This window comes from Anguilla rostrata, chromosome 11 (assembly GCF_018555375.3).
Source record: "Anguilla rostrata isolate EN2019 chromosome 11, ASM1855537v3, whole genome shotgun sequence".
In the NCBI taxonomy this organism is placed as follows: domain Eukaryota; kingdom Metazoa; phylum Chordata; class Actinopteri; order Anguilliformes; family Anguillidae; genus Anguilla; species Anguilla rostrata.
The window spans coordinates 17,418,462-17,652,195 of NC_057943.1; the positions used below are offsets into that span (position 1 = coordinate 17,418,462).

A 233,734-nucleotide genomic window follows, 5' to 3' on the forward strand; every position below is an offset into this window, starting at 1 on the left:
TGTGCCTTCGGTGTATCTACAATAGTGAGGGCAGGATAAATCTCAGTCCTCTATGTGTCTAATCTACAGCCTCATGTTGTTAGCCTATTATCTTTAGTGTCTGCCCACGCGCTTGCAAGCAAAGCAAACCTATGTCATAAACCTGTCTTTATGTGTATTGTACTCTATCATGGTACAAAATGCTGCACAAACACATTATAACTCTGGCTATGAAATGGGTTGGGCGTGTCTACTTGAGACTAACACAGGATAAAAAATGGTGTCTCCAGAAGTGCTTGGGAATGACACCTACAGCTGCAGAGTAGATGAGAAGAAGAAGCCTTGCAGCAGTGCATGGAGTTCCTGTACACATGTATTTGGTGTTTGTTAGAGATATAGGGCAGGGGTAAGGCAATCTTCTGACCATGAAGATTCTGCTGTGCAGGAATGTAAACATACCAGGGTCTCTGCTCACTATCAGGACTCACCCTCTCTCACTCTCTCTCTCAGAGAAACATGCAGATAAAAACACATACGCACACACACACTCTCTCTCTCACACGCAAACACACCTGCAGATAAATACACACATACGCACACACACACTCTCTCACACACACATAGGTACATCTGCAGATAAATACACACATACGCACACACACACTCAGATACATCTGCAGATAAATACACACATACGCACACACACACTCTCTCTCTCACACGCAAACACACCTGCAGATAAATACACACATACACACACACACTCTCACACACAGAGACACACCTGCACACAAATACACACATACGCACACACACACTCTCTCGCTCACACACACACACAAATACATGCACACATAGATACACACACACACTCACAGACACACCTGCACACAAATACATGTATACATAAATACGCACACTTGCAGACACACCTGTCACAAACTCATTCATAAACGCATGCATAAACACACACACGCCTACACAAAAACACATGCACATATAAACACACACAGACGCCTGAACAACACACGCACACCCATACATGCACACACCTGCACACAGTCTGCAGATACAGCAAGGCTGAGACACAGCACATTTAAGAATTACCAGGCTACCTGACATCTCACCTCATCAATTTTATTGTTCATAACTATTCCCAGTACTGACCTCACGTTCATAATTTTACAACCACTTCCCTTTGTGCTCTCTTTGTAATTAGCCTAATTGATAAATTTGTCGGTCAAATTAATTGACGGATTGACTGCACTTGTAAACAGGCGTGGGTGTTCAGCCCCTCCTCCTGCTGCTTGACACGTGACCATCAGAACCAGGCAAAACAGTTATCCATGTCCGTAGCAGGTGCTGGTATTACAAAAAACCACCTGATGTTTAGCTCAATACAGCGAGAGTCATTATTCTGTTTGGAAAGGCACCTACTACACGTAGAGAGGAAAGTTATGGGTCAACCCTGTTGCAGCTTTTGCATTTCTAGTGCTGTTCAGTGACATCCCACAGGTTCGACAGGCAGCACTGTACCAACCAGTTTGCAAAGAGTGCAGAAGTTGGCAAAATTTAATTTTAAAAACCACACAAGGAACTTGAACAGACTGGCCTTCACACTCATAGATACATGAAAAAAATATTGTCATATTAAAGATTATCAGACAGCTGGCAGGTACTGACAGGTTGGGTGTCTCCAGGTATCAGCTTAACTGAGAGAATTCCTCCATTACCCACCCTTGGGCAGCATATGGATCAATCCACACAGTGATTTTGGACATGTCAATTTAGACATTAAAAATGTATTATGAAAAATTGTACAAAATTACAAAACCTTATCTGCAATATTAATAGAGATAATTCTGAGAGATGTCACTATTAGGTGCCACTGCATCATAATTAACCTGTTTTTAATGCTTTGATCTTGGTGTTATGGTAGACCTATACGGAACTCAAGGCTTAGTAAGAAATATACACCATGTCTACACTGGAAACCATACTTCCCAGCCAGATCCAGATATTTAATGTGTTCCATTGCAAGCACACCTGATGCACCTAGCCAAGTGTTCTTTTTTACTTGTGTTAGGTGTGCTCGAGGTGGACCACATCAAATACCTGGATCCGGCTGGGGGTACCCGAGGAGAGGTTTGGGAACAACTGCATTAGACAATTACTTTTTGGAGGGGTCTGTTCTGTACTATTCATTGTCCTCTGTACACTGAGCTTTAGCAGAGCATTAATCTTCACAAAGTAGTGAACGGCATTAAACTCAAGAGCTGTCTTCACCACTGCTTTCCCTGTCGGGAGCGCCTGGTGCTGTGGTTTTCTGGAGCTGATGAAAAACAGGTGGATCCAGATTCTCCAACGGCCCTGGCCCAAGCCTTCACTTAAGAAAGGCTAAATCACACATTTGGCTGTGATCCCCCCCACACACACACACACACCAAGCACACGCTCAGAAAGTCCAACTGGAGCTTGCCAGCTTACTTCTCAATCGCTATGTCTCAGTCATGCCTATTCTCCTTGTTTCTGACAACTTGTGGCTCCAAGCAGAAATATCTTATTCTAAGCCCAAAAACATGGTAATGGTAACAATAATCTTAAAGTGCTTTCCTACATCAAGTTCAGTTTGTCTTTCTTCAGCTTCTTTCTGGGAAGGATGGAAGGTTATGCCTGTTTTACTATTGAGAAGGATAGGGCGCAAGAGGGAGCGTCTGAACATTACTGAAAGCTTGCGTTGCTGTGTGGCCACGCGCGTGTGTGGTTTCTAGGGCCGGACTCAGGACTCATTGTCCAAAGCCAGTCATCTCCGCCAGCATTCCGAGTATCGCTCAGGTTTTACCGTATTCCACCATCTGATACTATGCAGACTGCGAGAGCCTATTTAGTTTCAGTGCTCGTGCAAAAACATGTCCATGGGCTACATCATGTCAAATTCCCCCGGACAGAGAGGGCTGCTGTAACTGCTCAAAAAAAAAACTACAATTGCGCAGGTATCAGGAGTATACGGTTCACTGGCACAGAGCAGGATCAGCATTACCGTTATAATCAACATAGGTAACATGAACTGATAAATACAATGAGAAAGCATTCGTATTTGTATAGACCTATTATAACGTTGAGGTTTTTACGTTTTTTTACGTTCCGTTTGTGTAATAAATTTTCACATCACAGTCTCGTTGGTCAGTTAAGAATAATTCAGTCCCTACCTTAGCTTCTGTATCGTTCCTCGTCGACAAGCAATGAGACGCTGCTTCCGTCACACCTTGATTTGGGCATTCATTTTAGTGCTGCGTTTAGCTCTCCTCAATTCACCTGCTTCACTGTCTCTGGAAGACGGATGCGCGGTGAGATTGCTCAGCCACTGCCGTTATACCATAATATTTTAGCTACTACCTCTCTCCTCTCGTTGCAAGACAAACGAAAAGCTAACTCACGCCCCCTTCTTGCTCCCCTCATTCCCTCCCTCACTGACTCACTCGCTCACTCACATGCGGATCAACATAATCGCCGCTAGCCGCGCAGTAGCAGTATGACGGTTGCATGTTGTTACACAACGACCAACGTACCGCGGCCCATACTAGTGTACATTTCACGATCACACACAACAACATTTAAAAGAATAGAAAGACTGTGTGTAAATGCATGCTGTTTTAACGTCCGAAGAAAATATTACGTGGGTGTAGCTACAGTCACCTTACTCTCCCTAGCACTACTGCAGCATGAACTGTAGCCTACACAACAGTATTCACTTAGCTTGTATCCAGGGTGTTTTTTATTATTTTGTTTTACATACTAATCAAAGCATGTAGAGAAGATTAAGTATCCTGCTCAAGGGCAGAAGGGCAAGCCAAACCCACAACTTTTGGCTTACATGCATATCTCTCCCTCACGCCACTGTCAATTTAATATATGAACATGTTGGGGCAAACGCTAAAAGAAGCACATGATTTATAAAACAAGTACACGTATGTTCTGGCAAGACTGTTTTTTAGGACTTACATAGATTTAGAAGTAGATTGTTGCCTCAAGATAGTACCTTCTGTTAGAGGTCTCAATATGAACCTGGGAAGAGAATAGCCGAGAATTTCACCCAAAGGTATGTACGTCTGGGTGAAATTCTACTCTTCTGCTTCAGGAAATAGAACAGGAAAGGCTGGCTGGACTCCACAGTGTCATATCCTTCTCTTGCTCTTAGCCATCCTACCCCATCCACCCCTACCTATACCCGCCCATTTATGATTCACATAGGTGTGTCAAGGTGAGTTACATCAAAGCAGCATCTCAGTTTAAAGGGACAGAACAGCCTTTTCTTGTACATCCTGTACCAACATGCCCACTATCCTACTTTTTGTGTGTGCATCGTGAACTAACACCTGTTTTACACTTCAACAAAAGTAGAACCATATTTTTCACAACTGACTGACAATAGTCAGATGGCATCCATACTCACAGAACGGAATATAGCCAGCTGAAGGGGAGGACCAACTGAGGGAGAATTTTGTCATCAGCTTATTGTCTTTAGCCCTGAAATAACAATGGCCTCTAAAAATGTGAAATTTTGAGATCCCTGAGTGATCGGTCTGGGAAAGTAGGCTATAGAAAAGTTGTAACAGGAACCATAGTAGGATGATAATGGTCTTCCCTGCCCCAAAGTCTTATGAAACAGCTCCTTTGGGTGGAGTGAAATAATGGAATGTGTATATTGAGTCCACACTGGCTGCATGAACAAACTGCCTTCCTGCTGTGTGTGAAATGGGAAGCTTAGGATCAAAGTTCAGAGATCTACCCCCCACCCACTTCTCTCTACCCCCCAAGCTGTCTATTACACAAACAGGCGAACTGTTTACCCAGGCAACCCAGAGAGGCTGTGTCAACAGGCTCCTATTCACTGTAGATTGGGTTGGAGTTTGTACTGTGATAACTGATCTCACCTGTAAGTCTGATCCTGGCGCCTGAACCATCCTGCCTTTCCCCTCTTTGAATGTGGCAGCAAGATTCATTCCATACGTTGTTTGTACAGTAGCACCTCTTCTGTATTCAACATTCAATATAACAATTGCAGCCTTGAACTCTTTGAATTCCTTCCTCCCTCAGTGTTTCTTGTTCAGAAAGCCTTCTGTATGTATTTTGCAGCTTAAAGGTACGATTTTGCATGTTTGTGTTTGCATATTCAAATTCCTCTCATGTGAATATAGGTCAACTCAGATGTCTGTTATAAAAGTACTGTGCAGTCTCTTCATGTTCATATCATTGACTGTTTTCATCTTCAGTTTCTTCTAGCAAGTGTTAGCCAGTCACATTTTCTGGGCTGAAGGACACTGCAAATCATAAACTCTACAGAAGCCAGTGTTTTGGTGAGAATAATACACTGTGTATTGCGGCCAAAGTCATATTCCGAGTCACTTGCTCTACAGGTGTATTCAGACCATTCTGTTTTGGCTCTGGGACCATTCAAAACAATGGTTCTCTGGTTGAATTTTACACATATACCTGAGCCCAGATCAATTCCAGCAGTGACAGAGGTCAACTGTCCCTTCTTCAACCTTCATTCCACCAGTAAATCAACTTGTTTAGTTCATGGGATTTTAATAAGGCAATTACAGTGTCACTGAGCCAGTGCGACAGGGAAAGGGTGAGTGGAAGTAAGAGCCAGAAAAAGAGAGGGAGGGAAAGAAAGAAGAACAGTGGAAAAGAGAGACAGAAGAATGGGGGGAGAGTGAGAAGGAAAGGGATACAAAAATAGAAGGGAGATATACCCTGTGGTTTATAACAATGAAAGATGGAGAAAAAGAGAGAGACAAAGTGACATGAACAGTGGCCATAAATCAAATTGGGACTCACATATAATTTTTTTAAGGGCAAAATTATTGCCATTTTCACAAGGTGCTATTTTACATGCACTGTATGCGTTGACCTGCATTAGCCTCCTGGGAAAATATAGAAGGTTTTGCTCAAAGCAATTCCTTTGCTTGTCAAAGGAAAGAAGGGATAGACACTTTCCAGTTCTGATATCATGTCAATGTTGCATTTTTTGTTTTGTTTAATTCACTCTAATAATTCAATTTTAGCAAACAATTTATGGACAATGCTTAAATTATTTTCATACAACATCATGAAAATGGGTGCAAAATGGACCATCTACTAGATGTAAATATGTAAATATGTGTTTGTTTTTTGTGTTCATGTACATTTTTTCCAGTGTGTCACAATAAGAGTGTGAGTGAATGCTTACGCTGTGTCCAGGGGGATTATTATCTGGCGGCCGTCCCTTGGTTAACGAGATTACAGTAATCTGACTGCTCAGTAGGGTGTAGCTTCAAGAAGTGACTGTAATTTTGTTCAAGTGTAAGCGTCCTGCTGTCTGTCTGTGTGAACCCTTCTGTCTGCCTGGATGTGTGTTGGTACACCACACTGTACTGTATCGTGCCTCACTGCACCAAAACATGCTCTTAGTTTCCATAAGGAGTTGAATGTGACTCATACATGTTCTCACTGTCTGACAATGTCAATAAGACCACCCAAGGAAATAAGTTCTTCAGGGTTTCCAGATGACATTGAGCATCTGATTCACAGGATTAATAATCTGAAGAGATAACATACAACACCATAAAGAAAGCCTAGAGGCAAGAGAAAGTATTCACCACCTCAAAATCATCACTTTTTAAATAGGAATTAATTTGTTATGATCAATGCAACCTACTCCACACTGTCAAAACAAAACCTATTTTTAGTAAATACTTTTGACTTTAAAAAATTGACTTATCATTGAACTATTTTGCCATTGAAAACATAAATTAGTCTGGTGCAAAATTCTTTTTTTAACAATGACACCATAAGCTGAATGACCTGTTCATGAGATGTAATTATGGGTGACATAATGTCAGAAAAATAAATGAAATATGCCTGTCTTAATAAAGCCCTTCAGGCAGGCGGTGAATTACAATAGCAGTTTCAATCATCAATCCAGAGGAGCTTTCAAAACAGCTTGGCACAGGAGTGGAGAAGTATATAAAGAATGTATGTTCAACGTCTGAATATCCTTTGAGCGTAGTCAAGTCGATCATTAAGTGCTTAGGGGTATTGTAGTACCGGGACACTGTGTAGATCAAGCTGTCTCTCAAAACTCAATGGCCAGGCAAGGATGTGGAAGCTTGAGAAATCATTGTACAGTCAATGACAACTTTGAAAGAGCTACTGAGTTCAATGGCTGAGATGTGGAATGTGTCTGTAGGTCCAAATATTCCATCTGAATCATACAGAAGGGAACACTGACATGCTTCTTTGCTTCAGGAGTAATGGGTGCTCACTGGGAAAGGGTTCAGAAAGGAGGCCTGATGAAGGTCTACATGGGGCCATAATACATAGGTGTAGCCTTTTTGATAGTCATGTAAACCTAATAAAACTGAAAAGGAGTGCCTGTGACAATATCCCAGTCGCTTTGACAGTGTGGAGTAGGTTTTATCTACAATCAATGTAAAAACTGATCATGAATACTTTCTTCAATCGTGGCTGATCATTATACACACAATCATGAGTGATTTGACTTCAACATTATTATTTTTTTGATGCTTTCCCCCCAAATTGTTTACAGCTGTGCTCGTGATTCAATCTCCACAGCTGCAGCCCACAAGCCAAGCTTCCACCAACATAAGTCAGAGGAAAACTGATCATGTGCTGCCTTAGCAAGCATACCGCAGTTATTCAATTGACCAGTGGGGACTGCTAGAGAGCAATAAGCTGTGGGGCCTGGTTGACTGAATCATTGCTAGCGCTGGTCAAACCCATCACCAGTTGTGCATCATCGGTGAGGCTACCAGCCACAGTCAGCACTGGCACAATTGGTATTTACCCTATTACAGCATTATATTACCCTATTAGACAGCAAGATGACTGGGTCTAGTTGCAGGGGTGATTTCACAGGTGAAAATGAAAATGAGAAAGAAACCAACATGCCCCATTCATGAAAAGAAGAATTTAATCTTTCAATTGCTATGTTCCAGGCTAGAATAAGTCATTGCGCATTGTTATACACCATCTGGGGAGCCCACAGCCAGACATTTCTAGCCTGCCAAGATGCAGCAGCCTCTATAATGATAGGCCATGACATTGCAAAAAACAAGCAGCTTCCCGGAGTCTGAAACACCACACTCACTGTCATTTGTTCACAACTCATTCCATAATCAGTTAAAGTTAAACACGCATAAAAAATATGTAAATATAAGGTAAGGTGCTAGCTGTGAACACACCAGATGATGAGCTGCAGTGGACTCCCCTTGGTCCAGTCTCTCAATGTGCTGACTGCATAGAAGTAATGTTGGCTTTATTAGCAGGGGCATATGCTTCTTTTTTCTAATCTCTACCAGGTCTGATATTCACCTCTTTTAAAATGAGGTCATCAGTGCTGCTGGGTGGTTAATCCTGTTCTGCCATGATGAGACAACTATTTTCTCTGCCTTAGAGGCTGATGTCACCCAAAATATATGATATTTCTAATATAATTTATATTATTCCTATCGGTGATAATCATATAATTAGTTTATTTTGTGTTTAAAACAACATAGCAACACATAGAAAAGAGGAAGGACATGGAAGAGAGAGACAGCAAGAAAAGAAGGAATGAGGAAAGAATGAATGGATGGACGAGAGAATGAATGACATAAGTTAAGAGTGGAGATGGGGTCAGAGAGAAATCCAGGCATTTCAAGATGCAAACTCACTCCCCCACTTCCATATCACTTCCTTTAGCTTGGAGGAAAACAATAAAGCCTTGGTTTACCAGATTAGACACAACAAGGGTTCAGCATGGAGACAGACACACACAGCATTGAACCACTGAACATCTGGCAGCAACAAGCACCCTTTGTGCTGAAGACTAATGGCATTGCCCCCTTGAGGCCTTCCACACTCTGCAAAAGGATGAGGATAAACTCAACAGAAAAACTGGTTTCAACTCAGGACACCTCTAGAGTGATTATCCTCCACTGATGTTGTGTGTGTGTGTGCATGCGTGCATAAACACATCTATATTGAGTTCTTCCTGCCATTGTTATGTAATGCTGTACATTTTCTGTTAGTTTTTCCCTTTTGTGTGTACTCAGTGTGTGCTCGGTATGCAAGGGGCACGCAGCATACTGTTGTACTGAAGCAGTTATTTCTTGCTCTCTGCCCTCGGGCTAAGGGCTTAGGCCTGACTCCACTGTGCCAGAGGTGACTCACACATTATCACGTGACTGCACATACATATACACACTCACATATACTTTTACAGAGGACACACACTGGTGAACACAGGACACAAACACTGACAATTCACATATCCAAATCAAAAGAATGTAATACAATTATGCAGTGCAAAATACCATCGCTGCATAAAAACAGACACATAAGCTCTGTGGCACTTTGCACATAGCAGACAAATGTCACTGTCACAGAGAGAAAGAGACACAAATACCAACCACAACAGCAAATGTGCTAACCTCGTGCATGGACATTGAAGACATACACATTAACAACCTGCAGCAGACACCACAGAAAAAAACATATGGCATTACCAAGTCTGAAACCTACATATAAATACATGACTAGATGGTTTTGACTTCACAAGGCAGTTTCTACATTGCAAAGCTGGTTACTCCCAAGGCCTCTGAGAACTATCATCACATATTTACAACTAAGGGGAAAATGTTTGAGAACCAATTGATTCAGCAAAGTGTATGATTTCACCTATTCATCTAACTAAACATAGCGCCATCTAGTGGCATCACATCATCATAGACACACTAACAAATTTTTTTTTAACCATGTGATTTTTTAGCTGCGACTGCAGCTCTATAGTTCTGTCTGTCTGTCTGTCGGTCGGTCGGTCCACAGAAGTGTCCCACCCCATTGCGGCCACAGTTTTTGCACCAGGAGGCTAAAATTTGGCATGGACGTTGGTCATGACCAAAGGTAGAGCTGAGTAACTTTCAGGCCAAATGACCAAGAGGGGCCGTGGCGATGGGCGTGGCCTATCACAAAAAGGTGCATAACTCCCAAATGGATTCACAGATTTGCACAAGATTTTGTGGAAAGGTTGGTCATGAGCCAAAGAAGAGGTCACGTGTTTGTGTGAGGGTGTGTGCGTGGATGCATGCACGCATGGATGCATGCACGTGTGCAGTCGCAGCTATTGCGGATTTGCGCTTGTTAAGCATATCTATAACAGGGTAACAGAATAGACTTCATCTAGGATTACTGTGTTTGACGATCCGCAGAAACAAAAATTCTCACAAATGAATATATCAGCAATTACTTTTATATGTTTACCAGTTCCATTTGAATATTACATTGTGGAGGATGATATATACCGACTGGTTTGTTTAACATAGCCAATACAATCAATCATAATCTTTTGTGATTTTCTTTGCTATGATACTTTGGCTGTCATTTACAGCCATATACTGTTCTGTGGAATAGTCTGAACCTTGGAGACACTGTGAGCAAAAAAAGCATGACCTATTACCAGGTGACAGAGTTTAAGCAGTTTACCGTACTCAGACCAGATAAACACATAGACTCTGATACATAGTATTTGATACAAACCTAAAGCACACTATAGAAAAATCTATATGTCAAGAACACAAATATACATGTGTAATTAACAAACTTAGTGGCCAATGAACAGGACTGGTCCACCTTACAGAACTTGAGCTACCCAACTTCTATCCAGCTTTGTAAAAGGATCACAGAATAAATAAAATACAACAAGTACTTCCCTGGATACGTGTCAGCGACACTAAAATATAAAGTAATTAATAAGCAATATATATATGTGTTGTATGTACAGTTCTTTTCAATCCTGATATTGTATATTGTCCATATACTGGTTAAAGTACATGGACAATATACTGTATAATATTGAATCACTAAAAATGATAATACATATTCCAAGATGTTCTATTCAGATACACACACAAAACGGTCTTATTTTGTAAAATGTTGCAGTTTTATTCTCATATTAAACATACACCTCATAGTAGAAAAACCCCATTTCCCCTCTCCATACTAAGATAACATTTACACCGAACAGTTTATGAAAAGCTATGTATTCCTACATAGCTACAATGTGATAGTTACCAGGCTACTTAAATCTACTAACTAGGAAATGAACTAGGAAATTAGCCATTTGGCCAGGTGAAAAACAAAGACGTATAGCTATCTAGATAAAACAAACGAAGAAAGGCAAAAACAAATTGAAGTCATAAATCTTGCTTGCCTTTACAGTAACCTGGCAAGTTTTTGGCTAGGCGATGATAAACAAAATGAGCTGCTAGCTTGCTAATAAGCTAGCTGAAATAAGAGATTTCTAGAACATCACAGAAAATAATAGTCATTCAAGATAATATGAAGCAGCACAAATTGACAGGGTATGCTGTTGCAGTGGCTCAGCAAATTTCACTTGCTTTTCATTTTATAAGTAACACAGGTGATTTTTTGGCATTTCCTTAATTAATTTAAAAGGATTTCATTAACTTTCGTTAACTTTGTTTGGAAAAAGTACATGTTGAGTCTGGGTCTTTAGCTGATTTTAGCTGGAGTCTGCAGTAGTGACACAAGTTGCTTCCCCAACTAAGGTGGTGAAGGTTTTAGTCAGGGGTGTTAAACTAAAGTCCTGCGGGGCCACCGTGCCTACAGGTTTCTGTGGCTTCCGTTTAACTGGTAGTCAAATATGGCCTTGAGAACAAGGTACATGGACTCTAGCAACTCAAAGACTTGAATGAATCACTGGTGTTGAAACACACCAAATACCAGCAGACACTACAGATCACCTGGATGGACTCTGAGACCTGTGGCAAGACTCCTGCACACTGTCGTCTCCAACTGCTCACCAGACACCAACAGGAATCCACATTTCATCAGTCAGAGATGTACCTTTCCTTGAGTCTTTGCTAGTTTACCAGAATATGCTTTGTGGCCTGTAGTATGGAAAACATTCACTGGCATCAGTAACACTATAGCATCACAATTACTTCTTTTTTTTAAGTACAAAAAGGGGGGAGGGACAAATAATTTGGATGTTTATGTCAATTATGACAAAATTGCTTTTCACATATTTCCTTTTTTTAGCATGAAACCAATAGAATATTAAGCACTATATTATGTGAGAGATGATCTTGCTATCTGGGAGACTAGAATTAACTGGTCCATGCACTTATCCATGCACAAGAGCAGTGACTTAACCGGTTCTTAACAGGATCCTTACTACAGATTAATTATCAGATTAATTTACATTTGTGCCACATATTTGAGAGCAAAAATAAATTCTGAAGTCTTCCAAGCCTAACCATAATTCACTGCCTTCTGTGGTTTTACTTCACCTCTGATCATATAACAGAACAGGCAAATCAAAGATTGCCCTTCTTCTGTTCTGAGCTGTACGCCCCATTCAGTTCAGCTGCTGGCAGAGTATCTGACTTTCACATAATCACACAATACATCTTTCTTTGTTAAAGAAAAACTAAGAAAAAAGTCTGGAAAATAAAGGTCGCATTACTTCATTGGACATACAGGAGGAAAGAAAAGTATCCCAAAATGATCAATTCTCAATGCTGGTCCAGACGAGCCACAGGATCAGTCACCTGGTTTTTGTTTTCGCCTTAAGATCAGCAACCGATTCAGACCCAAGAAACCAGGTGACCTGAGCTGTGTGTAATCAGCTGCTTTAACAGATCGATTGCTGTGCTATTCAAGTGCTGAGTAACTACAAAAGCCAGCGGACCCTGTTGCTCTCCAGGCCCACGGTTGAAGACCCCTGCCCTAAATCATTGTCTGAATATAGATTAAAGATTAAAGTGTCCAATCTTATCCAAAAAGGCCCGGTGTGGGGGCAGCTTTTTGTTGTAACCCAGCACCAAGATGCCTGAGTTTACTTATGGTCTTGATTGAAGGCTAGGATTAGTTAATTAAATCAGGTGTTGTAGTTCTGGGCATAAATAAAAACCTGCAACCACACTGGCCCTTTTTGGATAAGATTGGACACCCCCTTGGATTAGAGACTACAGTGTGAGATTACATGTCAAAAACAATAAGGAAGGTACACTTTATACCAACAATGATCTCTCTTCATGGCTGTTGTTCTACTCTGCGATCAGGCACTTTACTCTCTGTACAGTTACTTCATGTCAGGTTTTCTTCATAATTTTTTTTCTTGTTATCTTAACCTCTGACTTCTCCTTTTTTACAGCCATCTCTTTCAGCTCCTGGAATTTTTTCAGATCCGAACAGAACAATACCTGGTTGTGAAAGAATATAAGAAAGCTAGTGAATGAAAATGAGTGAGGTAGAGAATGAATGGAAAAAGCAGAAGCATGCAATAGCATAGAATGCAAATAATTTATCTTATCTTTATAATAGTACCCCTTTTAATAGCAGTATAACATATGACAGTCCAAAGCTTTAATGCATTACTTACAGACTGTGCCCAACCAGCATAAGGACCCCACAGCTGTCGGAAGAAGTCACCTGCAGGGAAAAAATAACTAAGTTCAATAAGTAGGGTGCAGCTATCATTGATTATACCATTATTGGGAGGATGTGATGTAAAATAAACACCCAACAGAAGACTTTTAAAAGCCTCAAGAGAAACTGGCCAAAGATATCATTGCATGTCCTCACCAATGTCCCGATAGACTTTGTCCGTCAGGCTCTTGTGGCCTTTCCCCGCAGTGCAGCGGTAGTCTCTCTGAGCAATCTGCCACACGTGTGTGTCCACAGGAACTGCTTGTGCCTTGTCCAGAGACATCAGGCAGGCACAGTCTGCCACCTGGGCAGTGAGCACACACATAAACATACACACACTGTGAACGTATGTCTTACTTGGCGGCACGCCTATGTAAATTAATGGACATGCTACTTGAGCCAGGAAAGGATTGCAATTCTTCAATGCTGTTTGGAAGCACATGACGGTAGAGAGTGGAATTCAAATGTGTGGGGATGTTGATGTGGAGGGACTGAATGAGTGCAAATACAGATGTGTAGTCTTTTGCAGGAAGGAAGGCAGACCATAGATCAGCATACACAGACAATGAGTGAGACTACAGGACAACTCAGACCTAAAGCCCCACCATAAAAAAAACATATTTCCAGGACCATGGCTTGGGTATGCAGAAAAACAAGGAATTATCCAACACAGGCATCCCAAGTTGGACAGTGATGTACCTTAAGTCCGACTCCAGGCAGGCTGCGCAGTGCATCCCGAGCTTGCAAATAGGGGACGGAGCGTAGGCTGTTCAGCCAGTCTAGACCATGGTTGTCCATGATCTGTCTGGCACTCTGCTGCAGGAAACGGGCACGGTACCCAAAGCCCAGATTTCTAAGACAGGACTCCACACTGCTGTCTGTTACACACAGGGGAAAGCATAGGATGGACAGGAATACAGCATTACCACTGGCCATTCTTCCATTATTACAGAAGTCATTTTTTATCATTATCAAAAGTAATTATGGTTGTAGTCCGTTATTATCAGCAACATCCATTATGACCATCATTCATAACTCCCACTGCTGCTCAATAATGTTTTTTTCATATTTTAACATTTCTGTTCATTATTATGATATCAACTTTTGCACTTCAAAGTCATTACCGTAAAGTCAGTCACAGAACAGAAAAAAAAATCACTCAGCACATTGAATAACAAGGATTGATTCTGCGCGGTAGTTAAAAAAAGCAAGTGGCTACTATTAAGGCTTGTATACACAGTAACACAAGTTGGTTGGCAATTCGCTTTTAGGTGCAACACCTGCTAAGGCTTGCAAGGTGGGAAAGTTGTGGTAAGGGGTCCCATCCAGCTGGCACAAGGGTGCTCCCAGTGTGTTGCACAGCCTCTCCACCATGCCCTGGATGCGGGAGATGTGGTTGTTGGAGGTGCAAATAAAGGAGAAAAGGCATTCAGTAGGATCCTGACGCAGCATTCTCACACCTGCATCACAGGGCAAAGGGATTACATCTCAGCACAGCTGTAGAATATAGCATGTCAACTGCACTAAGAAAACAGCTGTGACATGAATACATATAAATCCACATGGTTTACATATACATCAGTCATATTTTAACCTTTCATCAAAGTAAACCAAATACCAGACTGATAAAGTACTTATGTACCGATTTGTACAGCATTTCTTCAGATTTTATGAGAGCCTTTGGCATGCATATTTCCTTTAATGGTGCATGTTTGTTTATATATGACTGGCTTTGTACTGTATGGTAGTGTTCAGGTGAGATTTTGTTTAATTATAAAAGCATACTAGTGTGCATTTAATCGTAAGTATTTAAGTACGTATATTTATCTGTGACTACACTGTATGTATATTTCTCTGTGACTAAAATGTATTCGAAGTAATGAAGTATCAGGACATGTTACATTGTGTTAAATTTTACACGTTTTAAGTTAAGAGAATGTTTAATCATAAATGTATTAGTACTCATGTATACCTGTGAACGCTTTGGCAATGGATTTGAAGTGAGAGTCTGCAGTGCCCCATTGCTTGTACAGCTCTGCCATGTTCACATTCAGCTGGAAGTAATCCTTAAGGACCTCTTCCTCCTTATGGTCATATTCAGTAGTCATGGCCTTTGGCTCTAGGTCCTCAGTGGGTTCCTCTTCCTTCACAGTGATCATTCCTTTGGTCCTCTTCACAGGCCCATGTGGCCTTACTTCCCCTCTCCTCTTCCTCCCATTCACCTCCCCTGCGCTGTCCTGCATGCTGTAGGTGTAGTACCACAGTGTGTCTTCCGTCTGTGTCAGTGTCCACACACGCCCGCCGATCACTCCTGTCCAGTGGCCCTCACCTGTTTCACGCCATCTGCATGCCAGGGACAGAGAAAGGGAGTGGTACAGCAGGAATATAGTAGCGTATTTACTGACCACAAAAAAACACCTTGAATCTTGGGGTGGGTTTGGGGCTGTCCAGACATGGCTAATTTAAGCTTCCTTTGTTTAAGGTTGGGTTGATGGCTAACAGGTCACCTTGCTCATTAGTAAGTGTATGTGTATATGAGGATGGTTGGTAAATTGTTTTTTAAAATGTATTAATTACAAGAAACATATGTACCTTTTTTCTCTTTAACATAAGACGTGCAAGTAAACACATAAAAAATAATAATAATAAAAAAAATCAGTCACACCCAAAGAAGTGGGCTAAACTCACCGGAAAGACTGGCCACAGCTTAGGGTCAAGTCCAGCCGCAGCTCTGTGCGCAAGCAGGGGAGGGACCTCCATGACTTGGCTCCCACAGACAGCACAGCATGCTGAGACATAATCAGGCTCTGCGACTGCAAAACCTACATACAGCACATGGTATGAATGGATTAGATTATTTTGCATGTAATGTATACTCAATGTAGCAAATTAATTTGCAGTAAACAATATAGTACCTATGAGTTCAGGAGGTAAAACTTTGCACATTTTTTCAGAATTTTTGCATTTTAGCACTAGCGTAAATGGACATATTTCACAAACAGCAACTCTGGACTTCATATCCCTTCAACAGTGATGCAATATACCAAGTACCCTTTCAAATTCTCACAGAACTATGTTTGTTGGGGTTAACAAATTAAGTATGAGTGCATGATCAAGTTGCTCTACCAGGGTGACCATCACTTTAAACGTAGGTTGAGGTGTACCAGATTGACCAGTACGTTAGTTGACATACAATCAGAGCAATTAAAGAACTTCAAATCGAACAGCTGGATGGCAATTTACATTGTACATACAACTGTATGTTTATATAACTGGGTTCATTACATTATTCTATGTCATCGAGATTCACAAGTTATATAGTTAGTTAGTTACCTAACTAGGCTCAGTAAAACAGGCCAGTTAGTGTATTCCTGCAGACCTGATTTAGTGGAGAAAGTGTAGCAAATGTAAAACGCAAAGGTCGGATTCAGTCCTTACAGTATAGACGTCGTTTTTCATCCAACCTCGTTGTATCGCTGAAAGATAGATGGCTACCTAAATTAGATTGTTAACTGGACGATGTATTTTAGTTAATTTACGTTATTTTATTAGCTCTTAGTGGTGCGCATCTGGGATCCGCGCACGCAGAGTAGTTTCGGGTTCGCACGCTGACCTAGAATCGGTTTACCCAGTCCTAATAAAATCTCCTAAACTCATATGAACAAAATAACTGCTGATCCAAGATCAGCACACAGAGGCAACCTGTCCAAATGATTTTCTACCCCGCGGATGAATTGTCAGGGGAATGCTATCACGGAGTTTCTGTTAACCCAGATGGATGACAATAAAGTAACCCTAACACACATTTCGTTGTACGCACTGAACTGTATCCATTCATTAGTTGTACCGCAGAGTTCGGTGGTATAATTCACATGCATCAATCAACAACATACTTCTAGTTAGGTTTCTGGCTATGTTTGCTCCGTTTACTCAATGACTGAGTTACGTTAGTTACTACTAAACTATATTTGTAAATATTATTAAGACGTTATATTTTCAGAAAATTACGGAGAACTACAACAGCTGACAAGCGTATGATCAGTGGAGCACTTGTTGAGTAAATACATTAAAATCTCTCATATGGATTAAACACCAGTTTCATGTTATTTCCTCCTTGTACAATTTCCGCGAATATCAATGCAATCCATGCGCCGAAATAACTTGCTGTCGATTAGCGATTACAACATGATGCAACAATACCGCAACCTAATTTAACACCCCTAGTAAACTCCGCTCAGTTTCATTGGCTAGTTTTTGAGACGTAAAGAAATATGCGTTCAATAGGTTCATGTGATTGGTGCAAAATACTTGAGTATTGTAGTGATTGGTTTGTAGCGACCCCACCCGTATCACGGAGCGGCGGAAGTTAGGCAGTAGTGTTGGAGTGTTGCAGCGTGTTTGAGTCAGGAACGATGGCGGATTCATTAACTCTCTTCACATCTATAGGGCTAAGTGAGCAAAAAGCTAAAGAGACTCTAAAAAATGAGTCTCTTAGCTCGATGCTTAAGGAGGCAATCAACCTGGTAAGTCGTCGGACACACTGTGTTGATAGCTTACCCAGACAGGAAAAGAGTGTCTTTGGATGGTAGTTAGCTTGCTAGCATTTGGTACTTTGTCTAGGACTCTGCAACAGTAACGTTGTTTTTGCAATGACAAGCTGCTTTAAAGGATAATGCTAGATTTTTTCGAGGTTGTCCGCTTGGCAAGTAAGGAGCTTGCTTATTTCATGATGTTATCAGCCAGCTGTCAATCCTATATTCTCGTTGTCAGACACACAGGAAAAAGTGAAACTAAAGCTAATTTCGAAAGTTCGATCTTTTCGTGACTAAGGCACCTGTTGGAATTTGTCAAGTTCACGTTACAGCAAGAACATGAGCAGTTGCTTCCCAGTATCGCTTACAATGTAACTTATACAATGATCATTTATACGCACGAAGCACATCTTTTTTTAGTGAGTGCATAAGTTCTGTTGAAAAATTGAGCGAAAACAGCAAATATGTGCTATCAGTGACACAGGCGGGTAATGACTGAATTAGTACGCCCCCCATGTATTGCATTAAATTATTCCCTTTATTGTATTTGTTGTTGATTGTAATGTTGTCCATCACTTTAGGCTCAGAGAGTGTTGGGTGCCAAAAGTGTGGACAAAGCCATTGGAACACTGTTATACAGCATGACCTCCCGACTGAAGTACCCTCAGCATCTGGCCTTCCTCACCGAGCAGATCGCCCTTTGCAGAATCTTTACAGAGCTGCAACTTTCAGGTACTCAGAGACCCATGTACCACAAACTTGCATGCATCAATATGCACACTAGGCACTACCAACAGCACCCACAACTTATGTATATGAATATGATATATGCATTGACATCATGTCACACACTGGAGTAGATTAGATGCACTAGTTACCATACACAGGTAGTAGTAAACCCCACATGGTACACATACAGGTGTTTGAACATGATATACCACACACAGAAATTTATGGGAGTGTAAGCACTGAATTTAATCCTAGTTTTTATCTTTTTTTTCTGTGTCCGATTATGCTTCTCCTCAGCTGCTCTTGACTTTGTGAAGAACCATCCCCAGGAACCAATCAATAAGCAGGAGTTTGAGAAAGCATGTGGTGTAGGCGTCGTCATTACTCCTGAGCAGATTGAGGACTCGGTGAGAAAGTGGGGAGATTGTATCCTCTCATCTGTTTTTTATTTGTATAAATTCAATCTATATTGCAGGCTGTTGGGTCTGCCGTGCAGTTTGATTAACTTTATTTGTAAAATTATATTCAAGACTGCAATGTTATGTTTTTAGCAAATCACAGAGGCCTGTAACAGATAACAAGCATGTGATCAATGGTCAATCATGTTGGACTGGCACACTTGTTGCATGAATACAGTACACTCTCATTACTGATCATCAGGTTCAAGGTATTTCCTCATAACATCAACAACATTTCACAAACATCAGTGCATATACTGGGATGACTTGTTTTGTACAACCTGATGCAACAATACTGCAGCATATTTGAACTCTCCCAAACAACCCTATGCATTTTCATTGGGTAGGTTATGAGACATAGTAAAATAAACATTTAATAAGTTTATTTTATTGGTGAAAAATACTTGAGCAGGTTTAGTGATTGGTTCGCATCGACCCCCCAATTCGTATCGTGGACAGCATAAGTTCAACACTTGTGTTGGAATATTGCGGTGTGTGTGTAGAGAAACATGGGGTATATAACTGTTGTCACATCTATCAGGCTAAATGAGCAGAAAGATTGAAACTGTTAAAAATCTGTCTCTTAGCTTGACGTTTAAGGAGCCAGTCAGTCTGGTAAGATGGCAGACATATTGGTTCGATTGCTTAATCAGAGGTAAACGTTGTCTTGGATGGTAGTTAGCTTGCAGATCAAGGACTTGATGAGAAACAGGGGGGAGATTGTGTCCTCACATCTGTTCCTGTTTGATTGTGTAAACTCAATCTGCATTACAGACTGTCATGTGGTGAAGGCAGCAGATGCATTTGCTCTTCTGTGCATTGATGCAACCACCAATTCAGAATCTAATCTGGATAGTAGTAGTGCTGACTAATAAATGTGTTAAAATGGTTTGGCATTAGAACAGTCAGGGAGGGTTTCAGCTGACGGGGCCAGCTATGTGTGATGCAGTACTGGTCGTGGCCACTGTATTATGTGGTGAACGGACAGAGTCAATACAAAAAGAGATGGGAAACTGGCATGAAAACCCCACTGGCAAAGACAAAAAAGCCCCAGCAAGAACCCTAACCCTAAAGCAACAGCAATCATGCAGAAAGAGTTCTCAAGGCTTGGGAGCAAGGCCCTCCTTCATAAGGCCCAATAGTTATGCAATGGACAGCAGCTGTGGTGATTGCAATGGGCCACAGTTGCTGTTCTTCCTGTGAGTAGAGCTGGCACTGCCCCCCGGTGGACAGTGCACCATCTCCCTTCCTGGCACTGTGTTTTGGTTGTGTCGTCCTGAATGAAAAGCAAGAAAAGCAAGAAAACAAAAAGAATGCAAAGCAGTAGTGGGTGGATAAGAGCGTCTGCCAAATGGATACAAGCACTTCAACGGACATGCATAATGGTATGTGTGCTACCATACCAAAAGCGAGATGCTGCCATACCAAAAGCGAGATGCTGCACTGACAAGACAAGCCTACAGCCAAAATGTTATTGAAGAAAACCATCTGGCCTGTCTGGTTTGTCAGTGGAATAAGGATGGAATTGATGGGGGAATTGGCCCTGTGTTTCTACAGGTGACTGACATGGCTTTGTGTTTTTTAGGTCGAAATGGTAATTAAGAAGCACAAAGATCAACTGATGAAGGAGAGGTATCACTATAACATGGGACTACTGATGGGTGAGGATACATTTCATTGGTGGTGGATTTGAAGTGGAAGTTTTTGGGTTGAGTAGAGTTTCTTCAGGTCGTGTTTTACCCTTCCACAAAGATACAGAATTGAGCTGTGCAATACGAGATGTTCACAAGCGCTCGCTATCGCATCAGCTTGAGATTTGCACGGCTGCTGAAATGTGAGAAGACATATTTCACTTGTTCTCTGCATTGTCCCAAGTATTAACTACTTCCACTCCAAAGGCAACATATGGTTGACTCATTGAGTACACTGCAAAAATGAAATCATAATTAGTATTATGGAGCTGAATTCAGGCAATAACTCCACTCCACAGATTATTTGGCTTAATTTAATAGTATAAATTTCCTATTTTTAAGAAATCTTATTGAGTTATTTTTTTTCCTATTAGCAAATAAGTCTGCTTATTTTAAACAACTTATTTTTGAAGTCACATTTTTATAGTGTCGTCCTTGGTCTCAGTAGGAGATTGAGCTAGTACTACAAAGTACAGTTTTCACATGGCATTGTTCTGGCAGACTAATGACAAGTTGCCATTATGTTCCTTATCTTTGATTTCAGTTTCACTTAGGCCTGTGTATTTTACACAAAGCGTGAAATTGATCTGTCCCTCTGTCTTTCTCTCTGTCTGTTGTCCTCCTCTTTATCTTTCTTAATATCTCTGGTAGGCGAGGTTCGAGCTGCCCTGAAGTGGGCTGATGGGAAGATCATAAAGAATGAGGTGGATATGCAGGTGTGTGGCAGATACGCATGGTTTACCTTCACATAGCTGCTACATTTCAAGTTACGGCAGTATAATACTGGGCACTCCTCTGTTTAATGATAGTTCTGTGCTGCTCATCAGGTTCTCCAGCTCCTGGGACCAAAAACAGAAGCTGACTTGGAAAAGAAGCCCAAGGTAAAAATCTGAAGACGTGTTAGGATATTGCTGCATATTGTAGTGATTGATGTTATATGCCACCTAGCAATCCAGGCTAGTTGATGCATAATATATGATGCAGGTTGATGCTGTGTATGCATTTGTTACTGGTGGTTCAAGCAACCAGTGTTGCTGTTTGACATAGTTATAACATTGGAGCCATTAGTACTTTTTGCATCATCACTACTATTTCTCAAATTAATCCAATTTGCAAAGTTGGGGACAGTGCCACTAGCATAAGTGGTTCCCATTTAAAGTTGTTGTATGTAATAGTACTTTTCTTCCAGTCCCATATGTTCTCTCAGTTGTTTTGTTCAAAAAGTTGGGGAAAAAAATTATTGTTTCACATTTTAAAAAAGAAATTGGTATTCACTATCTCTCTTTTACAGTTCAATGGTAGTGATATCATATAATTGCGAGCAGGACATAAGTATTATTTTAAGCACCATCTAGCTTGAGGATTTTGCAGTTTTAAAGCTTTTTCTAGTGTGCATAATTCAGCAGAGCAGTTATGATGCATATCCATTAAAAGGTTATAATATAAATTCAGATTTTTCAAGACCTTCAACTGGAGTTCAATCTGAAGTGCATTCACTGTCTCCCCCCTGTCTCAGGCTCCTAAACAGAAGAGCCCTGGGAATGAGAATAAAGAGGCGGTGGCTGAGAATGGTGAGGGCTGATCATATTCAATTCACCAATCCGATTTAACTTAACATCTGTTAAATCAGCTCAATATTTAGAATTGATTTATGAATTTTTTTTGTTGAATGTTGAGTTCTAGCCAGGTTTCTGGTTAACAGTGTTTGTGATGTTTTGTGAATGTTTCTGTTTGCCTGTCTGTAGGGGAGATAAAAGTGGAGGGTAGGTCACTAATGGAGCAACTTCGAGGAGAAGCCCTGAAGTTTCACAAGACAGGTGAGTCAGATCTACCAGTATGTGTCTCAGTGCTTTATTAATAGGGCTGTAAGCTATAGATTTAAATGCCGTTGATCTGTGAATGTTGTGGTGGGTGTGTTTATTTTTTTTTCTTTGCTATGGTGATTTTTTATAAAATAAAATAATGCTTCAGTTTATACTGTATGTTTAAACTTTTTGATCATTTGGAATTTGTTTTGGGGGGGGTGGGATGTGGGATGGCAGTCATTTTTTCAATCTTAAGAGGTGCTGATAATTCTTTGGAATGGTATAATGGATCAGGTTTGTCTTCCTCCAGGTGAGAATTATAAGACGGAAGGGTATGTAGTGACTCCCAACACCATGAAATTGTTGAAGGAACACCTGGACATCACAGGAGGGCAGGTATGACTGAAATACTGTGAATGGAGTGGGTAAAAAGGGACTATGGTGACATGATTTATATGCATGCAACAACAACTACTCTGAAGCCTCTCAAAGCATTTTACCGTAGGGGGCAGGTAATAGAATATTACTGTGGAAATTGGGTGCCAGTATAGTTATATTGCTGTGCTTGTTGGGGGTGGAACAGGTAAACTTATGTGAATATGGAGACTATGTTTGTCTAATCCGGTATTTCTGTTTGGATGATTGTTTGTCTTTATTCTTGCATGTTTTTCCAGGTTCGGGCACGTTTCCCTCCAGAACCCAATGGTATTTTGCACATTGGTCATGCCAAAGCTATCAACTTCAATTTTGGATTTGCTAAGGTACCAGCATAGATCCCTAAGAATCATCCCTCAGCCAATTTACTACTTCCAAACCATTCCAGTGCAATGACCCAGATTACTGAGTGTTCAGAATTGAACCTTACAGTATTATTGCCTTTTTCCTCCTCGTATAGGCCAACAATGGGATCTGCTTCCTGCGTTATGATGACACCAACCCAGAGAAGGAGGAGGAGAAGTACTTCTCGGCCATCAGGGACATGGTGGAATGGCTTGGTGGGTCCAGCCAGACAATAACATCCTATGTGAAAATAGCATAACTAAGACTTCAGAAAAACATCTACACAGTGGTTCAGTTTGTGTGTTAATAATGTTAAGGTTTTCTTGATTTCTATGTTCTTCTGTCAGGTTACAAGCCATACAAAGTGACCCATGCATCCGACCACTTCCAAAAGCTGTATGAGTGGGCAGTGGACCTCATTCGCAGGTGTGTGTGTGGTGGTTAAGCAGCTGCTTTGAGAGGGTGTTGGGAGAGCTGCAGTGCCATTATTCACCTGCACAAGTGCTTGGTAAATACTCACAAGCAGTCTGCGTGTCATCTCTCCAGAGGTCATGCTTATGTGTGCCACCAACGCGGGGAGGAACTGAAGGGTCACAACCCTCCCCCTTCTCCCTGGCGGGACCGTCCCATTGAGGAGTCCCTGTTGCTGTTTGAGAGAATGAAGAAGGGCTTGTTTGCTGAGGGGGAGGCCACCCTTAGGATGAAGATGGTCATGGAGGACGGGAAGATGGATCCTGTGGCGTACCGCATCAAATACACGCCCCACCATTGCACAGGAGACACATGGTACTGTACCACTCAGAGAGACCCTCTGCATCAATACATATCTTACCATCACGCACTGTCTATGTACACATTTGTACACATTGAATCAAACGAATAGTGCACCATCTTGCATGCAGTAAGTCTTTTCACAGCTAGGCAGCAATTTTCCGCTTTCAGAACTGTGGTTGTACATTTCAGGTAATTTTATAGATCGGACTCAATGCTGCCCAAAGGTATACCATTTTATACTGTAGAATATATAAAGTATAAGGTTTATGAAACTGTCCTTCGAGTATGGTGAAATATACAATATTTTCACATGGGTATCTTTGCAGTGCATCGTTTTGTTTTCAAAACCAACTTTGATCAGTGCCATCCTGCTACTTTCAACTTTCTTTCATAGGTGCATCTATCCTACCTATGACTACACCCACTGCCTATGCGATTCCATTGAGCAGATCACACACTCGTTGTGCACCAAGGAATTCCAAGCAAGGTGAGTTCTCACTATCTGCATATATATCCTTTCAGTCCATCCATGGACCAGACTTGCACACAGTCTGTACAGTCATACAGTGGAAAGGTTCAATGAGGGCAATAATACACTTGTCTAGTAACCTTGTATGTGTGTCTTTGCCAGGCGTTCCTCTTATTATTGGCTGTGTAACGCCCTGGATGTGTACTGCCCGGTGCAGTGGGAATACGGCCGCCTCAATCTCACCTACACGGTTGTCTCCAAGAGGAAGATCATCAAACTGGTGGAGTCTGGTGCTGTGAGGTGAAGACTACAATAGCGTCCACTGCTGTGTGGTTTACAGTCCCACTGACTGCTTACACGCTTCAGCCCCACTGACTGCTCACACACTGCAGCCCCACTGACTGCTCACACACTGCAGCCACACTGACTGCTCACGCACTGCAGCCACACTGACTGCTCACGCACTGCAGCCACACTGACTGCTTACACACTGCATCCACACTGACTGCTCACACACTGCAGCCCCACTGACTGCTCACACACTACAGCCCCACTGACTGCTCACACACTGCAGTCACACTGACTGCTCACACACTGCAGCCCCACTGACTGCTCACACACTGCAGCCCCACTGACTGCTCACACACTGCAGCCCCACTGACTGCTCACACACTGCAGCCCCACTGACTGCTCACACACTGCAGCCCCACTGACTGCTCACACACTGCAGCCACACTGACTGCTTACACACTGCATCCACACTGACTGCTCACACACTGCAGCCCTACTGACTGCTTACACACTGCATCCACACTGACTGCTTACACACTGCAGCCCCACTGACTGCTCACACACTGCAGCCCCACTGACTGCTTACACACTGCAGCCCCACTGACTGCTCACACACTGCAGCCCCACTGACTGCTTACACACTGCAGCCCCACTGACTGCTTACACACTGCAGCCCCACTGACTGCTTACACACTGCATCCCCACTGACTGCTCACACACTGCAGCCCTACTGACTGTGGCCATGTCACTGTTCTGCAGGGACTGGGATGACCCTCGACTCTTCACACTGACTGCTCTAAGGAGGAGAGGATTTCCCCCAGAGGCCATCAACAATTTCTGTGCTCGGGTAGGAAAGGAGGGGCAGACTAATGATAAAAGCGGACCAAAGGGGGTGAAGTTCAAGAAGGAATGGGTGCGCATATGTTCATATAATGTTGCTTCTGCATGGTGCCAGGTTGGAGTGACTGTTTCCCAGACAACAACGGAGCCACACCTCTTGGAAGCATGTGTGAGGGAGGTGTTGAATGACCAGGCTCCTCGTGCCATGGCGGTCTTGGAACCACTCAAAATTACCATCACCAACATGCCTTCTACAACACAGGTATACCATCCCCAACCTGCACTCCTGCTATTCATGAACACCATCCCCCACTCTCTCACCTACTGTACAGGTACACCACTCCCAACCTACACCCCTACTATACAGGAACACAGTACCCTGCCTGCTCATTCACTATACAGGTACATCATCTCCAATGTACATCCCCAGCCATCAGCTCTATGATACAGGTACACCCTGCCCAACCTGCACCCCTGTTAAAATGCTACACAGTGTGATATGACATGGTGGAAATGCCACAATTGCCCAGTCAACAAGGTCATACTGGGCACTGTAATACTGTATTCATGCCTGTGGATGCAGATGGATTACACTTTTAATGTGTTTATGCAAGAACTGAAAGACTTATTTTTAAATCACTTCCTTTTTTATCTTGTCCTCCTAGGTGGAGGTTCGTATCCCAGACTTCCCAGCAAATGAGGAACGGGGCAGCCACACTGTTCCATTTGCACACACCATCTACATCGAGCGAAGTGACTTCCGCGAGGTCAGGTGCTCTGCTGTCTTGTCACTGCTGTTGAGGTGCATCACTGTGTGTGTGTGTGTGTGTGTATAAGTGACCATATTCAAAACCTTGGCACAACAGCACTATTGTTAATAATGCTGGGTAGATGTTTCCTGTATTAACAATGAGTTAATTTGGTTATTTTGGACATGGCAGTGTGTGCACTTTTTACTGTATTTGTCCAATTTGAGTGCATCTGTGCATTTTAAGTGCTGGTCTGTTTAACTGTGTGTAACTGTGCTCTTCCTCTACCACTAAAGGTAATGGAGAAGGGCTACAAGCGCTTGACTCCAGACCAGCCTGTGGGCCTGAGGCATGCTGGATATGTCATCACCCTGCAGAGGGTCATCAAAGTGAGCCCAACATGTGTTGTGCATTTTATTTCTTCCCAAATGTAATATACAAGGACAAACATTTTTTTAACTCACTTCTTCCTTTCATTCTGTCTCTATATATCTCTCTCAGGATGCCAGCGGGAAGGTAGTAGAGCTGGAGGTCAGCTGTACCAGTTCTGATGTAGCGGAGAAACCAAAGGCCTTCATCCACTGGGTCAGCCAGCCCTTGCAATGTGAAGTGCGGCTTTATGAAAGACTGTGAGTGAGGGGCAGAGTGAGGAGGGGAGGGGTTAATTTAAACATTTGATTGAGCGTCTGTCTGTAGGTATATAAATGTCACAATCGGTTTTCTGCCCCTAGATTTCTCCACAAGAATCCAGAAGACCCGTCAGAGGTCCCTGGAGGCTTCCTGAGTGATGTCAACCCCGTAAGTCTCCCAATACAACCTGGTCTATCCTCCAGTACAGTTTGGGTATTTACCATATAAAATGGTGATCTGAGATCAGCGAACTCTGCATGCTCAAAACCTCACAGAATTATCTTCAAATATGTTCAAAATATTCTTAAATGCTTTCTTTGTCCAGAATTCCATGCAAGTGATTCCTGATGCCTTGGTAGATCAGTCAGTGGCTGGGTCAAAGATTTTTGACAAGTTCCAATTTGAGAGAATTGGCTACTTCTCAGTGGATCCTGACAGCACTAAAGAGAAGGTGAGATGATAAATTATTGACCATTGTTCCTTGAATTACCTTTGCACAACTTCCTGCTGTTGATGCATCAGTTGTTTGAAGTATTCTTCAATGTCTAACTTTCAATGCAGAATATGCTCAATATTGGGGATTCTCAAATGTGTTCAGTTTGAATTCATAAGCCTAGGAGGAAAAAAAAATCTCTGTGGAAATCCGAAATCCATACTCCATCCATCCATCCATCATCCATGCCCGCTTATCCTGGGCAGGGGAAATCCATACTCTCGGTTTTTTAATCTGTGCTCACGGTTTAGCACCCCAGGTGGAAAATATATTTGTCAATGTAGAAATCTGTGCTCTCACTTTTGTAATCTGTACATTTGGTTTTGTAATCTGTGTGCACTGTTTTGTAATAAGAGCTAGCCTGGGTTTAGTTAAATAGCTAACATAGTTTTTATGTAGCCAGTTAAAGTAATGTTAGGTCCAAACAAGGAATTATAGTGGCTTTGTAGCTAGCTTAATGAATTCAGTGGAAGAACACTCCACACAATCTATTAAAACATTATTTTTAAAATATGTGTGTTTTATTTCTTTGGCAAATTACTATAAGATGTATATGGACACTGTTTTATAAAAGCGATATGGCACTCGAACCCATGGTTTCGCTATCATGAATATTGCCTTTGCTATGTGTTTTCTGGGGTTCTCCACTTCGAGTTGTGCCTAACACCGCCCCTAGCCATGTCAACATTCATGATATACTGTAGGCTACCACAGGTTCTTGTATCATATCGCTTTAATATTTATCCCGTTTCCTAGAGTATGAATTCTACCTATGATGCTTTCATGTCTGACTTTCCTGCAATTAACCTTTATATACAAATGGATTTAACATTGCAAACCCAAATGATCTCACTCAAAAACTGAACACAGATTGCAAAACCGAGAATACAGATTTTCTTTCACCTAGGGTGCCTTGAGGGCTCCATAGAACATGGTTCCTTTGCATTGTATTTTTTGGTTTATTATTAAACAGAATTATTAACGGCACAAGTTATTTCTTGAATCAGAAACGTGTTGCCTTTGCATATAATGTTATTTCACTATAAATCCCTCGATTCATTCAATGTTACCACTTCTGACCAGAATTGAGTTCAAAAACAAATTAAAACATTAAGACAATAGGTGGGAGAGTGAGGCACTTGCCAGATCTTGCCCTTGTGCTTCATGGCCTAAACTACTGGTGGAAATAAATGAGCAAGTTTGCTAAATCTGCCTTCAGGCTGCCTAGGTATTCTGCACATGAATATGTACAGATAACACTGTACTCCACAGTAACACTGCAAACTAAACTGGTATATTGTGGAGTGAAAAAAAATTATCAACACTAGCACATGTTTCAAAGGAGAGTGCTGGTATGCTTGCACTCTCCTAAATTTTTGGAGGTTTTAGAAATCAGGCCAGATTTTGAATACAACTGGACATTCTAAATTGGAAAAGAATAAAAACCAGGGGTAAATACAGGAAGAATCCTCATTAAAATGAAAAGAAAATCATATTTAGAGGATAACATCTGTATGTATGGAATGTGTTCAGAATATTTAGTAAATGGGAGAAAGTTCTAATAACCTTAAACTAGAAATTGTATTTTTATTGTTATATGCAAATCATTGTCATAAATGTGCAGCATTTTCAATTGCATATTGGAAACAAATACTGAATTATTTTTATATTGTGTGTATATATATATATGTGTGTATATGTATATATATATATGTGTGTATATATATATACATTTATATATTATATTTTTTTTTTTTTTGCAGCTGGTTTTTAACAGGACAGTCACATTGAAGGAAGATCCTGGAAAGATCTGATTTGACATGTGAAGCCATATCCCAGGACATCCCGTATCCATGACCCCTCTGGTGTGATTGCTGGTGACAGTTGCAACCGGTTCAGAATTTCCTGCTTAAAAATATTATATCCTCTTGCAAGTATATGGGATTTTGCAAACTGAAATGACAAGCTCGTAATTTTTAAATTGGTAATAAAAGAAATGTAATGTAAAATGCAGTGTTTGTCCTTTCTGTAGATGTGTTAATCATGTTGCCACTTTTTTTACTGCTAGAACTAGGCTTATTTTTTGTCTCATGAATTAAAATTTCCTGTCTCTTGAATTTAAAATACAAGTGATACGTTGATACTTAAACCTGTAATAAGACTGTACATTTGACACTTCTGTTACACCCTTGAGCAGAGTATTTTGTTTGAACTATTGCAGCAAATACTGTATTACACTGTATATTTAGACTTGTGAAATATAGGCCATTTAAGACACCATTGGTTAATGTGCAGTAAACAAATAATAGGTTACTGTAATTGGGAAGATGTAATTCATTTACTGGATGCAAAAATGGATGTTGTGACCCCAGTTTTTTTTTTTTTTAGAATTTATGCTAGTAGGATATGAGTTCTTGCTTTGCATATTACATCATCTATATTTCAATCCTGACTACCATATACCAGTTCACTTGTATAATTTTATTTTTACATACAAATTTCCAGAATGGGATGTGTATGGGGAAAACTCAGGGTAGGTGTTTTACTCAAAGGAACCACAGCCGCGTCCTAATAGTCTTCAAAACCAAAAGCCTTTTTGCCCCATGGATTCAGTCGTGTACTAATCCAAATTCACCTTTTCCTTACCAGTCCAGCAAAAGATTTTTATGTTTTTTTTTTAAATGTAGCATGAAGCAATCTTCATTCATTGGTGTGGATAGCAGGGTATATGAATGCATTACATGTGGAGTGCATTTACTGGACAATAGACCCTGCCATTAGAAACACAGGGACACTGTGGGGTTAAGGAGTGAGCGTGGGAATTAACCCCTTGATGTCCATGTTGAATATTTTTGTATAAGGGCTGAACAGCTCCAGAAGTGAATATAGCACATCTCCTGAAGTCCACCTTAAGAGAGCTGCAAGCTAGTTTGTTGCGGGGAGAGCAGGGGGAGGCACTCACTAGCACATGCCTGGCTCTTTAAGGCAGTCTGGGACAGATGCAACCCTGTTAAAGGCACAGACGCATATTCCCTAATTCACATTTCCTTTAGAAGTGCTTCCATATTTTTATCCTGCTCTATAGAGAAGTGTAATTGTAATATTGCTAACATTTAGGTGTTTAACAGAGTTTGGTAAATTAATATAGCAGAATTTGGAGTACTGAGTAACCGTTTAAATGATAGTCAGGCTTTTGTCACTTTTTAGTGGGCCATTTCTGCATCTATCATGAGACCCACCACAAGAAAAATAAAACCTTGTTTAGTACTTAGGAACGATGATATTGTTTATTAAATGTAAAATCCTGGCAGATTACTTAAAATAAATTGGATATACCTGCTCTGAAAACAAGAACCTATTGCAGCAATAATGCTTGCCAATTGATTAAATCTGCACTTAATATTTTCGGTGCAATTGTGCAGTCCCTACTTTCAGTGTTAGAGGTCTTTGCCTAATTTGCTAAACAGAACTTCAGTTTCTCGTAGAGCAACGGGGTAGATAACCTGGGTGTAATCCACTGGTGTACATTTATTAACAGATCATGAATGCTATCTGTCTCCTTTAAGGCGTTACTCAACCCACTACACATCTCGCGGCACTTGGCCATGACAGCCTCGCGAGAACTAGCAAGCGCTGTCGAGCGCCACCGGATTGGCTGAAAGCGTTGATTGTAAGATGGCGCATAGTGAGCTCTAGCTAGGTAGAAGAAAGAAGAAAAAAATAATAAATACATAAAATACAAAAGAAAGTCGATAGAAACATCGAGAAACAACACAGGTACATCTACTCTTTTCTTGCTATACCAATAAGACTGCGTCAGCGCGGTGGGCCCGCGACACTGAACAGAGAGGGAGTGAAGTGGAGCGGCCTGGCCGAGGCTGAGAGGGGTAAGAGCTTGCATGGGAATTGGGGTGTCAATGCTTGCCGATTTGCCCAATTAAAATATATTCTATGATGTATATGCTTCATATTGCACGTACCTAATGAAAAATGTTGCTGACCATTTTTGGGGAATAGTTATCTGTTGTTGTATGTGCACAAAAGTGAGTATCACATTGGGAGGGGGATCACGGGCACGAGCAGAAGCAACAGCACGGACACGACTGAGAACCTGGCGCGTGTGCACATCTCGCAGCCACCCCCACCCAAGAGCATTGTACAGTATGTGTTGTGGTGTGGTATTGACTGACATTTTCTTTAACTGTTTGGATCATGTTATTGGAAGGCCTCTGTACCTTTTACATTGGTTTCAGAAACAATGGTAGACGCAAAGAGATGTGCTAGCTTGATGTTTCAAACAATTAGCTATATATCCACTTTGCTCGCAAGCTGGATGATGTTGAAGCCATACATATTGCTGTAAGCATTACCGGTTTACGTTTTGTTTTCCACGTGCCAAAATTGTAAGCATTCAGCATATGCTATCTGTTGTCGACTAATTGGCATTGTATTGTCCTTGGCAACATAGGCAGTCAGAACGCATGAAAAGATGGCTATCTACTATAATTGAGCTAGCTATCCAAGTGGACATCCACAAACGGATTATGTGTTACTGCATAAATAAATAAAGTAAAACGTTAAGTTATAGTTATTTCACACATTATAATGGAAAACGGCGATCAACTTTATATTTAAGTTTAAATGAATGAAAATGCTGTCATGTTTTGTGGCAAGGTCTCACAAGAGGAGAACGACATCCTCCTGTCGCCATGGTGAAAGCTCCTTGTCAACGCTCGTGTGATACAGACGACGTGTGCCACGCGCATGCTATGTCACGTTTATTGTTTGAAGCTATTTTATTACTGTCCCACAGCGGGGTTAACACGCAGTGCCGGACAGAAAGCTTTTGCGAGTTATAAACTGCCGGCCTTTGCCGACTGCTTAAATGTGCATCTTCAAAATGGCCTGTGTGTGACAGTGATGTAATGGACACATCATATCTAACGTTCTGCATTCTTTAAGACTTATTAAAGATAATGTATAGAACGTGCATCTTTGGCAAACACAGAATGGCAGTTACTGGAAGCTGTTATGTTTGTGAAGAAATACTTAATACAGTGTCCGTCTACTTAAATTATATATGCTGCAATAGTTGACCCACCAATCTGTGTTATTTTACGACGCTTTTACGGTGACTTCAGTAAAAATACTGGATTGTTCAAAAGGAATCTGGACAAGCGAAAAACATGTCAGAGTATGATGATGCCAGACTTCCCGCTTTCCCACTTACCTTGAATGACAGGTTACTAGTAAGACAGTAGGTACTAGTTTAAGGAAATATTGAGTATATTGCATATATTGGACCAACGGTCTTGGAAAAATCATGATGTAGTAGTAGTTTGGGATTTAAACAAGTTATTTTTTATTCATTCAGCATTTAGTTTATACAGATATGCATACTAAAACACACATCACCACTCAAGACATTTAAACTACATGCATTAAATTAAAGTTTGTGTGGTTGTACATGTGTTTTAGTTGGTATATCAATTTTGATGTAGACCATGTTTACCTACACAGATCATATACATACGAACAGTTTTGGGGTTTTGTTTTTTTTTGCAGAGCCCTAAATTCTTTTAATATAAGGCTCAATTGTCCATCTATTTTCCGTGAGTCATTGATGACTGGGGAATGTGGAAATATGTAATAAATCCACACATACATTCCAATGTTGGTGTACGCATAGAGGGAACGTATGGGTTTTACATCGTAAGTAAACTACACGCTAAACTGTAGTTAGTTGATTAAGCAGATACTTATTCGGCATTTTGTGTTGTTTGGGTTATTTGCCTTGTAAATATTGAGTTACACACCACTTTTAGCTTATATTTTGATATTTTGTGCACATACGATAACTATTGCTCAAGCAAAGATGAAACTATCGCTTTTTTAATAGTTATACAGCTAGTTCTTAACATAGCGAAATCGTAGGCAAGCTTTTTTCCCCCTCACATCAAACTAGAATGCGCATCGCTCGTTCTCGTCGAGGTGCATGTTCCCCCATCGTAGTCCATGGACATGCACGCGGGAATGCGTGATTAGGTCAAGCGCGAAAAGAGGGGGCGCTTCGATCCGATCTGCACTGCATTTGAAACGGCTTCAAAGGGCAGGAGAGTGCGGGGACTTGCCCTGTTGGAGTAGGCCTGGCTCGGTCGGCTATACTGGCGGTTCTTTTGTTTGCAAAATGTCGTTCGTCCTTCCGTTTTCTCTCGAGGAGAATTTATTGACGATAACGTTTATTACTTTAACTTGGTTGAACAATAATCCTGTTTAGTCTGTTTTACCTATCTAAGTGTTTTCTTGTTTGCTTCGCTACTACTATATTGTTGACATCTAGGTATAGCGAGCTTGCCAGCAATTTTTTTCTTCCCAAAGGCGAAGATAAGCAAACACGTCAACGAAGCTGCTGTCCAGGTTATCTGTGAAGGTAAAAGCGGGCACACACTGCTATGGAAACTACGATATACAGCATTTTGTAGGAATAGCTCGGGGTTTGTTATTTTTGAACGCGTTGCTTTGGCGGAACAGTGCGGTTTTACGGATATTTAAGGTAGCTTGGGAAGATGCAGACAGGCGAACTGGCAAGAATGGAGAACAACCATGTCGAGGGGAGAAAAGCTTTTAGTTGGGGTACTGAACTGCCACAATGTGTCTGTCAGATAAATTTCGTTACCGCAGAAATAATTTGTCAGTTTATTGTATATTTGTATGTCTGCTTTCGCGGTTTATTTTCGCAGCGGTAAAATCTGCAGCGATTTTACTGCATGACGTCAAGAAAAAGTAAATGGGCCTTGCCGAAGTTAACCGTAATGCACTTAAACGTAAATGTTTAAATGACTGACTCTTTTAATTTTTAATTTTTTGTTTTCATGACCTCTTGTTCTCCGTGTTAATATGCGATGTCGTAAATGTTAATAGTGTGTGGTGATGTGAAGATATGGCCTCTCAATATTCGTTACCTTCACCCCCCCATGGCAAACTGAAAATCGTTAATTATTGAGACTGACAACCGAGTGTATTAGCCGTTTTCTCTGTGTTTCATTACTTGGTTCGGGAGTTTTTATTTTTAATTTCCAGTAATTTCCCCACTACTCTTTCACCAGATTGTGTCAGTGTAAATGTTTTCAGAGATGAGGGCTGTCATGCCTCAGTTTCAAGTTCCTCTGTCATACCACATCTACTGTGACTGGGTTCCTCCCATTGGTAACTGGTCTTGTCCAGCCTGTCTTCACGCAACACCAAGTCTCCATTTTGAATGCAGGCCACTGTACTAAATAACCCAAATTGTTTAATGATCTTGTTAAACCTTTCATACACATTCATTCTTAATCCCAGATGGCCGATTACAAAATGAACCCTGTAACATTGACCCTCACCGCCTCCTGTTATTCCTCTTTTTCACCACAACCACTGTTTCTCTGTCACCAGATTCCCCCCTGTGGGAGGTGAGGACTGCCATGAACAACTCTCTGGAGAACACTGTCTCATTTGAAGAATATGTGCGTCTGAAAGCACGCAGTGTGCCACAGCACCGCATGAAGGAGTTCCTGGAGTCGCTGGCTAATAAGGGCCCTGAGGCACTGCAAGAGTTCCAGCAGGGTTCCACAACCATGGTGTATCAGCAGGGAACCAACTGCATCTACACCGACAGCACAGAGGTTGCGGGGTCCCTCCTCGAGCTGGCCTGCCCGGTAAGAGAGGTCCTGGCCTGAAGGCCCTTCTCCCCAATGCAGTCCAATCTGTGTCTTTAAGTAAGGAAGATGATGTGAGCTGATGCCAGAGGAAGTGATGTAAAACATGTTTTTGCCAGACACTTTGTTCACTAATGGTGGAAAGGCTACTTTGGTTATCAATGCATAAGCTCCCCAACGATGCGGCAAGCACTCAGAGGCTAACGTTTTTCAGCAGTGACAGAGACCGATCTGCTGCAGCACTGTGTGGTGGAGAAAGTATGCCCCTGTGTGCTGTGGCTTTATGAGAGAGCGTATCAGAGCAGTTATTGGGATAGTTCATTTTCTGGCTTTAAAAAAATATATATATTTTAAAGTTTTAATGGCTGTTTTATATTGACTCAGACTTACTCTTTATTATGGTAAGTGTGTATGTATGGGATATGTGAAAATTATTTCATAAATGCGCGTAAGACAGAAGGGCTTGCAGACTGATCAGATTTTATTCAGCGTGTTCAATAAATATCATTGAATGTTTTTTATGCTCAGAGTGTATAAATTATAGCTGATAGGTTGCACTGTGGTGGCCGTTTCTTAATATATCAATATTAGGCTATTTGTCATAAATGTTTCGATTTTGCACTTCTTCCCGGCTAGGGCTTTTGGCAACAAATATGGTGTTCTTCTAGCATTAACCACTGAACAGACCGTTGGGCCCATCCACACACTAGAACAGTGCCCACCTAGCGACTCCACACTGTGTTCTTTTGATGATAAATTATGACACGCAGCATATTTTTTGAATATGTAAGATAATTCCTTCCAAATCAGGTGAGGTGGGTTTACATATTTTCTGTCCAATCTGCCAAAATTTGGATAAACAGGTGTTGGTGAAGAGAAAGCAATAAAAAGTGCTCATTTTGCAGCAAGTATTAATTTTCTGTTCGATCAATCTGTTCCCTCATCACAATCGTAGTTGGGATCATTTCTGAGGTGAAAGGCAGAGGAAATTGGCTTCCAGAAATGCAACCTTGCAGTAGGAGCTGCTGGCTTAAAAAGAAATGAAGTGACCATTTGAAGCGTTCATCTCTATATCAATCTGCGTATTCAAGTCTTTGTGTGAAAGAATAGTATTGTTTGTCTGGTTGATATGTACTTCCTGGTTGACGGAGCCTACGCTTTTGTTACGTCAAAATTTTGGTGTCAGTTGAATAAGCGTATTGATTGTTTCTTGGATATTAACTGAGTTCCTGCTTTCCTTCATTATCCTCACAGGTGCAAGTGCAGGTCCAACAGTCACCTCAGCAGCAGCAGCAACAACAACAGCAGCAGCAGCAGGTGACATCAGCACAGCTCTCCCCCCAGCTAACAGCGGCAGTGCACCAGGCCTCTGAGCAGCAGATACAAGTGCAGGTCAGGCCCCGGCTCCAGCACTGTTCTTAGCGTGTCTGTGTGGTGGATGCTTCTGAGGAAGCATTTGAAAGACATTGTAATCCACCCTTTGGGATTCCTCAAACTTAGGGAGAGGCATTGATGTTTTAGGTTTGGATTTTCCGCCCAAAGCCCAAGTCTCAGGGCCTATCTCAGACTGTGATATGCCCCTCAGGTGCAGATCCAGGGGCAGCAGCAGCCCCAGACAGTGGGGCAGGTTCTGCAGGTGCCCAGCCCCTCCCAGCAGCAGCAGCAGCAGCTGTCCAGCTCTCAGCTCCAGGCAGTGGCTACAGCTGCGCAGCTGGTGCAGCATGGAGAGATCTCTGAGGAACAGCTGCAGCAGCACCAGCAGGTCTGTACATGTTTATACACTCACTGCATGTGCATATACACATTCGCACACGCACACACAAACTACATCATACACTCCCCACCATTGTACAGGAGAGACGTGCACCCACGCAGCAAGTACACAGGCATGCTGACACACAACCACGCAGCTCACATTCGTTACCTGCTGAATCATATTCCCTGTCCTTGCATTTGTTTAGCCTGCGTGCACTGCGCAGTGCACGCATTTATATTTATGGAGGGGGAAATGCACTCCCTATAAGCACCTCAATTGCGTTTCCTCCCCCTCAGATCCAGGCTCAGCTGGTGGCAGCAGTGGCTGGCGGGCAGCAGATCCAGATCCAGACAGTGGGGGCGCTGTCCCCCCAGCAGCAGCAGCAGGGCTCCCCGCGGGAGGGCGAGAGGCGAGCGGCGGCCACCAGCGGAGTCCTGCAGCCGGCCAAGAAGCGCAAGGTGGACATGCCCATCACAGTGTCCTACGCCATCCCGGGCCAGCAGCTGGCCACCGTGCTGGCCATCCCACAGGGCGGCCAGCAGCAGAGCTACCTGTCGCTGCGGCCCGACCTGCTGACAGTGGACAGCACGCACCTGTACAGCGCCACGGGCACCATCACCAGCCCCACGGGCGAGACCTGGACCATCCCGGTGTACTCGGCGCAGACACGGGGCGACCTGCAGCAGCAGAACATCACACACATCGCCATCCCGCAGGAGGCCTACGGCGCCGTGCACGTCGCCGGCTCGCCCACCGACGACAAGGACAAGATGGCGGGCAAGATCGCCGTCAGCTCTGCGTCCGTCGCCCCCTCCACCGTGGTGGCCTCCACAGCCGCGGCCACGCCCATCTCGGCCGCCACCCAGGAGGAGGTGGTGCAGACCCTGGCCAACACGCTGTTCCCCGCGCAGTTCATGAACGGGAACATCCACATCCCCGTGGCCGTGCAGGCGGTGGCCGGGGCGTACCCCAACGCCACGCAGTCTGTACACATCTGGGACCCCCAGCAGCAGGTGGTCCACACCCAGGGAGGCAGCGGGCAGGAACAGCAGCTGCAGGTTCGAGCTTTGGGAGGTCGGGGGGTTGGACTGAGCTTGCAGGCATGATCAGCTTACCTTGGAGCTCTTAGTTCTCAGTTAACTTAACGTTGTTCATTGTATTGTACTTGTCGATTGTTGCCTTAGTCGGTGATGTGCCCTAACCCCTCCCTCCTCTCCTCCAGGGTCAGACGGTGCAGGTGGCAGAGGTGGAGTCCCAGCCACAGGCCGCTCCTACCCTGCTGCTGCCCAACACCCTCAAACCTGAAGAGGGTCTGGAGGTGTGGCGCCTCTGGGCACAGGGCAAGAACGCCGAGCTGGAGAAGGATACCCAGACCAAGCTGGCACCCATTGGCCGTAAGTTTCCCCGCCCCCTCCCGGGCCACACCCAGGCCACTCTCTGGTACTGGGACACAGCATGGATTTTGACAAAACCTGGTCATATTCTTCCCATAAAACAATCCATAGACATTGAAAACTATACACTGTAACTGTGTATAAGGACTTTCCTTTTTATTCATGCTGTAGTGAAGCAAGCGTCATTACGTTTGGTGCAGAACTAAAGGATTCAGGCCAGGTGGTAACATTTCTGTGCCTGTGTGCGTGTATGTGTGCGTGTGCGCAGGACGGCAGCCCCTGCGTTTCCAGGAGGACCTGGTGTCATGTGCAGTGGCAGAGCTGAACATTGGTCTGTCTATGATGACCCAGGAAGCTCGTGGGCTGGAAGGAGAACCATTTGAGGCCGACGTGATCTACTACGTCTTTCTCTGTATACAAAAGGTAAGTATCCCTGATGTACAAATGTACATTCAAGCATACATACACACCCATTCATGCAAACACACTTGCATACATGCGCACGCACATACACCTGTATGAGCTGTGTTTGCCCCAGAGATTGTTTTGGCGGGGGGCGGGGGGCATTGCTCACGAGAGTCATCTGCATCGCAGCATATTCTCAACGGCTTTCAACTATGAGGTTCTGATATGTACCACCTAGAAGTATTTTATTTGTTTATAATTAATATTATCCAGTTATATCAGTTCAAGACAATTTTTTATTATTGGTCCAAATGCATGTCATTCAAATTTTATCGACGTTATGGAGTTTGCTGCTGTTTTCCGCTCTGTTAGAGGCAATGCCATGCAAGGTCAGTCGCCCCTTTGTCTCCATTTCCAGTGGTCTTAGTAAGTAATCAGATGAACACTCTTTTTACACGGTTAGCGTTTACCCAGTGTCCTTTTGCGACAGGCTGTTTAATAAAGTGGTCGTTTATGAAGTTAATATTTTAGATTGGTAGGTACATTATCAGTTCGTTATGGAAGCGTTTAGCTGAAACAGGTTGCGTGGTACTGGTCTTGTCCAAGAACCACCTGAAGATGGCAACAGAGTGCTGCCGTATTTCAGAAGCGGGAGTAAAACGGTGAGAAACTTTCATACCCATTTTAGGCCATTTGTTTTATTTGACTTATTCGGAAGACTGACATAGCCTAAGTGCTGTCAGCCATGTTATTCAAAAAGTCTGTTGTTTTTGTCGTATGTTAGCAGCGTTAAGTCGCTCCTTAGAAGTTGAAGAGTTTTTCCCCCCTCAGTTGTTTATAAGTAGTTATTTTCTTGTTTATTTAGTTGATGTGGTCTTCAGTATTAATTATTTACCATAATACAGCAGTGGAAAATATTTAGCTGGGTGTTATTGCGTCATCTTCAAAACGTTAATTCCTTAACATTCTAATCCCGCGTGTGATAGTATGCTGCAGGAACCACATCCACTGCTGTTAGATATTGGCTTCTAAATCAGTAAAACTAAGCTAGGGATTGGTATCAAAATGAAGTGTTTTTAAAAGACGGGGGGTCGCTGTTGCATAAAAATTTAATCAGAAGCCTTTTAAAAAAATATTTCATAACAGAATGCAGCAGGTGTCTATTTTTGCGTTTTTCCCTGAACGTTAGTGGAGGCACTGGGTAATTGAAGGGAGGCATACCGCCTCTCCTATAAGCTTCTGGAGAAAACCCTGATGAGGCAGGGAACCATTGCTCTTGCCCCTCCTATTTTAAGGGTGGGAGCTTTGCCAAACTATATTGTAGTTGTCATAATGAATGACAGCACAGTTGCCCTGTGCTCATTTTGGATTAAAATCTGCAAACTTCCTTATTTTTCAGAACCTTTCAGACATTGAATGGCGTAAATGTCTTTCTTTCAAGAATCTGATTATTTAGCGTAATGTTTATTATAACATTTCTGTTTTATTGGGTATTATGTTATACATTTTTGTCATCTCTTTCTCTGCCACTATTTTATATTTTGGTTTAGAAGCAGTAGGCAGTGTTCACAAAGCAGCTGGTGAGACTTCCTTGTGTTAAGAGAGTGATGATGACATTGTTAATGGTCCTTTATCAACATCTTTGAGATGTACAGATAAACATGGCTTACGGAGTATCAGACGATGTCAGCTGCACCAATGAATCGGACAGTGCTTGTGACATCAGCCAGCAGAATCATTGAATAACTCGTCATTGCTCTCCTTCCCTCCCTCTGTTCTCCTCCTTTATTCTCTCGTGTCCTCCTCCCTGCTTCTGTGTATTTTACCCTCTTTCCTTCTCCCTCCGTTTGCTCCTCTCCTCCGGCCTTCATCTGCAGTACCTGTTTGAGAACGGCCGAGTGGATGACATCTTCTCAGACCCGTATTACACGCGCTTCTCCCAGTGGCTGCACCGGGTGCTGGATGTCTGGAAGCCTAGTGTACACCCGCTGGGTAAGGACCTGAGCCCTCCTACATACAGGTGCAGACATGCTCACAGCCCACAGGTGGCAGTTACTGCCTTCTGCCAGCAGCAGCTAGTTTTATGCCTTTGTAACAGCTGTGTAAGCGTGTCATAAAACTAATTAATTTTTTTTCAATTTTCCTGTCGAACAAGGGAAATTTGGTGTCTAGGATGTGCTACAGCTAAAGCTAGGGTTTCAGACGTGAATATCAAGGGGCAAATGAAACTGAATACAACTCGCATTACGTAATAGCCAGTCGTGTATTCCACACTGCCCCCTCTGTCACCACACAACTCTTCTATATGTTTTGCTGGTTCTTGCCCTCTTTGGGTAGAAATCCATTGACCAACTCGTGATCCTGATTTATGTGGTTCTGGTATGGGGACCCAGAATGAGAATCACACCTTAAACCTTGTTTTGAGAACCTAATTTTCTCGTATTATATGCGAAATATGAGAGGTGGTTTCACTATGGCGCGTGTGTGTGTGACCTCTGTACTTCTCTGTCCACAGGTTATGTCATTCCAAGTCACGTGACAGAAGAGATGCTGTGGGAGTGCAAACAGCTGGGGGCCCACTCTCCCTCCACATTACTCACCACCCTCATGTTCTTCAACACCAAGTGAGTCACACGTGCTCAACACTAGCGTATGCTCCCAACCAGTCACACACGTGCTCAACACTAGCGTATGCTCCCAACCAGTCACACGTGCTCAACACTAGCGTATGCTCCCAACCAGTCACACGTGCTCAACACTAGTATATGCTCCCAACCAGTCACACATGTGTTCAACACTAGTATATGCTCCCTGCCAGTCACACATGCGCTCAACACTAGTATATGCTCACCAGTCACACATGTGCTCAACACTAGTATATGCTCCCAACCAGTCACACATGTGCTCAACACTAGCGTATGCTCCCAACCAGTCACACGTGCTCAACACTAGTATATGCTCCCAACCAGTCACACATGTGCTCAACACTAGTATATGCTCCCAACCAGTCACACATGTGCTCAACACTAGTATATGCTCCCAACCAGTCACACATGTGCTCAACACTAGTATATGCTCCCAACCAGTCACACATGTGCTCAACACTAGCGTATGCTCCCAACCAGTCACACATGTGCTCAACACTAGTATATGCTCCCAACCAGTCACGCATGTGCTCAACACAAGCACACTCTCCCTGCCAGTCACACATGCACTTGAAATAAGAGTTGTGTTGTTTCTTGTCATTTAACTTCGCATCACCCTAGTCCATACCTTTCCCTTTCTGTATTATAAAAAATCGGTCAAAATCACACATGAGCATGAACGTTTGTGTAATGTATGTGTGCATGTGATAATGCGGTTCTCCCCTGCAGGTACTTCCAGCTGAAGACTGTGGAGCAGCACATGAAGGTGGCCTTCTCTAAGATGCTGCGACACACTAAGAAGAACCCGTCCAACCCCAAGGACAAGAGCACGAGCATCCGCTACCTGAAGGGTGTGGGGCTGCAGCATGTGGGGCAGAAAGGTGGACCCATCTGCGTGCGTGCGCACACACACACACACACACACACACACAAAACCTTTAATTGAGACCTTTTCGCATGAGTCATGACAAAGGGGGTCATATAGTTTTTGTGTCAAGGATGTCTTACATTTTGTACCTACCCAGTGTCAATGACGGTTTATACTATGCTCAAAGATTTGCAATATTAACAATGGCAGTTATGGCAAAATGTAGTTAGATGGCATGGAGAGTGGCAGCGTTCATGTTTGCTTGTGCCAGTACACCTGCTGTACGCGTAGAGGCAGATTTTTAATGAAACGACGCAGCAGTCGTCCAAATGATGTCACTTACAGCAGTCGACCGGTGATTTGTAGCCATCGACCACATAGCCCAACTCAGAAACGCCAGCACAGGCAGCAGAATGACGTTTAGGCCATGATTCACTGTGGTGACCTCTGACCCCTGTGTTCCAGTGACAGATGATATGTATGCAGAGCAGGCCGAGCACCCTGAGAACCCTCTGCGCTGCCCCATCAAGCTCTATGACTTCTACCTCTTCAAGTGGTGAGTGCTGCCCCTGGTGGCAGGGGGAAACAGCAGTGTAGTATGATGGGTCCTTAGGGAGCCTCATGACGTTTTTGTCTCCCCCTCATTATTGTAACTTCCCAAACCCTTGGAAATCTAAGCAGGAGAAGGGATTATTCTTTACATAATTGTTTTGCATACATCTGACACATTTGACTGCTAAATTTTAGTTGAGCACACATCAGTGAATGCACGTTTAATTGGATTAACGGTGAAGCCACACTATACGCGGCCCCGCCGCACGGCGGCTCCGCCTCCATTCATTTTGAACGAGAGGTGGCGGCGGGTGGTGGCCAGACCCCGCAAGGCATGTTGGGATTGCCGGCGGCGGGGCCGCGGGGGAGATGGCAAAAATTCAACTTTGACCCCCTCGCCGCGTCGCGGTAACCAATCTGATTTGATCTAATGATCCCTCAAGTAAATTGTCCCTATTGTTTTCTAATTTTAGTTCCACATTCTATCGTTCCACAATGGAGGACCTAACTCGTAATTGCCGTATCGGGTTTCCCAACTTAATAAAATCTCCTACAGACATTGATATGAGGAGCACAGCGTGGAGAAAAGTCTCTGAAATTGTCGGTGGCTCTGCAATATAGTTATCGCCGTTAGCTACTATCACTGTCCAGTCTGAATAAAAATCATTTTTCCAGTAACCTAGCTCTGCAAAAATGTTAATAAGCTGCCTAGCTAGGCTGTCTAATGTCTAGCTATAGTGAGTAACAACAAACAATAACAAACAAAAAAAATATTCCTAATGTATTAGTTGCCAGTTGTTCGTTTCTACCAGCCACCTAGCTAGCCAACCAGATATAACTTTGAAGGCATTATCTGGCTAATTACTGCAAAAATGATTTTTATTCAGACAGGACAATGAATGTGAAACACGATATTAAACCCAGTCAACATTTAACGAACACAACTGTCTGTCAAAAATAGGTGACACGCCCACAAACAGCCGATTGTGGGGACGCAGCGTGGCGACAGGCGGCCATCGCCACGTATAGTGTGGCTTCACCGTAAGAAGTGTCCATACACAGCCATTAAACTGCACTGTCTGCCTCTTGTGCAGTTTGCCAGTTAATGCAGCAGCACACACTTAATTGTTATATTGATTCCTAAGTCTCCAAATGCAGTTAGCCGATTCACAGAGTCTTTTTCTGCCATTTCACGGGTCTTTTAAAGTGCTTTTGTGGAAATGGCTGGGATTGTCTCTGTTCATATGGTGCTTATGTCCTATGGAATGCTTTAAATGGCTTTGTAGAGCTGGTGCAAGATGACTGGGAAGCTTTAAACATGGGGACATGTAGGTGTGCGGAAATTGGGCACTCCTGCTGAAAAAGTGCTGGTGTGGTCACTGATGTCCTGCAGATGACCTACACACACCCAAGTATTTGCAGAAGAAACTATACTCCACTATTGAGTGGGGGTAACCCCCGTAGCACAGTGGAGAATGTTGTGTGTATACCACACAGTGCATTCCAAAATTACATTTTGTACTTTCCGCGTAATTGATCACAGATGTTATACTGGTATGTTCCTCAGTCAGGTGACTTGTCGTGGTATGAAGCTCAGAGTTTACACATTAAACTTGATCTCACTCTGTTGTTCTGAGCTCTCACACCTTTTCTCTCTCTTTGCAGCCCCCAGAGTGTGAAGGGACGGAATGACACCTTTTATCTTACGCCTGAGCCTGTTGTGGCCCCCAACAGTCCCATCTGGTACTCCACCCAACCAATCACACGCGAGCAACTGGAGCACATGCTGACACGCATCCTCATGGTGCGAGAGATCCAAGAGGCCATCTCCATGGTAGCAGGGAACATGCAATAGGGGAGAGAAGTGGTCTGAGTGAGAGGGGCTGACATGGACCATTCATTCTTTCTCTTTTTCTCTCTCTCCCCTGCTGTCCCCCAAACATCTTTTTGTCTTCTCCAGAGAGACATATATACACGTATACATTACCCTCCGAACTGCCAAGCGCCAAATTAGCTTCTCTCACTGAGAAACACAAAGAACAGTTCTTTTTGGTTTTTTCCAAGTTGTACCTTTTTTTAAAATAATAAATTCTTATATTTTCTTTAGTTTTACAAGAGAGCCTTGTCAGAGAGTACTTGGGGGTAACATGCTCTGCCAGGAGTGCAGGGCCTGTATAAACCCAGCCCGTCTGCATCCTTCAGGGAGAGTCGAGGGGCATTTACCTGAAAATTTGCTGTTTGATTATTTTTTCCCCTTCCAAAATTGTCCTCGTTTATTAATTTAACATGGAGACTTGTTGACTGACCACAGTATGAGCAAAGCTCGGTGTCTCTGTCCTACTCTAAGGCCTTCTCACCTTCTCTGGTTTTTCTTTCTCTGGCTTCTTGCTCCTTACCTTCCCCTCTCCCTATCCCATGCTATCAACTTTCTTCTTTTCATCCTCTCTTTCTTTGTCTCTACCCTTTTCTTTCCATTTCTGAAGACCACACCGTCGTACCAGGCTACAGAGGAAGGAGAACCCAGCCAAGTGTGCCTGGCTCTGCCCACACAGATAGGTGGACAAACGGGAGTATGGTCCCAGGTGGGGCAGAAATCCTGTTTAAGCGCTAGTGAGCTGAATGGAACTGTTGAGAAAAGGGAATGGTGCTCTCAAGGATCTCTTTGGCTAGAGCAAGGACAGTGGCTTCAGTTCAAGAACTTTTTTGTGTACAAGAAATGGACAGTCACATCTGCGGAAAACACTAGGGGGGCACTGTCTTTCACTTGTGATCATTTATACAAGAAAAATTTAAAAATGATATGAAATCTAAGGACTCACTGCAGTTTTTCCCCTGTTCCCAACTGGCCCAGCACCCTGCCAAGAGCCTGCGACATCCCAGAAGCCAGTCTGGCAATGGGCTGGGCTGCCGAACTGCATTGTAACATAAACACACTTGTATTATATATGATAAAAAAAACAAACACAAGACCACTCTTTTTTTTTTTTTCCTTGTTTTTATTTTTTCCATCTATATCTATTGTATGTATTGGTATTGTAGTCGTTTATGGAGAATGGCGACGCACGTGCTTTCAAACATGCCTTTTGTACAGTGAGCCCCTTGATGTGTGTGCGTGTGCTTATTATTTACCATGCCTGACGGCAGGGAGTCGGGCAGTCTGTTGAATGCCTTTGCCCTGTCCGCTTTTCTGTGCCTTTTTTTTGTTTCTATTTGGGGCTTTTGAGAAATTCGTGAAAATTGGTAAATGGACTGCATTTATATAGCGCTTTTATCCAAAGCGCTTTACAATTGATGCCTCTCATTCACCAGAGCAGTTAGGGGTTAGGTGTCTTGCTCAGGGACACTTCGACACGCCCAGGGCGGGGATCGAACCGGCAACCCTCCGACTGCCAGACACCCGCTCTTACCTCCTTAGCTATGTCGCCCTCCATCTTATTTTTGGGAAACGCCTTAAGGCTGTACCATTACTGCTGTTTGGGTATTTTTCCAGTATCAGATACTGAGTGAAATGACTCCCCTGGGATGTATTGCAGATCTCATATCGCCCTTCCATATACGCACCCTCCCAACTGGAATATTCAGCCATTTCTCATTGCGTTCCCTCGAATGTTGCATTTTAAAAACCGATTAATGGCCTCTTTAATTTGCTAATCACTCTTAACCGGTCAAATTATTGCCACCTGATTGAAACCTAAATTTATCAGAGCAGGCATAAACCCAAGACTCCCAAAAACAAAAAAAGGTCTTAAAGTTCAAATTTTCTTAAAAACAAGTTTTCTGGGTAAAAGTGTTCCTTAATCTCTCCAGACAGAAGTTTTCTTGTTCATGCAATATAACACATTCCACACATATTGCCCAGTTTTCATTTATGCTTGGATTTCCATGGAAACCTGTGAAGTGCAATGTTATCGTGTATAAATTTTACATTTTGTGTGCGCGCACACTATCAGACACCACAAACGCCAGCATTTTGAAAAAGAGGTTTTATACATATAAAAAATGACCACAGAACATTTTATCAGTCCTCCATGTGCAATATACATGCATCTTCCAGACCTTGGCCCACAGACACCCGATGGTGTGGATGAACCACTTGACAGGACTTGGTATGGTTCTAAATGGTATAAAATGAGGTAGAAAGGGAGGTGGATTCTTTTCTGATTGCGTGATTGCTTATGACACAGCTAGAGTGTCATAGCAGTCACGGGGAATGAACGACAGCCTGAAGAACCAGAAAAACTGCTTACTGCTTTGAGAATCTTCCTTGGAGTCATATTACGCTGGTAGAGAAATGTGGAAGAAGTGTTTTTTTTTGTACACTTTCAGGTCTGTGAAGTTGAATCTAGCCACAGTTTTCTCAGGAGGTTCCCAAGATGCAGTTTGCTGGTGCTGCCCTGCTCTTGCCTCGGATTATGGTGCTGGGGATGTCGTGACCTTTCTTGGTCATCCCTGTCCCTGCGAGCTGACGATGAGTGGCCGTCCTGGCTGGTGCGACGAGTATGCCTCTCTTTGTCAGGCTGAGGACCCCGACTATCCTGGGCGACCCTAAAAAAAATTCATTTAGATGAGACATTAATGTGTTCTTAGAAAGTCAGCAGATTTAACTGAGTTTTTTGAGGCATACCCCAGGACATTTCTTACCCAGTACTACCCTTGAGAATGTACTTGCCTCAGTTTATATTATACATTATGACTATATAAGTTGCTGAGTTTGCATTCAAAATTATCACATAAAAATCTAAAGTGCTTGTCTGCTGAATGAGTACATGTGTCTAATGACATGGTTTCTTTATGTAATGGTCACAGGCTACTCACCGGGGTCCGTGTCCCGACTTGTCATCACCCAGCCAGTGCTTCAGAACGTTGTGAACAAATATATACTGTTCCTGAGAGGCAGGGAGTGTACACACTCGCGTTAGGGCCAAACACAAGCGTGTCTGCAAGACAGTACTGACATGCTAACTACAGTCTTCCACAATCATTCATGTACAAAGGTCATTTCCCTTATATCCTTTATTTTGTCTAAACCTTTCAGACTGTTTCCACGCCAAACAGTGCTTTACTTGTTGCTTATACCAGGGGGAATCCCACAGCCAGTATTTGCTCTTTCTTTATCAACACCAGTGATCAGTTCGCTTTTAAACCATTTGATGAAAGTTGCAGGCTTTTAAGCATTGGGATTTAACTGGGTATTTGCAAGTTACAATGGACCAAAAGTAAAATGGGAAGTTAATGAGGTGCTCATTGCTGCTCTGTACAAGTAACATGAGGGAGGTCGGGACCTCCCCTCCCCCTCATATGAAAGGGTAAATTAAGCTTGGGCGAGTCTCACATAGTATTATGATTGTTATATGAATAATGGAAATAAATGATCAATTCTTCTTTGAAGTATATAGTAATGCCTGTAGCTGGAATAAATCTGTGAACCAAGTAGTTCTTCATGTTATGTAGGTACTTCTGCCTGTGTAGTCAGTCAGTTTAAATGATCAGGTTTTCTCTGTGTGGACACCATAATCATGAGCAGGTAGGCTACAGATAGCGATCTCAATAGTCATCTCCCTCTCCGCAGTTAGCAGAGTAGGCTAAAGAAGCTGAAATGTTTAAATGGAACCAGAATAGTATCTAATAATACAGCATGTAAGCCAGCTACATAAGTATTTGTTAACAGAAGATTAATAAATGCTGTTCTCTCTTTCTTCTCGGGGCCAGGGGGTGTGCCCCTGGAACCTACCACTTACGTGTCCCCCCCATTTGCCAAACCACTCCTACATCCTTGAGCTCCTGTAAATACTTTATGTATAGGCATCATGCATATTGTGAAAATAATTATTTCTCCCTGATATTGCTGCACTGTTAACTACAAATGCACAGAGTTGTGATCTTAGTCGATGTTTTTTTTTTTTGTTTGTTAACGTTAGCTAGGTAGTTAGGCTTGACTAGGAATTGTAGTGTTTTAACAATAGTCTGTAAAAAGAAAATCCCCATCCCCCTCTCCACTTCAAGTAAGGGTCATGCAGTTTGAGCACTGAGTAACATCACTAGAACACAAAGAGGTGTTGCCCTATAGGTAAAAATGCTGATTTTCCAGTCAAGCGATTAGCAGTACAGAATAATAGAGCATGCACCTCAGTCATTCCTCAGAGGGGACATTCTGTTCAATTCTTTCATTTCAGTTTGACTGCCAAGCAACCATGTGCTGTAAGTTGCAAGGTACAATTACTTATTCACAAAATAAGTAATTGCACCTTACTGAACCCGTGTTCAGCAGTTGTCTACGACCATGAAATGCACTTTTTTGTACGTCGCTTTGGATAAAAGCGTCTGCCAAATGAATGTAATGTAATGTAATGCAATGGGGATACCACTATGAGGTTTAAACCTTTCTTACCTGGGTGCTTTTCTCTTTCTAATTTATAACTAATATAAGGGGATATATATCTGGATTTTTAAAAATATTTAAGTTTTACTGTATGCTTTCAATAATCTTTTTTAGCATCGGTAGAGGTGTCTCAACCTAACTAATTAAGATTTTCAAAGAGAAATAGTATGTTCATAAAGCATATGACCATCCCATGCATTACATTGCAATTACATAGAGCATTCTTATGATGCTGTTGTGTCATGGAATAGAAAAATGCACATAGACTGTATGTAATTGCAAGCTAATTTATTTGCGATGAATGCATCATGAATGATTTGATGGAGATAGAGTTAATGTTAAATTAAAGTTAAGTTAAATCAAATACCATTTTCAGTAACTAGAGTCTGCAGGCCCTTGCCCGTTTGGCAATGCATGACCTGTAGTGATGGAAGACCATCACTCTGCCCACTATGATACAGACAGATGAACAGACACATCGACCCACATGCAGTTCTCTCAAGGGAATTCATACCACCTGTTCACTGATTAATGAATTGGATGAACTAACTGAAATGTCAAAGTGAGCGAGGTGATCAGCGGATAACAGGGCTTTCGGGGCTCAGGAGCATGACTATGACTCACCAGGTTCTGCACCATCAGCATTCGGTGTCTGCGCAGATCATGGACCACCGCTCTCACGTTGGGGGGTACCCCACGTGCACACAGCTGCATCAGCCACAGCAGGGCCACGAACGCCCCCGAGCGCCCCACCCCTGCACTGCAGCGATGAACACACAGGTGAGAGGACACACAATCACACACAGCACTGCGCACAGGCCTCCATTCAGTCAGCATCTGTCCTTAGCACTGACTTACAAATAAATGCATGTGTTACTTTTTCCAAATGATGTAATGCAATCGCAGGGTATATCCCACCGTTTTAATGAAAATAATAATGAAAAGATTTTGCTTCAAAGTTATCAACAAGTTTTGATAGACTCCAGACCTTAGGTACAGATGGAATAAAAGACAATCGATTTGAAAAAATCTACCTAAATGGAAAACTGAATATGACAATTCTGCATAGAGAACATACCTGCAGTGGACTATGCTGGGACCAATGTGTTGAATGGAGTTGATGTGCTTCCGGACAAGCTCAGCAAGGGCGCAAATGGAGGCTGGGTTTTGGGGAACTCCTTGATCTGGCCAGCCTGGGTAGTGGTAATGTGTTACTCTCCTCTCAGCCGAACTACCCGCCTAGAGCACAATAAGGGCTAAATGTGTAACATACAGCTTTCCAATACGCATCATCCAGCAAACAGGCAATTCATAAATAGTAATTTGCCCACAAAGTTCCTCCAAAACACTTGCAGCCAGGATTTTTTCACCGTACGGGCCACTAGCTGCTGGCTGCTTACTTGGCAGGCAGATTATAGGAGCCTGATCAAGTACAGGATGTGCAATGAGACAAGGAATACACCTGTAGTAACCTGCTGCCAGCTACAAACAGCACTGGCACAGTCAGAACTTTGCTTGTCATCTTTTCTTTCTTTTTTTTTGACTTTACCTTAACTGCTGGTATAACCAACCTATTGTATAATAAATGGTATAAACAACTATAGTACAATGTTCATTTGGAGTCCTCCTCAACCTCTTTTTTACACCTGTGATGGTTTATATACGTTCTTCATTTTGTAAAAAATGTTTAAGTAAAACTGCAAAAAAGTGCTAGCAATATGTAATATCACAAATTTATAAAACAAATAACATATCTCCAGCTTTCAAAAGCCTGTAATCAAACTGGAGAATTCTGTTTTTTTTTTAATGGGAAACCCCACTGACAGAAGGGCAGGAGTGCTGGGAGGCGAAGAGGTGTACCATGCTGCTTCGTGGTCACTCACCTGGCGCAGGTGCATCGTGGTGATAACAGACTCTGGGCCACGCTGCTGGTACAGTGTGGTCACCTGCACCCCGCCGTAACACACTGACACCCTCTCCTGTGGCCAGTATGGCTCACAGAGCACCTGCAAACATCCAATTAAAGCCAAACATACTTTAAATACTTACAGCCTGGCCAAATAAATTACCTGACAGCCACATACGCAAGCATGATTCAAACACACCTCCTCAAAGGTAGGTGTCATCACAAACAACATACAAACAAATCACAGCCATAAAATAACTTGATGATGATAACAATCCATCAAATAGTCTGATCAATGCCGTATGCAGTTGTCAAATGTAATGTTAAAAGTGGTGTGAAATCACTTATTTCTTTCATTCATGGTGTTCATTAAGCCACAAGATAAAGATTTAAACTTTCAAAATTTATAGACAGGAACATATTTTAAAAAAATCATTTTGATAAAAGATATGCTTTTTCTAAATATAAGAACTGGATGCTTGATGTAATGTCCATTCTGTAATTGATATTCTCTTCTAATTCGCAGCCCACTAAACGGTTGTCCTGCAGATTTGTTCAAATATAAAATGCAATAATGCTACTTAAGCAATTTGATCTCTCTAAGTGCTCCTGCAGCAAGCAGTTTAAGACCTTTGTTGCTTTCGGGGTACAAAATGCATTTAATATCTCACCTGGATAAGGCTTAATATCAAAGTATTTGTTTTCTTTGGTTCTGCAATCACAATTAAATCATGGCTTTGATTGCTCAGGGTTTTTAAATATGCATCAACAAACTTTAAGTATCACTAACTGAACAGTCAGAATCAGTGCCCTAATCAATCTGCCTTTTTCGTGAACAGTGAATTTGTGTTATCCATAATGAATGAAACTGTGCACATAACTAACATCAGAGATACTACTTACTTTGTGGTTTTCTTTACAGGGTGTTAACATGATGACAACCCTCACATTCTGCTCCCACACCATACGCCAAAAGTCTGCCTGTGTGCTCTCAAGGGGGCCCTGGGTACAGATGAAATCACGTGCCGACGCACCACCCTACAGGGAAAAAGCTTTGTGATTTTTAACAGAACATAGAGGTACACCGACTGTAAGATAATGAACCATCATCAACTTCACCTGTGTTTGCAGTCCACAGCTGTGGCTTCCCGCTCAATGCTACGCTCCATTACCTTAATTTATTTACACTTCTCATTCTTTTTTACCTGTGAACTGTGTTGGCAGCCTGTCTGAATAAGCCAGACTGGGTCTAGCTGGACAAGTGGAAAGCAAGTACATCTGACATATGAAGAGTGGGACAGAAAGTGTGAGACAGTAAGGACAGAGAGACAGGGGGGTATGAGACAGTTTAACTGGTTGTGTGCAACTCACAGGGACATAGCTGGCATTGATGTAGTCAGAATGCAGCTGGGAGCTCAGCAGGGCCAGTCTCACCCTACAATGATCATCTGTAACGAGAACCAATCAGAACAAAGTTCAGAGGTCAAGGTTCAGGGGTTCTGTGCTCAAGCCTTCTGTCAAATGTCCTGGGCAATACTCACAAGGCAGGATGAGAGGGTATCTATTCTTGCCTTTGTTTGCATCCAATTGTCCAGCCCTAGTTGTAAGATCCCGTCCCACACTATTCAGACCCTGTGGACATAATGTACAGGGACAGAAGAACATTGAGAAAAATGTTTGCATTCTAACTGCCGAATCTCACAGTCCTTACATAGAGTCCATGCTATATTTTCAGGACTGCATCAGTCACAACAGATTCTTTCAATATTTTGAATATGAAGAAAAGTCTTCATACAATAAAAACACTAACAGCAGAAACCATGCAAATTTATAGGAGACTTTAAATATATATAACTGATTTTGGACACGTGATTTAGACTAGCTAATATCACATACATATACACAATTCAGATACTCTCAAATACGAGAAGTAAATTAAAAATTATGGTATTTTTGGGTAAGAATGACCTATATATTAATTTAATGAATTCGATAAGAAGCTATATTGAAGAAGACATTTGGATAAATAATTCTGGATTTCACAAACTGCTTTATGTTATCTGACTCCTTTCCATAAGTCTACACTACATGCAGACAAAGAGCTGATCCTCATTGGTCCAGATTATCTTCCTAGGGAATTCAGTTTAATGCACAGTTTCAAAGTAAGGCTTGACTAGGAAATAAAAATGGATGAAACTACACCCCTTTTCTCCAACACAGGGCTGACAGAGTAACTGTACTAATGTGTTGTTTACACAAGCCAGGGAGGGGTAACAGCGTGTACCTCAAATTCCTGGCGATACCCAGCATTGTTTTCCTTGCTCAGTGCCTGGCAGTGCTGCTGAAACCTCTGAAGCATATGTGCTCGTGACAATGCTCTTCCCCGGCAAAAACAAACACAACCCACAAAACAGCTGTGAGTGACCATAACATGCCATAGTCCGGTGAACACATGCCACTATTTATTTGCATCAACCTATTGTCGTATACTTTACTTTATTAACAAACACACTTAGAACACTGGAAAAGTGACCTTGGAGGCCTTATATGGTTTTGAACAGATGGTAATGACTTCATGAATATATCAGTCTCAAATGGATTCTTGGGTAGCAGGTAAATATGTCTGCTGTTAATATTTATTCTTGCTGTTGATTGTGCTCATCTATGGTGACTTCCATATTTTACATTTTGCATATTATTCCCTTATATCAACATAGTATGTTGTCATTGCAGTCTTAATATCAATCTTTTACTCTGATTATTACTGCATTGATCATACTCCTACCCCACCAATTACCACCAAGAGAAGCGGACTGTCCTTTCATGCTCACTTCATATTTTGTGCAGAGGTCAGGTTCCACGTGCTCCCTTACAGTTTTAGGAGTTCTGGAAAAGAGAGGACAGAAACTAACAATGAGATTATGTGCAAAAGCTACAGCATGCAATAGAAGTAAAATGTTGCCCTGTTGAATTGCAAAACTTGTCTTTTTCCTCTTTTGCATTTCACTTCTGATGTTTAAATTGCTGTTGGGCACACTTCCCATTCCTCCCTAACTAGAAGAAAGCAACTGCAGTTATTCCTGCCCTGACAAGCATAGGCGTATGCCTAGGTGTTCTTCTACATCAGCTGTAAAGGGATTCAAACAAACTTTTGTATTGGCCCCTACTACGAAGCAACAAATCATATGATACATACCTTAAGATTATGCAAAATATTAATCAAATAAAAACATTTAAAAACCAATAAGAACTGTATGTAAGCATTGTTTCTTCATAAATTTAATGCTCCCCTACAGGAAATAAAGATTATTTGAAACTGATGAAATCTTTGTAACACCTTTCTAATCATTCCAACTAATGCTATTCCAATTATTTATCTATTTATTTAAAAAATCAAACACAGTAATAATTAGACAGAAATTAATTTGGATAATAGTCTACTTTAATAAGACAAAAAGAGATCAATAGAATTTTACTCTCGTAGCTTGCCTGTTTGGGTCGGTTCTACTTCTAGATATTACAATAGTGAAACATCCACACACATATGCAAGTTCGTTCAACAATAGAAAAAAAGAAAAAATTTCAACATGTTACCAAAATATAACAACAAAAAATAAAATAAATTACCATACTTTCCTTTTGAAGCAGTTCTATCAGAGAAACATTACGGAAGCTCCGGAAAAATCCTGTGAAAGAAACTGAGAAATTCCATACCTGTCTATCTCGTCAGGTCACCTGGCTCTCTTACTCCACACTCCAGGAAGAGCCACAGCCTCCTTCCCCCACTGCGGTTGGTGGGAGGGACTAGCAGAATGTAGGCTGAAAAATGAGTGCAACACTAATGACGGCCTATAGTCGAAATTATGTAACATTTCTTGCTTATGTATGTGTTCATTTTTGCAAATGTTTGTACCCAGACTTGCTCAAAATTCAGAGAGTTTTGTCCATCAAACTGAAACCCATACAAACTTTTATTGGGGCAATTTAGACTTGAGTACCTTTGCAACAACTGGAGTTCAGAGCCCCATCCCCCTCCTCAATATATATCAACATCCACCCTGTCTTCCGTCTAATCACTGTTCTATAGGTCACCAAATATGACACTGTTTGGAAGCTGGAATACCTGCAGTACTAAAACAAGACAAGACCAGTTCAAATTTCTGAGTGCACACTGAGGACAGTTTGGCTGGTTATGCCATGGGAAGGTAAGGAAGGTTTGGGTGTGATATGGCTTAGCATTACAATGAGTTCACTTGTCTCCATGTATAGGAACACTTCAGATCCCATGCCACTGGTTGTTATTTTCCCCTTTAAAACTGATAATACAATGGCAGTCTCATCCCAACCCCCAGTCACCAGATTGAAACATGGTGGTCCCATGCTAGAGCACAACCTATCCAGCAGGGGATGCGGGGCTAGGCAGACATCTGAGGCACTGTCACCTCAGTATTGAGGGAGAAAAAAATCCACAGGGCAGTGCGAAGTGAAACTGCTTGTGTAAAATTTGACAGTGGTCTCCCTCCTCAGCTTGTGGGTTACAGAAAGGATAAAACAAGAGACAGAGCAGGCTGTGTATGTTTCAGGCATGCTGATTTATGGTCTACCAAACTGACATCAGTGGAAAAGGCTTTAAATTGCAATGATGAGAAAACTTTAAAATAGGGTATAGGTTTTTGCGATCAGTGTGTGAATGCATGCTGTATAACTTAAGTCTGAACACTCAATCCTACAGATAGAGGGATGAAGTACACGTTTGTATCTCACAGCTGTATAATTTAGGTTCCATTAGTCTGATATAATTTTCACATTCACTCAGAGCTCTCTTGCGCAGCAAACTTGTTTAGGAGCAATCTCATGCTCACACGCTCGGTTTCCAAAATTTCATGCATTTCAACGACAGCCATTGTGCTGGGTTTGCAGCATTTCAGACAAAAAGTTTAGTATATTTTAAAAGATCTAGGCCAAAATGTTATATTTCTGTTATATTTTCATTTTTTGGTCTCTTTTGACTGTGCTGCAGTTTGTTTGAAGCACAGACCTGTGAAAGTTCTCCTACAGTTCTGTGGTTGAAGACACCATAGTTTGGAGATGCCCCCTACAGGCAGTGGGCTCCTGTGATTTTTCAAAAAAAAAAAAAAAAAAGGAATAGTTGGCGACGACAGAGGCAAGTTGTTGCATTTTCTGTCCACATGAACTAGCTTACATTATCACATAGCCTAAAAAAATTCTGTAGCCTAGTATTAACATTATAGTCTATAACAGTGCAACCACAACTCGGTCCTGGGGGACCCCTCCTGTTAATATTTCTTAATTATGCTTTTAATGTTTTGAGGGCTTATTCATTTATACGTAACTGTGTGTCAGAAATACCTATGCATGCCATAGAAAATAAAAGTCCCATATTCACATTGTGCTATATTGCAAATGATTGCATGAATAGTAAAAAAAAAGAAAAGAAAGTTGACTGATTAATTTAAAGATTGAGGTGAATCAATAGAATCCGAATAGCTTTGCAAATGATAAGGAGCCAAACCAGCATTGTGTTAAGCTAACGCAATACAGGATTAGCTTGTTGTCATTTTCTTTGTCTTTGAATTATTCATTATCTAACAAATGTTGTTTGTTTTAGTGGCCATGTGTCCACGCTTTCATTAAATAGGAGCCTATTGATTCACCTCAGTCTTGAAACCTAGGGCTTTTGTAAGAATTTCCACCTGTTTTCTATTATCTTAAATAAACACCATCATCTCCAAAACTATGTACAGTACAGACATGGTTCAAAGCTTAAATTAAAGGGCACCCTTATACCTTTTCTTCCCAGAACAGTGGAGGTTGTTATAGCAGCACAGTATGAACCAACTTCATATTTATGCCCATAATTTTGGGATGAGATGTTGGATGGCAGGTTATCCACTTACTTTTGGAGATGTAGTGTTTTTATATAATAAATTATTTCCTCCCTCCAACAGATTGTATCCTTCCCTTCCTACCTGTGTGCCACTCTCCTTTCTTTATTTTGTTTATTCCCCTGTAATTTCCCTGTTCTCTCTCCCTTTCCCTTTCCTTGCTATGTGTGTGTCATCCTTTTGTTCATATTTATGTATTTATTCACCTTAACATTCATAATAATAATCTTTTATTTTAAATGTTTTATTATTTTATTTACAAACCCTTCCCCCACCCCCCGTCAGGTTAATGGGACAGAACTGTAAACCTGATTTTCATAAAATCAGATAAGGATCTGTACTAATTTTCATAATATTTTAATACTTTACCAATAGTAATTCATTTTTACTATAAGTTAGATTGTTACATAATAATTCACAGAATGTCATCCTTAACATTCTAAAACAATATTTCATTTCTCAGCATACACACACCCACTACAATAATGTGACACCAATCAAAACATTTATTTAATGGCAAGTAGACATTCAGCAATAACACAATAAGAATCGTGATTGGCTTGCAAAGTGTCCCACTCAACCTTGAAGTCACTCTAACATTTTGTAACCTCGATGACCATGTTTAATTTGATTTTTTAAATTAAATATTTTCTCTATGTAACGCATAATTCGAAGACTATGCGGTTGTGTAATTTAGGGCTCCTATGCCCTCTAGGGGCTGCGTCGATGTGCGTTTTTTTTTTTTTTTGGATCGCCGAAATAAAATTTACTAATCGCTGAAGTCTATGCTAACGTTACGACTTCACAGTTTGACTTGTATGGCGTCAAAGAAGACTTCGTCTATCCTACGAGACATGGCATGAAAACCGAAAGCTAATCGAAAATCAAGGAAGAAAAACTTTCAGAGCAGTGGTATGACATTAATTTAACTATTAACCTGTTTTCACGGAAAATGTATTTATGTCATTCAAGAAGCGGTGAAAGGGTAGTCTTGATTGAACTGCTGGCTAGCGGACGTTAGCTATACTAAGCTTAGCTATTGACCTAGCTAGCTGTTTTTCAGAACTGGCTAGGGTAGGCTAGCAAACTAGCTTGCTCACATTCACTGTACCTAGCTACTATAGCTAGTGCTTGTGGGAAATAAATCCTGTTTTATGCAGTGCATGCCTGCTTTATCAAATAAAATGGCCAAAGTAATATTTTGGTGTGTAAAAACGTAGCTAGCTAGCTAACAGTAACTGTTACTAACTGTTTCTAACTTTTAGTAGCTTGACTCGGCTGCATTTTGTATTGGGAAACACTTGGGAAAATGGGCTACTGGTATACTGGTACTGGTTTCTAGCAAATCATTTTACCAGATGGGCATTGCGATAGCAGATTAATACAGAAATTGATAGACTGCCAATAATTTGTTTAATTGTAATTAAAGCCGAAGGAGGCCATTTCGATTGGAGTCGTGTCTAAGATTATTTTTTAAATAAGTAAAACGTACTGTAAGAAGCAATTGTGGGGGAAAGTTTATACTTTGGTTTGTTATTTAATAAATGTGTATATATTCACTGAATTCTTCTCTACCTAAAGTTTTTTTTTTTCAACAGGTGGCCTTATACTTTTGACCTGTACTGTATAATCTTGGACATTCCAAAATTGGAATGGGGTAAGAAAATAATATTAATCTGATGTAATATGGGCTCCATCAGCCATAGTGTTCACTAACTAGGATAATATCACTTCATTTATTTTTAAGCATTTCAGAGCATTGCAATACTTATATTAGCCTTCCAGTTATGTTTGTGTCAAAATTAACCCATTTCGGGCTTTTAGCAGCATTAAAACACTCATAAGCAGTATTTTTTTCAGAATGAAAATTGATGTTTTCCTCAACAACACGTATGTGGACATGTAAAATTGATGATGACCAAATTGATTTTTAAGTTAGGTACTGTTCCGAGTCAAATTTGACCCAGTAGAGGGCGTGCAGGGTTGGGTGGCTCATTCTGTCAGCATTTCATTGGTATCTAATGACTCTTGCTGGTCAGTCAGCCGCCCATGGACTTCATGTTAATGCTGCATATGAAAGGTCTTCTGCCGACTCAATATGCAAGCTTAGCTGTAGTCTGCATTATGAAAAGAAGTAGCTGGTGACATGATGTGTTTTGAAAGAGAACCACGGGTGTCTACATTTTCCTGAATTGGCAGTGGGATTCTCGCATGAATGTGGCTGCAGTTGCAGATATTTGAGCACATGCTTCGTGTTGGAACTAGAACTTATTGACATGAGAAAGACGAACTGGCTGCTATTAGGGATGTTTGTGATAAGCAGGTGGAGCACTTGTCACACTTGTTTCTGGGCCTGAAGCCACAGTGGACAAAGGACTGGTTCCTTTTAGAGGCTGTTGCCCGTTAGGCAATACTTGCCCAGCAGGTCAGGGAAATATGGAATCAAGTAACAGGAAGTATTTTATGCAAAACTTGCACAACTGCTACAGATTCAAAAAGTGCATCTACAAGTCACACACACGGACATGCACGCTGTCATTCATGTGCAATATGAATAGATCACTTGCTGCAACTAAATTTCTTAAAAACCTTAAAACTTTTATATAATACAATAACTGTTACCTTAGTGAGACAGCTGGTGATTATGTTTGCCTTGCTTTTGCAGATATTCTGTTCCTGGTTCAAGATTGGGGGATAGAAAACAATCTGTCTGGCTGCACAGTTAAAGGTAAACCACGGTGGTGTACAGTTGACATGGATGCCCTAAACATGTTGCCTATGACATTTCAGTTTAGTGGGAAGGTTAATCCCGAGTCAACCACACCTAACCCCACCCCAGGGCTGTGACTGGACTTTTTTTTTTTATTGCATTTTGGTACTGTTATGTCCCAAAGTTCACCTGAGTTAACAACTGGGGGACAACCATAGCTACAGCATGAATTAAGCCACTATATGACAGAAACAGTCTGATCAACAGAACATCATTTATTATATTACAAATACCAAAACTATTATAAAATATTACAACAAAACAAATTTAAAGGAATTTACCATACATACAGCAGGTTGCAGTGTAATGGGCTGGACAGGTCAGTGGGAAGGCCAGAGCTGGGTCTCTAGAAGACCAAAACTACACTTAGCTGATAGGTGTCTTAATCTCAGTCAATCATTGGCTTTTCAGGTATTATTATATAAAACTAAATAACCAGGAGGCTCATTTTCTCAATGGGTCACACCAAATAATAATCCATCCTTACCTGATTTTTTGAGTTGTGACAAAGAAGCTGACTGGAGCTTGGAGCACTGACTCATTTGAAAAATCCAGGTTCATAAGGTAAAAGACCTCCCCAGTATATTGCTCCATTCACCTGTATTTGCTAATTAGCACAATTCTTCAGCCAGGAGGTTTAACTACTTGGAAGAAACACATGGCTGGATTTTCACTTTCTGACCCCCAGACTTTCCACCTCTGTTCATCTGGCCCATTTATCAGGGGTGGGCTATACATGTGCACAAATACATGTTCACTTGCCATGGCCCTTAGTTTGTGAACACCTAATGCATGAAGTTTGCCCACCTTAACAAAGCAGTGCTTTCACCTGGTCAGGTTTGACATTTATTGTCTTTAGTGACTTCATCTGTCTAAAGTACATTTCAGCTGAAACAGAATATTTCCCTTTTTTCTGACACATCTACCTCGCAACTGCTGTTGCAATAAGCGTTTCATCATCACTGTAATGGATGCTGTTTAGTCTTTCTTTCCTTCTGTTTCTCCTCCACACATTGGCATGTTTCACCAGAGTGCTATGGAGATATCGTTCATTCATTTATTCCATCACTCCTTCCAGGCTGCTATAGATTTTATGCATCATCCCAGCCATTCCTAACCCTATCCATACCCAGCCATAGTATGGTGGCAAAGGGTTATTGGTGAAACAATATGACCTCTACAGCCAGTGAAGTTTTAGATTAAATCATATGACTTCTACTGAATATTCCAGTGCTCTAACACAAGTGTATTGCACTGATAAGACACTTGGTGGTGCTGTTAGAATTTAAATTCAATACTGCAAATGTCTCAGAATTGCTACTGAGCCTTTTCTCTTTGCAAGAGACATCTGCCTGTCAAAACGGCATAGGAAATATTAATTGTTATTTCATCATTGAATTATGAATTTTTCTTTATATTTTCGCACTAACTTTGTAAAATTAGCTGTTAGCCATTTAAATTACAAGCATTCGTTCTTATGAAAGCAGATTGGTTTTGCATGCTTACAATGCATTACAACAATGGAGCCTGAAAAAAAAAGAAATGAATAGATTCATTATTTCAGATTTATCTCATCCATAAGAGCTTTTTATCAAAAGCATAATTGAATAATTGTGTTGATAGGTAGATACAGTTGTTACATCAACTCAGTAATTACAGGAGACAGAATTAAAGTTTCAGGCCCTTGTAACTTATTTACACAGTGTTTGGACTTTATTTTCAGTGTGAATTTGAGTTTAGTGCTCATGGTGTGCAAGATTACCAAATCAGGGGAGAAGGGTGAAAGGAAAAGACTGAAGAAACACTTCACACCCTTCCCCCCTTGTCCTATTGCAGGGGTGGGGGAGGGTGAGTGTAACACTTTTATTCTTTTTATTCAGTCCCTTCATGATGTTGTTCTGTGCTGTGCTTCACAACTTTATGTTGGCAGTGTTCTTCTCTACCCAGACATATTCTCATTTCCTGTGTTACTGCTTCTTGCTTCTGTGTCAGTTTCTCTGTGTCTGGAGTGAAAAAGGCAATGTTCAGAACTGTACAAGAATAAAACCTCAGTGTTAGTCCATGCGCCTTATCGCTGTTAGAAGGCACCTCTCCTGTTTTAGGCTCTTGATATTGTGCAGCGGGAGGTTTACTCTCCCCTCCCCCTGTTACGTCTTTTGGGTCTGATGGGGGGAAGGGTCGGGGGGGGGGGGGGTATGAATGAATGTGGGTCTTTTTTTTCTTTTTTTTTTGAATGGCTTCACACTGCAGCCTTAATTCAGCAAATATATTCTTTGTATTATTAGCTTTTCCTGGTGCCATTTCAGCCTTCAATAACGGAATCTCCTGGAGCCCTGGTTACAGAATAGATAGTAATTACGGTAAATGTGTCCTGATGTAGCCTCAGAAGTCACTCTTTCTGTCCATGTAGCAAGGCGCTTCTCATTTTTCTCCACCTCCTCTCAATTGCTTTCTCTCTCGACGTATTGTTATTGAAATTCGACACTGAAACCTGACTCCCAGAGCTCTATAGATGGCCGCGGAACACACGTCAATTGATACGTCACGCTCACCCTCGCTCAGGATACCAATAGGAACTGTGAAAGCAGGCTGAAATCTGCATGTCTCCCAGGAGTCGACACTGGTCTTTTGTAAAAATCTTTTCACAATTTTAAAACATTATTTCGTTACGGAATTATTTTTTTAAGAAAAGATAGAATTAAAAAAAAAATTGTATAATTTTTTTCTTTTTCTTTTTCAGATTGGAACTGTTGTTTGAAATAAATATGTACATTTTGAGGCTAAATTCAGCCTCAGAATGCACTGTCCCATGGCTGGGAACGCTTTGCTGACTATGCCCTTTATATACCCGCCTCTCTGGCTGTAGTATTGTGCTCGCTTCGGCAGCACATATACTAAAATTGGAACGATACAGAGAAGATTAGCATGGCCCCTGCGCAAGGATGACACGCAAATTCGTGAAGCGTTCCATATTTTTTAATAATTTTTTTCTCCCGTGAGAATGACTTGGTCGGTCAAATAGTTGATATGGGCATTTTTGTGGTTTTGGAAAGGGATTTAATGTAAAAGACGGCCATTTTGTTTTTGGTAAATCTGTTTTGTTTATTTTCAGTGTAAAATAATAATTTAATGCACCTATCATACATGAAAATGCAGCTCAAAGTACAATATACACTCAAAAAATTCAAACACTTAAAATTTCAAGGCAGCATACTTGAGTAACTTTTCATACTTAGGTTTTGAGGTTTTTAACTTAGACTTTTAAGTCATTATGCTAACTAACGTTCATTCGTTTTTTGTTCTAAAACAATAACAATAACAAAAAAGCCATTTTAAAATAAATATTCAAAATAGAATAAATAGATAAATTGTCTTGCATTTTATATATTTAAGATTTAAGGAAACAAAAAGGAATAGAATATTGTAAAAACAGGTAAAAATCAGATAAAACACAAAACCTAGAGTGAACAGGTTTTCAGCTGCTTTTTAAAAATGCCAACTGAGCCTGCATCTCTAATATTTTTTTGGAGGAATGTGCCATAATGCCATAGTGCCCATAAAAACAGAAGGCACTCTTTTTGCACATTACTCTTGGTACCTTGAGGAAACTGGCAGTGGAGGATGTAAGAGCTCGAGTTGGGACATACAAGAATTGAAGATCGGAAATGTATGTCAGTGCTTTATAAACAAGCTAAAGGACCTTAAAATCAGTTGTAAAAGACACAGGGAGCCAATTGAGCTTGTAAGTCAAATTGCCTCCAGGGGGCGTCTGGTTCGTGACGTCACAGCCCAATGTTAAAATCCTATTGACTTTTTAAAAATCATTGATTGTAAAATATCTATAGCGATTAAAAATAAAAGATTTCTCACGTTTTTTTTGGGACCGTCATTCTCTGCCGTAGCATGTGCTTGGTTCTATTTATTTCAATCTCTGGAGGGAAAAATAACGGATTTATGTCGATTTACGATATGTTGGTGGTCCTGAACTACACTAAAATCAAAGTCGCACGATATACGTCACAACCACGTGTGCTTGTAAGTCTACCCGCCAAGTGCGGTACCTTGGCTGCCCCTAACTGCTGGTCTGGGATCAGATTTCCCTTCACAGGACCTAACATTTAACCATTAGAAGGAGAAGAAAATAACTGACTCTGGACCAGCAGATAGGGCCAACTGCACCCAACACCGGTGGCTAGCTAGCTATGCCCACGACAAATGCGGTGTCACAGGTTAGCTTAATGCATTTGTTCAATGGTCAGGACAATAATGTTAAGAAGGGAGAAAATCATTCCAAATCCAACCATGTAGAGCAGGTCATATACAGCCAGAGTAGATTAGCGGGTCTGTTAGCGCCAGCATGAAAGATATCGTTTATAAAGTTTCGGTTAGCTAACGTTAACGTTAGGAATGGCTGGATCAGCAGGTAGCTAGCTAGCTGTCAAAGTCAGGTTTATTTGTCATTACAAACCATATGCTGTACAGTACACGATGTAACGAAACTTCGTTTCGCAAGGCTTCGGTGTAACATAGACTTTCAGTCTGCTCACAGCACTTACAAAGGAATACACACATTGTGAAAATCAGAATCACAGTGCACTTAGACAAGACAGGTGCAGTAGGCAAGAGATAGACAATTTCTAATAAATAGTTTTATTAAGACATAGTAAGTAGTAAATATATTGTCGGTAATTTATCGAAAACCATGCTGGCTAGCTATATTGTTGTTGTGTTGTGATAAAAATATATATGACGTTATATTCCATTTGAAATTACGTCTTAAGTTAGTTAGGTTAGCTTGTACTCTTTTATACGGTCTATGGTTGTACTTTATAGATCCCTGAAAGGAAATCATGTTGTCATCACGACCGTGCAATTATGATGTGAAATAAACAATATAACTTAATAGTAACAAATCTGTTATTTCCAGTCATTTTAAATTGAAATACGATATCGAAGTGACACTAGAAATAGAAGGGCGCAAGCGTGTTCTAGCTGAGCCGTGACGATATAAGCGTGCGTCGTGAGCACAGTACCGGTATGTGTAGTTCCTAAGCGTACTAAACGTACACACCGTTGTACCTTGTACTTCTCATGGGTCAATCGTGCTGCTGATATTATATTTCATGAGTCATATATGTCATGAGTACCGCATACCAATAGCTAACTGGTTCCCGACTTGTAACTAAAAATATCGCTTATTATCGTAAAGTAGTTGATATGGGCATTTTTGTGGTTTTGGAAAGGGATTTAATGTAAAAGACGGCCGTTTTGTATTTGGTAAATCTGCTTTGTTTATACAGTGGGCTCCAGAATTGTTGGCACCCTTAATAAAAATGAGAATAAAGGCTGCATATAATAAATGACACAGATAATAATCTATATGTTATGTTTAAACATATGGGAAAACTATATACTTTTATTTCAATACATTTACTCTCATGCATCAATGTTTTTTTATTAAGTAATCTATTTTTTTCTGAAAACCATAGGTGCCATAATCATTGGCACCCCTAACTATTATTATAAGTATAATCAAACAAAATAAAATTGGTAATACAATTTTACTTAATTTAGTTCATCTCAGTCTAAAGGAACTATATTGTGTCATTCCATCACTTCCAGTTTCACTAGAGAATAAAAATTAGGTAACAAGCATACAAAATCCCTTTGTCATCCATCAGCATGGGAAAAGCCAAATAACTGTCAATTCAGAAGAGACCGATGGTAATTTACCGTCACAAGTCTGGTAATGGGTACAAAAAGGCATACACGGTTAAACATACCACTTAGCATTGTAAGGGCAATAATAAAAAGGTGTAAAACATATGGAATGGTTACAAATTTGCCAGGAAGAAGAAGCAAGTGCATGGTGTCCCCACGGACAGTGAGGAAGATGGTGAGGGAGGCCGTTAATAACCCAAGGATCACTGTTTAAGAATTGCCGAGATTGGTTTGTTTCTTGCCGTCTACAAGTCTAAAAAAAAAAAAAACATAAAATGGCACCTTCATACCAACTAACTCTTTGGAAGGGTGGTACGAAGACAGCCCTTACTAAGCACAATAAAGAAAACCAAGAATCTGGAGCTTGCCAAACCACATTGGAATTATGACTGGAAGAGAGTGCTATTGTCAGATGAGACCAAAATTGAACGTTTTGGCCATACACATCATCGACATGTTTGGCGGCAAAAAAGGAATGCATACAGGAGAAGCACCTCATACCTAGGGTCAAATATGGAGGTGGGTCATTGATATTTTGGAGATGTTTTGTTGGCAGTGGTCCCGGGGCACTATTTTAGATCAATGGCACAATGAATTCAACAAAGTACCATGAAATTCTGGCAGAAAATGTGGTTGTCTGTGTTAAGAAGCTAGGACTTGGTCATAGGACTCCAAGCATACATCAAAATCTAAACAGAAATGCTTAAGTGAAATCAACATCCATGTTTTCCAATGGCCATCTCAGTCTCTAGACTTAAATTCCGTCAAAAACCTGTGGTCTGAACTGAAGAGGGGGGGTCCATAAGCGCAAACCCAAAGATATCAATGATTCTGAAAAGTTCTGCATGGAGCAATGGTCAAAAATCCCTCCAAATGTGTTCTCTAAACTTATCACAAATTATAGGAAAAGACTCATGGCTATCATCTTTGCCAGGGGTGTTTTCACAAAGTATTGAACCAGGGGTGCCAAAACAATAACTTGTTTTTTGGGAAAATATAATTTATAATTGAAAATTTTTTTAATTATAATTAAATAATTTTTTTAATTAAAAAATGTAAGACTTTGGTTGATTCAAATGAATCATTAATCAAGCACACTAGTTTACACATGTTGGAAAATAAAGCTTACATCAATAACTATTATTTTTTAGTTTAGAATTTTTTTTTGCATTTTTTGTGCATATATATCAAGGGTGCCAATAATTCTGGAGCCCACTGTATTTTCAGTGTAAAATAATTAAATTAACCTATCATACATGAAAATGCAGCTCGAAGTACAATATACACTCAAAAAAATTCAAGCACTTAAAATTTCAAGGCAGCATACTTAAGTAAATTCTCATACTTAAGGTTTCATGTCTCTTACGTCAAACGGGGCAAGGCCTAAAATTGATTAAATATTGGAAATTCAATTTATGGCTATAGTCAGGGCCGGACCGTGGCATAAACTGTATGCGGTTGTTTAGGGCCACAACCACTAGTGGGGGCCACACGATCCAATGTTTATCTAAGGTAAATAATGAAAATACCCCCCCCCCCCCCGCGCTCAACAGACTTCTTTAGGGCCACCAAAATCCTAGGGCCGACCCTGGCTATAGTGCCAGATGGCCAGTGCCCAGCCAGTGCCAAAATTGCTCAGTTGCCATTTGGACTTAGCCTGTATCTTCTGACCAAAACTGAGTAAACAGATTGGAAAGTAATATTCCAAATTGTAGCCAATTCAAAATGGTGGCAACCCTTATGGGAACATTTAGTCATGCTTGAAAATTTATAAACTCCTTGTACATCCATCCATCCATGCATTATCTTTACCCGCTTATCCTGAACAGGGTCACGGATGGTACTGTTTATTAAATTGTTATTAAGGGGTCATTAAATTTGTCACTTTCAATTATATTTTGTGTTGGGGGAATTTTTATTTATTTTTACTTTGGCTGTGTCTCCAGTTTCAAGTATAACTGTATGTTCCTAATGTTGACGAAAATTTCACGTAAGAACAGTGATTAAGGTTGGAGGCTGACTCCTGTCAGCACAGTAAACAGTTTTTCTTTTGGAGGTCAGATAAGGAGCACTCTTCTGTAAACCACCTTACATTGGGAAATAAGTTCAACAGTTATCAGTGTTTGGAACGGAAATTATTTGTTATAGTGTCAGCAAGAGTTGTATGGTGCCTCTGGGTGGTCTCAAATCACATATGCCCTAACGAACGGCATTACAGACAACACGTGATCAAGAAATTAATAATGAAAAGGTTTATCAATCTTTTTTAAGGGAACTATTTTCAAACTGGGTATTCTGCTGCCCTCTTGTGGAAATATGAGTTGAAACGGTAACCCGAAGTTCCCGTAAATGGCCATTAGGTGGCAAAGATCGCGCCGCGTATTGTTGTTGTTATTATTATTATTATTATTATTATTATTATTATTATTATTATTATCGGACAGCTCCTATGTTTCAGCCTACCACAATACTGTTGATTGGCTATAAAATATTGTCGTCCTTGGGTGGCTGCTGGGCTCACTCAACCTTTCAGTAACCTAATACTACATCAGAGACGCAAAGTCATGAAAAATACTGGAGTCTATGGCAAAGATTGTATTTGACTTTGGGCAACGGGGCATTCAGCGTGCTGCCGTAGCTAATCGAGTTCATATAATAGTAACCTGTACGTGTAATTATAAATCAGCGCGTTTTCGTTTTCACTACACGCACTCATACATATTGCATATTTACTGAATGTCAGCGGTTAACTATGTGGTTCTGAAATACATGACGTACGATTATAGTTTTTTGTTTTTTTAATCTATCATTGGTTTCTAAATTGCACATTCAGTGAGGGCAGAACAGAATTTATTTGGCTAGCTGGACACTTTTACTGCTCGTGTGCATTTATTACATAAACTTACTGTTAGAGACAGTTTTTACTCAGAAGTGAATCTTTTTTGAGAGTATGTTTTTGCGAAATGACGAATCTGGGTTATCTAAATACAGGCGACATTTTGCCTTTGTTTTTGCGAGTCACCCTGGTCATAGCCCACTTTCTAAACTGGGAAAGAGGGCTGATGTCTGTTTCCGTAGCTTTAGGACAAGTTGCAATGAATTCGAATGTTTTTATTATAGATTATATTGTGATGTGATTATGTAGGAAAATGGAGGAGCCATGGGATTTCGAATTTGTGTCGCGAATTATGGACGGCCTGGTATCGTTCCTGTCCGAGTTTGTGGAAGACTGGCTAGCCAATGATATGAGGGTGGCCATATTTAAAATCCTATTCAGCTGGCTCGTTTTCAGCCTTATCGCCATTCACTTTGCGTGGAAAGTATATGGAAACACAGTCAACGACATGTACTACAGGCAAGGTAAGAGAAGACCAATTCAGACAAGCGATTTGCCTGCTTGATGTGTTTCCAGGTAACGTAATTGGTGTGTTTGGCAGCCGGTAATGCTAGCTGAATGCTTATTTCACGCATTTAGTTTTACAACATAATATCGGCAAGTGTGCTTGTGGCTAGTTTCAAGAACTGCGTTTGTGGACATTGGTTTTTCAGAGATATAAAATTTGATAATTGAATGAAGTAATTTGCACACAATAGGATAGATGCAACGTACGCAATTGCTTCCACTCAAAGGATGACAGATTGCCGTTTTCTGAGATGGATTTCATTAATGTACGTGCATTCCCTCGGTGTTCATATTTAGGACAAAAATTGTGGACTTGTATTATTTTTGTTAAGACATTCTCTACCTTTCTGCAGGCACTGGGGGACAGAACGGTGGTACTCCTGACACAGCACCACACCTCAGTGGCTGGTAGGTTTCTGTGCTTTTGTTAGACAAGATATGAGTTTCGCTGACTTTCTATGGTATACTACCTGGGTGTTTTTGGTGGGGATCTGATTCAATTCATCATGATCAGGTCACTGGCACAATCAGTCCATCTTATTTGGGCTGCTTAATTTGACAATAGGGGTGTGTTTAACATTGCATTACCCAACACTCTTGTTTTTAATATTTTCTCTGTCAGGGAGAGTGCTGCTGGGGAAGTCTTCAAGACGCACCGAGAGTAACAAGAACATGCCTACCGCCGGTGCTGACCGATCTGACTGCAGTGTTCTGGCTCTCTAACCAAGCAGATGTGAGGGAGTCCTGCTGATCCTTCCCGGAGGCGGGGCACTGCGTTCATGTGGAAACTCTGGAGCAGCTGGGCTGGGGCTGAATGACACATGTCAAACACCAGCCAGGGAGGACAACCCTACCATAAACCAAAGGCCCTGAACAGGAAAAGAACACTTACACAAATCAAAGCCATTAGGAAATAATGGGTGAGGTCCTGTTTTATACTTTTCCCCACCTCTCCTTGTGAGCTCCAGTCCTGCCCATACACTCCTAGTAGCAGTGGTTTGGTGGGCCAGCTGTCACAAAGAGCAGCTGGCTTGTTCCCAGTGTTTGATAGATTTAGAACGTGTTTTTCCAATCATAATGCAGGGGCTGAACTCTGTCCACTGGCTTTCTGTCCAGCTGAGGCTTAGTTAACCCACCTGGGTCAAGCCCTCAGAATGGATCTCAGCAGCATACTGTGGAAGGGGGACACCTCTGTTTTATCTTCCGTGCGCCTATCAAGAAGGATATCTGATATCTCAGTTATAGAAGTATATCATTCCTACACCACTAATACGCTTTTACTGTCCGTGCAGGGTAAATGTCCTTATTCCTGTTCCATTCACTCATTAACCTGACTCTGGCCTCAGTCATCAGAGCTGTTTCAGACCAGGCCACACATAAGCCATTGTACAGTTTGTAACGCTGGTTAAATGAGGCAGGCCTGGCTGGTAAGCACAGCTAATTTGCATGAGGCAAAGTCAACTTTCTGAATTTGTCTTGAGAAAAGGTTCAAGGGAAGGTAGTGAGTTGTTTTTAAACATCATCTGGAGGGGGATAAGTGCCAGGATCAGGATATGCTGAGCTTCAGGCCTCGTTCCTCGTCCTCACATCTAGCAGATTTCCTTGGATGCACGGATTGTTGGCAGTATGTAATCAGAAGATTGCGATTGAGAACCTTCCGTTGCTAATGTCACTATGTATTTTGTTTGCTGTAAAACAATAAAAGCCTGTCAGACCCAGTCGTGTACATTTGTGATCATACAGTGATGACCAATATGTGAGCAGAAGAGAAAAAGAACAATGGCTTCCCCTGGCAATGTGTGAGAAGTCATTATATATTGAATCATGGCCATCTTTAGTCTATGAAATATTAGAGTGACATGTCTCATGTTCTCACTTGAAAGTTCTGAATGTTGGGAGTTAAATGGAGCTTTTTTCCCTCAGATTTCAGTTCCTCAGCAGCTGTGTTGTGACAAATAAAAACACAGATTTTGTGCTCATAAATAAATTTTAAAAAGGAATTTTAAGATTTATTATGAAGTGAATAACTCAGTTAATCTAGCCAAATATCTTTAAATTTCTCATGGTCTTTCCATATAAAGCAACAAATGAATATTTCCATTTCAGTTCAGTGTTGGATTTATAACTGCAGAGTGGGTCTGGATTTCTATAAAATTGTGATTTAGAACCACACACTGAACTGAACTGTAGGCCACACCTATTTTTAAACACAAATGTGCTTATCCTTGTTTATGGAAAGAACGATGGGTAATCTAGTGATTGTCCTTTTGAATGTGTGTCCTTAGGGTTAGATATTTCCTTAAAGAATGCTTATAAGCGCATGTATGTTTTAAAATAGGTGTCCTACGGTGAAGTTCATTGTGGATATAAGTCACGATTTTATGGAGATCAAGACCCACTGTGGGGTGTAGTGGATACCCATTATCAGCATTTGAATTGTGGATTTTGTAACACCTTTGTACCATTTCAGCTGTGGATTTTTGAAGTGCACACTGTAATATAATTATTATAATTATAATAAAAACAATAATACATTTAGTGTTTTTCGCATGTTTAATGTGTTATACAGAATAAAAGACTCTTACAGTCAGTACAATGATATAATTAAAAATGATCAGCTACCTCATACACACTGAGTGACTGAGTGACTATGGTATTGCAGTTTTCTTTTAGTCACAGTGACCTTTTGGACAGATCAATAGACAACAATCAATACAATTTGTCTGTTGTACAGAGACCTATTGCATAAATTAATAACACACCAAATTTGGATTCATACAAGGAAGCTATTAAGTAAAAAAAATTATAGTACTCTACCAGTGTGTCCTGTGGAATTGATCTCTTGGTGTGGTGGTGGATGTCTGAAGGGGGGGGGAGGGTGTAGCAAAGGCGAAAAAGTTTAAGACTATGAAAACAACCTCTTGAGACTTCTTAAAGGTTTTTTTTTATATATCTAAATCTATCTTTTAGCTCTGACGAGCTCTTGATACAAGGAATAGCAGTTTGCAAGAGCTAAAAAGTAGTTTTAGATGTACTTTAAAGCCATAAAAGGTTTGTTAACCCTTGTATTGTTTGTAAATATTGAAGAAAAATAGGCCTGCATTTTCAGTTATGGTGGGGTGAGAACAATTAAAAGAGCACATCATTCTTGAAGATAGAACTTCTAGATGGACAATGTGCTCTTTTAGCTCTTGCAAACTGCTATTCCTTGTATCAAGAGCTCGTCAGAGCTAAAAGATAGATTTAGATATTTTTTTAAAAAACCTTTAAGAAGTCTCAAGAGGTTATGTTTTCATAGTCTTAAAGTTTTTCACCTTTGCTATACCCCCTTCAGACACCCACCACCACACCAAGAGATCAATTCCACAGGAAACACTGGTATGTATTTTGAGGAGTAGGTACCGGCACATATTTTGGTCCAATTCGAACACTGGTTAACACTATGGTATTTTTGTAATATTTGAAGCGTCGCTACGTACCTTTTCGTTGTCTTTCGTTCGCTGAAGAAAAAAAGCAAAGTAACACTTTTGACAGGACAGTGCGACCTTCGGAGCACGGAGCGTGTGGCCTAGGCTCTTTTTGAAAATAAATATGTGGACGCGACAGTATGGTTTTGAAAGCGCATTTAGGCAGAAATATTTAGAAAGTTTAACATTTTTAATTTATGAATTTAATATATAGGCCATATACAGTATATATATAATTTTTTTATTTTATAATTTTTTATTTTATTTTAATAATAATTTTTTTGTTGTGGTGTGGCGGAACCTTACCAGTGGAAACGTTGACTCTACAAACATTACAAGACAAGATTATTCAATCTTAACGGCCCTTTTGAAAAGGTTCGTTTTTAATAGGGATTTAAAAATAGGAAGAGTCAGCATTTCTAATCTATTTGCCTAGTGTGTTCTGGGGCTATTGAAAAGAAGACTGTCATTCACAATGTGCATATTAGTCGTAGGCACAGTAAGTCTGGAATTTATGGGCTGGATTGGGGTGTTGTAGTGAAGGAGCTGAATAATGTAGTCCAGGTCAGAACTGTGGAAAGTGTTATATGTGTTGGAGAGGACCTTGATGTCAATTCTGTACTGAGATTAAATGGAAAAGGGGTCATGTGATCCTTATTGGATGTGCAGAAGACTGGCAGCTGAATGTTGTACTTCACCTTGTGTCATGGAGGCAGGGCTATATTATACAGTTTTCAAGGGTCACAAACTATTTTTTATCAGTAAAATAGGACCTAAACCACTGAAGAGCAGAGCCAGAAGTGCCAAGAGTATTCTCCATTCTGCCCAGTAAAATGTGATGGTTGACAATCTAAATCAGCTTTTTTCATGTTTGAGGTAATAAGAGGCTAATTTTAGGGCTGTAGCATGTACAATACTAATGGCACTGATGATGCTAGCTAGAAGTGGGCAAAGTATATGTGATTAGGATCACTTGTGGAACCTGATAAACCACACAAACCAAGGCGTTCATCCAAGCTATGATTTCAAGACTCATCGACAAAATTTGAACAGAAATGGAGACAAGCTCTTTGCAAAATCACAACAGCTATTAAAGGAGTAAATGGGCCAGATGTGATCATGTTGAAATCTGGAGTGCACGTCTGTGTAGCGTCCAACCTTGTACTCAGACCTTTTACTTGGTAAACATTTCTTCCAGCAGGACTCAGATAAAGGATGTGTTTTTGTAGGCTGACCACTGGGTTTAGCTTGGTAAACTGGTCAATGAGTCCATAACCCTTGAGCAGTTATTTTTTAGGAGTTTGGTCTGACAAACAGTAGGCTTTATGGCTTATCAGCATACAGCATAATGCATTTGGAGAAAATGTTGCTGTATGTGGAAAATACTTTAATACTCAAATCTGATGTTTTTATTAAAATATAGTCGGGAGCCTTTATCTCCAAAGGCTAAAATATTTTTAGCTATGCCCTCTTGTGTGTGATCTGACCGATAACATTTCCCTGAAAACATGACAAAATCCAGCTCATAGGGAGCTACTGGGTCAGACAAGGATGCAAAAACACTTCCGTCTGCAGTTTGACTTCATTTGTGAAGCCAGAAAAGATGCTTCACTTGCAGTCACTTTCCATCAGTCAGTAAAAAATTTTTTCTTCGATTCTACAATTTTTTAATGAAATCTCTTAAACTTTGAGTCAATCTTCTTTACTTCTTAGATTATAGTTTTGTTTTTTAAATACACTTTCATTATCCATCACTTATTTTAAACAGGGGCACCTTTCAACTAGCATGCATTCCTATGGGTGACCAAGTGGCTGGGTGAGTATTTGCAATGTGTAAAGAGCAAACACACTTTCTCAGTAAAGCACAGGCCTATGGATAATAAATAATGAATCCACTACAATATACATAATATCCTTTATTTTAGCAATACCACATCCAGTGTATTTTCCATGTGTCCTGAGAGCAGTAGAACTGAAAATGAATACTACAAAATACAATACAGGTAAAACAGGCAGACTACTTCAGATAGCATTTCTGACAAATGTGATGCTTACAGCGGCCTCTCTCCGTCTTGGTCCCACAGTTTTAGTGTTTATCTGGGCTACGCCTGATGTAGTCACTGCATGGTGCCCCTCCCTTTGTCTTCTTAGTTCGTAGTGCTATTGTCTGTCCATCCTCACAATCCTGTTCCAGTAGAACTGTATGTGATCCCAGTGGGCCCACTTGGGCCAGGGCTGGGAGATGCCGTCACGGGGTGGGGGTGGTTGCAGGTGTGGGTAATAGTAGCAGGTGCACGTCCATCACATTGGTACCAGTGAGCCCAGGCAGAAGCAGGTGCCGGCCAGCAGAGAGCTGTGAGAAGAAGGTAAAAGAGTCGTTGTTGTTGAGGAAAGGTTTAGGGTCAAGCCCCTGCCCCAGTGCCTCCTGACGCAGCCTCCCATCAATCACAGCTCCGGCTGCCTCCGTGGGCCCGTCCTGCCCATCTGTCCCTCCGCTCAAGAACACTACGTCCTGCAAGAGGCTCTCCCTGCCCAGCTCCATCCCTAGTCGCAGTGCCAGCTCTTGGTTCCGCCCACCCTTCCCCGTCCCTGTCAGCTGCACCGTGGGCTCTCCTCCTGCCAGCAGGCAGGTGGCATCCCAGCCTTCCCCACGGCCCTCACTCAGCGTCTGCATCACACGGCACAGATCCCAGCTCTCCACGCCCACTTCCGGGCCCAGCTGCAGGATAAAGGTGCTCAGGTCAGGTGAGGAGGCACCTGGCGCACAGGCAAAGCGGGCCAGCAGACTGTAGAGATGGGCGACAGAGCGCACATCCCCACACACCCCAGGGGACAGCACAACTGGACGAAGACCCATCTCCTGTGCAAGCCGGGCTGCACTCTCCAGAGCTATGCTGTTTGAGCCGATCACAGTGTTCAGCACACGCCCCACGCCCTCGTATTTCTTCTTCTCCTGTGTATACTGTGGTCCTGCTTTCCCCAGCACCTCCCTGACGGATGCAGGCAGCGAGGCAGAGAGCCCATGGCACTCCAGGATGGCCCACACCTCCTCCGGCTGCATCTCAGTGTGCACTGTGGGGCCGCTGGCGATCAAGTCCAAAGGGTCTCCTATCACATCTGACAGGATCAGAGCCACCACCTGTAGAGAGAGCACTGCACCTGGTTGGTGTGTTGTAACATGGGGTTCCAAAGCATTTTATGGCCCAATATTTGAGCATTACTTACGCATGCATCTGCACCCTTTGTGTGAGAGTTACCTGGGCAGGGTGGGCAAAGTGGGCCAGACCGCCTCCTTTTAGCAAGGAGAGGGCACGGCGCACCGTGTTCAGCTCCTGGATGGTGGCACCAGCAGCTGCTAATTTTCGTGTCACATCCTGTTTCTCGTCCAGTGAGATGGGTGGCACTGGAGCTGGCAGGAGTGCCGAACCACCACCTTCACACACACAATCATACGTAAGTCACATTGGCATGAGTCTCTCAAATTTTCATCACATTTGTAATGAATACCTGAAATTAGCACAAGCAGCAGGTCAGATTCGGTGAGAGCACTGGCCAGCTCATGGATGCGTTTAGCTGCTTTCTGGGCATTGGCATCAGGCAAGTTGTGCTTGGCACCTTCAAACACCTCAATACGAGTGTCTGCTCCAAGTAGCATTTGTCTGAAGCAGAAGGGGAGGTGTGGGTTATAGTAGCAGTGCGGAATCAGCAGTTAACAGTATTCCCTACTAGTCTTCATTTGGGACATCTAAGGAAATGGTGAGGCAGTGGGTACAGTCTGCCCTTAACCCCTGCATCATCTCACTGAACTGTAATCCTAACCTCAAATGTTACTTTGATAGCGAATGTGTGTCCTTACCCTTTTCCATGATGTCGCAATATCTCCTGGATACCATGTGGCACGCTGACAACACCTTTCACTAAGTGGTCTCCCACAATCCTTTCCGTCTCAGCTGCCATACCAAGAACAGCCTTGCCAAAGCCCACTAGGTGAAGGTTGTGTCTGAGGTCAAAGCTGTGTCCAGCCACATGGAGGCGATCTCCTCTCCGTTCCAGGCTTCTACGCACCACGCTGTCAGGCTGCACTGCTCCCACTGCAGCCGCAAACACCTCCCGCACCCGCTCGTCTAGCGACATGCTCCGCACTGACACTCCCCCTAAACCCAGGGAGCGACAAAGAGACAGAGGCCAAGAGAGAGACAGGACACGTGCCATGCTTCAATCACACCTTGCTCACTAAGGGATCGCTGCTCAACACCTGCAACATAAGAGAACATTATATCATCTTTGTTCAGAGCCATAAATATTTTCATACTTAATATATTGAGATATAATAATAAACTGCATTTCATGTATAGCTCAATAAGCATGTTAGTCAATAAGCCAGGGAATCAACATGGGGTATTTGCAGGAGACTCATGAAGATACACGTCAGAACTGCAATCGAGGCTCTCAAACCAACCCTCGTTTGCAGTTCGCACCTCTTTGCTCCAGGACAACAGGATCTCTTTTGGAAAAAAAGATTTGTACCCACCTGGACAGGGAACTCCTTTACTGCACACACTGAGCTCTCTCTTTTTGTTCTGCTGGAACTTCACTGATTAAACTTTACTTCTGGTGCAGAGGTCTGCTCAACCTCTGTTGACAATATGAGTAATAATTGACTATGACTGTATACCTGAGAGAAGTGGGACAGCAGAGGGGACCTGTAAGCTTATGCGTGCGCATGAAAGGTTCCACTGAGTCAGCAAGGGTCAACAGTCAGTCAGTGTGAAGCTCCTGGCAGCTCCTCTCCTGGAGTCCATTCCAGTCTTCCCCACCATGCAACAGTAGGGCACGTGTGCTTGCTCGCTTATTGGCTAAGCAGAGGGGAGAGTGTGGGAAGAACAAGAAACCTACATCACATGCATTTGCAGCTGGAAAAACGCAAACCTATATATGCATACTTGAACCTTAATGTAAATGAATTCGAACCGTTCTCAAACTTCAAAACCCACTGTTGTTATAACAAAGTTGGTCATTTAATCAGATTAATTCCATCCTGCCCACAGACCAGTCGTAGCTACATGCGTTTTTAACCAGTGCCGATTTAGACGTCACGTTAGTGTGCATAATTATAGGTTATTTCTCTGAAAATAGTCTGTAGGTACTGAAGAGAACTGAGTTTCTATCTAAGTCTTCACATAGTTTACCTAGATCGGTAACATAGATACATACAGCTTTACACAGGACGTTGGGAAACCATGATTCAGCTACTGTGACCGCGACGTCCCTTGTGGATGAAGCCAAAATATCTTTTAAATAAGCTTTTTCTACATACTAGCATAGAAGGTACAGTGTGACACCAGCATTTAGTATGGGAAATGTAGTACTAAACAGTTCGAAACAAACGTAAAATGGAGGATGCGTGCTCCTTTGGGACGTGCGCGTGTCCGAGGAAAGGAAGGCGGGGCTTACCTCGGAATCAGGCTTCGAGAATGTTACAGGCGGGTTTTCGTTTCTACATTTGAAACGCCAGTGAATAAACAGTATCGTTTCGTCAATATTTAATTATAATAGCTACCCAAACTATCGTTTGGAGTAGTTGAAATTATTTTGAGATCCACGAAGGAGAGGCCGGCGCCCAGACAGGGACAGGGGCCATGAAGCTTACGGACAATGTGCTGCGGAGTTTTAGGGTTGCAAAGGTTTTCCGAGAGAATTCGGACAAAATCAACTGTTTTGATTTCAGTTCGAACGGCGAGACTGTAATTTCCAGTAGCGACGACGACTCCATTGTATTATACGACTGCCAGGAGGGAAAGTGAGGCCAAATGCATTACATTCAATCTAATATTGATAGCGTCCTGGTGATGAGCGTGCAAAAAGAGGAGGCCGAATTCTGCGCTTTGTAGCTAAGCCTAGTTTGCTACCTAGCTACTAGCGGTTTCCTCTTCGTGCGGCCTACTGCAGATAGCGTATTGCAATCATGTGCAGATTAATTTGATTAACGTTACAGGGTTTGAGAAAGTAGGGAAATGTTTTATATATAAATTAGCACATTGGTTTAGTGAATGAATGCAATATATAGACGAGCTTGCTTTAATTTCCAAAATCATTGAAAATTAAAGTCACGATTTATTTTGGTGTTAGCTAGCCAGCTAATGAATTGAATTGCGTGAACTAAGTTACCCGGCTGGCTAGCTACAAACTCTGATGTATTGTGATGGGTAGCTAATGTTTGCCGAGTTAATTACAAAAAATGAATCGTGAAAAGTTTTTTTCACGATTTTTAAAGGTAGTTTCCTAAGCTATGGATAGCTATTTGTTCCTGATAAAATAAAACAGTCGGAAAAAATGACAATCATTCGTTAAACTAGTACGACTGAGAAGCTGGAGGTAACGTTTTATGGGGGCGCATTTAGTTGATTTGGTCTGGCATGCTAGATAAATTGGTTAACTTATCTTGTAATTGGGTAATTGACATTGCCTGGCTAACTAGCTACGTGGAATTTGTGGTTTGAAGTGGGCGCGATTTGATGGATTTGGAACTCACGCAAAGTCAATGATCATAAAACTGATTTATTCATGACACAACCAGCAAACCCCTATTTTTTAAAAAATAAGATGCATCATCTTATGCATACAGTCATGCATTTTACTTTGGAGCTGTATACAATCCAATGATGTTGCCTATGTTGCACATTTAGGCGTTGTGTTTACGCAGCTGACTAACGATGGATACCTATAACTGGTCAATGTATTAGCTCTAAATTGTATTCCCGGAGTGGAGTTGATCCTGCGCCAGTCCAGTGATACTAATCCACCATTCTCTGCTCTCCCTTCTCTCTTTCTGCTTCTGGTCAAGACCAAAGCGAACTCTCTACAGTAAGAAGTATGGAGTGGACCTTATTCGGTACACACATGCGGCCAACACGGTTGTCTACAGTTCGAATAAAATTGATGGTGGGTCTTTATTTACTACCGAGTCTGTGCCTTGTTGAAAATAAACATTTGTGACAACATTTTTCGTTTACCCTCTCAACGTATTTTTTGGGGGAATTGCTTCATCAGAGGTGTTAGGACGTGCGATAGTCTTGCCATGAATGAATTAAGTGTATGCCTGCGGTTGAATCTCCAGCTTCAGGAATGGTAGCTGTTCCAAGGATTCTGCTGTGCATAACAAGCCTGTCCTGTGCTGAGGTAGTTGTTTGTACAGTTTGAGGGTCTGTGATTCCGCCCGGTTCTGGAGCTAACTGTACAGGCCACTGCCTTGCCCAGGACAGAGCCATGCTGCTCATCGTTCCACCCAGGTTTGTTTATGATCATGCCTCTTTATTGCCTGCCACGTGAAAATATTGGAAGCAATTGAAATTTTTGTGGTCCCGTTTTGGAACAGAATCTCAGATGGATAATGTATTTCTACTCTTTGAACTTACTTTCAATGTGCTACTTAACAGACACAATCCGATACCTGTCTCTCCATGACAACAAGTACATCCGGTACTTCCCTGGACACAACAAGAGGTGAGGTCAATGACTGGCACTGTGCCTCCATAATGCTTTTCTGCATGTCTCATGAACTAATAAATCAATTAGTTTTGTCACATCTTGTGCTCTAAATAGAAAGTTATTAGAATGAGGTTATTGTCACAAAAGGAGAATGAAGTTCTGTGCATTAGTATTGTTTTTCTACTCGTATTCAGCATCGTTGTTTTGTGAACATGGTCCTTCATCACAGACTGACATGGTTTTGGGGAAAGTTGCTGTATGTGCTAAAAAGTTTCCATCTCTCAACAGGATTTATTGGTCTGTATAAACAATTTTGGAAATGTTTGTTCCTGCATGTTTTTAGAAGGCATTGTTCATCCGGTGTCACAAGTTTTAGTCTCAGTACATTTAGTTATGTGACAAGTTGTTAATTGCATAAAACTCAGTGACCTGTCTGTCTAATTTATTGCCACTTAATAATGACCATTTACCATATGTTTGAAGCTGGGGCAGCTTTAGAGGCGTGTATTGGATTTCTGCTGATTTACAGGCTACAGAACAATTGTAGACAATGCTGGTCCCTAGCTGTCTTTAATCAGTAGGATTATTGCTTGGTAGTAGAATATACTGTTACTGTTAAATGGTGCCGTGAGGCAGCAGTGTGGTAAAGTATGGTGCTCCTGTCTGACAGATAGGCGCATGCTGTGTGTTTTGATGTTTTTCCGCTGTGAGTGGATTTGCTACCTTTAGTGAAATTATACCTTATGTCATCCAGCTCCTGGTTTCATGCTTTTGAGAAGTTCTTGAAAGTATTCTGATATTTCAGGGTTGTTGCGCTCTCCATGTCCCCTGTGGATGACACCTTCATCTCTGGGTCTCTGGACAAAACCATTCGACTCTGGGACTTGCGCTCCCCAAATTGCCAGGTGCGTCAAGTTACCTTCCTAGAGAGGTGAAAATATAATGGCCCACCTTTGTGTGGCTATTTACGGGGGTGGTGTTTCATAAGCACTGAAGATCGTAATCATTTTCAGAATAATCAATTATGCCATTGTCATTAAATTTTTCAAGTGCTGTATTTTATGATCGTTGTAAAATACATTCATTTTAAACATTAGTGCTGGTCTGACATGGCATGTTCATTTTCTAAGGATATCTACTTCCTGTTTATTCTTGATTGGAAGTGCACTAAATGGCCACTCTGCTGATAGGGTGAATGTAAACGTCGTGTTAAGTGCTTGATTAAACAGTCTCCATATGACCATTACCAAGTCCTCCTGCAGTTGGCAGTATAAGAACTTTGTTGCTTTCAGAATTAAAACACTGAAAATCTGAATTAAATTAAATTGAATGTCCTTGTATTTGTTTTTTTATTGGTTCTTTTTGCATGATATTTTAAATTTTAAATTATGGTTTTGATTGTGCAGGGTCTGTAAAATTGTAACATCAATTTTCAGTATAAGAAGGTTAATCATGGTAAAATTATTGGTGGGGATAGTGTTCTGTGATCTGCTGTCAAAAGCCTAAAGTGCCTATAGGAGGTAGAGTAATATTTTTACCTATGTAGTATGGTTACTGTAGTTACAGCAAGTTTTGTCATGAGAACACTTGTGTGTAATGTTTTTTGCAAACATAAATGTTTTTTGGGTATATTTAATATCAATCACGCCTTTGTGTTATAAAATTGCATTTCTGCTTTTGCAACGAGTCTTTTTAAGGAGAGTGGTGTGAATGAATTGTTCTTTTAAACAATACAATATTACATCTGGTAAAAACTGGTAAAGAGTTACTAAGGAATATCTGTAAGTTTATTTAAGATGCAGAATTAAACACCAATGAGATATGTGTGGTTTCTGCTTTTCTTTCTATGTGTGGTTTCATACTCAAGTATATTAAGGTGCCTGAAAAATGTCAGAACTCTCTAGGTTCAGGAGCTTATTCCTACCTGCTCTAAACCACACTAACCCACTTCCTGTAATGCTGCACCACCATGTCATGAAATCCCCTGGGAGAGTCCTGAGCAAGTTAATAATGTAAATGTTCTGGAGATCATCTGCTTCCCTAACCGCTTCCCCTTCTCCGAGACCTGTCCATGAACCTGGAGTTTGTAGTCATGCTTAGTGGTAAAGTCCCAGATGAGCTTTGGACTGATGCATGGCTAACTGGCTGGTTGTCAACCAGTCAAAGCATTTGTGTAGACAAGTAAGATGTGAGCTAACATTGAGCAAAACAGTTTAACGAAAAGCCTTGTTGTTTCTTTGTATCTGAAACAAATAACTTAATATTTTTAAAATCAATTTCATGTTTGCTTATTGATGTTGTGCCTAGTTTGGTGGCACCCGCAACCTTTGCCCAATCACCCATACCTCACTGCTTCCTCCCTCTCAGGCTCCCTGTACCTCTATGCCGTACACAAACGTTGCCACTCCCACTCTTGCATGGGACCACTGGCCTCTGTTCCCAGTCAGTGTTTGTCCTCATGTCTGTTCCCTTCTGTATCTATTCGTCTCAGGGGCTGATGCATTTGCAGGGAAAGCCTGTGTGCTCCTTTGACCCTGAGGGGCTGATCTTTGCTGCCGGAGTGAATTCTGAGATGGTCAAACTGTATGATTTGCGGTCCTTTGACAAGGTACGTGTATCTGCTTATTCTTGCCTTTGCATGGATTGTGTGCTGGTTGGGTCCTTCAGCAAGACTGCAGTGTGTTGTCAATATCAGGTGTATATGTGTAAGGTTGTATGTATGCGCTTGAATGTTTTTGACTGCTGGTGTTTCTTTCAGGGCCCGTTCGCCACCTTTAAGCTGCAGTATGACCGTACTTGTGAGTGGACTGGGCTTAAATTCAGCAACGATGGGAAGCTGATTCTCGTCTCCACCAATGGGGGTGCTCTCCGCCTCCTTGATGCCTTCAAAGGAGCCATGCTGCACTCCTTCGGGGTAAGGATCTGTTCCGGTTTTGCCCTGTTTCAGCACATCCCATCCCAGCATCTCTCTCTACTCCTTCTTGTATACCTTGTCTCACCTGTGTGTTGTTTTGTGTGCGTCTCTGCAGGGTTACAACAACAGTAAAGGAGTCACTCTAGAGGCCTCCTTCACTCCTGATTCACAGTTCATTATGATCGGTGAGCCCAGAAGTACATTAAGAAACAAAAAAGCAGAACTGCTCCTTGTGAAATGCCACCTTTACCTCTCAGCACCAGTGGCAAGAGTTTTTTTGTCTAGTGTTCCCTGCTGGTGCTTTGCTCAAATATCACTGCCCCTCTTGTGCCCCTCATCTTTATTGGCTTGTGCCCCTCAGGCTCAGAGGATGGGAAGATCCATGTGTGGAATGCAGAGAGTGGAATGAAAGTAGCGGTTCTGGATGGCAAGCACACCGGTCCTGTCACTTGTCTGCAGTTCAACCCAAAATTCATGACCTTTGCCAGTGCCTGCTCCAACATGGTGAGATGCTGGCCTGGTCAGTCGCCTGCACACACTCATGCAGTCTCTCACACTTGACTGCTTGCGCACAGATGCACTCAACCAATGTGACTTGGTCTCTCTGCAGGCATTCTGGTTGCCCACTATTGATGACTGAAGAGTTGTGCTGGACACCAGAACATGTCTTGAGATGGGAACATCCCTGTGGTGATCTGTGAAGAACGTTGAGATACCCTGATCTACATTTAAATGGGGCAGTATAACCTATCCTTCCTGCTGTCCATTTAGATTTCAGAGGAGGCAGCAGATACTGGGGTGGTAGTCTGTAAATATGGGTGCTACATGGGTGTTTTTTTTATTATTTTTGTTTGTTTTTGTATTTTTATTGATACTGTGTCAGTTAAAATCTTTATTTTGGTACTTCAGCCTCAGTGTTCCATCTGTGGGTTGAACATGGGTATGACTGATACCGTTTGTGGTCCCCAGGACTTTAGACATATTCTGGTTTTCGACACGTACACCTATTCAGCATAGAGGGGAGAGTGGGGGAAAAGACCGGTCCTCCTTCCTACAGAGACACTTTTACATTTTAAGAATTTTAAAAATTGCTGCTCACTTTTGAACAGCAAATTAGCATTTTCTATTTATGGATTTAGTCAGTGTATGTGATTAAGGGGTGAAGGTGGTAGAATTCCACCAAAATGGCAGTAAAGCATTGTAATGTGGATGTCTTTGGCTAAGCTGCCAGGTGAAATTCAGAGATTTGAGAAGGGTTCAGATGGTGAATGTATGAACCATCAGTGTCAACCTTCCCTTCACCTACTGAAATGGTGCACACTACTGCGCTTTCTGCAGTTCCAATATTTGGGATTTAAGTCTAGGTCAGGAGGACACAACTGGTTGCCCATTACTTCCCTGCACTGTGGTAGTGTGATCCTTGTAATATATCAGAATGTCAGATTATCAGAATTTATCAGAACGCACGATTAACTCAGAATGCGGAGTTATAATTTGTGCTGGCTCATCTGCAACAATTCTTATTTTGTAACAAAAGCCTTCGCATACGTGTCAGACTTTTTTTGTACCGCGTTATGTATGTATTGTCAAAACAATAAAAAGCCATCATAACGTCTGGAATTGTTACTTTAAGATCCATTTACCCACTTCTTGCTGTTTCTGGGTTATGGTGCTCATGCTCATTTACATTTGCACCAAAGCTGGGAGCCAGAGCAGTGACTTCTCAGACTTGGGTATTAGTGCTGCACAGACTGTATAGCTCTTAGGTTGTGACCTTCATCAATGTGCAAGTGCTTCAGTCTTGGTGGTTTTTATGCCACTAGTCTATTTTCTATCCCCAACCATTGAAATGTAAATGTGATGCGCAACATTTTATATTTTCTACTTCCTGAAAGTACAACACTGCCTTCGAAAGCTGCCATCAGTGGGTCTTCCAAGTGCTGTATGAAATATGTTTCTTCTGGATCCAAAACTGATACAGTTGAATTCCACAAGCATGCAGAATCCACACCATGGAATATGCATATGGCTTCCACCCACTGATGCTGTGCAGTGCACATATGATCTGTACCTAAATTGCCTCCATACCTACGTTTGCCAATTGCCACTCCTTAACTGATAATGCTTCAGGAACCCTGTTTTTTTTTTTCAGACCTTGAAACACTAATCAAAATATTATGTCGTAATGTCTTTTTAGGGTTCTTTGTGTGTTCAACAGAAGAACCGATGCTTGGTGCATTAATGTGGTTTAATGACCATACAATCGGGAATGGATTCCTTACTGCCAGTTCCGACACGGGTTCCTGCAGGGTGAAAAACAATTGAGGTCACCCAGGGAGAGAGGATTATGTTTGGCAGGACATATCTGCTTCACTGAGCAGGAGTAACTCCTTTGGTTGGTTAAATGGGTGCACGTGGTCTGCCTCCATTTGATAGTTATGTAATGTATAATGACTTGGTGTAGTATAGAGCAACTCTTAAAATTTGAATAGGTTCAGGCAACTGGATTCTAATTGTGATTATACTCCCCAGAAGTGACAATTGATTGTCATCTTAATACATCTTTCAAGTTTTTAACCTAATTATAACCGTTAAATTGTATTGAACACTATTAGATTATTGTGACCTGTTCAGCAGGCAGGGAACTGGTAGGTGTGTGTCCTGCACTCATTAACATTTATATCCGTAAGACACGTCATATGTAAACCATTCCTCATTGCTAGCTTGGTTCCAGCCGGTTCAAGCGGTAACCTTACACTACCAGACAAAAACTAGGCTTCACCATTGTATAGTTAAACCTGAAGATCATTCAATGTGTAATAACATAACACTGAGCTGCTGTACACTCACATTAGACTCTCAAACTCTGGACAATACACCCAAATAAAGAAAGTCTTCCACATGTTTAGGCTTGAAAACAACTTTAAGTTCCAGGTGAAAATGGGCACTGCAAATACTAACTGTTCAGGTTATTGTAATGCAGTACCCGTGGGCTCCAGAAATAAAACCCATTTCTTGTAGGTCTCATTTTTGTGAAAAGAAAAAAGCGTATTGCTTTCTCTGCATCCAAATAATGGGCAATGCTTAGATTTTTGTTTTTATGGTCTAGAACAAAAGCTTGCACCATTGGTGGTCCTTCTTGGATAAGACTGGAAACCCCTGATATAACCATTTTAAGCACACACAGATGTGCCTTGGGGCAAAGAACCGGGAGAGTAGCAGCTATAATGTCAAAGTACTCCGTAGTCTGGCCTTGTCTGACAACTTCTGGCAATGTATTCAATGATAGGCTGATTGTTAAATAATGTGCGTCAAACTTCTGATGTGAGATTGTGAATTAGGTTAAGTAAACTGATCCCACATTTGCTGTAACTCAGGCAGTAGTCTACACTGCTTATTTTCCCAAGAAAAGTGTGACAGCTCTCAGTACGGTAAATGTCTGAACTAAAGAGGAGAGGAGAAGGGTGATCACCTATCAATGCCACAACCATCACCTGAGCCTACTCGTTACGTTCTCATCTATAATTCACTTATCGGTGTGTACAGAACCCCAGGGCGCATTTATTATTCAAGAGCCCCCCCCACACACACATATATAACATTGAAAAACATTCTCATGTAACACATACATACAACACTCAATCTCGTATTCCAAAGACACACACACACGCACACATGCATATTCCGGAAACAACTGAGACTCAAAAACTCTACATTCACTCAACACTTATATTTTCCACATGATACTCAAACACAGTTTAACACAAGTGCACATATTCCTTTGTGCTCCAGCACATTGGATTTGAAATAAAATGATGAATATGATGTTAAAGGGCAGACTGTCAGCTTTAATTTGAGAGGATTTACACCCATATCAATACATAGAATACATGGTAAATGGACTGCATTTATATAGCGCTTTTATCCAAAGCGCTTTACAATTGATGCCTCTCATTCGCCAGAGCAGTTAGGGGTTAGGTGTCTTGCTCAAGGACACTTTGACATGCCCAGGGCGGGGTTTGAACCGGCAACCCTCCGACTGCCAGACAATCGCTCTTACCTCCTGAGCTATGTCACCCCTGCATATACATAGACTGCCTGAAGTCTGTGACCCTTAGACATCACCAGATGCTGGTTATCTTCCCTGGGGATGCTCTGTCAGGCCTGTACTACAGCCATCTTCAGTTCCTGTTTGTTTCTGGGGCTTTTTGCCTTCACTCTTGTCAAAGGGAAATTAAACGCTTGTTCAGTTGGATTCAGGATGGGTGATTGGCTTGGCCAGTCAAGAACATTCCACAATTCGGCCCTGAAAAATTCCTTGGTTGCTTTAGCGGTGTGTTTGGGGTCATTGTTCTGCCGCAAGGTGAAGCACTGTCCAATGAGTTTTGAGGCATTTGTTTGGATCTGAGCATATAAAATGTTTCTGTACATTACAGAATTCATCCTGCCGCTGACATCAGCAGTCACATCATCACAAGGAAGGCAAGTGAGCCAGTTCAGTTGGCAGCCATACATGCCCAAGCCGTAACACTATGAAGATCACAGATGAAAGGGGAGGGGGGTTCTGTGGCTTATGAGCAGCTCCTTTCTTTCTCCACACCTTCCTCTGTCCATTAACTTATTTGGTATAGGTTACTAGTCTCATTTTATCAAAAGACTTACATCCTGGGGTGTGTTTTTCAAATTATGTGAAATATTTTTATATGGCCTTACCAGATCTCAACCCAGTTGAACACCTATAGGAGATTTTGGACCAATGTGTTAGACAGCGCTCTCCACCACTATCATCAAAATACCAAATGAGGGAATATCTTTTGGAAGAAGTGTTCCATCCCTCCAGTAGAGTTCCAGAGACGTGTAGAATCTATGCCAAGGTGCATTAAAGGTGTTGGCGGCCCAACACCTTACTAAGACACTTCACGTTGGGTTTTCCTTTAATTTGTCACCCGTCTGTATATCCACTGTATAGCTATGTTTTATTTCGGTAGGAGAAACAATTCAATAACCTTGTAACTACCAGGGAAATAATTTGGTGACAGTTCAGTTAAGGATTTAATTCCTCTTCGTGGGCTATGTATCCAGACACATTAAAGCTCACTCTATCAAAAAGTTATTAAACTTGATGTTAAGAGTAGTTTGCCGCGAAACTGCATCTGCAATCCCCAAATTTAGCTGCGGCCAGTGACGACACAGATCCGGAAGTGAGAGCGGCCGAGTTGCTTCTTCTTTGCCGCAACCTCACAGATGTGACAAGACGAGTTAACAAGTAATAGACAGTGGAAAAAGGAGTGTAAGGGGGAGGATACACGCGCAAGAATTAAAGCATTTTTACAGATTGTCAGCACTGAAAAATTATTAGAAGATTATTTTGCAATGGCCCACCAAACGGGAATTCACGGTAAGGCGCCACTCTCCCGTTATCCAATTGGTAGAAATGTCAGTTTGTTAATTTCTTAGTTAGATTCGCCTCGAGAATTAATGAGTTATATCATGGAAGTGGTCAGTGCAATAACGTTACGGTTTTCAAATGGAGTTTAAAAAATGTATTGACTACTGTCTGAGGGAAGTAAGTGCACCCGCGAAGTCTTTGACAGGATGCGCCCTACTACCGGAAGCTCAAAGTTAGGTTAACGGTTTTCTGTCTAACAAAAAATGAATTAATTATAGTCAAGTATTGGGTGCATTCCGGTTGGTGACAGTAAGTTACTCTACTGAACAAAACATGATGTTGGCTGCATGGATATATTTCCCCTCTAATGTGCGTTTGTATCAAGTAAAAAGAACGTGTACATGACATGCGATATTCGTCTTGAACGAAGGACCTCAATTAAGTCAATGGTCGTGCCTTGGTGAAAAGCAGAATTATAGAGAAACTGGGCAAGGTTGTGTCATGTAAACGCGGCAAAAATCACACTAGGAAAGTGTCTTACTTCTGACTGGTTGCGGGTGAAATTACTTGTTGTATTGCGTTTATGATCGGGTCCTGTATTAATGTTTTCACACACACACACAGCTTAATATCATTTTTATTTTATTGTATCATTTTGGTTATGAGTAGCCTATATTGCCAACGAACGTGTTCATCGTTTTATCTATGTGTACACCGGTGTAATGGTACTTCATAACACAATGCTAATTAAGTTTAATTGAAATCAACACCTTTCAGATATTTTTCTTAAACTGTGAGGAGGATTGTGAAATGACACATGAAAAGTAAGTTCATGTCACACTTTCCACTGACATTCAGGCCAGTCCAATTAGACTTATCTATTACATTCCCTGCACGACATAGTAGGCTACATGCAGTTATTTTAGCATTATCTTTAAAACAAATTCTGTATTTGAACATAATTCAGTCTTTATTTTAATAAGGTGTGGGTTGCAGAAAATGTATTGCATAAATTAAGTGGGTTGTGGACAAAACCACGGCTCATGTCTAAATAGTGATTGTGTCTCAATGGGATGTAACACTTTGGAGGCCCAGTAAGTTCTGATTAATGTCTGAATAATTAATTCCATTTTACTAATATTGTTCCATACTTTTCTGGCATAACTGTGTATAAGCTTCAGAATAGCTCTTCGGTGTTCAGATTCAGCTGGAAAGGTAGGGTGGGCAGGGCCAGATCAACTTTGATCACTAATATCTCCAGAACTGGCTGTGTAATCTGTGCTGGAACCTTTTCTTTCCAAGTCAAATTATAGTAGAAATTCAGAAACAAAGCATGTTGAGGTCATAGGCAGTAAAATTGAAGTGTGTTATTCCCTATTTTTGCTTCTTTTTTTCTTCAAATTTGGAATGCTATATCATAATTTCAGTTCTTTCTCATTGATGAAATAATTTTGGTTAATTATGGAGAATGCACATTGATATCCGACCTGGGGTATACTGGTTTTTGAAATACTTTAACACTTTCCATGCCAGTAAAATGTAAAGACTGGCTGGATGTAAATGTAAAGTCTGGATTCACATTTTACAAAGCAGAAGTTAGCAAACATGAAAGCAAACTTTGCTCATAATATTGGTGATAATACATTAGTATTCAGAAATTGTACTGGTTGCAAAATGATTAAAGTGCCACAAATAAATGATTTGAGCCAGGTCAGAGCAGGACACATATCCTCTGAAATGCATGCAGCCAGCTGCCACTTCTTGTCATTTTGCCTACCACCAGCAGAGTTGCACAGTCTTTGTACTGATGGACTGTACCATTACGCAACAGGAACAGGTCAGCTAGAGCTGTCAATTTGATTAGAGACCTTGTTATTGTGTGCTGAGGCAGGGACTACCCTGACACTAGAACCCCCCCTTCCTGGGGGGTAATGCTATGGTGAACTGTGCTTGGGCCTAACAGACACTGGCCACAGTTAACTTTGACATGGTCAGCAGTCAAAATAAATGGGATGAACCACAGCAGTGTGGGTTAGTACTTTAGCTGGAAGTGCCATCAAACAGGCCACTAATAGCAGCTGTTTTTATTTAATTGATACATGTACTTTGTGTCTTTATAAGGGAGGGGAATGTGTGCATGTATGGCAGATAGGGAGCAGGGTGCAGTTCAGTCATCTGAGGCACTGTTATTGTGAGATCAGGAAGTGGAGGCAAAGATTTAGAAAAAGGTGCATAACTTCCACCTCCCCAATGGGCTTGTTTTTTTTAACTTTTTTAACAAAGCATCAAGGATCTCCCAAACATTTAGAATGTGAGATGTAGGCCTACTCTTTTTAATGAAGGCTTTTTAGTCTGACCGTTGTTGCCCTGAATGAGTAAAATGTAAAACCTTAAGACTTAAAACCTTAAATGTGTTGAAAAACAGTTTGTAATAATCAAATGATTTCTAGATGTGCTTTGAAGAGCCAGCAAAAAATCAAGAGCTCAATAATATTGGCTAGACACATTTTAAGTATAAAACTGAGCTACAAAAATGTATGTCATACCTGTCATTATTCTTTAGAAATGCACATACATTTGTTTGTTTATATTCAGGTTTATTGAATGTTTTTTGGATCGTTGATTAATTGCCTGGTTAAAAATTTTAGGTAATTGAAATCACAGTAGTATCCAGTACCATGTGTCTACCCCCTGTGTGACATGTGTGTGGGTGTGTGTGCACATGCATGTTTGTGTGTGCACATGTGTGTGTGTGTGTGTGTGTGTGTGTGGTGCACACCCGTTACATGCATCCATTCAGGATTGGTTGCACATGTGTGTGCAGCAGTGTGCCCAGGTGGCTAGATTGCATATGACCCCTTGCTGCGGCTGAGGTCAGCAGTAACCGGAGTGCAGAGACGGATGTGTGTGGCATTCCACTACCTCTGTGTGTCTCTCCTGGGTTACCTGTTCCTTAATCATTCATGCCAAGGATGTGTTGGATTACCTTGAGCCAGAGCATGGGGAACAGTAATCAGAACAGCCCTGCAAAGCAATGGTCAATGTCTCTATAGTACACAGATACCTAAGTCTTAAAATTAGAATGAGAAGTTCTTTAGAATGAAAAGTTATAGGCTTCATCAATCTTGTATCTTGAAAATATGATCAATGCTACTCTCCCAAAGTTGTAACAATCCTAACCTAATCTAATCCTAATCCTAATCCTAATCCTAATCCTTATGAAAAATATAAATCAGAAATTTTGACAAACTTACAACAATTTAAGTAGCCTAATGCCAAAAGTTTTATTAATAGAAAGCACCTGTACCTTGAAATAGTACAGGAATCACATTCCTTCATCAAACTTTTGACATTATCTCATACATTTGGATTCCCAACCCACACTTCCCTTAGTTTCTGCTGGATAAAAGTATCATTATGAAAGAAAGTAGCTATTCAACCAGAATTTTCCCGTGTGTTTTATTTAATATTATATGTACCCTTCCATAGTAACACATTAACCAGTAGAGAAATGCTGGAGCATCATAGGTTTATGTACAGATTTGACTTTTCTAGAAAACTGGGCATATTCATCATGTCATTCATATTGATATTCCCAGTGCACCTGTGACCCACATCTTTAATGAAATATATGATTGGGCAGGCTTTCCATTATGTCTTTGTGTTGTCAAATGTTTTGGTAAAAATAATACATGTTAGCTATTATTTCCCATTTCTTTGATTTGTTGGGTGGTTAACTTCACTCTTGACAGGTCCCTGGGGGGAGGGCAGGGTGCTGTCCCCACCCCTTGTCACCTGAGGCCCTGCCGTGAGCGAATGGCAGCTAAATTTGGGAATGGGGGGATCAGGTTCTCTCTGACGGATCACATGCTCCTGTCCTAATTACTGAGACACAGTGTCCCTCACAGACTCATACACTCATGAGTGAACACTCTCTTGCACATACAGTTTCAGCTGCCGCAAATATACACCCGCAATACCATATACACTTCTCAAACACTGTACATTTGCTTGTTCGCCCCCTGCATATATTGTCCAGGAGGGTGTGATTTGTCTTAGTGCGAGGAGTGTTTTGCTCAGCTGTTTTTGGGGCAAACTGACCCCATCATGTTTCTGGTTCTCATAGCGACGACAGAGCTGAAGGAGTTCCTGGCCAAGGCGAGAGCCGGGTCTGTGAGGCTTATCAAGGTGGTCATCCAGGACGGTGAGTAGACAGCCGCCTAAAAAGATTTGATAAATTAGTTTTTCAGTGGAAAATGATTGCATTCTCTAACCCTTTAACTTAACTCATGTAACAAGTGTAGTTATGGGGCAAAATAGCAAAGTGGAATTTTCACAATTGTCACTTTTGTCTGCCTATATGTATATTTTATTTTATTTTTTAAATTTTGATTCATGTATTAGTAAGTCTAAAATATATTTTTGGAGATAATTTCAATAAATTCATCTGTTCGAATGTTTTTCTTTGTATTTATCAATGAGTAACAGAATTCAGAATCTTTCTCCATGCGTGCCTATTTTCTGTTGACTCATTTCTTGAGAATGGAGATTAGGTGCTGTCTAAGTATTGCTGAGTTTAACAATAAACAGATTTCGCAATCTGTTTTAAACACAGAGTCTGGTGGAGAATGTCCGAGGTCAGATGCTCTGTCTGTCTGTCTGTCTAACTGGCTGCCTGCCTTGCATGTCTTTTGTTTTTCCGTATGTCTGTCTTTGTGTGTCAGGTAACAGTGTTTGGTTGCTTATATTCAGGAAGGCTGTAGATATGAGTGAGCTGATATCGGTGGTACTGGGATTCTGGGGGCCTGATGGTGTCACTTATCTGTGCTTTTAGGGGACTTTTGTTTTTTAAACAAGTTTGAAAGTGTGAAAATATTAACAAATAAAAATATTTAACAAATAAGAATGTTATTTTACATTACATTACATTATTATTTGACAATGTATCTCACCAGAAAATCTTGTAGTCATATGACCACTTTCATGGGCACATGAGGCTGTCATTGGTCAGGCAGGGAGAAAGGGAATGAATGAATGATAGTATTTTGTATCATCTTGGGCTGTTCGGTAAGAGAAGTGTTGAGCTGAAGTGAAGTGGCTGTTGAGGTCAAGGGGAATATGCAAGCTGTCTTTGCGATGACCCTAGGTATCTTGGTGCCCTGGTGTATTTGGGGTCCCTGGTCTCCTGGAGTGTGGGGTAATGCTGTTTTTTAAGCTGAGTCCCACTGATTGGCTGACTGCTCTGGTCACATGCTGGTCTGTTCTCGAGTCGCCGTGGTGACAGACCTCTCACTGTAAACACGATGACTTTGGCTGCGCTGTCCAAATGATTAGTGACTGCCTGGCTCCACATCACCAGCTTCACTCTGAAGTGGAACAGTGTTACAGAACTGATCTCCCTCCGTATTGTATACGTCTATATGGGTGAATGTGTGTCTGCTCTGTGTCTTTGAATGTAGTTGTGTTTGTGTGTGAGAGAGAGAGATTGTGTGTTGTTTGTGTATGTTTGTGTTTCTGGCTGAAACACAGAGATTGCGCACATGTGTTTGTGCATGTCTGCCCTGGCTGTTTGAATGGCTGGTGGAAAGAATGTGTCTGTGCTGGTGCTGGAATGTATGGTGCTCAGAATAGCAGCTGCTGCTGAGAGAGCATCAGGGAAACCCCCCCCCCCTTCACCCCCAAGGACACAGGGTGTATGTGTGAGTGTGTGTTTGGGGAGAACCAGAACTGGACCCAGAGTGGAGCTGGCTGGGTCACCCAGAGGTGCCAAGTTGGATGGTGCCAGGCTCAGTCTTTTGAATTGGATCAGGGATTTGGTAGGATCAAAATGAGCTCAATTACTCTACATCAGCTCATGTACCCAACTAGAATTACCTAACATTGAATTACCCAATATTACCAAACAAACGTGACTTTTATTTGTAATCTGTGGTTGTGCTTGTGCCATTTGGGGTCACTGCACTATAATTTCTGTTATTTGACATTACTTCACTACAACATAGCTTAGAGACTTCTCATCTTTCAAACAGGCAGGCTTACAGATAGTAGACATCAAAAGAATACAACTAAAGAGGCGAGGACCTTTATGGGTCCGTTATTTCTCCATAGCAACACCAGATAACTGTTGTCAGCAGTGTGCAGTGTGTATACAAGGACAGGGGTTTGTTTCCCCTGCATGGAACTGACTATTTCCATCCATGAAGTAAGTTAGACACTGCAGAACATCCAGCTGGTCAGCTTAGGCTGCTCCCTATAGTAAGGATATGAGTATTCTTGGTTCCCTTAGGTAGGGACAGAGAGAGCTAATTGTGTCAGTGTCACTGAGCTCACAGTGGCCATTAGCTTCTAGTGAGGGAAAGGTCCTCACAGCAGGACACTGGAGGTCATAGTGAAAAAATGTACGCTGTGTAAGTCTCTCTGGAAAAGAGCATCTGCCAAATGCCTAAAAGTAATATAATAGTGAGCGATGGAGGGAGATGAGAGCTTGCAGCCTGAGATGTGAGGTAACAGTGAGCTGTCTGTGCACTTTCTGTGTTCAGGCTGAAGATGAGAGTGTTGAAAGATATCTTTTGTTATTTGACTGTGATCACCGAAGTATTGCTTGATTAAAAGCCCTTGGTTTAGCGATCATAAGTTATTAGTTATTAGACATTATGGTGAAAACTTTAAAGTATTCAAAATCAAAATGATCAGTGTATCACATTTGTGTTGTTTTGAAGACATTGCAACATTAGTTCTCAGTAATAGTGGATCTAAGAAAATAGCACGGCACATATTGTAGGTGCACGGCATGGCAATTTAGGACTAGCTTCAGCAGTTTTCTTAAAGATGGCTTCTGTACGGAGCAGTAGCTTTAAGCAGGAACAAGGCGTAATGTTAGAGCTGATCGGAACGGATCAGCTCACAGCCTCTTAGTTACTGCAGCTCACCAGAACCAGAGTAACCGGAGACCCTGCATCCTCTGTGCATCACGCATGCAGCTGCCACTCACTGCGTGGGTGTGTAAATGCATATGACCATATGTGTATGTTAAATGTCTGCCTGTGTCTTTGTGAGTGTGCTTGAGATAGCGAGAGTAAGATCTGATTTCTATGTACTGGAAGAAGGGGGGATTCATTTCTGGATGAATAATTAAATGATGCCCAGAGAGAGACCGATAGTGCTGTCATTTAAGTCGAAAGTGTTGACACAGAGAGAGCAGGAGCGAGAGGGGGAGAGAGAGAGAAAGAAACTTGAGCCAAGTGCATGGGATGAGGTAAGGGATGAGAGATTATATTAGACTGGAGAGATGACAGAGGGAGTGTCTGTGTTTGACGGCAGTGAGATCAGGGGGGTAAATTTGATGGTCAGGGTTGAATCGTTCCTTGGGGAGCTTACAGTTTGAGCTCATGTGCATTTTTAACTGAAAGAAATGGGGAACTCATGAGCTTGTGGCTGTCAATATTGGCTAGGTTTTGTGTCATTCGAGCGTCATGTACCCAAGAGCCTGTAGCCAACCAAGTCATAAAAATATTTTTATGATGCAGTAAGCAATCCGCTCAGGAGTCAAATTGCTTTTATAAAACATTTAAAATTGGTCACTTATTTATAAATATGATTTCATTACAACAATGTACATCCGCTGCAAAGGTTTATATTCTTCCAGAACTCAGTGTCTTTTGTAACGTTATTTTGTCTCCTTTAGTCTGTTCTATTGTGTTTTAGCGCGTCATAGTGTCAATGGCTATGTTAAAATTAGAGGTACTAAATTTGACTCTCAAAAGTCAACATGTGTGACAAGCTCAATGGAAGAAGAAGTAGCTTGTGTCCGTTTGATGAATTCTACTCACTGAGCAGAGGAGACTTAGCATGCTAAATCCCAGATGGTGTGATGAAACCATGTTTTTTTAGTGTATTTGTCATTTGGTGTGTCACAGATCATGCATCTCAGTGTCAGAGTGTTGGTGTGAGGTGAGGTGTGCTCTGTGTTTCAGAGCAGCTGGTGCTGGGGGCCTACAGAGAGCCGTCACAGAGCTGGGACCGGGACTATGACCACTTTCTGCTTCCTCTTCTGGACGAGATGGAGCCATGCTATGTCCTTTATCGGCTGGACTCCCAGAATGCTCAGGGCTATGAGTGGATTTTCATCTCCTGGTCACCTGACCAGTCTCCGGTAAAACAGCTATGCAAAACACACAAAACACATGCATGCGTGCACACACACATGCACACATGGTTGCACACACACACACAAGGCTTCTGTATCGTTATGAGGACAGTTATTCAGTTGTTGAAGTACACGCTGAAGTAATTTCTTTCACTTCAATAGATAACTTCTGCTCTTGTTCATGAAGAAGGAAACGAGTATTTTAAATACCTCTGTCCTGAACATCATGTGATGTGCACCAAAATATGTGATGCAGCATAGTTCCTTGCACTGCTGCCTGCTTCCTAAAATGCAGTGCTACATCACAGAATCAGAAAAAGACTGAAGGCACTCTCAAAAAGCACACTCTTGCAAAAACACTGTATTAAGTGTCTGATGTTGGGCGAGTGTTTGTGTGCAGATGTATGTGTGGGTGAGGTGATGCATGTGCAGGTGTGCATGCATGCACCTTAATCACAGTGGTGTGCAGCTGGTAATGCCCCACTCTTCCCTCCTCAGGTGAGGCAGAAGATGCTGTATGCTGCCACTCGGGCCACAGTGAAGAAAGAATTTGGCGGGGGTCATGTCAAAGATGAATTGTTTGGCACAACAGAGGTATGAGATGAGATATTCTGAAAGGAATAACTCCTCTATCCCATCATTGGTTTTTGAAATAAAAAATGTAGCTTGGGTGTTCAGAAATCTGGAAAAACTGATGTGATAGTGGAAGTGAGTGTGGTGTGCCATTAGGAACCTCTTAAGAGGATCGTCTGTTCATTCAGTGGTGTATTTGTAACTTCACAAATCTCATTCCTATGTAACTTCTGGTCCCCTCACTTCTGATTTCCGGTGACCCCCAGGAAGACATTTGCCTCCAGGGATACAAGCGGCACGTGGCCTCCTGCTCTGCCCCTGCACCGCTGACAGCAGCTGAACGGGAGCTTCAGCAAATTAAAATCAATGAGGTGAGAGAGGCTGCAAAGCTGGCACTCAATGGCTGAAGAAAGCCATGGTGCACCCTGAGCTGCTCTCAGATCAGCACAAATAGGACCTGACAAGGAGTTTTGATTCTCCCTGCCCCTGTGGAATGAAGTTAGATTTAATGAAACCTTATATGGTCAAAAACAGCTTTACGTGAATGAACCAATTTTGAAAGTGTGAGGTGACGGGTTTGCACGTTACTGATGCTGACAGCAGAGAGGAACAGAGTGATATGATGTTGATAAAGTGACAGTCTTGCAACTCATTCCTGTACTTTCAGTTCTTTCAGCTTTCAGTATCCGTTAGCCAAGCAAGATACACTTGCCAATGCACTCAACAAAAACCATCCTCTTTCTGTTCTGTGTATAACTAAAAATGTTTTATTGCATGTGCCTAAAAGTTGTGTGAAGTTTAAAATATGGCCCTCTCTCAATTGTGTTTAATTTAAAAAAAAACAAAAAAAACAAAAACTAGCCCACTGTTTATTATGTTGAAATTAAGTACATCCATGCCCTGGTCATACTCCTGTTCTGTCCCCCTCAGTATCACCTACACTGATGTCAATCAGTCTGACTTGCCAAAATTCTGAAGTCAAATCAAAATACAAAGAGAAACAAGTGGAAATACCCAATGCTGAATAGTGCTCCCATGATGTAAAAACCACAGGCCAAAGATATCGAGGTGCAGGAAAGACAAAAACCAGGGAAAACCATTGCCTGTGTAAATAATGATGGTGCACAACTTGAAGTAAAACTTTTTTTTTTTTTGAATAACTATTTAATATTTAATAACTGCGGTGCAGTATATGGTAATAAAGCATTATTATACTGTGTAATGTATAATAGTGTAATGGCACCAGAATAGCATGGTAGCACTGTACATTTTTAGTTGATGAGAAAAATATTGACTGGTGATCTGAAAATGGCAACCCTAATTCTCACCACTTCTGTAAAGTTATTATTTACCAGTTCCTACATGCAGTATGTGGGACTGAGATGGTAATCAAGTTAATATTGATTAGGCAGTATGTCCATAGAAAATGATTTTTTCTTCAGTTTCATCAGTTTAGTGAAATATAGCTTACATCATAGGACAACAGTGGTGGAGTCAGATTTGTTTAAGATCTAATTTGTTGCTGTGATTAACTGCTGGAAGAAAAATAAATGAATGGTGCTTTGATTGACAGATTCCCTCTCACTGGGATGTTTATCACAAAGCATCTCATAAGTCTGTGCATGCCATTTGGAGTAGTAATGCCATCTTTGGTATATTCTTAACATATCAAACGTAACAGCTTGTGTGTGCATATCAGCTGTGTAATTACTGTGATCCTGTTCTTGTAGGACAGGGTTGTGCGGGTAAGTTATTCCACATTCCTGCAGTATGTGCACTACTTTCTGTGTTTGAGCACCGTGTGCGGTGTGCACTGTGTGAACAATGCATGGACACAACATTTATCAATCTGACCTGAGTCTGGACAGCCTGTCATGTGCTATGATCAGCTCTCTGGCCTCTCACAGGTATTCATACATTAGATTCTGACTGATAGCCTGGATTCTGACACAGATTCATTTTTTAAATGGTGAATTGTAAGACAGGTAGACCCTGAGGCATTTTGAACAGGTAGAGTCGATTGTAGAATCAGTGGTGAGTGATCACTGTGGTGGGAGAGAGAGCTGACATAACATAGCTGTCAGTCATCTTCAATTTGCCTTGAGGAGTAATGAAGAGGATAATTTGCCACAGACACGGGTGAATTTGGGTCCGCTGGGTCACCCCTGGTCAATCAGATACACACCTCTGTCTGATTGATCACCTTCCTCTCGTGTGTGCACATCTGTGTACAGTATGTGTGTTTGTGTGTGTGTGTGTGTGTGTTTGTGTTGTGTGTACTTGCGTGTTTGTGCTGTGTGTGTGTGTTTGTGTTGTGTGTACGTGTGTGTGTGTGTGTGTTTATGTTGTGTGTTTGTGCTGTGTGTACGTGTATGTCTGTGTTTATGCATAACCCAGTTGTCTCCCCCACCTCCCGCCCCAGGATGAGCGCAGGCGGGCAGATAGGCCCGCTGGCCGTGTGAAGGTGTGTCTCTCCCACCCTGCTCCTGCATTGTACTGTATGAGACAGATGTCTGTATGACTATGTGGGTTTGACTGCCCCCTGCAGGTATTGAATAGTATTTAACTGCTTGTTCCTGGCAGAGGGACTGAGCGCATCCGTTTGTGTTTGTCGTCCCCTGCAGGTGAAGACAGAGATCAGCGTGGAGAGTAAGCACCAGACACTGCAGGGCCTTGCATTCCCCCTGCAGGAAGAGGCCCGGCATGCCCTGCAACAGCTCACACAGAGACGCATCAATTACATACAGCTGGTGAGACACCAGGGGGAGCCCTCACACAAATGGGCTTCTTCTAAAATTGACTTCCACAGAAGTGTTTATTAGAGTACTTAAGAAATTCTGCAGAATTCCAGCCTGGTTTGACTGCATTCATATGAGTAATACATGTATTTGTGTGGCAGAGTTCTTAGATGTGAAATTGACTTATCCACCCTTGGTTATTGAAGTACTTCAGTACAAGAGTTCAGCTTTGATTCAGTCATTATTGTTTATGTTGTGAACAGTTTATGTGTTTTTAAGTTATGCTGAAGTCTCATTTCAGACAGTCAGAGCTATCGTTCATAAGCCAATTTTGGCATTTCATTCATACTGGAGAAAAAACAAGAAAGTGAAATGGTGAAATATTTTCATCCATGGTTTCAGTCATACATGTGGGTCCTAATGCTATGGCATTAAAATTAATTATTATGACGTATTTCTGTGTGAGGGCGTGGCTGACAGGAACATTACTCACATTGCTGTGTTTCCGTGTGTGCTAGCGGTTGGACACAGAGCGAGAGACCATTGAGTTGGTGCACACCAACCCCACAGAAGTTAGCGAGCTGCCGCGGAGGATCCCCACAGACACGCCGCGATACCACTTCTTCCTCTATAAGCACTCCCATGAAGGGGACTACCTAGAGTCTGTGGGTCAGTTCTGTTCTCTGCCTCAATTCTCTTTGTTAGATTCATTATACAGCTAACAGAATGGGCAACCCATACAACAGTATTCACATACAGTGGAAGATACATTTCAAATTGTGCAACAGTGGTAGAGTACACAAGTACAGATACAATAATGATGCAGATTATCCAGCCAATTATCCTCCATTCCAATGAAACAAATGTTACAGATGAAGACCACTAATTTCCATACTGCTTTGTAAATAGGGATTGTACTCAAGTGTATCCCCTTTTTTCATTCATTGGACAGGAGACAGTTCTCCTGTCAGTGGCCATTTTGTCACTCACGTGTTTCTCTCTCTCCTCTGTCTCAGTCTTTATCTACTCCATGCCTGGATACAGCTGCAGCATTAAAGAGAGGATGCTGTACTCCAGCTGTAAGAGTCGACTGCTGGATGAGGTGGAGCGGGACTACCATCTGGAGATCGCTAAAAAGGTTAAGAACAGATACCACTCCACCAGATCCCATCACTGCCTTCCCTAATTCTACCCCTAATGCAGTCTCCATGCAGTCCTTATTCCGTACCCTATCCTTGTTTTGTGTCCTTTTTCCACACTTGACCCTGCCACCTCCCCAATCCTATAAATTAGTATTAAGGTAACCTGAATAAATCTGCTTGTACTGACAGGTTGACCGTTGAAGTTATATGCACTTCACGTTTAGATTACCCCTGGCCTACTTTTACAATAAATCACACATTAGCAGAGTTTAGACCATGGAGGAATATAAGCTTCTCATACTTGCTCTTTTATTTCATCTTTGTGTGTGCGTGTGTGTGTGTGTGTGTGTGTGTGTGTGTGCGCGCGTGTGTGCTGTGTGTGTGTATGTGCGGGTGTGCATGCGCAGATGGAGATCGACAGTGGGGCAGAGCTCACAGAGGAGTTGCTGTATGAGGAGATTCATCCCAAACAGCAGGCCTTCAAGCAGGCCTTCGCCAAACCCCGTGGGCCAGCAGGGAAGCGAGGCAACAAGCGGATAATTAAGGGCCCCGGGGAAAATGGAGAGGAGAACTAGAGAGGGGCTAGGTGGGGCTCGGCCCATCTTCACCCTGCCCCCCGATCCTGCCCCTGACCCCTCCTGAAGTGGATGCGCCTCCAGCCCCATACGTGTCCCGTGAGCTCCCACACTCTGTTGTCTGGAAGGAGGGGAAGGAAATGGAAGATTCTGTTATTGTTTTTACCTTTTTCTCCCTGTTTTATTAGCCATGTCTCAAGCATTTCACACATGTATCAAAAAATCCTTCAGCAAAGAAGCCTAGAGGAACTCTCGCACTCGCATACACGCACTCACGCCCTCATATTCTCTCTCTGCCTCACACACACACACACACACTCACACTCTCACACACACACTCACATAGGAGGTCATTCTGTAGGAAGTTATCAGTTGAAATTTAAAAAGCTTCTTGAATCAGGGTGGAGCAAAAGCCCCGCCCCCTTCGTCACCCTGCGTTGGAGCCAGATGTGGGTCATTTGTGACCTTGGCAGAAAAAGGTGGACGGACAGACAGACAGCAGGAGCCATGTGGGTTTGAAATGAAATGTTTCCCTGTTCCTTTCAGTTTCCTCATCCTCCGTTTCGCTCGTGGGGTTTTCTGGGAAGCAGGCAATGGGTCCCACCATACCTCCAGCCTGTCTCTCACTACCTCCATGAATCTATCACCTGAGTCTCTCTCATTAACCCCTGCTACACCTGCAACTGTGTTGCTCCATGCCTGTGGTGTCTCATGGGTGCTTTTATGGATACAGCAGACACCACCAAGACTTGTTAGATAACTAAGAAGGAATTCTAAATAAAATCTTTTTTTCTGTATACTGGCTGATACTGTTTTAAACACTTATAATATTTTATTGTGCAGAATATGGATGGGCATTTGGACTAAATTCTTTAAATGTTTATACTTTGAAACGGTGAGTTATTAAATCTTTAAACATTACAGCATAGTTACTAACAATTTATTAAAATAAAAATTATCTTAAACATTTTAAATTCCTTGTAATTCTATATTTAAAGAGTAACTGTATGTGTAATTTGAGAACTAATTGCAGTCAACTTGACCAGAAATAGTATTATGAGTAATTATGATTATTGAATGACGTAAATGCCATTTTTATTTCTCCAGTTTTGAATCATACAGATGACCTACCATCTTTTGGAAATTTATGAAGAAAAATGTCTATTGTATACGAATACCAATAGTCAAACTGCACATTGTTAAGACATCTGCAGAAAACAAATACAAATACAGAAATTACTATAATGAATTTTAAAATAAAGTATGCGCACTGTCGGGTATTGAACTGCTTATCCGAAAAGAGTGAACACCTATGAACAAATCATGTTAAGAAGGAAGAAAGAATGGCACCAATATTGTATGCCGCTTTACAGTCTGTTTCACCTGTATTTCACATCATTTGAAGATCTCCAGGTTGCAAGCATCAGCTGTTTCAGAGCTTGTTTACACCCGGACCTGTTTGAGAACATTTGGTCAGAATGTACAGAGATTGCAGGGGTGCAGTGATACTTCAGCTCATGTTTCCAGCAAGCAGGAAATGTATACATAGCTGATAGTATGGGGCCTTGGTTTGGCATGTCATGCTAAAGCCCTGGTTCATTGCAGTTCTTGGTTTTTTTTTCAATAGTTGTCCTCCAGGAAAGACCGTGTTTATGGCGCTCTGATAGGGCTTGAAACTGCCCTGGATATTTTTCAGCAGAGAGTCTCAGATGATTTAGGAGAATGTGGGCAAGTGGCAACTATTTCTTTTCTCGAAGACAGTGACCATATTAGCATTTCATTGGTCGGTAGAGATTTCTTCTGCACAACAATTTGAGGGGGAGTTTTTTTTTATTTAAATAAATTTAGCTTGTGAATGCTATATTTCTTGGTTGGTAACTGAGCAGTGGTTAGAGTGGGGAAACCATTGCACTGTCTGGTGACCAAACAGACATAGCAGACACGTGTATCCAGTGGCAAAGGGGCCAAGACAACAGGAGTCTCCCTTCCATTTCAGCCTTATTATAATGCCTCCACGGCCATTATAATAATTATGCCTTGTATTTACATAGCGCTTTTTGCACACTCAAAGTGCTTCACAGTGATAAGGGAAAACTCGCCGCAAACACCACCAATTTGTAGCACACACCTGGGTGATGCGTGACCAGCCATTTTGCACCAGTATGCTCAACACCTGTCAGCTGCGGTGGAGAGGGGGAGAATAAGGGGGAGAGTGGCAGGTTGTTAATTTAGCCAGAACACCCTACTCTTTGTGGTAAGTGTTATGGAATCTTTAATGATCAGGACCTCGGTTTAACGTGTTGTCCAAAAGATGGTGTTGGGCATATGGCTGCTTTGTCCGCTTGGTTTGCCATTGAGGGCTTGTGGTTTTACTTCTGAGTTTTTCTTCTGGCTTGGCTAGAGAGCCCAGTAAAAGCCAGAAAAGTTTTGGGGAAGTTCACTATACTTTTGTAACTGAAGTTTAAAATGCAGCATATCAAAGCTTTGTAAATCCCAGCTTTGTAAATAGTTCACTGTTCTTGAAGATTAAACTAAAAAGCAGATGTATCTTCCAGAAAACCGATTAAGAAAATTATTTATAATATAATATTTGATGACCTCAGTCATGCTTGTCCCACTGATAGATTCACCAGTGGTCCTTTTTGCTTGCTGGGTCACACCTGATTATCCTTTTTCCCTGTTAATTTGCATCATAGCAGGCTACTGCTATAAAAAAAAATGGGTTCAAAAGTGGAAGTACAGTTGCTAGTTTATGCATAGACCTGGGCATCACTATGCAGTAAAACACTCTGTGTTAAATTGACTCTGATAGATAACATCTGATCCCACTTGGGCTCACTGGGTACTGACAGCTGGGGTTAGCTGACCCCAGGAATTGCATGGGGCAGTGGGGCATCACTGAGAATGAACATGGTCCTTTCCTAGTTTGAAACCCACAGCACCATAAGAGATTTGATTACAACAGTGTGTTGAAGTCCCTGGTGGCTCTTTAAACATTCACCACTTTTCTCAACTAAGTATTATGCCTATAATTTTTTATAGATTGTCTTGGCATTCATTTTGGCATGAATCTAGGGCATGACGTCACCTTTTTAGTGGACTAGTAGCCTATGCTCTCTCACACTACTCACGTCCGAATCCTTTGCATACTTTCTGTATCGAGGGCTGTGTTCCCGTGTTTAAGAAATACTGTTTGCACCTTATTGCAGTCAGTGGCATCTTCCACACCATCCTGTAGGATACAAGTGAATGGATACATAATACTACACCTGCAGACATCCTAAATTAAGTAATGCTGTCAAACTGTGGTATATGGACATGTGTGAAGCACTGCTGAACTCGAATGTTGACATTATAACGGACAAAAACATGACTGTCTGAAAATTACAATTCCCTGAACATCCAAAATAATATATTTGAAGGAGCTAATCTGAGTTAAAATGACCAGCTCAGCCTTATTCTAAATAATACTTTGAATGTTTTCTAATTCGAATTTAAATTTCGAATAATTTAATCGCAGGGTTTCAAATTGTGCTTACAGCCTATGGTCCATACAGTTAATACAAGGGTATATCAGTGTGTGTCTGTGGGACAGAACGGCTCTGATATGTATTTGTTAGTGCAAATGCCTTCTCATATAGCCAGCAACATTACCACTTAATAGAAATTAGTTATAAAATCTAAGCAAAAATCCCGACAATGACACGTCAGACGCGTCATGATTAATCGCAGTTCCTGCAGAACCCCGAACGTTCAGATAAATAGTCCACCAGCATTCTCTTTTCTGTTCGCTAGCTATTCTTAGTCCTGTTATAGTTTTATTTAATTTTATATTTGCTACAATGTCCTCGACGTGCGTAGTCGGCTAGTACCCCCGGGACCCATAAGCATACAGGCAGCCATAGTTCATTGGATACAGCCCATTCTCAGAATAGCAAGGGCGGAGCTGTAGGGAAGGGCACGACGCAGATAGGCCGGCTTCGTCGCTGCTTCATCTTTTCCTGGAAAGTAGGCTACTTGGAAAAACGTCGGATCTGTTTCCTGTGAATCCAACTGAGCTCATTTTATCGCCGTTGGCCGGTAGCGACGGCAAAGGAAAGGAGTGCACATTTTTCACATTTTAGTATATAAAAGTTACGCAGTTAAACAATTAAGTCAGTGCTTTCAATCAAGCAACACATTTAACCATGTGGGTTGTGAGATCACAGTTCTGTGAAATAAGTATGCAGCTGTGCTTGAACTGATGTCGTCAGAGACGCTGAAATGCAAAGCAATTCTCAGAACACAATTCCTGGAACTTCTGTCAACTCGTAAAGCCAAACCCACTGAGCTTTTCTTCCTCTGTTTTCGCAAATACTGTAAAACATATTTTCTTCATCACTTCAAAGACTAGGCTCCGCGTCTGACTGTTCCTTAATACTTTGTAGTTTTCCTTGAGAGGGAAGTCACGGTCACGGCTTTATGATTTTCGCATTTGTACGGTATATTGGACTTCATCAAGACAGCCATATTCGCTTTATCGTTGCGGATATTAAAAATCGAATACATTAAAAAAAAAATCTTTTTTTTTTCTGTGAAACAACAAAACATTAAGTGCTCTCGGTAAATTAAAATTTCTGTTTTTCGGTCATTTAACTAGATAGCTTTCGATATTGTTGGTTCTTTTTTCTTTCTCAAGCTTTTGGGCTTATAAAAAAAGAGCAGAGAATACAACCTCAAGACTGGACAACCTCTGGGAATTCTCTATTTGTGATGATTCTCTGTGTACAAGGGTAAGATGCCTTATTGTTTAATAGGCTAACTAGATTTGTGTGTGGGGTAATACAGATAGTGGTAAATATTGGAACATTTATTTTAGAATTGAATGTGACGTTCATAATGCCTGTTATAGGCTTAGTGCGGTCTCATCATGTAACTATAATCTATATCGTGTGTGTGTGTGTAAAACCATATCTGACTATCTGTATGCTTCCATTTAACCACATATAAGCAAACACGTCTATACAGGACATTACACATTTCCGCAGTTACACTGGCTCTGAACTTTACTTCTGAAGTCTGTTGGGGGAGGGGAGATATTCGCAATGTGTCACACAGGTACAATAATATGTTTATTTACAGGTAAATGTTTTAAAAAATGGAACAGTTTGGCTCTCTTTTCTCTCTAACTTATAATTAGAACTCTTGAGTATCAAGACCACGAAGAGCTCTTAAACCAAAAGTTGTTTTGACCCATATGCTGTGTGGGGAGAAAAGTCTGCGGATATTTCTCGTTACTTTCTCAGCAGTTCTTTCATATTGACTAAGCCCTTCTTGTAAAAAAGCCCTTGAATGCACGAATATGAATTCAGAACTGTGGGTGGCTGCGTGCAGATAAATTTGCTAGCAAGAGTGTAACAACAATGACATTATGTACATTAAATACATTGACTACAAGTACATTATGTAACATTTGACAAGCTATAAAGGCTGCATTTACATTAAAATGCGCAAGAAAAGGCCCTATTTGTTTTCTTATCACTTTCAGGTATAAACAAATATATATTATTTCAGTTTTAGTGTATGTTTTTAATGGACCAGGCAGGTTACTTGTACAGTCAACAGTTACAGTTAACAGTTTCAAATGTTGAGAGATGGCCTGTTTGATTTACCTGATTGCTGGCGGGCATTTGGGGGGTTTGTGGTCTAAAATAAGAAGACACACATCAAGAGACCCTAAAGCACCTTGTACTATGAGATTATGCATTCGGAGATTGTACATATGCATGTATGTTACCTCATTATTCTTCAGTACATTAGGTTTAATAATATTTTCAGTGGGAACGATTTCCTATGGCTCATGCAACCCGAGATGACTGTGCTCAAGGAAAGAAGTACAGACACAATATAAAAACTGATATTTATGTTAATAACTGTGAATAAACACTATACAATTATCTGTTCTTATGTACTATACATTGATTAGGCACAATTCTAACCTTAAACTGACTTGCACACCCCAAAGTTAACCGCTACATACATATTCATTAAACCTATTTAATGCCACAACGAAAGGTTGCCTTGTAATGACAGTCATCCCCAGTAAGCTAGTTAATAGGTGCTCTGGAATGCTTACAAGGTCCATTGACTTGGAAAATGCAATGTGTTCTTTCTCTTAAATTTATGACATTTGCATGCAATCTATATGGTGACTGATTATTCCTTCCTGTATCCAGCCCCAGGGCAGTGCTGCCTGTTCCAGCCACTGAGGTGGTTCCATTTACAATGCGGACCGACACACACCTTGGATTCTCCTCACCCACTGCCCCCTGCTGCCTCCATAGCCCTCCCAAGTTGTGGGACCCCACAGAAGACTTGCGTGCCATTGCTCGGACCTTCCACTACCTTGATATCTCAGGTATAGAATTATTCAGTGCATATCTGTGGTCACATATACAGAGTATACAGTTGAGGAAATGTGGTATTTCACAAAATTATTCACGTCATCATTGTATTATGGACATAATGCGGGTTGGCTGAGAATCTTGGCATCCCTTTAATCAAAACCAGGAAGTCACCTTCATACTGAAGGGCTTACTTCATTTTTAAAAAAAACTTCATAATGATAATTCTTTTCCAATAGCTTTGGTTTCAAATGCTGAATGTTTTTGTTTTCTTTCTGCAGGATGGTACTGGGGTGCCATTACAGCAACTGAAGCACAGTCAGTCCTTCAGGAGGCACAGGAGGGGACCTTTTTGATTCGAGACAGCAGCCACCCCTTGTACATGCTGACTCTGTCTGTGAAGACAGGACGTGGCCCAACCAATGTACGAATTGAGTACAGCCACGGACGTTTCCGTCTGGACTCCAGCTCTCTGGCAAAACCTCGGCTGCTAGCATTCCCAGATGTGGCCAGCCTTGTGCAGCACTATGTAGGGTCAAGCCAGGGTGAGGTGAGGTGCAAAGAGGACCAACCAATGCCCAAGGGTAGTGCGTTGCTTCTGAAACTGGCTCGGCCACTCCACCGTAGCAAGTCCTGCCCTTCTCTACAGCACCTCACACGGCTCACAATTAACCGCCTTACCCGCTATCCCGACCAGCTTCCCCTGCCACGTCCTCTACAACGCTACCTGCAAGATTACCCCTTTCATCTTTGAAACATCCAGCACCCCCTGGGGGACATGGTAGCTCCCAGCACACCTGACCCTGTGATTGGATAAGGATCTGGCACAGTGAGCTTCTGGTATGAGTACCATGTGATATACTTACATTACCACTGGAAGGTTTTAGCACTGAGCTGAATGGGGGTTGGGGGGGAATATGATAGTCCTGTCACAGAGAACATGCTGTACAAATTCAGGTTTGATCAGATGATCATATTCTGGACACTGTTCCCTGCCTAGGACCGGGTAGCATGTCATCGATGTGTTGCTCCAGGTCTAGTTTGTCCCCAAAATTAGTCAGTCAAGAAGGCTTACCCCCTCACACTCATAAAGCCTGCAGGACCAGTGATCTGCTCCTGTTTGCTCCTGGATTGAACCAGTTTGTTTGTATGGAATTTTTTATCAACACTTTTTTATCAACCTGAATTCATGTGATTATTTCACAATGTGGCTGTTTGTATACAGTAATAAAATATATATTTTCTAGAAAAAATGGCAAATTATGTCCTGTTGATTTTTTTAACCTGTTCTTGTACTGGGGCCAAATTCTCAGCACTTCTGCATATAATCTGATTACAGAGCAGAGAGATATGCAAAAAGATCTCAATGGAAATTGCTACTATGCACACACCAATTGGTGGTAAGCAACTTTTAAATACTGCTTCAACCAGGTGGGTTAGTTTAGGAATTTGACAGTTCATAAAAGGAAACTACAGATTTAATTTGCTTATTTGAGTACAACTATGAAATAAATTTCAATACATTAAGTTTTGAATGTATTGGTCAATGCATCTGGTGAAGGGTTTTTTATTTATTTTTTTAAATCATTCAGAAGATTCTTCATTTCAGAACCAGTTTAATGGTTTACATGCAAACTGACATTAAACTGCTTGGTATGGTTCCATAAATGCATTTAAAAATCAGACAAACTTTTCTTGTTCCACACCTTCATTTGTAGCCCAGTTAGAAACTGGTGTACAGGCATGAAAGTACATCACACATTTTGAATTAAAAACAAACGCCAATCTTTTATTGAACTAAAATCCTCTAAAGTTGCTCGATGATGGACTCTAGAGAGAATCGCCCACTTGCTACTAACTACTTTGTGTTCACATTGCGATTGGGGCACCTGGATTTTAAGAGAGACCAGAACAGTAATTGAAAAGAAAGTTAATGTGGAGATTTTTATGTGGGCCGAAACGAGAGACCAAGAGAAAACATCGAGTAGCCGAAGCTGAACACAAACAGCCTACTCCATATGCATTTCCAATGTGCAGTGTCCAATGATGGAAAACTATAATGAAGCCAAAGCAGCGAAAATACCCTGAACGGTTTAGCATTTTAATTAATATTCAATTAAATTAGAGGAGGTAACAGGTCAAAACTTCACAGAGAGAGAATTATTGGATATATACACGACGGTTTTTCTCCATGTTAATAAGATAGATATCTCGCCGTTCCTGTAATTGAGTGTAGCCTAATGTTAAATTGTTTGTTTCTGTGACATAGTGTCTGTTTTTTTGAATGGCTGGTTGAAATCTACTAATTTAACAATTTAGTAGTTGTAATTGTTTATTTAATACACCTGTCTGCCACACTATAAGTACCTTGTGTCATATGGTGCACGTAATTACCTTGACAAATGCTGTTCAGCTGCAATAATACTTTATGGTCCTGTCTAGAGAATGAAGGCTTCAAATCCGGGTAAATGGACTGGATTTATATAGCGCTTTTATCCAAAGCGCTTTACAATTGATGCCTCTCATTCACCCATTCACACACACACTCACACACCAACAGTGAAAGGCTGCCATGCAAGGTACCAATCTGCTCGTTGGGAGCAATTAGGGGTTAGGTGTCTTGCTCAGGGACACTTCAACACGCCCAGGGCGGGGGATCGAACCGGCAACCCTCCGACTGCCAGACAACCTCCTGAGCTATGTCGCCCGATTTGTCCTGCCGCGGGTCAACCGATTTGTCCTGTCCTGAGGTATGAGACAAATGCATAGTTTGGTTAAACGACATATATTTTCTATATTCCTGTTGGTGTAAAACTCTAACTTCCTTAAATGTGGCTTAGTTATTTTGAATAGGCTGTGCTGAAGTTTCTGATGTTGTAAAGAGGTATCTGCAAATTTAAACCATGACAGTTCAACTATGGAGCATACGCTCACCAGCCACTTTATTAGGTACACCTATCTAGTTCTGGGTAGGACCCCCTTTTGCCTCAAGAACTGCACTGTAGACACAAGGCAGGATGGATTCATGCAGTGTATGGCAAATTCTGACCCTACCATCTGCATGTTGCAGTAGAAATCTAGATTTATCAGATCAGGCAATGTTTCCTATCTTCAGTCATCCAGTTTTGGTGATCACATGCCCACTGTAGCCTCATCTTCCTCTTCTAGGCTAACAGGAGTGCAATCGGGCATGGTCTGCTGCTGTAGCCTGTCAACTTCATGGCTTGATGTGTTGTGCATTCAGAGATACCCTTCTGCGCACCACTGTTCTAAACAGCTGTTATGTGACTTGTTAGCTTGAACAAGTCTACCCATTCTGCCCCGATCTCGCTCATTAACATGTTGTTTTTGGCCACAGAACTGCCACACACAAGGTGTTTTGTTTATTGCACCACTCTCTGTAAACTGTAGAGACAGCTGTTTGAGGTGCTGGAACCACCATGTCTGGCACTAACAATCATATCACAGTCAAAGTCACTTAGATTACGGTTCTTGCCCATTCTAAAGCTTGGTCGAGCAAATATTAAACCTCTTGATGTCTGCATGCTTTATATATTGAGTTGCAGCCACATGATTTTCTGTTCGGTCGAGTAAGGTATTTGTTCAAGAGCAGGTGTACCTAATAAAGTGGCCAGGAGTATATTTCGTTTTCTTAGATTGTCCCCCTTAACATTAGACAGTCAGATTGTTAGTGATTAGCATTTTTAAATGTATTAATTGGGTCCAAGTCTGATAACACATAACTGCACCCTTCTATGGCCAAAACTAAAATTCCTACAATTGACTTTTACGAAGGTTTACTCAATATCCTTACATTTATTGTTTTCTTGATTTTCTGTTCCACTGAAATGCTTTAAAAAAAATTAATAGGCATGGGCGACATGTATTCTTACTTATTAATATTAACATCTATCAAACCTTTATACAATTCATAAAAAGGTTGTATTCAAGGGTATTTTTTATATTTTTCTACTGAACTTAAAAAAGTAGTATTCAGCTAAAATAATAACTTTACAAAAGTGCTTCCTGGTGTTATCGTAATGAATGTTATGTGAAATTATTGCTTACGGTTTTGTATTTGTGCTCTAACTATCCCTCATTCGTTTTTGTAGTATGATTGTTTGGCTTTTAGAAAAGTAAAAAAAGAATTCCTGAAAATAAAAAAAGACTGAATCTTAAATTAACCCCCCTTTTTCTCCATCCATTTTCCTATCTCCAGAGGAAGGGGATAAAGCTGGACGATTCATGGAATGAGCATGCGCTTCCAGGGAGAATGAGATACTGGAAAGGAGAGTTCCAGGAAAGGCTTCAGTAATTACCCTCAGCCACACTCCACTCCAGTTCCTAGAATCTGCGGGTTGGTGAGGGGGGGGGGGGGATCTGAGGGAGATAAAGGGGAGGAGGCAAAGGTAGATGTTCTACAAAGCATGTCCCTGATTCGGACATCAAAGCTGTCGGATCATGAATGTGCAATCAGATAAAACTGATCAGCAGCAGTGCTAGGTTTATCAGTGCTGTAGGACCGTGCTGCCGTGTCTTTAAGCCAGACAACTCAAATGCACCAATGAGCAAACTGCTTAACTGCTTTAGTTTATCATCAGATCATAAGAAACAGCAATTAAAGTTTACAAGTGATATAATCCATTTTATTTTTCTTTCAGGTTTTTGTTTCAGGTAAAACAGGAAATTAGTAAACCAGTGTAGACCCCCTAACAATACAGAAAAATATCACTATTACAATATTAAATACAGTTGAAAAACCATTTTTAGAGTCCTGCAACTCACAACACTGTCTATAACAGGGACCTATAATAGTGACACTGTGCAAAAAATAAACCCTCAGTGAGGATTTAGAATCTAAATGTAGGAGGAACAAAGAAATAGGGACAGACATATTGAAAAAACAGAGTAGTACAAAGTGGAGACAGGATGGAAAGGGGGAGGCAAGGGTGCTAAGCTGGAAGGTGGCCAGCGATACTCAAATACTCAACCCCCACTTCTGGGGATTGTGGAGGGGAGGAGTGGGTTTTCTGTTTCAAGGTACTTTCTCTCCCTGACTCACAATCCACTTACAGTCAGGCTGTATGTGGCGTATACCTCCGAGCACTGAATCCAGATCTGTACCAATCCTCTCAGATAAGCTGGGGTAAGGATGGTAGTTGGGCATACCCATTTTGGGTGGTTACTGGAGGCAAAATGTACTGGGCAAAATGTACCCGCCTCCTCATTGGTCATGACCCAGCAGAGTGCTCCTTTTTCTCTCCTGAAATTTTCCTCCCTTTGACACAGATTTAATTCTCCAATTAAATTTCAGTGACCTGGAGAAATTGCTTAATTTGCATAGCATTAGCCAATGTTTCCTCAGCTGAATTTCCATATTAACCTCAGAATGAGTAAACAATGGACTACAATGGGTTCAAATTACAAGTTGATGAAAATGTATTCACAATACTATTAACAATAACTACATAAAGTGAATATAGCAGCGATGACATTCTCTTTTCCTTCGTGCTTAGTCTTCTGCTCCTCTTCTCTGCAGGACACAGTAACGGGGCCTAGGGAGGAGACGCAACATTAGTTCTGGTGAAAACGATGCCACACTGTCTGCACTACTGAACGTTCTGTAATATCACACTGACCGCAGCACTGACTGGTCAGGATGCATCAGTGTAGCTTAAATACTAACCGGTTTGTGATGTCATTGTTTGTCTGAAGGTACTGCAGGCCTATCTTTTCTTTCTCCACAAATTGCTGGATCACTGGAGGGTGCCGAGGGTCAACCTCCAGATACAGAAGTCTGGCGAGGTGAGAAGGGAAAGAGGGGTCTCGGGAGATTTCTTAGCTCTACTGATCAATTTTAATTCTGTCAATAATTATATATCCTTTGGAAAAGATGCAAAATTTCAGTAAAAGTAAAGCACTGCCAATGAAAGAACCATACATAGAATAAGAGAAAATTAACCACCCTAATTCCTTCAGATGATCACATAAGCTAAAATTTGCCCTTTAGGTATAGTTCTGTTTTAAATTGATTGAGTTTGTGTTAAATGTGTACACATTGTAAAAGAGGCAGATACCTTTTCATTGAATTACTTTTTATGACCGGTGTTTGCTGCAGCCCCCCCCCTTCTTCCCCTCAAATCCACAGGACCCTCCATCACCAACTCAATCACTCCCACATAATCCCAGCGATCCTCTGTCTCTACAGTAGATTACAGTACAGCACATAGGGATCCTGTATACATTCCAAGAGCTTTAAAATTAGACATCTAGTGTTTGGAATGTACTCTGGGACACCGTTCCACTGACCCTGGAACATACTGCCATGCTTCAGAGTATAAGCATTCATAGCTCAAGGTTTACAGGATTCCAGTTATGATAGACACAAATGAATTCTTGATTATTACCATGACAGAGTGTCTGCTAGCTTTTCAATATCACCATGTATGCCAACAGGACGGGCGGACTACGGGCACAAATTACGGAAACACTGCGCTTAAAGAAGTTTAATACTCTTAAAACATTGATCTGGGCCCATTGTTTTGTTGTTGTTTCTCAGAGCCATTTTTGTCTGCAAAAATGTGTTTGAAACAGTTATCTTTATGACCACAAGTGGTAATGACATTATGCAACCCTGAGTAATTTGAAATAAAGTATACAAGCCTAAAAAAGAAAAGGCTTTCATTGCATGAATATTATCGTTTTATGTAGAAAAATTCTGTACAAAGAAATACATTATATCGGATCTTATAATGATTATCACTTGTTTAAAACAAATTGTTTTTATTTATTTCTGTTTTATATATTGATATTACATTTATTACATATTACATGTATTATGCCAAAAAGATAAACTGCAATAATTGCATTAATCGTCAAACTCTGTTTATGAGGGCAGTGTTTCCATAATTTGTGCCAGTAACGGCAGGAGCCTTGTCCCAGGAACATGTTCCCCACTTCCATGAAAATACCAGGATTGAGTATTTCCATTAATTGGCTCTGACCACAACTAGGAAAGCCTCTTAGCTCGATCATTCTTGGAGCCCTGGAGTATGAACACGCGCACGCGGTCCCTCTCCCTCTTTCTCATGCACATATGCTCATGCTCTCAAACACAGAACACACACATACACTCATACAATACAGACATACCCCCCATTTTTTAGGAGGTGTGGAGCCAGAGTAAGTATATGTCCAATGATCTGCAAGCCATCTGCTCCTCCATCCAGTGCAGCTGGGTCCTCAAACCTTGGGGTGAGCAGCAAGAGACAACAGAGCAAAATGAGGAGTGGGGAAAGGAAGGGGGGAGGGGTAAAGCCAGGATATGAAGGAGGGAGATTTAGGAGAGGATGGTGGAGAACAGGTTGATTGCATACCCTTTCTGAATGAAGTCTGTTTTTGTAATTGTGTCCACCTTGTGATGTTACATTTACTGTCTGAATGAATGCAAATAGTGTGGAATTTTGATGTCCTATATACAGTCCCCTCCAAAAGTATTGGAACAGCAAGGTCAATTCCTTTGTTTTTGCTATACACTGAAGACAATTGAGTTTGAGGTCAAAAGATGTACATGAGATGACAGATCCGAATTTCAGCCCAGATGTGTCCTGTTAGATTGATTGGTTAAACAATACATAGTTCTGAATGTCTACTCTTGGTTTTAGCCTTGGGTTTTGCCTGTGAAAACTGCATTTGTGTTATAAAAGATAAACTAACATGAAGACCAGAGAGCTGTCTTTGGGAGAAAAGCAAGCTTAGAAAAGAGGGGAAATCGATCAGAGCCATTGCACAAGCATTAGGGATAGCTTGTACGACAACTTGGAATGTCCTGAAAAAGAAAGAAACCGCTGGCGTACTGAGCAACAGATATCGAACAGGTCGACCAAGAAAAACAACAGCAGTTGATGACAGAAACATTGTGAGAGCTGTGAAGAAAAACCCCAAAACATCAGTCAGTGACATCACAATCTCCACAGGGCAGGGGTGAAGGTATCTCAATCAACCGTTCGAAGAAGACTTAGAGAGCAGCAATACAGAGGCTATACCACAAGATGCAAACCACTCATCAGTAGTAAGAATCGGAAGACGAGATTACAATTTGCAAAGAAGTACAGAGATGAGCCACAAAAGTTCTGGAACAAAGTTTTATGGACTGATGAGACCAAGATTAACCTCTACCAAAGTGATGGAAAGGCCAAAGTGTGGAGAAAGAAGGGATCTGCTCATGATCCAAAACATATAAGCTCATCTGTGAAGCACGGTGGAGGAAGTGTCATGGCTTGGGCTTGCATGGCTGCTTCTGGAGTGGGCTCACTAATCTTTATTGATGATGTAACTCATGATGGTAGCAGCAGGATGAATTCAGAAGTCTACAGAAACATTCTGTCTGCCAATTTACGGAGAAATGCATCCAAACTAATTGGGAGGAACTTCATCATGCAGCAAGACAATGACCCAAAACACACTGCCAACACAACAAAGGATTTCATTAGAGAGAAAAAGTGGAAGGTTTTAGACTGGCCAAGTCAATCACCAGACCTTAACCTAATTGAGCATGCATTTCACATCCTGAAGAGGAGATTGAAGGGAAAACCCCCCCCGAAACAAACAACAACTGAAAGAGGCTGCAGTAAAAGCCTGGAAAAGCATCACAAAAGAAGAATGCAACAGTTTAGTGATGTCAATGGGTCGCAGGCTTGATGCAGTTATTGCAAGCAAGAGATATGCTACCCAATATTAAGTGTTATTTGCTTTCATTTACTTAAATACTCTCTGTTACAATACTTTTGCTCACCTAAAATCGGGTGGTCTGATACCAAAGGTGCTACGTTCTAAGTAGTTTAACACATCTAGGTGTAAATACCAGGAAATATAAGCTGAAATTCTGAACTCTTGTCTCATGTTCATCTTCTTATCTCAACCCCAAATGTATTCAGTGTATTGCAAAAACAAAGGAATTGGCCTTGCTGTTCCAATACTTTTGGAGGGGACTGTATGTCCAATTGATAAATCAAATAAAACATTCACAGATCTCGCCAGTCTTACCGAAGGATCTCAGGTTCCAGGGATGCCATGTCCTGGGAGAACAGGTATGGGGGGTTACTGACCAGGGTGTTGACTGGACCACACTCTTTCAAGAGCACCGCTCTATCTACAGTACAGAGACAAATGTCATTGTAAAAAAACCCCTATGGATATAGCTCCCAGCGCAACAAGCCCTTAAAACATGGCATCCAACTCAACAAGCCCTTACAAACATGGCTTCCACCACTACAGATAACATCAATTATGGTCCCCAATGCTACTCCCAGTCTGAGGGCCCCAGCACACAGAGCACCACAGTAGAGATCACAGTCCTCAGGGAGATCCAAAGTGGCATACAACAGAGCCCACAAATGACAGGGCACATTTACTGAAAAGCACTAAGGTGATATGATTTATATCTGATTGCTACAGTGCACCAAATGTCCAGCCAAATCAATTGCGTGTTCTTGAAGACTTTTTAAAAAAATATGAAAAGAAATTATTATTCCAATAAAACCAATATACAGGCAGTCCCCGGGTTACAAACATCCGACTTACGGACTACTTGTACTTATGAACAGACTGCCATAAAGCCTATTATATAAAAAATTAGCGTTAAATACAATGTTTCGTAATAACTAAGGCACGCACTACTTTGTGATGCTCATGAAAACAATGCGCGGCGTATTTGGAAGTGTTGCTTAAGTGTTTCATATGCATAGAAAGGTAAAATATATACTAAGACAAACATTTGACTAACTGACGCTAAATAAGAACCGTATGTACCTGTTCCGACTTACCTACAAATTTGACTTAAAGACAGACTTAGGAACGGATCTCGTTCGTAACCCGGAGACTGCCTGTATACCATAAATATTGGGCTACTTACAGAGATTATTTCTATTCAGTTGCACTTTATCACTTTTTTTGCATGGACACGCATTAGTTAAGTCCAGCAGTCACCAACCATCACCAGTGACTTCTGGTCGTGGTTTTAATAGACTGTACAAGCCTACAAACAGGCAAATTTGATAGAAACATTAATACTCTCAATGTCTGATAGTAAATTATGTATCATAATTTACTATCACACACACATACACACACACACACACACACACACAATGACCTTGACAGAGACACAGAAAGTACATGAGTCAAATTTGCAGATAATACAAAACTGGGTGGCCCAGTTAATAGTTTGGAACCTACTAAAGTAATCCAAGAAGATTTTAATAAAATCCAGAAGTGGGCAGAAACCCAGAAAATGTAATTTAATATAGCCAAATGTAAAGTTCTGCATGTGGGAAATAGAAACATTAGACAGGATTACCTTAGGGGAGGAACAAAATGTGCTCAATATGAAAAAGATTTCGGAGTAATGGTTGATCAAAGCCTTTCAAGTTCTAGGCACTGTGCTGTAGCAGTAAAACAAAGGCAAATAGGATGCCGGGATATATAGCCATAAGTATTGAATATAAATCCAAGGAAGGTATACTTATCTTATACAATACATTTGTTAGACCACACCTGGATTATTGTGTGCAGTTCTGGGGACCGTACTACAAAAAAGATATAGAGGCTCTGGAAAAGGTTCAAAGAGCAACCAAATTGATTCCTTGTATGAAAGCTAAAAGCTATGAGAAAAGACTTAAGAAGCTTAGTGAAAGAAGACTCAGGGGTGATTTGATTGAGGCTTTTAAATTCATAAAGGGGATCAACAAAGTGAACTACAAGAGATTCTTCAGGTTGAGTTTTGTTAGTACAACGAGGAGACATAATTGGAAATTAGCAAAAGGTACATTCCGTACAGACATTATGAACAATGTTTTCAAGCAGGGAGTAGACAATGTGTGCAATAGCCTGCCAGGCCACGTAGTAGAGGCAGAAACTCTGGGGATTTTCAAGACTAGGCTTGATACAGTGTTAGATACTATCTAGTCTTATGTAGGTAATCAGAGCACTTATTTAGTCAGGAAAATGGCGAGCATCGTTGGGCTGAATGGCCTGTTCTCATCATTATGTGGACAGTGGAGAATGGACAGTTGGCCCATCATATGTATTTTTCCACTTTTATAATGGAAAAAGCAGAGAGGGGCAGATAGAGATGGGGCAACTGTATGGAGAGTACCGTAGCCAGAAATCTACCAATCAAAATCCAGCGCACGGGGAGCAGGGTTGGCATGAGAAGGTATGAAAGCTGGCTGCCAGACAGACTGCAATCACACGGTCTTGCCCCAGGAATTTTAAATTTCTTTTTGTTCCACCCCTCCCTTTTTCCTTCTCTCCGTTTCTTACCCACAGTCAGATCCAGTTGCCGAACCTCTAGCCTGTCCTGAAGCCCTAACCTGTAACATAACAAAAACAATTTACAAACACAATCTCACCCTGATCCATTCATACATACAACCCATGACACACTGAAGCAACAGATGTCTACAATTTGTTGTGTCCTTTGTGGACCTGGGAAGGCTACCTGAGGGCATTCTCCTGAGTCAGATTCACTGCTTCTGGACTCCTGTCCACTGCAACTGCACTGAGCTGGAGTAGAGAAAATGTTACCAATATCCTGAATGCATTGTACAAATAATAATGGTCATGATTCTTATTCCTTATTTAAAAACTGGTATGGCGATATGGGAGGAAGGTTCACTTAAAACACTTTCTGCACTCCCAGCGCTCACCTGAGGAAGGCTATGGAGCAGACTGAGGGAGATGGCTCCAGAGCCACAACATAATTCCAGACACCGCAGACCTGGCACCCTGCTATCCTGTCTTGACTGGAACCCGGCCAGTACCAGGCCCACCAGCTCCTACACACACACACACACACACACACACACACATTTCTTTTCCATTGCTTTACCCATGTATGTCACTCAGCTCAATAATACTTCCATGCCGTCTTTAAAAGGTTCAGTATAGCAACAGCACCATCTAGTTGTTTATGAGAATAAAACATAAAAATGTGTGGATGCCACATTCTCAATTCCACCTAAAGAATAATAATTGTGTTGTCTCCAATCATATGTTATACTTTAAATCTACAGACTTGTGAAAAGAATTAGAAAAACTAGCACAACTTAAATAGGGCTCAGTAAAGAGATAGAACATTAGTCAAAATTATTCCAGCCCAACGGACTTAACATGCACCACCTTCCAGTTACTGTAAGTGTGAAGCATAAGGGTGTGTGTGCCAACAGTACAGGCATCTTAAAAGTATGAAAATGTGTATGTGTGTGTTAACATGAGAGTCAGTAGCCACAGACAGATTTAAGGGAGTAATAATGTCCTGTCCATACTCTTACCTCTGTCTCTGGACGTGGGATAAAAACGGGGGGCCTCATCTTCAGCGTCAGATCTCTGAAGTCCCACTCCTCAATAACATACTGCACTGGCATCCTCAACACAAAGCATACCATGTGTTACACAACATGAACATGCAACCTGGTACACATAACAGTCTGATCAAGTCAAGGGCACACATCTGCAGCAGGTCACTTTGTCACAACATAGATTTTTACACCACTAGAAATTCAAATGACACCTCCTGAACATGAAACTTCACGGAACTTGAATGTGCTCTGGGACGACATGCTGAATGTCACAAGACGGCAAATTTTGAACACATTTACCTTGCAAGACGTTTTGAACAGAGCTCCCAAAATTGGTGCGTCTGTACATCTGTCAGCTCCTTTGTCATTATGACAGGATCCAGGCTTGCCATCTGGCAGAACCAAAAGGAAATTCATCAGCAGAGAGATCAGTGAGCAGAGACAGAACAAGAACAAACAGTGAGCAGAGAGAGGGAGCATGCAAACCCTGTCCCCACTGTTGTCATGGCTGTTCACACTCACAGTCTTGGCTCCCAGAATGTGTGCCATGATGTACTGGCTTGAGAGGCATGGCTCGGGGACCCCACATTGTCGAAACTGCTGCTCCCAGAGGACCGTAGCCTGTTGTACATTAAGTCGGCTAATAGGGGGAAAGTCCTTTCCCCCCGATGCAGAATGCAAACCCTAGAGGCAGAGAGGGTTTTGGCTTTATAAACTTTAGTACCAAAGCGATGCAATTCACCAGGTATTCCAATATCTGATTAGCTACGCAAATCGTAATTATATGACTTGAAAAAGCCGCTTTAGTGCAAGAAAGGAAAGAGAGGAATCACAAGACATGGCCTGACAAGACCTACTGAGGTGTAGCCAAATTTCTCAGCCTGTCATGCAAACCTACATGAGGAGTCTATTCACACACATAATTGCAGGCAGAGAGAAATTAGTGTGTGGTTCTCAAACTTACCATGCCAGAAAATGTGGATTTGATGTTTCACACCAAAAGTAAATTAATTTGGCATATTTAGCCCATTGAAACATATTACACTACACAACAAAATAGTGCCTGCATTAGGCCTAAATTTGGCAATTGGCACCCATTGTTGGCTGTTCAAGAATATTTTTTAAATCGAAAATGGTTCTTGTACTTGCTCCTGAGTTATAAATAATTCCAAATGTTTAGACGGAACAATAGAAGCTATACCATTCCTATATTTCAACAACTTTTCATCCCCACATATTTTTCAATTTGGATTATTTGATATATGACCGGTCTCACTAGTACAATGCCTCCATCAATTTGTGAGACAGCAGACAAGTCCTCTGTGGCATGTGGATATGACCAGTCGCTGCTTCTTTTCAATCTGCAATCCACTAGCTACTCTGTGCAGCCATTACTGTGTATAACCAACTGTGATTTTTGTGCAGCTGTCCATGTCGAAGACAGACTGCAGAAGCCTGATCAAACAGAGGATTTGCTGATATGGCAAGAGGTGGGTATAACCTACAGACTAAAATCCTCCCTCCTTGTGTGATGCTATGACCAACTGGGCCATGCTTTACCACACAGGACTCCCAACCACAATAAAGACCCAATTCTCTACCATGAAGGCGCAACAAAGACTAATTCCTGGGACTCCTCACTGCCCACTCTAGCCCAGTGGGGCTAAGCCTTCATGTCAAATTGTTATGGACTCTTGGATGCAACCCAGATCTGAACGAGACCGGCCAGGAACAAAGGGATCAGTGTACACTCAAACTGACCTCCTTTGCTGACTAAGCCATTTGTGAACATGGTTATCACGCAAGGGGATGTTCTATTATGTATTATTTCACACATTTATTTTTGTTTATGCAGATGTAAGATTTTTCCTCTGAATTATCTGTGTTAAAATACTGATACTAAAATACTTGAGTGCAGCAAGTTTCTGCTCCTGAGTTTCAACTTTTTTTTCATATATTCAAATCATATAGGCCTATTGTACATTACTGCAACGCCACAGTCCTCCTACCTGACGTCTCGCTGCTCCTTTGTGCAGTCTTACTGCACATCCAAGGCGGTTTAGTTTAATTAAAACCTCCATTGATTCGGACAACTGTCAACCTGAATTAGTGCAACAATTCATATAATTTAAATATAAAGGTTAGTACTAGTCCAGCAGGCATCGTGTGTATGCTAAATACTTAATTGTACAAAAACAGAGTTTGATGAGTAGGTCGATAACTAAGACTAAGTACCATGGTTAGCTCGATATATACCAAGAAAAGGTGAGAATTTTTCAGTTAAATCCAGCATGATCATCTTTGATGTCTGACAGTGAAACCGCTATTTCAGTATTGCTACATCCATGAAATAATACTCAAAGAACTCAATATTAGCTAGCTTCACCCAACCTACAGATCCATCTACCTTCATTTTAGAAAGTTATCGCTGAGGTTCACGTATATAAGAGGACACATGGCTTTTAATATATTACAGTACATTTCCGTGTTCCCGTTTTAACCCGGAAGTAGTCGGATAGCACACGCGTGCCTTGTGTTGGTATGTTTGTGCTTACGACTAATGTTCATTTTGGCATCGATGCAAGTCTTAAAAAACTGAAATATATGTATTGGATTGGTGTTTGCGCATCTGTGTAGATTTGAGATTATACACAAAAAAAACTCTAGATTTAGGTAAAATTTTGGAGAAAAAAAGATTCATACCCCAGGCAATTTTCAAGGATTCTGGTTAAGAACGTAAATTAAAAATAATGTTATATGAACGTTTATATTAAATGATCTCTGTTGATTTCGATTTGTCAGAATTATATATTCATATTTCGATACGGTATTTACAGACTACGTAATGTCTATGATTACAAAAAAATGTGAAACATTGCCTCCCGGCGGCCATTTTGGACGAAAACTGCGGCCTGTATCACAATGTCAGGGACAAAGATAATCGCAAAGATGATCATTACTGAACTGGATAACTGCATTGAGTAAAACCCAGTACTCACAAATCTGGAACTTGAACTGAAGAAAAATACAGAAAAATGTACACGTATGGATTCGTTGAATCTGTGACATAAGCCTGCAAGCGTTTTCTGATTTTTCATTTAATTACCTAAGCGACAAGTAAATGTACACCACAGCTAAGGAAAACACATTTCCCTCAGTGTTTTCAAACCAGTTTTAATGTTCAAGTCTATAATCTGTATTTATAGGTTTGTTCGTTGGTCCTTTCGAGTTTACTTCAGGCATGCAATTCACTGGACAATGCCACGTTCATTTAAAATAAAACAAATCCCTTTAATATGAAGAAACCTAAGCGCTACAACGTTCAGTGGCCAGCTTCTTGTGTAACCAACTAAATTCTTTAAAAAAAATTTTTTTTTTTTACAATTATGTATATTATGTGCCTCAAAATTATCCGCCCAATGTGCTTTTTCCGTCCGTTATTTGTAATAATGACTTCATTATAAATCTAAACCCCACCCTATAGCGTGCCCGCGCAGGCGTGGCTCTAGCTCTCGTCCCCGTCATTTCTTTCCTTTGCCTCCTCGTGCGCGTTCTTGTGTGCTTCATTGTATGCTAGTGGGTATCGTAACCGTTGCAACGCCACATAAATTACAGGTAAGGCTACTACAGAGAGACAGTGTACCGCCGCTGTATTGTATCGCTTTTAGTCTCAATTAAATGTGTAACTGAACTGTAAAATTATCTTAGCTTAAATTTGTATAACTTGGCCATTTTCGGCATTAAACTTAAGTGTACGGTGGCAAGCTAGCCATCTAACGAACTTCTGTTTTACTTGCCGGGGGCAAGCTGTTTCCGCCCTGGCTAACATTAGCTCTGCGGCTAGTGGGTGGTAGCAGACAAGAATTACGTTAAGGTTCGTAGCTAGCTAATGTTGTGTTAGCTCGTTTGCAAAGGTCAGTGAGTGGCTAGATATCTGACAAGTGGCAGTTTACGACTTTCGTTGAATTCGTAAAGTCGGCTCGCTAGCTAGATTTCTCAATCTAGCTAGTCTACTGAATGGAATTCCGCATTAATGTTTCAGTTACAGTAGTAAGTTAGTTGGCTGTCGTCTAAACTTTTTTGTTTTTCTGTAACTGGTTTTGTTTAATGTTATAAATTTTGTTTAGAGAATTAGCTAACAAGTAGACGGCAGTTGTCTTGCAATTTAATGTTACCTGTAAGAAAAGTCTGCGTTAGACTACCTAATGAAGTAATTCCGATTTATTGTAACGACAGATAACTGGCTTGATGGCTAAATGTTAGCTGGTATTTATGTACCTTAATGCTACCTAACGTGGGTTGGGAAACGAGAGATTAATACCAAAATTGAAAGATGAAAGTTTGATATGTGGTGTTATTTTTGGAAACTGTTATCTGTACCACCTCACATATATGTAGCTAGCAATATTGGCGAGTAATTTAGGGATTGTTTGCGGCCGAACAAGGCTGTCCAGTAGCTAATTTTATTAGAAGTATAGGTAGGCTACTAACATCTGTTGCTACTTGGCGCCATCTTGATTCGGATTTGTGTGTGACTGACTCTCAGACCACCCAAAATGCAGTGAGATGCGAAAACTCAGTCAAGAAAAATGTCCCTCTCCTATTCATTAAAGACAACGGCAAGCTTGCAGTTCATGTTGTCATGATTCCAGTTGTTTGCATTGGAGCGCCTTTTCTCTTGTTGATGCTTATTCCGCCCAGACTGTTCTACCAGTGTACGGTTAAATAGCGGTGTATCGTACAGCATCCGATGAGAGTCGTAGCTACAAACCCCCTAGTTTTGCTATGTTAAAAAGTGAAGTGGAGTAATTGATTGAAATGAATGCATTTTGAACTAATTTCGATTAGGTATAGGATGTTTTAGAATATCGTAGCGATTTCTGGGGAGATAAATTCATCTGTACCTACCTGTCTGAACTAAAGTGCGCAAATTCTGAGAACAGACAGGTAATATTATCTTGAGTTTTACTGGAATAGGATATTGTGCATTTTGTTATAGAAATAAATGATGCATTTTCGTGTTATTTTTTGGTGACTGGTGTTTATTTGCATCTGTGTATGATTGTTCCTGGGTATTAAGAGACTAGTTATTGTTAGAGACTAGGACTCTAATTGAAGTTCTACAGGTAAGCAAGTTAAAATATTTAGTGAAATGAAAAAAATGTGTGATATTTTACATAAGTTGACTTCTGCGCTCGTCTGTTTCTACGATTGTAGGAACTTGGTTGTAGCTTGCATTTGTTCCAGAATGTAAAACAGGAAGCATTGGCATCTGCCAATAGGACCAGAGAAATATCAATTATTGTTATCGGCTCCAGAATTTCCATATCCTATATATCTGTCTTTAACGCTTCACAAGATCATTTTAATTTAATTTTAGTTTAATGTACGTTATTTATTCTCTTGTTTAACTTTTTAAACTATGAAAGCCCCTCTTTTCCAGCCTGTGAATGTTATGAATGAGTTGGGGTTGCATGGATTTGATTGGCAAGCAGTTACATGACTTGTGTAAGCTTATTTACCCAGATTTGCAAGGAACAGTTTGGGCATCATATTAAGGGCCAGTGTACCTGGGCTAGAGCAGTGGCTTCCAAACTCGGGGCAATAAAGGTGTGTTGTGTATAAGTCAATACCTTGTAGCACATTTTCACCTATCTTGTATGTTTATAACTCAAAAAGATGTTTAAGAGACTCCCATCTTTGAACATGATTGATATATTGGCATATAATATGCACCATGTATTGTAACAAAGGGTTGATCACACAGTTTTATATTGGCCAAATTTGCTAGGTGTTTGTAATTAACCGTGGTATTTGTGAAGTGCTCCCTCACAGTATTGTTTCTTCCATTAATATATTTGTAATAATAATATAATAAGTCTTAATCAGGAATGTTATCTAAGTATGGTGACAATTGGGGGGAAAAAACTAGTGTTTGGAGTGTGTGTGATGTAAGCTCTGTTTCACACTGTATTTTTATTCAGGTATGGCTGCAATCAGGAAGAAGCTGGTGATTGTTGGGGATGGTGCATGTGGCAAGACCTGCCTGCTGATTGTCTTCAGTAAAGACCAGTTCCCTGAGGTCTATGTGCCCACTGTCTTTGAAAACTATGTAGCCGACATTGAGGTTGACAGCAAACAGGTACTGTATGCACACACCTGGGTATATGTGCATGTTGTAGGCTAGGTGTTTGTCTGTGGATGAAAACTCTAGAACAGCAGCAGGTGTGTTTCAGGTATACAGCAATGTCTATAAGAACAGTAATTATTTTGTTGTTTGGTAGGTGGAGCTAGCACTGTGGGACACAGCTGGTCAAGAAGATTATGACAGGCTCCGCCCCCTCTCATACCCAGACACTGATGTCATCCTCATGTGTTTCTCCATTGACAGCCCTGACAGCTTAGGTGAGTATATGAAGAATGTAAGCCCTCTCTCCTTCTTGCTAGTGGCCTTTCTGACAACCCCCCACTACCTTTATTTTGCAGAGAACATCCCAGAGAAGTGGACACCTGAGGTCAAGCACTTCTGCCCCAATGTTCCCATTATCCTTGTGGGCAACAAGAAAGACTTGCGTAATGATGAACACACGCGACGTGAGCTTGCCAAAATGAAACAGGTAAAGTACTTCTGGTCAAATAATCAAATGTATGTTTCATTAAAGTGTATGTGTTTTTCTCATCCCTTGATTTCACTGTACTCATACAACTGTGTTGTTAATTGTGACTTGGAAAACTGAGGTCACTGTTTTGCCATTATGTCTCGATTTGTGATTCAGGTGATGCAGAAAGGGTGATGTTGCTGTACTGATGTTTTTCTTTCCTTTCAGGAGCCAGTGAAGCCAGAAGAAGGGCGGGACATGGCCAACCGTATCAGTGCTTTTGGCTACATGGAGTGCTCAGCAAAGACAAAGGATGGCGTGAGGGAAGTTTTTGAGATGGCTACCAGAGCAGCGCTACAGGCAAGAAGGGGAAAGAAGAGCAACAAATGCCTTCTCTTGTAAGCTGCATAAAGACTGGAAGCAGGGCCTGGTGTCCTGTTAAGGGGATGGATGACAGGAGAACATTATGTAAACTCCAGTGGGCCTCCCCATTCAAGGACTGACTAATGGGGCATGTGCTTCTTTTTTTATCTTTTTTTTTTTAGTCTTGGAAACATTTTGGTATTTAAAATGGGAAGCAAAATGGAGAACAAAGACAGTTTTTTTTTTTTAACGTAACCTGTGAGTAGTTCTCACCTCTCCTGCTTGCCTCCCCATACGCTGTCATGTGACCTGCGGAGGTGGTCAGTTGGTGGGGGAAGGGAGTACCCTGTGCCACTGCTTAACCTTTCAGTCTTGTGCACATGTGCAGGATTTGAACAGTCTGTTGCCTAACTGCTTAACTTGTAGTTCTTGTATAAATAATTTTTTTAAAGTTTTTTGAAAAAATAAAGAAGTTGGAACTAAACTGATAGGAAAAACATGCTGTATACAGACAAATGTTTATATAAATATTAAAGTTGCATATATGCATATGAACGTATAGGGGCATAACTGGAAACTGTGTTTGTAAAAAAATAGACCTGGTCACGTTTGTGTAATAAATGCATTTATATAACAAGGCTTGCCAGTTGGAGTGTAATGAAGAAATGAAGGGATCGCTCAAGTGTTTAGATTAGTATACCAATATTGGAGGGGGGAAGGCCATCTGTCTACTCATAGATTTCACTCCTGTAATCCCTATGTCTAACTGGTGCTCAGACACATGTGCTATTCAACAAGAGACAGGCTTACGAAGTGTTTATGTAACAGGCGGCAAAAAATATATTTGTCAGGAGTTTGTGGACCTGCCCCCTTGCATCCTTAAAGAGGTTAAAATTCTACTTTGACAGGTACACAAAATTGTATATTATATGTGATACATGCAATGCATTAAACTGTTTATAAGTTCCTAAGCTTAACTGAACATTTAGACTGACTTGCTAGCATTTACATTTGTAATTGAATGTAGTTTGTCCGTTTTTGGTCCATTTTTTCAGTGCGGGCAGTGTTTAGTATAGCAGAGAGAGAAAGGAATTATTGTTGAGAAAATTATGGAAGAAAGAACCACAGAAGAGGAGGAGAGTGGATAGAGAATGGAGTGCGGAGAGGCGCAGCCAGTGTGAAGTCTTCAGTGCCAAAAAGTGAAAGTAAGGAAGGAGATGTTGCACATAGGAGGATTGACAAGATTTCTCAGAAGAGAGGAGGGGAAAGGGTGTGGACAAGAGATCATGGGAGAAGAGAGAGAGGAGAGGAAGAGAGTATGAAGAGGAATAGAGTGGAGAGAAGCAGAGTAGAGTAGACTAGGTTTGTTGCGCAAGATTTAAGGTGGCTCTATGTTGACTCAAGTCGGAGTTGTGTATGCTGTGTTCATATTCGGTTATTACATGAACCTTAAACATGACAGAAATTAATGTGTACTTTGGGCCTTTAACGTTTATAATATAAATATATGCCATCCTCTCTTCTCGATACTCATGAATATGGCATCAATATTCTGTAAAGTCTGTCCAGTTCACTTCTGTACAGATTCAATCCGGTACCCCCAAGGAACAGTTCCTATTTTTCATTTCTACCCCTGAACAGAACTCAAGATGCATGAACAGGAATAATCTTCCAGATTATGAGGGAGAAAGCTAAAAAAAATTGAACATGAAATTGCACAAGAATGGATTCTTGTTTGAGGAAACCTTAGCTGTCGAAAACAGAAAAGACTTCCGTTCTCTGGACAGATTTGCTCCTGACCAAACAAAAATTGAGCAGTTGGAATGTATTAGTCCTTAGGTTTGAGTGTCAGATGCTCTGAAAACAATGCTGCTGTACGGGAGGTTAAGCCTATATGGCCAGAGCAAGATCTAAGTATGTCTGCAGCAATGTCAAACTCCAGAATGATTATCTGGCAGAGATTTCTTTGTGTATAATACAGAACATTGATTATAATTATTCATAAAAATATGTTTGAAAATGATCTATTATAAATTGTACATTGATCATTTTTGATTGATTTCGCAGTTTCACACATCATATTTTTTTCTTTTTCAACAGTGATTAAGGATGTATAGAATTATGCGTTCTTACATTGAGGCCATGGTCTCTCCAGATGCTCTAAAACTAATTCCTGTAGAACTATTAGTTATTTACAGGCCTGTCCAATGGGAGCTTGGGTTTGTACTCTTCTGTAGAGGAGGTTGGTACTTTTTCAGAAAAGAATGTGAGGATGACTGCTTTCATATGCTTCACACCTCCATTGTAGAGTACATACTTTTGTTGAGTACAAATCAGGCAGATTTTCACAAACTTGCCATTTAGATTTTTATATAAAGTCTTTGTATATTCTCTGAATTTTAAGCTTATCGGTGTAGCCTGGAGCAACCCAACTAAACTTAGTCCTTAAATATTTTTCTAGTTTAATATTAGTTTCTATATAATCGCATACTGCAAGGATGATACACTCCAAAGATGCAGTTTTTTTCAGCCAGTTTGTTGGAACAAGACAGAAACCTCTTTGTAGCTTAATTTGCATAAAGATAAAATTATGGCAGCTACTGCAATAGGAGATATGGTCAGAAAATTTTCTATAATCTAGTGTTTTACCTCAGATTGGCCTTTGCCCTGTGGATGCAAATACAAACAAGTAAGTATTTTACATTTGCTGGGTTGCATGTAAAATTTCGGACAATGTACTGGCATGCTGAAACTCGATGGTTGGATGAATCTAGTACAGATTTCCTTCACTGAAACCCATTTTAAAGTGGCCAGCATTTAATGGTAAAATAAAAATATTTCCAATCACTTGAGATTTGTTCTACAATCAGAAAAACAAATCAGGGCTTTCTGGAGCTTTCCTATGCTTTTTCACTGATCCCAAATGTGAGATAGATGTATTACTGTGCTATTGACCCCTTATAAATTCCATGTTTTAAGCTGTTTGATGTTATCCCTCAGGGTCATGTACTTCTGTGTAATTCCAGACAGTTTCCTGTTATGGAGTTCTTGCCTAGACAACACTGGCAAAGAACATGTCAAGGTAAAAGCATTTTTTATTTAATCTATTTAATTTTTATTTAACCAGGTTGTAGGTGAACTTGAGAATTTAGTTATCATTTCCAGTGATGTCGTAAATAATGAAATTGGCTAGGAATGTACGGACTTGTATAGCCAGTCAACTATAGAACCAGATGTAAACATTTATGGGAATTTGCGCAGCACACCAGTGTTAACTCCCAGCTGCCAACCACTGAACCAAGTGAACTCCCATTCCATGGGAAGCACCCTTAAACCCTGCCCAGCTGCATTCTCCTGGAGGCTCAATGCGTATGGGAAAAAGCGTCAAGGACTTCCAACAGCCCTCAGAAACTACAACTGTGGTTACTGCTACGTTGCCAGCAGTTCACATTTTCCAACTCCCTTGGGGACATGGGCCATGTTCGTACTCATTCATCTACAAACACTGGATCAATACAGTTGAGGCCCATCTGTTAATGGCATGCTGCCTGCCTGCCTGCTAACCTGTGGCCGAATACTACTTGGATGAGAAGTGCTGGGACATCAAACCTTCAGAGTCCTAAAGCTGCCCTATTGCCATGGTACCCCAAGAAAATTAGCAGATGGTGTTCTGTGTTCAGATCAAATTTTCCAGTAAAAGCTTCATATCCCCTTTGATTTACAAATCCTTGGATGATATCAAAGGCTTGCACTGGTTCTCGTCTCTTGAACTATATAGTAGATACTGACAGGCGGCCTTGGACACAGAGAAAAAAACCAGAGTTGGCATTCATGACCAGTTCAGGGCCTGACAGTTTACAATCATACCATTTAGGCTTTGTAATGCCCTGCTATTTTTGAACAGCTCATGGAAAGATATCCTCGCTAGAAATCTGCTGTGCATATCCAGGCTGGACTGAAGCGTCACCCAGAGAAATGATGCAGCAAGAAGTTGCTTACCGTGTGATTGAACAAGGGGTGGCCACTCAGGAGCGTGAAGCCGAAACTTTGAAGGAGTGCCAGGTGCCAGTGCCATGCAATTTATGCTAATTGAGGGCTTTTGGCTCTGGCATCCTACTACAGGAAATTTGTTGCTAGTTTTGCTGCAGTGGCAGTCCCCCTTGACCACCCGAGGAGAAAAGCCTCTAGTGGGGAACAGAAAAACAGCTAACATTTGAGTGCCTGAGAAAAGTCCTGTGCTGGGTATCAATGAGGTGGCACCCAACCTGAAGAGGTCATTCATCTTGGACACATGGCAGTAATGTTGACTTGGGGATGTTCCTGATGGCGAATGTTGAGTTGATCACATTTTTCAGTCAGACCTTCAGTTTACCGGAATGCAGTTACTGCAATACTGCAGGATGTCATGGCTGTGGTGCAGCCAGTTCTTCATTTCAGTTTCTCCCTTTGTGGTCTCCCGTTCCCGTTCAGTCTGTGGGCGCATTCCAATTGCTTATTTTATCTGTCCTCATCTCCTCGGTACTCGCCTGGTCTGAAATGCTCCCTTCATGAGGGGCGAAGAGGGTCCCGGAGGATGCTTCTGTGGGGATACATGAGTGCATCCTTTGTGGAAGTTTTTTTTTTGAAATTGGAATGCATGATGTATAAATGATCAACCTGTGGATCCACCTCTCCCCATCTGCCATACCTGGAATTGTTCCATTTGCCTAACACGTTATCTTGATTCCTTCATCCTTTCCTTGCGTCCTCCATTGGGTGGAACTAAGGAGCGAGGAAAGGACATGAGGGAAGAATGCAGGGTGTGACAATAAGCGATTGTAATGGGCCCTGTGTGTCCTTGCCTTAGCTACGCTCTTCTGGGCATGGAAAGGGCAGGTGGCTATCTAGATTGATCAAGTTCAGAAGTCCCAGTTCCAGATTGAACATTGCAAAGAAGGCCTCCAGAATGCTGATGGGATGTCAAACGACACCTGCCCCCTTGGATGTCCCCAATGCATACATCTGATTGAAATGATCGAACTTGAGGGTGAACCCACCATGGCCCGCTGCTGGGCATTTCTGCACAATTCAAAGGCTCCTTGGGGAGCAAAGTTATACAGAGTTCCATTGCAAACAAATCACTGTCATTGTGATTCAAATTAATTGTGTTATTTAGTGTGTTTTCAGTTTCTCCTGGTGAGATTTACCCTAATTTAATTTGTTAGGCTACAATAAAAATAGTTCTGCTGTGGTATTTTAACCAGTGTACATGTGATTTTTCATTCATTTGCATACCTCACAGAAGGGATAAGATTGTAGGGTTATAGCAACAAGGGTGTTGCCGTTCTCAGTCCACACCCACTCACCCTCCCCTCTCTTCCTCCCCAAACCTAACCAGATTGACTGACCTATTATCAACCACCAGAGGGCAGCTTCTACTCACCTGTTTGCCTGCATTGTGTTCTGCAGTTCTGCTTCATTTTTTTCAGTCAATTAATGAGCAATGATGGCAGCCATTATTTAATTCATAGTGATTTAACTTCCAGGCAGATGCTGAATCTTAGAGTAGTAAGAATTAAGGTGGCAATCTACAATTATTCAAAGCAATTCACTGTAAAATCTGCCACACACAATCTGGAGAGATGGGGATGTGAAGGAGAGAAGCAAATTGTGTGTGAATGTGTTTGTTTGCTTGTGTGTGTTGGAGTGAGGGGAATGGGGGGGGGGGGGTGAGAGAGAGATGAGGATACCATGAAAAGCCAAGAGAAGCTGTGTCTGCTGGTGTATTCTGTTTTTTTTTTTTATAAAAGAGAGGGAGTTTTCTCATTTCTTGTGCTTCTGTAGCTGGCATTAGCTCCTCGAAGGAGGGGAGGGAGAGACAGAAAGAGAGCATGCATGGGGCGGGCCCAGTGATTTGGGATTTCTGCCTCTTTCTCTCGAGTGGATTGTCAGAGTAGCTACCTCGCTGCCAAAGAGAAGGAGAGAGAGGGATCAGAGGAAGGAGAAGAGTGCCCAGAAAAGAAAATACGTGGAAGAGAGATCAAAAGAGGGAGAGTAAGGAGCACACAGCTCAGAATAGGAAAGAAGACAAGGGAGGAGAGAAATCAAAATACAGGAACAGCAGCAGTGTGTGTCATCCACTGTGGAGGAGCACTGGAAGCACGCTGACTCTGTGTGAGTGAGGCTACTGTGCTCTGGGGTGAAGGATATCGCATGATTCAGGTTTTTGGGGTGCATGTGTTCAGCCATGTTGACACTGGGACCTCTGCTCCTCTTGGTCCATTTGGGGTGCATTCTGATAGGAGCCTGGAGACCTTCACAACCACGCCTGCAATTCACCCACAAAGGTAGGAGCTCACTTTATATATACAGTCATTGCTCTTCTCTGTCCCCTGCCTTTTCTTCCAGCTACCTCTCGGTTTAATCATTCCCTCCCTTCTGTCCATGTCCCTCCACCTTACATACCTTGTTGAATAAGACAGCTTTGTAATGCTGATGTACTGAGCTTGTGTGATCTAGATTTCCTTTGCCAGAGCTTAACCAAGTAGCAGCAGCTTAAGACTGCAAGATACACTGCCCTGAGCACTCCTCCTGAGAAAAGTTAAAGGAGGTGTGTGTGTGTGTGTGTGTGTGTGTAAATCTATGTATACATTTTTGCCATTTTAATGAAGTACTGGTAATATTTCTTATTTTTAATTTAAAAATTAATTTCTACATTATACAGTAAAGATGAAATGCTTCAACTATACATTTTTAATTTGTGTGTTACAAATGTGTTCAATTAAAAAAAATATGGTTAATAGTTTCATTGTGATGCTGCATATGTGTATAAAATAAAACAGGATATGTACAATGTACAAAATCTTAAATAATGAGATTTGTTTAAAGGGTAAATTAACAGAAAATATAAAATATATTATATTGTCATTTATATTACAGTATTAGTGGTACAGGATGAGTTATTTCTGAAAAGCAATGGACTGGCCTCATGGCAGAAAAATTTCAGTTTCACACTGTCATCTGCATGTGACACTCCTCTCAAATGCTTTGACTACAGATATGTCCTTTCACTTGTTTCTTGTTTACCTCCAATTCCCAGAGTGCACTGTTACCCACTGCATACCTGTTGCATCTCACAGGCCTTCTCGCATGTTGTTTGTGACCATAAAAGATGGATATTATAATAAAGATTAAATTTAGCAAACAATAAATTATATTCATATTTTTTCCTAACAAATCTGTACATGTACTTATGAACCTATTTTACATGAACCTATTTTACAAATTTCATTTAGAGAAAATTACTTGATTCTGACCTTTTATTGGGATAACATGAAGTCAGTTGGAAAACTACAGAAAGATACAGAAATTTGCTTCCATTCATTGCTATTAAAACAATAATACAATGTAAGGAAACACCAGTGGTGTTGTATTGAGTTATCACATTCCATAAATTTTCTGGTGACTGCTCTGACCAAATTAAAAGCTATTTTAAGTCAATCCAGCAAAGAAGACCATCAGCACTAGGATTTTTGTGAGAGAGTTGGTGTGTATATGTGCAGTATGAGTGTGTATATCAGAATGTATCCATAAGACAGCGTATAAGAAGTACATTTCGTATGTAAACTGAAGAGTTATGTATAGCTATGTAGAGTTAATTTGTTAACAAAATGTTCCTGAAATTAAACAAACTACTTTAGGATTCACAGCAAATGTTCCAGTTGAAAGGGTTGGGTTGAGTGTTTGTTAACTACATCAATGAAAAAAAACATGTATTATTATTATTTTCTTATGAAACCCTTAGGTTCTGTAAAGCTGTTTATACAGAAAAATGGCTACTGGCTGGATAGTAGACCTAGCCAGCCATGATCTGGAGGGGGCACTATTGCTTTCAAATGAGGTGCTTAGTTTTGAACATGTGGCACATTTGATGAAGATTTATGGTCATAGTCACACAGGTCAAATGTCAAACAAGTCTAGTTTGTGTGTCTGGCTAACCACTGAAGTAACTCAGGCCAAAGCATGTACATATGCATGCACATTTACTCAATATGTTTGTGTGTACAAATGTGTGTTTGTTTTATGTATGGATGTGTTTGCTTCTGGAGTGTGTCTATGTATGTGGATCTATCTGCCAGACCTTCCTGAGTAATTGAGCGCTTCTGATGTTTGAAGTGATATCCTCATTTCCACAGGAAGTGTGTTTGGTTCTACTAGTGGCACTCAAAATGGAATCTTCCCCAGGGAAGCAACAAGCACATTGTACATAATAAACCACTCAGTCTGGGGATACAGCACACATGTGCACACACACATGCACACGCACACGCACACGCACATGCACACGCACACACACACACACGTGTATGAGGGTAGGTGTGAGAAACAGTGTTTATTTGTTTGACTTTCTGAGAAAGTGTTCTCCTCTCCTGATTTACTGATTCAGGAATGTTGCTAGCTGTATCACGAGCCACACATTTGGACTAATAACATATGTGCACATCAGTAGTACCTCATGACTGTGGTAATCTAATGTTCACTGGGGTCTTGGTTTTTTAGCTAAAAATACATGTCTTTCTTACCCGGGCCTGGCTGGTGCCAGACAGTTGTGGCAGAGCAGGTCACTGGGGTACACGCCCCAGACTCACCCTAAAATGCTCTGAACGCCAAGAGAAGGATGAGATCATCCAACTTCTATTACTTTGCTACAGTATATGAGGTTACACCCTGGCAAGGTTACACCCTGGCGTGTGTGTGTTTGTGTGTGCACGTGCACGTGTGTGTGCTTTACATTTTAAGCAGGTCCCATAGGGATTAAAAAATTCCCTTCAACTGAAGTGCAATATTTGAGAAAATACATTTTAAGAATATGAAAGTAAAATTCAAAATATGAGATTTGCAATGATACTTTATATAGTTTGGGGTTAGTTAGTGTGATTACAGAAACACAGAACAGTGATCAGTGAACAGTGTCACATTTCACTAGTGTGGAACCTTTAGGAAAACCTCTATATGTTTTTTCTATTACCTCATCTATTTTACTACAAGAAGAACACAGGAGATAGGAACATGTCATAGAGAACACTTATTGGCTGCCTTTTGTGTTTCAGGCATATACTTGTAGGGCTGAACAATGTTTTGCTGCTAAGGTAACTGTTCTGCAAGCAAATCCATTGATGGTCAGATCAGTCCAATAGAAGCTCTGATTCACTATGAGGTATCTGTGGAGAGAAGCAGGTAAAAACTCTTAAGAAAGGTTTAGAATGGTACGAACATTGAATGCAAACCCATTGGGATTAAATGAAAGCAAGTTTGAAAGAGAACAAATATCAGAATATACTGGATCCTTTTTGAAGACCAAGTGCTTGGTCATCTGTATTTTAACGTGAAGGAGAAAGAGTTGAGAGTTTGCTTTCTGGATGTACTGTAGGAGAATTGTTTCCCTGTTTTTGATGTAATAATGATGATACCAGTAACAGTGAAGTAATACTAATAACATTAAGTTGTTTTTGAAAAATAGTTATGATGGGCTACCCAGCACCTTGTCCCACAAAACTATTCAGTGTCCAGTGCAGTGGCTTCTGCTGCAGTGAGTATTTGGTAGGACTTCCTTCATCTCATCATGCAAAGAGAAACTTCTGTAGCTGATTGGGCAACAGCATACTGTCTGCTTCAGCTGCACGTGGAGGGCACTCCTCCCAAGGTAATGACTGCAGCTCAGCTGTGGAAATGCTAGTGGAAAGATGTGGCAGCTCACAGCATAGAGTCCCCTTCATAGTGCGCGCTTGTCTGTTCTTTTCCAAATCTACCCCTTTGTCTGTTCTGCCAGCATGATGTTCAGAGTAATATTTAACGTAGCAGAGAATGTTGAGTTATTTTGGACTGCTCCTTAAACCTCACAAATGGGCTGGTATTTTAGATGCTCTGCAATCTAACATTAATTACACTTTATAAAAAGTTAGATAAAACAAGATGAGAAATGATAAATTAGTGCTCAAAAGATGTGATTCCAAAAAAATATTTTGTGCACAAATTCTATATTTTAGTCCCATGATTTATGAATGGAGAACTTCACACATCCAAATCCAAAAATACATTCAATATAAAAAGCAACAGTTTAGCAGTTTTCATATGTAAATCATAGATTTATTGACTGATTTAACCTATTTCGGTCTAGCATCCAAGTGTCTGACCACTGGATGACTGAATGTCTCAATATTTAAAATATTCTTCAGTCACAGTGTGATTATGTGACAACTCTGGCCTTACTCTAGTTGGAATAATGCATATATTGGCCCCATCCTAGTTTCCTGTGTGTATAAGAGAGAGGGAACAGTCATAGCGTTAACATAGCAAATGTCTCAAAAGAGAGGTTGCGGTCTTATGCTTCCTATGACACAGAGAAAATGAACAGGGCTGGTTATGTGGTTTCTGTGAGGATAAAGAGGACATAGTTATGCCTTAGTATGTCTGTCTGGAGAGAAAGAAAGAAGGTGTGGTCATGTGTGCCTGAATGTTGAGCTGAATGCTGGAATACTCTTGTCCTGTGACCCAATTACTGATGCAGAAGACAGGACTCAGGCCAAGAATGGAGCAGGTCCAGCCAGCAAGCACCTGTTGGACTGCTGTTGCTGCAAATTTGTATTACAGTGGTTCCTTAGTGGCAGGATCATTCACCAGCTATTTTGCATTCTTTTACTGTTGATCATTGTTTTGACTGCAATAGTACCAATGGTGGGCTGCCTGTGGGCTCTGTATTTGCTCTGTATAAGACACCAGGGCAGACTCACTCTGGAAGACACTGTGAAGGTGTATGTAAAATGTGACAAATTGTTTACAGTTTACAGCTTAGTGCTGGGTTGCTCGTTCTGCTCAGGCACTGTTCAAGTGCATTGGTGGGCCCCACTGTGTAGGGTAGCCCTGCAGGGTGACCCATAATTGGCGGAAATGTTGCTCCGGATTAGGGAGGGTCCACTCAGTAGGGATCCACATCTCATTGCTCTGTAGCAATCCTCGCTAGTTGATCTGGTGCCCATGGTCTGCTTGCTAAAGCCGCACATAAAATATCTTCCTCCAACTCGTATGTTTCCTATGCAAGTTGTGTGAAAAGCAGCTGGTGATATCACATGCTTAGGAGGAGGGTGTGTGCTTGTCTATACTCCTGCATTAGCTGCAAAGATTGCAGCAGGAATACAATTGGGCATTCGAAATTGGGAAGGAAGTAGGGGGGATAAAGCATAAAAAATATGAGTGTAAATAGACCAATCATCTGTCTTGTCCCAGAACTTGTGCAGAATGGGCGTCTGCTGGCCCTGCCCATCCCTGCCGGGGATTTGTACGCTCTGCTACCAGATGAAGACACTCGGCGTCTCTATGGTGCCATGAAGGACCAGCTGCTGGTTACCAGCCTGGATGACATCACGCATTCCCCACGCCAGGTGAGGCTGCCAGGAGCTTGTAGGAACATCCCTGCATTCTGGTTCAGTGTAATGAAAAGTCAACCCTGCACCACTCTTAATATTACAAACATCCCTGATATGTCGACAAGCTCTGTGCCTATGTAGAGATTTGAGAAGGAGACAAGACAAATGGATATAATGGAGAGGTATTTAAAGCTAAATAAAGGACGGAGGGAGAGCGTGAAAACAAAGGAGGGAGAGAATGGGAAGCAGAAAGGGAAAGAGGTAAATCAAGGGAGGAAAAAAGAGAGGAAGAGTTGAGGCAGATTCTAGATAAACCCTCCCCTCAGTGGCTGGGGTAATTGGGCTCAAATGGGTGGAAATGAGTGTAATGAGCGAGCTGAACCCCCTATACAATAATGAGTCTTCCCCTCTCACCCTCTCCTGCCCTCTTGCCCTCTCACTCTTTTCCTTTATGTCTCTCTGCACTCCCTGCAGCCTCTCTTTCTGCTCACTCTCCCCATGCTCCTTTCTTATTCCCTGCTGTTAATCTGCAAATAATGTAAAACACTTCTGCAGATAAGTCATTGTGCAGGATTTGATTAACTAGCTATGGATAAGTTAATAATCAGATTCAGGATGACACACGCACATGCACATGCACACATACACAAACAAACACATGCAAATGTACAGGGATAGAAATAGCATGTGCAAAATAGTCTCTTTCGGATGACTCTTCCCTCCTAAGCAGCCTTATTACTGAAGCTCCCCTTTAATTACCTCCCCACTCAAACCGCTGCACAGCATTCCCATCTATTGAGTCTCTCATCAGCTGCCCACATCACACAGCACAACTGTGTCTGCTCCCTACCTCCCTCCCTCCTTCCCTCTCTCCTCCCTCTTTCCACTTGCTCTCCGTCTCCCTTCCCCTGCTGTCTTTAATTCTGTCTTTCCTTGATCCCTCTTTTGATGCCCCTGTTGCCCTTTCCCTCTTTCCTCCCTCACTTCCCTCTCCAACTTCTCCATTTCTCTTTTCCCTCTGTCCTTCTCTCTTGTCTCTTGTCTATATTCTGGACTAGACCTTGCTCTAGACCTTGCTATTTGGATTTGCATTTTCATTAACAACAATGGAATATTCGAGGCTGTCCAAAAATTAAATAATCAAATAACCAAGGATTATGGGCAAATTATGACCCCAAATGCCCACTTTGGCCAAGCCTGCAACCCTGCATATAGTGAAGTTATATGCCCAAATTAATTTCCTGCCTGCAAAAGATGCCGAAGGATCAAAATATCTTGGAAACCTTCAGAAACTTGATCATGTTGAAAACATTTTGGTTTCAATATATAATTAAAATATTCGTGACTTTTACAGTCATAGTAGGTAACCCAGTACTAATGTAAAAATCTCATTACAATAGTTTTTTTTTTAATTACATAGGCTATAGTCTAATAATTGTGTGAGGATATAGCCTGCTATTTTTTGCCATTGTCATTGGCAGCAAGTGGGCAATTTAATATAGAACTGATAATTGTGAACATTAGAGACACAACAACAAATTGAGAATACCATATGTTTACCATCTTTTTTTAACCCCTTCCTCATTGTCTGTGGTCTTAGAGTGGGCACACTGTAGGGGAAGCTCACAGGCGTTGGTTCAGAACTCAGCAGCCCTCTCTATCTCTTTCCTTCCCTTTCTTCGAAATTCTTAAATCAACTCCAGTTCAGATATTTTCACAGATATAAATGTTTTTTCTAATGCCTTGACGCAGCATTCTTGCTGCTGTAAGATCAACAATGGCTTAAGCATGCTGCTTCAATAAGCAAGAAAAATAAGGTAACTGATTATACTGCAAAAATGTTTTGCGAGATATATTGAAATAATATTGTATTGATTTTGTTTCCAGCATTCTTGAAAGTATAGTTATCTCTGTCAGTGGAGTGGCCATTCCTCCAATTTGCCTTTCAGTTTGTTTGTTTCTCATTTTTGTTTAATCTTTCGGAAATTTGATACGACTGGTATGTTCCTTTGGGTTTCTGCTATATTTATTTATTTTCTTTTTGGTATGGCTGACTGAGAGATTAATGGCTGCTCCTCTCAGTGGTGGAATGGGCTATCCACATACGCCAGAACAGTCACTCAGCAGCATCCTTTGCCTACATATGATTCATACACTGCTTTCACATTTTTCACACCTTTGGTAAAGAAGAAGAAAAAAAAACAATCAAATAAATAATACAAGCACTGAGCTATATTTGAGTTTTCAAACAAGTGGAAAATATGAAAATTTAACATAAATTAGAGGTATTAGCCAAAATAAGACTGTTCTGAAATTATTAATAAAGTATGTGGACCCTTCCTTCATAAGGATAACACTACTGAGTCATCTTATGTTGTATTATATAAGACTAGTGAACATATTGGGGGAATCTTTCACCTTTTCTCCAAACAGGATCTTTCAAGAATCTTCAAATATTTTGGTCTGTGCTTGTGGACTGCCCTGTTCAATTCAAACCACAAGTGTTTGATTTGGCTCAAGACAGGAGACTGAGATGGACATCAGTATTTTATGGTCTGTTAAAAATGTTTTGGTTATTTTTGAGGCTTGGTTGGGATCATTCTAAGGTCTATTTGTGGCCAAGTTTGAGCATCGTGGGAGAGGAAACCAGGTTTTGTGTTGAAATGTCTTGGTACTTCCTGGAGTTTGTTATTCCGTTAACTTTAACAGAGCCCCCATTACCCGTAGATGCAGAACAAGCCCATAATATCAAAGACCTGCCGCCATATTTCACCACAGGTATGGGGTTATTTTCGAAATATGTGTCAAAATCGAGTACTCAACTGGTATATATGGTCAAAAAGCTCAATTTCTGACCTCATTCTACCATACCATAAAACACAAAAAGATGACTCAGTGATGTGATCCTGACTAAATGGGGAGCACTAGAACCTTGTCTCAAATGTACTTGTTCTGGATAAGGGTGTTTTATGCTTAACTGTGATACATGCACATCTACACTGTGGAGTGTGTATAAGTTTTCCTGTATGTGATCACGTTCCAGCTCTACTGGCCGGCCAGCCCAGACAGGATCCAAGAGTGTCTGATGGCTGGTAAAGATCCTGAAGTGAGTAAATCTGTACTAAACCTTTTCACACACTTGCATACTGTATATCCACACACACAAGCACGCAAAGTCCTAGTCCATCAGCAGAGTTGGTATAAGAGCACTATAGAATTCTTAGGTCATGAGTTGAATGTAAATTAATTTTCTGAACTGACTGAAATTAAATGAAATTTACCCCAACCCTGACTGACAGATGGCGTGCCCTGTTTATTTGAACTTATTAGGCAATTTTCATAAAATGTTATTATTTTATTTGTAATAATACATGTTAGGCTCATTTTAACAGAGTGCCTTGATCCATCCAGTTAGTTTTATTGCAACTGTTTTCATTTTTATAGGGATTTGCTTTGTGGTTTTGTGGGAGCAGGGCCCATGGTAGTAAATTTGGTGCATCCTCTCACAGATACAATTATTGCAAATTTTGCTGTGAATGGCAAATCAGTCCATGCATAAAATATTTTAAAAACATTTTGTCTTACATAGGACGTCAGTCTAATTGGGTGGATCAAGACCTTGACCTTAATGAGTTGAGATTCAATTTGAATATTTCAAGAAATGAACAGTAGGCACTCAATGACCACCAAATATAATGGCTAAGATGTGTTGTTTCCCTATCACATTGGTGTAGGAACGGTCTACTTTCTGATTCTGGCCTTCTGGGAATCTGTGTCATGAATGAGTGAACTTCCAGTCTTCTTACAGTGGGTGGCTGTTCACTGCTTGTCTCGTTCCAGTATGAGTGTGCGAACTTCCTGCGGGTGCTGGAGCTCTATAACCACACCCACCTGTATATCTGTGGCACAGGGGCCTTCAACCCTCGCTGTGCGTTCATCCCTACCACAGTCTTCCTCGAGGTATGATCATTCTCCCTTTCATGATGTAATCTACCCTCGGTTCAGAGATATCCCACAGGTACTGACTCAGTCTTGTGATGTCTCGCGGACTCTCTGTCTTCATACATGTACTGGGTCACACACGGGTCTAATTTAATGCGTATCTCAGCAAATTCAGGGTAAGGTAAGAAAGCTTCATGTTTTGTGCTATGATAGATGAAACAGTTGAGTCGAGTGAAGTATTTCAGAACTTTCCAGATACATATCTTGTTGTGGCTTAACTGTCTCACGTTGCACTTAAGGGACAAGTCACGGTAGAAAAAAAATGTATATATATAAAAACTGAGGGGGCTTAGTTAATGTTCAGTCTAGCAGGTAGGTGTTGATAAACATAAATAAACCAATATAGCTTCTGAAAGGCAATGTGCACTGTTTAGTCTGAAAGACCATGGCACTGTCTATTTTAAGTGAATCATCACAAATTGAGCAGACTGAGCACACTCCACACAATTGCTCAGACCAGTCTGCGTTAAAGACTTTTTGTCTGTGGGTGATAAATCCCTCAAACAGGGACAGAAGAGACAAGGAGTCTTGAATAGCAAACACAAACTCAGATAGTATTTCACATTTTCTGCATTTTTCCTGAAGAGTGGTTAATACCCAATTAATGTGAGTCCCTTGAGCCCAGTACGAAAAATATGTTTGACACATTGAAGCTGGGGTGGGGGGAAAAAGAGACAGAAAGATGTATTGTTTTGATGAACAAGTGAACAGTTTGAAAAGGAAACTGAATTGTTTACCTTCTTTTCAGTTTCCTTTTTTTAGTAACACGCATTCATGGCATGCTGTTAAATCACACTTAAATTTAATTAAATTGTCCTGAATTAAGAGTGCCAGAGAAAGCAAGGAGGACTACGTAGTAGCATAACAACAGTGTAGAGGAAGGAATCTGCTGAGTACTTGGAAAATATTTCTTGTTACTTTTTTTAGTTATAATGAATATTATCATCTCTATTTTACGCAGAACAGAATTTTTGTAAAACATTTGGTAAAAGCTATGCCTGAATAAACTAAGAAGTATAGAGAAAATGTGGAGAGAGTGTATGCGTGCACACACACACAGACACTGTCTGTGCGCACACAGATCAGACAAGACACACATGTATTTGAACGTGTGAACGCCTGCTTGTCTTGTCTGATCTGTCTTGTCTGATCCGGCAGGGTGAAAGGCAGGTCTTGTTGCCAGAGCAGACAGATTGTGGGAAGGGAAAGTGCCCATATGATCCCCACCAGAGGACAGCTACAGCCGTTATTGGTAAGACAGAAATGTGTGTCCTGTGTGTAAGTGTTTGCATGAACATGTCCGGTTCTGTGTGTACTACACATATTGGTCCTCATACACATTCATGATGCATGTGCAGACCTTTACTTTTGTGCATATCCCAGGTGTATGAGATGCTGAATGTAGATTTTATGCGCATTCGTGTTCATGTGATTAGCATAAGGAAACAGCCATGAACAAATACAGATAAGAAAAAAATGGTGAATGCCAAAATGTTTGTGGAACATTCTTACACACAGTTTCCGATCAAATGTGATTGTATGCATGTTTCGTGAATGAGGCCCATTGTCTCTGTTTACACTGTTGTGTGTCATATAATATGTGGGTTAATATACTGTAACTACTGTTTTTGAGCATCTATTTATGTGTGTATGTGTGTGTATGCAGATGTACAGCCATCTTTGCTCTTTATGTTGCAGATGGAGAACTATATTCTGGCATTTCTTCTGATTTCATGAGTCGAGATTCAGCTTTTTTCCGCAGCCTGGGTACCCGTCATGTCATTCGCTCTGAGCAATACGACTCCACCTGGCTTCAGGGTGAGGAATTACACTTTTTGTTACTGGCCCCCTGAATTTATCTGTGCCCAAAATAATATATTTTGCAACCAACTTCCTTTTTCTCACCCCGTTCTACCATTCTATCCTAGATGCCCAGTTTATAAAGGTGGCCTCAGTGGCAGAGAGTGACAACCCGGAGGATGATAAGGTGTACATATTCTTCACTGAGCATGCTCAGGAAGCAGAAGGGGCTGCTGGGAAAGTGATATACTCCAGAGTTGCCCGTGTCTGCAAGGTACACAACTCCCATCAATCATTTAGTAAAGTCACTGCAATAAGTGAGTGTTCAACTGTAGTTTGTATAAATGTTGTATGTAAAACATTAATGTCAGTAGATATCTGATCAGTTGTATTGGATAACCTTTGTGTGTCTGCATTTCTGAAATTGTTATATGTGCATTGAATTGAAGTGAATTGGTGCTTTTGTAGTTACTTTGAATGAATGTAATGAATGAGTGTAACTGTGATGAGTGTGTAAATGAAGCGACTTTTCATACAGTAAGTCTAGTGTCTTCTGTGTAGTATTGTGTGTGTTAGTGTGTTTACACAAGTGTCTGTACGCCTTTGTATAACGGTAGCATACCTGATTTCTGTGCTGTAGAATGATATTGGAGGACAGCGGAGTCTAGTGAATAAGTGGAGTACCTTCCTGAAGGCCCGCATGGTGTGCTCCATTCCTGGGGCTGATGGCGTTCACACTCACTTTGACCAGCTGCGTGAGTACTGAGCATGCTCCAGACAGACTCCACCCACAAATATTCCTGAACATCGGGGATGTGTGGTCCAGAGTAGACACAAGCCAACATTGCCTTCTGTGTCATCTGACCTCACTTATTTCACTTCACAGAACATATTAATGCACACATAACAGGAAGAAAATCCCATGGGAAAAGTTGACTGAAAGGCACAGAACTCCCAGAACTTACCCAGTGCTTTCTACGCAAAATATTTCACCATGTGTTTGTGGTGTTTTCATGGCCAAAAATGGTTTACATGCATTTTGAAATTAAGGATAATGAACAATTATTCAACATTTAATTACTATATTTTGGTAGATTTTCTCCTACCCCCAACTGCACATCCCTACTGACAGTGGGCCCACATCCAGGCCATAACACACCTGACTCCCTTATGCCAATTTCTATGTTTACTTTTCAAGTTGACCATTGACAATTTAAAACTGAAAACACACCTAACCTCAGAAATGAGAACGTAATCAAATGATATTGGCACAGACCAATGGGCAAACAGCACAGTAACAAAGCCCCTTAGAAGAATAAACTTGAACATCTGAGAAGATTGTATATTCGTGTGTGTTTGGCCTACTGTGTCTATGTTTATTGTTTATTTTTGAGGTGCACTCTGTCATCACTTGTTATGGGCCATGGTGTATCAGAGAAAGATGGGATTGTGAGCTGGTTGATGTCTGAATGAGATGGGATGGGACTCTTATCGTGTCTGTCTGTGTAAACAGCAGTAGACAGTGTAAACACTCCCCCCCAGGTTGGTACGAATGAGTTTGAACACAGGGCAGCACAGGGAAGAGTATATAAACATCATTTCACAACCTGCCAGGAACAAGTTCCTTAAAAAGATCCCATCAGCACAAAAATGCTGCTGGAGGTGTGTTTACCCCTCAGTCAGTGGACCAGAAACACTGCATCCCCTGACCCAGTGCGGATCCAGCATGGGAAGGGGAGACAGACAGAGCATGCTCCTGAATATTTTGACAAGCATCTTCCTTTGGCCATGGAACTTTTGCTAATGTACAGCCCTTTTCTTTGATGGGATGTAGAAAAAACACAAATCTGAGGCCATAATATTATTAAACTAGTATTTAGGAGACTCGTGAATCCTTCCATGGTTTCGCAGAACAGGTTCAGACAGCCAGCTTGGGACAGGAAATGGATAGACAGGTCTCTTGGTCAGAGATTGCTGTGCTTGGACTGTTCAACTGGGAAGATGAATGTGGTTTGAAATATCTTCAGGAATGTGAATGTTATTGGGAAGGAGGGTTGATTGTAGTTTCAGACAGGACCCTCATCCCAGCCTCAGGATCACCCAGGTCCTGATGCGGGAGGAGGGGATAAGATCTAGAACGATAGGGGTTGGGGGGAGCAGGTGAGACAAAGATATCTCCCTCCACTGGGCACAGATCCTTTTGTTTAGAGATTATGGAAACAGCAGCACCCTAAGAAGACCATAGTGGTATAGAGGGGGAAATAAATGGAGTACAGGTGCAAGAAAAATAAAAGAAGGATGAGACTTAAGTAATGGGATAGGGAGAGAGAATAATGGAGCTGTGAATCAGAAATGGTGAGGATGGGATGAGTGTAGGGGAGAGATAGATTAAGAAAGGGGTCCTGTACCTGGAATCATACAGTTCTGCTCAGTCTTGTTGCCACGGAGGAGATGTAGATTAGATTCTGTGTGCACGGAGAGCGATTTCATCGTGGCCACCTAAGGCAGGGGGAACCGGAGGCATGCGAGCAGGCCGTTCCGCTCCATTGTGTTCTGCACGTCAACTCCTCTGGGTGCACGTCCCCCCTGGCATTTGTGGCGAGACAGGGAGATACTGAGGACACGGGTCGGGCAGAGGGCGGGGCTGGTGGGCCAGTGTGTTGGGTCGAGGTGTGCGAGCAGGAGGGGGGTGCGGAATGCTAGGCAGCGCTTATTTTCGGTGTGTGACCATGGGGGAGTGAGGAGCCTGTCCCAAAAACAGACACTGTAAAGGGATTTGTCATGGAGGTTCATAGCTCACGGGTCCTCTCAAGCTGGGACACGATATTACTGCTGGCTTTCATTAAGCTGCTCCACTCATGCATGCTGTCTGGGAAAGATCCGTTAATAAGACAAAAATATCTCAGATGCAAGCTGACAGCATGGACTTTCTGTACTGCACAGCCAGGAACGGTGTGTCCACACTGCTGTGCTGAATGCCACACACACTGAGAGCATCAAGGCTCATGCTTGGGTGGTGTAAATGCCCACACACACACACATACACACTCGTGCACACACGCACGCACACACACACACACGCACGCACACATACACACTCGCACACACACGCACGGACACACACACACACACACATACACACACACACACACTCACATTCTCCTCATACATGGGGTAAAGCTGCTCCCTGTGTTTTCTCTCTAGAGGACATCTTCATCCTGCATGGGAAGGACAAGACCAATCCACTCATCTATGGCCTCTTCACAACATCAAGGTGAACTGATGGCACGCACAACCCACCCTGACCAGAGCATACAACTGTCCATCGAAAACAAAGGAATTAAAACAAATCCAGACAACCTCTAGGAGATGGAAGCAAGCTAGACGGTAGCAACTTGTAGACAACAGATACAATTTAAGGCTATCTTTATATCTATATTTTTAAATTGTGCTTATTATTCTTCAGGTCAAAAATGTAGATAGGAATTCAATGATCTCTTTCATGAAAAGCATACACTCATTAAAGATGAGGCAAAGCAGTGCACAGTGCCTTCATTAAATGGTGTTATATGTTGGTGAAAAACAACATTTAGAAAATGAAATAGCAATATGTTGTAATTTACAATGGCATGAAAAGGTAAAGCTAATAATACATGAAAGAATATAGAACAACTAACATAATTCAAAACTGTCAATGAATTTACCTGATGAGTACATTGAGTCATGCATCATCAAGGTAATTATATTAACGGAGATCCATGCTGTCTTCCACAGTGATGTGCTGAACGGTTCTGCGGTTTGCGTGTATCGGATGCAGGATGTGGCCAGGGTCTTCAAAGGCCACTTTGCTCACAAGGAGGGTCCAGAGTACAAGTGGGCGGAGTTTACGGGCAGGGTGCCCTTCCCCCGTCCTGGCACAGTGAGTGCCCCCCGCTAATCCAATAGCTCGCCCAAGCCCCCTCCCACCCACCCACCCACCCACCCACATCCACAGTCAGTTCTGTTATTGCGTCTCCCGTATCAAGTCGTACTGTTTTTTTTAGTGTAAGACCTTTGGTAATCCCAAGTTACTGGTTTCATTTGATCAAGATTTATAACGTGACTCAGTTTTCACATTTATTCTGTAAAGGTTCCTATCATATAGAACACATGATTGATTTATGCGGATGGTATAAGTTTACACAAGCGTGGATGTGTAACAGATACATAAGTTGGTGTGAGGAGTGCAATGCTATCTTCAAAAAGCTGCTGATATCACACGTCATTGAGGTGAATCTGCTTGTTCACTATCGCCCTGCAGTGTCCAAGTCGCACATATGGCAACTACCGCTCCACTCGTGAGTATCCTGATGATGTCATCTTCTTCAGCCGAACCCATCCGCTTATGATGGAGGCAGTTTACCCTGTGGGAGAGCGCCCTCTGCTGGTCCGGGTGGGGGTACAATACAAGTTCTCTCGGCTGCTAGTAGACCGGGTCGAGGCTGTGGATGGCCAGTACGACGTCATGTTCATCGGCACAGGTCAGTGCACACACCTGCCTTTCAGGTGCTTCAGACATTGGTACAGGTGTACTGGCATGTGCTCACCTACTCGACCATGCATGATTGTGTGTGTACATCTGCAGGCCTACATGCGTATACATGCACTCTTGGATTTGTATGTGTTCTTACATGTATGTGCAGTTTAGTGTTTTAGTGTGTGTGTGTGTGTGTGCATGTGTATGCATGCGTGTGTGTGTGTGTGTGTGCATGTGTATATGTGTGTGTGTGTGGATGTGCATGTGTATGCATGCGTGTGTGTGTGTGTGTGTGTAGATATGGTATAATCGTTTTTGGTGATCTCTTCCCTTCCTGCAGACTCAGGGCTGGTGCTGAAGTCTATCCACCTCCCCAAGCAGTCTGGTGATGGCAGTGAGGTCACTCTGGAGCAGCTCCAGGTGTTTGAGGTACAACAGGGTCTCGCTGATTATCTCGGTTCATTTTACACAGGTGTTTCGTCCATGTGCGCAGTGTGGCACAGTCAACCATATAAGAATGGAGAGGGAGAGATATGCAGCAGTATAGGACCGCATTTATGCAGTCTGTTGATTGTTTTTGTGACTTTCCAGTGTAATGTTTTTTATGTTATTGTAGATATTGTTGCCAGGAGAATCCTTAAGCAGCTACATGATAAAGTTCAAGGTTAGGCATAAGTAGTCCAACTTCTTATTTTAGGAGGTGTTAGAAAGTGGGGTAATGATAAAGCTACTGAAACAAATGAAAAGAAGATCTTAAATGAGTTGGTTTACATCTTGTGTTCCCTATAGCTAGGGGCCTAACTTCCTCATTTTGCCTTTTATATATAGCCTCAATTGAAACAACCATTAGTACCAATGAGAAAGACCACGCAGTTTATGAAATTAACTTCCTGAAATTTATTTTTTGTGCTCCTGGCTAGCCCAAAATGGTGCAACAGGTTTTACTATACCACACATTTAAATGTTTAAAAGCTTACCTTATGTGCCAGTTTGACATGCATATCTTATTCATAGACTTATTGAGGCCCAGCATTCATCCATTTTTAAGGCTTGCTTATGAATGTGGGTCTTCAACTCATTTCCTTAACAAATATTCATGGTGATGTGTCTGCAGTCTCACTGCGGATATACCTTCCTTGCTGGCCATATAAACATTAAACCCAGCTAACTCTCTCTCTCTCTCTCTCTCTCTCTCTTTCTTTCTCTGTCTCTTTCTCTCTCTCCCTCTCCCTCTTTCTTTCTCTCTGTGTATATGTCTTCACTCTCTCAGGGCAGGTCTGCTATCACTGCGATGACTCTATCAAAGAAAAGGGTAAGAGGTGCTCAACAAAACGCACCCCCGAATCATCTGCCATCACCATGGCAACAACAAAGGGAACGGTGCTTCACATACATTAAGCACGGAAGGCGTTCTAAGACATTCTGAACAGACGTGATTCTCATATCACTCATAACGCACAAGCTGAGTGAGAATGTGTGTGGATAGCAGTGGGAGTGTGTTAAGCTCTGTGTATGTGTGCATATTTTTATTTAACAGTGGCTGTTTGTGGGCTCTAAGGAGGGTGTGGCCCAGCTGGCTCTGTTCCAGTGTGAGCTGTATGGCCAGGCCTGTGCTGAGTGCTGTCTTGCCCGGGACCCATACTGCACTTGGGATGGCCATGCCTGTAGCCCCTTCATTCCCATTGCACGCAGGTGAGATGGGACACACACACACATACACACTCACATGCATGCACACACGCACTCACTTTCTTTTCACCTCTGGGTATGTGTCTTCGTAGGAGGAATGCTCGTCAAGTTGGTGATGGTGGAGACCCACTGACCCAATGTGTAAAACAAGGAGGTGAGTCACATCACCCGTCATTCAATATCAACCATTATAGTGAGGTCTAGAGAGGTGGCACAGGCTTCATGAAACAAAAGACTGGGGTACAGGATGATGACAGATCCCAGCTCACACACCCTCTCTTACTGTTCATGCACACTTTGTCACTGCTCACACGCCCCCACTAAGAAACTTCACCAAACACAAACAGAAAAAAAATACATTTTTGTGCTTATTCACTCATTCTTACACAGCAACCTAATATACTGTTCTGTTACTATGCCTCAGTCCCAGTGTCAGATTGCCTAAGTATAGTAAGTCTGTCTGACTGTGTATGCATGTGTGCATGTGTTACAGCTGGTTTGCAGGTGGAGGCAGAGGAGAAGGTGATGGTGGTTGCCGAGGGAAACAGCACATATCTAGAGTGCCTACCCAAGTCGCAACATGCAGCCATTACTTGGTTCAGAGAAGAGAGGGGGGGTAGTCACAAGCTGCACCAGGTACACATGCATGCATTCAAGTGCTCACTGACATCCAGCATACAACACCCATACCCCCACAGTCAAACATGCATTGCCATCTGGCATACCTACAAACGTATATGCACCCACATATGTACAGATATACACATAAACTAACACAAGCAAACTTATGCTGGCTGTGTGCTGCAGGTGAAGTCAGGAGAGCAGCTGGTGGTGATTGACAGGGGCGTTCTGATTCGGCGGGCGGAGCCAGGGCACTCGGGGACGTACCACTGTCAGTTGGAGGAGCACGGGTTCAGCTGGACCGCCGTGACGGTGCAGCTGAGAGTGCTGAGCTCCAGCTCAGGGAGCTCATGGTCAATGGCCGATCAGCAGCACTGTGAGCAGCAGGGCCGTCGCCGCTATAGAAACAAGAATCGCAAGAGAATGGATGGAGCTGAAAACAATAGCCAGGGGCACAGGAGACCAGGAGGAGGCATCAGAGGAGGAGGAGGAGAAGAAGGAGGAGCAGCAAAAGTGGAAAGAGGAGGAGGAGGGAGGAAAAGCAGAAGCAAACCACAGCCCCTAGCCCAGAGGTCCCCACGAAGCATCTAGAAAAACAGGCACGGACACATACACACAAACTCATAAAAACAGATCCACAACACACACACACACATATACACACACATTCACACAAATAGTGGAGGACAGAATATATTCTGAGGACAGTATATGTGTTCTGACTTGTCTCTGTAGAGCATAAAGATGGATTGGGTCTGAAGATATTTGTACCCAAAGTACTGTGCATCTGCATGCATGTGTGTGGGGGTCTAGTGTGTCTGCAGTGAAGAACTGGGGTTTTATCTCAGTATCTGGATAAGTGTCTGAATCCCGTGGTGTATATCTGAAGGACTCTGTAGATTGGTCCAGTAAATTCCAGGATATTTCCCTGATAGAATGGAATTCTTTAAAGGATTTATCTTAAAATTAGAATATATGAAGCTAATTTCTTATGTGTTAAAAAACAAATACAAGAACACCAGTTCCTCGTGTGACGGCCAATTTGGTAGCATTTTCCCCCCTTATTTCAAGGTCATTGTATATAGTTTTAACGGTAATGGTTTCTCAAACATCGACTATACTGAAACAAAAAAAATCCCATCAATAAAAAAGTGGACATTATACCGTACAATTATGTGAATTGTACTGATGCTTCACTTTGTTTTGATACACAATGATTTAAAAAAATAAAAATACAGGTAGAATATTCACTACAGAGCGCTGGGTCCACCCACAGAACAGGGACCCATAGGACTATCAGAGCATTTGTGAATTTACATAGATTAACAGGTAACACTCCACAAGCCAATCCCCATCAAACAATAACAATATAGATACATATTTTGTGTTGTTTAGTTGTTTTTAAGGGGAGGGTTCATTTTTAATTTAGGTAAAATTACAAACACTTCTGGTTCTTTTGTGTATAAAAGGTCTGGGGCTGGACAGTAAGTGAAGGTGAGCATAAACTAGCTACACTACCTGGCTGAAAGTATCTGGACACCTGGCATCCAACCTCTTATCCAAAATTATGGGCATCAATATGGAGTTGGCCCAACCTTTGCTGCTATAACAACCCTCACTCTTCTGGGAAGGCTTTATACCAGATGTTGGATCATTGCTGCAGGAATTTGCTTCTATCCAGCCAGAAGAGCATTTGTAAGGTCGGGCATTGACTCGGCGATTAGGCCTAGCTGTATTGACCAGTCGTGTTCTTCCACACTGTTTTCAACAAAACCATTTCTACATGTGTCCCTGGGGGCTTTGTCATGCTGAAACAGGAAAGGGCCTTCCCCAGACTGTTGGGGAAGCACAAAATTTTCTAGAATGTGATTCTATGCTGTAGCATTAAGATCTGCCTTCACTAGAACTAAGGGGCCTAGCCCAAACCATGAAAAACAGCCCCAGACCAAGGTGTGTCCAGATACTTTTGGTCATACAGTGAAATTTATTTGTAATGGCTAACTGTCTGTCCACAAATGTGTGACTGGAGGCCCTATTTTAAGATTGTTGCATGAAAGTAAACAAATTTGTATCAAGTGATGTTAGCAGGAAAACTCTTTGAACAATCCTCTATGAGCAAATGCAATTAAAAACCATGTTTACACTTTGAAACTTTTGATTAATATGAGTAATCCTTTAATGTCAAACGATTAAAATTAAATTTAGCACATTTATTTTATTTAAATATATCAATTTGGCTCAAGAACAGGAGTTCCTATGTTGTCCCTTTTCAAATAATTGTTATTTGGTGACCTCTGTTGACTTCACCCAATCAAATCTTGACAGGCATTTTACTGAACAGAAAGTCCTGTGTTCATGCTGAATGGGAATCATTATCATAATGAGAAATACAGTTATGCATTCTTAATTTAGTACACTAGTTATTTGGCTTGACAAGTGTAAAGTGTGTAAGGTTTCGGCAACGGTAAATATTTGGGTTCATGCGGATAAGGTATTGGGTTTGCTAGCTAGCTATGTATGGGATATGTATGGTCTTTGTACAGCTGATTTAATGTGTACGATGATGTGTGTTTCTGCATGTATGTCTGTGTTTGTGTGATAACAAATTGTGTATATATTTATTCACCAGCTCACAGAAATATACTTATACTTTCTTTGGAGACAATCAATTCAAGTTTTTATTTCAGTAGATGTATGTTCCATTAAGAATATTATTTCAAAGGGTACAGAGACAAAGTGCATTTCCATGCATCTCAATATACAACAAATCTGTGCATGCTCAGCACTCAGTGGGTATTCAAGGTATTCTTTTGTCATCCCATTGTATTTTTCTAGCTCTGCACTTCTAATAGCTGGTATTTCTATGTGAAAAAAGTGGAAATGAAGGAGAAAATGAAATACGCAAAGTTAATTTTGAAATTCAATTCAAAAAAATGTCCTTTGTCGTGATATTAAAATAATAATATTGCATTTTTATTGTTTTATAAAATCTGTCTTGGAGATTCTGCTGTGTCTTGAAAGAGCAATAAAGCTACACACAGTGGGATTTTCCCACACATGTACTAGGAGCCAGCCCTGAGTAAAGTTACACATGTTCAATGAGATACATGCTGTGGCCCTCCACATACAAAGCTTCCCCAACTGACCCCAGATGGCCAGGATAAATCATTTCAAAGTCATCCTCAGTTCATATTCACATACAGTATGTTTTTAAATTACTTGTAGAATTGGATGCATGAAGTATGTCTTCTTATGTATTTAATTTTGTATGTCACATTGTACATTGAAATGTTGTTTAACTTGTTTGTTTTATACAGTGCTTTTGAAAAAGAAAATAAATCATTTTGAATTAATTTAATCTCAATTACTCAACAGTAATTACTTGGTTTACCAACTTAATCTTAACTCTGTTAGGGACTATGATTACCTCATATGATTACCTCAGTAAAGGCAAATTCTGATTGCCTTGGCAACAAGCACATCCTATGCCTGATTAATAATTTTCTGTGGGAAATAAAGAATACAAAATTGAACAAAGACATGATCAGGATTCAAAGCTGTAGATCTATCAGATCAGAAATGTGTTTTATGAGCTAATGTGCTACATTACAACATATGGACTCAACATGCTATTAAATATGCTTCCTCATCATAATATACAGGTTACTATATACACATTGGTATATTTTGCTTTTGATTTATTTCATTTTTTATCTGAAGTTAAAAAAAAACCCCGAATAATTCATTCCTCTATATCTCGCTTCGTCAATTCTATGTATTTAAAAAAATCTTGTTGTTTAAGAAGAATTAATAACCCAATGTTTTTGTGAAGCGGAACTATGTTGTAATCACATCCATGGTTTCTAAGTCGGAGGTTAAAGAGGTAGGACTCTGTCTGTTGGAAAACTTCATCCCCAGGAAATCGCTCTAGTGGTGAGTGTTTATGTATCCAGGTAGCTACCAAGCTACATGAATTTGGAAGTCATCGACATATATTTGCCCTTTCTGCACGTACGTAGTGTAATTTCACCTTTTCACGTCCATTAAGTAAATGTCGGCTATCTAGTTTGTCAAGTAAATGTATAAGAAACTTTAAATTCGGAGGCCAGATTAGCTTGCTAACTAACTGTTAGCTGTTGCGATTGCACTTGTAGCCCCTGAGCTAGCTAGTTTCGCTTGCGCGTCCGAATAAATAGGGAAGTGCAACAATATGTCTCAGCCACTGTGGGCCTAAAGTTCTAGCTAGCTATGTGTAGACACTAGACCACTACCGATGGTGATCTTGTTCATATTCTTGAATAGAAGTAGGAAACTGTTGGCTAGCTAAACTAGCTAGCAAGCTAACTTCTTGTTTGTACATTTTCAGTTTTCATTAGCTATATATTCGCATTTTTGAATACATTTTTTCTACGTGAAGATGCTTTCAGTTATTACGTTGATTTGATGTATCAACAATACTTGACAGTTGTTCACACGAGGTAGCAAGTTGGCTAGTTAATTAGTTTTTGCTCATCATTGTGTTAGCGAGTTGCATGGATAACGCGATTACATTTGTGAAGATGATTGCATATTCTGTACTACAGTAACAAAGAGTGATAATGACAGGTGTCTCTGTGTGCTTAGCATCGGTCGGTGCAGGACATTATTAACGTTAGATGTTTTCTACAGCAGGCTAAGGGATGAGCCATTCCCCTGGGATTGGTGCACATGTGCAGGGAGCAGCCAATGGAGTGGCCACACTGGAGTCTCCAAAACTCTGTGGTGAAGAGGTGTCTCTGGTCAATGACTTACCCACTCTGCAGCCTCTGAAACATGGAGAGATAGTCCCTTGCAGGGGGCCCAAACTCGCTGTGGGGTCCCCTGTGGAGGAGGTGAACTGTGAGGGGCAGCCGGAGGAAGAGAGAGACACAGACACTTCCCACACCTGCACCTCTGACATGCCCTGTTTGGACACTCCCCAATCAGATGCATATTCAGAGGAGCCCCACATAAAGGAACCCCACATAGAAGAGCACCACTCAGAATTAATTTGCACAGACGTGCCCCAAACCACTGCAGATGGGGTCCTTGGCAGCTCTTTGCCAGATGGTGCACTAAGAGTAGAGGAGGTGGAGGAGGAGGAGGAGGAGGTGGTGGTGGAGGAAGAAGAAGACGAAGAGGTTCAACAGCAACAACAACGGGAAGTAGAAGAGCAGAATGAGGGGCAGGATGACACTGAAGATTCTCCTGAGGTAAAAGCAGTGCTCTGGATACACAGCCTTCTGTGTAGCTGCTAATGTAGTCACTGGCCAGTGGCAGCATCAGTTTGGGATGCCATTTGTAGTTATGTGTGAGAGTAACACAATGTCTTTTATTTATAGCTTTCTGCAGATTCCCCTACAGTCTCTGAGCCCCCCACCGAGAGCCAGGTGCATCCGAAGGACCCCCTTCCCAGTGAGGAGCAGGAGGCCTGTCGCAGCCCCCCCCGCTGCCAGGAGCCCCCCTGCCCCCCCCATGTGATGGCGCAGGTGCACGTGCGAAACGCGCCAGAGCGGGAGCGCATCGTGCGCGGCATGCAGGACAGTAAGAGTCTGGATGAGATCAGCCAGGTGTGCGGGGGAATGCGGGGGCGGGGAGGGCAAGCCGAGGGCCGCAGGGCCACCATCTCCAGCGCCCTGGAACTGGAGGGGACAGTCAGCCGCGATGGAGAGCTCACTCACTTCATTACCAAGAACCTGGAGCACAAGATCAGAATGAGCTCTAGACCGAGCCTGGACTCTGACTGTGAGTGGGAGTAGTGCTGTGGGGCTGGGGCCAGGGGGGCGGGACTGGGCTTCGGGTGAATCTTTCAGATTCATTTCACTGGCACTGCCTTTGAGCATGTTGGTTCATCGCACTGAACCCGAGGGCTGGACTGATGGCATGTCTCTTGTCTGCTTCGTGCTGCAGAAACAAAGCCCCACCTTGCTGTTGGAGTTCATTGCAATCTGTTATTCTCAGCAGTTTTGATCACCATTGGAATGGTGATACGTGTGAAAGGTGTTTTAGTGAAAACATCTGGAGAATATTAATTTCACTTATTGTAGTTGTAAGTGTTCTTCTGTACTCCCCGCCCCTCAGCTGACTACTCGGTGCGGAGTCGGGGCTCCCTCCGGCGGCCTGTGGACATCCCCCCGATAGACCCCAGCGTCCTGCTGGACCTGCAGCGACACACGCAGGACGTGGCCCAGAGCGTGGAGCTGATGATGCGCAGCCTTAATGGAACCATCCAGAATGTGAGGGCCGAAAGCAAACCCCACACACTGTATTCTAACATTTTGCAGTGACGCTGAACGCCCGTACACAAGCACACACGAGCACCACATCCTGAGACATCGAGCCATCACTACAGGGACGCACGTGCCACATCTCTTCTGCCGTGTTCACACTCCCCGTAGACCCCGTAATCGCGATTCTGTGTCTGTCTCATTCCTGACTTTACATTTGGTCTGTCTGATCTGTCTTTCCTTGTGTCTCGCTCTGTCTTTGTATCTCCTGTGCAGATGACAGCCCTGAGTGTCGGATACATTCAGACCTACAGGGACTCGGTGGACAGTCTGGGGGAGGCTGTGGACATGAGCATAAAGGTGGGATTTGTGTGGAGAGAGATGGGAGTGTGATGGATGCAGGTTAGCGTGTAGCTCCTCTCACCTTTCTGCATGTGTGTGCGTATCTGTGTTTCTGCAGGGAATGTACACACTGATGGCTCGCTGTGAGGAGCTGGATCGCTCTATGCAGCCCATCCATGCCCTGGCCCAGCAGATCCGTGACATCAAGCGCACACTGGATGCCCTAGAGACGCTTTGCAAGTAGCCCCTTTCCCTGCGACCGCGCTCTCCTGACTTCCCCCCACGCCCGAGAGCAACCATTTCCTGCCTCTACACTCCTGCCGTCCACCACCCCCCTCCAGCTCAGATTGCGCCATTGTAACCCGCGAGGAGGGGGGGCCTCTGTCTGTCTGTCTCTGTCTGTCAGTCTGTGCGTGCATGTGCACGCAGGCGCGTGTTTGTGCGAATGTGTGTGCCACAGGAAGTCTCCGTGTTGGGGAGGTCCTGGGCGCACAGGTAGAGAGCAGGTCTCAGTGATGTGCAGCGCTTCGCTCCCTTTGGCAGGCTGTTAGAGGAGGGGAGCAGCACAGCTGCATGTCCCGCCTGGAGGTGTGTCCCCCCGAATGCGCCACTCAGATGTCTGCCCCTCCCCCCTGGAATGCGTTATCATGCTGGGTAGCAGACACTGACACATGTGCCAATATGATCTCAGGTGTGTTGCTGTGGTGACGGATGCAAGGTTGTGTCCCTCTTTAACCTGTGTGTTGCCATGGTGATGGATTCCGGGGTTTCTCCCCCATGTTGTCTGCATGTGTTACCACTGTGGCACGCTTAGGGTGTTTTCCTCTGTACTGTGTGTGTGTTTAGTGTGCCATCTGCTCGAATGGACCGCACTAGCGTCCGTGCTAGGGATTAGGAGGTAAGGGTCCTCTCAGCTGGGGCTCTGCATAGGAGATAAGAAATCAGCTGATCGCGGAGGTACAGGATCAGCAGGGGCGAAGGGGGAGGGGCTGCCTGTATGGCCTCAGGTTCTTGACTGCACTCACTGTCCCTGTACAATCAATGCTATTTCTGTAAATATGGTCTCTTTCTTTCCTTAACATTTTATTTAGTTTGTCCTTATTGTATATTTTAAAATAACACAATAAATTTACAAAAACTGGAAAGACATCCTGCTTGTGATTTCCCTGGACAGTCAGGTGACTGCGCTGCTGCACAGAGCTGCATTGTTTCTTCAGAAAGACTCAGAGATCTGAACTCCTACAGTATATGGGAAACACGTACATGTGTACATGTGTATTTTCTGGTCTAATGTCAGTTATTACACTTAATGAGTTTGAGAATGTTGCTTAATATAATGTTAGTTTATTGAAAATACAGAGTTTGATTTTGTCTGAACTTCCAACGGTTTATATTTCTTAAATCATTGTACATTGCTCGTGCCCCAAGTATTAAACTTGGCTTCAAGTTCAAATATGCTTTTATGTTCCTGGGTCATGTCAGAAATTTTCATTTTTTGTGTTTGAACAACGTGAGTCTTTCTTTTTATTACTCCACTATCAACACTTCACCTTCAGTTTTGTATCATGAATAGAGACGGGTCCAGTCAGTGCAGCATTCCAATCAGTTTTATGTTTTTTAAAACATAATGTACAGTGAAGCAAATTCCAGACAGATGCAGTCACAAGTGATTGACATCTTGCTACTGGAAAAGTATGCTGAAAGGCTTTTAAAATTTGGCATTTGCAGCTGAGGGCTTCCTGTCCTTGAAATTTTGATACTCAGCGTTTGATCTGCAGAAATCCACATGACCCGCTTTTGTCCCATGATGACTGGTCACACTCCTTATACTATTGCATTCCTTGTAGGGTCATGGTTAAGTTGTGATTTGCTTCCTTTGCTGGTTATAAACTGATGACTCTGACCATAAAAAACATACCTTCAGCAGTTACAAACCACAATGACTAGACTGCTGGAAATAAACAAGAAGTGGCTAACCGTAGGAATATTGGCATCAAGTGGGGAAAGACATTCACTCACTGGGTGACTGCGTAATATAAAACAAAAATATCCTACATGGTTTAATGTTTCGAAGTGAAATTGGCACAATTTTGGGAGCATCAAACTGAATATTATTTTACTGCCTGTGATTCACCTGGTGTCTGGCATCAGTGCTGAAATTTTGATGTGTGTATTGCACTCTTTCTTATGACCTCTCTGAACATCTTCACATGCCTTGTGTGTAAGACGTGCTCAGAGACGTGCTGGATCAGCGTGGATGTTGGAGAACGAGATGTTGACTGCACCTGGGATACGTGCAGAACTGCGTGGGCCTGCTGGGGGGGTCATCTCCGAGCCCCGTTAGAGCGCTGCAAAGCTATTTTAAATAAAACTAGACATCAAGATCTGTAGATGACATTTACCGTTCTTGCATGTTATCAGTCATAACAGACAAAGCTGAAAATTCAGACGTTTATCACTTATTTCAAACCCACAGCGAACAGCAGATAAAACCTGCGTGTTCCCCTGAAATCTGTCGTTTATCAGGCATTACTCTGGAGATGCACATCTGGAGTGCTTGCTAAGGTTTAGTATTCCCCACGTACATGTCCCACAGTGATCAGAAAAAACCTTGGCTGTAAATAAAAATGAGAAAAACTCAAAACTGCTTAGACCTGAGTAACAGATGCAATCAATACTGTCATTGTGAGTGCGCACTATACAGTGTGCACATAAAATATCAGAGCAGAGGGAAAAGTAGTGAAAGGGTGGAGTAGTATGTGAGTAGAACTGAAAGCACTCCAAACACAGTTGACAATGTTTTCCAAGTAAATAAACAGAATTTCAGTCTCCTAAAATGTGTGCATTTTGTCTGTCAGTCATCAGGCCACCCTGTTCGTGTTCCTGTCAGTTGTTCATCTTTGCATATGTGCAGTTCTGTGTACAAGTGCCAAGGCCCACCGAAGCGCCTGCAACCCTTTGAAAACTGATTGATTTGGCAGGAGAGATGCCTGCTTTCTGTGCTGTTGGATACGTCCTCTCCACTGCTGAGGTCCATCAGGTATAGGCGAGGAAGGGGAGGGCAGACAGCAGCAGAGTGAAAAGGGGAGGAGTTAGGAGCGGGGTGCCCTGGTTTGGGGGAGAAATTGACGGTGCTGCCGTGGGTCCTGATGATGGTTCTGTTGTGGGCCCCACCTCTGTGGGCCCCACCTCAGTAGGCCTCACCTCTGTAGGCCCCACCGCTGTAGGTCCCACCTCTGTAGGCCCCACCACAGTGGGCCCCGCCACAGTGGCCTGTTCAGTCAGCGTTGGAGGCTTCCTGCCCTGCCCATTGGCCAGAGCCAGCGGGGACTCCTCATCGGCGGCAGTGCCCTCCAGGGCCTCGTACCACTGGCACTGGAAGTCGCGGCGCCATGCCTCCAGGTCCTCAGAGGCCAGGTCCCCCACCGCCTGCAGGCCGTCCGGCCCGTCGGACAGCAGCAGGAAGCTGGCGGGGGGCAGGTGCAGGTAGGAGCGGTCCTCCGGGTTCTTCCGCAGGCAGCGCCCACGCCCCTGGCACAGAGCCTCGCCACACAGCCGTGCCGCCGACGTCACGTTTACCGCGTACGGGCCCAGGACCTCGCGCACAAATTCCGCCAACTCCCAGCATGCTTTCTGAGAGCACACAAGGAAGGCTTTTACTGAAACCACACCAGTCATCTGTAAAGTTATCTGTACCAATGTTACCATATAAATATGGTCAGTTGATCAGTTTTAATTTTAATTTTTCTCCTCTAGGGACTGGGCTGGAAACTAGTTTTGAATAAAAATAACACAATGCATCTGCTTTGTATTGCATGGTGCATCAATACTGTATTTTTTGTCCCTTGGAAATAAATTATAAAATGGGAGCACATGCAAGGTGGACATGAATGAGAATGACCGTTATTGTGATATTGTGAAGATGAAGCCGTTAACAATGTGTGGAATTTTTAATGTTCTTCAACTATGAAAATGAATAGTTTTGATGGAGTGATGCATGAATGGCCTGATAGAGATTCAAAGATTTGATATTTGATGGAAAGAGGCAGACAGAGGGATGAAGAGGTACCTGGGTCTTAGCTGAGAAGAATTTGTCCCAGATGATGACTCCAGCCGCCCCCATTGCTGCGCTCTCCCCCATGGTGTTGACCAAGTCGGCCTGAGGGCAAACCAATACGCACATACATAGTCAATGTCTACAGTTTATGAAGAAAGATACCATCAAAATCTACTACTCACGCATAAATGCCCACAGTACTGCCTTGAAATCTCTTACTGCTGTCAGCATGAAGCTCCCTGCCCTCTTTGGACACTCACCTCAGACAGAAACGTATTGGTGGATGTGTAGACGCTTCTGACCAATGGAAAAACAGGAAGGTCGTAAGCGGTACCAGCCAAGGCTGCCACCCGCAGGGCCTCACGGATCTGATTGGAGGCGTACAGTCGTGCCGCTCGAGAGCGCCCCAGGAGTTTGTCCAGCAGGAGGGTGGGGAAGAGGGCAGAGGAACGCTTCCAGAGCCACTGCAGCTGGTCATTCAGGGCCATCTCCGTAGCAGGACAGCGGCCCGTGTAGTTTTCTAACCGCTGGCCGGGGCCGGAGTTGTAACAGCTCGGGTATGGGGCCACGCCCCACAGGACCTGGGGGCGGAGCCTCCTCGCCTCTTGCAGAGTCTCCATCAGAATAGATTGTGCCGCTGCCTCAAAGTCGACCTGAAACAGGAACAGGACCACCATCACGGAGGCTGGCACCGTCACTGGGGAGGCCAGCTCTGCACACAGAAGAGCGACGCGAGACGGGTGTAAAAGTGAGGAGTCTGCGTGACGTTTACCTGCGCCCACTTGTCCACCTCATCAGGGCTCCAGTCAGGGAAGAAACCGCGCAGCAGGGCGCGCGACTCCTGCTGGTAGATCTCCTGTTTGCCGCGGTTACGCCCCCACTGCGACGCCCACTCCTCCCAGCAGATCAGGCCTAGGCCCTGGGCTTCAGCGGAGGGCAGCGCGGCCAGCACGTCGGCCTGTGTCCTCTGCAGGTGCACGTCCAGGCTGGTGTGCTGGGGCAGGCCGCCAGACACCGGCTGATTCTGGGAGTTGTAGAAGGGATAGAGGCCCAGGTTGTCCTCGTAGAAGACGGACACGCGGCCCTCCCTCTCCATCCCGAAAGCGGCGGGGTCCGGGCGTCTGAGGCAGGCCATGTCAGGAATACCCCACAGCACAAGGAAGGGCTGTCCCGGCGGGATAGGGCTGCGTGCTGGCTGCAGGGGGCCTGCTGACCCCGGGGACATTAGGATGACCCCACAGAGCAGCGAGAGCAGCAGGGCTCCACCCCACCCTGCCTCCCTCACAGCCATGGGGGGCCTCAGGGGCTCACTCCACCCCACACCACACCCTCTTTCTGAAACACACAATTTTAACAAGCACACCTCTCATTACAGTACATCACTGCATCTCATATGAGAACCCATCTAGAGTTTGGTATTAAGTAAATTATCATTGTGATGTATACCATTATTGTAATGAACCCAGGGTTAGGTTGTCGGTTTATTATACATGGTGTGGTCTCTGATTATCACTAATGTTTTCATATGGTTTTGACCTTTGCTGTTTTATCTCAAGGTCTATTGATGTTTGATAATCAGTAAGCACTCGATAAGCTGATAACATCTTGTTGTGTCATTTTCTAAGTAAGTCTGCTCTCAACATTCAGCAGTTCATCCAGTCTTAATCCTGCATTCAAACACTATGGTCAAACAATTAGTAATTTGAGCAGAATCTATCAACACTAAAAAGCTTTGTGAGATTTATTAGTGCTGTCCACTTAAGACTCTACTTCTGCCTAGTCCTTGTGAATGTACCTTTATCACAACCAGGGTGGGTACATCAACTTTTGGACAAGACATTTCAGCAACTCCTAATTTGTGTATCCTTTCAGTGAGTAATACATATTAAAACCATTACCACGTGTGAACAAATACTACATTAGCAATGACACATAATGATGTGTAATGATACAGAAATAATAGTGTTTGATTTGCACTAAGAACACATGTATACAAACATGCTTAATAAAATATGACACGAGCATCAGAGTCTGTGCATTTTTTATATTAAATAATAGTCAGATTTCTCTGGAAAAAAACAAACAAACTGATATGTCTTAAGCTTCATTTCACTCTTCAGATCTCTTGAAATTGTGTCTTTTTTCTGCGAGAGAAAAATCCTGTTGATTTAACATGTCATGTCTTGCATGTTTTGTTTTCAGTTTTTGATATTAATATTAAATTACCAAGAAAAGGTTACGCTCTTGGCATCAGCTGTTAGACCTATTCTCTACCTTATGATCTCTCTTGTTTGAAGGACTCAAATGGAAGCACATAAAAATGATGACTTAATTTCCTCTTTGACCCTTTTATGAGCATCTCGTGACAAACCCGGCCTGTACTGTCTAATCTTAAAGCAGTGGAAAATCCAGTATTGAAAAGGAGGAAGTGCCGCAGTGCTGTTTGTGTTAGGCCTGGGGCTATGAGGAAGAATCACAGCTCACAAGATCAGACTTACCTTTGCATCTGTACGTCAGCTCAGAGATTTTGCTTGCAGTGGTCCAGGCAGAACTTTGTACAGGAGAAGGTGGAACTTAAAACACTCTGTCTTACCATCAGGAGAGAGAAAGCATCTATGAGAGGAGAGGAAGAGAGGAAGAGGCGTGTAGGAGTGACAAAGTGACAAACAGAGTAAAGCTTCTTCACCTCCACTGAGGTAATCTGTGAGTAATCGGGGTCAGCAGTGAGAACACTGCTCACATGACTGGAATGCCAATAATCCCATAATCCACCACTGCTGTACTGCATAATCCACCTCTCTCTTCCTCTCTTTTCTCTGTCCAGACAGGGCATACCTGTGTTCTCTCCTAGTACCATCTCCCTTTATGTGTGTTTGGCCCTCCCCTCTCGCCATTATAGCAGACCCCTGCCTATAGCAGCAATCTCCTTGCCTCTCTCATGCACTCTCTGGTTCAATGTTCATGAAATCAAAATCAGTTCACCAGATTAGAAAGGTCAACAGAAATTCACAGGTCTTACAGAATAAACAAAATAAGACAAAAATAAATAAATAAAAAACATTCCATAATGTAATTACACAATACAGAATTGTAAAAACACAATCCACGATTGTATTTGCATATGTAACCACAAAGAGGACAAAGACAAATATAAACTAGAACCTGTGTATATAAATTCCACAGTGTTTAAGTATGTGTGCATTCTCGTATGTGTGCTGTGTGTGTGGTTATGTGTTTGTGTGTGTGTGTGTGTGTGTGTGTGTTTGTGTTTGTAAAGTAGTTTAGATGTGTGTAAGGGCAATGTGCGTGTTCCGGAAATGAGATTATCTGGCAGTGGAATCCGGGGTGAAAGCAGAGAGCAGGGACTTGCTCGTGACCCTATTAACCTTAGCGACAGCTCAACGGGCACTTCAAGCTGGTCTGGGCAGGATGTGGTTAAGAGGGGAGGACAAGAGCAGACAAGAATATGATACAAATTGAGTGTAATTGTATTAACTTTTGTGACTACTCTGTTGGATGGCTGCAGCCCAAACTTTTGTAACATAACACAGATTCAATGTTACGATTTATAATGGAGCTTTTTCTCTTTAGCTCAATTTAATACCAATGTTAATCACAGGGAACGTAACAGCAAATTCATTTTAAGGCGTAGCAAGCTGTTACTGCACCCTCTTGTGGCAATAATAGGTTGAACACCCTTTCAGTATCTGAGCTCTTCGAGAGGCCAATGGGCTTGAATTTCTCCCCTGCAGTTTCAAGGGTGACGGTTACCAAGGAGGCCAGGGAGGGTGGAATTGTGTGAATGATGGGGATATGATAAGATCAAAATAGTTTATTTTTAAAGAGCGATCCAGTATGCTCTAGAGTCTAGACAGCACATACTGGAATTATATGTAGAAGATTTTGACATTATGTGTGCACCACGAGTGCCCGATAGCGCCCCCTGCTACAGTGAAAAGGATGAGATAAAAGTGACGCTACCACTCCAGGAGCATCTGCATAGCAAAATTATGCTACCAAATCCAAAACATCACTTCACTAACAGCCATTAATATTGAACATTAATAGAACACATCAGCCTTTACCAAAAGAAAAGATTTGAAATCATAATTATCACTTGAAAGTAATACTAATAAAAGTAATACTAGTTTTAAGTGATAATTAAAAAGTAATCATTTATTAATAATCATATTTTGTTATAACAGATAGAACAGATTTTAAAATTCCCTATGCCTCATTACTTTCCTTACTTTAATGTTGCCATGTATTGTGAATTCCAGGTATAAAATGAAATATGTATGCATTTTTGGAGAGAAGGGGGTCAGCCTGAAAAAGTGGGCTTCCGTTTTTTGACCTCCAAAATGATCTGGGGAAATAGAGAGTATGAATAAACCAGGGGAGGAGGACCAGCTCCGGACAGGGCAGCCAGTCACCAGCACTTTCCTGGACAGGCCCAACTGGGTAACTCCACCTCCTTATGAATGGCTGGCTGGTGCTTCCTGTGAGTGATGGGCAGAAAGCCTTTGGGCTGTAGAGCTGAGTGGAGTTGGCAGGCTGAACCCTTCTCCTAGAAGGGGCAAAGATTTGGGCCCCAGCTGCAGGCTGACTCCCTGAGGCCCAGGAACAATGTCCACCCTGTACTCCTCCCCCTCCCAATATTCCCTTGGCTTTGAACTAGACCCACTAATCCCCAGCACTCTTCAGGTGGCTTGTCCCTGGTGGCAAGCAGGGAAGTTGGAACAGGATGACAATAGGGCTGTTGAACATGGCACGAAACCGGAAAGGCCCTACAAAGGGTGGTGGGGGGCTCTGAGAGTGACACATTCACTTGGGACAATGCGGTCTGGCAGCTGGGGGCAGAGCATAAAGATGAGGGGCGGAGCCAGAAAAACCTGCTTTGATCTCTGTCTTTTTAAAAAGAGGATAAATGGAATTAGAAGAACTGGCTAGGGTTGGGGGGGTCTTGGGTGCTGGTGGTGGTTGTGGTGGGGGAAGGGGGTGTGTAAGGGGCCCTGGGGAAGGCCAGGGGTAGATCCTGAATCCTCTTCTTGGGGGTGTCTGTCTGCTGGAGCAAAGACTGTGGCAGCAGAGGGAAAATCCGGCCTTGGAATTTACAAATGAAAGAACACAGGTTTTTTTTTAATGCGATTAAAATTTTCCATTTCACTGCTCCTCCCTCAGACAGGCTGTAAAACCCTGTCTTCTTCAAAGGGGTGGGGGGGGGGCAGGGGGTTTAGAGAGGGTAAAGACTGGACACAGTGAATGTGCACAAAAGGGAGATGCCGATGTCTCTGGGCATGGGGGCTCTGAAACATTGAGGTGCTGGCGTAAGGTGAACTACAGGTGATCAGAGGTTACTGCTTGAATGAGGGTTTTAGTGGTAATACAGGCGTGCAGGGGGTAGAGCTGGGGTCAATGGGGGGGCGGGGTGTTCTGGTACTGGGGGTGAGTGTCGATATAAGGGCTGCAGGGATATTTTCTGTTTTTTATACGTTTCTGAAATCTGCCGCATATTCCAACATGTTTCTATAACTTTGCTTGCCTAGATAAGCACCGAAGTAAAAGAAAACAGCAAAGATATTTTATTAGGAAGGTCAATTGTTAATTGTTGATAAAGAGCAATAAAAACAACAAAAACAATAGGCATGCATGCAGAGTAAAGAATATCTGCATATTATGAGTCAGTGTACAGCAATACAAAGCATGCAGCTTCATCACTCAACTCAGATGAATACATCTCTGGCCCCGAGTTCAAAACATGCATGATAAATTTCGACCAGCAAATTATTCTGTTATTTTACACCAGCAACACGGTCAGCTGCCTTACATATCCAGTCAAATCAGTGCAGAGATACATAATGGCATGCCTCTCAGCATGCCATTATGGTTGGAGGGAAATCAAAGGCTGACGCCTGCCCAAATTGATTCTATTTTTTCAACCAATAAACTGGTATGGTTGTGAACAACAGCTTTGTAACTATTTTTCAGGTAAAATAAAAGCTTTCTTTTCTCCGAGCTGTATTGTTTGATTTTTTTCAACTACTATATGATTTTGTGACTATTAAAAACTATTTGCGCTATTGATGTAGCTAGACATACTTACGGTTCCAACCATATATTATCGTCTTGCAGCTTAAAATGATTTTTGTTTATTAAGACATCCATGTATATTCACTTGTTAAACAGAACTATCTAGGACAATTTGTGAGGCTTAGTGTAATATCTTCCCAATTAGGTACCCAATTTATACAGCACAGGAGAGATTTAACATTTTGGCATAGCAATTTACTAAAGACTGCAACAGCATCCCAATAGGAGCATGCCCCCATGGGCCCAGATCACAGTGTTCAAACCACATGTTGCCCTTCATTAACATGTAGTTGTTCTCAAGCTTCTTGTGATCATTTAGTTCATTTCACTCCCTGACCTGGTTTCCATGGAGACCACAGATAATGGGGTGATGGGGGAGGGAGTGGAATTAGGGCTGGGTTGTTTTGCTACTTGGAGATACGTGGGGAAAATGAAGGGGGGGTGGGGGTGGGGGCTGGGCGGTCAGTGTAAAGGTAGCAGACACTGCTCAAGGCCTATTTTAAGGTTTAAAGTTTGTTGGTAAATGTAGGGCTAATGTTGAAGTCAGTACAGGATTATGGAAGTTATTTTGCTGTGGTTAGTGTAGGATCAGTCGAGGAGGGTGGAGGTCAATAGTTTCTTTAGCAAGGATGGGGGTAGTATAAGGGTTAGTGCAGGGGTTAGCACATGGGTTACAGTAAGATTCAGAGGGGCAGTAACAGGTAGAGTGAATATGTGGTACATTTTCACAGTGGAAAATTACTGGACTAGACTAACTGGATTTCTTGTCTGAACTTTAGATTTCATGCTCGAGGAAGCATGTCCTTTCTCAGAGGAGGGAAAGAGGTGGTAGCTGTCAGTCAGAAGTGATGCAGACTTCCTGCTTGTTTCAATTGCCATGAGAAAAAAGGCTAAAACAGAAAGCAGTTATAGTGTCAGACTGGTTTATTTTTACATCTCTCTTTCATATCCTCTTATTCTCATCACCTGTAAATGTAGGCACGAGGGGTGTAGAAAACCTGTGCCAACACCCACATCGTGCAATCATGGCACCAGGGTCCACTTCCTATAAAGCTCTCTCTGTGTGTAAATACATTCCTGAAGCTGCTGACCCGTGTTCTGCAGGTTACCCTGACAACTACTCCTTCCCCATGGTGACCACTCCTTCCCTGAAGTACAGCCCCAAGCTGCATAAGCCAGATGACCAAATCTATTTTTCATTAATTCTCTTAGAGTTATGTTTCCCAAGAGAAAAATATATACTGGTAAATCTGGCATCTTTTTGTTTTGCTCTCAGGATTTGAATTATGTCAATACAAACTGTTTGATACATTATAAACAACCATGATTAAACCTTTAAAAAGAAATGTATCTGACCAGAATCAAACTTACACATCAAATCTACATATCTGAAGCCACAGAATATCCCAAAAATGCCTTGGACTGCTGAATCCTATTTTGAGGACTCCTACAGAACTAAAACAAAGGTCCGTCAAGTGCTATTATCAAATTGTCTGCTCGAAGTACAACAGGTTGGCTTCATGTCCTGCCAATATTAGTATTAATTCCAGGTCAGTTCAAATTCTTATTATAATCAGCTAAAAAGAAAATTTAGGCTGTGCCTCAGGACTGCAAATATTAAGCAGAATAAAATTCTCTGCGCTCTAGTCAGTAAACTCCTCCTTTGGCTTTGGTTCAGCAGCTGTCCTGCTGCAGTCACATTCAATAGTCACAGTTCGGAGAAATCACAGTCAGGAACAAAAAAAAAACTAATTCGTTACACCCCTGCCCTCTTTTCCTATCCCTGACAGACCCTTTCCTCTCAACAAGGGTGACAGCAGCACTTCAATGGGGGAAGTGCTTTTGATCAGTGACTCAGTCCTCACACATATTAATGTTGATTCTTCAACCTTGGTGTTGTAATACTTTTTGATTATAGCCTTAGGAAAACATAAGTGTTTATTGTCCTTAATCATGTGAAATAACTTCCTGTTCAGCTCATTGAATATCATACTGAATTATTAACTGCAATCATCTCAAAACCTTTCAGACTAGTTACAATAAGTTCTCTAATAAAGGAGGTCAATTCAGGGTCATTTCAATCCAAAAGGTCAATTGAAATACCTTAGAGAAAGCGGTGGTAGATTATGGACAATGCTCCTATTAAAGTTAGAAGGGGCATACTTTTCACATCTGACTTGGAGGCTAGCTTTTTATAATCCTTCTTCTAAGCTTTTTTAAATGCTTATTTTTTTGTAAATGAACTATTGTACATGAATGTTTTATATAAACTAGAAACCTTGTTGTTAAACCAAAAGTAAACAAGTTATTGGTTTTATTAATTATCTTTTAAAATGGTTTTGACCCCTAAAGAAAAAAAAAAATGGTGTCAAACTGGTATCAAACAAGGCTTGAGTTTACAAACCATGCTTTTTTGTTGATATATGCCACATTTAAAAAATCAAGGGCATAGCATACTATTTTCACTTCTGTGTAAATGTACTGTACTGTTCTGTGTATACAGCGGAAGGCCAGATGGAAGATTACCATGTTGCATATTAAAAGCATCCCTCAGGGGCTGATGGGTATGAACTGTAAAATGTCAGACCTTGTTTTTCAATTTGGACAAAATGGAGACTGTGTTAGCATGTCCTAGAAAGCATCACAGTTCTTATGCTTCCAGTCCCAGAAATATGCATATCAAGCCATGAATTTATTTTACTGATAGAAAACTCGGCAACTATTGTGCTTCTCTGTCAGGCAGTCTAAACTTCCTGAACCTGTCATCATGTTGCTGGCTGCCTCTGGGGTATGGCTTGCAAAATACGGAATTGATTTTTGTCTTAAAGGAGTAATATAACATGCATCATTTCAAGTCCTCTGTGTGAACCAATGGTGGGGACAACAGGAATTGTGAAGGATGCAGAGGAAGGTCTGGGAAGCAACAAAGTCCAAATTTACAATTTTATAACCAATTTTCAGACAGTGATAATACTGTAGTTGTTATTTGCCTTGGAAATCAAATGCCTTTATTATCCAATTATGGATAATGATGGTTAAATTCTGGTAGTGGGTGATGATTGACACTGATTAAACTTATTGGCTGGATTACTTATTCATTCATTAGTCATTTGGATTCGGCATCTGGGTTGTAAAAATTTCAGCCATTGGTTTTTTTGAGAATTAAAAAATTGGAATTAAAAGAGGTAGCGTCAAAAGCAGACATCTCATGTTTAATCTATCTATCAATGCACACTGATAGTTGTCTGCAATGTATGATACACATAGTTTCCACTTCCACAAAAATATGAATGAGAAACCTTTCATGTAAGATACAATGCTTAAAAAAACTGGAGTGCCTGACAGGCAAGGACTTTGGACAGTGGAGACTATTTCATTTGTGTTTTCCAACCACCTTATTGAACTGCTGATACATTTTTTGGTTCAAAAGTTTAGTTCCTGTCATGTGCATAGGTTCAGTAAAAAAAAAAGTTATACATTTGATTAACTAGAAAAGCTATACAAAATGCATATTTATACTAATCTCTTAAAACAAAACAGCCCCCAGAATTCTACCATTGCCAATGTCCATGTCTAGAGCTCAAATGAGCTGCATCTAGTGCTAAACTTTTTTATTGACTTTGTGGTCAAAGCTCTGACTGCTGTGTTCCAGGGATTCTGTTGAAAAGTATGCTTTCTCCCTCACCTCTCTCCCAGTCTCTGCCCAAGCTACTTCCCATCATATAGTGTGTAGCGACCTTTCTTCCCTCAAGACCGATGGTGTGTGTTGCGGGAGCATATTTAAGAGTGACAAATGCAAATATAGCATTCACATTTGCAACGCTGAACTGAACTTCTGAGTGGCCAAGCCAATGTTGCATTTTTGAAGAATTCAATTGTAAGAAAAAAAGAGAGAGAAAGAGAAAGACTGAAAGGGGATAATGATTATGATGGTGAAGAGTACTGGGAAAATAAAGATGTTTACTGCATTCCAACTCCCTGTTGTAGCCATGGTGACCTGACTACAACAGGGAGTTGGGGGGGGGTCTCTATATAAAAATCCCCTTATCTTCACACTGAAGTTTTCAGTTGCAGACTCAGCCTCGTTCTTCTAAAACTGTCCAATTTCATTAAATGATTGGGAGGAGGGGAGAGGGTTCAAGGGAAAATTGAGGGCCTGGTATATAAAGAAACTGCAAAACAGTGGCAAAACAGTGCCAAAAAACTGATTAGATGATTAGGAGATTAGAAGAGGTTGAGACAGAGGTGCACTTTCTAATTCAGTGCAATAACTGTTCGCAAGTCAGGCAAACAGTTATCTCCCAGATTACTGCAAAAGATGGACACTCTACCCTCCATTTCAACTGTCTATAACAAGAGTGTCAACTCCAGTCCTGGAGGTTCGAAGTGTCTGCTGGTTTCCGGTGCATTTCCTCCAATTAGTCATTGATTGGTGTCCACACACCTTGTTCTCAAAGCCTTGAATGGCCACTGATTGAAAGGAAACCACAAATACCTGTATAAACTGTGGCCCTCCAGGACTCGAGTTTGATACCCCTGTTCTACACCATTGTGCCATTGCTGCAGTATAGTAATCTAGAACACAAAAGAGAGGGAGTAACAGGGGATAATTTAACTCTGTGTTGTTAGTCATTATCTAATTATAAAGTGTGATTTCAGTGTAGTTTTTTCTTACCACTATTTGTATTACTGGAAATAATAATGATTTGAATAGCTCATTTGGCAATATTTGAATGCATTTAGAAGAAAATTGTTATGGAAAAGAAGATGAGAAAGAGGAGATAGGTCACATCCTCTGTTCGATCTGTGGAAAAAAATACTTTGCAAAGGAAAAAAATAATAGTTAATTTCTGACTGTAAAAATTATTTGTCCTAAAATGTGCTATGGAAGCTCATTCCCACATTCCAGCTCCTAACATGCTACCATGCCCCAGTCCCTCCTGTCAGTGTCTGAGTAATGCTTAATGCTGGCACGGTATGTATGGAACTGCAAAGGTATGTACTGGGGCATTTGTATAGTGCTATGTAAATTAATGTGCATTGCTATGTTTGTTGGTTGGCTATATGTATTGGTGAGCAGTGCCATGTGTGTTGGTATGTGTACTGGTGGCAGTGCATGGTGTGTATGTGGAAGGATGTAGCTCTGTTAGCAGTACTGTTGCTGATTCAGGGGTTCTGGAAGCTACTGCTGGGTAAGAGAGGGAGAATGGGAGGGGGAGGGGGGCATAGGCCCTCTGGTCAGGGAGAATGGCCTGCTTTTGTGTACCCAAATCCCCATGAATCAGCTGCCCATTGTGGCTCCTTTCAGGACACTGGTCAGAGAGCTGAGAGAGGATTTCTGATAGAGGCCTCTCTCATCAGATGAGATGACTAGCATGGTTTTTCTATTTTCTTTTTGTTCTTTCAATTTTGTTGTGTCCTATGTCTGACCTCTGACCCCCAACAGCCCTTGTCTAAGCACAGCACAGGTGGGAGAATCACAATGTTGAATACTATCACTTGTGGAATACTGAATTGTTGGCTCAACTGGAAAACAGAGGTGACTGAAAATATCTCCCCAAAAGTGTTTCAGCCATGATAGTGATGCATAGGAGAATCAGACAAGATGTCTCTGGCTACTCGTTTTTCACAAAGTAATAAAAGGACACTTAAATCACTTATATGGTTTCTCTGAATTCTATTACAAAGTTATAGCTCACTTTATAGTCATTATAAATAATGCTGGGTAGCCTGCTAACCTCCTGTGGACTGAGCAGACAGTAGTGTTCACATTGCGAGTGGAGAGCAGTGAAAAATGCAACCCTACTTCAGCCATGTCAAAGGGAAAAAATTCTACATATTTCTTTAACACGAGGAGCTTCTTGTGTCTGAACAGTGTTACCTCACTTTACTTTGTTAGAGAAACTAGTTCATGTAGAACCTATATGGATCTTGGTGCTGCTTCATGTAAAGAGAACCAATATAAGCAGGCACACACACATGCGCGCATGTTCTATAGCGCGCTCTCTCTCTATCCTCGCACACACAGAATGAAAGTGCTTTCTGGCGGTATTTGAAAAGGGAAAAAAGTCCTATTCAGCTGCAATCCCCCTTTATTAGCACGCGTCTCTGGGCCGCACAAAGCCCCAGTAACGGAGGTGGTCTCGTGCTCAGGTACGATGTCCTTTTGATTCCCCGTGCTCGCCTTCTATTGGCTCGCCAGCACTGTAGGCTTTTGTTCTCACCCTCCCTCTTTCTCCCAGTCTGTGTGAGTGAATGGAAAAAGACACAGCTGGGACGCACCATACGGACTTCTATTGCGCTGTTGCTCAGCGGGTCAACCTTGCCGAGTCCGTACCAAGAGCACGCTGATTTCCACCTGCTGGCTGTAAACTCCGCTCCTCCGCTCCGTTTAATCTGTCCCGAGGCTCTGCGGGGACCAGACGGCGGCCCCTCTCCCTTCCGCGGGTGCAGAGAGGCTGAAAGCTACGATACCGTCTAAGGACGGGTTCGATATGACGGTCGGTGATCTGTTTTAATATATCAGGTTCCTCTTCAGTGTATTTTAAGTATACTATCCAGCTGCTGCGATGTTGTAGCCCATGCACATTTCAGGGTCTTGGAAAAAAATACATCGATGTATGAAGAAGGCGTATGCCATATACTATGGCACTGGAACCACAGTCGACACTTGGCATGTTTATACTCGATTTGTCTACATTCGTAATGGAATTAAATGTTATTTAAAAACATTTTTTCGTCATGAGGAGGGGGTTCACCCAATTTATTTTGCAGTCTTTGTTAATCTTGACTCTTGCCGACTCAACATTGTGAAATTATGGGAAACCTGCGGACAAATGCAGTGTGTAAGCAGTTATTTAAATATTTTTGTTTCATTTAAAATGTACAGTTTTCTTCTAGTTTTAATTTTTAAAAGAGCAATCATAGGCTATTCCACAGGACTGTTGTGGCAAGTTAACTGGAAACCCTGTTTGTTCCAGTCAGCTGTAAGTTTATGATCGGGGGTAGGGAGGGGGCGGATCCCGAAAATAATGATACTATTTGATACTACTAAGGGCTATCTTTAGCCTGTTGATAACTACTTTACCATCCTTTATACTCAATGCATTAAGCCATTTTGCAACTCTCGCCTGTAGGCTGAATTGAATCGAAGTTGCGTTAGTCTGGTTTTGTTTTGGTGTTTCGCAGTTTTAACTAAGTGCATCCTGCGATGTAAGGTTGACCGGCGCTGTGTAATTCAGAATCCAAAGCAGGAAGAGTCCACTGTGACCTGGCCTCAAGCTGGTCATCAGAACTCATATTGCTCCTCCCACCCTTGGGTGCATGCATATGACGGTTTCTAGTAAGGCCCCTTATGTATCTGGTTTCTTTCAGATAGTTTACTCTTAGTGTCAGGGAACCAAAAGGTTTTGTTATTCTTATACGGGGGGATTCATTTCGGATATCTACCAATTCTAACTGTATTTTCATTGAGAATTGAAGTTACTGTCCATACAGGTCAACAGTATGTATGGAAATAAAGTCAAACCCATTTCTTAAGTAATTTAAGATATGGAAAAACATTGATTGATGGTAATGAGGGTGACAGTGGTGCGGCAAAAAGCAACCAAGCTGCCAAGACACATTAATTTGTGGTACTTGCCACTGTTTGATGAATCCTCAGTAAAACTGCATTTCCTCCCATCTCCACTATGGGGCTTCAGAGCTCCACAGAGCTAAGCTGAGTACGGTGTCACACTACGGTTGTGAACCAGCAGGCCACTCTGTTGTCCGACCACTGCTCTACACTGCAGCATCACTAGTTCTTAATTCTGTCGTGCTTACCTCTGCTCTGTGCCAAAGATCTTTGGTATGTCTAAGGGTGTGTGTTTTTGGGGTAGAAGCCACTAATGAGGTGCAGAGCATCTTACAAAATGAATTAATTACAGTGATTTGTTGGTACCAAATTAACATGTTGTTAATTACAGGTTAATATTGCCTAATTAAACATCATACAGAAAACACACCTATTGCTGCATCCTCAAGTACTGAACGCTTGCACCAGTTGATCTCAGTCTGCAACCTCAAGCTTTCACAGGATGAAGTTATTCATGTGAAGAAATAAAAACATGTCTACATGTTGGGTGATTACATTTTGATTGAAAATATAAAATCCTCTCCACGCTCATTGCACTGTATGGCTTTATATTCCTATCTGATTATCCTGAGGGTTCATATAGGGATGGAAGCCATGCAGTGCGATGTGTCCCCGTCATCCTCAGAGACTATGGGGTGGACCTGGTGTCAGCTGTAACCCCTGCAGGCCCCTACACCAGACAGGACCCGCCATTACACTACCCTATCTCAAACAACCCTACAGTGCTACAGGAAGTCTGTCTGAAGCTGTGACCTGGATCTGTTTGCAGACAATTTTCTGAAGCAGTACCTCTACAACACAGCCAACCATACATCCATCTCAGAAGATGAAAGTTCATCAAACTCTATCATTAGCAGTTATTTGTGTGGGGCTACAATTAAGACATTGACCATTAATAAAACTGTTATTGCGATCTTTCATAGATTGTTGAAGGTCAAATATTGAAGTGCATTGTACTCATTGAGTTTCACCTAGGGGATGGTAGAATCTACCTTTAAACTGATAATGACCCTGAACCTTTTTTGTACGAATAACGAGATTTTCAGATTAAGTCAGAATGACCCATCAGCAGCCGATTTCTTTTTATGCATTTGTGTCTAATGCTGTATTATAATTGATCAGATATTGGTTTATAACTTCAAGCCATTTTAATGTTATGAGTGAACTAATTACAGGAGTCAGAACTTCCAGCAGTACACTAGTAGTCAAAACAGGCTTGCAAGCCAGGCTTTTAAAAATATCCTTGTAGACATAAAATAACAGTTTGCCATCTGAAAATGAGGCTTTAGTCAGAAATAATAAAAAAGCAGATTCAGGGAGATTATCTAATAAAGGTAAGTTATATACCCCTATGAGGCTCACTGGAAACTAGTGAAGATGTCTGGGGAATTTTCTACTAAAAGCCTGCTGAAAAAGGTAGGGGCTCACCTGGTGGCAGTAAGAAGGTCGTGGAGCCAGCTGCTACATCCCTGGATCTGGTGTTCAGTACCTGGATTATCTATCATATGTGGGCAGGTGCACAAGAGCAACAGTTATGACATGGAACTGAAGACTTGTGAGATGCATCTTTCCTGACATACTGTGGTTACACCTTAAACCCATATTTTTTAGCTGTGTTGTGTAAATCAGTTATAAAAAAATGAACGATCAAAAGATTATCCAATGTAAGTGCATCTGCTAAACAAAATGCATTAATTTAGTTTATTTAATGGTAAATGTAATTCCTAGGGTTGAGTAATGGCTAACAACCCGAGAAAGCCAACATTTTGGTCTAGTATGCATGTAGCATATGCTAAGAATACCAAATCGTTATACTTTTTGTTCTGCAGTATATGTGTAAAGTTTGAAAGTGTCTGAGCCTTGTGTGCTGTTAAAGTATGGCACCAGTACAAGAACACTCAAATATAACAAGTACTTGTCAGATCAGTTATGACCCTTGATCAATGTGCACAGACCTATGACTGTAGACTTTTTAACTGGTTTCCTTACCCCAGAGGTTTGCTGCTGGGATGGCCAATAAAGCTCATCCCATATATGTTTATTATGCCCAGAGTCCTTTACCTTTGATATGAAAAAATTGTAATGATAAAGTCACCGACAATAAAATGGATTGCTAATCAAAGTCATTGAATACTTATCTTGTTTCTTGGATGTTTATTTTCCTTTTTCACTGACAAATAGTGTTGCTAAGACATTGCCACTTCACTGCATTTGATAATTTACTGGTGTAAGGCTTAGTGAATTAAATGCATATTGAATTTATTGTAATAATGTATTGTAATAATGTATTGTAATTTTTTAATAATAAAGGTGTAATGTTAATTTTTTAAATGTACAAGTTAATAAGACAGAAGGAAAATGTAATTAAGCTACATATGTGCATGTTTAAGCTCAGTCAGTACAGAATAAAGGATCACTCCCATGAAGGCTGTTCATTTTTATAACTTTCATTCATGTTGCAGAGTCATTTTTCAATTTCAGTACATGTGCGCTCCATATTCAATTCCAAACCCTTGGCACAATGCTCTCAATGCAGTTGATATTGCAATGAAATTGGGAACTTTAATAAAATGGTACAGAGCCATAATTTTCAACAAAATAAAAATTCCCTACTGTGGAGCTACCAACTGGGCAGACATGATGATCTTCTGGTGAGGGACATCTGTGTTCAGGCCAGGCTTAAAGACCTATGATTCCACCCTACCAGCATCCTTGTTTTTCCTGCAGATGTTCATGAGAATGGGTTGACAACCTTTCTGGGCTGCCAACAGACCATGCCACTGGACGACGCTAAGATGCAGTACACCTCCTCTTATGCACATCTGTACTTTCCTAATACTAAAAAAAAACTTGCAATAATGATTCAAATGATTGAATTATTGAGTTTCCGTTTAGATGGCTCGTAAAGATGCAGCATTGCTTGGTTTAAGCGCAAAATTAAATTAGCTAGACCATTATTGTATATGTTCAGTTGATCTGTGGCACTTCTTAAACAGTAATTTTATCAACAACAAAAAAATAAAAAATAAAAATATGTTATCCTGGTGTGCCGGGTAAATGCCAGGGGTTAATTTAAATACAGTATAAACAGATATTTTCTTACATTTTCTGCTTACATTCTTAAAAATGTATGATTTAAATTATGACGGATGCAACGGTCATGTCGTTGTACCGAGCCTATATGTTTCATTAAAGATTAAAGTTTCATAATTACGTACATTAGCTTGTTTTATTAGTTGGCATGGTGATGATGATGGTCATAAATTGGAAGGGTTACAGAACAAAGCCTTGGTTGATTCAATGCTTAAGCAGCTGCCATAGAAGTAGGCTACGCTGTAAGTGCTAGATCTGATAATAACGCACAGTGAACTTCCCAGACTATCCTCCAAAATAACTGAGAGATTGACACTCGTATATTTATATGGCATATGTCTAATACCATTCATATGCACACTTGTACCACTCAGTGGAGCAAATGCAATCCACCATACTTGAATTCTTCGCAGGTAAATATAAGGACAAAGAGAAAGAATACGGGTGAAATCTCTCAAAAAGAAGCATTGCAATTGTCATTCAATTATACTTTGTGATCATGACTAATTTTCAGAACGCTAGATAAATATCACTGATCATTCCTGTGAAATATTTAAATATAGTGACATGAAATGACAAATCTCATTGACCGACGTGATGTGAGCGAACAGTTATTTAAAGATGGCCATTGGTGTGTTCATTCGTTTTCTGTTTCTTCCGTACACATTTTTTTTTGTTTCTGCACGGACGGCGCCTTACGTATCAGTCACAGGAAATGGAAATGACGCAATTTCGGAATGGTCTCTGACTGGAAGCGACCTGTCGTGTTATGAAAGAATCAGCGAAGTTAAATAACCATAGCCAGTGTGCCAACATTTGTAACTCGTGCCCATATGGGGGGTGTTGTTTGGAAACTATACGCTCTATATAGCACTTTTACTGTTTTTTTTCTACTTTGAATTCTTGTCGGGTAGTTTCCAGTCATCATGGTCAAGAAGAAAAGGTCTGCAGATGGTGCGGCTGCAACGAATACAAAGAAGCTGAAACAAACCGCAAGGGGCAATATAAAACGCAAAGTAAAATCAGGTACTGTATCTTTGGTCTCTGATCAGCATGTGTTTATGATGCACTAGGCCTATACATCAGCGAAGAATGTCCCCGAAACGCTGCGACTTTCGCTGCCTATTTGTTTCTGTGGTTGCAGGTGCTATGCTTGGCTGCTGTACTGGAACCAAATGTGTAACAACAAACTTTTAAGATGCATCTATTAATCTGTTTTTTTACTTACGTTTGTCACGTTAATTAAATCATACTTGATTAGTCGGGTGAAAACTAGTTACTACATTGTTCTTTATTCAGCCCTTATTCACCTTGCAAAGACATGACAAACTTTAAAGATGTGGCAAAAAGTATTTGCAAAAATTGTGCTTTTATCTGAATGCTGCTGATGCTTTTAAAAAGATATATTGTACTTTGGCCATAGTGCATGTTACGGGGGAATTTGTCAGGGTTTTTACAAATCTTTGTAGGTCTATACTACTAGCTTTTAGATGAGTGGTATAAGAGAACCTGCTCTTGAAGAAGCATCATGAGTTTTTGGTCTTACCACAACAGGAGGTCATGCAAAAGATGTAGATCACAACAGGTGGCAGGAAAGTCTAAAAACTCACTTAGCCTTCAAAATAAAAACAGCCTTATATTGGGGGGGAGGGGGGAGTTGAAACATGGTGTTTATGATACTTTTGTTAGTATTATCAATTTCATCACAGCAGGACAGGGGTGATGTTTACTGGAACATCTTTTTTTGTCTTTCTCCAGAGAATGGAGACAAGGCAGAAGATGTTTCAGAGGAAGCTGTTCTAAGAAAGGTCAAACCTAAACCTCGTAACTCAAAACCAGTTGGTAAAACAGGGCAGCACACCAGCAGATACTTCCAGGATCATGAGGAACCAGTCACAGCAAGCCATGACAATGGCATTCCCAATCATTTCATGGAGAGAGCAGAAACATTGATGAAGGTGGAAAAGGAAGAGGAAGAAGAGAGTGAGGATGAAGAGTGGGAAGATGTAGAAGGTATGACTTTACACACTTCGTCTTAAACTTTTTGTATATGTGTGCTTGCAAAAGAGTATGGTGCTTGTGTCTATGTTTGGGTGTTTATGCCATTATATCTTTGTGACACTGATCTCTCTTCTCAGAACTGACAGAACCATCATGCGCACAAGAGTTGTTGCCAGTTTTGCCCTCTCAGCCTGTGGAGATTGAGATTGAAACCCTTGATAACGCTCGCAAGAGACAGAGGAGGTAAGCAATGGTGGGGCTGGGGGGCATTAAGGCACAGATGAGCCTCAGTCCTCTGTTTTATTTCACTTTGCTATTGAATTGCATACGATGCAGTTGATGAGGCTGTTTCCTGTCCAAATATAAAGGTGTTTGAATAGAATAATATCCTGGTCTGGATTATCTCCAGGCCTGGGACTGGTGGCTGGCAGGTTAATATAACTGTTTGGTAACTTGGCTTTTAGCTCAAAGGTTGTGGATTTGACTCCCAGCTGTAATGCTGCTATTGTATCCTTGAGCGGGGCACATAACCTGAATTGCCTTAGCAGAATATTAATTTAAATGATCCAGTTCTATAAATTGGTTGTATGTCAAATGCAGTCCGTGCAAGTCTCTATGGACACAAATGTCTGCTGTGTTTCCTGTATACTGTCTGTGCTTAACGATATGCACATTTTGACACTGTCATAAGTTGTTAAATGAAAACATTGTGCTGTTGCTTTTCTGAATGATCAGGATTAAGTTTGACAAATTGTGCCCATTAGAGCCGCCTTACTATAGGTTTTATGAAATGCCCGTCAACAGTTGTTTAACATCAAGAGTGAACATAATTATTCAAGTTCCCATCCAATAACAAAGACCTATGGTGGACTATAACTATAAACCACCATTGCTTTCCACTGGCAAACACTGTCACCTTTCACCTAGACATTTTATTATAATTTTTGTATGTAATTACTATCCAGTTGTCTTGTATGTAATATGTAATTGTTTGAATAAGCTATAGGGAGAGATTTTGTGAACTTGTCAGTGACATTGTGAGAGAAGCTGTTTTCACCATGGCAATCATGAAAGACATTTGTGATTTCCAGGGAGAAGAGGGAAGCAGAGTTTGAAACCTACCTGCGGCGTATGATGAACCGTTTTAACAAAGAAGTAATTGTGGACACACACAAGGTAACCCTGCCGTCTTGACCATTTCAGCTTTACTCTGCTTTATCTTTATGCATCAATTTTTCACCCGGATAACTGTGATAAAACAAAACTAATTTTTAAACCAATTTTCATCTATATTTTGTATCATGATCAATGTAAAATGATTCTACGATGTATTATACAGCGCCGTCTACAGGCAAATTTGAGTAAACAACATGCTAATGAGAAAGGCTAATGAGATAGTGTCTGAAAGATGACACCCCCTACAGACAGCAAAACTGGCAGAGCACCAGACCCTAGCACCCTCAATGAACAGGTGACTTGTCATAGGTGGTTAAGTCAGCCTTATATTCAAATGAGTAACTTGTGGAGAAGACGGTGCGGCACATACACTGCTTGCACTGTGATCTTTCTTGTCATCGGATGGTTAGCGGTGTTTCACAGTGTATTTGTTTCTCAGGTCCACCTCTTGTGTCTGGTGGCCAATGGAATCTTCCGGAACCAGCTGTGCAGCGAACCAGACCTGCTGGCAATCGGCCTGTCCGTGGTGCCGGTTCACTTCACCGCGGTGACCCCAGACCAGGCTGATGCCTCTTTTCTTTGTGGGCTACTTAAGTGGTAAGAAACAGATGACTATACACTCATTTCATTTGACATGGCATGTATGGTTAAGCCAAATGTTTGGCTATTCCAAATGAATAATTTCACTGTCATGGCTGCTGTATGTTATTGATCATGTCTACTGTTTGCTTACCATAATTTTTGTCACCATTTGCCACCAGGTTTCAGGCAACATTTACACTTACCCCTGACCTGCCTCAGGACCAGCAGGACAGTCCACGTGCCATATTGGAGAGGAGCTTTGAAAGCCTCTCTGCTCGAAATCATGAGGAAATGACCCATGTAAGCGCTTCTAAACCATTTTCTCTCCCTTATTTTTCTTTTCATTTTTCATGTTTTCAATGGAACTGTATGTGTAATTGGTCACTGTAATGTACTCAAGAATTATAAACTCAGTCTTGCTGATTTTGTAAACCATTCATGCACATTTATGATTTCCAAAATATTATACATTATACTGACCTTTTGCACCCCTAATGTGTCCATACAGTTGTGCATAGGATTCACAAAAGCTACCGCAGGACATGCCTGTATAGTATAGCAACTGTGTACATAAACTGCCCTCTCAGCTAAGTGCACTAAGATATAGAACTAACTAGTAGAGAAAAAAGTAATAGGTGACTATAATTTTCTTTCTTTCCTTAAAGGGGAATATATTCTTGATTTGATATTATTGTATTTTATTGATCTTTCTACTGTTGGTAAGAGAGGGTGTGTATATAAAAACTGCCTTTTAAAATCAAATGAAATGCTGTGTTAATTGTACTAACTTAACGTTTCCTTTCTGGATGCAATAATTTGAGTTCAATTTTATGCTCTAAAAAATTTCAAGCTTCTTGGGGAATTAATTGCTCGACATTATGGGCATTGGTGATTTTTACGGTATAGGAGACTTAATTTAGTTACATTTTAAATAATGTGGATTTTTTACCATTTTATTTGTGGACACGTACATTTTTGTATTAAATTTAGTAATATGTAAATTGTATATCATGTTTTATTTATTTAGATGTGTGTGGGTAGGTTTCCCACAGTAATGTGGTGTGATGTGGCCTGGTCTTCCTGTAGGTGTTCCTGGTTATTCTGCGATCGCTGCAGCTGTTCTGTCGCCTGGTGCTGTCACTTCATCCTATTCCTCTGAAGCCTGTTTCTGCCAAGGTGTGCCCCCCCCCCCCCCCCTCCAGTTACCGTGCACATCAAGAGTTCAAACAGGCTCTTCACACTGAAGGGGTTTGCCTGCTTGAATTAATTATTTTTTCCATACTTTTCATTGAAGAGTACTTTTCCCTTATTCACTCAAATACAGTAGAAATGAAGTAGTAGGATAGTATGTGTGTCTGCCTGTGAATGACTCTCCATTTTGATTTAGAACAAGGCCAAGACCTCCTGCAGCCCCCCGGAGAAGAGCCCCTCGCAGCCCAAGCACTCTCCTGGGGTGAAGAGGCCGGGGGGGTCCAGTGCAGGTGGGGCTGGGCCGGGGGGGAAGAGGCAGCGCAGAAACACGGCTGAAAAAGAGAAGCCTGGGGCGGGGGGACGACCCAAAAACTCCCAGCGGCGGAGCGTGGCCTCTAAAGTGTCCTACAAAGAGGACAGCAGTGAGGGGGAGGGGTCCAGTGAAGAGGACGAATTCCGGGTCTCTAGCGAAGCGGAGAGTGAAGACTCAGCAGAGACGGACCGCAGAAGGCAGGGCAGAAAGGGGAGGGGCAAGGGCGTGGCTCCTCAGAGACAACGGAGCAAGAAGGAAACAAGCAGTGAGGGGGACGAGGAGGAAGAAGGTGAAGAGGTGGGGAGGAGCCGAACTAAGAAAGGCAAGGGGACTGATGAGTGGCTGGAGGTATATCTGGAGCGGGTAGGGCGTTGGGTGTGTCTGGATGTCCAGCAGACAGGTGTGGGGCAGTACCAGCAGTGCACCAGGCAAGCCACCCAGCCGATGAGCTATGTGCTGGCTGTGGATGGGGATGGGTACCTGAAAGACCTGAGCTCCAGGTATGACCCCACTTGGATGACATCATCCAGGAAGCGCCGGGTGGAGCCAGAGTGGTGGGAGGAGACTCTTTGTCCGTTTCGCTCCCCTGCTTCTCAGAGAGAGCGCCAGGAGGACCAAGAGGTGAGACATACAATCTTTCACACCGGGTCCTTTGTGCATACATACTTATACGCATATTCTTTGGATTCATTCATGCACTCCCCTGAGCACTCGAGCACCAACACGTGCACACACAAAATATCACTGCTCTCACATTCACTGACTCAGTCATTAACACATATGTAGAGAAGGAAATACAGTCCCCACACATGCATTTATACATGTGTACTCACTGTTCCAGCTTCAGGCAAAGCTTCTGGATAAACCGCTGCCCACAGCGATCTCTGACTTTAAGAACCACCCCCTGTATGCCCTGAAGAGACACCTACTGAAGTACGAGGCTATATATCCCCCTACAGCAGCCATCCTGGGGTACTGCAGGGGCGAGGCAGTCTACTCCAGGTAACAGCCTGAGTGCGAGTGTGTGTGCGAGTGTGAGCCTGAGCCTGAGCGTGTGTGTGTGTGAGTGCGAGTGCGTGTGCCTGCACCTGGTTTCCATCTAAAGGGACTACAGATGTGTGTGACCATATCTCTTTCTGAAGGGACTGTATTCACACCCTGCACTCCAGAGACACTTGGCTGAAGGAGGCAAGGACTGTGCGTCTGGGGGAGGAGCCATACAAGGTGCCGTCATCTGTCTGTCTGTCACTGTATCTGATGATGTCACTGTATGCTTATATGTACCCACATCAAGTAGATGGCTTTGGCTTAGCTGGCTGTTCAGTTCTGTAGTTTTCTTAAGAGATGAGTGATGATGATATACACAGGTGTTCCTGTCTTCTTCTCTTCAGTAATATAGAATGAGAATGCCATCCAGAACCTGCACTAAACAAGCTAGCCTGGCGCCAGCTGTATAGTGGCAAAGGGCCATAGCCTGGTGCATTGGTGCCAGCTGTATAGTGGCAAAGGGCTTTCAGTTAGTCAGAAGGGCCATAGGCAGACAGAACAGCTGCTACGTCACATTGCTTGTGATGTTATTATTTTACCTTCAATTTATCTTCAATTGGCCATACCCAAAAGGAATTATGGTTGATTCAACTGACATTACAAAATGTAAGATTACAGACACATAAATATGCGGTGTTTTTTTAAATTTAAAACATTCTATGGTAACCGATAGGTGGGGCCAGCAGACTGTCTGTAAACAGTCAGCCTCTGTACGAACGTACTGCTTTAGGGAAGATGTGACACGGATGAGTTCAGGTATAGCTTATTCGCCCACTGAGGGGATTTACAGCGTGCTCACCAGGGGACTCCTGAGGCAGATGGCTAAATGTAGGTCAATGCTGTTGGCAGGCAGGGGTGTGCTTGTGATGGGTCCATTTTGGGTGGGGAATACTATCAGTGTGTCTCTCGCCCCTTTCTCTCAGATGGTGAAGGGGTTCTCCAATCGGGCGAGGAAAGCAAGGCAGGGAACAGAACAGAAGGACAAAGATGACCTTCCGCTGTTTGGTCACTGGCAAACCGAACCGTACCAGCCCCCAGTAGCAGTGGATGGCAAGGTATCTTACCCCCTAACCCTCATTATCTGACAGTTTTATATCATTGTTCTGAATGTGTGTGTGTGATAGATGTGCTGTTTATTTTTGTGCTGCTTGTGTGTGCATAAGCGTGTTGCTGGACTACAGCAGGTTGCTTATATTAAATATGAGGTGTGTTTGTGTAAGTACACCTTGTTTGACATTTGATTGTGTTCCAGGTGCCTCGTAATGAATATGGGAATGTTTACCTGTTTCGGCCATGCATGTTGCCTGTGGGCTGCGCTCATTTGCGCCTGCCCAACCTGCACAGAGTCGCCCGCAAGCTGGACATCGACTGTGCGTCTGCTGTCACAGGATTTGACTTCCACTGTGGCTTCTCCCACCCTGTGTAAGCTTGCCTATACAAAGCACACACACACACAGACACACACGCACACACAGTTCAGAAATTTATAGGGTCTTGCTACTGAAATTAGTGGAAATAAGACAAACATGCACAAACTAATTGTATCTCTACAATAACACCTTCCATTTCCTTGTACAACTAAAATAGGGGAAGCTATATGTGGAAGCTAGGCCAATTTGCCTTCTTAATCAGGTCTTAATCTGTTCTTCTCTCTCCTGTCTGTGCCTCCTATTTTTGTCTGCTTTCAAGCCAAGGTTTACTGATAGCAGGATGTCTCTGGAGTCAAGGCAGCTGACAGCTCTACAAAAGTGTGGCTCTTCCTTTTTTTATCCCGTCACCTGACAAGCTTTTGTGAAATGGAGTTGCCTAGGCAGCCATTTCCCCCCATCCCTCCCATCACTGTGCCATTCTCACTCCTCAGTAAGGACATTATCTGAACCAAAATGGCTTCATGGTCACTCTATCCCCACAGAAAATATGGTCCCACCTGCTTTCCCCAGGGACATTGCTCCAAATCTTTCTACCTCCAGCCTTGTGCTCTTGGACTGTGAATGGCACCTTTTCCACTCTTAGCTGCAGTGACCATGAACTGCAGGTGTCTTGGTGTTATTGTAACAGACACATATTGCTGCAGATAGAAATTGTGGGGACAAGCTTGAAGCCCCAATAAGCAAAACCTCTAAGCATCTCTGCAGTGGTCTTATTGTGTATGTGTTTGTGTGTGTGTGTACTTACTGTTGATTTGTTTGTTTTCCAGCACTGATGGCTATGTTGTATGTGAAGAGTATCAGGAGGTGCTGCAAGCTGCTTGGGAGAATGAACAAGACATCCTCCAGAAGAAAGAGAGAGAGGTGTGTGTGCTGCCATGTGTATGTGTGTGCACGCTTGCATGGATGTAAAAGAGAGCGAGACACTTACGCAGTGCTATCCAAGTATGTACAGATGTACATGTATGGGTGTGTATGGATTTGATGCAGTGCTCTGGGTATACATCTGTGCGTGACTGTGTTCTGGATGCACACGTATGAGTGTAAGTTGTGCTATGGATGTACGTGCATGGGTGTGAGGATGACACAGTGATCTAGGGGTGTATACGGTATGTTTACCTAGTGCTCTAACTTAACATGAATGTGTGTAATTTCTGTTGTGTAGTGTAGTGTTGAACAAAAGCCTGCTAGGAGTGTACAGTATGTAGGGGATCTAGACTGCTGTGATTGGAAGGGCAGGCAGAGATTTTGGAGGGGGGGGCAACTTCTTTTCAAGACACAATGTGTGCCATACAGTTTACAGGCCTACGTTAACTCAAGATCATTGACTCAATCTTTTTTGTTTAATTTTATGCACATGTCCAACTATGTGCTTGTGGTAAAGAGGGTAATATCAGACTCAGAGGTTGTGTTAATGTCGGATTCTGCATTTTATAAACAGATAAGAAGAGCCAAAACGGTGGGAAAAAAAGTACACTGCGTTCTATAAACGCAGATGTTGGTCTGACATTTGACTAGTGTGTTATTTATTGATCATAATATTTACACAGCCGTTGTTCATTATCAATGTTATTTGGCTAACAAAGCTAACGGCAAACAGAGTGAAGTGTGGGTGCACGAGTTGGGAGAGCTCGAGCCCCCCCAATTTATCATATCATTTGTGGTGAGTAGCTCAGCGGACCTGGGTCTAAAACTAACCTTTTAATGTGAACTAATATTCTTAGTTGTAGCTAGGTCTCATCTTTGCTCTCATCCTCAGCTAGCTAGTTGACCTCACAATTTGACCGCCAGAACTAGCTAACTGTTGTGACAAATAAACACTTGACTTTTGGCAACAGCATACACAGACATATTTCCCAGCAATCTTTGTATTTCAGAAAATAACATTAGTAGGGCCTATCAAAGAAATGACCATTAATTATTTCATTGAATCGATTAAACCATATGTTTTCTGTAGAATGGGAATATAGATTAAATTTGTCATGACCAAAGACCATTGTACAACAAAAGCGTATTGACCATGATCGAGATAAGTTTGCTTATTAAATGAATATAAAGCAGACGGCATTATTAAAATTCACATGTATACTCCGACGTTAAACAAGCGACTCATATGTAAGGGCATGTGCATGAACATATTTTTTCATGCAGGGCTAGTTATATGCAAAGTTTGGGGGGGGGGGGGGGGAAATGCCTCCCCCCCCAGATGCAGCCCTGGGTGTGAAAGTGTGACACAGTTATGTGTGTGTTGCAGAAGCGGGAGAAGAGGGCTCTGGACCACTGGACTCTGCTGGTAAAAGGGCTTCTGATCCGGGAACGACTGCAGCGTCGCTATGGGAGGCAGAGGCCAGAGCAGTCACTGTCCAAGGACGAAGAGCGAGGACTGTCCTCCGGTGAGGAGGACAACGAGGGGGTGGACACCACTGCCGTGACCCTGGCAAACTCATGGCCCCAGAACCGACAGGACGACCAAGAGCGGGAAACCAAACCAACAACCAAACGGGAGAAAAAGGGCCAGCAGAAACATCTCTTCCCCTTTGAGAAAATATGAAAAACACACAAGAACGTGCGCCTATAGACTCACTGTACGCCAGTTTCACAATTTAATGTACAGTGACATCAGGAGTTCTGTTAAAAGTACTCTTTTGAAGCACCAGTATACCTGTGTTTTCACTCACCTGCCCTTCGCACTGCTCCCCTTCATTCACCTTCCCACCCCTACAATTTACCTACCCGTCACTCTTCTTCAGAAAAATAAGGAGATTGTTTTTGTATCCATTTAAAATATATTTGTTAAGGATTTTTATTAAAAAATGGCATTGGAATCCCAAGAATGGACTGCATTTGTTGTAGGCTTGGAGTTTGGTGTATTTGCTGCAGTATGAGGGCAACAATAATGTTACTGTGTAGTAAACGCAAACACACATTTTTTCCAGGTTTTCTTTTTCTGTGTGGTTGAATTCTTCTCCTGAATCAAGATGTTATTGTGTTAGAATATACACCTTTGGCCAGAGCCAGTCAGTGTGATTTCAGATATACTCTACCTTTAAGGAATATGACTTTGGCAGATGCTTGGGTGTACATGAAAGTGTCTTTCACAACACTGTGGTTGATCAAACTAATGTTCCTATTTTCTCATTTTATGTTTCTGTTCTAAGCGCCCTGTTACCTAGCTTATCACAGTCAAGATTTTACTGTATATATTGGTATACATGGAGGTAGATGTACTGTACTTTGTCTGCAGCACACAGAAATGTATTTCGCATCTGACTTTAAAAGGTGTAAAATGTTAACATAAACCAATTAAACATTTAGAAAATAATCACAGCCACATTGTCAGCCACATGTCCACACTTTGCATTGCATTCACACAGCAGAATAATACCACTTTTAAAAAAAAACAAATGTAAGTAAAATCCTTGCATATCTCATTATCATTAGCATATACTGTACGATAACATAAGATAAGATATATACTTTATTGTCCCGAAGAAAATTTGTTTCAGACACATCTGATGCTTGCTGTACGAAGACAGTATACATAACACACAATAGGACAGCACAATTGCACATTGCTCATTATACGTACATTTAAGACAGGTACCTACAGTACATCCAGCACATACATACGCTGTATACATAATACACAAATTGCACAATGCAGCGGACCTCCTAGCTCCTAACCTTACCTCCTAGGTTACTATTCAGAGCTTTAATAGACAGGGGAACAAAGGAGTGCTTATACCTATTCAGTTTGCATTGGGGGATCTTGAAGTGTCTGTCTGAGGGGAGGAGCTGGTATTCAGGGTTCAGCAGTATGAGATATGAGATAGTTCAGGGTAGTTCTTTATCACTCCACACTGCTGCCCCGAACAGCAGACATTATTTGGGACATTAAATTATGATTTGTAGATGCAGTTGGGCAACTCATTGCTGCCCCAAAAAATTGTTTCTCTTTCAGGCTGTCAAAGGAGGAAAGGAGAAAATTACAAAAGAGAGAAAGAGGAGATTATAGAGGAGGTCACAACTTTTTTTATCTGAACAAAGGGCATCAGTAGAGCCACAATCGGGCAAGATAACACAAATATTCCAGCCATACAACCTTCAAGTGAAAGTAGATACACACAATCATTTTAGGCAGCTTTTGAGAAATGAATTGACTGTATCTGGATGAGCTAGATGTTCACAAAGAAGTCCTTAATTTTTCTTATCTTGCACTGACCCAGGAAGTCCCTTGAGATAAAAATACATTTTTCAATGGAGACATGGCTGCCAGAAAATAAAATACCAAAAGATCTGTGTCAAAACATACATAGGCTACAACAATATAACAAAACTGAATTTAACTGGAACATGCCCAACAATGCAAAACAGTAATTTAAACCAAACTAAACAATTAGTAAGTTCCTGCCCAGGGATATTGCTCCAATTGCAATATTTTAAAGTTATGACCAAGTCCAAGGTCAGTAATAAGAAAATACATTATTCTGATATCTCTGAATACTATAGGAACACTAAAAAGCACCTGCTTGGTGGCAGGTGAGTAAAAAAGGCTGAATAGCCTGATACATTGAATGAGCTATAATTGTATGTTTAAAAAATGTGAAAATTGATCAGAATTCCTGAGAAAAAAAATGTAGCCTATTATTATTCATAATAATAAAGGAATAAAGATTTTAAGTATACTAATAATAATATTTATTATTTTTTTTATTATTATTAATTCGATAGATCGAGAAAGCCTCGATAATTAGGCCAGGATGACACTATAGCCTACTCCAAATTCTTTGGCATATAACGAGTCTCAGTATTTACCAATGTTAGTTTACCCATACTTGTTGATTTTTTCCAGAAACATACAGTGTATCCTGCAAATGTGTAGGTTGTTTGGACTGTGCCTACATAGCCTGAACAGTGCTTCGCTGAAATACGACCTTGTGAGATTAAAAGGGTATCATTTGTGATGGTGAAAGCTGCTTGACGGTTTGAAACATGACATGGGACATGGCATGGTGGTTTAAATTATCGAACAATACTCATTCAACACTGTAAAGTAAGTTCTAGCCAACCAAAAATATAAAAAAAGTTTTCTGAAAATGTGTGCGCACAGGTTCTATTCGCAACAGTTTACCCTGAATCCGTTTAATCCTGTTACTTCACTGGTTGCCATTAAGATTGGATAAACTGATCCAGGGTCAGCCCTTTAGTGCAGCAAGTACAGAGGACGAAACTGAAAAGTCCGCCTCAATCGGAGACGGAAATGACGTCTCATACGAATCCCCCCGTAGTTCCTGTCTTCCTTCTGGCTTCGATTCGGTAAGCCGAACCGAACTGATTCTGAGTATCCCGGTCGCGCACTGCAAGGCGGCTGAGCACAGCCCCAGAGGTAAGTGAAGACGGACTGTCGGGCTGGGAAGGGAGACGCCTCGGACGAGGCGTGCTGAGGTCGTTGTCAGCCTCGTAGGGCCTTGTTTACATGTGCATCCCTGGGCCGGAGTGAGAGGCGTTTGCTATGTCGGGGGCAGAGGTTACGGATCGTAGCGGCGAGACGATGGATGGTTGAACAAAAGCCTGCTATATTTGCGATGTTGTCTTTCATTAGGAGTGAAATAAATACGAAATATCGCAGCTGGCTTTTTGATTTCTTGTAGCTTCACGCTAGGAAGCTCGGTGTCTCCTATTCATTGCTAGCGGTAGAGTTGTATTGATACGGTGATGCATTGACTGCGTTAGCGAACTAGCTAACACAAACAGACCGACTCTTCGTAGTAGGCATAAGCCGTCTCTGTGTTCTGGGCTGTTGCTAGCTAACTAGTTGGGTAACAATTCGCGTTAACGTTAGCTAGCTAACGGTACTTCTGTGGAGTTGGCCCGTTATCGCCCAACAACGGTAATACCTTATGTTACCATGCCCAAGCGGTTATTTTTAGCTGCGAACGGAATGCGAGGCAGGGAGTCGTGGGTCGATGGCACCCACTGGCCCAGGCCTGTGTTATACTAGCTGGGCACATTTTCTCTCTGTAGTGTTCTGGCTTCCAGGTTACATCCGTCGAAGTCACAACCTTTTTATCGTAACGTTACTTCGTTAAACTAGTGGCCAAACTGAACCCCGGTTCTGAGGTACGGGATTGCATTATTTTGGGAATCTATTATTACCTAGTTGGATTTGATAGCTAATCTTCCCATTGTCACTCATGCGGCTGCTGTCATGCCTTGTATGACTCTGATGATACATCTGTTAAGCATTAAAAACGTTACGTAAATGACTTATGTGTGATTGTAGGCATGCTGAGTGTGTACTAAGTTTATCTGTCCACCCACCGTTTTCGCATTTACCAGTCGAATGACTAATTATCATGTCACTCGTATTTGAACGTTGTTTTTAATAAGATCTTCAGTGTTTCGCAGTCCTTTGGTTTTATCTACTTGTTTGACTGGTGTATATCTTTTGTAACAATGCATTTAGTAGTACACTTTTCCTGGTTTTACTTTTGTGTTTCAGGTTTATTTGCTTTTTAGCATTGTGTCCTATCCTGAATGTTGCATGAATGTAATTTCATTTGTACTACCTCAGTCCCATGTATTGGACACCTGGTGTTGGGCCCTTAGCTCGAATATGATAACTTTGCTCACAAATGACTGGCACCCCTACATGTGTAAAATGTCATTGATATATTTAGATTTTATGATTGTGACAGTTGTTGTTATTTTTAATTTTGTCTTATTCTCCTCCCATTTCTGTTCCCCCTTCCTCATCACACCCCCCTCCCCCAACCCCCATTGTGTTTTTTCTGTACCTTCCTCCCTTCCTTCTTTCCCCAGCAGGCATTTATATCCTCTCAGTCTATCCACCTCAAGAGTACCTCATGAGTGACTGGCAGTGTGACTTCTTCTGCTTTTTCCGCTGCTGCTGAGCAGAGGCTATTGGGAGTTGTAGTTTACGGAGTGCTGATTGCAGATCGGTGGAGGGTCTCAGTGAAAGTGGGGTCCAGGGAATGTCCGTGGACATGAACAGCCAGGCCTCTGACAGCAACGAGGATGACTTCGGCCCCAACTCCGAGGAGGAAGAGGACGAAGGGGGAGAGGAGGAGGACCAGGGTGATATTGCGGACTACTATGAGGGCGTGGCCAGTGACGTGGAACAGCAGGGGGCTGATTCTTTTGATCCAGAGGAGTACCAGTTCACCTGTCTCTCCTACAGAGAGAGCCAGAGAGTTCTGACAGAAGAGGTGAACAGTGTGGCCACTGCTCTAAAGGTAGGGATGGGTGTGAAAGGTGGCAGGGGGTGTGGAACTGATGGGGGCAGAGTGGCACAGTGAATGGTGGAACATAACTTTGAGAAAAATGAAGAATGAACTCCATTTATCTAAAATCACAAATTGTGCTTAACTGTACAGAGCTTGTATTGTTCACCTCCTGTGTGTGGCCGTTTGCTGTGTTCTGCTCAATGCTGCAATTCTCACTGCGATCCCTGCTAGGATTGTGGGAAGGTGGCTGTATTGTGTTTCACGTTTCCTGCTTTCTCCCCTCTTTCTAGGTTCTGCCTGCCGTTGCAAAATTGATCCTGGTCCATTTTCACTGGCAGGTGTCTGTTATACTGGACAGGTAATCAGACACGCATACACCCACAAACGTGCATCCACACACACATGCGTGCACAGCAGCTACATAGATGGAAGCTGACTGCTCTAGTTTGTGTTTCAGGTACAAGTCCAATTCCTCTCAGCTTCTTTGTGAGGCCCAGGTCCAGCCCAGCTCCTGCAGATCCGTGACAGTGAGTAACGCAGCTGGGCGTCGGTGCGTCAGGACTGAGTGCGTCCATGTGTATGCGAGCTGGGTGTGTCTGAACCGCGTTTCTTCTCCCAGGCGTCCCCTCAGTCCCTGCAGTGTGGGGTGTGTCTGCAGCTGGTGAGAAAGGACGCCTTGCTCTCCCTACCCTGTCAGCACTCCTTCTGCAAGTCGTGCTGGGAACAGCACTGCACAGTGCTCGTTAAGGATGGGGTAGGAGTGGGTGAGTTCTGTGGGCTTTGCTGGGGGTCAAGCTGTCTGACTGAAGATAGAGGGTTACACAACTTGCATGTCATTTGGAGTGTGCAAATGCATATCTCTTGTTATATTGGTCAAATTCTTGACCTCTTTTAGAAAACAGATGAAAGGTAAAACGATTGTGCAGAATTTAGACTGACAAAGCTAATTTATGTGTAATATCTCGAGAGATGATGTCCAACTATAAAAATGAATTTACAGTTGCAAGTGTTAAACTTGTATATTTAGCAATTGCTTTTATTTGAACAATATTACCTTTTTATTTTTGTAAATACAATTTTGTACGATTGTAGTTACTTCGGTCTTGCATTTATACTGTGTCAGGAAAATGGTAATGATTACGCATACTTGCTTTTTAGAATGTCACGCTTGAGCTTACGAATTACCATGTGCCTTACCATGTGAAATTATTTTTATTTGTATGGAATAATTAAATTGGTTATGAATGTCACTGATCATTGTTATAGCCTAAACCAGTGTGACACTGAAGTGAGCTTAAAAGCAGTTCTACCACTGCTAAGACTTATATACAGGGGTTGGACACACTAATGGAAATACCTAATATTATATGAACATCAAGTAGCTAGAGGAGTAGAGCCACCCTTCACCTTCAGGAAGGTTTCAGTCCTTCCTGGACAGGAGGACATTGTATGAATCTAGTGAATCCATATGCGCGGTGTGATCTGTGTGACGTGGTTATATGCGTGTTTTGTGCAGGCATCTCGTGTATGGCTCAGGACTGTTCCCTCCAAATGCCAGAGGACTTTGTGCTCCCGTTGCTTCCTAGCGAGGAGCTGAAGGAGAAATACAGACGCTACCTCTTCAGAGACTATGTGGAGGTCTGTGCCTGCCTTCTCTGATGTTTATTTCTGGGGTGATTTATTTGAGGTGAAGTTTATTTATGAAGTTAAGTCGGTGTCAGAAGTCATTGTACATAAATATGCACTTTTAAACTTTCGTAGCTTCTTGACTCATAGTTTTTGTAAACATCACAGCCCTATAATCTCTCCCATCTTTCCTCACCCTAACAGTCAGCGAGCATTTTTCTTAGCGTGTTAGGAATGTAATGATCTTAGCCATAAGAATTTGAACTTCGCACCCGCAAACTTAGTAGCGAGTAGCGAAATTGAAGTGCTTCACACAAAGAGTTATTAATGCCTGGAATTTGAAGTGGAAGCAGAGTCTGGGTTTCTTCAGGACCACTCTACGGAGAGATTGCAGGCCAGAACCCAGCTAAGATGGGCTGAATCTTTATGCATACTTAAATTCTTTGGAACCCTTCCGGTCATCTCTCTTTTCCAGAAAACACATCTTTGATACCTCGTTTATGAGTATACTTTCTCATTTTATGAATACCAGCTGTGAATCTTTGTGATTGGGATTTAAGATAAAAGTGCCTGGATATATGTTGACCCTGATCTAAATCCATATTTAATACCCAATACATTTTTTATGGTCTGGTTTATTCCCTGCATTGCATGGGAAACATTGATTCGGATGGATGTGCACCGCTGTTCTCTGTTCTCGTTTTATTTGGGTTGGGTTCTTGCACAGAGTGATGTCATCACTGCTCTGCAGCAGGGAGTGATGTCACTGGTGACGCCTGTATTTAGTATTCTTTCCGCAGAATGGAAGTGAATGTGCCGTGTGTGGTCCTTTCTCCATCTCAGAGTCACTTCCAGCTGCAGCTGTGTCCTGGGGCAGACTGTCCTATCGTCATTCAGGTGCAGGAGCCCCGAGCACGCAGAGTGCAGTGTAGCCGCTGCAGCGAGGTCTTCTGGTGAGGGAGTTAAGATGTGTACACACACGCGTATGCACGCGCAGACACACGCACACTACCCAAAAAAACGAATGTACACAAACAAATGCATGCTTGCAAATGCACATACATAATGCAAACCCATACACGCTTTTAGTACGTGTACATAACACATGTAACACATACTGTATGTAACATACTTGCATGACACACGTGCACATACACATACTTAACACAAACCCGTACATGCACAAAGTGCATATATATGTAGTACATACAAACGCATAACGACATGACACACACATAGCACAACACATACAACACATATGTGCGTGCACAAATGCAAATTGACTAGGCTACATGTTGAAGTTCTGCACACTGCCCTATATGCTTCTGCTTGTCTTCATAAAAATGAATTTACTGTAACAGGGTGCTTACTATGGGTGCCTTCTCTCTTTATCCGTCTCTTAGTTTCAAGTGTCGGCAGATGTACCATGCTCCTACAGACTGCGGAACCATACGGAAGTGGCTGACCAAATGTGCTGATGATTCTGAGACCGCCAACTACATCAGCGCGCACACTAAAGATGTGAGAGATGGGTGGATGTACACATTAACACACGCACGCACAAAAGCATGCTCACGCGTACATGTGCACACACATTTTACACACACACACGCGCGCGCACACACATTTTACACACATGCGCACACACCCTTTACACCCACACGCGCACACACATGCACAAATGTGCAGACAGTGGCAGTGATTCTCCTGCTCTCTATTTTCAGTGTCCTAAGTGCAATATCTGCATTGAGAAGAATGGAGGCTGCAACCACATGGTGAGTCAACTTCAGACCAGCAGCATCCCTCTCTGTGACAGAATCATTTGTATTTGTTGCATTCTTTTTTCCTGAATGAGATTCAGTCTTCATTCAATCTCTTTCTGTGGGCTAGTCTTGAAGAATCTTAGTCTGCTTCCACTTCAAATTCCAGCAAAATTTGTAACCCTCAGGCTGAAGATGTTCTTCAGTCCTGTAACTCAATTATCCTCAGAATTCTTCTCTTTATTGTATGGATTCTTGTTACCCATCTCTTGTGCTTTTACTACAGCTGCTATTACTTTTATGTGCTGAGCAAAACTCAGAATTATATGGTTTTAGTATAAGCATTGCTGGAGAGATCCTGATCAGTTACAGAACCCACTGCAGCTTTCACTCTGATGGTACCTCCCGTAAAATATTCTTGCCTTAATTTTATAGAACTGTAAATGTAATTCTGTATCAGAAGATTGTCTTGCCAGTTGTCTTATTTTTGGACCTTATTGAGATCATCCTCAACTCTCGTCATTGGTTCTAATGTGCTTGCTTCCCCCTTAGTTTGCTACCAGCACCAAATTAATGGATAACATCAGTGAACATGTTAAATTCAGTGTGCTGTCTTCATCAAGGCTATATACAGCACAGAGTACCAAAAGTTTATATATTTTGGATTTTGAGCAAATGCTAGCGTCATAAAATGAACAAATCTTTACAATACAGGTGAGAGATGATTTAAAGCACAGTATGTCACACCATGTGAAAACCAGGAAAGGAGGAGCCAGTATGTGCTGCACAGCTAGAGAACCTTGCCTGGTGCTGCAGGGGTGGTTTGCTGCCTGCCATTTTAGACCTGCAGAAATGTCACAGGCGCAGTCGGTCACAGATGGGCCGTGATCTGGGAGGCTGTAGTCACAGCATCTCCCCGGGGGGGCGACACATCCGTGCTCTTAATCGCTGCCAGCTACTCTGCATGATGGGAATGCTAATGATGGATGACCACGAGATTAGCACTAGCGTTCCTGAATAAGGAGCGAGAAGCACGGCGCTGAGGCCCTGTAGCACGAGCGGTAGAGTCGGAGGGGTTCAGTGCAGATGTGAAGTTCGACCTCCCCTGACCTGTCTTTTCTGTCTGTTTTCAGCAATGCTCCAAGTGCAAGCATGGTGAGCGGCGACCTTTACTGTTCTCAAAAACCCAGTTTGCATTTTCATTCATTTATGTTTTAAAAAGCATTTTAATCAGCTAGACTAGATCATGTTAGCATGGTTTGGCTCAGTTCCATTGAAAGTAAGCATGGGCATCGAGTTTCTTATCTCCAGTTTCACAACATCTCTCTTTGTGCGTGTGTGTGTGATTACCTGCAGATTTCTGCTGGATGTGCCTAGGAGATTGGAAGACCCATGGCAGCGAGTACTATGAGTGCAGCCGCTACAAGGAGAACCCTGACATTGTTAACCAGAGTCAACAGGCCCAGGCCAGGGAGGCACTCAAGAAATACCTCTTCTACTTCGAGAGGGTGAGGAGGAGCGAGGAGGAGGAGTGCTTAAGAGACACACACACGCACGGAATAGCTTCCTCTTTAAAAGGATGAGGACTGAAGTGCTAACGCGCAAATGACTCCCTAAAATGCCTCTGCCACTTGAGAGGTGTGAGTGGGCGGTGAAATTGTGTGGAACGGCCCAGTCTGGAGTATAGTACGCTGAGTGTCTGCCAGGGTATGCAGTGTCTGTGTCCGTCTCAGTGCCAGGTGGTGACTGCCTGTCTCTCTGTCTGCAGTGGGAGAACCACAATAAGAGCCTGCAGCTGGAGGCCCAGACTTACCAGCGGATTCAGGAAAAGATCCAGGAGAGAGTGATGAACAACCTGGGCACCTGGATTGACTGGCAGTACATGCAGAATGCTGCCAAGCTGCTGGCCAAGGTATTGGGCATCAAGGGCATGTGTTTCCACCGTTCGCACACACACACACACACGCACACCAAATGGGTACATCCATGCTCGATGATCCTAATTCTAATTTTTTAAAGGACTTATCCAAATCTCATAAACAGGAGCATAGAATTTTTTACTACTAACACTTATTTCATTTTCATACTGATGCCATATGTTAACAGGATAGTTTACTCTGGTTGATAGGTAGTTGATGCTGTCACGTTTTGTTGCGCTGGCATTGGTGGTAAGTGTTACTAGTCTTTTCTCAAGTTGCTGGTGTCCTTGATTGTACGCACTCACCTACTGGCTTTGTAAGGTTGGCTCCTGCATAATGGCCTTTGCTGAACGAATGTAATTTATACACATGTGGTAAAAATGCTCAGAGAAGCACATGAATCGAAGTGTTCAGACTGTAGAGAGAACTCCTCCCTTTTCTGTCCACAGTGTCGTTACACGCTGCAGTACACCTATCCCTACGCCTACTATATGGAGTCTGGGCCCCGCAAGAAACTGGTAAGATGTGTTTGTTTTGTGAATGTCTTAGGGTTGTGAGCAAGCAACTTTGTGGGTTATGGGAACAAGACAAATGTAGAACAGTAGCGTGCGGTGTGACATGTTCATCACCACTCAGAAGCAGCTTATGTTCTCCTGTCCAATTTTCTTCCCCACCCTCTCTCTCTCTCACTCTTTCTTTGTCTATCTCACTCTCTGTCTTTCTCTGTATCTCTCTGTCTCTCTCACACTCTGTCTTTCTGTCTCTCTCTCACACACTCTCTCTGTCTCTCTCTGTCTCTCTCTCTCTCTCTCTATGTCTCTTACACTCTCTCTGTCTCTCTCTCTCTTCCTCACCCTCTCTTCCCAGTTTGAGTACCAGCAGGCGCAGTTGGAGGCGGAAATAGAGAACCTGTCCTGGAAGGTGGAAAGGGCAGACAGCTACGAGAGGGGCGTTGGAGAAGGAGAGCTGAGCGCCAACGACAGAGGGGTGAGGGAGAGTAACGCACATGTGCAGGGTTCCTTCGTTAGTGAGAACATACACTACATTTCCCAAAGTATGTGGACTCCCCTTCCAATTGGTGGTTTTGGCTATTTCGGCCACACCCATTGCTCACGGATGAATAAAATCAAGCATAAAGCCATGCAATAGACAAACATTGGCAGCAGAATGGGTCGTACTGAAGACTTTCAACGTGACAGTGTCATAGGATACCTCCTTTCCAGCAAGTCAGTTTGTCAAATTTCTGCCCTGCTAGAGCTGCCCCAGTCAACTGTAAGTGCTGTTATTGTGAAGAGGAAACGTATCGGAGCAACAACAGCTCAGCTACGAAGCGGCCGGCCACACAAGCTCACTGTATGTGACCGCCAAGTGCTGAAGCATGTATAGCGTAAAAATCATCTGTCCTCGGTTGCAACACTCGCTACAGTGTTCCAAACTACCTCTAGAAACAGCATCAGCAGAAGAACTGTTCGTCGAGAGCTTCATTAAATGGGTTTCCATGGGTGAGCAGCCGTACACAAGCCTAAGATCAATCATGTGCAATGCCATGCATCGCCTGGAGTGGTGTAAAGCATGTCGCCATTGGACTCTGGAGCAGTGGAAACGCATACTCTGGAGTGATGAATCACGCTTCATTATTTGGCAGTCTGATGGATGAATCTGGGTTTGAATCTGGCGGAATCCATAGTGCCAACTGTGCAGACCCGAATAGTGGCAACTGTAAAATTTAGTGGAGGAGGAATAATGGTTTGGGGCTGTTTTTCATGGTATGGGCTAGGTCCCTTAGTTCCATTGAAGGGAAATCTTAACAGCATACAGTGACATTCTAGAGAGTTGTGCGCTTACACAACCTTGTGGCAAGTTTGTTTCAGCATGACAATGCCCCGTGCACAAAGCAAAATTCATAAAGAAATGGTTTGCTGAGTTTGGTGAGGAAGAACTGGACTGACCTGCACAGAGCCCTGACCTCTGCCCCATCAAAGACTTTTGGGATGAAGTGGAATGCTGACTGTGAGCCAGGCCTAATGCCCAACAGAAGTGCCCAACCTCACTAATGCTCTTGTGGCTGAATGGAAGCGAATCCCCACAGCCATGTTACAAAATCTACTGGAAAGCCTCCCCAGAAGGGTGGAGGTTGTTACAGCAGCAAAGGGGGGTCCAGCTCTATATTAATGCCCATGGTTCTGGAATGACATGTACAAAAAGTACATATGGGTGTGATGTTCAGGTGTCCACATACTTTTGGAAATGTGGTATATGCTAATGCTCCCAGGGTGTCACATGACTTTGCATTATTTTCATCATAATTTGTGCTTGCTGCTGTACACTATGTAAATAATGTAGGGGGCACTCCCCTCCTTCAGAACTAATTCGTTTATCAATCCCTGTGGTACTTGTCTGATTTTGACAAGAAGCTGTAGATAAATAGGGTCTGTACCTCAGTCAGTGTTAGAGAGCTACTTCCTGTGCTGCCAGCCACATTACGTCATCTTCCAATCCAAGCAAATGTATGGCTTGTAGCATCAGGCTGGTATGGACATGGCTTTGCCTGTCAACCAGCTCTTTAAATTGCTGGTTTTGATGCCCAGGCGGTCATCAGTTTTGTGAAGTGAAAAAATAACAGGTGTTGTTCCATACCTTTGCACTGACAGCAGCGCGCTCTTTATCTGTCTGTCTCTCTCTCTCAGGATCTGGAGAATCAGATGCACATCGCTGAGCAGAGGAGACGCACGCTGCTCAAGGATTTCCATGACACCTGAGTGTTTGATTCTGTGGTTCCGATCAGCCCCAGAAGCTTCTTCATGCTTTCATTCATCTCTCTTCTTTGCTGCATCCCTCTCTTCCCCCTCTTCCTTGCTTTCCTCTTGCTCTGCTGGAGTGTGGAGGCCTGGGTCTCCGAATGGCACGAGCGCATTAGTCCACCACCCCACCCCACCCCACCCCCACGCCAAAAAAAATTATAATGATCCTCTGACAGGAAAACTACCACAGGCCCACTCATGCATGTACAGACACATGCAGATACATACTTGCACTCGTGCACACTCATACATGCACGCACACACGCACGCACACACAATGGAAGGGTTGGACACACTCATACACAGAGATTGATACATACCGAGGGCAGGTCAACTAGGCACATTCTAATCTTCCTCATCTATTCTCTCCACCACTTTTCTGTCCTTTTATTTTTTCTGCACATTGTTCAGTTTTTTTTGAGAAATGGCTGTTAATAGAGTAGGCTCATTTAAAAAATGGAAAAAGAAAAAAAAACTGTAATTTTCAACGGTTGTACATTAATACAGAAATAGAGTTACTGAGAGAATGTTTTTAAACGAGCGCTGTGTCCTGTGTGTGTTCTGTGTCTCTTTGTGTCTAGCTCTTTCAAGCTCAGACTGGCATCAGTTTGCATTTCAGAAGCTTTCCGAAGTTACCAAAGCATTTTGGAACATAAGCACACAATCTGAGCGCTTGTAACAGCACAAAGTCTTCAAAATATAATCTAAACCGTATGCTCTGTATGTCTAGTTCGGAACAACAAGCAGCCTAGACCTTTCAGCTGCCCGTCATTGGCAGGCTCGTAGAGTACTTTGAGACCTGTGGTGTCATCCCACTCTCCTTATGGAATTGTACAGGTGTGTAACCCAAGTTGCAAATGTAGACATTTGTCTCCTTACTCTGTTTGTCAAGCTCTTATTTTGTAGTTGCCTGTTTGAAGTGTGCCCCTCATAAGGAGTTATTTTTGTTTGTAATATCCTGATGAATTCTCACAGCAGGGTAGGGTCCTTTGTCCCACTTTAAGGCCTGATAGTATGCTAATGTTGTTTTGGTCAATGCCACCCTACATTTTGTTGAGATTAGGATGTTGAAATGCTGTTATTGTAATGTTTTCATTAAATGCTGTTGCTAAGCTAGTGTTACTGTGCTGGCTGTCTCGGGGGTCCCCTGTTGAGACATGCTTGGTGCACTGAAATTCTTTGTTATAGTTGAAATGTGGGTCAGAAGGGCTCAGAACGTGGCTATTATATTTTCAAGAGATCTGTAAAGATGTGAAGGGAAGTCTTCTTTTGCCCCACCCCAAACTGTTATCCTATTAACACGCAATGGGTTTTCAACAAATAATATTTTGAAACTTGGACTTTAGTTTGAGATGGGATGTGTAAATGAAATGTGTTGACACGGAGACATTGAGAAATACTGGCTGGATAACATTGTAAAACATCTTTAGTCACATTTTAAGAGGTTAATTCTACATGTGTTTGTTTTCTCAGATTATGGTACACCGTTTTATTGCTTTTGCACTTTATTGGTTTCAAGGTGCACACACAATTTTCTATTCTGTAACTTTAGACATCTTAAATGCCCAATCATCAGCACACCCCACTTAGTCTTCCTGAGGCAGATATAGCTCTTGATTTCTTGTTTTCTGCCTGTTTCTGCACACTTAGGAATTTTGTTAGTTTCTTCCCTGTATCTTCTGTCCAGGCTACCTACAATCTTTATAAATTTCAGGTAAATATTAGTTGTTTCCTTAATTAATCATTTTTGTTTGAGCTTTGAGCATACACCCACCTACCATGTACCTACTTCTATTTAAATAATGCACACACTGCAAGCAATACAAAGAATAGTGTGAAAATATGTTTCTGGCACTGGCCAGTGGGGTGTGCACGAGTGCACAAACCAAGATATTAGTTTATTTGGAATGAACACCATCAGAATCAATGCTCTAGTTGACTGTTAAGGTTTTAAATAAAATATCTTTGGACAAGGTCATTTTTATTTTTCATTGTATTAACATTTCACTAATTTTGCACCCTATTATTTTGGTCAAGTATTCTCATTAAACGGATGAAATACAGTGATACACCCAAAGAAATAGCCTATAAAGGAATTGAACATATCTTCTTTAGTATCAGTTTTGATGATATGATAAGCCTGCAGAATGAGCAATATTTACAGACCTCGTGCTATAGAGCCGACGCTCGGCCCATGCAGGATCTCCAATGCGGTCCTTAATATGTACCACAGTGTCTCGAAGACATAGATAATGCTTTCCACAGCGCTTCTCTAGGTCACATTGTGCTAACAGATGTCCGCCTGTCCCCTCGCGGCCAAATAACGCTAGTGCACTGTCAAAGATGGTGGACGAAGTGAGAAGATGGAAATGTTTATTGAAGATGCGATTGTAATCGGTTGGGGAATTTTCCGGGCAGGCGTTGAGACAAGCAGTCTTAACTATGAACATTTACATGACTATTCAAAAAGAACCTGGGTATTCCGCAAAGAGTGCAGAATGGCGTTGGAGTCATTTAAAATCATTTTCACAAAAAGCATTACTTTTAGATTATTTTTATCAGAATATTTCCTTGGCCACCAGAGCGTTACAAATAAAATACTGAAAAGTATTTAGACTGAACAAAATAGATAATTTCTGATTCGTGGACTCGCGGACAAAAAAAAATCACTGAATTGGCACTGTCGACCATAGAGCTCCACGAGCTCCACACTGCATCCTCCGTAGGATATGGAAATGACGCAGTACTGGGGTTCAGAGCGTTATCCCAGCGGAAAAGGGTGTTCTGCGAAACACGTGTTGACAGTGCTGATAGCGACAAGGACAGAGCACGCAGTAATTGGTAACCCAGATAAGACCACAAGATATATCGCTTCTTAAAATTAGGACATCTTGTCCTGCTGTCTGGAAATCGTTTTAACTTTCGTTTTAGCGTACAGACAGAAAGGGTGAAGGCAAACCGTGTGAAACAGGCGCGCTATACACAGTGACGGGTATTAGTCGAACAGTCGTCTGGTGGTTGCTGTCGGAGTGCAGCTAACGGAGAAAGTTCTCGGTATTTGGCAGTGTTGTTGACCAACTCGAGGAAATAAAGAGCAGTTATTGCGAATTACTACGGAGACGCTTGCCATGGCGGACTACCTTATCAGTGGGCAGACAGGCTATGTGCCCGAAGATGGACTGACCGGACAACAGCTGTTCAATTGCGGAGATGGCCTCACATACAAGTAAGTTAGTTTGTTAACTGTTAGTTTGCCGCTATCAATTCGTTTCAGCCATGGTACTCGTGGCCTTGTCGCGTTGACACTTGTACTGTAACCGTTGTTTCCAGATAGTTCGCTATCATGCGGAGGCATTTGTAACTTGATCAGCACAGTGCAAGTATTTGAAACCCAACCTATAACTCCTCGTTAAGCGCTCCACATTAGGCATAGTCGGGGCAGAGACGGGCAATATCAAATGCTTGTTTGTATTTTTGTAACGTTAGTTGGCTAAATTGTATCCTCTCTCGGATGTGCTGAATATCGTTTTAGTTAGGACATCGCCCGAGACTTGGTGCTATAAAATAATAAAATGCAATGTCTGGCAGTAACGTATTCTGCAAACTCGAGACTTCTGGAATGTGTTCTCAGTGCACTGCACACTGGTACTGCTCTGCACACTGATAATGCGCGCGCTCTCATAGGTACATGTCTGCGTGCCATGTACAGGGAAAAGCCGGTACATGCCTGCGCTAACATTGGCAGTGACTACATAATTAGAGTATGCAGGGAACAAACTCCGCAGGCCAGTTATGAACATGCAAAGCTCACAGAACGCTAGCTACAATTATGCAAAGTTCTGAAAAGTTTAACTGAATGTTGCTGTTATGTGTCTTTTGTAACTTCATCAGTGTGATCAGGTGCACTGTCCAATAATTTAAAGAATTTTACATGTGCTAATGTGAATTTACTGACTGTTATTTAGTGTTAAGTGTTTTGTGAATGTGTGCACACTTGTTCCCCTCTGTTGCAGTGACTTCCTTATCCTCCCTGGATACATTGATTTCACTGCAGACCAGGTGGTGAGTATGGACACAGCTTTAATGCCACTCACTCTTCTTCACAAGTCATTTAGCGGCCTGTCATAGAACCACCAGGCTCTTTTTCCATAGTGTCAATGCAGTGGGTCCTGACTCTTTTGCCCTGCTACTAGACACATGAACCAACAACACCTGTCCTGTGTGCTGTTGTCAGTGCAACACATACAAATTTGTAATTTTTCTCTGAATTGGTATGTTCTTATGAATGATAATGGATTGAATTTTTCATTGTTTTAAAATTTATGGTGAGAATTTATCTGGTATTTCCACAGGACTTGACATCTGCGCTCACCAAACAAATCACCATGAAGACCCCTCTGGTGTCATCACCCATGGATACAGTTACTGAGTCAGGGATGGCCATTGCAATGGCGGTGAGGACAGTTTGGAATCAGGGGTTTGACAGAAGAGTCAAGGGGTGTGATGCAGATCTGGCAGTACACTCGCACACGCTGATATGAGCCTCTATATATGCATGTTTTTTTTGTATTTCAGCTTACAGGAGGTATTGGGTTCATCCATCACAATTGTACCCCAGAGTTTCAGGCTAATGAAGTTCGCAAAGTCAAGGTAATCTGTGTGCCTCTCTGAATGTTTTCCCTTCTCCTACTCTCCATGTTCCCCTCCAAATTCCTCTGTCCCCTTCCTTCCCACCTTATTTTCATGCCAAATTATTTTTCACTTTCTGACATAGTGTACTGACCTCTTATTCCCATGGTTTTTCCTCCAGCCTGTAGCTGCCATATTTGCCTTGTTCATGTTGTACTGCCTGTGTGTCGCGTGTTGTTATGAGCGCCACTGCCAGTTCTCCACTGCTTGCCCTCGTTGAGTCCTCTAAGTGGTAGTATCTTCCCCTTTAGTGCATATCAGAGCTTAATAGAATACCTCCTGCCCCCCTCCCCCCACCCTCTCCTCACATCAGCGGTATGAGCAGGGCTTCATCACAGACCCGGTGGTGATGAGCCCCAAGGAGCAGGTGCGGGACGTCTTCCAGGCCAAAGCCAGGCACGGCTTCTGCGGGATCCCCATCACGGACAACGGCCGCATGGGCGGCCGCCTGGTCGGCATAATCTCCTCCCGGGACATCGACTTCCTTAAGGAGGAGGAGCATGACTTGCCACTCAGTGAGGTAGGATATGCTGTGCCTGTGAGCTTCTCCCTAATGCCTGAAAACGTGACAATAGAATGTACTGAAATTTAAAATCAAATAAGATTAAATGGTCCTTGTTTAGTTTTAAGTTCACAATATTTTTAGTGTTGCCAAAGTGCAATGGATAAGAACACATTCTGTGTTTCTCTGGCATTGATGTGCCACTACTTGTTAGTTGCTGCCGTTTTTTGCCCATTAAAATTGCAACATTGTTCTGTGTCTGAAAGTGCCACCAGTATGAATTCAGTGTTTGTTGAACTCAGAATTTGTTGCTTGCAGCAGTATAGATGCTTGTGCAAATGTGTCTTCTCTGTTCCTGATACTGTGTTGTCCATTTGTAGCAATGGCAGATATATCTGTGTTTTCCTATTCCAATGGAGCGATTTTGAATGCTGAGTTGGTTTCTCTCTCTTCCAGGTAATGACTAAACTGGAGGACCTGGTTGTGGCTCCAGCAGGAGTCACTCTGAAGGAGGCCAATGAGATCCTGCAGCGTAGCAAGAAGGGTGAGAAGGGTGGGGGGTGGGTGCTGTGTGCTGGGGGCTGGGGAGGGGGGTGTTGGGCTAGGAGGGTACATCAAGTAAAGCATGAGGTTGAGGTCCACTCTGAGAGTAAAATTTATGAAGGGTCTGTTTTAGGTGGACCTTTGGATAGATTCCAGAATGACCCTTCTGATACTGGAGGTTGAGATGTGTTCATGGCCTGAGCTGTGAGCTCTATTTAATATTACACACACACACACACACATAAAGCTGATGTTGCCATCTGTTGATTTAAGTATTTTTTTGTCTGTTTTTATTTTATTATTATTTTTTACATTGCATTTTGATTAATGTTGTTTCCTTGATAATTTGTATTTTACAAAGATCTATATTTAGTAGTTAGAAGAATGAAAACTTCAGAAACATTTTTTATCATCTCACCACACATTGATGACTTTTTTTTCAGTCTGAGAAACGGAGTACTGACTCCGTAAATTTAAAGCAAAGAACTAAGAAGTAAAATATGTTCACATACACACTGATAATTATAGATGCCAAGTCTAAAAGATGCTGAACTGAGCATTTATCAGAATCTATGTGCTGTGCCTTGGAAACACTGGGAGAGCTGCTAGCACACTCTCTTTTGCATTGTGCTAGCAGCCATTATGACACACATTAACGTTTAATATTTTTTTCTGACTAGTTTGTTTTTTTAAAGTAAATTGAGAGAAATGGTATGTAACAAGAGATGCAACCACCCCCACACAATGGGTTTTAATCTGATGGTGTACTTGTTGCCCCGTCTCAGGTAAGCTGCCCATTGTGAATGAGGAGGGCTGCTTGGTGTCCATCATTGCACGCACGGACTTGAAGAAGAACCGCGACTTCCCCCTTGCCTCCAAGGACCCGCGCAAGCAGCTGCTCTGTGGCGCTGCCATTGGGACGCACACCGACGACCGCTACCGCCTGGACCTGCTGGTGCAGAGCGGTGTGGACGTGGTGGTGCTGGTAGGTGTGCACGCATGCGCTCATGTGTACGCGTGCGTGTGCGGCTGCATTTGTGTGTACGTGCGAGTGCAGCATCACAAAAACAACCTGTCTCTCCACAGGATTCTTCTCAGGGGAACTCAATCTTCCAGATCAACATGATCAAGTATATCAAGGAGAAATACCCCCAGCTACAGGTCATCGGGGGCAATGGTAAGAGTCCGCATTCTGCCCTACTACCCTTCCCTCAGCTGGACTTCTGTGTCCTTAACTGCTCCAGCCGGCCCACATATACTGTAGCTACCACTCCAACATTCTTTCTGTTTTTCTCAGTGGTCACAGCGGCTCAGGCAAAAAACCTCATAGATGCTGGCGTGGATGCTCTCCGTGTTGGAATGGGCAGTGGCTCTATCTGCATCACACAAGAAGGTGAGTCTGACCAATTGCAGGCATTCCCGCCCACGACACACCCAACGGAACGGCAGCGAGTCTGGGGAGTTCTCTTGTAGATTACTAGGTAGTCTCCATTCTTATGATCCACCTATCAGGAGATTTCTAACTGAGCGCCCTCAAAAACAGCATACTGGTTCTACCAGTCACCTCAGTGGGAAAATTATGATCTGGCCACTCACATTATGTGGAGGATAAAACTTTTTAAAACGGTATTTCTCTTTCTCTCGTTCTGTGTTGCGCTCTTTCTTCTTCATTTATTTGCTCCCTTTTTAAATTTCCCCTGCTTACTTTCCGTGTCTCTCTCATTCTCTCCTTTCCTTCATCTCTCGTTGTCTGTCTCTGCCTCTCTAGTGCCCCCTTCTATTCCTCCTGATATTAAGCTCCACAGCCCCAAAACCCCTTCTACTGTTACGGGATACAGCAGTAAGTCCCTCCCACCTGTCCCCTGCGCAGTGCTCCCATTGGCTTCACTTCTGTATTTGTCCATCCCCCCCACAGCCTGCTGCATTGATTGGTTGGTTAACAGATCTGCATTTTTGTAGAAGTAGATGCTGGCCTGGGGTTTTGAGGTTTTGGATGCTTGTCCTCTTCCCTACTAACCTCGTCCATGACAACATGTGACAGCTCTTTGCCCTGAATAACACCTCACTCCTTCACTTATGCCGTACGTAGAGTTAGCCTCCTTTAGGTCTCTTCCAAAGCTCAAAAGGATTGGTGCCCTCAGGTGTATCTGTAACTACAAATTATATGACATTATTGTTCTTATTGTATATGAATGTTGTATATTCCTACACATATTTGTACTCTATACATTTCTGTTTGAAGGAAAACTCCAGCCTAAAACACTTTGACATTGTTAGAATTTGCATATTGGTGTTGAAAAATGCAACGGAAGTCCTGTTTTCCTATTTTGTGTGATATTTCCGTTTTCTTCTCTAAACTCAAGTTTTATCGACAATGTGATGTCACAGGATGATATAGCCACAGTGGAGGCACAATGGAGTTTAATAGGAGAGTGTATCTTCAACTCGCTGTAGCACCAACTACAAGTATCAGGTATTCATTTCAGCCCATTAGTGACAAAAAGTCAGGGATTTTGCCTTGAATCCTGCTAATCACCTTTCTGCAATGCTCCTACTGAGAGAAATCAATCATTTATCCAGATGACATACTGATTTCTGCCGTGTTGGCAGCCTCAGTAGTCCAGAATGCAACAGCGTGGCTTTGTGGAGAATTGGGAGCGTGGCTATGATCTCCAAATTTGCTTTTAGCTAATGTTCTCACAAAGCGGGGTGATGAAAGTAGTTCATGGTAATGTAGGAAAATGACACACTGGAGCTGACTCAGACAAATCCTGGCAGGATAGCAACTTAAAAATTGGAAAGAGAGATAAATGTGAATACATTACAAATATTAACTAATGAATTTCACTTGGCTGCTACACATTTACTAATGATGTGTTTTTAGCCTGGAGTTTTATATTATTTTTATAATAATATAATTTTGTATTATTTTTATTGTATTTTTAGATAGCTAGCTAACAGTTATCAAAGGCTGAATTAATCACAGAAGAAGCATAATAATTCTGAGTAGCCTGGTAGTTTTCATTCCTTAATATAGCTACAGGATTTGGAAAGCTTATATGACAAATTCTTTTCATGGACGCTCTCCTTTTAGGTCTATGTATTTGTACATAACAGGTGTATAATTGAAGTAAATGCTTGAGATTTCAGTGTAAAATTGTGGCTAAACAAACATACTACCAAGACAAAGAGGCTGGTGTCTGTGATTGAAATCCCATGGGAAAATGTTGCTGAACAGCTCTACTTCCTTTGATGTGCAGTGAAAAAAATACCAAATATATATATTTTTATCTATAACAAGCACCTTTCTTTTGCTCCAGAGGGCACCATGACCTTATAGATTATATCTCTTATCTTGCATTTTTCATTTACATGTTTTTCTTTTACAGTTTCTGCTATGTAAAAGAAAAATATGCCCCTCTTTGAACAGGGGTTTCATTTTGGGTTTCTTTCCTTTTCTCATTTACTTGCCTGTGGAATTTACTATTTATAAACGACGTAGAGACCCTACTGAGAACTAGCTGAAAGATAAGGCCTGTGTTTTTCTCATACAAGAATGCACAATATTGATTTGAATATAATAATTGTAATTAACAGGAATATAAAAGAAAACTTGAACAGATTAAATTAATCATGTAATGGCAAAAATCAATCAGTCAATCAACTGGAAATGTACTTTGTTTGGTAATATGATTGCATAATCTCCACTTAAGTTTAATTTATTACGCTCAATGAATATTGTGCTGCATATAAATTAGATTTTACCTTATTTTAGGTCCAAGTTCAGTGCATGGAGAGATACTGCAGGGTGTATGCTGCTTGTTTTGTATGGTTTATGTTTATGTCTGTGTGGGCTTAGGGTTTCTTGCTCTTTCCTTCTCCCCGTCCCTGTCTCTCAGTGCTGGCATGTGGACGTCCTCAGGCCACTGCAGTGTACAAAGTGTCCGAGTATGCAAGACGATTTGGAATCCCAGTCATTGCTGATGGAGGCATCCAAACTGTTGGACACGTTGCCAAGGCACTGGCTCTCGGAGCCTCGACAGGTACAGACGCACACACACAAGCACACACACATGCACTAGGAGATATTTTGGGCCAAAGGGAGTCGAGTAGTCATTCAGCCTCTTGTCAGACAGCCATTTATTGAATGCACCTCTCTTGCTAAGAATAAATGTATTTGAAGTGTATCCTAGATATGTGAACTTTTCTTCTCCTCCCTGTCAGTGATGATGGGCTCCCTCCTGGCTGCCACCAGTGAAGCACCAGGGGAGTATTTCTTCTCTGATGGGATCAGGCTGAAGAAGTATCGTGGAATGGGCTCAGTGGATGCTATGGACAAGAACCTGGGCTCTCAGACCCGCTACTTCAGGTACTACTACAGCCTTACACATGCACTCACAAACGCAAAAACACCTGTGCACACACTTACCTGCACATGCACCCACACATACACATTCACACTCGCAAATAAATACATATACCTGCACATACATGCATATATGTGTACAGAGCACACATACATATTACATGTACATGTTACATGCACACTCACACACATCATCAGTAAGTGCATACAGACACGGTGTGCATTATCTGTTGGTGGTGTTTGGATGTGTTTTTGTTTTTACTGGTGGTATAACATTGTGGACGTGCGGAGTGCATTACAGGCCTTTGCACTCATAATATTTTCTGCTACTTTAGCTAGAGTATGTTTATTGGGAAAATACACACCAGTGGAACATTTAATCCATCTCTTATTTTGATCATTACACGTTTAAAAGAATTTATGACCACAGAGAGTGTTTCAACTTCAGGGGTAAAAAATGAGAATTTATGCATCCGCTCCATGTAAATTGTCCTTCTTCCCCCAACCCCCTCTCCCCTCCCGGCTCTTGGCTGTGCCTCTCCCCATCCGGCCCTAGTGAGTGCGATAAAATTCGCGTGGCGCAGGGCGTGTCTGGTGCGGTGCAGGATAAAGGATCCATTCACAAGTTTGTCCCCTACCTGCTGGTGGGAATTCAGCACTCCTGTCAAGACATTGGAGCCAAGAGCCTCACCCAGCTCAGGTATTTACATTTGCAACGGCTGTTTATTGCACAGAAGGGCGCCGGAGCGCACCCATAACATGGCTGCGGAGCAGACTGTGTGCATGTGGTGGCGCTACAGAGGCACGTGCGCATACAATGGTATAAACACCCCGTCTTCCAGAACACACAGCAGCACAGGTTCATTAAGTATGCATTAGCATGCATACTTCTCCTACATACAGAAGTTTTGCACTTAATGGAAGAGTTCACCGTACTTTGTAAAATGCACATCTTTTTACTTATATTTATTGTGGTAGTAATCTAAACATTCTATAGCTTGATTCACTTTCACCAGTAATAATATATGTTTTTTCACAATTTTATGCTACTTGCCATGTAATATCCAGCTGTATAAATGGATTGTATGTAAAGAATAATGTAAATCTGTATGGATAATACGTATCATGTGCAAAATATCTGTGCTGTAACTAATGTAGAATGCATAATGATTCATTGGCATTCAAGAGAAATACTTTGTGCTGAACTGTTGGAGCTCGAGGCAAGGGAAATACAAATATTTTCCGCCAGTCAGCAGTGTGGCAAAGCCAGTTCATTATATGAATATGTTAATGTACCTGCTTATCACTTTACAAGGACTGAGTGAACCATTGGTATTATTGCTGGCATTATAGCTGGTTGACATGTCAGAAGTGAGAGTAATTTAATAGTAAAATTACAGCTGTGAGGAACACGTTGCTGCTCAGATGGAGTAACTGGCTAAGTGAGTGGGATAACATTATACTGTGCCATTACAGGCAGAGAAGTGCAATGTCGCCAAGGTTCAGAAAGATGGTGTGACATGACCTTGCTATCAGATGGGGCTGATTGTCAAAACTGAATTTGTGAAAGTTCATTGCAGGAGGACCACACCCCTTAATCTTTCAGCGCTCTTGTTAATTTTTGAATTGTGTAATTTTAAAGGTGTTCATGTTTACATTGTATCATTTTCTCATTTATACATTTGGAAAAAGTAAGTGTACATGTTTTTCTTATGGCTGAGTGAACACTGCAGATGTAAAAAAACAAAAAAGTGATTGCACAGGGTATTGAAAAAGACACCCAGGGTAATACAGTGAACTCTCCTTACCCAGGGCCATGATGTACTCTGGAGATCTGAAGTTTGAGAAGAGGACAGCTTCAGCCCAGATGGAGGGAGGGGTGCACAGTCTGCACAGGTAGGTACACATCTACCTCTCTCACCTGAGTTATTCAATTATCAGTTGCCTTTTTGGCTACATTTCTACCATTTTCCTCAGTTGAAGAGCAGTAACGGTTTCTGTTGATAAGACCTGTTCAGGAGAGAGCTAATTAAAACAAATTATTTTACCCCCCGCCCCATTTTCAGTTACCTTGAAAACTGTATCATCATCACCACCATCATCCCTGATAGGAACTGAACCAATTGAATTGGCAGTCCTATTCATGATATGTTAAGAGTTAAGAGTTCTTATCCAGCTTATCCAGTTCTTATCCAAATAGTGCCTATTTTACTTCCACTAGAGGTCAATGGTATTTGGCTACTTGTCATAAAAAAAAAAAAACTTAAGGTAGATTCAGTAAATTGAACTACCCCTACCCCCCCCCCCCATTAAAAAAATGATTGGATAGACTTTCTGTAATTAGTTTAATTGTAATTATAGCCAAAGGAGGCTATTTTGAGGAAAGTCATGTCTAAGATTATTTCTAAGAAAAAATATTTTTGTGTTTCTGTAGGCAGAAATAAAAAATGTATTTTGGTTTGTTATTCAATAATTGTGCATAAATTAACCACAGGTTTTTAACCACAGGTGACCTAATACTTTTGGCTGTACTGTATATATGAAAGCAATTAACATGTCAGTGATTGAAATTTAGAGCACCATACATGCAATGATTATTATTTTCACTCTGCAGGCATTTCTGTGGGTTTATGTCCTGATTTCTCATTATTCATTGTGGCCCACACACGCAACACATTCTGGTTGGGAAATGTGGCCCATATTGTCCAAGGGATTGAGATACACTGGTTTAAAAGGACAGTCCTGAAGGCCAGTTGGTTTATCCACAAAGCTAATTGTGGTCCGATCTGGGAATATGCAATTCTGTGTTTTCCATCATTTTTAATTAGACCGTCTGTGTGTGTTTTCCTTACAGTTATGAGAAGCGCCTATTTTGAGAATGGTGAAGATGGACTCTCTTTCTCCAGACGCCAAACACAATCCCGTCCTCTATATACACTGGAACCCCCCCCCCCCCCTTTCGAAAATACTTGTGCTCTGCCAAACCACGAAGAATCAAAAATACTAAGACAAACTACTCCAACCCATAACATTTTTCATTGCCTGTGTCTGTTACTGTTCTAACAGGGAGGGAGGGCTGGTGATCATGAATGGCCTGTCTCTGCTCTCTCTGTGTGTATGTGTATGCTTGTGTGTATGTATGTATGTATGCGTGTGTGTGTGTATGTGTATGCTTGTGTGTATGTATGTATGTGTGTGTGTGTGTGTGTGTGTGTGTGTGCGCGCAAATGCATGTTTGTCATACGCCTACCATACTTTAAGCAAAGTTTTTTCCCGAAGTGTTAAAATAAATGTGCAGAAATATTTTTTTCCATGAACTCCCATGTCCTTGCCTTCATCAGCCACCAGTGAAAATAACAGAACCTCTTACACACCGGCCTGCTCCCATGCATCTTCTCTGCCACTCAGCATGTAGACTGCAGTACTGTGTATAATCACACCACTGTGGTGTGAGAGACTGCTGTAGTTCTGCCACTGTGTTGCTCAGTTCCTCAAGAGTGCCCATTTTTGTTAAAATCCCATAGATCAAAAAGAGGAAGTCCAGTTGTGCCTGTCTGAGTTTCACTGTGTTGATTAAGGTGGTAGGCCAGTATAAATGAGTCCATAACAGATACAGAGAGCTTATATGTGTATCATTAGTGTATAAATGCAGTATCAGGTAGATTCAGATGTAAGAGTTATGCAAAGGGACTTTTATCATGCTTTGATCACTTTAAATGCAATTAATGTATAGGAATATTAGCCCAGTTGCAATGTGCAAGATTGCACATTGGCATGAGATGATGGGATGGTTGTACAGCTAATGGAGGATAGGTATTCAAATTGGTGTGGTTAAAAACGGATGTATGTGTTTGCATACGTGTATAGATGTGTAAAGAAGGTTGCTGGACATTTCAGTACTCTGCTGCAGCAAGGTGGCTCAGCTGGAAAAAATGAAAATGAAAAGTTGAAAATGACAAGTTCCTGTCTGCCATGTAGTGGTTCTGCTTTGTGATCAGCTGATCATGGCATCAGTACTAATACTGGCAGTGTTGATGACTGGCAGATCAGACAGGACTTGATTAATAGTCCTGCTTTTTACGAATATATCATTTTACCTGTATAACGGCTTTCAATGGATGAATTGGGAACGCACAATACTAGCTGCAAAAACTTATTTCGCAATGCTTCTAATTTTGATGCATTCTGCATGTAACATTAATTATGTGAAAACTCATCTGAGTATGGACAAACAATGTGAGCTGACTTGCTTATATGCTGATTTACTTATTTGCCAATAAAAATGGATGCCCCTATAAAGTTTAAATAGCGATCACTTGCTAGGATTTTTCTGGTATTTCACTGAAAGAAGAAGTGAAGAAGAGGAAGCTATGTTTCACATCACTATGGCAAGTTTTGCTGTTGCTATGATTTATTCACTTTAAGTTACGGTTATTTTAGATATGATTCTTTACTCGCATAACTCCCTTGTGCTTGGCTGGTATTAAGAGCTTAGTCAGAATCCTCTTGTGTTCAAAATAATAGTGTTAGGGTTCAGGTTTTTTTCAGTGAAATGTTAATGAGGGAACAGATGGAGAGCAGAACTACTGTAACTGTCAGAAGGAAAAAGCACAAGGCATTTGCTGAGTATACGTGCAAAATATCTGTCACCCAATGAAATCTGCCCAGTGACTGGTCAGCGAACACAACTTAAAAGGCAACTAGGGAGTCTACTAATGAGCACCTGAGACAACGGACACAAGAGTACTGGTAAATTGAGAGTCTCAAGGGAATGGACTTAATATCTGGAATCACTGGACTTTCCAGACACCCTCCGCCTCCCCCCAACCCACACACCTGTGTACGTTTACCTGCACACACACACACACACACACATACATATATATATATATATATATACACACACACATTTTATGTTTATGCTGAAATCATGATACATTTTTTGGCCTTTAAATGTTTTGGTTTTAAATAACATAATAGGAACAAATAACACATGTACAATATCAGGGTAGCGTACAGCTAGATATACAATCGTACAAAGAATATTTAGTAGGCTAGTATTTAGTAGGTGTCATGTCAAGAAATAAGATCATGAAAATGAAGACAAGCAAAGATGGACTGGGAGTGGACGGAGGAGGAGGAAACCTGGACTCGGTTACTGTGAAGAAGAGAAAGTGAAAATGACTCTTGATGGTAAAGAGGAAGTCAGGGCTCATAAATAGAGCCTGGCTCTCTCATACAAACAGACGAACGCAGAGGAGGAGTGGAAAGGAGGTAAAGATTAGGACAGTGGCTTTGGAAGGTACGGTAAACCTATTTCAAAGTTGAAGTAACTTTCACACAGGCCCTATTCTCTCACCATGTGTGGCTATCCTGTCTTCATTTGTTTATTTTTCCCTCTACTACTGCCTTCCTGTTTTCTCCCTTTCTCTCGCATAATCTTATTCTCTTTCTTGCTGATATTTTTTATTCTCAGTGTATTCTCATTTTTCTGCCTCTAATTAATTGGAACCCTCATTCAGCTGTTATCATTCTCTGCCTCAATCTGATAAAAAGCACTTATAAGATTCTTGTAATTCATAAGAAATTAACTGGAATGGTACTGAGTGTTATTGCTACTGATTTGGCAGAGTGGGATTTCTAAACCATGTTTATTTTAAATATTTATTTTAAATTTAGGTACATTTAATAATCTTTCATAACTCAAGAAAAATATGATTACCCTGCTCTTCTTTCTTCAGTCTTATTCTCATCTGTTCTGCCTCATTGCCTGACTCAACCATGTCTTCTCTTCATTGAATTCAAAGAACAGGTTTTTCAGGATTGTCAAATGTCGATAACAAGATAAGTATAATACGTAAACACATGCATACTTTTCAAATGCATCATAGACTAACAGTTGTTGCATATTCATTTGTAAATTAAAGTAAATTTACAAACTGTTTTAACTGTTTCGGTTAAAAAGATAAAGTTCCTTCTTGTAAACTGTTAGAGAGAAAAGGCAAGAAATAAAAAGATATTTCTGAAATAATTAAAATAAGTATTTTGCTTTGTCCCTTTGATGTCAGAGTGGGGACAGGAATGGCTGTAGTCATGCTAGCAGAAGGGGTGGTAACGGAACCCATAATGCAGCTGTAACTGACAGCGGCAGCTGGATGTGGATTCCGTTTCCCCTCCTTACTGCCATATCTACTGCAGAAGGAGGATATGAGAAAAGACTGAAAGGAATTAGGGTTATATGTAAGTGTCTAGTTTCTGTGTAAATTATTGTGTTTACAACTATGAACTTGTTTGTGAGTTAGTGTCTGTTTGATGTGAGGGTGCTGCGTGTGCTTTAATCTGTGAGTGTGTGTATGGTTAAGAGTGCCAAACTGAAAGCGGTAGAAACAAAAGACAGTGGGTGGAGAACGCACAAGTCTCGACCTGAAATCAGGTTCAACTTGAGTTTCCTGGTGGCCTCTACAGTGGAATACAGATCCAGGATCAGTGATGGATGCCATGTACAAAAGCCTGCTACCCTATACCACAATCCTGTAACTCCTCTACATATTTCTTTCCACTGGCCACTGATTGCAGTAGATATCTGCTTTAAATCTCTGGTACTGGGGCATCATGCCCCCATCCACACTGTCCCTGCATGCGTACAGACCGGCATATTATCTCCTACCCGACTATCTGTTCCTCTACTCAGAACCATGACAAATATCCATCATCTCACCTCAAAAGTAAAACAAAGTCTTGAGGTTAGAAAAAGATTCAAGAGGGATCATTCTTCTTACATGTAACTGTGTGTGTGTGTTTGTCTGTGTGTGTTTATGAGAGGGTCTAGTGGCTTATCGAAGAGGCATGGCAATGCTCTAGAATGACACGTTTTCTCCCGGTTCGCCAGACACAAAAAAGCCATCGGGAAAATCGTGTCAGCCCAGAGTGACAGCCAAGTCAATCACAAACTTCACCGTCCTCCTGTCAAGGCCAATCTCTTGAAGAGGAAATAAATCCTTTTTGTACTGATATATATATATATATATATGTTATATATATATAACATAGGGACCATCAAGGTAGATTGGCTGTTGAAAATAAACCTAGACAGGTTACCTCTTATCTCTAATGTTAAGACATTGTACTGCTTTGTGGTTACAGACTCAAACCGAAAGTGAATGTATTTTATCTGTATTTTCATTTTGATAATGCTATCGTTTATAAACCCTTCCACCTTGCTGTACATAGGTTAATTAATTTTGGGACAAGGGCAGTAATTTATGGCTGCACTTTCAATGCCTCCTGTTTAATTATTGAATTTTTCAATGGCTCAATTAAAACAACTTTTTTCATTAATGTAAAACTATGTTCCTTAATAATGTTTCCTCTTACCGGAGAGAACACAATGACAACAGTATGCAAGTGACTCGATAATGTCTCATATTTAAATAAAGTCTAAGTCTATTTAAAATGAAACCCAAGAAGAACTAAAAGAAAAAGCAATGTGTGCGTTAAGTAGAAGCTATTAACAGTTCACTCTTTTGGTTGTTTATTTGAAAATGATTGCACTGTATACATAATATAATATAATATAATATATACAGTGCCTTCCAGAAGTATTTGGACAGTGAAACATTTTTTGTTGTTGTTGTTTTGGCTCTGTACTCAAGCACATTGGATCACTAGATTTGAAATGGAACAATGACTATGAGGTTGAAGTGCAGACTGTTAGCTTTAATTTAAGGGCATTAATTCAATGCATATGTACATATTGGGTGATCCATGTAGGAATTACAGCCCTTTTTATAAATAGCCACCCCATTTTTATGGGCGCAAAAGTAATTAGACAATTGGTTGCTCAGCTGTTTCTTAGACAGCTGCATGTCTTCGCACCATGAAATTGAAATGTCCATGCCATTAAAGTAGGCCATCATGAGACTGAAAAATCAGAATAAATCAGAGACATAGCCAAAGCAGTGGGCATGTCAAAATCAACTGTTTGATACATGGTTTAGAAGCAGGAATGCACTGGTGACCTCAGCAATAGCAAATGATCTGGTAATCTGCAGTGGATGCCCAAAATACTTTCAAATGTAAAGAAAAAACCCCTTTCAACTGTTGAACTGATCAAGAACACTCTCCAGGACGTAGGCATATATGTCTCAAAGACTACCATAAAGGGAACTTCAGAGGGTTCATAGCAAGATGCAAACCACTGGTTAGCCTCAACAGAAGGGCCAGGTACTACAGACACATGCACACGCACACGCACATACACACAGATAGATTTTTTTTTTTTGTACAACTGTTTTTATTTGACTTTTTAAATACATAATCAGACAGAAAAACGGAATTGTTTGCCGACTTCTGGATGCCTCGTTTTATGTCATTCTCTAAATAAAAATCCAAGCTGATATCAAGGACAGTGAAAGAGAAAATCAATCAATCAATTCCCAAACATAAACACATCTATACACACACAGACCTCTTCAAAAACACTCATAGCAAACACAACTCAAGACAACATAATTAAAAGAACTGTTCGTTTAAAAAATATATATCATTTGTGATTATCCGCTTTTTCCAGTGGAATATCTGCCTTTAAATACACTTGTTCGGCAGCAGATTAATTGCTACCACTTTACGGTAGGGGCTTCACTTAATTTTCACTGTGTGCAATGGAGACTTCAACCTTTGCTTGTTGCCCTTGAACAAACTACACGGAACACAAACTGTGTCCATGCACACCCTTGCCTCGCAAGATTTTGAGTAAGTTTGTGTGAAAGGTAATCAGAGAATGGGAGTACCACAGACACAGCGTATTCCAATGAATTTGTCGTATACGCTTTGTGCACAGATCATTATCGGTGCACCATACAGCCGAACCACTAAACTGTGTTCTGAATATAGAGCGTAAGAAACCCGAATGGAAGATATGGCTACTTCCTCCAGGGATACAAAAAAATCAGTATTACGGAAACAAAGGAAGGACAATATTAGGTTCCGCGTAGAGAATGCTAAATATTTAACGGGCAGTTGGTGGAAATGGCTTGATGGCTGGGTAGAATCGTACGTGATATTTTAGATGTTGAACGTCTAGCTATCTTCCTGAAAAAAATAGATTCATAACTCGTGTGTACATCAGGAATGATGTTTACGGTTTAAGCTTGTGATGGAAAACAAAGAAGAGTCGCCGTTTCGGATCAGCTCGACAGTCCAAGCGCTGAGCTCCGCTCTACGGGGAGAGCTGGACAGTGTTGCCGAACCTGGGTGCCTTTTCAGTGGGCAGACGGGCTCGAATGAGCCAGGAAAGCTATGGTTTAAGGAAAGTAGCGCAAAAAATCTGCGAAATCGGGACTTCTTGTCACCCACAACAGTACTGACCACACTATTCAGGGACGGAAAGGTTGGTATTAACGTATATATTTTTATATTAACATTTCAGTTCAACGCGCTGCTGTGGTCTTAACGCATGCCATTGATCGACTCACATGGAATGTCAGCTCGCGACGCAATCATTGATAGGTTGAACTATGACATATTAACATGCAACATTATTTTGTCTTAGCCACATCTTTTACTGTTAATTATGAATGCTCCTTGTATAGTTAATTTTGTTCACTGTCAACATTACCATGAATTAGGCTATAGGACGACATTTCCCCCCTGCGGCTAGATCGATTAACACCTCACTGCTTTTAGCTATCTGGGGCACTGTAAACCAAGTCATTTTGAAGGCAATGATCTCGTGCGTCAAACTGAGTTGTTTTTGTATTTATATTCAAGTATTCATATCACTAATGCAGACTAATGAGAAAATATGTGCCTGTTGTGGGAGTTCACACTGCATGTGTTTGTGTGTTACAGGTTCCTCCTTATGTGATGGACAGAGTTCTGTCCACCCACAGTGGTGGGGTGTTGCCCATTGCAGGGGGTGAGGTGATAGAGGAAGGGCTTAGGTTACGAATTGACCGTGTCGCCAGTTTTCAGGATGTGTTATGTGGAACCTCTAAGTATGTACAACCCTCCTGTAATAAGCAGGTAGGTGTGGTGCTGAATTGCCCAACCTTGCACCCTAGACACAATCTGCTCAGCCCTGACACCCTGACCCTGGGGCAACTACGGACACTACTGCTGGCTGATCACCTGGGTGCACTGCTGCAGAGGCAAGGGTGAGTGGAAGGATGAAGAGCTTTAGGTGTGCCTGCATGCATGCGTGTGTATGTATGTAACATTGTTTTCTCTTTCAGGTACTCCGTCTCCTACTGTCCTGTCCTACAAGAGGGGAGTGAAATCATTGTCTTCCTAAAATTACTTGGGATGGATTGGTCAACAGTACCTGTCAGCTCTGATAATGACCAGAGAGAAGAGGAGCTGTGGGAGGTCTTGCTAAATTCCCCATACAGAGAGAGTGAAGAGGAGATGGAGAAGGAGAAGAGCAGGAATGAAGGAAAGGGGATGGTTAATGAGAGGAGTAGGGAGGAAAATTTGGCTGTGAAGATAAACCTGAAAAGAGTAGTTGAGGAAAACAGGCTGCAAGGATATGACCCCAACTTGGGCACCTACACCGGTAAGGAGTGAGCACATTCTACCTGAGAACTAAGTAATTGTCTCTGTTCTCCGATGCTTAGAGAGTGTGTATATCATGTTTCGGATCAGTGCTTGTTAAATGTATACTGCATGTTTTTGATCTGCATGTATAAAATGTTTGTAACTTCTCCATCTCTTCAGTGCAGAGAGACAGTGTGCTTCAGCTGGCTGAACTGCAGAGGGCTGTATTGGGCTTCCAGGTGAGTCAGTAGACACTAATAACCTTATCTACTCTGTCTCTAGCCCCAATAACTCTCTGCTCCTCCCTCATCCTTCATTGACCATGTTTACATGCACATTATTATTCCTTATTTGGAAAACTCAAATGTTCTGGTTATGATATAGCCCATGTAAACACCTTATTCTGAAAGTCAAACCCAGTTAAGCCCTTATTCCGAATATGCAAAATGTAAATGAGCTAGGTTGCATATGCCTCTAATAATCCGCAATTAAAAGCGTGCAAACACCTTATTCCATTCACAACTCTTAAAGCATGGTCTGCACGTGTACAGATTCACAAGGTGTTGAAGTTAGTTAGCTAGCTAGCTAACTCTAAAAATATGAAAATGAAAGACAATGAGTTCAGTCAAACCGCAGAACAAATTAGACAGGTGGAAGGCCTTGAAAACAATGTATTTTAAGTAGGGCTATCAGCTTTCACGTTAACTCGTGATTAAGCCAAAATAAGAAAATGCTGTTGTAATTCTGTTAAAAAGTTTAATGCAGTCATCTTTTGAAAATTAATTTCATGAGTTAATGCATTAATATTGAAAGCTCTAATTTTAAGGCAAAGAAACAAAACAATACCAGTGGTTCACACCCAGCAAATTTTAAATGCTTTATATGCATGGGATATGTACTAAGATGCTACCGCTAACCCTAACACTTTACCACTGACTGAAGGACGAAAATGGAATATTCAGCTAACCATGTATACAGGAATAAGATTGGGTTATTCCTTTCATAATACATGTAAATGGCATAATCGGAATATGCCTCCATACAGAATAAGGATCATTATTCAGCCATTCCCCACTGACTCCCAAACTTAGTTCGCCCCCTCACCTATCCATCCATGTAACCCTACCTGTTTGGGTTCCAGGGAGCCAATGTTTCTTTCATTAAATATCATGCAGTTAGGCCCTAATCAGAATAATTTTCTACTGATATTGACCAGCTCTGACTGATATTTAAATTTACTGACTGGGCAGGCTTCTACTTATTAAAAGTACTATTATTTCCAGAAAATGTTGATTCATTCCATCTTATTCAACTCCAGTTCCTTGTTTTCATTCGGCATAAATACATAAGCCATGGATGAACCCTGACGTAGCTGCTGCTGCAGAAGTGGGTGTAGCTTGTTTTCCATTGCATGTACTGTACATTCCTTTTAATACAACACTCCTTGATTACTATGTCAAGCTATCAAATGTGGCTTTCTTGCTACACTTTTTCATGACAAGAATACTGCTACTGTGAAAGCATAGAGCTCACAGTCTTTTTCAGATATTGTAAAGCTACAGTAGACAGCTAATATACACTGTATGTTCCGTCTAGATTTACAACAGGTTTTTGCAAGCTGCATTGCAGATGTTACAAAAAAATGACCACAACCACTTTAATGTTGGCTAGCCTGTCACCAGTGTTAGGTAGCTCGCACACTATGTATCCCAAGAATGTTACAAATGTTTATTTTATGTTTGTGTATTTTTGCATGAATTATATAGCATGCATAGCTCTGTCTTTGTGTGCTCTAGGTCCCTGTGGCAGCTGTTTTCCATGTCACTTGCTGTCAGGATGAGTTCCGTCAGCAGCAGATGGCCGTGCTTTGGAGAGCAGGGGGTGCCACATTCACACAGGTGAGCTGCTCCAGCGCTGCACTATAACTCCTAGGCTGCGCCAACTCTTACTTTTCTCACTCAGAAACACCTGGTTTGTGGACCAGTAAAGACACCTGGGACTCAGCTGAGTGCTATCCAGTATCTCCAGTGAGTATCCTAATGGTTCACATTTAATTCAGGTATTATTCAGTATTTTGTCCTTCTGTCTTGATAGCCTTGCTAGCCAGGCATTTCTGTAGCCTCGCAGCTATAAATCCTGGCCAGGAAAGTACTGCATTTGAGGATAAGCCCACTCAATTTGCAGGAAACCAAGTTTATCCACCGGCCAACTATTGAATATGACAAATCACAACTGGGGATGGTAAAGTCTGAACTGGTATGCTGGTAGCCAGTGTCTAGTTAAGACCATTGTTGCTGAGAACATCATTTGGAGGGTTGAGCTACACTAATGTAGCTCTACTCTTGTGCCTCGTAACATTTATCAAGCTGACATGTCATACACCTCACAACTTATTTTCTTGTACAATGTTGTACCTATAAGCTACTCAGTAAACATTGTGTGGTTACTTAGGTCCCTGTGCAAAAAAGGCATTAAGTCATAATTCAGACTATGACTTAATGCCTTTTATTCACAGGAACATAACCACATTATGTGTATGTGAGTAGCCTATAGGTATGGCATTGTACAAGAAAATAATATGACTTGGATTATATCAGTTAACATGATTCAGCTAGATGGATTTTGATTTTATCACAAACGCAAGAGGTTATAGAAAACTGAAGCTGTTGTGCTTCCTATTGCACCACTGTGTGCATTTCGTAAATGTGTGCATTTTGAAAAACAGGATGTGCAAAACCTCTATTCATACTGCATTGCCCACAAAGGTCTCTGGAAAACTGAAAATAATGGAGTAGTTCCCCATTGCTAAATTCTTGTCAATGTCTCTGGCAAATGCAGCAAAAAATCCTTCAGCTTTCAAGTGGATAGTGTAAACATTGAAAGTGGAAAGTGAGGGTGGAATAAAACAGGTCGTCACAGGTGTCCATTTCTGTGTTCTTTCTCATGAAAGCAGCTTAATAGCTACATGCACAGGAAACATCAATGAACTTTCAGGAAGAAACCAGAGGCGGTGCTTACTAAGTGCTGTAAACACAAGCCAATGAAAGTCAGAATATGCTGAAGTAGCTGTCCTACTTTTCTGAATGAATTTGCACATACACTAAACTGAGGGGTGGGCTTGCCGTCTGAAAACAAAACTAGACAGTATGTCACAATCTCAGTTTCTGTTCTAATGGGTCCCATTGTGTCACTCTCTCCCTGCAGGTTAAGAAGAATGCAGATGAAAGAGGCATCCGAGATGAAGTATGGAGAGCAAGTCGAAGGTGGGATTGGTCTCAGTTCATAGTTGGTGTTCATAGTTCTCTGTGAAATGGCTTTTCTGTTGAGTGCGTGGAGGGGCGTAGTGTTTCTGACAGTGTTATATAACTTCCAGGACAGACTTGGGATGACATCATCAGGGTTATGACCTCTGCCACAGTGAGGTTTGAGCTGCTGTCCACAGCTCACACCAGTCCAGTGAGTTACAGTGGCTGCCTTTTACCAGCCATCTGCCATCTCCATTGATGCATATGTGTGTTTTTGTAGTAACAGTTTTGAGGGGACTGACAGCTAGTATTGCAGGTGACCCTGGATGTGCAGAGGGAAGGGGGTGTGTCCACCAAGGGTCCAAGAGGCGGAGTCTTCGTCATGTACAACTGTGCCCGGCTACACACACTTTTCAACAGCTACGAGCGAGCGGTGGAGCAAGGTGAGAGAGGGGGCAGAGGGGTAATAAGATATTACCTACAGAGTATACAGTCTCCCAGTTACACGTACACACGCTTATATATGATGTGTGTGCCAGCTTTATATAATGATATGTTGGTTTACATACACAAGTAAAATAGACTTATGTAGACTCTGTCTCACAGGACTTTACCCAGAAATCCCTGACGGGTCTCAGCTGGATTTCTCTGCTTTGAAAGAAGAGGTACAGTAATTCTACCAAGTTGTGTCAGTTCTACTGTATTCAACCATAGATATCTGCTATTGATGCACAGTATTACTGGGGCCATATCAGCCAAATTAAGATTAAACAACCTATTGGTATTGGCCCGATGCTAAGATAATGGTAGATATGAGCAGGTGGTACAATTTAGCTAAACACCAGAGAGGCAACACATTTCATAGACCTCTGATTCTGTAAAATAAGTGTGAAGAGAAGACATGAAATTAAAACCATGTATTTATAAAAAATAAGTGATTGTTCATGCGGCAGGACTACTCACAGGCTCACTTCATTGATTTGTTGAATTCACATTAAAAACATGCAAATGTCACTCTGGGAAGCTCGGACTCCCATGGTGCTACATTAACGATGTAGAGTATTAACTGTCTTTTTCTGCTGTTAACATAGGGAGAGTGGCTTCTGCTGTTTAATTACCTCATTCCATTTTCTGAATTACTGGAACAATCGGGACAAGCTCTGGAGCAAGGGGGAGATGGGGCAAGAGCGACACTGAAAACAGAACAGGTGTTGTAGCGTCTTCACCTGTGTGTCTGTGGATGACAAAATGTAGCTTCAAGTTCAGGTGCAATTACCAGGCCTTGTGTGATTTGGCAATATGTACTGTGTCTGGGGAAATATGCATTTTCTATCTGTCACCTGTTGAGATTATGGATGTGCTTGTTTTTATTCGTTTTCTTTGTAAAACATGTGAGCACACAACGTTTTGTGCTTTAGTAAGCCACTCTGGATAAAAACATCTGCAAAATAACTGCGTTGTAATGTTGGCCATGTATATATAATTTTTTTTACATGTATATCGTGCATGTAAGCACAATAACTTATATGCAGTATGTGTGTATTTGTAGGTCTGCAGGTTCTTGGTGTCTCTCAGTAAGGATTTCAGCTCCTACTACAACAGAGTTCATGTCCTTGGGGTGAGCATACCGTCTTTCCCTCCTTTTCATTTCATTTATTGGTTTCATCCCCTAAGTTATATCTGAAGCATGGCCACCAACCTTCCTTGCCTTACAGTTTTAGTTGATACTGTCTGCACTGAAAGTGCATTATAATATAATTTCTGTGACCCCAAAATGCTTGAACCAGCAACCCCCTAATTGACCAGTCAAGCACTCGTTGCTCGCCTGTTGAGCTAAACCTCATCCTTTGAACATCCTTTGACTCATGTCTGTGCGGACCTGACTTGTAACATGGTGTTAAAAGATGGGGTGATGACATCACATGCCCTTCTGAATTGAGTAACTCAGATTTTGATACATGTAGCTTAAGATGTAATTAAGCTCTGAGCAGCACCGCTTCACCTGTAGGTGTATAATTGATTGTGAGTAAATTGATCACCCTGGTTTTGAGTGGCAGTGTGACCCATGGTTTCTGAGTGGTACTCACTTACATGTGGTACAGTGTTCTGTTGATCCTGCCTCTTCTCTGTTACTGCTTCCTCCTCACCAATACTTTTATCCTTTTTTCCCCCCAGTCACACCTCTTAGCCACAGAACTATATAAGAGCAGTTCAGTGCTCTTAACCCACCCTTTACGTATTTCTCTTGTTCTCTCTCTAGGAGCCGATGCCTCACCTCTTCAATCAAATGTTTTGCCGCCTGAAGCTACTGAGAGCACTGCGTGAACTGTACCACTGTGCCCTGGACACCCTCCACATACCACCAATTCCCCAGCTATAGCTCCTCCCTGCTATAGGCCCTCTGCTTACCTTCAATACCCTAGCTAATACCCTACACACAGCAAGAATACCCCAACTAAAACCCTACACACAGCACCAATACCCGAGCTAAAACCCTACACACAGTACCCATATCCTAGCTAAAACCCTACACACAGCACCAATACCCCAGCTAAAGCCCCTATACACACCAGTCCTATACTTGCCGTTACAGTACCCACCCAATAAACTGTCTAGCTTCCGCCACATCCCAGGCTGTATCCCTGCTTCTTGACTCAGCTTGTGACCTCTGTCTCATTGACCTGCCTTCAAAACCCCTCCTATAGCAAATATACCTGCACCCAGTCCCGACTCCCTAAGCTATCTCCACACCTTCCAACCCTATTCCTCCAGTATTGATGGTAGGAAGATGAACCTCTTTTAGGGACAGTTGATAGCACATAGATACTGCCCCTTTAATAGATACTGCCCCTGTGCCATAAGTACTTAACCTGTGCCATAGCTACTGCCTGAGGTTTAGGCACCCAACCCTGTGTATTTTAGTGTATCTACAGTATACAGTGGACTGACAGTTCTGTAATGCGTATCACACAGTCTTACACGTACACAAGCACGTTTTCTGCATGCACACACAATTAATGTCACTGTCTCAGTGTTTTGCATTTTAAAAAGACTATATTGCCATATTTTAAATACATGCAGTCCAGCAGTTTTATCCAATAAATTATTGTTTACCGCAATGAATGGGTCATGTGCCCTTGTATTTGTCCTGTGGAGAAACACACACATTTGTATTTTCTGAATTTAGCCTCTGATAGTATGTCCATATGGCTTTTCTCATGATACTATTGCTTAATATTTCCATTTGATTTTCAGCTATCTCACAATGTCCTGCACAAATTAAACCGTAGGAGTATCCGAGATAGCCTCTCTTATCTCTGATCACCTGATTTGATGAGCATGTTTTTCATTCTTTACAACTTAAATGGTTTCAACACCTGCATTCTCCTAGCATTGTACAGCAAACCCAAGGATATGAGCACCCTGTGTCTGATCAGATGCACCAGCCCTCTGTCTCTACATATTATTGACCTTTTGAGCCATTTAGTGGACAAAATAAATATGGCCATTCATTTATTATTATTATTATTATTATTATTATTTTATTATTTTATATTGGGAAAAAAGCAAAGGGAAATTGCTGCTACAGAAATTGTGGGCTGTAGCCAATAAAGCATTAGAATATGGATAGCGGTAGGATTCAGAACATTGGAAAGCTTACCAACCTTGCCTGAATGCCAGCAGCAGTGGAATTCTCTTAAGGTGCAAAATCAGATTGGTGCTTAGATTATAAAATTATGAGCTCATTCAACCTAGTACTTACCAACAAAACCAAATAAAAATATCAATAACACATTGGAATTTGATTTGGAGTTGAAGTGCATGGTGTCAGTATCTTGCCCTTCGACTCTTACTTGCTCTGGCTGAATATTTGGTTGGACAATTTGATCTGGAACACTTGACCTCTTAGAACAAATTGACCACTAAGAACATATTGCATTATCATACCTGCTCAGTCGGAAGACCTTCTACCCCTTCTTACGTTGAACTGAAGACATAAGACTTTTATTTGCCATTTGCTCAGGTACAGATGTACAAGGGCATTGGAATTCTTGTGCGGATCTTTCAGTCAAGTACGCATACAAAAACAAAAACAACAAAAGAATAATAATAATAAAAGATACACATAGTTATAAATATTAAAATTATAAATATAAAAAGTATAAATAGACTCTTATTAGTGTGTGTATGTGTGTGCGTGTATGTGTAGGGGGAGGGCGGAATGCTGAACATTTTTCTTTGGTTCTACTTGTAAGATCATTCCCTCTTTGACCATTGTGTAGTTCACATCAGATACCTTTCCATTAAACTTAAATTTCAATTATTTAGTCTTGGCTTGTTAGCATTGACTTATGTTGTGAAGATCACAAGCTCCTGCTCAGAAAACTTTAAGTCTCTTTCTCCTTGACATTGTTTTCTCCTGTTTCCAAGTCTTGGATTCGTACCGTCACTAACTGCATTGACTATCTACTTGGGTGTGGTTGTGCTGTCACTTGAATTGCATCAGTGTCTTAGCAAGTCATTCCTTAGGCCTAATATGGCATGAATAGCATTAGCAGCTGTTGTGCAATAAGTAGCACAAACTGCACTTGTTTTTTCTTATCGGATCTACCCTGTGGCCACATACCCTACCCCTCGGCCACTAACTTGCTGAAAGTGTAGCTGGTGCAACGTAGAAGCAAAAGGCAAAGTGGAAAGCTCTGTCTCAGACATTTTCTGGCAACATGTCAGATTTATTTAGCTAAGGTTAAGTCTACTGACAAAATCTAGGTTACCTGCACCTCATACCTGTCTTCCAAGACAGTGCCCACAGTTAAGTTAAAACCTGTCTGATCAGTTTGTGTTGGCTGCTGGCCCATTCGTCTATATGAGTGTACTATACACAGAATCTGCTTCTGAACAGAATGCTCCCAAGACTCAGGAAGCTAAGCTTATTGCTCATACTTTTACCTAAAATGGCTAAAATATAATCATAGGATCAAAAATAAGTCACTTGATTAACTATTTTAGCTGAATAAATATATTCCTTTTGTAGTGTATTGTATGCATATGTATTAATTGATGTTTGATACATATCAAATATGTGTACCATTAAGTGTGTGACATACAGTACACTTCAAATGAAAAATGACAACTCACTAATGCACACGGCTAACACTAGCAAGAAAATAAATATGTATTGTTGCATCTAAAAATGCAAAACTTGTCAACTTGCTCTGATCAAGAGAAGCAGCATCATTCAAAGCATTACATTTTATAAAAAGCCCTCTTCATACACTTTCCTACTGTTCACCATGGAGATGTTCTACTTACCTACAAAATTTTAAAGAAATGCTGGTGAATCTCTGAAAAGTGATTACCCTATAACAGTCTGCTCAGTCTGCCAGTAAAATATTCTGATCTAGCTCCTTCATATGTGTGTTTATTGGCAAAAAACATTGTTGCCTATTGTAGAATATTCATATTTTATGGAGACAGGCCTACTGTGCAATCCATAAGTATTTAGACAGTGACACGATTTTTGTTGTTTTGACTCAGTACTCCAGCACATTGGATTTGAAATGAAACAATAAGACGCTAAAGTGCAGACTGACACCTTTCATTTGGGGGTGTTTACATCCATATCAGGTGAACTGTGTAGGAATTACTGCCCTTTTCACACACGTTTTCCCCATTGCAGGCAATAGGTTGGTGATTATCTAAATGCTCCAAATCAGCTACTATCGTTATTGCATTACCATACAGTTCACAATGTTTTTGTTCTTGAGAATGCAAGATAGGAGGTTTTTGCTAGAAGTGGCCAGTTTTAAATGGGTTATCATACTTCATCTTATTATCCTGAATTTCTGAAAGCTGATGTAGGAAAAATTTATATTCTAATGAGATTCCTACTTATATTGGTTTGATTATCGGTGAGCTAGGAGTAATACAATTATTCATCCCACAAATGATTCAAATTAAAGTTGGTGCATTTTGACAGCACTTTCAAAGTTAAGAACATTTCACAGTTCTGAACAACCCCCACTTCCAAAGAGTTCATATCTCAGAGTTTCTGGTGTATAATGTATGTGTAATGTACAGCAGTTGTATTAATTAATACTCATATAATTTTTTCCACTCTTGTTTTATTTACACCCATGCTTAATATCAATTTTTGCTGTTGGGATTTCACATGTGGTATAACAATGAGGTACTGAATTAGCTTGTTAAAATAATGCTGTTCATAACTCATGCCTCTCAGTCATACTCTGTCATGTGCTTTGTTAATATACTGCCAGTACAAGTTACACATTTTTCTTTTGACTTGCATTTTTCATCTTCAGTACAGAAGGCCTACAATGTAGGCCCACTGTTTCTACTGAGTGAATTCTTGGCAATGTGATATGCCATCACTTAGTTTTGATTGGACAAGAGTGCTTGCTGGCATTTACTAAGCCGTATTATGTGCACAATTCTAAAAGTCATCTTAAACAAGAATGTCTGTTTAATGCATAAATCTAGATGTAGACCCAACTGTGAAACATCAGTTTGCTGACACTAAAAGTCAACTATATGTACAGTGATGCAGACTGACTCAAACCTGTTGCCACAACAGAGATTATTTATGGCAAGTCAACTCATAATGTTGTCATAAGCACAAATTCAAAAATGACAGTAATCCTATTTAAAAAGCACACTGTTTATACCTAATAACATTTCTAAAATATACATTTTGTAAAATGCAGCTGCATTTACCTGATACTTTTCTGCTACTTGTTCAAGTGACAGATTTTGTTGTATTTTCATATGTACACTGTTGTATTTTGTGGTTCACTATGAACCAGATTCTATAAAAACAAAACTCCTTTAAAAAAAAAATTAAATAATGAGACATGTCTTTTCTTGTTATGTCATAGTCCAACGCATCTCCAATTTTATTTGAAAGTGTAATACACTGAGATATGAAAAATGTGAGGGACTTGGGCAAATGCCTATTAAAAAATACGAAAGGAACGACCAGCTCCTGTCATCAGAGCCCTTTGAACCTTCTCCAAGTTAAATTCTTTATTAACAAATAAGAATATTGTTTTCAACACATTCAGTAACTGATGACTGGTGATAAATAATAGCCTTACATAATAAAAAAAAAAAACTTAATGACCATGTGCAATAAAAATTCAATTGTTGGTCTGTCTATTGATCAAAGTTCAAATTAAATTTTGAACAGATTGCTAACAATATTTTTGATAATTACTGTCCCAGGGAAGGAAAAGTAATTTACTCAACCACTGGACACTATATTGCATCTTTAATGGGATAGTTCACTTTTCGACTTTTTTGAGGGGTAATATTTCAGTCTTCAGATAAATTTTAATACAATGTCACATGCAATTTATTAAGCTATCATTGATGATGGGCTATTTTATAAATCTTTCTGGGCAAATGCTAAGGGCGGTCTTGGGGTATAAGTGGCAAGTAGAATGTATGCACATATTCCCAACATATTCACATACAAAAACGGTATTCAGTACTGTGGGAATACATTAAATACTTTATATGCACACTATGCAGTAGTATGTGTGGTACTGAATATCGACCTTGCCATTCTGTCAGTCTATTAGTGTTAATGTCCACTGCAAGCTGGTCACCCAAAGACACAATACAGCAATATAGAAACGGCATACTAGCATATTTCTCTAAGACTATAGATTTAAGATTCCTAAACATCCATCACTTAATTAGTAAAATATTCTATATGTTCTGTAGCCAAGTAGACTCTAATAGCCATATACGTCTAATGTTTAAAATTAACCCCGTATTACAATATACTAATACCAATACGAAGTTTCAAATAATATGGATATGGACAATTATAGGACAAATATAGAAATGTCCTATAGGCTATGCGCCTATTCTTCAGGTTACTTTATTACGAGGTTTGTAGGCCAAATATGAGGGCGTCTAAGAAATATTTTTGTTGTCGTCTATGTTTTCACCACAGTAGCCTATCCTACGTGACGACAAAGTTTTCAAATGTA

General features: G+C 41.7%; 19 protein-coding genes, 1 long non-coding RNA gene and 1 other non-coding gene across 48 annotated transcripts in view; 15 read left to right on the forward strand and 6 right to left on the reverse strand.

Annotated features, from left to right (window-relative positions):
* Positions 1 to 3,455, reverse strand: part of LOC135234130 (proline-rich transmembrane protein 3) — a 20,074-nt gene extending 16,619 nt beyond the window's left edge. Inside the window, exon 1 of one of the 2 annotated variants that reach the window (XM_064298375.1) lies at positions 3,189 to 3,455. The gene's annotated coding sequence lies outside the window, so the exon portion shown is untranslated. The remainder of the gene's footprint in view (positions 1 to 3,188) is intronic. The other variant, XM_064298377.1, reaches the window with a different exon arrangement.
* A 7,489-nt stretch (positions 3,456 to 10,944) lies between these two features.
* On the reverse strand, positions 10,945 to 17,666 carry ogg1 (8-oxoguanine DNA glycosylase). Its single transcript, XM_064298385.1, has 8 exons — positions 16,918 to 17,666; positions 16,168 to 16,301; positions 15,452 to 15,822; positions 14,760 to 14,939; positions 14,179 to 14,357; positions 13,636 to 13,783; positions 13,433 to 13,482; positions 10,945 to 13,253 (listed from the first exon to the last, which is right to left on the reverse strand). The coding sequence occupies exons 1-8, from the start codon at positions 16,936 to 16,938 to the stop codon at positions 13,143 to 13,145; spliced, it is 1,194 nt and encodes a 397-aa protein (XP_064154455.1). The 5' UTR covers positions 16,939 to 17,666; the 3' UTR covers positions 10,945 to 13,142.
* Positions 17,667 to 17,818: 152 nt separating this feature from the next.
* On the forward strand, positions 17,819 to 29,729 carry qars1 (glutaminyl-tRNA synthetase 1). The gene is made up of 23 exons (XM_064298384.1): positions 17,819 to 18,002; positions 18,593 to 18,743; positions 19,038 to 19,147; positions 20,784 to 20,859; positions 21,541 to 21,605; positions 21,717 to 21,770; positions 22,406 to 22,460; positions 22,635 to 22,706; positions 23,005 to 23,090; positions 23,369 to 23,455; positions 23,590 to 23,689; positions 23,822 to 23,900; positions 24,021 to 24,260; positions 24,643 to 24,735; positions 24,880 to 25,017; positions 25,768 to 25,855; positions 25,964 to 26,110; positions 26,514 to 26,615; positions 26,894 to 26,986; positions 27,099 to 27,226; positions 27,329 to 27,395; positions 27,553 to 27,678; positions 29,484 to 29,729. The coding sequence occupies exons 1-23, from the start codon at positions 17,892 to 17,894 to the stop codon at positions 29,532 to 29,534; spliced, it is 2,319 nt and encodes a 772-aa protein (XP_064154454.1). The 5' UTR covers positions 17,819 to 17,891; the 3' UTR covers positions 29,535 to 29,729.
* Positions 29,730 to 31,355: 1,626 nt separating this feature from the next.
* LOC135234137 (transcriptional regulator QRICH1-like) lies at positions 31,356 to 46,129 on the forward strand. 4 transcript variants are annotated; one of them, XM_064298386.1, is made up of 13 exons: positions 33,684 to 33,874; positions 34,099 to 34,150; positions 35,152 to 35,414; positions 36,669 to 36,806; positions 37,000 to 37,176; positions 37,467 to 38,228; positions 38,393 to 38,564; positions 38,833 to 38,987; positions 40,847 to 40,961; positions 41,485 to 41,593; positions 42,344 to 42,495; positions 42,948 to 43,038; positions 44,700 to 46,129. In XM_064298386.1, the coding sequence occupies exons 1-13, from the start codon at positions 33,716 to 33,718 to the stop codon at positions 44,887 to 44,889; spliced, it is 2,535 nt and encodes an 844-aa protein (XP_064154456.1). In that variant the 5' UTR covers positions 33,684 to 33,715; the 3' UTR covers positions 44,890 to 46,129. The 4 variants fall into 4 exon arrangements, with proteins under 4 accessions (XP_064154459.1, XP_064154457.1, XP_064154456.1 ...); XM_064298388.1 differs by having other exon boundaries at positions 33,721 to 33,860; XM_064298389.1 differs by lacking the exons at positions 33,684 to 33,874; positions 34,099 to 34,150 and adding an exon at positions 31,356 to 31,497.
* LOC135234138 (receptor-type tyrosine-protein phosphatase V-like) lies at positions 46,028 to 55,105 on the reverse strand. 2 transcript variants are annotated; one of them, XM_064298390.1, is made up of 11 exons: positions 55,034 to 55,105; positions 54,151 to 54,205; positions 53,604 to 53,697; positions 52,861 to 52,951; positions 52,691 to 52,767; positions 52,223 to 52,357; positions 51,297 to 51,419; positions 50,492 to 50,652; positions 50,038 to 50,173; positions 47,850 to 47,920; positions 46,028 to 47,579 (listed from the first exon to the last, which is right to left on the reverse strand). In XM_064298390.1, the coding sequence occupies exons 2-11, from the start codon at positions 54,153 to 54,155 to the stop codon at positions 47,357 to 47,359; spliced, it is 1,116 nt and encodes a 371-aa protein (XP_064154460.1). In that variant the 5' UTR covers positions 54,156 to 54,205; positions 55,034 to 55,105; the 3' UTR covers positions 46,028 to 47,356. The 2 variants fall into 2 exon arrangements, with proteins under 2 accessions (XP_064154460.1, XP_064154461.1); XM_064298391.1 differs by having other exon boundaries at positions 54,947 to 55,048.
* A 2,838-nt stretch (positions 55,106 to 57,943) lies between these two features.
* On the forward strand, positions 57,944 to 60,920 carry LOC135234147 (uncharacterized). The gene is made up of 4 exons (XR_010324022.1): positions 57,944 to 58,137; positions 58,824 to 58,882; positions 59,891 to 59,953; positions 60,496 to 60,920. It is a non-coding gene; the product is annotated as an uncharacterized LOC135234147 (long non-coding RNA).
* A 1,945-nt stretch (positions 60,921 to 62,865) lies between these two features.
* On the forward strand, positions 62,866 to 62,972 carry LOC135235404 (U6 spliceosomal RNA). The gene has a single exon (XR_010324374.1). It is a non-coding gene; the product is annotated as a U6 spliceosomal RNA (small nuclear RNA).
* A 5,740-nt stretch (positions 62,973 to 68,712) lies between these two features.
* tcta (T cell leukemia translocation altered) lies at positions 68,713 to 70,837 on the forward strand. Its single transcript, XM_064298417.1, has 3 exons — positions 68,713 to 69,076; positions 69,473 to 69,527; positions 69,742 to 70,837. The coding sequence occupies exons 1-3, from the start codon at positions 68,866 to 68,868 to the stop codon at positions 69,782 to 69,784; spliced, it is 309 nt and encodes a 102-aa protein (XP_064154487.1). The 5' UTR covers positions 68,713 to 68,865; the 3' UTR covers positions 69,785 to 70,837.
* A 3,652-nt stretch (positions 70,838 to 74,489) lies between these two features.
* Positions 74,490 to 78,181, reverse strand: glyctk (glycerate kinase). Of its 7 annotated transcripts, none has more exons than XM_064298395.1 (6): positions 78,041 to 78,181; positions 77,118 to 77,442; positions 76,443 to 76,841; positions 76,094 to 76,245; positions 75,844 to 76,019; positions 74,490 to 75,725 (listed from the first exon to the last, which is right to left on the reverse strand). In XM_064298395.1, exons 3-6 carry the CDS (start codon positions 76,796 to 76,798, stop codon positions 74,835 to 74,837), a joined length of 1,575 nt encoding a protein of 524 aa, XP_064154465.1. In that variant the 5' UTR covers positions 76,799 to 76,841; positions 77,118 to 77,442; positions 78,041 to 78,181; the 3' UTR covers positions 74,490 to 74,834. The 7 variants fall into 7 exon arrangements, with proteins under 7 accessions (XP_064154465.1, XP_064154466.1, XP_064154469.1 ...); XM_064298396.1 differs by having other exon boundaries at positions 77,118 to 77,261; positions 78,041 to 78,162; XM_064298399.1 differs by lacking the exon at positions 78,041 to 78,181 and adding an exon at positions 77,801 to 77,935 and having other exon boundaries at positions 76,443 to 76,740; positions 77,262 to 77,442.
* Positions 78,182 to 78,225: 44 nt separating this feature from the next.
* Positions 78,226 to 84,603, forward strand: wdr82 (WD repeat domain 82). Its single transcript, XM_064298411.1, has 9 exons — positions 78,226 to 78,386; positions 79,431 to 79,528; positions 80,023 to 80,089; positions 80,880 to 80,979; positions 82,566 to 82,682; positions 82,833 to 82,988; positions 83,104 to 83,173; positions 83,350 to 83,492; positions 83,599 to 84,603. The coding sequence occupies exons 1-9, from the start codon at positions 78,226 to 78,228 to the stop codon at positions 83,626 to 83,628; spliced, it is 942 nt and encodes a 313-aa protein (XP_064154481.1). The 3' UTR covers positions 83,629 to 84,603.
* Positions 84,604 to 88,164: 3,561 nt separating this feature from the next.
* Positions 88,165 to 102,348, forward strand: LOC135234140 (twinfilin-2). 4 transcript variants are annotated; one of them, XM_064298400.1, is made up of 11 exons: positions 88,165 to 88,386; positions 92,504 to 92,581; positions 96,351 to 96,529; positions 97,022 to 97,117; positions 97,363 to 97,467; positions 98,827 to 98,841; positions 99,519 to 99,560; positions 99,721 to 99,846; positions 100,353 to 100,503; positions 100,851 to 100,972; positions 101,384 to 102,348. In XM_064298400.1, the coding sequence occupies exons 1-11, from the start codon at positions 88,362 to 88,364 to the stop codon at positions 101,549 to 101,551; spliced, it is 1,107 nt and encodes a 368-aa protein (XP_064154470.1). In that variant the 5' UTR covers positions 88,165 to 88,361; the 3' UTR covers positions 101,552 to 102,348. The 4 variants fall into 4 exon arrangements, with proteins under 4 accessions (XP_064154470.1, XP_064154471.1, XP_064154474.1 ...); XM_064298401.1 differs by lacking the exon at positions 99,519 to 99,560; XM_064298405.1 differs by lacking the exon at positions 88,165 to 88,386 and having other exon boundaries at positions 92,266 to 92,581; positions 96,356 to 96,529.
* Positions 102,349 to 105,552: 3,204 nt separating this feature from the next.
* On the forward strand, positions 105,553 to 109,194 carry cisha (cytokine inducible SH2-containing protein a). Its single transcript, XM_064298412.1, has 3 exons — positions 105,553 to 106,323; positions 107,767 to 107,948; positions 108,216 to 109,194. The coding sequence occupies exons 1-3, from the start codon at positions 106,304 to 106,306 to the stop codon at positions 108,686 to 108,688; spliced, it is 675 nt and encodes a 224-aa protein (XP_064154482.1). The 5' UTR covers positions 105,553 to 106,303; the 3' UTR covers positions 108,689 to 109,194.
* A 3,364-nt stretch (positions 109,195 to 112,558) lies between these two features.
* hemk1 (HemK methyltransferase family member 1) lies at positions 112,559 to 122,792 on the reverse strand. Of its 6 annotated transcripts, none has more exons than XM_064298409.1 (12): positions 122,701 to 122,792; positions 122,303 to 122,394; positions 120,816 to 120,977; positions 120,594 to 120,685; positions 120,267 to 120,360; positions 119,643 to 119,771; positions 119,435 to 119,499; positions 119,257 to 119,306; positions 116,980 to 117,085; positions 115,087 to 115,182; positions 113,621 to 113,731; positions 112,559 to 113,489 (listed from the first exon to the last, which is right to left on the reverse strand). In XM_064298409.1, exons 2-12 carry the CDS (start codon positions 122,372 to 122,374, stop codon positions 113,447 to 113,449), a joined length of 1,020 nt encoding a protein of 339 aa, XP_064154479.1. In that variant the 5' UTR covers positions 122,375 to 122,394; positions 122,701 to 122,792; the 3' UTR covers positions 112,559 to 113,446. The 6 variants fall into 6 exon arrangements, 5 of the variants coding, with proteins under 5 accessions (XP_064154479.1, XP_064154478.1, XP_064154477.1 ...); XM_064298408.1 differs by having other exon boundaries at positions 122,550 to 122,777; XM_064298407.1 differs by having other exon boundaries at positions 122,529 to 122,777.
* rhoab (ras homolog gene family, member Ab) lies at positions 121,759 to 128,226 on the forward strand. Of its 3 annotated transcripts, none has more exons than XM_064298413.1 (5): positions 121,759 to 121,783; positions 126,278 to 126,435; positions 126,578 to 126,698; positions 126,780 to 126,910; positions 127,121 to 128,226. In XM_064298413.1, exons 1-5 carry the CDS (start codon positions 121,774 to 121,776, stop codon positions 127,292 to 127,294), a joined length of 594 nt encoding a protein of 197 aa, XP_064154483.1. In that variant the 5' UTR covers positions 121,759 to 121,773; the 3' UTR covers positions 127,295 to 128,226. The 3 variants fall into 3 exon arrangements, with proteins under 3 accessions (XP_064154483.1, XP_064154484.1, XP_064154485.1); XM_064298414.1 differs by lacking the exon at positions 121,759 to 121,783 and adding an exon at positions 123,753 to 123,908; XM_064298415.1 differs by lacking the exon at positions 121,759 to 121,783 and adding an exon at positions 125,835 to 125,903.
* A 4,758-nt stretch (positions 128,227 to 132,984) lies between these two features.
* sema3h (sema domain, immunoglobulin domain (Ig), short basic domain, secreted, (semaphorin) 3H) lies at positions 132,985 to 154,643 on the forward strand. The gene is made up of 17 exons (XM_064298418.1): positions 132,985 to 133,581; positions 138,518 to 138,672; positions 141,701 to 141,763; positions 142,498 to 142,617; positions 143,818 to 143,911; positions 144,358 to 144,477; positions 144,588 to 144,733; positions 145,100 to 145,214; positions 147,664 to 147,733; positions 148,234 to 148,378; positions 148,760 to 148,979; positions 149,316 to 149,404; positions 150,246 to 150,287; positions 150,513 to 150,667; positions 150,757 to 150,818; positions 151,158 to 151,300; positions 151,472 to 154,643. The coding sequence occupies exons 1-17, from the start codon at positions 133,470 to 133,472 to the stop codon at positions 151,874 to 151,876; spliced, it is 2,256 nt and encodes a 751-aa protein (XP_064154488.1). The 5' UTR covers positions 132,985 to 133,469; the 3' UTR covers positions 151,877 to 154,643.
* Positions 154,644 to 155,101: 458 nt separating this feature from the next.
* On the forward strand, positions 155,102 to 159,017 carry borcs6 (BLOC-1 related complex subunit 6). 4 transcript variants are annotated; one of them, XM_064298422.1, is made up of 6 exons: positions 155,102 to 155,218; positions 155,954 to 156,516; positions 156,646 to 157,048; positions 157,385 to 157,539; positions 157,807 to 157,890; positions 157,991 to 159,017. In XM_064298422.1, the coding sequence occupies exons 2-6, from the start codon at positions 155,965 to 155,967 to the stop codon at positions 158,114 to 158,116; spliced, it is 1,320 nt and encodes a 439-aa protein (XP_064154492.1). In that variant the 5' UTR covers positions 155,102 to 155,218; positions 155,954 to 155,964; the 3' UTR covers positions 158,117 to 159,017. The 4 variants fall into 4 exon arrangements, with proteins under 4 accessions (XP_064154492.1, XP_064154490.1, XP_064154493.1 ...); XM_064298420.1 differs by having other exon boundaries at positions 155,169 to 155,296; XM_064298423.1 differs by having other exon boundaries at positions 155,169 to 155,296; positions 156,646 to 156,847.
* Positions 159,018 to 159,463: 446 nt separating this feature from the next.
* Positions 159,464 to 164,614, reverse strand: si:dkey-72l14.3 (Glyco_hydro_56 domain-containing protein). The gene is made up of 5 exons (XM_064298419.1): positions 164,428 to 164,614; positions 162,702 to 163,264; positions 162,190 to 162,582; positions 161,942 to 162,031; positions 159,464 to 161,505 (listed from the first exon to the last, which is right to left on the reverse strand). The coding sequence occupies exons 2-5, from the start codon at positions 163,218 to 163,220 to the stop codon at positions 160,909 to 160,911; spliced, it is 1,599 nt and encodes a 532-aa protein (XP_064154489.1). The 5' UTR covers positions 163,221 to 163,264; positions 164,428 to 164,614; the 3' UTR covers positions 159,464 to 160,908.
* Positions 164,615 to 179,425: 14,811 nt separating this feature from the next.
* On the forward strand, positions 179,426 to 189,310 carry xpc (xeroderma pigmentosum, complementation group C). 2 transcript variants are annotated; one of them, XR_010324023.1, is made up of 14 exons: positions 179,426 to 179,774; positions 180,507 to 180,761; positions 180,887 to 180,992; positions 181,841 to 181,925; positions 182,365 to 182,522; positions 182,687 to 182,807; positions 183,594 to 183,683; positions 183,895 to 184,632; positions 184,853 to 185,013; positions 185,154 to 185,235; positions 185,982 to 186,113; positions 186,311 to 186,480; positions 186,748 to 186,918; positions 187,256 to 187,349. XR_010324023.1 is itself a non-coding variant. In XM_064298425.1 (14 exons), the coding sequence occupies exons 1-14, from the start codon at positions 179,675 to 179,677 to the stop codon at positions 189,034 to 189,036; spliced, it is 2,589 nt and encodes an 862-aa protein (XP_064154495.1). In that variant the 5' UTR covers positions 179,427 to 179,674; the 3' UTR covers positions 189,037 to 189,310. The 2 variants fall into 2 exon arrangements, 1 of the variants encoding a protein (XP_064154495.1); XM_064298425.1 differs by lacking the exon at positions 186,748 to 186,918 and adding an exon at positions 188,740 to 189,310 and having other exon boundaries at positions 179,427 to 179,774.
* Positions 189,311 to 191,716: 2,406 nt separating this feature from the next.
* On the forward strand, positions 191,717 to 203,816 carry arih2 (ariadne homolog 2 (Drosophila)). Of its 2 annotated transcripts, none has more exons than XM_064298428.1 (15): positions 191,717 to 191,871; positions 193,308 to 193,741; positions 194,023 to 194,090; positions 194,190 to 194,259; positions 194,352 to 194,496; positions 195,249 to 195,370; positions 196,202 to 196,311; positions 196,762 to 196,879; positions 197,083 to 197,133; positions 198,252 to 198,273; positions 198,475 to 198,626; positions 198,887 to 199,030; positions 199,487 to 199,555; positions 199,905 to 200,024; positions 201,725 to 203,816. In XM_064298428.1, exons 2-15 carry the CDS (start codon positions 193,481 to 193,483, stop codon positions 201,794 to 201,796), a joined length of 1,524 nt encoding a protein of 507 aa, XP_064154498.1. In that variant the 5' UTR covers positions 191,717 to 191,871; positions 193,308 to 193,480; the 3' UTR covers positions 201,797 to 203,816. The 2 variants fall into 2 exon arrangements, with proteins under 2 accessions (XP_064154498.1, XP_064154499.1); XM_064298429.1 differs by having other exon boundaries at positions 193,311 to 193,741.
* A 751-nt stretch (positions 203,817 to 204,567) lies between these two features.
* impdh2 (IMP (inosine 5'-monophosphate) dehydrogenase 2) lies at positions 204,568 to 215,255 on the forward strand. 2 transcript variants are annotated; one of them, XM_064298426.1, is made up of 15 exons: positions 204,568 to 205,064; positions 205,852 to 205,900; positions 206,191 to 206,292; positions 206,414 to 206,488; positions 206,841 to 207,047; positions 207,486 to 207,573; positions 208,358 to 208,557; positions 208,659 to 208,749; positions 208,870 to 208,965; positions 209,341 to 209,412; positions 211,472 to 211,615; positions 211,797 to 211,941; positions 212,495 to 212,638; positions 213,751 to 213,834; positions 214,793 to 215,255. In XM_064298426.1, the coding sequence occupies exons 1-15, from the start codon at positions 204,967 to 204,969 to the stop codon at positions 214,812 to 214,814; spliced, it is 1,617 nt and encodes a 538-aa protein (XP_064154496.1). In that variant the 5' UTR covers positions 204,568 to 204,966; the 3' UTR covers positions 214,815 to 215,255. The 2 variants fall into 2 exon arrangements, with proteins under 2 accessions (XP_064154496.1, XP_064154497.1); XM_064298427.1 differs by lacking the exon at positions 209,341 to 209,412 and having other exon boundaries at positions 204,572 to 205,064.
* A 5,314-nt stretch (positions 215,256 to 220,569) lies between these two features.
* Positions 220,570 to 228,835, forward strand: dalrd3 (DALR anticodon binding domain containing 3). Its single transcript, XM_064298430.1, has 13 exons — positions 220,570 to 221,326; positions 221,788 to 222,092; positions 222,171 to 222,490; positions 222,652 to 222,710; positions 224,268 to 224,369; positions 224,434 to 224,498; positions 225,676 to 225,734; positions 225,845 to 225,927; positions 226,033 to 226,159; positions 226,323 to 226,381; positions 226,808 to 226,924; positions 227,266 to 227,334; positions 227,977 to 228,835. Exons 1-13 carry the CDS (start codon positions 221,093 to 221,095, stop codon positions 228,094 to 228,096), a joined length of 1,719 nt encoding a protein of 572 aa, XP_064154500.1. The 5' UTR covers positions 220,570 to 221,092; the 3' UTR covers positions 228,097 to 228,835.
* The last annotated feature ends 4,899 nt before the right edge of the window (positions 228,836 to 233,734 follow it).

Excerpts from the sequence above, each read along its gene's own strand:
- ogg1 (XM_064298385.1), bottom strand. The coding sequence starts at position 16,938 with ATGAAAAACGACGTCTATACT. Across the intron at positions 15,823-16,167 it reads AGCTGTGGCCAGTCTTTCCG|ATGGCGTGAAACAGGTGAGG; the intron begins GTGAGTTTAGCC and ends CCTGGCATGCAG. Across the intron at positions 13,784-14,178 it reads TGCCTGGAGTCGGACTTAAG|GTGGCAGACTGTGCCTGCCT; the intron begins GTACATCACTGT and ends CTCACTGCCCAG.
- qars1 (XM_064298384.1), top strand. The coding sequence starts at position 17,892 with ATGGCGGATTCATTAACTCTCTTCACATCTATAGGGCTAAGTGAGCAA. Across the intron at positions 18,744-19,037 it reads TACAGAGCTGCAACTTTCAG|CTGCTCTTGACTTTGTGAAG; the intron begins GTACTCAGAGAC and ends GCTTCTCCTCAG. Across the intron at positions 24,736-24,879 it reads ACCAAGGAATTCCAAGCAAG|GCGTTCCTCTTATTATTGGC; the intron begins GTGAGTTCTCAC and ends TGTCTTTGCCAG.
- LOC135234137 (XM_064298386.1), top strand. The coding sequence starts at position 33,716 with ATGTTCCCCCATCGTAGTCCATGGACATGCACGCGGGAATGCGTGATT. Across the intron at positions 36,807-36,999 it reads AGCAGCAGATACAAGTGCAG|GTGCAGATCCAGGGGCAGCA; the intron begins GTCAGGCCCCGG and ends TATGCCCCTCAG. Across the intron at positions 41,594-42,343 it reads CTCATGTTCTTCAACACCAA|GTACTTCCAGCTGAAGACTG; the intron begins GTGAGTCACACG and ends TCTCCCCTGCAG.
- LOC135234138 (XM_064298390.1), bottom strand. Across the intron at positions 50,174-50,491 it reads CCCAGCATAGTCCACTGCAG|TGCAGGGGTGGGGCGCTCGG; the intron begins GTATGTTCTCTA and ends TCATCGCTGCAG. Across the intron at positions 47,921-50,037 it reads TGCTGATGGTGCAGAACCTG|GAACAGTATATATTTGTTCA; the intron begins GTGAGTCATAGT and ends CCTGCCTCTCAG.
- tcta (XM_064298417.1), top strand. The coding sequence starts at position 68,866 with ATGGAGGAGCCATGGGATTTCGAATTTGTGTCGCGAATTATGGACGGC. Across the intron at positions 69,077-69,472 it reads CGACATGTACTACAGGCAAG|GCACTGGGGGACAGAACGGT; the intron begins GTAAGAGAAGAC and ends ACCTTTCTGCAG. Across the intron at positions 69,528-69,741 it reads GCACCACACCTCAGTGGCTG|GGAGAGTGCTGCTGGGGAAG; the intron begins GTAGGTTTCTGT and ends TTTCTCTGTCAG.
- glyctk (XM_064298395.1), bottom strand. The coding sequence starts at position 76,798 with ATGGCACGTGTCCTGTCTCTCTCTTGGCCTCTGTCTCTTTGTCGCTCC. Across the intron at positions 76,246-76,442 it reads TTGCGACATCATGGAAAAGG|ACAAATGCTACTTGGAGCAG; the intron begins GTAAGGACACAC and ends CTTCTGCTTCAG. Across the intron at positions 76,020-76,093 it reads GCTGCTTGTGCTAATTTCAG|GTGGTGGTTCGGCACTCCTG; the intron begins GTATTCATTACA and ends GTGTGTGTGAAG.
- wdr82 (XM_064298411.1), top strand. The coding sequence starts at position 78,226 with ATGAAGCTTACGGACAATGTGCTGCGGAGTTTTAGGGTTGCAAAGGTT. Across the intron at positions 78,387-79,430 it reads TACGACTGCCAGGAGGGAAA|ACCAAAGCGAACTCTCTACA; the intron begins GTGAGGCCAAAT and ends CTTCTGGTCAAG. Across the intron at positions 82,989-83,103 it reads CCATGCTGCACTCCTTCGGG|GGTTACAACAACAGTAAAGG; the intron begins GTAAGGATCTGT and ends GCGTCTCTGCAG.
- LOC135234140 (XM_064298400.1), top strand. The coding sequence starts at position 88,362 with ATGGCCCACCAAACGGGAATTCACG. Across the intron at positions 97,118-97,362 it reads AATTGTTTGGCACAACAGAG|GAAGACATTTGCCTCCAGGG; the intron begins GTATGAGATGAG and ends GGTGACCCCCAG. Across the intron at positions 100,973-101,383 it reads ATCTGGAGATCGCTAAAAAG|ATGGAGATCGACAGTGGGGC; the intron begins GTTAAGAACAGA and ends GTGCATGCGCAG.
- cisha (XM_064298412.1), top strand. The coding sequence starts at position 106,304 with ATGATTCTCTGTGTACAAGG. Across the intron at positions 106,324-107,766 it reads ATGATTCTCTGTGTACAAGG|CCCCAGGGCAGTGCTGCCTG; the intron begins GTAAGATGCCTT and ends TCCTGTATCCAG. Across the intron at positions 107,949-108,215 it reads CCACTACCTTGATATCTCAG|GATGGTACTGGGGTGCCATT; the intron begins GTATAGAATTAT and ends TTCTTTCTGCAG.
- rhoab (XM_064298413.1), top strand. Across the intron at positions 126,436-126,577 it reads TTGAGGTTGACAGCAAACAG|GTGGAGCTAGCACTGTGGGA; the intron begins GTACTGTATGCA and ends GTTGTTTGGTAG. Across the intron at positions 126,911-127,120 it reads AGCTTGCCAAAATGAAACAG|GAGCCAGTGAAGCCAGAAGA; the intron begins GTAAAGTACTTC and ends CTTTCCTTTCAG.
- hemk1 (XM_064298409.1), bottom strand. The coding sequence starts at position 122,374 with ATGGAGGTTTTAATTAAACTAAACCGCCTTGGATGTGCAGTAAGACTG. Across the intron at positions 119,500-119,642 it reads TGCTCCATAGCCTTCCTCAG|CTCAGTGCAGTTGCAGTGGA; the intron begins GTGAGCGCTGGG and ends TCTCTACTCCAG. Across the intron at positions 113,490-113,620 it reads AACAATGACATCACAAACCG|GCCCCGTTACTGTGTCCTGC; the intron begins GTTAGTATTTAA and ends TCTCCTCCCTAG.
- sema3h (XM_064298418.1), top strand. The coding sequence starts at position 133,470 with ATGTGTTCAGCCATGTTGACACTGGGACCTCTGCTCCTCTTGGTCCAT. Across the intron at positions 143,912-144,357 it reads GACAGCTACAGCCGTTATTG|ATGGAGAACTATATTCTGGC; the intron begins GTAAGACAGAAA and ends TTTATGTTGCAG. Across the intron at positions 151,301-151,471 it reads GTAGTCACAAGCTGCACCAG|GTGAAGTCAGGAGAGCAGCT; the intron begins GTACACATGCAT and ends TGTGTGCTGCAG.
- borcs6 (XM_064298422.1), top strand. The coding sequence starts at position 155,965 with ATGAGCCATTCCCCTGGGATTGGTGCACATGTGCAGGGAGCAGCCAAT. Across the intron at positions 157,540-157,806 it reads TTAATGGAACCATCCAGAAT|ATGACAGCCCTGAGTGTCGG; the intron begins GTGAGGGCCGAA and ends TCTCCTGTGCAG. Across the intron at positions 157,891-157,990 it reads CTGTGGACATGAGCATAAAG|GGAATGTACACACTGATGGC; the intron begins GTGGGATTTGTG and ends GTGTTTCTGCAG.
- si:dkey-72l14.3 (XM_064298419.1), bottom strand. The coding sequence starts at position 163,220 with ATGGCTGTGAGGGAGGCAGGGTGGGGTGGAGCCCTGCTGCTCTCGCTG. Across the intron at positions 162,583-162,701 it reads AGGTGGACAAGTGGGCGCAG|GTCGACTTTGAGGCAGCGGC; the intron begins GTAAACGTCACG and ends TTCCTGTTTCAG. Across the intron at positions 161,506-161,941 it reads TCTTCTCAGCTAAGACCCAG|AAAGCATGCTGGGAGTTGGC; the intron begins GTACCTCTTCAT and ends GTGTGCTCTCAG.
- xpc (XM_064298425.1), top strand. The coding sequence starts at position 179,675 with ATGGTCAAGAAGAAAAGGTCTGCAGATGGTGCGGCTGCAACGAATACA. Across the intron at positions 185,236-185,981 it reads TGGGGGAGGAGCCATACAAG|ATGGTGAAGGGGTTCTCCAA; the intron begins GTGCCGTCATCT and ends CCTTTCTCTCAG. Across the intron at positions 186,114-186,310 it reads CAGTAGCAGTGGATGGCAAG|GTGCCTCGTAATGAATATGG; the intron begins GTATCTTACCCC and ends ATTGTGTTCCAG.
- arih2 (XM_064298428.1), top strand. The coding sequence starts at position 193,481 with ATGTCCGTGGACATGAACAGCCAGGCCTCTGACAGCAACGAGGATGAC. Across the intron at positions 196,880-197,082 it reads TCAGCGCGCACACTAAAGAT|TGTCCTAAGTGCAATATCTG; the intron begins GTGAGAGATGGG and ends CTCTATTTTCAG. Across the intron at positions 198,274-198,474 it reads ATGCTCCAAGTGCAAGCATG|ATTTCTGCTGGATGTGCCTA; the intron begins GTGAGCGGCGAC and ends GATTACCTGCAG.
- impdh2 (XM_064298426.1), top strand. The coding sequence starts at position 204,967 with ATGGCGGACTACCTTATCAGTGGGCAGACAGGCTATGTGCCCGAAGAT. Across the intron at positions 206,293-206,413 it reads GGATGGCCATTGCAATGGCG|CTTACAGGAGGTATTGGGTT; the intron begins GTGAGGACAGTT and ends TTTGTATTTCAG. Across the intron at positions 207,574-208,357 it reads CCTGCAGCGTAGCAAGAAGG|GTAAGCTGCCCATTGTGAAT; the intron begins GTGAGAAGGGTG and ends GCCCCGTCTCAG.
- dalrd3 (XM_064298430.1), top strand. The coding sequence starts at position 221,093 with ATGGAAAACAAAGAAGAGTCGCCGTTTCGGATCAGCTCGACAGTCCAA. Across the intron at positions 224,370-224,433 it reads GGGGTGCCACATTCACACAG|AAACACCTGGTTTGTGGACC; the intron begins GTGAGCTGCTCC and ends TTTCTCACTCAG. Across the intron at positions 224,499-225,675 it reads AGTGCTATCCAGTATCTCCA|GTTAAGAAGAATGCAGATGA; the intron begins GTGAGTATCCTA and ends CTCTCCCTGCAG.